General features: G+C 35.1%; 2 protein-coding genes across 3 annotated transcripts; one reads left to right on the top strand and one right to left on the bottom strand.

Annotated features, from left to right (window-relative positions):
• Positions 1–47,400: 47,400 nt before the first annotated feature.
• On the bottom strand, positions 47,401–65,459 carry NTMT2 (N-terminal Xaa-Pro-Lys N-methyltransferase 2). Its single transcript, XM_063103693.1, has 4 exons — positions 65,306–65,459; positions 53,779–53,954; positions 48,391–48,640; positions 47,401–47,672 (listed from the first exon to the last, which is right to left on the bottom strand). Exons 1-4 carry the CDS (start codon positions 65,457–65,459, stop codon positions 47,401–47,403), a joined length of 852 nt encoding a protein of 283 aa, XP_062959763.1.
• Positions 65,460–134,262: 68,803 nt separating this feature from the next.
• KIFAP3 (kinesin associated protein 3) lies at positions 134,263–275,785 on the top strand. 2 transcript variants are annotated; one of them, XM_063104397.1, is made up of 21 exons: positions 134,263–134,493; positions 154,905–155,036; positions 161,731–161,885; positions 164,837–164,892; positions 165,457–165,598; positions 171,762–171,861; positions 172,952–173,076; positions 175,435–175,533; positions 181,469–181,647; positions 189,154–189,316; positions 211,465–211,565; positions 218,315–218,423; positions 219,614–219,726; positions 220,151–220,316; positions 220,927–221,052; positions 223,475–223,573; positions 227,296–227,381; positions 241,216–241,405; positions 247,350–247,449; positions 269,900–269,968; positions 274,157–274,243. In XM_063104397.1, exons 1-20 carry the CDS (start codon positions 134,462–134,464, stop codon positions 269,943–269,945), a joined length of 2,319 nt encoding a protein of 772 aa, XP_062960467.1. In that variant the 5' UTR covers positions 134,263–134,461; the 3' UTR covers positions 269,946–269,968; positions 274,157–274,243. The 2 variants fall into 2 exon arrangements, with proteins under 2 accessions (XP_062960467.1, XP_062960466.1); XM_063104396.1 differs by lacking the exon at positions 269,900–269,968 and having other exon boundaries at positions 274,157–275,785.
• The last annotated feature ends 12,573 nt before the right edge of the window (positions 275,786–288,358 follow it).

The following is a 288,358-nucleotide window of genomic DNA, read 5'->3' as shown; positions in this document are numbered from 1 at the left end:
AGTGGAATTTTAAGGAGAAAAGAGAATTATGAAAAATGTCTAATTGTTAAAGATATCTTTATACCTTTAAAAATAGATGCTGTATATGTATTGCTATTGATGCATTTAAAAGTGAGGTGGCAGTTTCACTTTAAAATTTTATGTGCAAGAAATTATATTCTTTGAGACTATATAAACTTATTATTAAACATTTTAGTTGTTGACTTAAAATGTGCAAGGGGAACTTAGTCTGTCAAAATTATTGTAAGGGGCAACAAAGATATCTGATAAGAAAAATACTCTCCTCTTCGTGAAGCTTATATTCCTAACAGATAACTCTGATAGGTAAGTTAAGCACTATGTGGTATTTTTTTAGTTCTTACAGAAAATATGTCCTGATCTTCCTCTTTCCAATTGGAGGCTGTCACTTGTAGGCTAGGGCTAATGTTGGAATCCTGCCAACATAGCCAATTGTCAAGCTACTTGATTATGCCGGTTGTCTGGCTATTTTTATCCTGTTCATGAGACCAATTGTCAGGCTAGGGCTGGGTCTGGAGCTCACAGACCCCTCAAACCCATTCACAGACTGGGTCACAAACCCTAAACACACCAGGCTGGGTCACCAGACCCTTTACCTGAAGGTCTATGAGCTAGGTAACCAGCAAAGAGGTCCTTGGAAGCCACAGGTTGGAAAGGCATGGCCACTCATGTGGTGGCCACCGGAGGCAGTAGAATGCCAGCCAGATCATGGTGCTGCGCAGGCGCACCAACTCCACCCACACACAACCTATTCACAACAAATGCTTGGCAAGATTCTGAACATCTGAGGGGCCCTGACCATTTTCCTATATTCTCCCAACACACTGAAAGAGAAAAAAAAGAAAAAGAAAAGCCAAAGTGGCCTATTTCCCTTCTGGTCTAAGTAGAGCTAAATTTCTAAAATGGCAGCAAAATATAAGTGGATTCCACAAGTTACACTTGTATCAAGAAGAACTTCCAGTATTTCCAAGTGAGTGGATTACCCTTGTGCTTCTCATATGTTCAACCAAATGCCAGTAGCCAACAAAATACTACAGCTGAGAGCAGAGTACTAATGTCCTACCTAAATAAAATCAGGTTAAAATAGACATCTCAGACTGTCTTGGATGGGAAAGGAAAAACACAGAAAGTAGTCAAAAGGGCACTCATGGAAGGAAGAGACTCAGACCCAGCTAGGACAGTGCAGAGCTATGGAGGCAGATGAGATGCCTATGTTAGGCAGGTAGGCAGGGTTGTGTGTGTGTGTGTGTGTGTGTGTGTGTGTGTTTTGGGGGCTACTTTTTCCCTGCACTGCCTACCTACCTTAATCTCTGCAGTGAAGAATTCCCCAAAACACAGAGTGCCCCAAAGCTCAGTACTTAAAGTCTATCTGATTTGCTTTTTTTTTTTTTTTAATATCAGTAACATAAAACCAAGAATTCATTTTCTCAGAATGTGTTTCTGAATCTAAACCATTGCTAGGAAAACTCAACTCTTGAGAAGGGAGCAGGGAACAGAGAAGGGAAAGAAAAAAGATGAAACCTGGAAAAGTGGGAAGAATCATATTATACAATTTCTGTGGAAAAAAATCCTACCATCTGTTGAATAGATATAAAGCAAATTAATTGTACCTTTTCTTATCATTATTTCAACTCAAACATTCAACATTCCTTTCAAACACATTGGAAGTGCCACCTATTGGATTTTCTGAACAAACCAGTGGAACAAAGTTACAAAGAATGTCTGATTTCATTAGCTATAAACAACTAGGTTTCAATGAAGAATGAGTTTGGAGTAGAACAGCTCTTCTCTGGTGCTCTTGTAAAGATAAGGTGAGGAAATAAAACCCTATTCTTATATTCCACCCCTGGAGGAGGATTTACATTGAAGTTAAAGACGATTTAGCATCTATGTGGCTGTTCAGCTACAAGAACTCTATTCAAGGCCCTTAGAGGCCACAGTCATGGGTTTTTGTAAAATTTGCAAAAGTTAAGATATTTTAATCACAATCAATTAAGACCACTGTCCCTTTTCATTTTGACTTTCCCTCCCATATACTTCCCCTATTATGGGATGGTGTTAGAGCATTTGGGGGATTCTGCCAAGGGAGATGAATTTAGTTTGGATTTAGTGGGCTGCAGTGACAGTGTTTGCAGTCATTTCTGTGTAGGAAGTTATTGCTGGCCATGCCGAGGTGGAAACAACATCCTGGGTGACTCTTATTTCTACCTGGACTTTCTTCCCAGTTCACTACACAAAAGTGCAGGGCTGTAGGTCATATTGCAATGTGAACACACCTATGGCCCTGGTGTTGGGAGAATGTGGGAAACGGCAGAGAAAGGAAGTGTAAAATGTATGAAACCAGAAGTCAGTCTGAAGAAAATTCTTCTAGTCGTCAGTCGCATAAACTTATGTTTCTCATCAATGATTTGTTTTTCATAGATGTCTAGTCAAGATGAATGCTCTCTCCTGACAGGAATAAAATGTAGCATGTACAGTTATAAACACATCATACAGTACTTTTTTTCCCAATTGATGGGAATTGTGGGAAATAGAGTACTAGAATTAACAGAATTCCCATATTTATAGAGCACATACCGGAAGCAGTACTAAAAACAGTGAGTATGACTGCATAGTAAGCCACAGTTGTATTCACCTTAACTTTGAATAATAACAAATAAATTTCAATCTCCTACGCTGAAAGAAAGATTGAGATATCTTTCAATTCTCTCTGTAGAAAATATTACAAAATATCATTTAATATAAAAAAGCCATCAAAGGGTTTGCAGTCAAAAATGTAGGAAGAAAGCGTAGTGGTAAGTTAAACAGTTAAATAATTAAAAATATATTTTTTTTTTGATTTTGTGATATTTATATTATTGGTCATTTTTTTAAGTTTTTGTTTTCCTTGGGATTTCTTTTCTCTTTTTAAATAAATCCTCAGTTTTTTTGCTTATTTCCTGAAATCATAGAAGCTTTCTGTCTCACAAACCCCATTTATTCTGCTCCCTAAGTCCTGCCTCATCAATTGGTAGAAATGATTCTGCCACCTCCTGTCCCCTGTTCAAGGTGATATCATGAGCTTTGCTTCCTGGGTCTGAGGAGCAATTGTGGGATTGCTCTAGTAATAGGTAAGAATTATGAACATGCATTTCTTTTTCTTCAACAGAATTAAACAAGGGCTCACTTTCTGGATTTCCAGATGTCCTTAAGATGAAATAATATTGTTCAGCCAGTCTTGCCCTGCTTTAAATTAATCACTCCAGGAAGAGACATTAAACCTTTCAGACCACCAGTGTGCATAAATGCTTCAGTACCCTGGACTATACACCCTCTCTTGGTTATATGGAATATGAGGAAAGGTTAGTTCAGTAAGTGAGGCTGTTTTATGGTCCATTTAAATAATCTGAAAAGGAAATTAATACTTTTATTACTTTCTATAAGTGAAAACCTTCCTTAAAAATCTGTAAGAGTTCTTTATGTTATAGTGGTTAGGACTACCCTCATCAAAACATGGATCCAGAGAAATAATAGAGGGTTAGAGAAAGGATGCATGGTCACACAAATTAAAATGGAATAAAGAAAGTCACTTCTAATGGATCCAAGAAAATTCATTTGATTAGAAAGCAGGATGTGAGTTAAAAAATAAAATATTTCTTTGTTTTTTGAATAATATGAATTTTTTCTGGGCCTATTGTGAGGTTAGAAAGGAAGTCTGGAGAAATGTGTAAACAATATATGTCACCCCTACCCCACATCAGTACCATCAGTACTTATTATGAGAGAAACATTCTATTAGTCACTTTACAAACACTGTCCTCAAATTTTAAGTCCTCACCACAATCCAGTAGAGAAAGTAACATTATTCGAATTTGCTAGAAAAGAACAGCAATGTCCCTCCTCTGGTCTCATCTTCTACTCAATACTGACTCCATTAGCTCCAGCCACGCTGGCTTCTGCTCTGCCCCCAAAACTCACCAAGCACACTTCAGTCTCAAAGGCTTTGAACTGGCCATTCCCTCTGCCTAACACACTTTTCTCCTAGATTTCCGTAGGGCTTATTCCCTTACTCCATTTAGATCTCTGTTCAAATATCACCTTATCTCAGAGCCCCTCCCCCATAACTCTTTGTCCTCAACCTGTTTTATTTTTCTTTTAGCATATTACAAATTCTTTTGTTCCCACTAAAATGTAAACACCATGAGGGCAGGGACTTTGTTGTTGGTTACTGCACAGTGCCTGATACTAGTTGACACTTAATAATTATATGTTAAATGATTGATTGCACCAACAAATAAATGATTTGTCTCTTGTAAGCCTTCTTTTCATTAAATTAGTAGATACAACTCCTGAAATGGAACCCAGATCTATCTGCACTGAAATCCATGCTCTTTGCTTTTATACAGATTGCCTGCAGGAAATACAGGCAATACCCATGTAAGAAGAAATTAGATAGTTTCTAAGATTGCTTTCAAAATGAATTTTTTTAAAAAAACCAAAGTTTTGCGTTTCTCAGGTTCAGAAAAGCTATTTATTTAGCTGGCTATACTGTCATGTGCTTCCATTCCCATGGAGCATAAGGCATTGCAAAGATCCCTTACCCTGCCAATTTCCTCCTGGGAATTGACTAGGCTTCTGGCCTCAGGTTAATGACCACTTAGTGTCCTGAAAGGCAGCTGGGGTCATAAAGAGCCTGACCTCATTCTCTCCCCTCTTTCTGATCTCCTTTCAGGGCTTCCCATTGGCCCAACCCAACTGGAAATCAGATGACAAAGAATCCTCCTGCTGTAGTCCATACAAATGAACATTTTAGAAACATTTCTAACATTTAATGTAATCTTATTGCTTTTAATTTTGGCCTCAGCCTTTCAAGAGGAATTTACTGAGAGGATTGGTTTACATTAGTTTTGATGATTCCTGTTTTGTTTTTCTTTTGTGAATGGAGAGAAAATGTAGGTCTTAAAAGAAGTAATAGCTAGATGGATAAAGAAGAGGTTTGCCTCCTCACTTGCACTAGCTTGATCAGCCTATCTGCCAACAGGATCCTGCCTGGAGCTCTGGTTCCACCATTTACTAGATGGCTGGAACTGGCATGTTTGCCGAGCATATCTGCTCTTGTGTAAAACGAGAAAGAGTGGAGATGAAGCCAGGAAGTTAGTAATAACGTGTGTGATGTGACTTCTCCCATAACCTCTCTGATCTTCAGTAAAACCAAAATTAATGACATATTTGGGGAATGTGGAATTTGTGTCTGGATGATGCATGATGAATCCGAGACAAAGTAGAGAAAACTAAGAGGAAGGAAGACATTGAGAATTCAGAGAATTGTATATATAGCTTTGGCTTGCATTGATACCAAAATTGAATTTTAAACTAAATTGACCTAAGTCTCCAGGCATAGTAGGACCCCAGCTGACATCTGGGATGTGCTTAGAAATCTCTTAGGGTTTTCATAATTTAAAAACTTCCATTCAAGTTTTTTCATAATCTCTATCGTTAAGAACTTCATGTCTAAATTTAAATTCCTATTGTATTGCTGCAATTTCAGCTCAGTCTAGCAGTTGTAGTAATAACCATAATAGCTCCCAGACATGAGCAATGGAGTCAGAATGTCTGGGTTTGAATCTCAGTTACACTACTCACAAGCACAGGCAAGTGACTTAAATGCTCTAAACTACAGTTTCTTCATTTGCAAATTGGGATTGAGATGACTGCATCCACCATGAGGTTGTTGTGAACATCAGATGTATACAAAAAAATTAATGTACACACAAAAAAATTAACAGAGCACCAAGCACATAGTAAATGCTCAATCATATTTGTTAGTAACATCACTACTATATATTAAGTATTGTTCTGTTTAATCACACAGACATCATGCTTAATGCTCACAATAACCCTCAGACTTAACTGTTATAATCTTCACTTTACCGATAAAGTAATTATGATGAAGAAAACTTTAATAAGGAATAGCTATTTTGTGTATCTTCCTGATGCATTTATTATGGCATTAATGTGATCATGGAGAAATGAATGCATAAGTTTTCTTCTTTTGGCCTTTCATAGAGTCCAGTGAAAAAAGAAAAGTAATTTCATCTCTTATTTCTGCCATTATTTAGTGTCCACTACACTCTAAAACTAAGTATTTAAAGGCCAATTTTATTAATGTTCCATCTCATTTTTCTCTCAGAGAAGCAATAAAAATATTTATAAGAAAGAGATATAAACCACATTGCTTCCCAAGCTCTAACACCTTGACTTCTTTCTTGGTTCTTCTACAAGCAGACTTTGTAGTATATTTTAATCTATGCCAATTGAAACTAACTCTCAAAATAAATTTAAATAAATAGATAAATTGCAGAAATTTGCAATTTCTTAACCAAATAGTCTGTAAAAACTCTAATAAATAACATCCACTCTACTTCTTTTTCTCCCCAATATTATAAATTCATTCTCTAAAAAAAAAAAAAAAAGGAATTCAAATTGCCTGGCACAATTTTGCCTACAGAAACCCATATTTCTGACTCATAAGTTCCCCACCCTTTTCGTGTTTCCAATTCTTTTTTCTCATAATGCATTTTATTATTCCTCAAAATTGACATCAAATTATCTAAATGGTACTGCCTAAAACCATTTTTTTCCCTGTTTTGGAGCTGGCTGTCTAATTCAAAATTAGTATTTACTTCTACCATAATAGCTTTACTTAAGCCTGCCCTTCTTGTAAATACAGAATTCTCTGCTGAGACAGTCATTTGAACATGATCACCAAATATTCACATTTCCCATTTCTCATCTTCTACTGATTCTAATCTTCTCCTATTTTCTCAAGCAATTTTTTACTACCAAGTAGTTCAAATTCTTTCTTCCATTTGATTCAAGGATGTTACAGGAAGTAAGCTTGTGGTAGTATTTATATCAGTCTTGCCTTTCAGCTAGCTCCTAGACTATTCTACCCCTTTTCACTAACTAGTCCACCTCATGTTAGTAAAAAGTATACATATAGTTTAGAGGTAGTGGGAGCTAAAAGGTCAGGAGCATAGATTTGATGCGTATCTTTTATTCCTGTGTAATATTTGGTGAAAGATTAACTTCTTCAATGTTATGTTTATTCACCATTAAATGACAGTGCTGTCTTCCTGTTTTCGAGAGGTCATAGGCAAGCAAAGTGATTTTATTAGTCTGTTTCTGTGGCTTATAACAGAATTCTTTAAACTGGGTAATTTACAAACGAATAAAATTTATTGCTTACACTTTTGGAGGCTGGGAAGTCCAAAGTCCAGGGAACACATCTGGTGAGGGCCTTGTTCTTGGTGGTGACTCTCCACAGTGATACAGAGTGTCACATGGCAAGAATGGGCTGAGCAAGAGAGAGCTAACTTTCTCACTCATTCTCCTTATAAAGCCATCAAAACTACACCCATTACTCCATGAATCAGGCAGTCCATTACAAGGGCATGGTCCTCACAATCTAATCACCTTTTAAAGGCTCCACCTTCCAAATACCATGATTGGATTTCCTACCCTCTTAACACTGTTACAGTGGGAATGGATTTTCTAATACATGAACATTTGGGGGACACATTTAACCCATAGCAGAGCTTTAACTTTCTGATTGTTTACTTGAAATTTGATGAGCAAAGATTTTAAGTGTCCTTACTACACACACACACACACACACACACACACACACACACACACACACACACACACACACAAATGGGAACTATGGATGGTGATGGGTATATTCATTAATTTGATTGTGGTAATCATTACATAATGTATATACCTATCAAATTATCATGTTTATGTTGAATAAATGCACATTTTATTTGTCAATTAAAAAAAAAAGATTGAATTCAAAGTTTGATCTCTCCTAGTTGACCTGGAGGAATTTCACAGCATTTTGAAAAGTACAAAGCAAAATATAGAAAAGTGCTTATATACAGTGTTCCAATTAAAAAAGAAAATTGAACCATATCTGTGTATATATATGTTTTATGTTGCAAGGTGAAGTGACAATAGAGCAACTATTCTACTCTCCATAGACTGACCAATGTTCTAGTGCAGTTGAAGGACCTTTTGTTCAACTACTCAGTGCCTTTTTTTTTTTTTTTTTTTTTTTTTGCCTACCTGTGTCATTCAATGCTGTAGCCACTTGCCCTTCCTCAGTTGTTCCCCCTCCTTGATTTCTGTGACAGTGTGCTGTCATGGTTTTCTACATATCTTTTGGATTTCTTCTTCTCCCCCTTTTCATCCTGAGTATCACCTAAGGTTTACACCTTTTTTCCCACACTCAACAAACTGACACAGAGGTGAGAATACAGAAATGAGTGGCACCATCCTTGTCCTGAAGTGGCCTTTAGGCTGGTAGAGAGAGATGAGCGAAACAAATAAGTGAACTAATAATGTGTTATCAGTGACTCTGATCTCCCTGAAATACAGTCATGTATCCTTCTCTCACTAAACATTTTTTGGAGAAAAGCTATGTGTATCTTGATATCTTATAGCAATATTTCTCTCTCCCTTTTTCCCCTCAATTGAGTTGGGTTCACAGAATCAGAGATTTTCAGAGCCAGCCCTCTTTTTACGGTTAAGTGAACTAACCTAGAGAGACAAGCAACTTGACCATGACCACATGGCTTATAAGTGGGCAAAGCCAGACCAGAAAGAGAAGTCCAGACTCCTACTGCTCTTATTGTCAGACCTTGTAGCTGCTCTTTGTGGGCTGAATTTTTCCATGTTAATTCATAAGTAACTCTATACTCAATGAAGCAATGGTTTGGTATTTCCCTCCTGTTCCACAGAGGGTGACAGCATGCCTTAGAGATCTGGAGGTAAACATCCATACCTCTCTTGACAAAGCAAACAGATTCTTTGGGTTCCATGTCAGTTTGTGGAAGATTCGCTCTGAGAGCCAGTGACCTCCGGCTAGAGAACTGGTTCTGAGTCTATTAAAATTCATGCTTAGAGTCTGATGGATCATGTGGGAGCTGCTGTAACAGAAATCATTCCTGAAGTCACACATGTTAACCCTTTACTCCCCATCACAGCGATGATGGCTCAGATAAACAATCATGTACTTAATGAATCCTCAGTTGGAGAGAAAATTCTACCTGGGAAAAAAGTCTACCCACAAGGTGCCTGATGCAGGAGACAGTAAAGAGGAGCAATATTGACAGAAACCTGATAATATTTGCCTTTCCAGTGGTAAAGACAATACCCAGATGTTCTGTCTCCAAGTAGGGAATTGGAAGGAAATAAAAGAGGGAAGAAGGAAAGAAGGGAAGGAGGGAGAAAGGAAGGAAGGAAAAAAGAAAGAAAAGAGAGAGAGAGAATGGAAGGAAGGAAGAAAAAGGCAAGAAGGAAAACCGTTTCACCAGACTGACGCCTGTCAGATAAAAGAGATTGGGGCCATAAATTCCTCCCAGCGTTTCTAATGGGATTTTAATACAGCATTTGGCCATCATCTTTTTTTCATTCCTTTAATGACATACATGCCCAAAGTGTAGCCGTGGAGCCTCTGAACTCTGTATATTTCTGTAATACACAAAGAAAACAGCTGTCACATCCATTTTAAGGAACTTTTAAATACATTACAGTGAGGTCCATAGGCCCCGAATCCAAAGGGAACGGCACAAAGCCTGTCTGTACATCATCTGTGACGGGCCTGAATTCCAGCCAAGGCAGATTTTTTTTTTTTAAATAATAAAATAAAATACTGTGTTTTTTTAAAGGAACATTATATTTTTAAACTGGAAATAGTTGTATTTTGTATCTTATATGGCATCTGAAAGTGATTTAGTTGAACAATGTGGTTTCTGATTGGTATTTGAATTGGTTCCAGAACATTTTTCATAATAACCATCTTAAAGATCTCAATTATCTGATCCTCTTTCTCCCCTTCACATGGTTTCATAGGAGGTTTCCAGAGAAAAAGAGAGACTTTTAGGGGAAGGCAAGCCAACTCACATCTAGCTAAAGAGTGTTTGCCTGCTAGGCTCAAAGGAAAGGGCCTGCTTGTTATTCTGCGTTGTCCAGGATGCATTTATGACTCAATAAAGGAGGACTTGGCCTTACCAGAATAATTACTTACTAAAACAAGCCTATAAAAGCAATGGTTGCCTCAACTAAAAGGCAAACAGGGAATTTTTTTCTTTTAGTGTTAACATGTAAATCTAGTAAAGTGTATTTAGATTTCTATAAAATCAGCTCTGGGTACAAAAGGGAAGGCTGATTTACCAGGTGGGCAGCACAACCAATTCCCCAGGGTTACAGAGGGGCTAAGGGAAAGAGGTCCTGTTAAATATGAAAGAAAACTCATCCAAAGTGGATCCAGCCTCGTTTGTAGGTGCAGAAATCGTGGCATGGTGCTAAGAGAGCAGATTCTGGAGTGGGACGGTGGGATCTGTTGCTGCACCACTGTTGACCACAGGAGTGACCCAGATTCTTTGTGTCTCACCTTTGTGTAAGAAGAGATAATGTAAGCCTATTTCGTGAAATCATTGGAAAAAATGAATAAAATACATGTGAAGGGCTTAGAACAACAGGGCACACAATAAATGGTAGCTCTTAGTACAAGTAATGTAATCTATTACTGCAATAAAAATACCTTTTATTATCATATATATTAATAGTAAGAATAAATTTTTAAGTATTATTAATTTTATTTTTTCCACTGGAATATTTTAATTTAATTTTTTTATTTTAACATATTTATTTGTATATATTTATTTTACATATTTGTGGGGTATATTGTGTTGTTTCAATACATGCATATATTGCATGATGATTCATTTAGGGTACATAGCATAGTTTTGCATCCATTAGTCCACCACTTTTCCTTCTCTCCCCAACCTCTTGCCTCTGATAACCATTATTCTACCCTCTACTTCTAGAGAACCACTTTTTTTTTTTTAGATCCTACTTATGAATGAGATCATGTGGTATTTGTCTTTTTGTACCTGACTTACTTCACTTAACATGATGGTTTCCAGTTCCATCCATGTTGCCGCAAATGATAGGATATAATAGCTAATATAGCTATTTTTTTAATAGCTGAGTAGTATTCCATTGTGTATATACACCATAGTTTTTTAATAATTCATCTGCTGATGGACATTTATGTTGATTCTATCTCTTGGCTATTTTGAACAGCATTGTAGTGAACATGGGAGTGGAGGCGTATTTTTTGATATATTGATTTATCTGAGGAATCTTCATACTGTTTTCTACAGTGGCTTGTATTAATTTACACTCCCACCAGCAATTTTAATTGACAAATAATTTGATATATATATATCAAAATATCACCTTGTATCATAAATATAGACAATTATTATTTGTCAATTAAAATTGCTGGTGGGAGTGTAAATTAATACACACATATTGCGGAATGATAATGATTAAATGTAGCTATTTAACATATCCATTACCTCACATACTTATTTAAAATCCACTGTTTTTGCAATTTTGAAATATACATTATTAACAATAGTCACTGTGCTATGCAATAGATCACTAACTGAAACTGCTACGTGATTGAAACTTTGTGCCCTTTCACTGACATCTCCCATATTTTCATTACCCCTCCCCCCACTCCCAGCCTCTAGTAACCACCATTCTACTCTCTACTTGTATAAGTTTCACTTTTTTGTGACAACATGGATGAACCTCAAGGACATTATGTGAAGTGAAATAAATCAAGTGTAGAAAGACAAATATTGCATGATCTCATTTATATGTGGAATCTAAAAAAGAATAGATATTTTTGGAACACTAAGTGAGAGCACATAGTGCCTGACACTCTGCTACACATTTCAAACAATATCTTCCTTAATCTTCTCAAGGTAAAATTCTTATCAAAGGTGAGGAGTCAGATAAGTGACAGAACTACAAAAAAGAGTGGCCAGATTTAGCAAATAAAAATACAGGATACCCAGTTAAAATTGAATTTCAGATAAACAATAAATAATTCTTTAGAATAACTATGTCTAAAATATTGCAAGTGACATACTAGAAATCAAGGCACCAGAACTATTTCACCCAAAGCCCATGTTCTTTCTACCTTCACTAAACTCAGTTACATTCAAAACATAATTTATTCCTTGTGTATTTCATTCTCTAGTACTTTTTCCCAACCAGAATTTTCTTCAGTAAGAAAAAAATCTAGAAATAATGTTTAGTTACCAACTATCGGAAAGCAAAATGCTGAAGGCAAATAAGCAGCTGGGTGTATCGCTGGCACTACAAGGGTTGGTATGTCAAAGTCCTGTGTCCTCCTGAGATTATGATCTTAGAGCATGTCAGCAACTACTAAAAGCACTTAAAAACAAAGTGTCAAAATAACATTTCGTGTTAAGAAAAATATATTTTTGCACCGTTACTTACAGATGTAAATAGTACTTTAAAATATTACAAATTTTCTTCTTAATGGTATAAATCAACAATCTGATTAGTTCATTCAACAAAAAGTACTGGTTGCCTTTTTGTTAAGGCACTATGTTGATGCTGAATGAACAAAAACAAACACTGTCCCTGCCCTCATGGAGTTTATACACTAGTGAAGAGACATAAAGTAATTAAATAAGCACAAAAACAAATATCAAGTTGAAACCATCACAAGATCTATGAAGAAAAAGTACACAGAGAGGTAAGCATATGTCCTAATAGAGGGACTTGAGTTCATAGAGGGCTTCCATGAAGTAGCAATAACTGAGTTAAGATCTGAAAGATGAACAAGATTTAACCAAAAAGTGTTAAACGGAAAGGTTAATAGCATGTGCAAAGACCCTATGGGATAAGGGAGCACAGCAAATAACAGTAGTCTCCCCTGATCCATCCTAGCAGATGCCTGAAACTGTGGATAGTACCGAACCCTATATATACTATGTTTTTTCTTATATATACTTTCCTATGATAAAGTTTAATTTATAAATTAGACACAGTAAGAGATTAACAACAGTATCTATTAATAAAACCAGACAATTATAACAATATAGAGTAATAAAAATTGTGTGAATGTGGTCTCTCTCTCTCTCTCTCAAAATACCCTATTGTACTGTACTTACAACCTTTCTACTTCTTGTGATGTGAGAGGGATGCCTGCCTCATGAGATGAAGTGAGGTGAGTGACATAGGGATTGTGATGTGGTGTTAAGCTACTATTGACCTTTCTGGCCATACATCAGAAGGAAGATCATCTACTTTGAATGATCCTGGATCATCGAGCCACGATCATGTCAATGACTAACAGGCAGATATGGATACATTGGACAAAGGGAAGATTCACATCCAGGGTGGGATGAAGCAGGATGGGGCGAGATTTTATCACACTCGGAACGGTGCACAATTTAAAACTTATGAATGTTTATTTCCAGAATCTTCCACTGAATATTTTCAAACCACAGTTGACTGCAGATAACTGAAACCAAGGAAAGTGAAACCGTGAATAAGGGGGGATACTATATGAGAAACAGAAAGATTTATTTGACTGATGTGGAGAAGTGAGGCATAGACAGTATTGTGTGTAGATGAGACAGAGAATGAGATGTATTAGTTCCGGTTGACTCATCTGCAGCAACAAATAGACACCATAATGGCTCAATACAATAAATAATAATTTCTCTCTCACATAACATTCCAGAGCAGTTACAGATCAGAGAAGATCCTGGCGGATCTACTGTCAGAGATTCATGCTGATCCTACTCTGTCATCCTCAGCATGTGGCTTTCAAAGCCATCATGAGTATTACCATCCCCATCACCTGGTAGAATCATGAGAAACACGCACTGGAAGTTTGTATGGGCCAGGTCTGAAAGTGATGCAATATCACTTTGCTCACAACCCATTAGCTAAACTCAGTCATGTGGTCACCCCTAACAGTAAGGGAATCTGGGAAATGTAAACCATCTCTGTTACAGGAGCAAGAGGAATGGGTGTTACTGAACAGCTTGTAATCTCTACCATAAGCAGGTGGAGCCAGATGATATAGGGTCTTATAACCCTGGTTGAGGAATTTTGGTTTTACCTCAAGACCAATGGAGATCCACTGAAAGAATTTAAGTAAAGAGGAGTGACATGATCAGTTTTGTATTTTGAAAAGATAACTTTGGCAACAAATTAGAGAACAGATTGGAACTGTATCTGAATGGTCATAGGGAGTTCAGTTAAGAGGATATTACAGCAATCCAGGCAAGACATCATGGTCTCATGGAACAAAGTTGGTGGTGGTGCTAGAAATGGAGAATAGATGGATGTGGAAACACTAGGTGTCAAAGCTCTGGCTAGGGGACCACATGCTAATATCTCATGTCTGTTTTCTACTTCTTGTTACCTCCCCAGCTCTCCTTAGTTTCTGTTGCACCAATAGGCTCCTTGATCAGCATCATTAACAATGAAGATATAAGAATCATCATAAAGAATTCCTCAAATTTGGAAAAAGTCATCAAAAGGGCTTTAACGGCCTCTAGACAGAGTCTCTAAGGTATGAATTGGTTTGGCACAGCCTGACATTTAAAAAAAAAATACGTGGAATGTAAAATAAACTTAGAAACTTTTAAAAGAACAATGGAATGTGAGTAAGACAGGGAATCAGAAAGCTTAGAACTTGTTTAATGGTTTTCTTATACATAAAATGAGGGCAATGATACCTATACATCCTACCTCTTGGGATTTGGTTGTTTGAAGAAGCAAATGCTATAGAGAACACATGTCCAGAGGTGCACAGTGGTTCATGTTAACAGGGCTCCCGGTGTTTGAAGTTTCTGTAATTGCTTGCTCAAACTATTTAAGGAGATGTTCATCAAGTATTTACACATAAAATAAAGAATTGCATGCTCAAAATCCTGTTCATTCTTTTCCTGTTTTTACTGCTACTTAGCATAATAGTAAGTGAAAGTTACCTGCCCAGTATAAAAGGCTAAACAAACACAAGATACATGAGCTTGTTATTCAGTGCAGAGTTTAACTGGAGAGTTGAGAGTTTGGTGGTTGTTTTTCTGGTGTAAAAGAGGGAGACTGCTCAACCCTCTAGTTGAAAATGATCTTTCTCATGGCTACTGAACCTTGGTTTTTCCCTTAGTCATCTAACATGTTAAAAATAGTCATAGGTAACACTTATTAAATACTAGGGACTGTTCTAAGTAATGTGTGCATATATATACATATGCATATTCATATACATTTGCATACACACACACACACACACACACACACACCCCTCACCACAATCATATCTGGAGGGTACTATTATTACCATCTCCATTCTACAGATGAGAAAACTGAGGCACTGAGAGACTAAGAAACGCTCAGAGTCACAAAGCTAGTAGGTAGCTGAGCCAAAATTCAAACTCAGGCACTATGACTCCAGAGTCCGTGAACTTTAACCCCACTGTGCCACCTCTTTGTAATGTACCAAATGCTGAGTAGTGTGTTATACTCTGCTCCTAACAAGATGATCCCAATTCTAGTTATTGCATTGTTTTCTCTAGAAGAATTTTTCACCGACAGAACTCTGACTAAATTTCTCCAAGAATTACCACTCACTTGGCCCACAGCTATTAAAGTCAGGCTAGTAAGATAATCCCAGATGGGTGGGAGAGCAGGAAAATTCCCCCAACAAACTGCAGTCAGCTAATGCCATGCCCAAAAGAAGCAGGTTGCCACCACATAGTCGCTCTTTCAGGATGATGAATTCCAGGGCCCAGCAATATGCAAAGATAAGGAAATAAGGATTCTGGCATGCCTTTTCCAGTGTCTTGCTGAGTGATTATAGAAATGGCAGTATGTCATCTGAACCTTGGAAATTGAATAGATGCTCCTTAAACTAACAAAGGGAAAGTGATTCCAAGTAGAGCAAAGACAAATAGTAAGGAGAAAACAAGGAACTGCAAGGGCAGGGAGAGCAGAGGCTGAGTAAGCGAGGAAGTAGCGTTAGGCAGGTCATGAAGGGCTTTGTGGAATTTAGGAACATCATTCCTTTAGATCCAGGGAGCCACTGACGAGGTTTTGAGGACATGGGTGATTTGTTTAGAATGTCAGAAAAGGTTTGGGGGAAATATTATGGTTTCAGCTTTGGACTATCTGAGTTTGAGATATCTCTGGCGCATTGAGTAAAAGTATTCTGTGGACAAATGGAAATAAATTCTGTAGTTTAGAAGAGAGGTGTGGACTGGAAACAAATTTGCCTTTGAAAAGTTTATTCATTTTCCTCTGTTGAAATTAATTTGATATTTGCATGCTTTTGGAAGACGTTAGAGAGCTATTTCAAATAACTATAGAGATTATAAAATGAAATATGTAAATTTTAATGTTTTACATCTCCAGTTTTTGTGAAAACTTGAAGCATTACTTTCTAGAGAATATTTTGTTATTCATCTGTTATTCGGTTTATGTATTTGTTATTTGAACAAATAAATATGCATATCCTTAAAAAGAAAGAAAGAAAGAAAAGAAACAGATTTAGGAGATAACTCTTGTTAGCTAGTAGTTGATATCAAGACCATAAATGATATTTCCCAGGTGAATGTATATATATAAGGAAAGGAAAAGAGGATAGAAATTGGAACCTTGAGGAATAGTCCACATTTGAGAGTGGAGGACAGATGATAGATGAGCCTGAGGAGAGGCAAAAAGACAGGAGCATTACATGAACAGGCATTAGAGAAGCCAAAGGAGGAGGGAGCATTACTTAAAAGGGTGTGGATAAAAATGTCAGCTACCTCAGAGGGGTCAAACGAGGTGAGGGCTGAAAGGCCCTTCCTCGTTCAATGGTGTGGCAGGTCCAGCTCCTAACTGCAAGAGGTAAAAAGAGAACATGAGGCTAGGAAATAAAGTGAAAGAGCAGGGAGAGAGGGCTCTTCTGAGGACAGACAGACAGAGGCAGCAACATGCAGTGTTTTTCTGAGAGACTGGAAAGTGGCATTAAATTACACAGCCCTTGTTTCTCTGACAGTCTCTTAAAACACATCAGGGTTATAAACACCCTCTCAGTTGTTGGAGTTTCACTTTGGATTCCAGCAATCAAATTTTAAGGTTATTTTCCAAATCCCTAAACTGAGCAATGTGGTGCATTGGACCCTCTTTGGGGGTTCAGTTAACTAACATATAAGAACATATAAATGACCCAAAATACAGGTCTTATGTGTATGGGAACACAGAGCCACTAATTGAACTAAGTCTTTTCCATCGTCATAAAACCCAGATGATTTCACAGGTTGATTGGAATTTTTGTTTATTATTTTTATTTTTCTCATAGGTTTATTAATAAGTTTAGTTCATAATAATCATGCAACCTCAGGGGTATTATTAAAGATAAGACTGTTCAAAAGAACCTAACTCTGTAAAGATTTCCCCACTTGTCTTTCATAATGTTTAAAATTCCAAGGTTTGTTACCTTGACCTCTCCCCTTACTTGTGTGATCTCAGATGTGCCACTTAACTTCTCAGGACCTTAGTAGCCTCATCTGTCGAAAAATGGCACAGATGCTCATAAAACCATGTTATTCTAGCTTTGGCAAGCTTTTTCTGTCAAAAGCCAGATAATAAACACTTTGGGCTTTGCAAGCCATAGATAGTCTCTATTTCAACCACTTAACTCTGCTATCATAACACTAAGGGTTGAGCATCCCTAATCCAAAAATCCAAAATCTGAAAAGCTCAAAAATCTGAAACTTTTTGAGCATCGACATGATGCTCAAAGGAAATGCTCATTGGATCATTTCAGATTTCAAATCTTCAGATTAGAGATGCTGAGCAGGTATGTATTCGGCAAATATTCAAAAATCTGAAAAAAATCTGAAATCAAAAACATTTCTGGTCCCAAGCCTTTCAGATAAGGGATTCCCAACCTGTAAAGCAGCCACAGACAATATGTAAGCAAATGACCATGCCTGTATTCTAATAAAACTTTTATTTACAAAAACACAGTGGGCTGGATTTAGCCCATGGGCTATAGTTTGCCAACCTGGGTCCTAAATTTTAAAATTAAGTCCCTCAATTTACAAAGTTGTACCCCTTAACATCACCTCTGAAAATATTCATATCCTAGGAAAGACAGATTGCTCAGCTACTGCCAGCCATTACATAGTGGGAATCACAAAATTTAACTTACACACTTCAAATGAGAGGAGCGAAAAAATGTAAGGTTTAATATTTCATCAGTAAACTAGTCTTGTTCTTCAAAAGGTAGGTGAGAAAGATTTACTAAAAATCTAGTTGAATTTAAAAATTGCTTGATCCAGTAATGTGAACAGTCTATTTAAGAAGTATTTAACATTTTTTGTTAAAAATTTCCAATCTCTTTGAAAGCCTTCTCTCCTCCTACTTAAAGACAATGATGTATGAATGAATGAGGAGGAGAAATACAACTTGTGGGACCTCAAGGTCCATAAAGAAAGAGTCCAGGTTCTCAAGAGCGATGTCCCACCTTCTGTCTCTGGGTTACCGTCCCTATCAGCATGGGTGCTGCTTGCCTTGCTAGCTGAGGTCTGTGGTCAGTGTAACTTTCTATCTGGTTGGTCGTAGCATGGACTTGGCAAGTCTCAATAATAACCCTTGGATGACTCTGCCTCACCTCAGCTCCTGTTGGTGTTAGGGACCCCTCTGAGGTCTGGGTGTGACTATCATTAGGCCCTGGTTTGAGGGGTATGTCTTACAACTCCCACTACAGAAACAATTCAACTTCCAATACAGTGACATCCCCTTTGCCAAGTGTCCTACCAGACTATCAACTCTTTCTGAACTCTGTCTATGCATATGGGAACCAAGCATGGCTCAGGAAAAGACAGACCCCAGAGCTCTGCCTAACCTAGCTGCATTATCTGGTTGGAGTGACCATGACCCAGTCCCAATGTCTGACAGCTTCACTGCTTTACTCTCTTTCCCCCTCTTCTCCATCTCACAATTCCTAGAACAAAAGAGGAGTCAGCTTTTCTTTTACTGCCCCTTCATCTTACTCCTCTGCTATCATAGAGCCGGCTTAGAGACTGAGCAAAAGAGTAATATTCTCTGTGCTGGAGGAGTTATTCTAGAGCATGAGCCATTCAAGCTAAGTTGTTCATATGCTAAGGGAACAATAAACGTATTTGGGGAAAACTTTCTCAACAATGCCTGGATGACTCTCAAACCTATTGGTTTATTTAAAATCTGTTTTGCATGCCAGAAGCTATTTCCTCTCTTTCTTGTTGAATTTCTTATGAAACAAGTTAGAGTTATAACCTTCCCCCAGGCTAATGGATGAATGAATGCATTTGGAACACTAAGATGAAGATCTTATATTCCTATATTCCAAGAGATAAAAGGAGAAGCACATATTTCCAAAATATATCATTGACAATTAATTGCGAATTCATTCTAAATTCATTCAATAGTTCTTTCATGAAGACTGCCGAGTAAGGGAGGCTCTTGAGAGAACTGAGTTCAGGATGGGTTGGTATTAATGCAGAAGGAAAATAGCCTGGAGAAGCAGACCAGTGCTACACCAAAGGAGGCAGGTTGGCTGTCCAGGAGTCAGCATACAGCCATGGGGTAGAGGGTAGAGTAGGAAAGCTGTAGAAATGCATTTTACCATGTCTCTAGAATGCACATAGCCAAAAATTACAGTGCGAGACAATGAGATGAAGCACGAATTAGTCTGCAATCCAGTAAAAAGGCTTTGGGAAGAGGATTGACGAGCTAGAACAATGATTTTGCGTTATTTAAGGACTGAAACTTAGAGTCAGTAGTTTTGGTTAATGGTGCCAGAGGACAGAGAACCTTGTCCAGAAACAGGTCAAATGTATTTAGTTGATTGTCCATATGTGATTCCCTGGACTATGGGACCAGACTCAAAATCTAGGAGATGACAATGGTAAGGGATCCAGTAGAATGCCTCAGGGAGAATTCAAGAGAATGCCTTAATAGAAACATACTTTAAAATATTTAGCAACGAGACAGAAAATTTATATTTGATTAAAAGATGGATAATTGCTTATGGTTGGAAATTTATACCTGCAATTTAAATACCATCCTGCTACCTACAAAGCCATGGAAAAAGCCATAGATAATTTGCTCTTGACTTTGAAATGTATTATATAATTTTAGGATTGTATTTTTTTCTAATTGTGTTATCCCATGACTGACATCAGCATTTCTTCAGCATGCACTGACCAGTAAAGAGATGAAAGAAATTAGTGAAAAAGCCAGCCTAAAATTAAAACGCTCCTTAGAGAATGGAATGTGTAGTTCATTTATTGACTACACATAGGATTCACAAAACAATTCCAGGCACTTGGGGATACAGACTAAAGATTACATTGATTCCTATCCTCAAGGAGATTAAGGCCTAAGGGGAGGGAAATAAAATATATAAAATCAACATAAATACATACAGATGTGCACAGCAATTACAAGATGAAGATGGTCCCATGGAATCAAGAATTATGCTGATTAGTTGGGGAATGGTTAGGTAAACCTCAAAGAAGATGTGTAAAGGAAACAGGGATGTAGTACTCAAGGTCATTATCAACATACTTTCAGAGCAAACTTTAGTTTTATGACACTCTTTAATGTATAAACCTGTAGCATGCAATCTCCAGCAGCCAAGAAACTTTATTTCTAAGACTTACTCACCTCTGAGTACCTAAAATAACTGCAGATTTTAAATATGTTACCAACCCTTGTGAACTGATATTTCTCTAATTAAAAAAAAAAAAAAATCCAAATTAAATATCAGAGAGCTTGCTATAGTGTGATAGCAGATACATTTATATCTCTATATGTCAGGCATCCATAGCTGTGACATGGGTAATACAGGACTTCTCTCTGCAGCCCCAGAATACTTCGTCTGTCCTTCACTATTACACAATGTACATTCCAGTGAGGACGTATTTGCGCACTGGGACGGCTGCAGAAAGTAATATACTGTGACCTATTGTGAAGCCTGATGTGAGTAGGTTTGTAACTGTCTGCTCTCTTGGATCTTCCGTTCTGCTTCTTCAGGCCAGAGAATCAGGAAGAGGGTCATCTATCTGTGAGGAAGGCTCCACATAATTTCCAAGAAAGGGAGGAATTAAGAACAGAGAGGCTGATAAGAAATCATATCCTTCAGCCAAAGAGGGAATGAGAAGACACATCCTTTTAGAGAAAAAAAGAAGCAGAAATAAAAAAAAAAAAAGCATTAACATATTAATATACAAGGGTCTAGGAAGAGCTTGGAAGGCCTCTGGAATTCTACAGGCTGCTACAGTCGTTTGCCTTGCCAAAAACCCACCCAGCAGTTCTCAAAAAAAAAAAAAAAAAAAAAAAAAAAGCCTGTAGGGACCAAAAACATTGACTAATAATTTTTGAATCCATCTCCACAATATTATTCATCTCTGCCAAGGTCAGGTCTGGTCACTGCATGGCTGGAGGTCTGGGCATGCTGTTCCCAGTTTTATTTTTATAGTAGTTGTGGAGCCCTTTATATTTTCAAGAGCTCTCCTGTCACTTATTACCCACCCGTCCAGACCACCCACTCATGCTCCCACACACAATATGTCCAGACACACCCACAAATACCCAGATTCTTTCAACCTTATGGCAGTTCAGGCTACAGGAATACTGTTTGCTCCAAATGACTTGACTTTACATACTTGGGTTTCCCAAAATAAATCTGTTTCTTTCTCTGGGGACCAATCTGTGGAACTTACCACTAGGCAAACATTTACAGAGCACCTACTGTGTGTACGGCACGGATGGATGTAGGGGCTAACGGGAACTCACCAGGAGGCAGAGAAGTCCAAAAGATCCCCTCTGCTGAGGTGCAGCCCCTGTTTCCTTGTAGCCAGATGGTTGGGGGGGGACAGGGGGCCTGGACATCCGAGTAGAGAGACTATTTTTTTCTCTAGCCTGCCCACATTTCCCCTTCCCTCCTTCCTTTCTCTTTCCTTTTGCTCATCTTTTCTCTCTCTCTCTCTCTCTCTCTCTAGCTATTTGTCTTCTGTGTGTGTCTCTCCTGCCTCTCCACCTAGGCCTTTTCTCTTTTTGCTACTCAGACAAAATCACCTCAGAAGTTCTGTCAGAGGTGGGAGCTGTCACAGTGCTTTTCCTGCTCCCTTAAAAACTTTTCATGAAAGTAGGCCCTGTGGACATACAAACCCCACAAACAAAAAAAAGAGGGAGAAAAGACTTGTCCTAATCCAGAAAAACTGCCTTTGAAGAACCCACATTCGTCCAGCTCCCACGCACGGGTGCCTGCCTATCAGCAGGACCGGGCTGGAGGCACCGCACTGCTGCCTGTAGCGCCACCCTTCAGCCTTCCAGAACCTCCAGCCCGAGCCCTCAGGACAATTTATGAGGTGTCAGGATATTCTGACCACAAGGTCGGAATAGAACGGTTTTTACACTTCAGCTGCCATGAAAGAGAAACAATTTAATTCTGTTTCACTCTGGCACTGTCTGTTTTCATAATGAACAGGAGATTTGGGTCGCCTCAAGATTATTTGTCTAAGCACAGACCAAGACTGCTGCTGAGGCTTGACATGTCGGATTTCAACTCTGGCTTCCTTCACCTTCCTTCCCACAGAGGGAAGGAGGCACTTGCCTTTCCTATTGTACCAAAAGGGGACTAAAATCCATCTCACCCAGGAAATTGCCTGGTGCTAGTGAATAAACCAGATTTCTTCTGTCACTCCATCCTCCTCTAATCTTTAGTGGGAAAGGGTGGTTTGAGTACGTAAGGGGTGTGAGAGAGCCCTTTCCTAAATTCAGCAGGCCCCCTAGTCTCTGCCAAGTCGTGGTCTTGAGCCTGAAGCTGTGTTTCCCTTGGCTTGGAAGCACAGCCTCCTGGCTCCTCTCGAAGCTACAGAACCATAGACATTCCGCTGAGTAGCCTGAAGCTCTGCCTGCCAGGAAAACCCAATGTCTCCTCGGAGAAATCTCAGAGTAGGAGTGCAATACTTTTTCACCCAGCAGCCAAGAAGACAAACTCGAGCAAGTCAGCCTTCTCAGTACCCCACCAACACTCTCCTGTAAGCCAGACTGGGAAGGTCGTCTGAGAATCAGAATTCGACAGATGATTTCATTACAGAACACCCACCCAGAAAGCTCACATGATGGGAAGAGGCTCCTGGATTCTTGGGCCTGGAAGCAACCGGCCTTCCTGGGACAATTCATGTGATCTTCTGTGTTAAACTCATCTCCTGGGATTTGGCCATATGGCAGGCACTAGAAAGAAAGGATGAGATAGAATACATTTCTTCAATCTTTTAAAGTTTGAAGCTAGTTCAAAGGAATGAAGAAAATCTCTACGTCCTGATAGGTAATAATCTGTAAGACACATCAAGTGAAAAAAGCTAGGGCACAATACAGAGAGGATAATATGCTGCCATGTGTACAAAAAGAGGCAGCTGGACAATGATATGTTCTTAGGTAGACACAGTATAGGAAAACAGAAGAAGCTTGTTTGAGGGATTGCCTTCAGAAAAGAGAACTAGAATCCTGAGGGGAAGAATTCAAATGGAGATTTTCTTCTTACTACATATGTTTTGTGTTTTTTTCTTAGCTTTTTAAACCAAGAACTCATGTTACCTTTACAGAACAATTTTTAATTTAAACAATAAAGTGAAATCCCGGAGAATGGTAAACAGAAAGCAGGAGTAAGATGGACAGCCAGTGATTCAAACTTAGAATGCAGCTTAATGTTGGGCCAGCCAACTCTCCAAAAAACCGCTCTCCTGAACTAAAGCAATGAATTCTTGGTGGGAAGGGTAACAGAGCTATTTAGTAAATGACCTCTTAGAGTTCCCTTAATAGTAGTACTTAAGTGCTTATGGAAGAATTCCTTACTTTTATGTGGGTGAGAAGATCCCCCCCCCCAAAAAAAACTTTAGTCAATGGGATGGAGCCCATAATTTAATGTCCAACCAGCCTCAGTTTAAAGCAAAGTGCTGAGTAACACTGCTTTGCTTTCCCCTCTGCACTAGACAAGGTTTCTGAAGTTCCTCCTCTGTGCTACGTATCCCAGTTATAATTATCCTTCCAATTTCCAGAGAATGTTATTGATCCAAGCCAGGTAGGTGTATAGAAAAGAGCACTGGATATTAGGTCAAACAACCTGTGTTATAATACTAGCTGTTTCTGCATTAACTTGGTAAATCATTTGATCTCTCTGGGCCTCAGTTTTCTCATCTGTATAGAGAGAGATTTGAATGAGATATATTATCTTAAAATGCCTTAAATGTTACAGATCTCTGATTCTATATAAACATTTATCACAGTGTGTGCAGATGGAGCCTGGGACATGCTGTTATGGATTTCCACAGTTCCATCTGACCTTCAGTAATTATGAATAATTGAACAGCTGTCCCAAAGATAAGATTTCACAACCAGGCTACAAAAACAAAGTTCAGAAAGTACATTCTGCCCTGCCATATGACAAACAGAAGAAACTACTACATTGTGAATAAGCCTCAGAGGTATCCTGGTATTGCCCCAAGACTTTGGATGGATGGCCCACTGCCAAGACCATCACCTGATAGGCAGAGGTTGTCATTGAGGGCTACATCCCTGGTTAGATAAGAAATGCCACCAAAATGAAGGCCTCTTTTACCACTCTCCATCCCATTGTAGGTGTCTGGAATATCAGAAAGTACTTTCTTTATGTCAGTGATGGACAATGTATTCTGGCTAGTAGTGTTCTTATGGTCCACATGAACCAGAAATGCCAGTGAGATGAGAAAGAAAGAAAAGAAAGAACTGTCAGGACAGCAGCTGCCATCAACCCACTCTACTCTCAGGTGGGAAAACTTAAGAACTTAGTTGGTTAGCAGCCAACCTGAAACATGGCTGATTATTTCTCTGCAAATTTCTCCTCCCTCAACATGTTTCCATTCAAAATATAATTGGTCCTCATTTATTTCTCGAAATATTCCAATTAATCATTGCCATATATGTCCTTTCCTCCTCAACCTTGTAACACAGTCTTGATTGGTCCTTCCTATTAGCTATACTCTTACAATTTATAACCCTGTCATGATTTCAGTAATCTCAGACTCTAGAGAGGTAATATAGTCTAGGGATTAAGGACATGGACTTTGGAGTTAGAATACCTGGGTTAAATTCTACTCTGGCCTTGACAAGATGGCAGCAGCTAGAGTGGATCATTAGTGGCCGATAGCTTGGGACCTGCTGCTCATGAGCCTGTCCTCCCCAACCAGGAGCTGTTGGACCAGTCCCTGCTCTATCACAAGAAATGTGTTGATAACTCAGAGAGTTCTAAGAATGACAGTCCCCTTGACAAGATACCCAAAAATGTTTGAATTAGATTGGTGAAGGCTATAGCTGGTAGTAATGTCATAAAATTACAGGTTCAAGTAGATGAGAAGGGAAAACTCATGTCTTCCAGTTTTAAAATACTTGGCTGTGGTTCTGAAGTTGATCCAAGCTCATTAGCCATTGCATGGGTTAAAGCAAAATGGTTGAAGAAGCCATGACCATCAAAAGCACAGATATTGACAAGGAACTCCACCTTTTTCCCATGAGCTATATTCCTCCATGGTAACTGAAGATGCAATCACAGTGGCCCTGGTAGACTATAAATTGAAAAAGGATCTGAAGAAAGGCAAGACAGAGAAGAAATAAGGCAGTGGATAAACCTGTATTGGATCAAGTTGGTTGTTTTCCTGCTATCAGTATAATCACCTTAAGTGTTTAAAAGCCTCCTATGCTGTAATTAAGGAGCTATGGGATATGTACAATATTCTCTATTCAAATTATTGCACTAATACAAGGGAAATGCATAGATTAATTGTTCTGAACCCTTTGGTTTATTTCAACTTGCTTATATTGCCTTAATCAAATTGATGTTTGTTTTGAATTACGTGATTGTGGCTGAGACAACTCCTTGATGAAATCGGTAATGATTTCCAAAGAGTGCTTATGTTTAAGAGTGAAGTACATACACAGCCAAATTTTCCTGAATATATTTTTAAGGATTGAGATGTTATTAGACTTCCTGATATGCTTATTTGAAAGGGCCAGTTACTGTATATAAAATAGATGTGCATATATAACATATTTGGAAGAATGTCAGAAACCAACAAAGGAAAAAAATCACAGATCTGCCTTTTACTAGCTGTGTAAGCTTGGGAAAATTCTTAAACTGTTTGTTGCATAGTTTGCTCATTTGAAAAATGAGATGAACATAGACCTTATCTCATAACACAGTTGCGACAGTTAAATGATTTAACACAGGTGAAGTGCTAAGAACAGTGGCTGACGTGGGAAGCATTACATATTAACATTATTATTATTACTATTCTTATTGGCTATCTAGAATATTTCTGAATCTTTCAGACCTTCCCAGACCCCTCACTGCTGCACCCCTTTGTCATGACTGCAGTTAACTGTTTCTGCCTGTGCTGTGCCACGTGGAAAGCTTCATCCATCTTCAGTGACACATGTTTACTTGCTTACATACCTATCCCTCACTTGTCCATATTCCCTCTCGAAAAAATAAATCTTGTCTTGTCCTTTAATTTCGAATCATTCTGCTCTAACTTTCCTTTTCAAAATTCTCTTGGTATTTAGATTATAATACTAAGAACATCTGAAAGTTTGAAAGGAAGAGGCACGACAACTGTAGTCTTTCGTAGGATGCTGGCTTCCTCGACATCTTTGTTTCCTTAAGGCAAAGTATCCCGTATAGGTTTGCTCTCAGTCGGGGGAGGGTAAAGAAGACATCTTTCTCTGTGAAATGGATAAAGTGGTGTAGCAGACACTGTTCATTGTCTAACCAGTATGTATTTCCCCCTTTTACTTTCTAATTAAATTCCAAATATATTAGGTGGCAAGCAGGGATTCTATATTTTTGAGGAAGTTTCGCCCCTTCTCTGGTCCCACTTGCCATTTCATGACCTGTGTCAGTGATCAGAGGTGGGCAAGTGACCCATTCCTGGCTAATGAAGCATAGGAGAAAGTCTGTGGGAAGCAGGGTAGAAGGAGCTTCTGGAAATTACTTTTTTTCTTTCAAAAAAAAAAAAAAAAACCACATATCCTGACAAGGAAAAAATGTTTTTTCTTCTCACCCTAAATGTCATTAGGTGAGAATGTGATGCTATGGGCTGTTACAGCCATCTTAGCATAATGAGGTACAAGTCTAAGGAAGAAAAGCCAACATGTTGAAAATTGTAAAGGGAAAGAAAGAAAAAATAGGGACCTTGATGACATCATTGAGGCGCTGTGACTGCCCTGGAACAGTCTATCTCCACACTTCTTTTAGTAAAGCAGAAAGGTACTGTAATTTGGTCTTCTGTTACTTGATAGCTAATTTTAACAAACACAAATATTCATTGTGCAAGGAATGTTGAGTCCCTTGTAATAGCACATTCATTCATCCTCAAACATCCCCCTTGAGATCTAACAAATGATTCTTAATTATAAAGACATTTCTATATTTCATATTATTATCACACCCCTATCTTATTTCTTCTTTATAGATTTTTTATTAAAAACTTTCACGTGTGTTGTAATTATCTCATCCTAGTTAACTCTGAATTTTCACAAGTACAAAATTATGTTTTGTTCTCTCAAATTTCAAATTTAAAGTTCAGTTATAAATTTGATTTTTTTGCCCCCCCTCCACCCCATATTCATCATTTCTTCCTAAGAGGCTTTGGCCAAAAGCATGGATTTGCAGTCACATTTACTAACCATGTGAATGGATAAATTACTTATTTTTTCTGATACTTCATTTCCTTATATAAAAATAATATCAAGATCTGTTAGCAAGATAAAATGAGACGGCATACGTAAAATGCTTCACTAAACCTTGGCACAGAATAAAAACTAGAAAAAATGTAGGAAAAAAAAGGAAGTGGGGGAGGGGAAGAAAACAGTGAAGAAAGAAGAAGAGAAAAAGGAAAAGGGGAGGAGGAGGAGAAGAGGCAAAAGAAGAAAAGAAAAAAGTAGAAGAGACAAGAAAAGAAAGTGGAAGGGGGAATAGAGCAAAGAAAGGAAAGAGAAGGCACGATGGGGAGAAAGAGGAGGGGGCGGGATAAGGCGAGAGGAAAGAAAAGGGGTAATGATGATAATGATGATGATGACTATTAGGATGATGATTACTTTAATCCAAAGAAGAACACTGAGAAACAGAAAGGTTAAGGTATGTTTTACAACCCAGACAAAACCCTGATCATCTACAGCTAAATGTAATGTGATTTTTTTTCTCCCTAAAGCTTTGGTATTATATATGGTTGACTCTCTCTCATACAGTTTGAATCTAGTTACTTCCAATATCACTACAAAGAAAATTACTATTTAGTAAAAGCATTATAAACCTTGGGCAGTAATCCTCATATTTCCAAGCAGTTGATTCATTAAGATTCCAGTGCAAGCAAAGAACTCAGAGAGAAGTCCCTGGAGTTTGTTTTAGTCAAGTGTGAGGTACAGCTCAGTCAAACAAGTAAAAAATAAAATGAGTGATTCATTGGGCTTCTTCTGTAATTCCCAGGTGTCCTTCTTCTTCAATGATAACAGGACAAGAGGAAAGAGGCTTTTTTATTTTTTTTCCTGACATAAGAGGAAGGTCTTCTTGACAGCGAGGGCTGATAAAAGCCCCTTGGTTACCTCCCATCAGTTACAAATCACTTCCTTCAGAGAATCTAAATACTAGACTGACTTCATGCAGTCAGATGTGACTAAATTGCAGCACAAATGAAAACTGGTGAACAAGAAAGACCTCTCAAAAGACTTTCTAGGCCAACACTTTTGTACTGCAGCTGGTTTTTTGTTTGTTTGTTTGTTTGTTTTTAATTACTTCTGGTTTGAACTTTATTTCTTTTGTATTTTTTAAATTTCAGTTTATTTTTCTGAAATGAAACATAATTGATTATACATATTTATGGGGTACAGAGTTGACTGTAAGTATTTGTGCACAGTATGTGATGATCACATCAGTATTATTAGCATGCTCATCATTACAAATCATAATTATTCTTTGTGTCCCTTATGCAATTATTCCCTAACACCCCCTCCCCCCCACCTTTCTCACCTCTAGTAACTATAGGCCTATTCTCTCTTTCTGTAAGTTCGACATTTTATTGTGGTCGGCCTTTTTATCTTTCTTTCTTAGCTCCCACTTATAAGGGAGGACAAGCAGTATTTCTTTTTCTCTGCCTGGCTTATTTCATTTAATGTAATTTTCTCCAAGCTCATCCGTGTTGCTGTGAATGGTAGTATTTCATTCTTTTTTATGGCTGAGTAGTACTCTACTGTGTATATATATATCACATTTTCCTTATACAGTCATTTGTCGATGGATATTTAGGTTAATTCCATGTCTTGGCTATGGTAAATATAGTTGCAATGAACATGGGAGTGCAAGTATCCCTTCAACATGATGAGTTCCATTCCTTTAGGTATGTACCCAGCAATGGGGTTGCTGGATCATATGGAAGATCTACCTGTACTTATTTGAGAAATCTCCATACTGTTTTCCATAATGGTTGTACTATTTTACAGTCCCACCTACAGTGTAGAAGAGTTCCCTTTTCTCCACATCCTCATCAGCATCTGTTATTTTCAGTCTTTTTGACAATAGCCAGTCTAGCTGGGGTAAGATGAGATCTCAATGTGCTTTTGATTTGCATTTCCCTGACGCTGAGTGACATTGAGCATTTTTTCATGTACCTGTTGGCCATTTGTATGTCTTCCTTTGAAAAATGTCTATTCAACTCCTTTGCCCATTTTTAATTTTGTTTAAGTTTATTTATTTATTAATATATATATATTTTACATTCTATGATATTGTGGAGCAGTTGCGGGGAGAAGGAGAGGGGAAAGGGGAAGGAAACAGGGTGGATGAAAGAGGAAGGAGGAGGGGCAGAGTGGAGGTCTAGGCACCCCCCTCATTCCTTCAGGGGAGACCAGGAGGCTTCCAGTGGTGGCTTGGTCGTTGCCAGGCTGGGTGCAGATGTCAGAGGGGTGTGGCTGAAGGCTTCACCCCTCAAACCCAGCTCAGAAGCCCAGGGCACTTCTTGCAGTGGCTTGGTGGTCATCACTGACTTTGCCTAATTTTTAATTGGAGTTGTTTTTCCTGTGAAGTTCTTTGAGTTCCTTGTATAGTCTGGATATTAATCTGTTGTTGGATGTGTAATTTGCAAATATTTTCTCCTTTTCTGTAGGTTGTCTTTTCACTCTGTTGATTGTTTCCTTTGCTGTGCAAAAGATTTTTAGTTTGACATAATCCCATTTGTTTATTTTTTCTTTTGCTGCTTGTTCTTTTGGGGTCCTATTCATAGTCTTTGCCTGGTCCTACATATGAAAGTGTTTCCCCTATGTTTTCTTCTAGGAGTTTCATAGTTTCAGGTCTTATACTTAAGCCTTTAATCCATTTTGAGTTGATTTTGGTATACAGTGAGAGGTATGGGTCTAGTTTCACTCTTCTACACATGGATATCCAGTTTTCCCAGTATCATTTACTGAAAAGGTTGTCCTTTCCCCAGTGTATGTTCTTGATGCCTTTGTTGAAGAGTAGTTGGCTGTAAGTACCTGGATTGATTTCTGTGTTTTCTATTCTGTTCCATTGGTCTGTGTGTCTGTTTTGATGCTGGTACCATACTGTTTGGGTTACTATAGCTTTGTAGTTAATTTGAAGTCAGGTAGTGTACTGCCTCCCACTTTATTTAATTTTTGCTCAGGATTGCTTTGGCTATTTGGGGTCTTTTGTCATTCCTTATGAATGTTAGGATTGCTTTTCTATTTCTGTGAAGAATGTCATTGGTTTGATGGTGATTGCATTGAATTTGTAGATTGCTTTGGGTAGTATGGACATTTTAACAATATTAATTTTTCCAGCCCATGAACAAAGAATGTCTTTCCATTTTTTGGTGTCTTCTTTCACTTATTTCAGCAGTGTTTTGTAGTTTTCATTGTAGAGATCTTTCTCCTCTTTGGTCAAACTTATTCCTAGGTATTTTATTCTTTTGGTAGTTATTATAAATGAGCTTGCTTTCTTTTTTTGCTTGTTCCTTATTCGTGTATAAGAATGCTAGTTCTTATCTGCTTTTCATTATGGGGCATTGGAGGGGAGGGTTCTTTCACTTCTCTAGGTTGTTTGTGAGCATCAGCTCTCTCCTTCTTGCTGTCTTTCTCAGATGCTGACATGCATCCTACATCTGTGGCATTCTCCTTACTATGAGAAACACGTTCAGCCTTCCCTTCCATCTGTCCTTCATGCTCCATACCACTTATGTTTCCAGCTTTCACTGGCATGTATTCATGTCTGAGATTTTCTGACTTTCCCAACTGCCATATTCCCACTAGGCCACCCTCCATTTCAGGTGTATTGTCATTAGCAACCATTTCTCAGACACATCCGTGGATATTGTTGCTAGTTCTCATCTTCTCTCTACAAAGCTAGAGTTTAGCTTGATGCTACACTTCATCACCAATACCCTAACCTCCACCCTCTAGGCCTGATGCCATTACCTTCCATATTTAAGCTTTCATTTTGGAATCTTATTACCTTGCATCACAATTCCAATAGAGTGACCTCACCCAAGAAAGGCAAAGGAAGGAAACTCTTGCATTGGCCTGAATTAATAATGGAGAAAGGGGGGCAGTCTAATCTTTCCAGTGCAGAAGATGTGTGCATTGTTTGTTGTGAGCAGACCTTAGGGAGGGAGAGATTTCAAGTTCAGCATTTATGTGGCACATTTTTCAATTAGACAATATACTGTATGGCATTTCCCTTCCTCCCCCAACCCCTTCTCTTTTATTACCACATGACTTCATCTCCCTGTGTGACGGACAGAACCCATTGGGCTCAACACTGATAAAAAACATCTGTGGGAGAAAAATTGCAATTTAGAAAACAATTAAGTACATCAATTTCAATTCATTTAGTTGGCCAGAGAAAGAAAAGTTCTTTCAAGGAGGTAACTTGATCTGCAGTGGTCATGGATTAAAGGGTGCAGAGATCTGCTTTCTGTAGTTTGTAGTGTGGAAGAATGCACCTTAGCTCAGAGGTCTAATGGTAGACCTCTAAGCTGCAAATTTTAACAAAGAATAAACCACTGAGAGTTTCCTTAGTTTTCTAATTTCTTCTCATTTTTTAGACATCCTTCTACCATTCTTCCTGAATTCCCAAGAACTTAGGAGCTTCCTTGAAAGATGTGTATTTCCCTCTTTCAAATGCTCACCATATGCTCATTTGTCATGGGAGCTCTGTAAGTGAACCTTGCTTTACTGTTAAAGACCCCATCTGAAGGACTGATGAATGTGGTGTATGTGTGTGTGTGTGTGTGTGTGTGTGTGTGCATTTTGTGCATGTGTGTTTATTGACTTTTCCTTCCATTTTTCCTTACTATCTCTGTGAGCACCCATATGTCCATTACTCTTAGGTGCTCAGAATCTTTATGAATCATGGTACAACTTTTTATCTGCCAAACCTTAAAGAAAAAATTTTAATTCCAACAAGGTTGACTTGAGTACCTCCTTCATGGCCCTAGAAACAAAATAATAACCACTGTTCTCATTTACTGAGCACCTATTATAGAAGAGTCACTGTAATTTACATCTTTATTATAATATCTCGTTTACTTGTCGCATCAATTCCATTAAGTAGGCATTACCATTCCCATATTTTATAAATGAGAAATTAATGATCCTTCTTTAAGACATTAAGATGCTTGCTCACAGAAAAGAGGAACAATTTGAACTCATATTTCTCAGCTTCTTAGATTCATGCCCTACGTATCGAGTACAGAAAAGCAGCAACTTAAAAAATAAACTCTAGATGGTTTGATTCAGTAATAATTCTGAATTGAAAGTCTCTTGTCACACTTAAATAAGAGACCATATGTAAAATAACTAGTTTCTGCCCCAAAGGTGTTCCTCAGTAAGACCACCTCCACCCATTCCCCCCAACCCCCTGCTCTTCTCAATTTTCCTCAAACTTTATAGTGCACACAGGAGTATCAAGTACACTGCTGAGGTTTTATTACTGTTCCCATTTAACATCATCACCTATGTGGTCTAATGACCTAAAAACAAGATCCAGAACAAGTCATTTTATGTTATCTGATTGAGAAATATCAACTATCAGTAAGCCTTATTCAAGGAAGGAGCCAATAGGTAGAAAAGTCCCTAAAAGAGACCTCACTCATTTTCTTTGAAAGTCTACCTTGGGAACCAACATAAAACATACCCACTTTCATAGCACGTATTTCACTTTGCCTACGGTAGACAAGGAATGCAATTACAATATCATGGAGACCATATGGAAGTGTGAAGTTAGGGCATATTCATTTTGTAATGAGCCAGAGTTGACTGACTGGATCACTTAGCAAGTGGACCACATTGGCACTAGGAGGGCTGGAGGCTAGGCAACACGTACAGAAAATGAATTTTATGGTGAATGGATGGTAACATAAAGAGAAAAGAGATGTATGCATTAGAGGACATTTGAAAGTCAGAGGGAACTGTCCAGGAAGCAACTGGTAGAGCTATGGTTGAACCAAGGAGCCTACAGTCTACTGAAATTCAAGGTTTGGGGCTTCTGGGTATGGAATTTGTAGGTGATTTTGCAGCTCAGGAAAGTCAGAAGTTTGCTGGGAAGATTTTAGTTGACTTAACTGGAGAGGTAGAGAGATGGGAAAAAATACCTGGGTTTCAGCAGTACAGTACTTGGAGTCCTGGACAGTCTTCCTCCTGTAATTGAGAGATGGGAAGATGGGTGTGGAGTGGAATGCTCAAGGCACACCTGCTAGAGGAGGTCTCTTGGTAGGATTTATAGAGAGATGAGAAATCAGGATGGCTTGCTTGTTAGAGGTGAACAATTGAACAGTAGTAGGAAGGCAAAAGTGATCATGGTGATATCAAGAAAAAGACTGAACTAAAAGTGTGTCTAAAGACTGCTGAACCCCCTACCACCTACCCCCACCCCTCCATGAGTCCAATAAGTAAGCAGAGAGGAAGTTCTGGTGTTGGTTTCTTGATGATAATAGGAGCAGGACATCTTCCTTCTCCTGGGTCAAACGTGCTTGCTGAGAGAGGGAAAAGTTGTTCGTGGTTTGTTGGTTTTAGTTTTTGTTTTTGTTTTTTGTTTGTTTTGGTTTGCTTTGTTTTTAACCTCCCCAGGTCAGCTCAGGACAATGAGGCTATTCAAATTCAAAGGTATTGCTGAACTTATCAGAACCATTTGTCTTCTTTGACTTTAAAAACCAAGCAGAAAATGTTGCAAAATAAGATTTCCTGTCTTTCTGGCCTCTGTTTGTTCCAAGAATGCCCCACAACTGCCCTCAGAGAGGCAGCAGCCCTTCAGATCATCAGGAAACCCTGGAGCTTGCTAATAAAAAGAAAATGATTTTCCATACAAAGTAAACAAATCCCTCCTGCACATCAAAAAGGAGCTGGCTTCAGATGCTAGTGAAGGTTTAGGGTGGAGTTTTAATTTTCAAATTACGGAAGCTTATTCTGAGCTTGAATTTTCATATTATTCTTCAAAGCACAACAGAACCCCTTTCAGGAGATATCCAGCAACTGCATTCTTGGAACAGCTGTAAATTAGCTTGCATTTCCTTTTCTCTCTTGAACTTAAGTTTTCTTTCAGGGACTCAATATAAACCCTATAGGAACCAGGAAGTGAAGTTTAGAGGATCTATCCTTACCTAGAAGGAATCCAGTTTGCCCTAGTTCTCACCCCAAACTGGAACCTGCTCTTTAGCATCACCAAAACATAATAGGCATATTCCGAACCAAAACAATCACTTCTGTGGGCTGAAATTGCTTTGTCATTGCACAGATGAGCAGAAGATTTGTACAACAAACCTCTCTATGTGAATTAAGAGAGAGAGAGAGAGAACCCTTCTCTCCAGCATCATTTTTTAAAAATTATTTATAAAACACACTTCTAAGCTCATTGGCAGAAAGGTACAATCTAATGTAACATACAGGGTGGTCTATTTAAAACAGTCCCCTTTAACACAGGATAGCTGTAAGTGTGGCCCATTTTAAGTGGGTCACCAGATGTATTGTTATATCAGTCCTTCCTGAAATTGTAAAAATAGGGAAGGCTTTTAGAGACTGGCAGTATATGTAGAAATGCAGGAAGGTTGATTGAGCTTTAGGACTATGAGAATTAAATAATCCCTAAGGAACCCTGAAAACTGGGAAATAAAATGCAAGTAAACAAATAGGAAATGTGCTCAGTATTAGTGCTAATATCTTTGTTCTCCCAGGTAAGGTTTTGTTTTTTTGTTTGGTTTGGTTTGGTTTGATTTGGTTTGGTTTCCTACCACCTTGATAGTTGCATTTTATTTATTCTTTCAGTAAGTATCTATTGAGCATCTACTATGTGACAGCACTCTATTGAACTCTGGGAATATACCAATAAAAAAGCAAAGGCAATGCCTTCCAGAGTCTACGTTATAGAGTGGAGAGATAAAACAGATATGTCCCTGATATGTCACCAACATAATGTCAGATACTGAAAATGCTTTGGAGAAAAATACAGCAAGTGAGGAGAAAGGGGCAGAATCAGGGAAGGCCTCTTGAGTACAGTAGCTTTATAGCAGAGATTCTAAGAAAGCAAAAAAGTAAGGCACACATATACCAAGCAGAGCGAACAGCAAGTGCAAAGCCTCAGAGACAAGGGTTTGCTTGGTCATTCCGGGAACAGCAAAGGGGAAAGGGCCCAGAGAGCTTAGGTCCTGTGAGACTCTAGCTTTACTCAAGCCTCCCTAAATTAGAGATGAGGGAGAGCAGTGGAATGGGATAGAAACTATGTCACTCTGACTTAAAGAAAAGTTGAAATAGAGGTAGAGAGAAAATAGTTAACCTGCTTCTGGTATCTCCAAGCAAGTGATCAGAGGGTGGTATATGGTTGGAAGGAAGAGGGGAGAGCTTTGCCCACTGAAGCTGACTGAGGTAACCACTTTTAGATCAAAGATTGGGCATGCATTGTGACGCCCTACCCCAGGCAGTGGCCACTTCCACACCATCTCTTATTTCAGAGCCTACAAAATTATTCTGTTGACTTTAGTGTGGAAACTTGGCCATGTCAATGGGGTTATCTAAAGTTAAACTGAAATAAACTCTCTGTATCCCAGAAAGTTTGCTATTAAGGACAGAAATGGGAAAAGATATTTTATCCAATTTTCTCTATTTTAAACCCTGATACTCCTCTTTCCCCCTTATCCTGCTGTTACCTGTTACATTGGCCTCTCCAGAGTTGGAGAGGTTTCCTCCCATTTCCTTTCATTCTTTTTTTTAAATATGTATTTGACAAAGATTGTGTATATTCAAAGTGTAACATGTGATGATTTGATAGAAGTATATGTAGTGCAATTATTATCACAATCAAATTAATTAGCACATCCATCACCACCCATGCACCTCAGATCTCCAGAACTTGTTCATCTTCTGACTGAAAGTTTGTTGAAAAGTGCTGAAGAGAGGAGAGGGAACGTCTCAGCCACCCTAGCCTGAAAGCCTAGATGAATGTTACTAAGGCCAAAATGAAAGGCTTTACTGACAGGAATCTATTGCCTCTTCCAACTGGTCTTTGACTTCAGGACCTTTCTCAGGTATTGCCCACAAGCTGTTCACATGTTCTGTAGTTCATATTCCAGTGTGGGATTTATGAGCTGAATCCATTTCCCAAAGTTTAATCTGCCCCTTTACTTCTAGCTTTGCCCTAAACAACTTAACCAGAAATAAAGAAGCAGAGGAATGTCAGCTTTTAAAGTATTCATTTATTCAACCAACATTTCTTGAACATCTACTACCTGCTAGCCATGTGCCTAGGTGCTGGGAATAAAACTGTGAATAATATATATCAGCTTATGTATGGAGTGGGAGAATGTGCAGGCAGGAAGAAAATTTCTTCCCCTTCCAATCCACCATGATCCCCTGATTTTTATGGGGACTCTGTGCAGAGAATCTCATCACAGCTCTCATTTCATACACCACACCTGAGTGGAATCCCCAAAGAATCTGAGATTTATTAATCAAGGAGAAAGACCTTTCCAGATCCTCAAAATAGATATTCTCACCCACGTTATTTTCTTTCTTGTACATTTGCTTTATGCCATATACCACAATTAAAATTACACATGTATCTGTGTGCATGTTCATTACATGTCTGCCCTTCGCCAAATTCAAAAGGTACTTAAATCTGTTTTGTTCCCTGTGTCCTCAGTGCCTAGCACAGTGCCTGGCATATATCAGGTTTAATAAACACTTGTCAGCTTCGTGGATAAGTGAACAGTTGAACAAATGAATCAAATCCTTCTTATTACCAGTCTGGAGAAGGGCACCAAAGATCGGCACTTATTTTCTTACACGCTTCTCTGAAGGAGGAGCCGTGATCATCATATCCTGGCTTTAAAATAATCCATCCTAATTTCCCAGGGAAACTTTAAATTTAAATGTATCTTCTTGTACACTGAGTCACCTGGTCTTACCCTTTTTTCTGATCATCATGAGGTTGAACCTGCAAGGTATGAGGGTGATTTGGGCATTACACACTAACCACCTGACCAGGACCTGTGTTAAGAGTGTTCATCTTTCCTTACCAAGGGTCTAATATTCTACTTCAGATAATTTGCCTTCCTGCCTTCTTAAATCATTTCTTCCGGAGCCAAGGCTTGGTGGCCCCATGCTCTACCCACATTCCAGAAAGGATTAGGGTTTCTCATTAATCTCTGTCAAAACCCTGTCCTGAGATTAGCAACCACTGAAATGTAACCCCTGTGATAAGGAATGAAGGGCCTGAGCCATACAAATTTGAGCCAAAGAAATGCTGCCTCTCTGAGAACAGTTGTCCCTGACTTCTCACCTCTCTCAGGCATAGCAAAATGACTCAGGGAAGCCATTGCCACACTCTCTCTACCAAGCAGCCATCCCTCACTCCAAAAGGTGCATGAAGGAGTCCTTTGTTCACAACTTGACATTTCTGCTCTCATTTGGCACCAGCAGAGAGCAGTCTCCTGAAGAAGACAAAGAAAAGGTACTTGAGTTCTGTATAGTAGAGTTGAGACTCTTCCCAGAATAAAAACAAAAGAGCAGGGTTTAGAAAGGATGCATTCCGTCACAATTTGTCCTGTTTTACATATTGTGGTCATTATTTATTTTTAGAACTTCATACTGCAAGGTTTGAGTGTGGAGGTGTGAAGAGCTGTGCAGAGTAAAATATGGCAATACCAGAAGTGATCCAGAAACAGCACCAGAATGGAGGGGGTTGGTGGGGGCAGAGGCAACCTCTTCTAGAAGATCTTCAGTACAGTTCGTTTACTCTATAGCATGATGCAGAATTGCTCAGCGAGTCACACTGCCAAGGTTCAACTCTAGCTGTGTAACCTCAGGTAAGTTACATCCTTTATGCCTCAGCTTACTGATGTGTAAAATGGGAATAAAGATGGTACCTATATCCTATAAATATTATGAGGGCTTAGTGAGTTAATACATCTAAAGCATTTACAGAAGTGCTTAGTAAATAGCAACAAATATTTGCTATTATTATTTAACATTAAAAGTCTGAGTCTAATGTTGGATTGGAACCTTTCTAAAGTCAGCTCCACCTCTAAGATTCGAGATAACAAGGGTCCCTGTTCTAACATACATTTTTTTAATAAAATGAGGGAACTTTATAAGCTTGGGGAAAAAACTCAATCTAAATGGTAATAGTGTACACAGTGCAATAATTTGTATTATAGAAATTCCCTTGAATTGACAGATAAAATTATTTGTGTATGCGTATGTATGTATTTATCCAGAAAAAGGGCTTACACTTTTATCAAATTTCAAACTCCAAAAATAAGGAAAGTTAACTCTTCTGTAGTGTTTCCTGAGATATAGCGTATAAATCCAAAAAACAGTAATATAAAAGGCAAGTTACTTGCATGGTTAATTACCACAAGTATTTTCTATAAACAAACATACAAAAGAGAATTACATTGACACAATTTTTGAAATGTGCTAAAATTAAGTGGGTGTAAATACTCAAAAAATGATAAAAGTTTATTAAACATTTCCTTAGTGCAGATTCAGAGGAATGACTTATATTAATAAAGAAGAAATGATAAATCTCATCAGATAAGTAGAGAGAGCCAATGACCAAGGACAGGCGCAGGATTTGAGCAGCAGTGGGTCAGCAGGTCTTTTTGGACCTCTTGCGTACTGGGTGTTGCCCTGGGGCCTCCTCTAGAAGGCCTGAGGCCTGGCCACTCCAGATTAGCCTTTCCTGTAGAGGTCTAGCTCTCCAAACCAGAGGTCTGCTGACAGTGCGATTATCTGAGGATCCATCTCCAGGCCCAGTCCTCCTCAGAGTTGTCATTCCTCTTTAAAATAATCTGAAGAATCTTCTGACATTAAATGAGGAAAGTGAAGGTGAAAGCCATCCCTCTCACCCAGACAACTCAGGAAAACTACTAAATCAAGCTTATGAAGCTCTATGCAATATCATACTTAAAAGTTTTCCTCATATAGAATTAAATATTTGAAGCCATTATTTCTAGGAACAGAGTCATATAAATAAATAATTATTGTAAACGTAACCTTTTCATGTTCTCCAGACATCATCATCATTCCTAGTGTTTATTTCAAGAGCACAGACTTTGATATCAAGTAACCCTGGGCTCCATGTGGTCCTTTAACCAGCCACATGATCTTAGGCTATTTTCTTAAACTCTCTAAGGTTCAGTTTCCATATTTGCAAAATGCAAACACCTATCTAACAGGACCTATCATGATCTTCCTAAACCTACAAGTTTCAACAATTTCATTTTCTTCCATCCTGCTTTACCATGTCCCAGCCTCTCTACATATATAGCCACCGTGCCCCAAGAGGATACCTCAGTCATATTGGTGTATTTATCATTTCTTAGGTTCCATGTCTACCCATGCAATTAAATGCCAACCATTTCACTGTGCTTGAAATATTCTTTCCCCAGACTCTCTACCTCAAGAACAACCACTTACCCTTGAAGTCTCAGGTAAAAATTTAAATCATTTGCATAGTAGTCTCACATTTATCCTCATTGCTGTTTCCAATCATTCTCTCTCTTTTTCTTCTCTTTAGGCACTCTCTGGGTGGAACCTCATATAATTAAATCACATTACCCACTATCTCTCATTGTTGAGGTCTCCAACCACCCCCCAGGTAATACTCCTTTATTTCCCACTATTTTTAGTTCTTGGTTCACTTTCCCTCTGTTCAATACTTCTGTGTCCTTAATTCTTGGAAGATTGAAATATACACATTAGATGATTCAGTCTTAAACTCCTCTCTTTCAGTGATCTGGCCCTCCACAAGACCTTAGCCATTCATTTACATATTCATAATCCTAGAACTTCTCATCACCAATAATCCCTCCATAATCTCAATTTAATTCATTCCATTCTCTGATGATAACCTTCATCCATCTCTTCATTCCCTCTAGTGCCCCAATTCCAACTTCATCGGGATTTCTATTGATATTTCTACCTTTTCACTCTCTATAACCTTCTGAATACCCTGTTTCTTCCTAACTTGCTTAAAATTCCATGGTCAATCAGCATATTCACTTCTTTGTATACATGATCGATTTCTTGTCCCTGATGTACTCACTTGGAAAAATCACAACCCTACCTAAATCCTTTTTTTTTTTTTTTTGCCTACAGCTATGCAAACGAACAGCTGAAGGCAAATGCACATGATTGTGAACCTTAAGTTAGCTCATTTGCTGCTTGATGACTATTGTATACTTTTCCAATCCCTTCACTCTACCACATGCTTGATGATCATTTTGTTCATTCTCTTCTCTTCTCAAATCCACAATACACCTCAGTCTTCACTCTCAGATAATAATCTTTTTCTCTATTTCACTGAGAAAATTAAAGCAAACACAAAAGGACTTCCACAGAATCCCACCGCCATCACCGTCTTCTCTCCAGAATCTGCACACATAAACCCTAACTTCCTACCTGCTTCTAGAGAGGATTTATCCATGCTCCTATTTAAAGTCAATCCCTCCACTTGCAAACAAGACCCCATCTTGTCTTAATTACTCAATAACTCTTAATGTTTAAGTATTCCGGGGCTCATTCTTTGTCCTCTTTGTTTTTATTCATTCCTTTGGTAATCTCATACAGAATCAGGACTTTAAATAACATCTCTATGCTAATGACTCCTAACTTTCCATCGACAGCTCAGACTTCTCTCCTGAAATTCAGACTTGCATATCAATTAGCTCCTTTTCACTTGTGTCATTCCTGATACTCACAAATGTTGAGTTTATGCTGTTCAAATTCCTGATCTTCTCTCACCATGAAAATTGTTTAACCACCAATTTCCTGTGTCTCAAATAATAGAAACTATGTTCTTCTGGTGGTTCAGATCATACACTTTAAACTCATCTTTGACTTGTTTTTTTATTACATTCCTCACACTCAATCATTCAGCAAATTCAGTTGCCTTTAATTTCATATATCCTCAGCATCCAAACACTTCTCACTACCTTCAGGGCTACTACCCTGATCTGAGCCACCATCGCCTCTCTCCTGAATTGCTGCAAAATTCTAACTTAGGGATGAGCAAAGTTTTTTGTAGAGGGCCATATAGTAAATATTTTCTGCTTCGCAGCCCATACAGTCATTATGGCAACCACTCTCTGTTGTTGTGATGCTAATGGGCATGGCTGTGTTCCAATATAAGTTTATTTACAAAAAACAACAAACCAGATTTGGACCATGAGCCACAGTTTACTAAGATCCGGTCTAACTGGTCTCCTTGCTTCCATCTTTGCCCTGCTGTTGTTACCTTTTCTCAACTCAGCAGCCAGAGGATTCTTTTTAAAAACACAAGTCATATCATGTTACTTCTCTGCTCCAAACTCTGCAATAGTTCCCCATCTTCTCTCTCAGAATAAAAATAAAAGTCCTTTCAATGACTTACAAGACCCTACATGGTCTGGTCCCAGTCGCACTCCTGAACCTCAAATCTTATAACACCCTCTCTCTCATCCACTCTGTTGCAGCCGTGCTAATCTCCTTGCTGTCTCTTACAGGCCAGGCACTCTCTAGACATACGACATTTGCACTGGCTGTTCCCTCTTTCCCCAGATACCCATATAGCTTATGCCATCATCCTCTTCACCTCTTTGCTCAAATGTCACCTCTTCAATGAAGCTACTACTGACCACTATTTGAAGTTACAATCTTCCCCCATGATTCCCAATCCCCCTGACCTTACTGTATTTTTCCCTTTTTCCAAAAACTTGCCACTTTCTAACATAAAAAATAATTTACTTATTTATAATCATTACATCTCATTCTCCGCTAGAGTACAGGCTCCTCAAGGCTAGAGACCTTGGGTTTCATTCCTTGATGCAGCCTGAGATCCCAGAGCAGTGACTGGCATTAACAGGCATTCAAAACTATGCATTGAATGAATAAATCTGTGTAGCCTCTCTCTAATCCCAGAGACTGAGTAAATTACTCTTTCCTGTATATTATTTTGACTCTTTGTACATACCACTCTTTTAGTCCTTCTTATTCTGAAATATTTTTATTTATATATGTGTCTTTCCCATTACTGAGCTCAATCTTCTCAGATATTTTCTATCTGCTTATTTGCAGAAACTAATACAGTTTCTGTCATGTAGCAAAAGGTCAAATTATGCAAACTTAATGAATGTTCAAAGGTGCTGTATACACATAGTTCTCTGACACCAAATCACTAGTTCTGCAAGTCAGTTATTGTTTAAAAAGCCTATTCTCAACCCCCACTCTAAATACTTGTATACACACACTCCACTAATTAAGATAATTTAAAACTATTTTTCACATATTTGCTTAATTAGCTTGCAGTGACCTCTGTAAAAACACTGGCCTCTGATGATTATAAGAGGTAGTTTTTTGGCATGGACACCAAAGCATCAAAGAGTCAGCTGGAACTAAGGAAAGCAATAACACAACTGGTTTTAATTACTCATGACAGGCAGCTGAATACATCTGACACAGGCCTTCTCCCCAATACATCACTCAAAACAGACCAGTTACAGGAAATGGGAGAAAGAAAAAAAACAAAAACAAGATGGGGCCAAAATGTGTCCATAATACAAAGCAGATCATCTTTCACATGGATGACCTTATTCATTTTGTTTTATATTTTTATGGTGGTCCCAAATCTATAAAATTGCTGACCCCCTAAGATTTGGCATTATTCTGTGCTGGTGCTAAGGAATAGTGGCTCAATTCTCAGAAGAGAAGGTAGGTAAAGATTGCAACCATTCATGAATTCTTGTATAAACCAAGGGGTCCTCTAAAGTTTATCTAGAATTAAAGGCATGTTTGCAATTAATTCATCTGTGAAGTCAGGTGAGCACCTTCTACTTCTATTTAGCATTTACAGAAGGATTAACTTCATCTATAACCTAGTTAGTTTCTTCTGACTTGCTGCTTAGTAGGAAACAGGTGAGAGGATTAGGAGTTGCTTTGTTATAACTTACTCACAATTTTTTTTTTTTTTTTTTTTTTTTTTTCGTGACCGGCACTCAACCAGTGAGTGCACCAGTCATTCCTATATAGGATCCGAACCCGCGGCGGGAGCGTCGCCGCGCTCCTAGCGCAGCACGCTACCGAGTGCGCCACGGGCTCGGCCCTAACTTACTCACAATTTTAACATATCTTTCTTATCAAGTGCATACACTTACCTAATGAAACTATGGGCTTTGGGTGGCCATATCCTTGGGTTGGCTCCTATTTAAAAAAAGAAAGAGAGAGAGAGAAAGATTTCTTTCTTTCGTTTTTTTTTTTTTTTTTTTTGGCGACAGGTAAGGGGATCTGAACCCTTGGCTTGGCGTCGCCCTCACCGCGCTCAGCCAGTGAGCTCACCGGCCATCCCTATATAGGATCCGAACCCACGGCCTCAGCGCTCCCAGCACCGCACTCTCCCGAGTGAGCCATGGGTTTGGCCCGAAAGATTTCTTAACTAGGGAGGATATTATCTTAAAACCTAATCTTTTCACTACAGTCTTCTCCCAGATGCTTGCCGGACCCCTGAGCTTGCTGCCTTCTTGCTTCTGCGAGTTTACTGGATCTTGCCACATGCACTGTTTCATCACTGTTTTGACCAGTCTTGCACATCCCAGTGCTCATGGAACTTCAGAAGTCCTTAGTTTTTTTCAACTGCTTTGCTCTGATTCCTGTTCGATGCCTCCATAAATCAAGACTACCTCCTCAATCTTTCTACTTTCTATATCACATCACATTCTTTCAACAAAAGTTTTGAGTTCCTACAGTGTACTAAGGCCTATCATAGAGACTGAGACTCTAGCCATGAATACTCCATTAAGGAGCTGAGGATTTAACAGAGACAATGGCAAGTAAACAGACAATCATGATGCCACATAAGTGCTGGATATGGTTAGTAGAGGCTAGCACAGAATGGGGCACTTAGCCCAGCACCTGGGGGATAAGAGAAGCTTTCCTGGAGTCAGCAACATCTAAGCAGTCTGGGCCAGAAGAAAATAATACAAGATATTCTATGCTAAGGAAGTAACATCTATAAATGCTCTGAGACATAAATCATGGCTCCTTCAGGGAACTAAAAGTAATCAAGTACAGCAGTAAAAAGTGTGATAAAACAGGCCAGGAAGGAAATCCTGGGCTAGACCACAAGATGCTTTATATGCTATTCTAAGAACTCATCCTGTAGGTGATGGGGGATCACTGAAAGCATATGCATGATATGGTCAGATTTATATTTTAGAAAGATTGGCATTGATGTGGAGGATGAATTTCACCGTCCATCTGTTTCCCTGAACCTGACCCATACTCTTGCCTGTCCTACCTTATCTTTCTAGGTTTTGAATAGCCCAGTTCCACACACCCCTTTCCCCATTAGTGCCCTCAAACAAAACTAATAATCAGGATTAGTTTAAAACCCTATTAAAAAAGAACAAACAAACAAAAAAGCCCCCACAAATGATCTGATCCCACTTCACAGAACCAAACTCTTATGGGAATAGAGCCTGGGAATCTCCATTTATAAATCTCCCCAAATGACTCTGAGGCAGCTGAACTATGGACCAGTATTTGGGAACTAGCATAGGCTGTTATTTATATCACTAGCTACCAGATATGTTGATAAACACAAGCAACATATTTGGCTTGCTGAATTAGATTGAAAATTGCTGGAGTAAGTATCACTCTAAATGTCTTCCTTCTACAGAATCTATAACTCTACTTCCAGCACTGAAAAAATCAGTCCCTTACTTTTACCCTTCAAGAACTTCCACTCCACTTAGTCTTTGAATAACATGTCCAAATCTCAATATGATCTATTAGGCTGCCAGATCTGGCTCTAATTCCTCTCAAGCTATTCTTCTCTTTACCTTGTACCTGTTATTAACAGTACAAAGGGGGGATGGTCATACAATTTACTCCCCAGTTTCTACTTTCTCAGTTAAATTAAGGGTAGATATGAAGTTGGGAAATTGTGTAGAGCAGTAAACATCTGGAAAATTTCTAAGGAGAATGGTAAGTGACTTGACTTAGGAAGAGAAAAAAGAGACTGATGGTCAACCTCAAAGATCCAACTGAGTTGAAGATCACATATTGGTATTCATAGGACAATTATGTTATTTCCTACAGAAGTTCAGAAATCAGGAGCAGAGAAAATTGACAGCCATCAGTTAGCTTCTGAGTATTGGCAAAGCTGAGAGTCAAGGTGTAAAAGAATTAAGCATGCTGGTGTAAAAGAAATAGAAAATTCCCAGGATGGACCTAAAAGGAAGACTCTGCTAATTTGCTCCAAGACTTACTACAAAGACTAAAACATGAGTACCCTTGTTTTGTCATAGTCCCACCTTTTTATTGATATGCCATTTGATTTAGTTCTGGTCTCTGACTTGATCACCACAGGTTCTGACTCATTCCATTACGTTATCCTAGAGCACGGTGAGTAACATACAGCATCTGGAAGGTGCCAAGGACAGAGCAGGTGACATAATTTTCCAGCACACTAAATGAAACTACTGAGGTAATGCTGCAACAAGGTCACAAATGTTTTATAATAATTCTTTTCCTCCTAAGTTAAAGCTATGACTTGAAAAGATGATTTTTATGGTGAGAACATAGCCATGCAGCAGACCTTCTTTACTTAAATTGATTCTTTGCATTTCATGGAAGACTCAATACGAAACAAAACACAAGTATGTACTTCAACATGAAGTACTGGAGTATTTTAAAGACAGTAGGAGTTGTATTTAAACTTCTAATAAAAATTGGGCTATATTTTTCTTTTTAAAAAGTTTTAGATTTTTCTCTTTTTTCTTTTATTTTATCATTACACTATGTAAACACTTTTTTTGTGGTCCTTTAACAAAAGGGATAAAAATTTTAAAAAATAAAAAAAAAGAAAGAAAGATACAACAATCACAGTAATTCCTTGAACTTTCAAAAGGAGAGAATACAAGTGAGGCCACCAGAGGTGGGAAAGGGGGACGGGGAGGGGGTGTTGGGGGATAGATTGTTTTCAATTAAACAATGCCTTATATTAATCCAGCTAGTTCAGTTTTCAAGTTTATCATTTCCTTGCCCATTTCCTTTGCTGCTTCTCTTTTCAACGTACATTCATTTCAATCAAGGAACCAGGAGTAGCTACAAAGAAACCAGTGATGTTGGAAGCCAATTGCTAAAATTAGATTATCAGTGACATTCACTTATATGGTGAAGACTGAAATTTCAGAGTACAACATTTTCTCCATAAAAGAGACACTTTCCTATCACTGGAATGCAGACTTTTTTAAAAAATCGAATTACATCCATATTACATTACTGGGTAGTAAAACTGACCCAAAATAGAAAGTGAAACTGTATAGTTTTTCTGCCAAGAGAAAGGCTAAAGACAAAATTAAGTAATGAACTTGTTTTCATAAGATTATTTTGACTAGTGCCTTCTTAATTAGGGGAAGATGTTTGTTCAAGAGAGGCAGTAGTACCAAAGAGGAAGGAAGTATAATGCAGCTGACATGAGGGCAGGGAAGGGAGTCTACACTTTCTCCCACCCAGCCAGTGTAACACAAATCATCAGGGACCAAGACAGTTTAGAATTTATGGGCATTGTTTCTTTTCTGTTTTCAGCACACTTGTACAGTTTAGGTGTATACAAGGAGTTTCATAAGGCACTTTTCCTGATGTTTCCCTCCAACTTTCTTTCAAAAAATCCAGAGTATATGCATGTCTCATTAGAGTATGTGCACATCTAAGTCTATGCACATCAGAATGTGTGCATTATATCATTCGTGAAAACTTGTACCGACTACATCATCAATAATTTACAGACATGTATCATATCCCTTCTCTCCATCTCTATCTATCTGCATTACAAGGAGCATCTTGGAGCAGAGCAGCCCTATTCTAAAGCACCACTGCCCCAGTCCAGTCATTCATTCTTACTGCTGGTCAGGAGTGTCCATCACTTTGCAGTGCAAACATCCACACTGGGATGCAATGTTCTGGAAAGCCCTCCTGCTTCTCCTGGCCCCGTACCACAAGCCCACTCTTCCTAATGAGGCTCTGGAGGATGTCCATGTCCCGAGTCACACTGCTGTCAGAGAGATCGAAGATACAGCCCTCCCGAGCCACATTGTCCTTCAGAATGATGACGCCGTTCTCTTTCAGACCATCTTGGCACCGGGAAAGGAATGCGAGAAGGTCCTTATCAGTCAGGTACCCTACAGGTGGGGCCAAGTAGAAGGGGGAACAGGATGAACAGGGAGGGAGGTGAGTGGAAAAGAACACAGGGCTAAGAATCAGGAGACCATTTGTTCATTCATTCATGAATTATTTAATAGGCCTGTTTTACTTGCAGAAGGCTTTGAGAATTTAGATAAGAGTATACACATCCTCTTTGAAGAGGCTCAGTCCCCTGTGTGTATTTTCTACCTGGCCTATCTACTTCAGAAGCATGAGATAAACTATTGTCCATCCCATGAGTCCCTCCATGTCCCCTGGACAACTCAGCTCTATTATCACTCCTGCATGTCTCCTACACACACACAAACACATACACACACACGCCAAAATATAATTCACTGAGACATTTCCTGAGACTTAAATCTAAGAACACCTAGTTCTGCCAATAAATGGAGATTAACCTTTTTTGGGCCTTACTTTTTAAATTTTTTAAGTATTTACATTTCAAGGATTTAGATTGGTCCAAAGGCATTCACTTCATCTTTAAAGGTAGGAATTGTCAGGCTTGTACAGAGGATGTTAGGGGAGAAATCTGGAAGACCAGAGCTTTTTGGAAGTCCACATGACACCTAAGCTTAGCTAACTGCTCTAAGCACAATGACAGCTTCATCTCCCCTTGTGTCCTCACTAGCCCCAGGTGTTGTCTCTCTAGCTGAGAAGGGGGAAAGGGCAGAGGCAATGCCATGCAGGACTAACCAGAGACCCACTGAATCCAGATGACATCGTATCTCCCAAAGGGGGGTGTGAATTCCTGCAGGCCGTAGCAGTGGTAGCTTTCTACCTTGTCCCCTTTTATCTGCAGGTAGTTCTGGGCTTCGAGGAGGAAAGATTCCATCATGTCCACCAGTTCCACGCTGTTGAAAACTGGCAACAAGACGTGCTTGCTGACCCTTCCTATCCCAGAGCCGCAATCCAAAGCGCAGTCTGTTCCAGCTCTCCCGGGCCCCTGAAGAAAGGTACCTTGTGGAATATTCCAGGTACAGAGACCCACCCTGAGTCTTGGTCACTCAAATTACCTCTTTAAATCAACTTTATTTAGGTCAACTTTATACAATAAAATGTGCCCTTTTACATGTACAATTCAATGAGTTTGGGCAAATGTATATAGCTATGTGTTCAGTACCACAATCAAGATATATAACATTCAATTACCTTTTTCAAAAAAAATACGAACATTTTTAGTCCTGCTTTCTTTACTACACCTGAATATAGATCTTTAAAAGAAATGAAAACTAAGATTTTTAAAAAATAATATCTTAGGTTTAAATACTTGGTAATTTTCTTCAAGAAATAATCCATTGATATCCCCATGATGACAGAACTTTGATGACTGTAAATTTGGGTCAAATCCACAGCTAAATGGATCTGCACTATAGGTTATTACTTTGTTAAAAAGAAAACAAGCCAAGTAATCATAGCTTTTCTGAGTTTTAAAATTACTTTAAAACTTTAAACTTGATGGCAACATTTCAATTCATATTGAGACGACTGAAATTTTATTTTTCCTAAACTGATTTGGGGGGCTCTAAATTATCTGCTCCTCTTGTATGAGGGAAAGGTAAATTTTGGGATCTGAGTTGAGGAATGTTTATTGTTCCATTCTCAGGCCAGGATTTTATTTTCAAGCTAGCCCTGATAGCACACAACACATTCACATGGATAAAAGGTGGCTTCAGCAAAGTTTCCTTGTCTCCTTTAATGCTAAAAATTGTTTTTTGCCTTTTGTACCAGAAACTACATAATTTACTGGGCACAAAATCCCGAAAACTGTTTTTTTAAAGTAGGTCTGCGCATTAAATTAATTGAGGGTGAGGGGATGAGAAGTTGGTGGGGGAAGGGAAAAATCAGCCAATGAAAACTTTCTCAAACTTCCTTTAATAAAATGTTAAAATGTTAAAAATGCTCTAAATTATTTGGTCATCATTAGGCTGGCTGCTGAATACGTTTCGTGCTAGAAATTACAGTAACAAGATACTTGGAATTGCCAATCAAGATCTTAAGGAGAAAGCCTACTCTTGATGTCTCAGGAACTAAGGATTAAAAAAAACATTTGGCTAAGGATCAAAGGTGAGGTACAAGCCTAGGGAAACATCAGAAAAGCTGCTTTTCGGTTCACCTAAAAGGCCTTCCTTATGCCAGAAAAGTACAATGAAGAACAAAAAGTGAAGCAATTGTGGCTTCTTTTCAAATGGAATAATAATAACCATGATTATTGAGTGCTTTTATGTACATCTATAATAATTATAATAATAAAAAAAAACCTCCACAAGATAATGACTATTATCCACATTTTGGAGATGAGAAAAGTCAGATTTCTAATATTTGCTAAAGGCAAAACTAGACTTTGAACAGGAACTGTCAGAATTCAAAGCCAGTTCCACATGAGGGATGCCACCTCAAGTGACAATTCTGATTCCATTGGTCATGCCTGTCTAATGCTATGCTGAAGAGAATTCTAAGGCTTCATTCAAACTCAGCAGGAATGATATCTATGATCAACTAGTGATGTCTGCATTGAGTATGGGAAGGGGAAGTGGTAGTACATTGCCATGTGTCTGCCATTTCTACTTACACTATGCTGCCTCCCTCATTCAAATATAATTTAAACTAAACGAATTCAGAAAAAGACCCAGTCTAAAGGTTTATGTTGTGAATGATGTTAAAGAAGCATCTTCTTTTAAGTAAATTCATAACTTAAGATGGGGGGAAGTATAGGAAAATTATTATAAGCTGCTAAAAATGACTACTAGAAATTTGTATGCTCAATAAGAGCATACAAATTATAAATTTTTCTTATTGTTACTTGTCCCTAAAAGTCTCTATTGGTCATGGTGCTCTCATTAGCATAGCAAGTGGTTTCAGAAGTAGAACCATGGAACAATAAAGCAAAAAGAACTTAGAGATTTATGCCAGAGGATTTCAAGGTTATAACAGCCAAACTTGTCTTTCTCATTGAATAGATAAACACGAAGATGCTGTGGTTTATGAGGCAGTGCCTCACCCACTCAGCCTTTCCATCATTCTCCAAGACAACCCTTGAAGAATCTCAGCAAAACCCTAAAGTTTTTACAATGCTCATTTCTAATTCCCCTGCTTTTTCAGACAAAGAAACTGAAGCCCAATGAAGTGCAATTTCCTAGAAAATTTTCATCCTCGAATTAGTATTTTTCATGAAGTTAGATGTGTAATATTTGACTACAGTTATTCTTGAAATATTGCTATTTATAAACACAAAAAGTTGCCTTTTACTCAAATGCTGTGTACCTCTAGCCTCTCCCCACTATTTCCTAGTTCCCTTTATTCCATTTCATTCTACACGGTTGGCACTGCCTCCCATATCCTGGCAACAAGGTTCTTTCTCTGTCTCTCATTCACATGCAGCTCCTCTAAGAAGGGATATTTAAAGACGGGGGCAACAGGAACAGCATCTCAGGCCTCTTGGACACCATGACCACCTGACGCTGTGCTGGTATTAAAACAGGATGCCCTCGCGTGAATGTGACTAGAATTACATTCAATGTGCTATTGCAAAACAAGATGTTCTGTTATTTTTATTTTCATTTATTATGCCATCTTTATGGGTTCATATAAAACAGTAAAATACTATTAGAAATTTAATTTTAGTTTTCATTCTGCCTATATATTTCATTTTGAAGAGCATTATTTTAAGTTCATCTAGTGGAGTTGGAAGTTAAAATGAAAATGCTTCATGCCACTGTATAAAAACCATAAAGTATACAATTTTTTAGTCATCCAGTCTCTGAGAAATGTTAAAAAATAAACACCACCAAGTACTGATTACTTTTTCTGAATTGCTACTTTCCCCCACTAGAAAGCTAACACTGAGGAAATTAGTAGTTATGCCATTGACATCATCTTGGTATCATTTGTTTATTTGCTAAAGTAAATACATTTGCAACTAGTTTAAACACCTTTTCCCACTGTCCCATGTCACTAAGTGTTGAAAGGAAAGCAAAACTTTTAAATTAAACAGTCTGCCTTTTCCCAGTTGACAAGAATAAATCATGTCAGATACTCATATTCCCTAACTCCCTGTATCTTGACCTGGATACTAATTTAGCAGATTATTAAGGTCAACGTACAAAAATATCATTTCTTAAAAAAGATTGTTTTTGTACTTAGTTAGAGGTCACAACTTTACAATGAGCCTTGTCTACTAAGAAGAACTCCTTATAATTGTTTGAAAGGAGCAGGCTGCCTCTTTTCCAACATAAATATGGAAGCACTAGGATGTTTCCTTTCCCAGGTCTGTGGGCGTGCTTATGGGCTCTGTCTGACCAGCATCCCTGTGGTCAGCTTGGCATTCCACACAGAGTGACAAGACAGCTGGATTACTAACTAAGCTTCTGAAATGCTTTGGGATCAAAGTCGGCCTCACCACGAGGCAAGCGGGAGGGATTGCTTTGGACCAGACTGGAGGAGCGTTGAGGTCTATGGTCCATGAAAAAAAAAAAAAAAAGAAAAGAAAGAAAGAAAGAAAAAAAAGCAGGGATTGTTTTCAGCTTCATAAGACAAATGGAAAAAATATGTCATGGTTAAGAGCAGAGAGTTTGGTGTCAGGCAGGCCTGCCTGGACTTAAATTCCAGCTCTGTCTCTTACTAGCTGTGTAACCATGACAACTTATTTAACCTCCCCAAGCCTCAGTTTTCACAACTGTAAAAACAGAGCTAATAATAATACTTACCACCAAGAACTGTTGTGAAGAGCAAATGAGACAAAGTTTCTCTAGTGCTCAGCAGAGTGTCTGGTCATCTCAGAATGAGCACTCGGTAAAATCAGGCAGCATCACTGATTTAGAAATACTTCAGGTTAGCCTGATCTATAAACGCCCGTGGCCATCATCTCTAGAATCCCTAGTCGCTTATGGCTGCAGATGATGTCCAGACACTTCAGCCCCAGTAGATCTCCCGTCCTGATCACATGTTCTATACTGTCAGGCTCTGTACTCAGGCACTAAGCGCTCCAGGGAAGTTAGAGGTGAAGTGAACCTCACCTCAACACTAGGCATCTTCATTATGCTTCTAAGTAGGTTGAAGCCTAAACCCAAAGACTTATATTTATAATGTTACCTTTATCAGAATAAAGCGGATTCCAAATTTTAAAGAAGTGACTTCATGATGAATTGGAACAAAACCTGCTCACCAATTAGGACTTTATGTCTTCAGTAGGATCAACAGCAGCTTTGTTGTGTGGGTTAAGTCTATTCTAACAACTAGATGAAGTTCCTTAAAATATAAGGGATAAAGTATATTAAAGCCTGTTATTATTAGTAGAAATAAATTAGATTTATTGCATACTAATTTTGTACATTAAAGCAAGCACTTGACATGTATTACCTCATCTGATTTCACATTATCATATGAGGTAGGTTCTATTGTCATACCCTAGTCACAGGTGAGAAAACTGAGGCTTACTGCATTTAAGTAACAAACCCAAGCTTGCTTATACATCGTGTAGAAGAACCATGTTGACTTTAGAGCCCAAGATTTTGGCCCCTACACTATATTACCTGTCTCTATATGACGTGGAAGGAATGGGGATTCACCCAACACCAGGACCACAAAGTAATTACATTCTTTCAAAGTAAAATCTGAACAACGTATAAAATAATATAAAGGAATTCTACTGTTCGTATCATTTTAAAACTGAACATAAGTATGAATCTCCTTCCTACATCTAATTTTTATTACAGAGAATCAATAAGTCAAACCAAGATCCCAAAGGGCACGATTTATCATCAATCATCTGGATGTCAACTGTTTATTTATAAGACTCTAAGAGACATGTCCTCTTAATCCCCAAGTTCTAATATCAGCACTGCTAGTTCACCTTCCCCTGAAGCATATAAGATTAGCTAGTGCTAGGAGAGTAAAATGCTCAGTAGGACAAACCAGTAGTTTGATGTGGTCCATCTTTTCTGAATATCTTAAAACAGGTTTTCAGGCTAAATGTTTGTCTGAACCACATGGCTTTAACCTGATTTAAGTGACAACAGAGGAGTGTGTGATCTCAGTGTTTGCAAGGACTTTGCCTTCTCATCAAGCTGCAATTGGATAACTCACCCCAACAAATTTTCTGAGAAATTCTCGAGAGGCCTGGATATCTGGGTTGGACAGTTCAATGAAATTTCCCATCATACCCTCTTCAGTGGCTGGTACGTCTTGGTAGAAAAGTTTAGCTCTGGCGTAGAACTGCATCTCGCCGTTGATGACTTGGCTTGTTAAGGCATATAATTTTACTGCAAATAAAATATTATTAATAGACATTAATGCTTGTATGATAGAATAAGTTCAATGTTATAACGCATTGTATTTCCTTTTAAAAGCCCATGTGCTATCAAGGAAAGAGTACTGGTTTGGAGACAAAAGATCTGAGTTTGAGTTCTGGCTAAGTGACTTACTTGCTATGTAACACTGGGAAAACTTCTTAACCCCTCTGATCTTTAGGTATCTCATCTATAAATCACAATCATGGCATTTCCATGATTTAATAACTCTATAGTTTAATAAACATATAGCTTATCACTCTATAAAAAAATGTTTACCAGTGTTTCCTACAGTAGAATAAAGAATGTCATTAGTTTCATAGTGAGTTTTATCTCCAAGGTCCAAATGTTTTATGAGAATTTTCTCATTAATCTTACTTCTAATCACAAGGTAGGGGTAGCTATTTTTTTCATCTCTTTTTCAAGCAACACATATCTAAGTGTGTCTTTATACCAACGTTATGGAGATGGACTTGAGCTCTATCTTCTGAAAGTAAAATAATAAAAAGAGATGTAGTAGTTATTGAGCAACTATCCTATACCAGGTAGTGTACTAGGCACATTCACATGAACTTTGCTATTTTATTATTTCAAAAAAAATGTAGGAGGTATTATTTTAGGACATTTATTTTTAGAAAAACATATGTTCCAACTCACTGAAGGGTTGCTGAGAATGCATATAAGTCTCTTTTACAAATCAAAACTCACCCATGCGGATATAAAATATTTTCATTAGAACAAATGATAGAAAGCGAATGCAAGGGAGGAACTTCTGATTCATAATTGTAGGTCAAATACATACAATTGTTTTACCTCCCTCCCAATACTCCCTGAGAATTCTTTTAATAGGCAAAACCCACAACAGTGAAGAAAATTAGAGGAGATCACCAACGGATTCATGATTTAAATAAATTTCTGGAAGACAAAAAGCAGATAGAACAAAGCTAAAGAATTTGCAGACTAGAATAATTGGAAGAAGAAATTATATTTCAGACTTGGAGCCAACAGGAGACAAATGTAAGAATGAGAATAAAAGCCAAATACATAAGAGAGTTAATCAAAAGTCTATCTACAGAACAACCATGTGAGGGGACAAGTGCACCCTCCAGAAAGCAACAGGCAGCACAGCTACAATCCTCGAAGAAAAAAAAGTCTCTTCTCTAAGTAAATAAATACATAAACAAACTACCTACACAGAACCAGATCAGTCAGCACTGGAATCCTGGAACACTGCTAATTTTGGCATATAGAAGATTCTAAGCACGTCATTTGCTCACACTCATCAGAGTCTGGTAAGTTCTACTTGCACATGTAAAGTATCTTATCATCCTTTCTTCTTAGGGGACAAGAATATAACAGAGAAAACCTTATCCTTTACCTAGAATCATTTACCTTGTCCTTCATTCCTAAATGAATATAAACAATGATCTCCAAACACATGAGATTAAAATAGCACCTGCAAGAAAAAGATAATCAGAATTGACCCCATAGGAAATAAAAAATAATTCAGGAAATGGATGAGAAGTTAAGCCAAAACAAAAGAAAAAACTTATAGATCCTTGAAGAGATATGAGGACTTGTAAATCCATAAATCAAAGATAAAGTGCCAAGAAAATGATAATTCAAAGAATAACAAAGAATTCTTAGAAGTTAAAATTTTGATTACCAAAATTTTTAAAATATAAAACTGAGTAAATTCTCAGGATATAAAACAAAAAGACAGATATGGAAAACAGAAGCAAATAGACTAGACTTATAAAGACAATGCTGGAGGGCCAACATCAAGCTAATTAGGACTCCAGAAAACTAATAAAATAAAGTGAAGAAAATGATTAAAGAAATAATAGAAGAAAATCTCCCCAAACTGAAAGAGATTGTACGATCCAACAAGTACTGTGCAGCATGGATTTTTCAATAAGGTACATTTACACATATCCTGAAGAAACTTCAAAAAGGAAAGAATAATAAGAAGATCCTAAAGTCATTTAGAGGGGGGGAAATTGACCTTCAAAATGGGTAACCAGATTAGCAAATAAAAATACAGGACTCACAGTTAGATTTGAATTTCAGATAAACAACGAATAATTTCTTAATATAAGTATTCCTGAAATACTGCACATTGCATGGGAAATACTTATACCAAAAATTATTTGTTGATTATGATAAATTCAAATTTAGCTGGCATTGAGTATTTTATTTGGCAATCCTATATTCAAAGGACTAGAATCAGGCTTATATCACAGATCTTATCACTGGAAAACAATGGTGCAGAGCCATTTTGGAGCTAAATTTAATACCCAGCCAAATTGTCAAGGAATATTTACCTCTCATGAATTTATTCCTCAGAAGTTTCTTGAAGCTACATTCCAGCACAACAAGGGTTAAAATCAAGAGAAGATTCATGATGAAAGATCATGTAATTAACCCAGGAATCAGGTGAAAAAAAAAATCCCAAAATGACAGCTCTGGAAGGAAATTAGTTTATATTACAAGAGAAAATATAGGCTTCAAAAATATCTTCAAGAAGTAGAATGATCTGGATCCCAGGCAATAGAGGAGGCAAGAAGCAAGGAGATACTAGTAATTTTCTAAGGAATACATATTTTTTACTCAACCAACAAAAATAAAAGACAGGTGAAATCTCCAAGCAAAATATACAGTAGTTCATGATAAATGAATTAGGTGATGGTTACAGTAACTACCCTGACCCAATCATAATACATAATATATATGTACCAAAACATCAAGATTGTACCCCAAAAGCATATACAATTATGATGTGTCAATAAAATAAATAAATAACATATATGGTGGTTCAAAAATGTTATGATCAGAGCATGAAGCAAACCAAAACATGGCATATTTTTGAGCAGAAGAAATCTAAGGAAAAAAAAATAATCTATTTAACCTTAACTAGGAGCATTTTTCTCCAGACAACCCCAAGATTGTAATATTGGACTAGTGTACTACTTGCCTCTGAACTGAACAACAATGACATAGTCCCAAATTTTGGTTCTAAAAGTTAAAAATTCAATAAACACTATTTATATTATTATCAATATGTTCCATCTATGGAGTTACATCAGCATTAACAACTTGAAGACACTGGAGCGAAAGTATGCACCCATAGTGAGCATAGATTTCCTGAAGGGGATACAAGAATCAGTTTCAATGTATATTGTTTTCTGGGACTAACAATATTATACACTATATCCCTCATACATATTAACATATACATAGATGGTTATTTTTAAAAAAGAAATACCTTTTAAAAGTTCTAATAAGTACATAGCTTTTTTTTTTTTTTTTACTATTTTATATATCAATCTGCTACTTATTAAGAAAATACAACATTAAAAAGAAAGCTCTCATGTTCAAAAACATTGAGAATCACCAACCTACACCAATCTCCCTTCCCTGGCACTTGGTAAAGTATTGCTTAAATAGCAGGTGGTTCATTAAATGCTTATAAATTCAACAGGGGTGACAAAAATCAGGCATCACTATCAAAATAATATGACTGTTCCAAATTCTTCTGAATGTCTCAGAAAATTGGGCTAGCAAATCACAGCTCACAGAGTCTACCCAGGGTTGAATGCTGCTCTGGAATCACTGGCAAGCCACAGCCTAGTACTCTCCTTGATCCAACCAAAGCAGCAAAGCAGCCACATTCATCATCACCTGCTTAAGTCAACTAGTTGGTACAGTCTATTAAAACCCTTAATCTGGAAATGGGCATGGTCCATTATACCAGGAACATTTAGAACACAAGTGAATGCCAAGCTCAGCAGGCATCAGACTCAATAGGTAGGCTTTTATGGTTATGGGCCTGAGTTCTCATTTTCACCTAATTGACAGCAGCATTTCACTAAAAAAGATATATGAGGTGTCATGGCCAGCCCTGGTTCTCCCCTCCTGATAGCTCCTGAAATGGTGCATGTTGCTTCAGATAAGGAGGCAGTCAGTCACCAGCCTGTGCCTTTTTACCATAGAAATACATCTAGTGGCTTGTTCTCGTAGAATTGCAATGTTTCTGTGAAACCTGAGGTAGCCTAAGATAGAGACTAGACACTCTATTAGTTTTTGATACAATATGGTACTTATTTCTTGACCTACATTACAAGCTAAACTCGCAAGGACCTTCCAACTGCTTACTCATTACAAAAAGAAAAATAGATACAAGTTCATTTATTCTGAAGGAAAATAAAGGTCTTGTGAACTTTCTAGGAAATGCAAAAATCCAAAAGGGTCTGCATTAGGGCTGGCTGGTTAGCTTAGTTGATTAGAGCACAGCCTTATAACACCAAGGTCACAGGTTCAGATCCCTGTACTGGTCAGCAGCCCCCCCACCCACCCAAAAAAGAGAAAAAACAAAACCAAGAGAGTATACACTGAGAGACAATTCATCCGTGATTCAGTTATTAAACACCAATACAACATTCAGGAAACAAGAAACATAAAGCCCAAATTCTCCATCATGGAGATTACAAACTAGCAAGGGGGAGTTAAGTCCTACATCACTGCATGCACAATAAACAGTTCAAACACCAATTGCCTTGGGGGTTCAGCAGATGCCTGCAAGTAGAAGCAATTAGGGAAAGATTCCAAAAAGACCTTAGCCATGATGGATGCTTTTTATTTAGGTTGGCAAAAAACAAGGAGGAAGAGAATTCCACAAGGTGTGGATAAAACTGGATTTTTATTCTGGATAAAACTCAGAATTTTCAAATATCTCTTTTTAAAAACTCTTTTGCAAGTAGCAAAAGAATTTTATTGCTCAAGTTTGCCGCTTCTGCCTCTAAGATGTGAAGAAATGAGTTTACTTTGAGATGATGTGCTATTTGATGACTTTTGCTGTCTTTTGATAGAAAAATTTTGAGAAAAAATAAGTAACCACTCAAAATCTTAATATAGACCTGAAAGGAGACATTGACCCAATATGAGACAGATCCAAAAAGTCAAGGCATTGGGGAGGAATCAAGATGGTGGAATATACAGTCCCAAGCATCACTCTCTCCCACAATCGACAAATTTACAGCTATTAAAAAGCAACAACTGCCAAGCTTGGGCCACTAGAGCTCAGGGAAAGAGGAGGAGAGACTTGCAGAATTCATGAAGATGGAAGAAGCTGCCATGAGAGAAAGAAGGGACCACTCCGACCGTTTTGAGCCCCGGCCATTTGAAGGCTGGCCCTGATGAGCACATGGAGCAAGAGCTGGCAAAAACTGCAGCTGTGTTCTTTGGATGAAGTTGCTTGGAGGCATCAGGGGAGAAGAGGGCCTTGGTGGCCCCTAGGCCAGAAGGACCACTGACAGGTTTCCCGTGAACCCACATAGGAGAAAGGGGCCACAGACAACTGAAAAAAGGAGCCACTCAAAGGCCACTCAGTGAAAACCAAGCCACCTCAGAAGCCCCCCAGGCTCTGGAGCTGGAGTAGGGGGGCCAAGGGCCTCAGCCATGCACCACCCTCCACAACCAGGTCAGTGAAGGAGCCAGCTGTGGGCCAGCCCCGCCCCCCCAGCTCGACCTCCCTCCCCCTTTTCTCCCCCTCCCCTTCTCCCTACTCTGCAACATCTTTGAATGCAAAACATAATAATAATAAATTAATTAATTTAAAAAAACATCAAGGCAATATTACTCAAGTTGCCAATAAGATGGAGACTTTCTGACAAACAGGAAATTTTGTTAATAGCTAAGTGCTTATCTTTGCTGAGTACCTTCTTTTTTTTTTCCCCTATTTTTTAATGATTGTATATACCTATTTTAGTTTTTTTATTCCAGATGCTAGGCCTGTCTGTCAACTGAAAATTGACCTAACAGTCTCCAGAGGATAGGTAGGACAGGTTTAGACAGTAATTTGAAATGATTTTAGACTAAGAATATTGAATCAAGTTAGTCATTTATTTTATAAGAGAAAAAAAAGCTTAATTAGGAGATAGACTTATAGATGGTAAGACCTTCCATAAAAGAGATTTGCAGATGAGTACTTTGCAATCCAGCCTTTCAAGAGGTAATGGTAAAGATAGGGAAGAGAGAAGCAAAGAAGGAAGGGAGAGAAGGAGGGAATGAAGGAAGAAAAGTGTCTTGGAATAAGACATCCCTGGATTTGTTTGCCACCTCTGACACTAGTTAGCTGCATCACCTTTAGGAGGTTACATAACTCATGTGAGCTTCAGTTACTTCTTCTATAAAATTAGGTAATGATATAATCTTACAAGAGTGTCGAGATTATTAAATGAGATAATGCATGTGAAAGTATCTACTACGGTGCTTGGTTTAGAATAAGAGCTCAATAAATGCTACTTCCCTTACTCTATTTTTTCACCAACAGGGGGAGGGGGAGATGCGGGACTTTATCAGTGTTTCTGGTAGAATCCAAAGGTCTGGGTGTGCCAGGATGCTGTCATTTGCAAGTGTCCAGATTGCCCAGAGAGGCCCTCCAGGTTTTACTCGTTCTCTGTAGGCTTTAGGCGTCTGGTATTTCTTGTCTGTAAAATAATGCATTGCCTACCTGAAAGTTTTAGAGGGCTTTTTTTCTTTTCAACTGAAGATGAGTTCAGTGTGTCCTAACTTTTTTTTAGGCTTCAACCCAAATGAGGTAACCAAAGGTGGAGAATGACATCATGCTAGGCACTTTCATATCATCTCTTCACATTATCTCTTTTAATCCTGAAAATGATTCTGTAAGATGACAGTAACTCATTCAATATCACATAGAAAAGAAGTAGTATGTATAGTAGGTCCTAACGCATGGGTTTTCTGCTAAACCACATGGAATCATTATTCTACATATGAAGTCAGGCTAAGCCTTTAACAATGTCCAGGAGTAATAGACTCTTGCTCAATAATGTAATTAACAAATATTTATTGACTTCCATATATTCAGAAATGTGGATAGCACTAGGAGAATTATTAAAGGTTAATATGTGAACATCTCCACCTGGGCTGAATATGAGCATAAGCCTCTTTGAGCACTGGTGTACAAAGTGGAGATTTACACTAACTTGTTTTCTAATTCTACTTTCTAATTGTTCACAAACAATCACTTTTGGAAAATTGATTCACTCCAAGCCTCCAACTGAACTTTAGCTGCTGTAACTAGATTATATAAGCCTACTCGTTGGCCTGCCTATCTTGATGATCTCAATGGAAAGACAACGCTCTTCACAGAATATATTTTCTATTTCTGTCAAATCAAAAAACATGGCAAAACTTATATTGCTGCCCACATTAGTCAAGTGTCCACTTCCATTGGGAGGCAGTATGACATACTGGTTTAAAAAAGACTCTAGAGTTAAGCTGCCTGGGTTCTAATTCTGCTCCACCGCTCACCTCAAAATCTTTAGCAAGTTACTTAACTCCTCTGTGCATCATTTCCTCAAATATAAGATGGAGGAAATAACAGCACACCTCATAGGGATGTTGTGCAGATGAACTGAGATACTATATGCAAAACACTAAGAACAGTGACAGGCTTGTTCCCATTTCTTTCTGAAGATCTGTTATGTTCAACAGCATAGCTAAGTCTTCCACTGGAGACTTTCAGTATGTATGTCCTTGTTATTCCATGAATCTCTGAAGCTAGCCAGGGATGTTTCAGCAAATTTCCCCATGACTGAATGTCACCACATAGTGTGCTGGAATAAGACTGGCTGCCTAACACAGGCAGCTGGAGGAAGGAAGGAAGGACAGAAGGAATCAAAGAGTCTGGTTAGCCACCGTTCTTTCCATAATTACCCCAAACAACAAACTCTCTGTGCAGACCCTACAGGAGGGGTGCCCCAACCTTTTTGAAAGAAGGGCTTTATTCTCATTTCTATGAAATCTTGAAATCATCAAGAGTAGGATAAGGCAATTCTAAAACACCTCAGTTGAGCTGGGGAGGGAGTATCTCTGCTGACTAAGTTTTATTTATAAACTGAAAACCATAATACCCTCTGCAGCCTGAAAACCCTCACATATTGCATTAAGTTTATTTCTTTGGTAATGCCTGTTCTAGAGAAGGCTACATGGCCACTTTAAAAGAGGCCTAGCTCAGAGGAAGGAAAGGAAGAAACTAATACGGGGGATTGACTACTTTGATACATATAACCCTTTCAACAGCTCTACTATAGTTTTGAAGAAAATAATGCTCAGAGACTTTAGTTAGTAACTTGCAGAGGTCAGTTCTCTAGTCATAGAAATGCAAAAATTTAAACTCCAGACTCTAGTGATCTGCAAGTAATTATTACTCAGAGGCCATTTAATTCATTTAAATTACTTATTGAGTTCTTTCTATGTGCCTGGAACCATGGTAAATGCTAAATATATAGATCTAGAAGAGGGAAAAATAGATGAGTCTCTACTCTCATAGAAACAAGAGTCCAATCAGGGGACAAATACATGCAAATGCATTCCATAAATATAAGTTATAATCTCCTGGGCCAAAAACCAAGGGTTAAGTGAGTTAATCAAGGATTGGGGAAAGCATTCTAATTGGATAAAAGTTACACTGGCAGACAAGACTTATATGCTGATTCCTTTCTGAACGCTCAGTTTCGGCCATGAAAAGAAAAATCTGGAAAATATCTGAGTATTCACAGAACTAATAGACTATCTTCCTTGTGCCCTTAATCAAAGCTTTTGAACATAAATAAAAAGTTATTTGTAGATTTTCCTCCATTACTAGATTGTAAAATTCTGAAGAACAGAAACTATGTCTTATTAATGTTTGAATCTTCTCCAGTGCACAGTACTTTGTACAATAATGAGAGTTCCATAAATGTCTCTTGCATTGAATATGACTGAACTGATCAGAAAGAAGAAATGTCTGGTGTTTCTATCTCTAAAAAGCCTTGTGGCAAAAAAATTTACTAGTGACCAAATATACATGTACTCCCCTCACATTGCCCAGCATCCTTGTAGTTCTGGACAATGGACTCTAAACAGATGGAAAGCATGACCTTTGGGCTGAATTATTTAAGAGCTAACAGATAAAACTGTAGCTGCTCTCTTTCCTTGCCTTGGTGACTGGTGATGCTCTAGCTGGTAGAGCCTCTATCATCCTGGCTTACTGAATGCCTGTGTGGAATAAGCCACCCTTCCCCACTTCCAATAAGGCATGTTGAAAATGATGTAGCAAGTGTAAAAAATAAATTTTATGTGTTCAGTCATCAATATTTCAGGGCTAATTTGTTATTGCAGCATAGCCTAGTTCATACTGACTAATACAGCCCTCAGTCAAAGAGATATTATGGATGGGACTAGCTCTGTGGCACTCAGGGAAAATGAATACCTGAGCTAGATCATCAAGGTCAGAGAAAATAAGCAGTGGCCATTTACGGAAAACCGCAACAAATTAAAATGAAGTCAGCTTTGGCTTAGACTAATGGTTTTCAAACTGTGTATGGAATCCTATAGGTGTTATAGAAGTGCTTCAAAAGCCACTGGTGAGGCTAAGAGGATAGATCAAGAAAAGACCCCTGTGCCCAATCCTAAGTAGAAAAGTTTCACTCTTTCCTTTTGGATTCCATGAAATATTTTGTCAGAAAGTTTGCCTTTTAATAATAATGTTTTTTAAAAGGTTGGTAATCATTGATAAACCATCAGCACATTCACAAAGTAGAAAAGCAGATAAAATCAAAATGACTGTAAAATCAAAATTATTATACTGGGTAAAAAAAAGTATTGAGGCCAAATATAAATTGTAGACGACTTGTCCAAAATTAATTTTTATCTGGTTTTCAGAAGAGACTGTTTTATTCTTATTTTTTAATTCATCCTCTTCCTAGTAATTATTTTTAAAGTTCATCTGTCATCCATCCCTTAGTTGAGTCTCTTCTCAGTAGTGTAATTGATATCTTCTTTCTCCAGTCTAATGCACCTGAGTCTACTTTTATTGAGGTATGGCCTGAAGAGTGCGTCCAGAAAAGTAACACTCTGCCAATGCATAGAGTGACCAGAACATCATTATTTTCCAAGTGAACTGCTCTAATTTTCCATTTAAATATAGATGAGATATATCACATGAGATATATAATTATATTATATATTATATTCCTAAAAGAATTACTTATGGGTAGTGTAATCTGCCAGAAAGAGCCCTAGACTTTGGTTTTTGCTTTAGTATTACTTTTCTTTCTTTAGTATTACTCTATCTAGATTAGATATTATCATCTCTGAATTTTCTTTCTCTCATTTGAAAAAATAAAATGGGAGGGAGTAGGTGGGAAAGCGCAAGGAAAAAATAATGATACTTAGCCTATCTATCCCATAGCATGTCTGTGAGGATCAAATAAAGTCATAGGTGAAAAACTTTTTTACAAGAAAGCTGTGTAAGTATGAAATGAAGATATTTGTATGTCTAGAATTAAAGATCCCTCAGAAATGGATCTATAAAAAGAAACTTTGGTAGGCTGCTAGCATCCAGTTTCTTGAATGCAAAACAAAGAATTACATAGCTCCTTCCACAGCTGGAAATCCTGGCCACATCCAGTGCACAATGGGGCTCTCAGACAACCTTAAGAAAACAGACTGAGGCGGATATACAATGCTCCTGCTTTCACTGGAGGAAAGTATAAATCCAAGGGGTGTGGGTACTCTTTAATCATTAAGTTCTTTCCTCTTCAATGCTGTTTAGAGTACACTGAAGTAACTTACTTTTACAGCAACTGAGAAAGGTGTAGCACAGACAAACCAGATAAGCTTTTTATTGCTCTATTGTCCAATTCCCTAAAAACTAGAGAAAACATGAAAATGGAGACAGACTACTGCCCCAGTTTTTTTCTTAATATCAAAGACCAAACTAAAATCTGCTCCTTTTAAGCTCTCTGATTATTTGTGTCACTCAAGAAGGCCAGAAGGATCATGTGTAAGGAGGACTCAAATTCCAAGTACGTTTTGATCTATTATTATTTAGTCTTCCTTTTTAACTCTTACTTGATATACTATTGCATTAATATTCTCATTGTTGAGTTACTTAATTTTCCCAACACTAAATTTTTGGAAATATTAAAAATGTCCTTTAAAAACTCAATAAATGAGTTCTACAAGCCTGTTACTCAGGCAACTGACACCCAGTGAAGCAAATCATCCAGTGAAGCAAACGCTTTGCCTGAGGGTGCATGGGAATCCCCAAATAGAGTCCTGACTCTCCAGACAGTGCTTGATCTTTGTATTCGCTGTAAAAAAATGCCATTGAAATATTTCAGCCCACTGACATTGGTTGTAGATTCTTTTTATCTAAAAAGTATCCTTGTTCTAACTTCTCTTTCCCAAGCTCCACAACCCCACACAATCCTTTCAGTCACTTCTTGTCCCTTATCAAGTAGTTCTGACTCACTTACCCAGGGGAATTTTTTCCAGCAGGTAGAGATAGCTCTGAAAGAAGTCATTGCAAATGGCTTTGTGAAGGATAAAGGACATGCTATGTCGACAGAGTTCATCATCAGTCTTCTGCCAGCGGGATCTAAAGGCAAAGTGGGCTCCCAAGTAGGCCATGGTGAAGGGGGTTAATAATTCCTACAGAGAAAGGAAGTTGGCCTGGCTCTTCCTTTGAATTAGGCTTCTCTTCTTAAACGAACTTGAGACTGTCATTTTAAACCAGAGGACTCTGTCTATCTATATCAGGACAGGGCGGTAGTCATGGGTTGTTGGGGGGAGGGACAGCAGACATGGGGAGGTCAGGCTCTTGGCACATCCACCATCTGATTGCTTGGGCGACACCACTCCAAGCCAGCAGGTGCTAAGTAAAGACGAAAACAGGCTGAGTGAGATCCTGCTTCATGCAGGAAAAAGCATGCCTCCCTCCCTTAACTGCCACTTCAGTCAGGCATGAGCACAGCCCGCTAACACCCTGAATATTTGCTTTAATTTGATTCCTAAATTGGAATAGCCTAATTTCCATTTCAAAGGGTGGTGAATATTTTATAGGAGATCCTGTTCCCTGATTTCCATCACTCCTCCTGGAAGACTAAATTCTCAAGTTACAAGGACCCTTCAAAGTCATCTTAGCCAACCACACTCCCTTCATCAGTACAATCTCTCCCAAATTATTTCATAGAGATGGATATGTGCTTCTCATGTTAAAAGATCTTCAAGAGACACAATTAGTGTTTAACATCAAAAAGCCGTTTTGATGTTAAATACTCATACCCTTCTCCGTCACCACTCTTCCACCTAGCTTGCTCTAAATAACACCTATTCATGTCAGCCTCTTTCTTCCTCTCTGCCTATTGTGGATATAGGCCATGTAGCCTTCTTTAGAACAGGCATTACCTGCATCATTTTTGCTCAATAAATTCTCATGAAGGTAGAGATAAAGGGGATGATATCAAACAGGGCAGAGAACCTTCAAGTGGGATTCTTTCATGGTGTGAAGAAGGAAGGCTCTTAACTGGAATCAAACAGATATGACTGTGTTAGAAATTCATTTTTATGACTTATCTACGGGGTAACCTTGACAAATTAACTTCTTAGTCTCAGAGAGCTTCACTTTCCTCTTCTGCAACTTGAAAATGATGATAATAGCATACACTTTATATGGCTGTTGTAAGGATTAAATGAAATACTCCATGTAAATCACCACAGTGCCTAGCACACAGTATATGTTTAATAATTGCTAGCTATTATCATTATTATTATTATTATAACCTCGGAAGAAAGTTAATGATGTTATAAGTCCTCAAAATACTTTATGTCTATCTGGTTCTTCTTGGGTTATATTTAAGCAATTTCACCACATATCCAGGAGATATCTGTACTTGAGGCATTTAAGAATTGAAAAGAAAAGAAATCCAAATGAAACATGCTGTTAGAACTCATTCATCTGTCCTTTGGAGTTTTTTGCTGCTGTAGAGAAAACTAAGTAAAAGAAGATGACTGAGGGATCCTCCTTTGTTACTTGTATTAGTCAATACATCTAACAGAAGGCTGGTTCTTAACCTCAACATCTTAGAAATGTTTTGATAGACCCTCATATACTAAAAAAGTTAAGACCTCTGGCCCTGGGAAAGACAGTAGCAATCACTGACTTTAGCTACTCAGTATCGCTTATTTGGCAATTGAAATTGGCAAGTTTTTCAGTTTTTACTGAACTGATTTTCTTCCACTGTAAAATGGACATTAATTATTTATGTTTGGACAAGGATTACTAAGTGTTCTAAGATCTCCGTATTTGAGACCCGTAATTCCTGAGTGGGGTGAAAGACTGATTAGTTTATACAAAATGCCTTTGTCAAATGTTGTTTATCTCTGTGGGTCACATTAGATTTTGTGACTATTTCTCACACTGGTATAGCTCTAACCAGTTTCTGGCTCATTGCGTTTGTTTCCTTATGCCAATAATTTTTCTCTCAGCTGAAATGCCCTATTTGCTACCGTCTCACACCATTCTTGGCTATATTAGTACTGAATGAGTGAGATTATGATGTAGATCTCAAGTCAACCACAGGCATCTCATTTCCAGGCAGGAAAGGAAAACAATGAATGTAGAAAAAAGAAATATTGACTGCAGCAAGAGAAGGTAGAAACTCTAAATTTATCCATGTTGATTTGCCTTCTCGCAGGGGGCCTCCTGGTGAGGGGTAACCACTGTTAAAAAATAAATTATCATGGAGAGAGATGCAGAAGTGAGGAAGATAAAGGAAAAAAAAATCAAATCCATATAGAAAGTATACTCATTCAGTAGTATGATAAGCTAAATATTTGGGCAAATTCACTCAATATAAAATATCTATTGATTAATACTTTAAACTGAAGCTTAACAGAGATTAATTAAATAAATAAAGATGAATTAAATGAAGATGAATAAGGATTAAATAAATATATTTTCAGAAAAAGAGAGAACTTACCACTCATAGATACTCACTGGAACAATGACTAAAAAATATACTTCAAGAAGAAGAAAATTAAAACAGTATACTATTAGCACACAGAGATGGGTAAAAAGATTAATAAAACAGAATACAGAGCCCCCCAAAATCACCTCTTATATGGTAAGTTGATACAAGACAGAGAATATTGCAGTAGAGAAGATATATTTTCAATAATAGTCCTAGTGTTGGCATAACGGGATCCTTATCTCACATTATATACAAGCCTACCCCATGAAGATTGAAGACTTAAATGTGAAAAGCAAAATTCTAAAGCTCTTTGAACATAAATCATCTTTATGATACCAGGGTAAAAAAAAGGATATCTTTTTTAAGATGCAAAAAACAAAAACCATAAAGAAAAAGTGTTATTTGACTAAATTAAAATCAAAAGAAATTGCAAAGAAAATGAAAAGCCAACCAAAAGTGGATAAGAAATATTCGTAGCATCAATAATCAATCAAAAATGTATATGCAAAATATATGAATACTTTCTACAAATAAATAAGAATGATACAAACAATTCTATCAAAAAATGGAGAAAAGGCACTAACAGATATTTCACAGAAAGGTAAATTAAAAAGCCAATTAAAGATCAGGAAAAATGCTCAACTCATAATCATCTTTGATATACATATTTTAATCATAAGAAGATGCACCATGAGACTGGCAAAAATTAAGGCTTGAAATGTCAAGTGTTGGTGAGGATGTGGAGCAGCAGAAATCATTATAACCTGTGTGTTTTAGTGAAAACTGATACAAACACTTTGCAAAACAATTTGGCATTATCTTGTAGAGTTAATGATGTCTGTGTCCTAGACCAAACAATTACATTCCTAGGTATATACCCTAAAATAACTCTTACATATCTGCACCAGTAGATATGCACAGTGCAAGAATGTTTGTGACAGTTTTATTTCCAATATCAAATAAACAAACAAAAACTTTGTAGGAACCCAGATGTCCAACAACATTAAAATTGACAAGTAACATACATTTATAGAATAAATAAACAAAACAGCAATGAAAATAATAAACTACTATTGGAGAATGCTCTGCTATTACACAATGGCACCCTTGCAAGCATGAACATATGCTGCACCGGACTGAACCACCACATCAGAGTCTTGGCAGAAGCCTTTCAATCTTTCTGGAACACAAGAGGATGAGTGGCTTGTGAGGCCACCTCCCACTCACTTTCTGTCTTTCTTAGGGACTGTCATGGGACACTTTCTTAGCACTTCCCAGGTACTGATGAAGTGCGAGGCTTTCTGACAGGTATAGCTACAGACTATAAACCCACTGAGATCCAGCCTAGAATTACTTGTTAGTAATAGGGTATCCCACAACTACTGTTGTAGTCCTCCAGCCCCTTTTAGTATCATTATTTGGGGTGTTTAGGACAAGGACTCAGTCACCTGGCATCTTTGGCTATTCTTTGTTTTACTCTCAATGTAAGTAACAAACTTTCTGAATCTAAAAATGGCTTGTTGTATCTTAACTGGCTGAATCAGGCCTTAGCCTTGGTTTTACCTTATCTTGTGTGCCTGAAAACTACTTCTACCCCAGTAAACAGAGATGAGTCTTAGAAACACAATGTATGAAAACCAAATTGTAAAAGTATATTTACTGTACATTAGTAGGCACATAAAGTTCAAACATGTACAAAACTAAGCAGTGAGATCTTAAGGGAAGAGTAAACACAATGATCACAATACTGATCAGCCCTGAGATACAGGGAAAGGATGCATCTGGAAAGGGATGCCAGGGGACTTTGATAGTACTGGCAATGTTTAAATCTTCAGCTAAGCTGTGAGTGCAAATATATTCATTGCATTATTAGCCTTTGCACATTAATATAGTGGTTTGCATAAAATAGTCATGCAAACAAAGGCAAATGGACAAATATCATACATACCAGACCTACAGGAGCAGTGCTTGTCAAATAAAATGCACACACACAAGGTCACTGGCAGGTATACAGTTTCCCATCGCCCATTCATTCTAGAGCAGATCACAGCCACCTGTCAGGGCTGGATGTTATATCCTGGGGGAGCCACCTGACCCTTGGGTTGGGAAGATTTTAAGCTGCATGATTAGGGAAACAGAAGCTCATGTTCTGGCTTGATGAGGGACCAGGACAAGATGGTAATAGGACATTGCAGAACCTTGACTCCAGCTTAATTTTTTGATTTGGGGTAAGATCAGCCCTATCCCTACCATAACAAAAAAGCTGCAGTCCTGGTTTTGTGGTTTCAGCTGCATGATGTAGTAAGATAGCTGTAGGATTTGCCTGATCAGTATTCATAAGTAGGGAAGTCACAGCCCTACCTCTGACATTCCTGCACCATACGGTCCCAGGACCGTAGCTTATGGTTGACTAGAATTGACTGCTTTCAGAACGAGGCCATCGTAGTCTAAAGGAAATTTTAAAAGAGGTCAGCTCTTTTTCTGGCAGGCCAGCCTTCAAGAGATGTCTTGAGCAAGCTAACTTTTACATCTAGAAATAATTTACAGTAGTATAAATTTTTATGTTCTGTATGCCACAAAAGTGCTACCTTATTGTAATACCAATAAATCAGAATTTTTTCATTCCTTCTAGAAAACCCTTTAATGGCTCCACATTGCACATCAAGTATGTGACACAACAGTTTTCTCTTCCTCTTCTGCCCTCCTACCCTCACAACCTATACACAAGGTTAATAATTAGCCCAGTATAGAAAGTTGTAGAGGCTGGGAGGCTTTCATTCCTGTAATTCACTAATCAAGGAGTAGGCTCAGATAAAATTGTGGCAGGAATCATTCAAGACTAGGGAATGAGGTGAAGAAGATTTCCAGGCAAGCCCCTATTTATCTACAACTTATGTTATCCAAGCAATTTTTTTCTTCGCTAGAGAACCCTGTCTCTTCTTTTTAAGGTATTGTGATGTGTCTACTTCTCAACTCAGTGAATGACTGAGCCACTCGTGTGTGGTATTGTGTTAGACTCACAATGAAAAATGTTATTTTCTGCTGAGACAATGATATTGACTTGCTGATACTGCCATTATCATAATAGCTAAGTGCTTTAAATAATAATACCTCTAGTCTTTAGGACAACCCTAGGGGGCCAGTGATAGTCCCATTTTACAGACACAAAAAATAAAGCTTAGAAAGGTTAAGTAATTAGTTCAACGTCACACTGCAAACAAATTGTACAAATTGTACAGTCAGAATTTTAACTTAGCCCTGTTTGACTCCAAAGCCCAGGCCTTCTATGCTACAATGGAAGGAGTGTAAGTTCTGGAATCAGAAAGAATTGAATCCAAATGCCCATTCTGGGGGTTGGCTAGTTAGCTCAGTTGGTTAGAACATGGTGTTCTAACAGCAAAGTCAAGGTTGAGATCCCTCTACCGACCATCCACCAAAAACAACAGCAACAACAAATACCCATTCTGTCACTTACAGAAGGGAATAGAATATGAGATGACTGGTTCTTACATGCTGATGCTAGCATTTTGACAAAATTGTGCCAATAAGACCATAAAGAGAGAGACTATTCTTGGGTTAATGAAAAATATTTTATTTCCATCCATAAAACACAATTTTTAATTCAATTTAACTTTGACAAGTATCTATGTGCCTATTGTTTTTTCCAAAACCATTCTAAGCCTATGAAGAATACATGGGCTTCTCTCAATAAATGTATGAACTCCCCATATGCCCAGAAATATTTCTTTGTCTCTGTCATTTTCACTATATACCAGACAGCCACTAGGTATATAATGGAGATTGTAAGACTCTTAACCATACCTTTGAAAATAAAAATTACACTATTATGATAATGATTGTTTAGAAAATAAATGAACTTTTGGGATCTAAGGATGTGTTCTAATATTGGATTGTAGTGATGGCTGCACAACTCTATATTACTAAAAACCATTGAACTATACACTTAAAATGGGTGAATTTTATAATATGCAAATTATACCTCAATGAAGCTGTTAAAAATGGTCATTAAAATGTAGCTGCCCTAATATTATGTAAATACTCAGGTAGAATGGACTGAAATCAATATGTTTTGCAATATATAAATAGCATATGAAGAACTTATCAAATAACATTGAGATATTATTGCTGAGAGGTGGTATGATTTTGAACAATAAACTTTGGTTTGATCTTTGAATCGTAAGAAAAAAAACTGCTGCAGTAGTGACAAGATGCCCCCTTGACCAAACTTCAGTAGGTTCCTCTGATCCCTCTGCTCCATGGGGCTGACTTTGGGCTTCCCGCTCTGTCCTTGGACAGTTCAGTTTTGGCAAAACTTTAGCCAAGTCAGCATAGTGAGAATCTTCACCCTCAATATCCGACCACATTCTTTATCCTCTTCCCTTGGTATCTGATCACCCTGGCCTGTCTCCAACAAGAATCCTGTCAAGTCAGGTGAGCCAGATTCTCCTCTAACCCTTGATGCTTCCTCTTAGTAATTTTCCATCTACTAAACCCACCCTGCTCATTGGCTTTAAATCCCTACTTGCCCTGTATTTGGAATTGAGCCAAGTTCTATACGGAGGTCTCTTCCCCCCTATTGCAATAGTCCTTAATAAAATCTGTTTTTACTGCTTTAACTTTTACCTGAATCTGGTTTTCTTTCACAGTTTTTGGTGCCACAACTCAGATCTGGATTGCAACCACCACCAGACCCTCAGAAAGGGCAACCTGTCCTTTCTGCACACAGAGACCCCTGTCTTGAGTCTGTTGCTTCTTTGGGTATTTGGAGGTGAATCTAACTGAAAAATTGGGCTGGCTGGTTAGCTCAGATGATTAGACTGCAGTGTTGGGGACACCAAGGTCAAGGGTGTGGATGCCTGGACCACACACAAAATCCAGTGTTCCAGATAAATGTCCACTGAAATACAGTGAGATTAATTTTGGTTCTTAAGATGCTGAGTATACTCTCTGAAGATGAGATCAGGCCCAGATTTAATTGTTGGAAAGGTACATACTGGGCTGGAAGTCTTTCTTCCGGGCTCTTTTTTTCGAGTGAGATTCATTCCCTGACTCCTGGACCTGGCACTCAGATGGAAGGTTTTTTCCTGGCTCTTTGTGAGGCCTCTCTGTTCTGCTCTCTCTGTTTTTCTGCTTCTCCGATGGGAACTTCTCAGTCAACTGAAAACCCTCCTTCTCAAACCTCTGCTGACTATATTCTTCACCACTACGGTCCTAATATTGTCCACGTACTTTCTCACTGGCAAAACTTCACTAAAAATTCTCTTGAGCTACAATGGCCCCTCTGGAGATCCTGGGATACTCCCAAATGTACCCATCTGAGAAGCATCCTAGAGGAAAAAGGAACAAAAACTTTGGATACATAATGGTTCATTTATTTCGCTTGGTATAATGAAGCCGAAAATGGCTAAATAATTCCGACCTCACTGAAAAGAAAGCAAAAGGATTACTGAACAATTTAGAATTGTCTTAGGAACATACGCTTCAGGATTCCCTGATATACAGCAGCTTATCTGCCTACTAGTTGGGCCTGGAGATAGTTCCCTTTGGTTTGACTTTTTTTTTTTTTTTTTTTTGCTGGCTTGCTGGTCCAAACCTTTGACCTTGGTGTTACAAGGTGGCGCTCTAACCAACTGAGTTAACCAGCCAGCCCTCTCTCTTTGGATTAAAAAAGTCAAATGAACCACCATTTCTGAAGACTTTCATGGGTCTCATACTACCCCTGACTCCCATTGGAGACTGAGAGAAATAAGAGAAAAATTACCAGGAACCTTTCCTCAGATCTATTCCACAAAAATTGATTGGCCATGTATTCAGAACTGTAAACAGCAAAGGGATGAACTGTGGCTAACCATTGTCATCAATGAAGGACAATAGGGAAAGAGCACTCAGGGTTGGAACTGACTTCCCAAATGGCTTCTGCTCTGGCTGTGCTCTCAGACCAGAGCTCTCTGACATATTACAAAACAATAATGACATACTACCAAAAAGTAATACTAATTGGTAAAATGTAAACATATCTGAGCTCCAGACATTAACACAGCATTATAACAATAACATTTCATTTTCATTGGAAAATACCCAATGCAAGCATATGGCATTGCAATTAAAACAGTTGAAAAAAATAATGTAACCCATGGCAAGCTTCAAAACCAAGGGCTCCCAATGATCTGGACATTTGCCTATATTGTAAGGAAAAATGACACTGGACCCAGATTTGCCCAGCCCCCAACCAGAGGAAAAAAGGCTGAGTCCTCTCCCCACCAGAGAATTATTGGCTCTTCTCCAGGGAAGTAAATATCCAACCCCTCAACCACCACTAGACTCACAAGGAGAGATAACCCTATGAGTTGAGGGGCATCCCACTACAATTCTTGTAGATACTGGGGACACATTATACCCTTAATACCACCACATTTCATGTCTTTCTTCCATGAAGTCACCAAAGTTCACCACTGATGGGTTTAATAATTTACTTCATAATTTGCCTTTATCTCAACCTTTAATATTTCTGTGGGACCTCTTAAAGCTTGACACAACTTTCTTCTGAGCTCTACCTCTCCAATAAACCTGTTAGGAATAAATCTTCTCATGAATTGTGGTATAAAAACTTATTGTGCCCTAAAAGTTCTCCTTGTACAGGTCCCCAACTCCTCCCCTTTACGTCTATGTCCCCTAACAACTTTGTCCAACCTATCTGAGTTCCTTTGTCCCTTCAACCTAGCACCTATTTAACTAAAGATTTAAATCGACTGTTAGACAGAATTCCCTCTTTCTATGGGCAAAAACCTCCACTAATATTGGACACATGTAGGATGCAGAACCATTTAGCATAGAAAGAACTTTCCATGATCCTTCCCAGGATTCAATATTATTATTATTTTTCTTAATCATTACACAATGTAAACATTTTTTCTAGAATGACTTGAAAGACTCTGCCTGATAATCCAAGTTTTATTAGACAAAAAATTTCTGGTACCTACATCGAGTCCATGCAACACTCTCATTTTGGCCATTTAAAATTGCAATGGGAAAGAATATCAGTTAGTTCAAGATCTGAGATCTACCAATAAAATTGTCAAACCTAGAGTTCCCTTGACACCTAATTCTAACACTATCCTGTCTGCTATCGCTTCTAGCACCTGATATGTCACAGTCATCAATTTGTGTTCCACCTTTTTCAGTATTCCCATTCATTAGAATCCCAATACTTATTTACTTTCATATGGGAAAACCAACAATATTTCTGGACTGTTAGGCCCCAAAGTATTGGAACTTGCCTATTTCTCTTGTAAGCTAAATGCCAATTTGAGAGACTTAAAATTCCCAGGAGACTCCATTTCAATCCAATATAATCTTTACATTCTTGCAATTATGACAACTCTCTTTTGGATATGGAATACCTTCTTAGGGCTTTAGCAAGGAAGACGTCAGGGAAAAGCAAACCAAAAACACATTGAATATCATCTCACCTCAGTTAGACTGGCTATAACCAGAAAGACTGAGAATAATAAATGCTGGTGAAGACGTGGAGAAAGGGAAACTCTTCTGAGGTTTCTATAGACAGATCTACCATACGATCCAGGAATCCCACTTCTGGGTCTACACCCAAAGGAATGGAAATCATCATGTCGAAGGGATACCTGCACTCCCATGTTCATCACAGCTCTATTCACAATAGCCAAGATATGGGATGAACCTAAATGTCCATCAGTGGATGATTGGATAAGGAAAATATGGTGTAGATACACAATGGAATACTACTCAGCCATAAAAAGTAATGAAATTCTGCTATTTGCAGCAACATAGATGACCCTGGAGAAAATTATGTTAAGTGAAATAAGCCAGACACTGAAAGAGAAATATCACACGTCTTCACTCATAAATGAGTACTAAGAAGGAAGGAAGGAAGGAAAGGAGGGAGGGAGGGAGGGAGGAAGGAAGGAAGGAAGGAAGGAAGCAAGGAAAGAAAGAAAGAGAGAGAGAGAAAGAATCAGAACTTTCAGAAAGAGAGAACAAATCTATGGTTACTAGAGGTGGAAAAAGAGGAGGGAGGGGGGTTAGAGAGAAACTGGGTAAGGGGCACAAACAATATTAATAATAATTATGATTTGTAATAACGAATATGCTAATAACATTGATTTGATGACCACTTATTGTACACAAATAGTAGTAGTCAACACTGTACCCGATATCTGGGTCATGATATTTCAACCACAGGTAAAATTATCTCCACATACTGAGCGTCTATTCTTTAGTATTTTCCTTTCCTTGAAACAAAATTACAACAGAGAGGTTTTTGGTGTCTTCTTGGGGATTGTGGAATGTGGGTACCTAATTTCTCTATGATTGCCTCATCCCTCTATGTCATGACTAGGGAGTCATCCCCAGGCACAGTAGTCCAGGACCCCCTACCCAAAGATGCTTTCAAGAACCTTAAGGGCTCTTTACTTTCACCTCCCACTCTTGGACTTTCAATCGTGCCCTGTTTATTTCATTGTTTTTGCATGAAGGTCAAGGTTACACCTCTGGACTCTTATCCAAGAAGCATAATGGATACCAAAGACCTCTGAGACATCAAAGTTTGGCCTTAAACGCAATAGCCAAAGCATATCACCCTTTCCTGTAAGCCATGGCTGCAACTACCAATCTTGTCCAAGCTACCTCTGATTTAGTATTAGGTCATCCACTTGACATACATTTTCCTATGCTGTGTAGTTCCTGTTGCTTAATGAAACCACACAGGACTTTGCTGCATCTCTACTCACCTCTCATGAAATTTTACTATTCACTCCCTCTCACACTACTGCACATCACTGCCAAGACCTTACCCCTGTTACCTTACTTTCTTTACCCACTGACGGGACACCCCATGATTGTGTCATTAACACTAGATCATTGTCTTGTCCTAAGCTAGATTTATCAGGAAAACCCTCCCCCAAGTTGACCTCACTCTGTGTCAATGGCTCATACTTTCAGAGGGAGGCTGGGAGCTTTCAGGGTGGATATGCCATCACCGATCAACATAAATCTCTTAAACATCAGGCCCTGCCAATGTTTAATCAGCCGAGGTGCCTAAGTTAATTGCTTTTACTTGGGCTTGCATAAGAAGAAAGGTTAACATTTATACTGATAGCCGCTATGCCTTTGGGGTTGTACATGATTTCAGTATGTTATAAAAACAGAGAGGATTCATAATAGCAGCTGGTACCCCAGTCAGAAACGGACTCCATATAAGAGAACTTTTAGAGGCATTGCTATTACCCTAGCAAACCACTATAGTTAAAGCTGAGGGACACAGCACAAAAAAACTCAGATGAGGCCCATGGAAATATATTGACTGACAAATATGCTAAATTAGCAACATCTTCTCCAACCACCCAAGAATCCGAGCAGTTTCCAAGCTTTGGGACTATGCCTTCCGGGTCCCATTTCAAGGCCCTAGGCCCCTGATAGGATTATTCACCAGATTATAACTTCTTTAGGGTTACTCCTGAAAAAATAAAAAAAAGAGATCCATATCACCCAAATATCAGCTTCAAATTCAGAAAGAACTGGGTGGGAAAAAGCCAGATGTTCAATATACTCAGATGAACTTTGGAAAAACTAAGATGGCTGCTTGGTAGCTCCTAAGTCTCTCTCTCATATCATTGCATATAGTTTACACAAAATGACTCTCCACGGAAAGGACAAAATGCAGGATATATTAGACATGGAGTGGTTTGAATCCATTAGCTTTTATTTGGACCAAGCAGTTGCCACTTGCCTCACCTGCTAGAAATGTAACCCTGGAAAACAGTGAGAACGGGCTTTGCTGGAACAAGGAAGGGAAGCAGCTCCCTCTGGACCCTTCCTTCATAGCAAGTAGACTTCATTGAATTACCAAAAGCACAAGTCTACCAATATGTATTCACTTGAATTTGTATATTTTCTAAATGATTAGAGGGTTTTTCTGTCAAAATGCCTCAGCAACATCAGATGACAAAGTTTTCCTAGAATGAATCCTCCCCACTTGGGGTATCCCCTCTCCCATCTCTAGTGATAGAGATCACATTTCATTGGTAAAATTATACAAGAAATTGGAAAGGAAACAAATATTAGCCCTTAACATCCTTAATCATCAGGCACCACAGAAAGAGACAACAGCATTCTCAAGACCAAACTGGCCAAACTATCTGAAGAACTGGACTTACCATGACTGCAAGTGCTGCCCAGTGCACTTACAACTTTCAGACCTACACTCCTATCTCCACATAAGGTATCCCCCGTTGAAATTACCATGGGAAGGCCCGTAGGCATGCCTTATGCATCTTGGCTAGTGGAAGATTCTAACTTAATTCAACCTGACATCTTTAGATGGATTAATAAAATACGCTCAATCCTATAACCAACAAGACAAGGCTGCCTTCCATTTAGAACTTCCTGATTGTCCCTTATATGACTTATAAGTAAGCAATCTGGTATTCCGGAAACATCACCATCAGAAAACTAATCTTGAGCCCAGATGGAAGTGACCTTGTATTGTTTTACTCATTGCTAACACTGCTGTTAAATTAAAGGGTATTCAAGCTTGAGTTCATGTTTTACATCTAAAGAAATAAAAGCTATTCAGACTAGAAAAGTATTCTAACTGGAGACCTACAACTGAGACTTCATGGAGAGCCTTCAGAAGCAAACGTAGATTGTTCAGAGGAAAGAATGACTCTTCCTTCCTAGAGCAAGAGGAGGGACTGACAAGAAGTCCCCGCTCCCACCCCCCACCCAGACTTTGCCAGGCTCCTCTGAGCCTTCTGCTCCACGAGGCTTAAACGTGGGCTTCCCTCTCTGTCCTTGTAGAATACACTTTAGAAAGAATCCTGCTAAGTCAGCTGACAGAGAATTCCCACCCTTAATGTCTGGTCACTTTTGATATCTGACTAAATTCTTCATCCTCTAATCTTAGTATCTGATCACTCTGGCCTGTCTCCAGCAAGAATCCTGTCAAGTCAGGTTAAACAGAGTCTCCTCTTACCCTTGATGCTTCCTCCCAGTAATTTTCTATCCACTGACCGCACTCTGCTCCTTGGCTATAAATTCCCACTTGCCTGTGCTGTATTTGAAATTGAGCCCAGTTCTATACTGAATTCTCTTTTCCTGTATTGCAGCAGTCCTGAATAAAATCAGGTTTTACTGCTTTAGCTACTGTCAGCTCTGGTTTATCTTTGGCAGCCGTCTGTCTCCAGCAGTCTTCAGAGATGAACTTCTGCCTTGGTTCAAATCTACTCAACATTTGCATTAATGACCTTAAGAAGATATAGCATAGACCAAATATTGCTAGAATTAGTGGCTAAAACAAGGCTAAAATAAAAGTAGTATGTTGATAGCTGATCAGGATTCCCCAACCTAGGGAGGTCGCCTTTAGAAGGCTAAAATAATAAGCCAAAATCAGCAAAATTAAACTCAAGATAAAATCATCAATATATATTCATGTATATAGGTTTCAGTAAAAATTAACAGTGAGAATACAGAATGGATAATTCTTGCCTAATAAACTTAATATGCATTTGTGCTAATATGAGCATTTACATAGATTTTAAGCTTGAAGTGAAAGGACAGTATGAAAAATGTTGCAAATAGCTTCACTGAGAGACTCCTACAGACCCCCAGGCCTCCCTTCACCCTACACTGGTCTTACCACATATGGAGTGTTTGCCTGTTTATTTACCCTATTTTGTTTAAGAAACAGGCGCCCAATCAAGGTTATGCCTGATTATAACTTGAAAGTCATTAACAAAGCCCATTATCCTAGAAATGCTTGGAATATTTGGGAAAAGAGGAAGTTAAGGACTATTTTCGTCCACTCTAGTTCTTCATGGAGTACAGAAAGGGCATCCATTGGGTGTATGAACCAATCCAATTAAGGACATTGGTCAGGTTTCAATTTAATGATCATTATTAAATGAAAATGGAGCTTGAGGTAAATGACCCTTTGCCGCGGAAGAAATATTTAAACCCATAATTTTCAAGTTAAGTCATTCAATTTAACAGACAGAAAGGCTAGCATGGTCCTTGAAGGATTCCTTCCTGTCTTACTGGGGAGAAGAGTTCAACTGGGCTGCTTGGTTCTCATTAGGGAGTTCGAGTCTCTAAGGATATCAGGTATTACAAAATACATCTACAAAGTAAAATACATTCACATCTTTAATAAGGGGGATAATGTCCCTGCCGAAAATGTCTGTTTAGTGTGTGTGTGCACGTGTGTGCGCACATGTGTGTGTGTGAACTCTTCTCATTTTCTTCATTTATGCAATTAAAGAAATTACAAAATGTTCAAGTTCATCTCAAACTCTCTCCTTTAAAATATAACACTGCTAATCTGGCCAGTTAGCTCAGTTGGTTAGAGCATGGTGTTACAACACCAAGGTCAAGGGTTCAGATCCCTGTACCAGCCAGCTGCCAAAAAAATAATTGAATAAAATAAAAAAATAACAATGCTTGATTTTACATAATACCCAAATTTAACACTTAATATGACTTTGGATAGGTAAAAGTGCACAGAACACTACCTAGGCAAATTAATCTTTGCACATTTTCCCTAATTAAAAGATGATATTAGACAATAATTAACAAAAGAAAATAAAATTATACTTCTTTTCCTCATCTTAAAGAATTAAGAAATATAATGATGTTTCATGTTGACATTTTCAAATTTCAGTTTTCAGTGTATCAAGACTTATATGTCCCATTTTAATAAGAAGCCGTGTTGGGAGAAGAGCGAGGGGACATGTGGACTGGAAATAAAGAGCATCTACCTTATCGGAACTAAGACAAGGTCTTTATAGACTGAGGGCAGTGCATGATGAGGCAGACAAGCAGGTGGGTCTGTCCTTCCCACCCTCATGTCAGCCAGAGGAGCAGACTTTAATTTCTATATATGAGAATTCTGCATGGAATTTCACTTGAAAACAATGTTCTGTGCCACTCCCCTCCCTTCATCATCCTTCCCCCTCACCTGGCTCCCATTCAGCTTGCTCCTGGCTTTGTGCTCAACTCTTTATTCTTGTGCGAGCCCCCATACTTTCTCCACTGCACATTTGGCAAACCAGATTTTGGGTTAAGTATTCTATCTAAACTGGCTTCTGATGTTCAGCTGAAATTGAACACATATCAGGACGATATATAAATTTTTAGAAGCCCTAAATACTGGAAAGAATAGGCTGTCCTATCCACAATATATAATACAAAGTAAAAATGTTGTTTTATTTTTATTTTTTTAAGATAATTCATTACATATATGTGGGGTACAAAGTTGACTTTCAATAGTTGTGTACAATGTGGGATGGTCAGATCAGGATACTTAGCATATTCATCATTACAATATGTAATCCTTTTTTTGTTAAATAAGTAATTCTAGTTTTAATTTTTGAGGAGTCACCATATCGTACAATTTTACATTCATCCCAACAGTGTACAAGGGTTCCAATTTCTCTACATCCTCATCAACACTTATTATTGTTTCCTGTTGGTTTTTTTAAGATAATTTATTATGCATATATGTGGGGTACAACGTTGATTTTCAATAATTGTGTACAATGTGTGATGGTTAGATCAGGATAGTTAGCTTATTCATCCTTCTTTGTGTCTGTTAACCGATTTCTCATTAACCTCCTGCCTCTCTCCTTCCCCTCCCCTTCTCCACCTCTAGTCACCACAGTTCTTTTCTCTCCTTCTAAAATTTCAACATATTATTATGACTGTTGTTTCTCTCTCTCTCTGCCTCTCTTTACTGTTTATTTGTTTGTTTACGGATTCAGCTCCCAGTTATGAGTAAGAATATGTGGTATTTCCCTTTCTGCACCTAGGTGGTTTCATTTAGTATAATTTTCTCCAGACTCATCCATGTTGCTGCAAATGGCAGAATTTCATTCTTTTTTTATAGTCGAGTAGTATTCCATTGTGTATATATATTACATTTTCCTTATCCAGACTTCCATTGATAGACATTTAGGTTAGTTCCATAGTCTGGCTATTGTAAGTAGAGCTGTGATAAACATGGGAGTGCAGATATCTTTGGCATGATGATTTCCAATCCTCTGGATATATACCCAGTAGTGGGATTGTTGGATCATATGGTAGTTCTATCTGTAGCTGTCTGAGAAACCTCCATATTGTTCTCCATATGGATGTACTAATTTGCAGTCCCACCAACAGTGCAGAAGGGCTTCCCTTTCTCCATATCCTCACCAGCATTTGTTGTTCTCTGTCTTCTGTCTTTTTTATAATAGCCAGTCTAACTGGGTTAGGTGATATCTCAAAGTAGTTTTGATTTGCATTTCTCTGATGATTAGTGATGCGGAACATTTCTTCATATACCTGTTGTATGTCCTCCTTTGAGAAATCTCTGTTCAGCTCCTTTGTCCATTTTTCAATTGGATTATTTGTACTTTTACTGTAAAGTTGTTGGAGCTCTTTGTATATTCTGGATATTAATCCCTAGTTGTATGTATAGTTTGTGAATATTTTCTACCATTCTGTAAGTTGTAATTTCTCCCTGATGATTGTTTCCTTTTTTGTGCAGAAGCTTTTTAGTTTGATATAATCCCATTTGATTATTTTTTTCTTTCATTGACTGTGCTTTTGGGATCTTATTCATAAAGTCTTTGCCCAGCCCTATATCCTGGAGTATTTCCCCTATGTTTCTTCCAGGAGTTTTAAAGTTTTAGGTCTTATGCTTAAGTCTTTAATCCATTTTGAGTTGATTTTGGTATATGATGAGGGTACAGATCAAGTTTCATTCTTCTATGCATGGATATCAAATTTTCCCAGCACCATTTGTTGAAGAAGCTGTCTTTTCCCCATTGTATGTTCTTGGTGTCTTTGTTGAAGATCAGTTTGCTGTAAATACTTGGGTTGATTTCTGGGTTCTCTATTCTGTTCCATTGGTCTGTGTATCTGTTTTTATGCCAGATGCAGAAAAAAGCATTTGACAAAATGCAACATTCCTTTATGATAAAGACCTTCAGCAAATTAGATATAGAAGGAAGATATCTCAACACAATAATAAGTATATATGACAAACCCCCTTCCAATATCATCCTTAATGGGGAAAAGCTGAAAGTATTTTCTTTATGAACAGGAACAAGACAAAGATGCCTGCTCTCACCACTCCTATATAACACAGTATTGGAAGTACTTGCCAGAGTAATTAGACAAGAGTAAGAAATAAATGGCATCCAAATAGGAAAAGATGATGTCAAATTGTCCCTGTTTGCAGATGACATGATTCTATATATACAAAACCCAAGAGACTCTACAAAAAAACTCTCATGCTGATAAATGAATTCAGTAAGGTTGCAAGTTACAAAATTGATATACAAAAACCAGTAGCATTTCTACACTCCAGCAACAAACTAGAAGAAAAATAAATCAAGAAAGCAAGCCCATTTACAATAGTCACAAAAAAAATAAAATACCTGGGAATTAATCTAACCAAGGAGGTAAAAGATCTCTACAATGAGAATTACAAGTCACTGCTAAAAGAAATTAAAGAGGACACCAAAAAATGGAAAGACATTCCTTGTACATGGCTTGTAGAATCAACGTAGTGAAAATGTCCATACTACCCAAAGCCATCTACAAATTCAATGTGATCCCCATCAAAATACCAATGACATTCTTACAGAAATAGAAAAAGCAATCCTAACATTCATATGGAACAACAAAAGATCCCAAATAGCCAAAGCAATCCTGAGCAAAAAAAGTAAAGCTAGAAGCATTACACTTCCTGACTTCAAACTATACTACAAATCTGTAGTAACCAAAACAGCATGGTACTGGCATGAAAACAGACAAAATACCACTTTAAATTTACTTCCCAAATATTCTCTCCCCTCCACCGCCTCCCTGTCTCAGCTAGGGCTAGACATATGGACTCAGAATGTCCTCTGGATAATCCAGCATTGAGACAGTGTTTTAAAGGGTGAACTTTGTATGTCCAGCATCAAAAACTTCTGGGATGCTTGTTACTCAAAGCAAAAGTGGAAAAATTGAGGCTTTTGTCTCTGTCACACATATTTTTTAATTGACTGGATTTTGAAAATTATAAAATATTTCAGACATTTACAGATTTACAAAACAAGAATTCATGTTAACATCCAGTGTTAACAAATGCTGGCTTATACTGTATAAACTTCAGATCTTTTTTTCTTTTTAAGGATTAAAAAGTTATACAAATATAGTTGTGAACTCTACCCCCTACCCCCACTGCTCTGATGCCTTCTTCCAAAAATACATACCAATCTGAGGTATACATCCTTCTTATCTAGGTTTTTGTATTTTTGATATATATGCACTTTTCCATAAACAAGATTCAAATTTTCCTGTTAATTTTTTCAATGCTCACAAGTTGGTATTCTGCAATCAACTTTACTAAATCAATAATATGCTCTTGATATTTTGTCCATATTGTTACATGTATCAGTGCACACAATGTGGAGAGGGTGGGAACACACATGCACACAGGCAATTCATCCATTTTAACTACAATGTAATATTTTATTATATAACTGTACTTACCTTTTATCTTTCCCTATCCATAGACATTTAGGTTGCTTCAAACTTTTACGGTCACTGACATCCTTCTAAAAGGTCCTGGTGCAGATGTGTAAGAGTTGCTTTAGGGTATATATCCAGAAGTGGAATTAATGGGCAGTAGACTGTGCCCTTCTTTAACTTTGCTACACATTGCAAAGCTGCTTTCCAATGTGGATGCATAAATGTATCCATCAGCAGTTTGACAGTTTCAATTCTCCCATATTCTTGCTAAAATCTGTGATCCTTTTTAGTGTTTGCTAATTTATTTTTATGGACATTTCACTGTTAATAATAAGTAGACATTTACATAGTACCTAAATCGTCCCAGGTACTGTTCTACGTACTTTGCATATAATAACTCCATTCACAGCACCTCTTTGAGAAGTCACTTCTGTAATTCTCACTTAATAGATAAGGAAACTGAGGCACAGAAATGTTGTATAATGTACCCAAGTTCCTACAGCTAATAAATTGTAGGGCTGGGTGTTTGGATCTTGGCAACATAGCTCTAGAATCCATCTCCCAGCCTCTGCACCTACCACATAGTTATCAGGGCATTAAAAGTCCATTCCTCAGTTACTAGGGTCCATATATTAATTTGCTAAAACTTTTACTGGCTGTGAGTTCTCTTTTTGTTTCTGGTGCCTGGAAATTTCCACATCTTTTTTTAAGCACAAGAATGCATTTAAATTTTTTAAAAAATATTTTTATAGTAATTCAGTTAGTTTGGAGTATAAGTAGTAAAGGGGGGAGAGTTATGTTCCTGGTTCAGTTCAGTCCACAGTTTTGAAGGAAAACAAAACCCACACTTGAAGTTGAATCCCTCCTTTTGCTCTTCCTTTTATTTAAATGCAAGACCCTACATGGTTGTAATAATGAGACATGGTTTCACTCCAACATCTGGGAAAAGAAAGATGACATCCCAAACCCATCTCCCCCGAAAAGTCCTGCAGGAAATGAGACTGAGTGAGAAAAGGGAGGTGACCCAGGACATGGGGCAGCTGCTAGATGTGCACTCAAACTCTTGGGCCATGAAATGCACCAGGTAGCAATGTCAGGGTGGGTTGTGAAGTAGCAGGGTTGTACTTAGCCCTTTCCTAAAGAGCAGTCGGGTTTCCGGAAAACTTTCAGAATGTAAGGACAATGTCCTTGTTTCCAAACTCATTTTGCCTATTTACATAATTTAAATTTTAATTAGATAAAATTAAATAAAATTTAAAATTCAGTTGCACAGACACATTAGCCTCAACAGCACTCAATTGCCTCGTTTGCTTAGTGTCTACCATATTGAACAGCACATATAAAACATTTCCTTCACCACCTAAAGTTCTGTTGGACAGTGCTGATCGAGAGGTACAGATCCTGAATCACTTTTTAAGGAAGAATCTCAGGCTTGCTAACTAATTCCAGGGCCACAGAGAATGGTGCTCCTGAGATTCTATTAAGAAAACCCCATTCCTGATCTTGTCTTACAGAACTCCCAGGAATTCTATGGGAGCAAGGACGACTTTGTGCCGGTTAAAGCATGAGTCACTATGTCTGATTATTTTCTCAATTATAAGCAATTTGAGGGCAGTTTAATCCAATTCCATTTTAACTGCTGAGCCTAAAATGATGCTGTTCATGTACTAGACATACAATCCTAGTTTATGTGAGCCAGGAAGCACATAGGTAATTACCTACAACTCCTTGCTAGACCTCTTAGAAACCTTTGGATGCCATTTATCTGTGCTCAGTAAAACCATATTTTAGCTGTGCCTTGGGGAGTTCAAACTTGTATATCCACTCTTTATTTCCAGTACCTAGTATTCTGTCATTTAATCTATTTAATCTATTCAAGAAGAGCTGCCTATATAATGGGAAAAAATAGTAAAATAAATAAATAAATAAATATAATAATAATCTGTAATATTATCAGTAGAATGGAAAGAAAGTCTTATTTTAGCTATCAAAAAAGTTACATTTTCTATCTCAAATTATTTCCATGAAGCTTTTCTGTGGGAGAGGGGGGAAAAAATAGCTTCAATTGTGCAAGCTGCCCCAGGCCCTGGGAAACCAAACATGAAATGGTTGAGATGGCCAAAGATTGTCACTGGGGATTAGGGATTAGAACCTGGTCAAAGCAGCAAATAAAAAAAATTTAAAAAGCTCTTAAAAGAACCTGACAAGGGAAGCTTAAATCTTATTTAAAGGGCTGGGTTGTACTAAGCTTTGAAAAATTCAGTCCTCTGGAGGACTATATCTCACTAAGAAAGCTCCACGTGAGTTTATCATGTATCCAACACCTAGACATTGGGCCTTGGAGACCACTAGGATAATATTTCCTCTGGATTAGCACTGAAGCTTGGAAGTGACATTTGTATGAGACATACTTTAAACTCTAGGGCTTTTCCGATTATAAAAAGATAATTCAGAGGGGAAAAAAGTGCTTACTGCCGAGGGAAGTTGCCATGATTTATGTATCTTGGACAATCTTCCTTTTTCACACAAAATAACTTATTACACCAAGCATGTTTTGTGTTTCCTTTTGTTTTTAACTATAGTTGTCTTGCGATTGATATTAAGGGTAGTAGAGCATATTTGTGGTAGTGTGTTTTAATTTTTCCAGTTCTACCATGTCCAAATAAATACTTATGTAAATCCTTGTTACTGGTGACATCAGCAATTAAATCGTACACATAGCACAGAAACATTACTAGGAAATGCCAACCATAAGCCAGGGTAACCTCTGAAGCTTTACTGACTAGTCCTTCACTGCACAAATTCGATGGGCCACTCTCAAGTTCTGGCTCTCAAGCTCTGACTCTCTGATGAAAGCCAGACAATAATGAAGTGGGGCTGAAAAGCTGTGCCTCATTTAGTCTTAGTGCATCTATCAAGAGCTCTGGGATCACTGCGAAATCTCCTATCTTTCTAGTTGTAAGGGGTACTTCAAATGAATTAAACATCTAGTGACAGCCAAAGTCATAAACCACTGGAATCTCTTGGGTCATTTTTCCAGGCTGATTTTAATAGTATTTTGGCAGGCATGTGTGTTTTGTGTAATTGGGAACACTGGCTGGTTTGGGGGACATAATTTAAAATAGTGCATCTCTTTATTTACATTTGTATGCGTACATGTAAGGTATCTGGAGAATAAGCACAACAGACTTGCATTTGAAGCCAGATGAAGGCTACTAACTTTTGTTCCACTTCATAACTGCAGGCTAGATTCCTAATTGACTCATCTCTTTTACCAATCTGTGTAACCTGCCAGTAGCAGGACTGGTTAACAGTCTGTGGCCGGTTCCCTGCAAATCCATCACCTTGGTAGAAAAACAACTACATTTACTGACTTGGTTGGCAGCATAATTGTTATGCAGAGAATTCATCCTTCTCAAAATTAAAATGAATCTTGAAACTAAATGTCATAAGCCAATCACAGGAAGAAACTACATTTTTTTATATACTTCTGCATATTCTTTAGAATAGAAATTAGAAACCTGGTGGGGAAAAAAAATCCCTGGGTTCATTTTGCTTCTCCATTTTGTCCTCACCTTGCTTTGTCTTTGTGCCTTCACTCAGTCCCCATTCCCCTCCTCATCTCCTTCTTCTTTTACCTGGACCCTGAAAGTCATAGTCAGTTCTTGAGTTGTATGGAAGTTCTGCACACACTCGGAGTAGTTTTACTAAACTTTACAAATGTTTAGGACATTTTTAGAAAATAGTGAAAATAGGTGGTGGTTCTTGGAGTTAGAAACCCCATTTAAAATTAGCGTTAACCAAAGTGATACCAGAATAATATAAGATTAATATTCTAATATTGTGATTGAAATTAAAATTCCATACTTGAAGAGCCACATGAGGCAGTCATTAAGAACAAGAGGAAGACCAACAGAAGAATAGGAATGCAGATCAGCTATGACTTTAGAATTGAGTGCATATCACCTGAGGGACAGGGAGCAAACCCTAAATCTTAGGACACTGACAGTTAAGGACAATCATGCTATGTTAGTGCTTGGATTAAATCTAACACATAACGAAAGTTGATGCCTAAGTGGACTATTTTACACCTATGCATTTATTAAAAAGTAGTTTTCTGATCACCTGTCATGATCCAGACACTGTACTAGGCCGTAGGGGTCAAATCGAGACTAAAAGTCTCAATCCCTTATCATCATGAAGCCCCACATGAAGTGAGGGTGACAGAAATTAGGCAGAAAACACATACATGTGTAACTATGTGTCTCTATGATGAGTGTTAAGGAGAGACACGCAATGCAAGCAGAGCCTGTCAAAAGTGTGTAGGATCTAGTCACAGAAACTGCCCTGGGAAATTGACCCTTGAACTGAGATCTGAGGAATAAGCAGAAGTTAACTAGATGCATAATTGGTGGGAAAGAGGTCTACTCCCCATTAAAGTAAATTTGACAGTGTTGCTGTTTTTTAAAAAGTAATAATTGCCTTAATGGCTGTTAAGACTAGGATGAAAAGATATTAGAGGAAGCAGTACAAATGGGCAGTAACTTTTTTAATTTTAATGCTTGCTTCCCAACAAACCAAAAGGCCTGGTTCATGCCCCACGCCTGGTTCAATTTCCAGGCTCTCCCCGTCTCCTCATCCCACTAGAATGTGGCTTTGTTCCTGGAGTTAATTAAGCAAGAAAGGAGAAAAGAGCACTCCAAGAAGGGAGAACAGCTTATGCAAAGACCCTTCGGCTTAGGCAAGAAGCAATCCATGCAGAGCTTTATAGACCATATCAAAGAACTATGTCTTAATTCTAAAAACATAGAAATCCAATTTGGGTGTCTTAAGCAGAGAGGAAGAGGGGTGGAAATGGGGCTGACATCACCAGATTTTTGGAAAGATTATTCTATATACAATGTAGAAAACAGATGGAAGCAGTAAAATGATAAAAAGTTTGATCGTGTAAGTAACCTCTGCATTAGAAATATTACTAAAATGAAGGGTCTATGTATGTCACATTACATGGAAGAAGGATACAATAATCGCTTTTCAATGTATTCATTCAAACATTGATTGTGCACTAACTATGTGCTGCTTTAGATACTGGGGCTGGCTATATCTCTGATGAATTAGACAAAGATCTCCATCCTCCCAGAGTTTACCTAATAGACAAAATATAAATGTAAACAATACAGCATGTTAGAAGCTAAGTGCCATGGGAAAAGAAAAAATACATGAGAGTAAGGGGAAATTAGTGTGAGAAGAGAAGAAGATGGCATTTAAACAGTGCAATCAGGTGTATTGAGAAGGTGTATTTTAGGCAAAGACTTGAAAGAAATGAATGTGTTGCATTGCATATGTCTGAGTGAAAAACCTTCTGGCCGAGGAGCAGCCAGTACAAATTCTCTAAAGTGGTGGCATATCTGGCATGTTCATGGAACAACTGGAAGGCCGGTGTGCTTCGAGCAAAGTAAATATGGAGAAGTATAGTAGAGATGAGACCACTGAAGTAACAGGGCTCGTAGCACGTAGGGCCTTGAAGGCCATTGCAAGGATATGGGTAACATGCGGAGTCACTTTAAGGTTCTGAATAGAGAAGTAACATGACCTGACTTCTTTCTTAGAAGGATTACCTGGTTGCTGAGTTGAGAATGAACTATGGCAAGGAAAGAACGGAATCAGGTAGACCACATAGGAGGTTTCTGCAGGGATGCAGGTGAGAGAAGATGGTGGTTCAGACCAACATCATTGGACTTCCAAATGACAGTAGTGGTAGTTAGAAGACAACAGAGGAAGATTTTCAAAATTCTGAGAAAAAATTATTTCAATATTTAAATTCCGATACTCAGCCAAACTATCAATTGTGGAGTGCGAGAAGCATAATGGCATTTTTTTTGACATTGAGAAGGCACCAAAAATTGCCTTCCATGCCTCATTTTACATGAAGATACAGAAGAATGTACTAAACCAAAATCAGTGTGTAAACCAAGAGGAAGAGGAGAGCATAAACTCTAAATGAGACGAAATGCTTAAAATTTTGCTTGAATAAAGAACACAACCGAATCACGGATTTTTTTCCCATTTATAATCCTCTTCTAGCTCCAAAAATAAACCTCAGAAGTATTTATAATTTTTTGTAAAAAAGACACGTCCATTTGAAAATTATTGCCAAGGCAACAAATTATTAAACAGGACAACAGGTCAGATTTGCAGATTTTAGAAGTAATCTATTATATTTCATAGCACATAGCAACAACTTCAAATGTCTGGGTGTCTAAATTCCTTTGTACAAATAATAATGCCAAGAACATGTTTAAACAAGTAACATAATAAGCAAATATATATTTACACATATTGTAAGCCTGGACAGGAGAGTAAAATTGATAGTTCTGTAAACTTTTTAAAATCCTCATTTTATCAGGGTGAGTTTTATGATGCAGAAGAGTATCTGCTTTATGCAACTGTAAGGTATGAGGTACCATTTTTCCCTTTCTGTTTTTCTCAGATTTCTTTCACTGGCTGTTAAGAAGGCCTGAAAAGTTTAAGGCTGAGAATTGGAATTCCATTTGTCAGCACTTAGAAAAAATTAGCAATCCTTGAAGCCCAAAGCTTATATTATAAAAACTAAAGGGAAGAATGTGATTATTTTTAAATGGACTATGGGACATGTAGTGTTTTGAATATATAGAATCCAAGGAAATAGGGAATTCATCATAAAAAAAGAAAAAAATTCCAAGAGTGTTACTGAAAAGAAACCTCCATAATGGTATGCATACAGCATTTCTAGAAAATCACCAGTCCACTGTGGAACAAAAGGATGGAGGTCTCCGGGAGGAACCACATAGACTACTTGACATGTTAAATGTAGTGGGAAGAAATTAATACTGTAGGGATGAATTTGTGATAGGTAAATAGAAAATTAAGAAACTAAAAAGGAGGTACTTACTAGTTCCAGAGAAAACCTGAGTTATAAAAGAATAAAAAATGTAATCTTTATAATTATATGGCAAAAGTATAAATATTATTTGTATAATTATAATATTGCAAATATTGAATATGACTTTAACAAAAAATTGTGATAGCACATCTTGAAAAAATAGGAGAAGTGATGTGGGGATAGGAGACAGGGATATAAAAAACCTAGATCTTCATTTACCATTATACAGAGGTCGATAGAACTTAAAACTGAAAAATATCCAGAAATAGTGGTACAAGACTTACTTAGAAATAAGCTGTTAAATAAAGAAAAACAGCTAAAAGAGTTACCTGTGGAGAGAAGGAATCAGAAATGGGGTGGCTGGGGTGGGACAGGGGACCAATGGACATTGGATAACCATTTTCTCTACCATTGGTATCTGTCTGCTCACAGGTTCAAAGTGGTAGAAGGATAAGGGCTGCACAGGGGCAGCTCTACGGTTCACCAGTGCAACAAAAATACTTACAATTGGGGAGGAGATTAATAGAGTAGGGTGGGCAAGTACTTGGTGGCCTTATTTCTATTTCTTTTCCATAAGGCTTCAGGGAAATAAGCAGGTTGGAAACAAAGCAGGATAAGGGGCAGACACCGATGCTACTTCTAGGTGTGGCCAAGTATTTGGGGGCTCCAGGGCATTCTTAGTCTTACTGGTGACCTACCTCTTTGAGTCTACACAGTCCTTGGCTGGAAACCTGAATCAATGTACTTTTTCATCCTCTACAAGAGGTTGACCTATGCAGTTCCTGACCACAGCTGAACAATTCACCTTGGCTGTCCTGTGCTCTGATTTTCTGTGTTCTTCTCCTTGCCTTAACAATTTGACTCTTATCTTTACTGTTCCTAACTTTGGCTTGGAAACCTGATCTGATTCTCTGCATTCTTGATTTTCTTCCAGTTTGCTGCATCTGTTACTTCCCTGATACTAACCTCTTTCTCAGCCCAGTCGGGTAACCTAATCTGGATCTTTGACCCATTTGATTGAGGATTTGGTTTAGTATTCATGACACTCTTTGTGATTAATGCTGCCATATGGTCCAAACTTTTCTCCTGACAGTGGTGTTACTGTGCCAGCTTGGTTAGCTGCTGTTTACAAGTGGTAGTAGCCAAGTCATGTTTATGATGAAACTATAGGACTGGACAGGTTAGATCAGGTGCTTATGATTAAAAAAAAAAAAAAAATGAATGTGCTCCTGGGATAAGAATATCACAGTTGGAGATCCTTAGGTCCAAACAGATTACCTTTCCACACCCCAACTCCATAGTCAGTGGAGAGATTGTCAGAAGTAAAGAGGTCCAAAGAAAGGGTTGGAAAGGTCTTACAGGTACTTCAGCTCTCAGAGGAACTTCCTGAGTTTACTTTAGGGTTAGAACATAAGTCTCAGGATGCCCACAGTGCCTGTAAACTTCATTTCATGTTAGAATTTTAAAACCAAAGTGTATTTAGGCCTCTGGATAGTTCATAGTCTCTTTCAATATCAACCACACTGCAAACTGGATGAAATAGTTCTTGGCTGATTAAATTTCAGTACATTAGTACTGATACACTCCTATTTGATTTTAGGGATTCTTTATTGGCTCTCTTTGCTTTATTTTGTTCAATAAATCCTGAGTGAATTAATTAAGATAAGGCCAAGAAAAAAAAAAAAAAAGAAGAGAAAGTAAAGGAAAAGAAGAAATTTAATAATATACTGACTGCAAGGAAAGGAGACATGCATAATTGCCTGTTCCTTCTTAGCCCTTCTTAGGAAAACAACAAGGAAGGGACTGAAAAGGAATGAACCTAGTAGAGACCACTTATTGAAAATCCATTAGGTGCTAGGTTTTTGTATATGTTAATTCAATTAATTCGTATACCCATCCAATAAGATGGGTGATATTATGCCCATTTAATGAGTTAGGAAGGTGAGATTCTGAGCCATTAAATAATTTGTTCAAGGTCATTCAGCCACTAGTTGGAAAGATGAAACATGAAACAAAGACTCTGTGATACAAGAAACCATGTTCTTAACCTCAAAGACATATGACCCTTCCAGCAACAATGGGAATGGAAGGAGATGATGTCTTTTAAATTATTAGGGGAAGCACTAGGGTTTATATTACACTGTCAAGTCCAAAAATAAATGATCTCCCTTCCTTTATCATTCAGTTGAAAATCCAAAATGTCTCCCAAGAAATCAAGTGAGAATTTCAATTCAATTCAAGAAATATTTTCTTGAATACCTGCTAATACCAGACTGTGAACTAGGGTTTGGGATACATAACAGTGAGTTAAGACTCTGCCTTCAAAAAAGCTCACATAACAGTGAGTTAATCTCTACCCAAGAAAGCTACAGACATTTTAAAAGTAAAAGTATGGTAATTGTTACAACAGGAGAGGGAAACAAAAAGCTGTGGAAGGAAAAAGTAAGCACATTTTATGATCTAGAACATCAGGGAAGCCCTCACTTTGGAATTAAGGTTGAGCTGAAGTTTAAGTGGTAAGTATGAGTTAGCTAAGTAAAGGCTTTATTCTGATGTCACAAGGTAACCTAATGAACCAAAATCTGGAGACTGACAAGTTCCTCTCCCTAGAGACAGTATACATGACTCTTTCAGCTTTGACAGAACAGTGGGAGGAAAAGATGGATTCCACAGCCATGGGTATGAAGAAACCAGGTGAAATTTTAATAAATGTCAAAAGGCTGCATGTAGATGGCATGACAGTGTGGAATCCTGAGAGCCTCAGACACAAGGAGGGTCTGCAGCATTTGTCAACTCTTTTTTCATGGTCCTTAACTGAGAGCTCATGAAAAAGAGTGAGAACAGAATTGAGAGAGACATCTGCTAAATCACAGGTATGGGGGGACATGCTCTGAGGACAGAGGAGGAGAACTAAGAGAACCCCCACTGTGCCCTGGACCCTGCACTAAGACAGTAGTTGTCTGTCACTGGGGGAGGAAAAGAAGAGCTAAGAGTGATTCCTTCTGAGGCTTGCGTCTTCTGAGGGCAGAGACAGAAAACCAAGTGAAATCCCCTCCGCTCCCCTACCCCACATACACTCCAAGCCCTGCACCAAGCACCAGGCAACAGCAGTCTGCTGCCAAGGGGAGTGAAGGAGCTCTGAAAGCCCTGAGAGCAACTACCCTACTAAATTCTGAGGCCAGAGCAGGAGGACTGAGGTATATGTCTGGCACTCCAGGCCTTACAGTAAGTACAGTACAGCCACACCCTACCACTATGTGGGGTGCATGTGAAGCCAGCCTGTGGTGTCCTGAACATAACTAAAGCAATCACAAAACCCAGACCCAGTTTAATTACAGACGACTTTAATTCAATCCTGTAACTAATGACTTCACAGAAGAGGAGTGCTCTTTCCAAAGAACAAACATTATCTACTACACTTTTCCTCAGAATATCCTGCATTCATTTGAAAATTATTAAATTCATTTGAAAATCAAGAAAATATGATCCATTATGGAATAAGACAATGTGGTAAACCCAGAGATTGCCTATTAGCCAGAGTCATTAGACAGGGATGTTAACATAAGTATGATAAAAACATTTTAAAAATCTAATGGAAAAAATGGATAACCTACATGAACACATGGGGAATTTTGGCAGAGATAAATATTATATAAAAGAGTCAAATGGAAAATCTAGAAATGAAAAAAATATTATATTGGAGATTGAGAAAATGTTCCATAAGTTTGTCAGCAAATTGAACACAGCAGAGAAAAGAATCATTGAAAAAACACAGACAGATGCACTATAAATTCTAGCAAACATTTAAAGAAGAAATAATACCAATATTATACAAAACATTTCAAAAACAGAGGAAGAGGAAATGCTTAAGTAATTTAATGAGGTTAGTATTATCCTGATACTAAAACCAGACAAAGAAAAGAAAAAAAGAACACTGCAGGCCAATATAACTTATGAACATAGACTCAAAAATCCTTAACAAAATATTAGCAAATTGAAACCAGCAAAATATAAAAAACATAATACATGATGACTAACTGGGTTTGCCACCAGAACACAAGGTTTGTTTAACATTTGTAAATTACTCAAAATAATTCACCACATTATCTAATTAAAGAAGAAAAGTCTTATGATCATTTCAGTGGTTGCAAAAAACACAGTTCACATATTTAAAATAAAAACTTTCAGCAAACAAATACTAGAAGGAAACTTGGGCAACCTTCTAAAAAGCATCTACACAAAACTTGAGTTAATATTGTACTTAATAGTGAATGCTTTCTTCCTCAGATTGGGAAGAAAACAAAGATGTCCACTCTAATCACTCCTCTTGAAATTTATACCGGAGACCTTTGCTTGTACAATAAGACAAAAGAACAGAATCAGAAATTGGAAAAAAGTACAGTTGTCTATTTGCAGATGACATGATTGTGTATGTAAAACTCCTAAGGTATCTATAAGAAAACTACTAGAATTAATAAATGATTTTAACAGTCTTGTATGATACAAAGTTAACATACAAAAAGCAATTGCATTTCTACATAGTAGCAATTAAAAACTAGAAAAAATGTTAAACAGTACTATTTACAATAGCATCAAGAAATGAAATTCTTAGGAATAAAATTAACAAAAGATGTGTAAAACCTCTCCACTAAAAAGTATAAAACATTAAAGTGGACCTAAATAAATGCAGCAATACTAAATATAGCATAGTTGTAAATTCATTCTTTCACCCCTGCCTTATTGATCTCAAATCGAGGAAATCTCAATAAAAATTCCAGCATAATTTATATATACTGATAAAGTGATTATAACATATATATGAAAATGAAAGTGGGAAAGGGGAAGGGGGGAAATGAGAGGCTGGTTAATGGATACAAAATTACGACTAGATAGAAAAAATAAGCTCTACTGGTGTACAGTTGACCCAGGAAACTACAATTAACAATGATTTACTGCATGTTATCAAATGACAAGAAGAGAGGAGATCAAATGTTCACATCACAAAGAAATGATTAAGTTTTGCAATAATGAATATGCTAATTACCCTGATTAGATCATCAAACATTGTATAAATGTATTGAAATATAACCCTGTACCATATTAATATTTACCGTTAATATATTTCAGTAAACAATTTTTAAAAAATCAAAGGACCTAGAATAGCCAAAACAATCTTGAAAACAAAGAGCAATATTGGAGAATTACTCAATTTTAAACATTTTTTTAAGCTACAGCAATCAAGACAGTGTGCTATTAGTGAAAGGATAGAAAATGAAAAAGAATAGAGCCTTGAAATAGACCCACAAATTTACAGTCAAATGATTTTCACAAGTGCAGCAAAATAATTCAATTGGAAATGGAAAATTTCTTCAACAATTTCACTGCAATAACTGGATATTCGTATGGGAAAAAAATAAAGTTTGACCTCTTATCTCATACCATGCACCTAAATTAATACAAGAAATATCATACAACTAGATGTAAAAACTAAAGCCATAAAGTTTCTAGAAGAAAACATAGGAAAGTATGTTTTATGACCTTTGTAGACAAAGATTGTTTAGAATGGAAAAAGCAAGCATGAATTACAAAGGGAAAAATAATAAATTGGGATTCACCAAATTTTAAAAACCTCTGCTCATTGGAAGATTCCAGTAAGTAAATGACAAAGCAAGCAATAGACAGAGAAAATGTTCATATATACCTACAAAGGGGTTATGTCCAGAATAAATGAAAAAATGCAACTAAATAATAAAAAGAAAACAGCCCAACAGTAAATGGGTGAAAGACTTGAATGAACACTTAACAGAAGATATATAAGTGGCATATAAACACATGAGAAAGTCCTCAACATCATTAGTGATCAGGAAAATGCAAATTAAAACCATGATGAAGGAGAGTCACCAGCAGAGATAAAGAAAAGAAGAGGACGTCTCTTTCCACAAAGCCCATTTCAGAGTGACAGAAGAAGAATCTGCCCTATGATAATATTGGGGACCTGATCACACCTCTCAGCATTGGACAGATCATCTAGGCAACAAATCAACAGAATAACCATTATTCTTTCAGAAGGAGAGAAGAAATCTAGGGTAATTAGAGGGGGGTGGGGAGGGAGAGGGAGACGGGGAGAGATTGGACAAGGGGCATAAAGAATAATTACGATTTGTAACAATATATATGCTAGTAATATTGATTTGTTCAACATATCTCAATGTTGAACCCCAAAAATAAGTATAATCAATTTTGATTCAATGAAAATTAAAAATTAAAATAAAATAAAATAAAAATAAAAGCATGATGAGATTGTGGTTCTTACAAAAGAATGGCTAAAATAAAAACAATTTACAACATCAAATGTTGGAGAAGATGAGAAACAACCGGAAGTCTAATACATTGGCTTTGAGAGTGCAAAATGGTACAGTCTCCTCAGAATACAGTTTGACTGTTTCCTAAAAGATTAAGTATGCATCTACCACATTATACATCAATTCTACTCCTGGGTATTTAACCAAGAAAAATAAAATCATATGCAGTGGATTTAATGTCCCCCCAAAGTCATTGAAGTTCAATCCCCACTGTAACTGCTGAGGGTGAGAAATCCTATTAGGATAATTGAAAGGTGGGTCCTGGAAGAGGTGATTACATTGTGAGGGCCCAGAAGAATGGAAATCATTATGTCAGAAGGATACTTACACTCCCATGTTCATCGCAGCTCTATTTACAATAGCCAAGATATGGAACCATCCTAAACATCCATCAATGGATGACTGGGTAAGGAAAACGTGCTATATATACACAACAGAATACTACTTATCCATAAGAAAGAATGAAATTCTGCCATTTGAAGTAACATGGATGAGCTTGGAGAAGATTATGTTAAGTGAAATAAGCCAGGCACAAAAAGAGAAATACTGCATGTCCTCAGTCATAAGTGAGAGCTAGGATACAAAGAAAGAAAGAAAGATCAAAGTAAAACATTGAACTTTCAAAAAGAGAAGAGACCTATACTTACCAGAGAGGGAAAGGGGGAACAGGATGGGGATAGGGAGTAATTGGGTAAGGGTCACAAATCTAATTAGAATTTATATTGAACATGCTAATAATATTGATTTGATCATCACATACTATGCACAAATACTGATAGTCAACTCTGTATCCCATAAGTATGTATAATTAAAAATAATTTAAATAAATAAATGCACCCTCATGAATGGATTACTAATGGTGGTCAAGGGCATGGTTTGAAGGTTTTAAAAGGAGAGCATGTAGGAGTCTCTCTCTGCTCTGCCACCCTGCCATGTGAGACCCTGCATTGCTGTAAAGCCACCACCAGAGAAAACCCTCACCAGATGTGTTCCCTGGGCTTTGGACTTCCCAGCCTCTGAAACTGTAAGCAATAAATTTCATTTTCTTAGAAAGTACCCAGTTCCAAGTATTTTATTATAAGCAACAGAAACAGACTAATACAGTATACATCCACAAAAACCCTTGTTTATAGCTGTTCTAACCCTAATAGCCATAAAATGAATATGGTATATTAAAAGAACACTATTCAGCAATAAAAGGGGGAAAAGTACTGATACATGCTTCAATGTGGACGACTTTCACAAACATTTTTCTGTGAGAAAGAATCTAGACACAGAAAGCACATAGTCTTTGATTCTACTTATATGAAATTCTAGGAGAGATAAAACTGAGTTGTGATGGTAGAAATCAGATAAGTGGTTGATTCTAAGGAGGAAATTGTTTGGGAAGGAACAAAGGAACTTTCTGAGATGATGAAAATGTTCTATCTTGATGTAGGTGCTTTTCTTTTGGAGAGTGAGGAAAGGACTACTGTGAAAAGGAATATAGGAAAGTAACACCTGCCTCTCAAACACAGATGTTTTGTCAGGCAGATCAATTTTGGGGACAAGTATGTATCAGCGTCAAAGATCTGGAAATTTATTTCTTTAATCTATTTCAGGCATTATATCTCTGAGAAAGTCTTCACATACCATTCAGAGTATGTGTACCTGTTGGGAAGTTGGGAAGACTTAGAAACAAGACAAAATTTGAAATAGTAATAACAAAATATTGCATTTGCATAGGAAATTATAGTTTACAAAATCTGTTTACATTTATTATCTCAATTCACTCCCTCAGCAAACATGTGGACTAAGTAAAGCAGAAGTGCAGGGCAGAAAAAAATCTTACAATGTGGAAAATATTGTTCTTAAAAATTTTTTAACAGTAGTCTTTGAAAGATTTGGTTTTTTGTTCCTTCTCTATCTCCATATTCTTTTTTTACATTTTATTTTTTATTCAAAATATTTTAACATTTATTTGTACATATTTGTGGGTACAGTGCATGCATCTATATTCACATTCTACTATCCAGTGATCTTCACCTAAACAGACTTTGAAAGGAATCTGCATAGTGACATTTCACTACTTCTATTTTGAGGTTCCATTTAAGCCTAAGTTATACACACACACACATATTCATCTACAATTAAAGCTAACATAGTAGGAAAAATATTTGTGCTCAAATTATCTCAAGATCAATGTCATCGTCTTCTTAATTCAGAACTTCTCTATTCCAAGCATCTTTCCTCATCTCTTACTATAATCATTAAAACTATGTCTGAAAGGAAAAAAATTATCCAATAAGTAAACTTGTGGATAAATGTCTACACAGTAAATATGATTTTCCTCAGTAAGGAGACGTACCTCTCATAAATTGGTAATTGTATCTTGTACTTTGATCTATTCAGCATTGAGAAATATCAGTTAAAATTAGTCATAGGAGTTGTGGGCTTTGATAGTACTATATATAGACATGCATCAAAATATAATTTATAAAATAAATTTTACCTGTGCTAGACTGGGCACTGGCTGATGTTTGCAATGTGCCTAAGAACTCATTACATGCTATTTAAATCTTCAGCACCATGGCCAGCATCTACTTTGCCTATAAGTTTCTGCAAAGCTTAGTCATGAATATCACATGCATCAGTGAATGTTAAAGATTGCAGAGTTTTTAGGTCAACCACTCTGAGGTGGAGGAGCCAACCAACCAACCACCAATTTAATTTCTATATTTTCTTTACTGCCATCCAGACTCTGTCTTGGGTGATAGCAGCATCCAATGGTTACAGTACAGTAATATGTACAATTCATTTGGTTGATGTCACTAACATAAATGAAACACTAAAGCTAATGTGGACCTATAGCTCATAAATAAATGTTTTTTCTAGATAAATAATTTTATTTTGGTGCCTCATATATGCTAGTTCATTTGGTTTACTGACTTTATTTACTACAACAACCCTCCATTGAGTGTAAGGCACACTGCTCTAGATTTCTAAGAACTAAAATGGCATGAGAAGAGAGGTACAAATTTAAGAAAGACACAATCCTTTATCTCAAAGAACTCATATTTAAGTAGGATATATAGACAAGAATTTAACAAGCTATAACACTACAATAAGTTTTCTAACCTAGACAAAAGTGCTGCAGGAGCATAGAAGAAGGAGAAAGTTACTTTATTTTGAGAGTCAATAACTATTTTCCCAGGAGGGGTGACACTCAAAGATGAGTCCAAATTTTAAAGGAAGGTAAAGAGAAGAGAAATCCAGAGAGAGCAAACTATAGTATAGTTTATATATGTGTGTGTGTGTGTGTGTGTGTGTGTGTGTGTGTATACATACACATAGTCTAAGTAATAAGATAATGAAAATACAGTGTTTTAAAAAATAAGTTGGTGAGGTGATGGATATATTAAATCAAAACATCAATTGTACCCCATAAACGTATACAATTATTATTAGCCAATTAAAGTAAATAAATTAAAAAATTTTTTTTAAAAAGTAGTCTTGTGTGACTTCAAGAATATATGGAAAGGAGTCTGAGAAGGTAATGAAGAGCTAAACTGGAAAAGTCCTCGGATGGAATGCTAATGTGTAGAACTATCCTGGTAATTTAATTTGCAGAGCTGGGATAGAAATCTGTGGGGTAATTAATCAGTATCCTAAAGAGTAAACATTGAATGGATCAATAAATCAATATGTCAAATTCCTGCTGGGCACATCAGAAAAATTTTACAGTAATTAAAAGGAATTTTGGATTATTTTTAACCAGAAGTATTCTAAATTGAATTTGATCACATGCGAAGTTTCAAAGAAATCACCATGAACAGATCTGTGTAGTTTCCAAATTGCTTAATGGTAGCAGCAAAGAGCAATAGCAGATAGTGACATACACTGCATGATTTGACCAAAACTGAAAAGCCCCATGCCCACCAAAATTGATCTTCCCTGCTCATATGTCTTAGTGTCTAAAATTACACAGTTCATCCTTATATCCCTCATATCATCTTAGTGTTAGTGACTGTACCACACATATTCTTTTTGTTGTTGTAGCTGATGGTTATTTGTTTTTTTTGTTTGTTTGTTTTATTTTAACATTTGCTTGTACATATTTGTAGGGTACAGTGTGTTGTTTCATTACATGCATATACTGTACAATGAATCACTTAGGGTAGATAGCATAGTTTTGTACCTGTTAGTCCATCACTTCTTCTCCCCGCATTCCCTCCCCTCCTGGCCTCAGGTAACCACTATTCTACTCTCTACTTCTACGAAAACCACTTTTTTTTTTTTAGATTCCACATATGAGTGAGCTAATACAGTATTTGTCTTCCTGAGCCTGACTTACTTCACTTAACATGATGTTTTCCAATTCCATTCATGCTGCAAGTGATATCATTTTTTTATATAGATAAATAGTACTCCATTGTGTTTATATATACCACAGTGTTTTATCCGCTCATCCATTGATGAGCATTTAGGTTGATTCCAACTCTTGGCTATTGTGACTAGCATTGCAATAACATGGCAGCGTAGCTGTCTTTTTGATACATTGATTTAATTTCCCTTGGGAATATACCCAGTAGTGGGATAGCTGGGTCATACAGTAGATCTATTTTTAGTTCTCTGAGGAACCTCCATATTATTTTCCACAACGACGGCACCAATTGACACTTCCATCAACAATATACAAGTGTTGTTATATTCTGAATTTGTTATATTCTGTCTTGCTGAAAACAGCCATTTTAACTGGGAGAAATGATATCTCATTATGGTTTTAATTTTAATTTCCCTAATGATTAGTAACTTTGAGAATTTTTTCATGTGCTTATTGGCTATTTGTATGTCTTCCTTTGACAAATGTTTCTTCAAGTCCTTTGCCCATTTTTTTTGCTGCACTATTTGGTTTTCTGGTGTTGAGTTGTTTGAGTTCCTTACATATTCTGTATATTAGCCCCTTGTCTGATGTGTAGTTTGTAAACACTTTCTCCCATTCTGTAGGTTGTTTCTTTACTTTATTGATAGTGTCCCCTGCTGTGCAGAAGCTTTTTAGTTTCAAATAGTCCCATTTGTATATTTTTGCTTTAGTTGCCTGTGCCTTTGTAGCCTTGCTCAAAAAAGTGCTGCCCACTCCTATATCATGTAGCACTTCCCTTATTTTTTTTTTTCTAGTTGTCTCATAGTTTTAGGTCTTAAATTTCAGTCTTTAAACCATTTTGAGTTGATAATTGTGTATGGTGAGAGATAGGAGTCTAGTTTCAACCTTCTGCATGTGATTATACAGTTTTTCTAGTGCCATTTACTGAAGAGGCTCTCCTTTCCTCACTGTATATTCTTAGCACCTCTGGCAAAAATCAGTTGGCTGGGAGTGCATGATTTTATTTCTGGGCTCTCTATTCTGTTCCACTGGTCTATTTGTCTACTTTTATGCCAGGGCCGTGGTGTTTTGGCTCCTATGACTTTATGGAATATTTTGAAGTCAGGAAGTGTGATGCCTACAACTTTGTTCTTTTTGTTCAAGACTGTTTTAGTTATGCAGGGTCTTTTAAGATATTTTTTTCTATTTCTGTGAAGAATGTCATTGATGTTTTGATAGGTATTGTACTGAATGTGTAGATTGCTTTAGGTAATATGGACATTTTAATAATATTGATTCTTATGTCCCATGAACATGGGATATCTTTCTATTTTTTCATCCTTTTCATTTTTTTTCACCAATGTTTTATAGTTTTAATTGTAGAGATCTTTCATCTCCTTCATTAAATACTCCTAGGTATTTCTTTTCTTTTTCTTTCTTTTTTTTTTTTTTTGGTAGCTATTGTGAAAGAGATTACTTTCTTGATTTTTTCTTCAGCTATTTCATTATTGGTACATAGGGAGGCTACTGATTCTTGTGTGTTGATTTTGTAACTTGCCACTATACGGAATTTATTTATTAGTTCTAGTAATTTTTTGGTGGAGTCTTTAGGATTTTCTATGTATATGATAATATCATCTGCAATAGGAATAGTTTGGTTCCCTCCTTTCCAATTTGGATGTCCTTTATTGCTTTCTCTTGCTTATGGTACTGGCTAGAACTTCCAGTACTGTGTTGAATAAGAGAGGGGAAAGCGGGCATCCTGCTCTTGTTCCAGATCTTAGAGGAAAAGCCTCCAATTTTTGTCCATTCAGTATGATATTATCAGTCGGTTTGTTGTATATGGCCTTTATTGTGATGAGGTATGTTCCTTCTATACCTAATTTGTTGAGTGTTTTTATCATTAAGCAGTGTTGGATTTTATCAAGTACTTTTTCTGCATCTATTGAAATGATCATATTGGTTTTTTTCCCTTCATTCTGTTGATGTGATGTATCACATTTATAGATTTGCATATGCTGAGCCATCCTTGCATCCCTGGGATGAATCCCACTTGATCATGGTGAATGTTCTTTTTATTTTATTTTATTTTTTAAAACTTTTTTATTTTTTTAAATTTTAATTTAATTTAATTTTATTTTTTTTTGTCTTTTTCATGACCGGCACTCAGCCAGTGAGCGCACCGGCCATTCCTATATAGGATCCGAACCCGCGGCGGGAGCGTCGCCGTGCTCCCAGCGCTGCACTCTCCCGAGTGCGCCACGGGCTCGGCCCGTGAATGTTCTTTTTAATGTGTTGTTGGATTCTGTTGGCTAGTATATTATTAAAGATTTTAGTATTTTATTTCACTTCTGTGTTCATTAGGGATACTGGTCTGTTGTTTTCTTTCTTTTGCTCTGTCTTTCTCTGGTTTTGGTCTGAGGCTAATGTTGACCTTGCAAGATGAGTGTGGAAGAATTCCCTTCTATTCAATGTTTTGGAAGTTTAAGAAGAAATGGTATTAGTTCTTCTATAAATGTTTGGTGTAATTCAACAGTGAAGCCATCTGATCCTGGAGTTTTCTTTGATGAGAGACTTTTTATTACTACTTCAATATCGTTACTTGTTTTTATTCTGTTTTGGTTTTGTAGTCCTTTGTGATTCAACCTTGGTACGTTTATCCAATTCTTCTAGGTTTTCCAGTGTGTTTGCATATAGTTAGTTCATAGTAGTTTCCTATGGCCCTTTGTATTTCTGTGGTATCAATTTTAATGTCTCCTTTTTCATTTATGGTTTTATTTGTCTTCTCTTTTTCTCTGTAAGTCTAGCTAAAGTTTTACCAATTTTGTTTATCTTTTTGAAAAACCAACTCTTTGTTTCCTTTGGTATTTTTTTAAATCTCTAATTCATTTATTTCTGCTCTGATTTTTATTTCCTTCCTTCTACTGATTTTGAGTTTAGTTTTTTCATTTTTCCAGCTCCTTGAGGTACACTGTTAAGATGGTTTTTTTGAAGTCTTTCTTCTTTTTGGATGCAGGCATTTATCACTATAAACTTTCCTCTTAGGACTTCTTTTGCTGTATCTTATAAGTTCTGGTATGTTGTGTTTTCATTTTAATTTGTCCTCAGGAATTTTTAGATGTTCCTCTTGATTTCTTCTTTGACCCATTCATTGCTTAGGAATATATTGTTAATTTTCATGTATTTGCATGGTTTCTAGCGTGTTTTTGTTGTTGATTTCTAGCTTTAGTCTATTGTGGTTGGACAAGGTAGTTGATATTTCCATTTCTTTAAATTTCTTTAAATTTGCTGAGACGTGTTTTGTGTCCTAACATATGGTCTATTCTAGAGAATGTTCCATGTGCTGCTGAGAAGAATGTGTATTCTGTAGCTGTTGGATGAAATGTTCTATAAATGTCCTTTAGATCAAGTTGGCTTATAGTAGAGATTAATTCTGATGTTTCCTGGTTAACTTTTTGTCTGGATAATCTGTCCTTTGCTGAAAGAGGGATAATAAAGTCCTCAACTATTATTGTGTTGAAGTCTCTCTCTCCTGTTAGGTCCAAAAGTAATTATATAAGTGGGTGCTCCGGAGCTGGGTGCATATATATTTAGAATTGTTACATCCTCTTGTTGAATTGATCCCTTTATCATTATCCCTTTATCATTATATAGTAACCTTCCTTATCTTTTTTTTTTTCCCCCTTGGCTTGAAGTCTATTTTATCTGATACAAGTATAGCTACTCCTTCTCTTTTTTGATTTCCATTTGCATGAAATAACTTTTTCTATCCTTTCACTTTCAGCTGGTGTCTTTATCAATTAAGAGAGTTTTTGTAGGCAGCATATTGTTGTTTCTTGTTTTATAATCCATTTAGCCACTCTATATCTTTTAATTGGAACATTTAATCCATTTACATTTAAAGCTATTATTGATTTATAGGGACTTGTCACTGCTATTTTGTTCCTTGTTTTCTGGTTGTTGTGTTGATTTTTTTCCCCCAATATTACTGTCTTCTTTTGTGATTGAGCGGTTTTCTTTAGCAATATGTTTTGACTTCTTGCTATTTATTTTTAGTAAGTCTCTTCTAAGTTTTTGTGTTTGGTTGCCATGAGGCTTACAAAAAACATGTTATAGTTATAACAGATTATCTTACACTAGTAACAACTTATCTTTGATATCTAAGAAAATAGAAAAAATAATTCCAACTGTACGTTTTGGTATTATTCCTTCCCCACTTTTTGACAATTTGTTGTTTCAAGATACATCTTTTAATATTGCCTTTCTCTTGGTTAGGTTTGACCTTTAGTCTTCATACTAAAGATATGAGCAGTTTATTCACCACCCTTATGACATTGGAGTAACTCTGTAGTGGTCTGTGAACTCACTTTACTAATGAATTATATACCTCCAATTGTTTTCTTGCTACTCCTTAGCATCATCTTCTTCCAGATTAAAGACCTCCCTTTAGCATTTCTTGTAATGCAGGTCTAGTGTTGATGAATTCCTTTAGTTTTTGTTTGGGAAAGACTATTTCTCCTTCATATTTGAAAGATAGTTTTGCTGGATACAGAATTCTTGGCTGACAGTCTTTTTGTTCAGCACTCCAAATGTATCATCCCATTGTGTTCTAGCCTATAGGTTTGTGCTGAGAAATCTGCTGAGAGATGTACTGGGGCTCTGCTGAATGTTATGTGTTTTTTCTCATGCTGCTTTCAGTATTCTTTCTTTGTCTTTGGATTATGATAATTTGATTATGATGTGCATTAGGGTATTCCTCCTTGGATTGAAACTGATTGGTGACCTCTGAGTTTCATGTACGTGGTTGATGTCATCTTTCTACACACTTGGGAAATTTTCAGCCTTTATTTTCTTGAATATGCTTTCTACATCTGTTCCCTTTTTTCTCTCCTTCAGGTATGCCAATTATGCGGAGGTTATTTCACTTAAGGGAGTCCCATATTTTCTGTATTTCTGTTTCATTTTTCATTTTCTGTTTTTGCTCTACTGATTTGATGATTTCATATTTTCTGTCTTTGAGCTCACTTATTCTTTCCTCTGTTTGAAAAAGTCTTCTGTTGGAGCTTTCTATCTAGTTTTTCAGTTCAGGTAATGTATTCTTTATTTCTAGAATTTCTATTTTTTTTTTTGATTGATTCAATTCGTTTGTCAAGTTTCTCATTCTGCTCCTGAATTGTTTTCCAGAAATCATTTAATTTTCTATCTGTGTTTTCTTGTGATTCCCTGAACATTATTAAGGTTATTCTGAATTCTCTCTCAGACATTCATAAATCCACTGTTCCTTGGGGGCCATTCCTGGTGCTTCATCTGTTGGCATCATATTCCTCTGTTCTTTCTTGATCTTTGTGTCTTTATGTTGATGCCTGCACATTTGAGGATACTGCTGCCTCTTCTAGGCTATAAAACCTCTTCTAGGTTTTATAGGTTTTTGGTGGTGTTATACCTTTATTGGTTAATATCAGAGCTTTGTTTCTGCTCTGTGGTTTGGGCAATTCCAAAATGGGGGGAACTTCCTGAGGGGACCAGCACTTAAGCTCAGTTGTTGTGCTAAATTGCTGCTTTGCTGCTGATTCTGTGGGGAAGGCTTTTGAGCACTTGGGTTTTAATTCTTGGCCTTTTAATTACTTTTGGGTCTGTGAGGTCAGATATACCTGAGCTGTGTGGGAAGTCTGGCCTAGGACTGAGTCTTCCCAGCAAACTGTGCCCCCTGCAGTTCTTTCTCCCTGTCCACTCCCCACTGAGTGGCCTGAGCTGATCAGAAGGTAGGTAAGCTACTCCTCTGCACCCCAGTGTTCTTCCAGCAGGCCAGCCTCCCTTCCCCACTCCAAATGCTTCCTGTTGGGCTGGCCATGTGTGGTTCCCGATGAGTTGTTCCTTTCTTCAATTGCCTGTAGCCCCTGGTTCCTATGTGGGTCCACAGGAACACTGTCAGTTTGTCCCACTGGCCTGGGGTCTGGTAGGTGAGCTCTGACACCCTCTTCTCCACCAAAGGATCCAGGCAACTTCAAGCAAAGGGCTGAGTCGCAGCTTTTGCTTGCTCCTGCTCTGTGTTGCAGCTTCTTCCTGCCTCTCAGAGGGCCAGCCCTGATGTGGCCAGGGCTTGAAACAAAGAGGTTTCTTCTTCCTCTCATCACAGCTTCTTTGGCCTTCACAAACTCTGCAGGTCTCTCTTCTTCCCCCAAGCTCCAGCATTTCCACATTGGCAGTCTTTGCTTTTAAATATCTGTAAATTGATCGATCGGGGGAGACTGACACTGCAGATCATCTATTCTGCATCTTCATGATGTAACTCTTCTCAGACATATTCATAATCATGAGAGAAGACTACTAGAAAAGCATGAGAATAATGGAGTACACAGTGAAAGTTAAGAAAGAAGATAGCAGCAGAAGAACAAGAAACAAACTTCACATATATGCCTAGTGCCAGCCCTGAAAATACACTTGGCACATATGGTATATTAAGCATCAAAATTCAGTAAAGTCAATAAACATATACTGAGTAATTTCTGTGTTTCAGGAATGCTGGAATAAAATAAATTAACAAAACATGGATAATTTTCTCGAAGAGTTACACTCAATTGAGAGAGATAGATGGTAAAAAAAGTAATTTCAACATAATTTGGAATGTGCTCTGATAAAAGATAAAAACAGGATTCTGTGGATACTTCCTATAACTCTGTCAGGAGGCTTGGGAAATGCTTTATGGAGGAGACAATAATAAAGCTGATTCTTAAAGAGTGGTTCTTAAATGAGGATGAAGTGGGAAGGATATTCTAGGCAAAGAAAAAGCACGAGTAAATGCACTGAGCTATGAAACAGCATCCTTCACATGGGAAACAATGTACAGGGATTTTATATTTGTATTATGCAATCTATATATACAAATATATATATACACACACGCAAATATATTTATACACACACACACACACATATTTATATATAAAATAAATTTCTGGATAGTTTGGATGCAGGGGATCCTGAAACATGAAGAAATCCATGATATGATTTATTTGTCAATAATAATTGCTTTGTTATGATGACCCTGACATTTTAGCCTACAGGTCAGTTAGTAGACACTTTTGAATAAAAGTGAACAGCACATTTATTAACTTAATGCATTTACTAAGTTAGTTAGTAGGGAAAAAAATCAAGAGTAAGTGGCAATTGGAGAAGTCAAATGACAAAATTATTTTAGATTTCAAAAATCAATATCAGAATATCAGCATCTGCATAGGAAAATGTATATTATTGTAATCCCAGCTTTATTAAAGATTAATTATTTTCCTATTAACTGAATATTTGGGAAGTGATTTTGTAAGCTATATGAATTATTACATAAGTGCACATCACAAGTAGTAGTATCTTTATTAAAGAGCTTTCTTGGTTAGATGCAAGGTCTGTGTTTAATGGGTAAACGGCATCCAAAAATGGGAAGGATCTCAGCCAGAAGACAAAAGGGTATTTGTGAAAGAGTGAATTCAACTTAATTTAGTACATATTTACTGAACATCTATGATATGTTAGGTACTGTTTTCAGAGCTAGAAAAATGAAATAAAATATCAGAGGGCTTGAGAAATATATAGCCTAGCTAGGGAAGCAGACATGAATAACAGGAGCTGTGACAAGCTACCAAAACAAAGACAAAAAAGCAATTAATTTTGAGAAGCTGGAGGGTCGGAATAGTTTTTATAGCAATGACTTTAAAGCTGAGTTGGAAATGAGTTCACCATGTGAACAAATGTAGAAGGAAGAGGCAAATTCATGGAAGTTTAAAATGCATTTTTATTTGGGAAAAAGCAAGGGATGTGGGGTAATCAGATGTATCCCACACAGGGTTATGGTAGGTGAGGCAGTTCCACATGCTGAGTTTGAACTTCATTCTGTAGGTAAGGAGAATACATCAAGGGCTATGAAACAGGGATGCAATAATCAAGTCTGTGTTGTAGAAAGGTTTTTCAGCAGACAGAAAATTAATTAGAGGGGAGAACGGTGAGGAGATCATTGAGAAGGCAGTTGTAATTGTTGAGGTTGGTTCCAGTTCATTAAATAGACATTGTTTCTTTTGTCCCTTGACATCACACCTGCTGTTCCCTCTGTCCTCCCTTTGCTCTGACATTCCCTTAGTAAGTACCATGAGCTCACAGTACTTTCCCAACCAGAGAAAACATTGCCCCCCAAGACTATAAAATCAATGAGAGCGGGGACTGGGCCAGTCTCATCCACCATCAAATTCCCTGTGCCTGGCACATTAAAAGTTTTCAATAAATGTTTGTTGAGTGAATGAATAAAATTAGAGGTGTTTAAGAGACAGAAGAATCATGATTTAGTGATCATCTATGTGAGGAATGTGAAAGAGGAAAGAATCAAATGTGATTCCAAGGTTTCTGATTTGGTCATCAAAGTAAAAAGTGAATGTTATTAACTGAGAATAGGAATTCAGATGGAAGAGAATGTTTAGAGAAGAAAATAATTATTTATGTTGAAGAAAATAATGTGTTTAATTAGGAAATGAGCAGACAGAAAGTGAGAACAAAGAAATGTTGGAGTAAATCAAAAGAAGAGCTCGTAAGAAGGGGTGGCAGCATATAGGAAAATTCAAAAGATCCTTTGTGTAGGAATCAGAAAGGACCGAATGCCTCGCTTGAAGTTCTAAGGAGTAGCCTGGGAAGGCAATTTTAACATGAATTGAATTTCTTATCTAATATTCACCAGAATGGAGTTTGTGTTTCTTCTGGAAAAGAGTCTAAGAGACAGAGTCTATTAATTATGGAATGGGCAGGATAGAACTTACTGAAAAAGAAGTACCTAAATACTAAGTGGAACAAAGCTGGCTTCTATAACTATGATGTGTATTTGTGAAATGCCTCTCCACATTTCAACTGGATTATTGTGATTTTCATACTGGAGCTAGGTTGACAGTATGATAAATAGGACAATTTATCTGGAAAGATTTAAAAGATTTTTTTCTAGAAAGAGAAGTTGACACCATAGGTGCTTCCACCCTATGTGCTGGAGCAATGGAAGAACCAGCTACAAAAATGTAAAGCCTTTCTAGTAGCCAATTTCAACACTTGAAGGCCAAAAAGTTAACTCCAGAGTCTCAGGTGACATAAATTTACTTGTTGTCATGTGATATCAATTTCATATCTACACATGGTAAAATCATTTACTGAAAATTCAATGCAATAATTACTTTTCAGCACTATATAAGGTTCAACCCTTTTTTAGGATTTGAGAAGAAATTCTGAGGTGTATTATTCTCATTTTCAGATGTAAAAATATTGTCATAGTAACTTAGAATATTTATGTCCCCCAAAATTTATATGTGGAAGCCCTAAATGACAGTATGGTTATATTTAGGGCTGCAGCCTCCAGGGAAATGATTAAGGTTAAGTGAAGTCATAAGGGTGAGCCCCTGATCCGATGGGATCAGTGTCCATATAAAAAACACCAGAAATCTTTCTCTCCTTCTCTCTTTCCATGCACACGCACTGAGGAAAAAACATGTGAGGACACACCAGGAAGAGAGCCTTTACCAGGAACCAACCTTGCCAGATCTTGATCTGGAACTACTAGCCTCCAAAACTATGACAAAACAAATTTTCATTGTTTAATCCACTCAGACTGTGATATTTTCTTATGGCAGCCTGAGCAGCCTAATATAGCTCATAAGTAATAGAATTGGCACATGTGCTTAAGTCCTCTGACTCCAACTCCAAGCTTTTCTTACAGGGCCAGGTATTTTAAAGTCAGTAATCCAGGTAGATAAAGAAATTATAAGTAAAATAGAGAGGAAAAGACAAAAAAAAATTATAAAATGTTCAATTAAATATAATCAAATCCAGGAAAGGGGGTATTACTGGAGAAGATTTCATGGAGGATTTAGTAGGACTTTGGATGAAAGGTAACAAGATGGTTGGGTGGAGATGGTGGACACAATCTATAAGAAAGGACCAAAGTGAGCTTGAATGATTGGCAAAAATGTTTTTATATTTCATGGTGGAATTGGGATCTGAATCATGATTAGTAAGACTAGTTGTCTTGAGATTAGTTAGTAAGACTAGCTGGGCTTGAGATGCTGGCATCTAATAACAATAGCAACAGTCCAGAGTCAGAAAGGTCTATAAGAATAGGAAACAAAAAGAGCTAGAAAAAGACCAGGAGTCTATGATAGGGAAGGATGCCAAAGTGTACTAAAATGCACCTGGGATTTGTTTTAGTCAGGCATGATGAGGCCAACAGATCAGAAAGGATTCCATTGAAAAGATAGTTTATTATGCACAGTTCCCAAGAGAAGGGGATATGCCACACCACACAGGGCCAATGGGGAAGTACCCAGGATAGTCGGGAGGTGGAAAGAGAGAAGTGGAAAGTATGGGCCAGAGCCTATATTGGGGTTTTGGGGGGAAGGAAAGAGTAAGATAGGGTAGGTACACTGAGTAAGCTTAGGATTAGGTAGTTTGAATAATTTCAATGGGCTCTTGGCTATTGGGGTGGTCTCTAGTTGTACCTGGCCCTGGGGTGATTTAAGGCAGGGAGAGTATTGATGTGGTGTGTGAGAGTCTAATAGAGGAGGTAATTGGGGGTATGGGATCTGATCAATTGTCTTGTATATCAGAGACATGCTCCCAGGTAAGTTGCTTGCTAGGTCTGGGAATTAATTAACCCTGGGAGAGGGAGTCCCCCAAGATGTCAAAACATCATAAAATATAGGACATAAAAAACATGATTAATACACAACACACTATTCAAAATGTGCAGGATGGAAGAGTGAACTGAAAGAAGAGGTAAGGAGTCAGGAAGTAATATCAATCTGATATCTGATCTTGGAACGTTTAACTTAGCCACATAGCTATATAGATAGACAATGATATCTAGCTAGCTGGCTACATAGCTAAATAGGTGATAGATAGATAGACAGATAGATGGATAGACAGACAGACAGAAGGATGATAGATATACAGAAAGATAGAGCAAGCTTTTTTCCTTTTGTCTTAAAAGGGCCACAGCATCACCAAGCTGAGTTTGGAGATGGCCCACAGTGTGTTAGGAAGAATAAAGATAAATTCAAAAACCTGCACATTCAGAAATTTATGAAGTCTTTCAGGTCTAAGTATATTATACTGGGTATGATAACTTAGCAAATCATGTCCTCATGGTTGAAACAATTAATGTCCGCCCAAAGCTATAGTTATTATATTCAGGTATCAACTTACTTAACCTTCAGTTTCTGGCCCAGTAACTTTTAATTATGAACATATATTTAAAACAGATGAGGTTTTAAATCACATTTCATTAATGGGTTCTGTTTTAAATGAGTTTCTTTGTATAAGTAATGCTACTTTGTGCTTGATTTGTTCAAAAGCTATTTAAAATTCCTTGAACCTCAAATGTATGACTGTGTCTTAATGCCACTCTCATTTACGGCAGTACATGTAAAGAAGCAGAAATATTTCATCTCATTCTTTCTCTTCTGTTTGCTCCCCCAAAGGGATCTAATTATGCTTCTTTAACACAAAGTGACAATTTTTTATACAAGTTTATTTAATTTTTACAAAATTACTTAGAACAATCAAACATGAGCATTAATGAGAAACATATGTGCAGTTCCAAACATTCTGAAAATGAATGCAAAGCAATGGTCCAATCAACATGAGGTCAGGTTTCCTGGCCTGGTTGTACACATGCGAAATCAGAGAGCGTGAGAGGGTGAGCGTAGGTGTGTGAGTGTTCATAACTATGTGTGTTTGTGTGTGTTGTGAAAGGCCTGCTTCTGCTACAGCTCCCAGCAGCCTAGCGAAGCAATCTTTCACATGTAGCAAGACACACTCCAGGATATTAACACTCTACCATTTCCAAGAGCCTCTGTTCACACCAGCTCCAGAGTAAACACCATGAAAGAGGGAACCTCAAGCTGCTAAAAAGCACACAAAGCAACAAGAAGAAACAGTTCCAAATCTCATAAAAATGGAAAGTGTTTCAAGAACAACTGCCTGTTTGTTCAGAGAATGCCCACAGAGCAGGAAGGTAAATAAAACTCAGTACCTGTTAGATTTATAGGCAAATAACCATTATCTACTACATGTAGATGAGTGAAGGATAATTTTATGCAAACCACAATAAGTAAATTCAAACAGTAGGAACTAAGCCTGCACAGCAAGAGCAGGAAGTTCAAGGGGGAAAAAATAAGTAAATGGCATTTCTGTGTGGTGTATCAGCAACCTGGGAGATCCATTACAGAGCCAAAAACTGGAACAGGATTTCATAAAGGGACTGGCTTGAAACATAATCCCTTAGGTCTTGTGTGGTGACTTCATACCTTAAGCAAAACTGCTCTCCAAGATCTAATACTAATTGGTCTTCTGTAGAAAATTATGAAGAATTAGTTAATTGGAGTTTTAACCATTATAGCATGCACAGTATATTCCTTGAGAACATTCATGGTGCACTCAATTATTGAATAAATCAGTTTCAGTCAAGTATTATCAGGAGCCATGCACCCTAACTAATGGAGCTTAAGATTTTATGGACTTGAGTCTCAGAGCTGAATAGCTAACTAATGGCTTTACGAGATTTTTCAAAAGCAAGGCATTAGACTTTGCCCAAGTTTACAACATCTTTAAACTCTGTGGATTTTAAATTTAGAAGTGAAATCAAGGTTTTCCAGGTTCAGATTTTATTTTTTATCATATGTGGCTTCCTGAGTGGTGGTGAAAGAAGAAAAATGTGTTTAAAAGATTGTATAAAATGTGTATAAATAGATTCATTAAACTAAGGGCATCAGTTTACTTCTCATAAGCCATATTTTGATGAGGCACACGTCAAAGAATCCGACATTTGTAGATTTCATTTGAAAAATATTTGAGATTAAAAACAGAAGAAAGTGTTCTTAGAGCAAGATGGGTGTAAGCTTTAGTGAAACTAATTTTGTTTAAATAGTTTTGTTGAATTAAAAGCTCCAATGATTTCACATTATATGGCTGAAGTATCGCATTAATTAAGTTTGCAGATGCTTTGAAATCATAAATAACTGGGTATAAATATGGGCTCTGTAGAGAGGGAAGAAGAACTGAAAACAAGGAAGGAAGGAAGGAAAGATTGATAGAAAGGAGAGAGGGAGGAAAGAAGTAAGGAGAGAGCATGCACTAATCAGATTCTCTGTGCCAGGCACTAATCAAGGTGCTTTCATGTACTTCTGCTGCTAGCTGTGTGATCCTGGGCAAATAACTTTAACTCCCTGAGCCTCAAATTACTTGTCTGTAAAAAGATTAGCTGTCGTGGGATTCTGGAATGGTAGTAGTGGCAACATAGTTTTTTTGTTTCCTCTCTAATTGCTACATAAAAAAGACAGAGCAGCTGCATAGCAAAACCAAAAATCCAACAAAACTGGGTAACAAAATACAACACAAACCTCCAAATACAAGCAGGTAGAGTCAAATTACTAACAGCCAAAAGCATCTGTGTGGGAAAAAGAAGGGGGAAATAACTAGGTATGTGATGGTCCTGAGAATAAGAGAACAAAAAACACCCAACAGATAATTCTTGAAATGTGCAACAGGCCAATGTGAGGCAAGTGGCTGAAACTGAGAATAGTACTGTTCACTCCAGCAGCTCACAAGTGTTAAGCACCTGCTGTGAGTTCTACGAAGAGTGAAGCAGTCTACTCTCCAGGAACTCTCCAACCTGACCCACCAGAGCTTCCTTCAAGCACAGGGCTCCATGCCGAGGAGAAACTACTTGGACTACAAGTATAATTCAGCAAGAAAGAGAAAATAGAAAATAAAGAAGATATCCATAAAAGTGGGGATAATAAACAGGGGTATGATATCTCAGAAAGCAAGATGCTATATTTTTTTAAGACTGCAAACAGAAGAAGAGGGGGGTGGTCTGTAAAGTTAGAAAAATGACTACCTTCCAAAAGTTCAGAAACACTAATTTCATAAAAAGTGAACAACAAAGTGTGTGAAGGTCAAACCTTGTGCGATTACAATGAAATTACTCTAGAAAGACATAGAGAATGACAGAGACATCAAAGTTGCAAAGTATTATTTCAAAAGAACTCAAACTGTATTAATAAAATGATATAAAACATAAAAAATAACATAAAACAAAAGCAGAAATCTCAGATATAAGCAGATATCTGAAAGAATTAGAAATTTAAAATTATTTAAAAATGTAACCTATATGAGAACACAAGTGAATAAATGCAAAAATAATGTATTTAAAAATATAAAATGGAAAGAAGAAAAAATTAAATCATAAAGAAATTAAGAGTCAAAAAGAATTTAAGAAAAAATGACAAATATTGAAGATAGGCAAAGAAAATCCAACATATGAGAACAGGAGTCTGGGAAGATGAAAACCCAAGCAAGAAAACAGAATACTAAAAACTATAATTCAAGAAAATTTTCCTGAAATAAAAAAGAGGACGTAAAACTATATATTGAAAGAGAACACCATGTAATCGGATCTATCCATATAGAATAACCAACATCAAAACATATTCTTGTAAAATTACTGGACTATTTTAAAAAGTTTTAAAAAACCAAAAAACAAAAAACTGTGACCTTCAGGGCAAAAAGCATATGATTTATAAGGGAAGTAAAATTAGATTAGATTTCATATTGAGTAATACTAACCCTCAATTGTAAAAAGCACAGACAACCATTATCAACAGGTAAAACTCAAGGAATATTATTCCCTTGAGCACTTCCTAAGGAATATGCTAGAGAGTGAGCTTCAGAAAACCAAAATGACTACAGAAACATTGAATAAAGACTGGTGGCACTGTGCATCAGTGGTTTCTAACATCAAAAAGAAGAAAACACCAGTTACTCTGACTTCCCTGAGTAAAGAACATAACATCATTTATTATGTTTCTAAATGATCATATGTGACTCTAATCAAGCCTCTGGATTCAGCTGCCAATTACCACAAAATAAAGATTTGCAGGAGAAAGATAATAAACTTCATCATAAGTGTACAATCAGCACATCCAGAATACGGGAAATCTATAGGTCAAATAGTGCTGGTTCTTCAACAAACATATTGTAAGAAAAAGAAAGGGATAGAGGATTCTTTAAATTAAAAGAGACTTGAGAAACTTACCAAGTTTTTTAAATGAGCAAAATTAAACTATAATTTCCAGGGAGACACACATGCATTTGAAAATAAAGAAAAACAAGGATGTGATTGATATCAAAGTCAAGAGTGACTACTTTTCAAGACAAGAATGGGGCTGACATTGGGAGGGGCATATGGAGGAGCTTCTGGAGTGGCTGATAAGGTTCTATGGCTTGATGTTGTTACAAGGGCGTTTGCTTTATTATAATTCACTAAGCTTTGCATCCGACTTGTGTGCTTTTCTCTATGTGTGTTTTACTTTATAATAAAAGTGTAAAAGTAAAATACAGAAAAATTTTATAAAAATAATCTAGGCTCTAACTTGTACAACAAATTCTCTCTGTTTTTCATCTGTTAAAGATTAATACTTCTCCCTCCTATAATTTTATTTCTGGTAGTGCCTAGCCCACAGTATGCCCTTAATAAATATTACTCTCCTTCTCTCCATATAATTATATAGAATTTTTTTAACGCAATAAAACAGATTATCCTTGAGCCAGCAGAAACCAAAAGAATAGAAACAAATTTTGTACCCCATCAAAATGTACAATGAAAAAAAAATTAAAATTAAAAAAAAGTAAAAGTATATATACTGAGGTGGAAGTAAATAAAAAGCAATCATCCAAACTTTCCTCTTGCCAACTACTCTTTCCATGAGGAATACTACTATGTAAGAGAAAAAATGCAAAAGTCCCAATTTCTATATGAGCTTCATCTTAAATAATTAAATGCAGAACCCACTACTTTATGACAAAGTACTGGTAAGTTTCCATTTATTTGGTGATTTTTCTCCTTGTCTATAAATGTTCATTCAAAACTTACTGAGTAATTTCTGTGACCTGTTTTGTTTTTTCTTTGCTTTGAATAAATTGAACAGCAAAATGAAAGAGTAGAATGTTTTCCTTCAATTTATATTTGACTTTCCAGTTCAGACTTTTCATGTTTGTTCAATTTTAATTATATTGTAAACACAAATGCACTGGCAGCAGAATCACCTTGGAATTAATCGTAACCCTACACCTCCACATCTAAAAACAAAGGGTATCCTGGAAACCCCGAAAATATTTTAATAAATTAAAATAAAACCAACCTTGCTAAAAATGTTTAAGCTGTTAATGCTTCCTTGGTTCAGAAGAAACAAAAAATTCAGCAACATGTTCACCTGGTTATGGTGGAAATTCTTTGATCAAGTCCAGTCAAGAGACCATTTAAAGAGAAAATGCAAGTGCACAACGTCATGGAATGAGGAGAACGAATGCCAGCAAGTGGACAAGGAGCACTTTATTTATTTTGTTTTGTTTTTGAAATGATAAAGCATCTTTTACTCAGAGCAGCGGTGACATCCTCTCAAATGTTTATTTGACTAATTTGGAAAGAAAAAGTTCATATGCCAATGAGGGTGACGGGCATGACAAGGAGTAAGTGGAGAGAAACACTTACAATTTGACAAGCTTAGAGTCGCAGCATTTTATTTTCTACCTCTCTCTTTCAAAAAATAAAATAAGAAATATGGACAAGATAATGAAGTGTGAACTAAAACAAAATGAGTTTTAAATCCGTTTTGTCACTAACAAATAGAAAAAATTCTGACTTATTTCCACCATTTCTCAGGGTCTTTGATATATATCATCTACTGCTGCTCTGAATGACTATATTAAAGAGAGATGGATTTGGCAGAAATTGTCCAAAAATGTAAACAATTCTGTTTCTAATATGCAGTCATTCGTATAACACATATGCTGTCTATACATAGAAGGAAGGAAGGAAGGTAAAGGGAAGAAATGAGTAGGGAAGAGAATTGAAAGGAAGGAAAGGAAAGGAAAATAAAAGTTAAAAGTTTTAGAGTCACACAAAAAAATGATATGATTTAATCTCAGGCACATTCTTAAAAAGCTGAGATTATGTCACCCATTGGAACACAGTATATTTCAATCCTGGAAGCACAGATTCATTTCTCACCCAATGTCAAAGTTATTACTGCCAACTGGCAGTTGCTAAAAACTAGTATGGAATGAACTGGCAGTTCTGGTTCTGTTCTTAATGACCCAGAGGGTATGTCACCAATACTTATATTATGGCAATACCTTTTCTTAAAAAGGCAAAGAGTGAGCACTCCTTATTGACTAGCTTTCAACTCACTCCAGCAGAGGTGTGTGGCAATTGTTATAATGTGCTTTGCAGCTCTAAAAATTTTCCAATTCTGCTACTATGGCTCCAGAGGAAACCCCTGGATAATAATATATAGCCATTGCCTGAATTTATCCCACCCTGTCAGATAATCTTTGGGGCTCATACTTTAGCTCTGAATTGTGCTTAGAACACATAATATGTACTAAGTAAATATGTATTGAATGAGAGATCAGATCATTTAATTAACTCAAATCCAATTTCTATCATTGTGAGAGATTATGGAATCAAACCAGTATATTGAAAAGATATGATGTGTCATCTTCTTTACAAGAACAAACTTAATAGGTAAGAACTCTTTAAAATAGCAGGATCCAGGAAGAAAACAAAACCTGACTTAGCATGCAGGTGTGTGGAAAATAAGGCTGAGACATTAAGTACATGTTCCCTGATTGCCTATTCCTAGACTTGTAACTCCTTTAGGTCTGTATCATATTCTCATAGCCTCAATTCTTAGGAGAATGCCTCGTACTAATAGGCATTACATGTCTAACAAACGATTTCACACTCACCCACTCCTTGGTTTCTACAGAGACACATTATAGCTCTACCATAGAATGTATTGCTTTGTATCTACTGGATTTACATACAATTCTTCAAGTCGGGAACTATGTTTATTTTTGCATACCCAAGTCTAAAGCAACACCTACTCATAAATTTTGGTTAAATTAATAAATACAACTAATCTGGCTGGAAGTATTTGGATCCTCTTCCTCTCTCCCCACGTTACGTGCATCTCTCCAAAAACACACACATAAAAGCACTAAGAGTAACTGTGCTCTCCTAAAAGGAACTTCTATTTGAACATGTATGCATAAATCCACATATACAAATTCACAAACACGGGTGTGTATGTGTGCATGTGTGTGTGCACATGTGTGACCAAACACACATCTACTATCTATACTAGATAATACATTCATTTGACTGTATGTCTTCAAGGATCATCAGGTTGGCATATCACACAACTATTTACCCAAAGTATTATTCAGGCTATAATAGAATCTAGGGAAGGAGAAAAGCTCTGGGATTCTTTATTCATTATCCTAGTGTGCCATTTCTCTCCCTATCCTGGCCCTTGGAGCAACCCAGTGATGTCACAGTTGTTCTCTTATGTCATACTAGTTGAAAACAGAGGTTACCACCTTCAGGAAGAATATGTATGTTAAAGAGTCTTTTTAACTGAAATCTCCTTTATGTTAAGATGTGCAACATGAATTCCAATTAACTTGAAAAGTGAGAAGATGACTGCCTTAATAGACAGTGCATGTGGATTCTTTGGACCACAGTGGCTATTTGATGACATACCAAAGGCAGTCACAAGGTAAGAAAGAATTTTCTATGGGTTGTTGAAGCAAATCAGATTGAAATTTAAAAGTAATATAGTTGAGAATTTTTAAAAAATAGCACTCGTACACCTCTGTTTTCTGTTGCTGTGTGGATAAAATATAGAAAAAATTAATATTGTTAAAAGTAATAAATCTCAACCTGACTTTCCTATATCAAAACTCTTCATGTTTCCCCATGCCTACAGGAAATATCCAAATATCATACTCTCTTATACCAGGCTCTCTGTGTTCTTGTCCCTGCTAGCTTTTCCAAACTTATTTTTCCTTCTCTTCTATTCAAACCTGATTCTCTGTCTCAAACTACTTGCAGTTACCTAAACACACTGTGTTGTTTTATGCTTTTGTGTTTTTGTATATACTATTGCCTTTTCCTAAAATATTCCTACTGTGCTCTCTGCGAGGCAAATTTTTGTTCGTCTTTGTGAGTCCTACTCTGGGCCTCTATCCCCTAAAATGAGTGGATTACTCTCTTTCATGCCAACATTCTATTTGTGTCATGCTGCCATTATGACATGCATCAATATATTCAGCAATTATTTGTTTACATGCCTGGTGACTAGTTTATTAAAAAGACTGTGAATAACAAATGTTGGCAAGGATGCGGGGAAAGGGGCGCTCTTCTATACTGTTGGTTGGACTGTAAATTAGCACAGCCACTATGGAAAGCAGTATGAAACAACTACAGATAGAACTACCACATGATACAGAAATCCCACTACTGGGTATATATCCAAAGGAATGGAAATCATCATGTTGAAGGGATATCTGCATTCTTATGTTCACTGCATCTCAATTTGCAATAGCCAAAATATGGAACCAACCTAAGTATCCTTTGACAGATGACTGGATAAGGAAAATGTGGTATATTTATACAATGGAATACTATTCAGCCAAAAAGAATGAAATTCTACCAATTGCAGCAACATGAATGCCGTTTGAAATTCTGCCATGTGCAGCAACATGGATGAGTCTGGAGAAAATTATGTTAAGTGAAATAAGCCAGACAAGGAAAGAGAAATATCACATCTTCTCACTTACAACTGAGTACTGAGAAGGGAGGGAGGGAGGGAGGGACAGAGGGAGGGAGGGAGGGAGGGAGGGAGGGAGGGAGGAAGGAAGGAAGGAAGGAAGGAAGGAAGGAAAGAAAGAAAGAAAAAAGACCACAACAATTTGTTGAACTTTCAGAAGGAGAGAACAAACCTAAGGTTATTAGAGATGGAGGGAGAGAGGGAGAGGGTTTGGGGAGAGACAGAACAAGTAAAGGGCATAAAGAAAAATCATGATTTATAATAATGAACATGCTAATAATAAATAAATAAATAAATAAAAATTAAACAGTATGTTATTTCTAAATATGAATTCCTTTTATTTATCCTGTTTGGGATTCACATCTTTGATTGACTCAGGATGTTTTTCAGTCCTTAAATATTGGCTAGTTCATATTTCCTCTGTTCTTTCTTTCTAGAAGTTATATCAAAAGCTTATGCAGCCTTACATATTATCCTTCCTATCTGTTCACCGCTTTTTAAAATTAGTTTTCTCTATCACTTTGTACTGCATTTTATTTCCTATTATCCTTCACTAATTTTGTCTTCAACTGTGTTTAGCATGCTATTTAATCCATCTGTTTGGTTTACTACTTTTTGCCTTATAATATCTTTTAAAGCAATCACATTAAGGAATAATTTATATACAATAAAATGAGTGCAGTTTAAGTATACAGTTTGATGAGTTCTGATGAGTGTTCATTTGGGTAATCACTACCCAGAGGTTCCTTCCAGCCTGGCTGCAGTCTATCCACCCACTATCCCTGGCACAAGGCAACTATATGTTGGCCTTATGTCATAATACATCAGGTTTTATTCTACTCAAGAATTTCTTATAGTTTGAATCAAACCATATGCTTATTTCATCATAATTTTTTTTAGATTCATTCATGTTGTTGCATATATCCATTGGTTTTTTTTAATGCCGAGGAGTTATCCGTTGTGTAAATATTCCACCATTTGTATCAATTGACATGTTAATGAACATCTGAGTTGTTTCTTGTTTTCTGTCATTAAGGATAAAGCTGCCACAAACATTTGTGAACAAGAATTTTTGTGAATATATGTTTTCATCTTTTCCTAGGTAAATGCTTAGGAGTGGAATTGCTGGGTAATATGGTGAATGCATACTTAACTGTTGAAGACAAACTGTCTTCCAAAATGGTTGTACCATTTAGCATGCTCACAAGCATTGTATAAAAACTCCAGTTACTCCATATTCCTACCAACATTTGGTATTGTCTGACAATTTAATATTAATCATTATGGTGTGTATTGTGGCTGACAAAATAATGCCCCATCCCCACCTGAAAAAAGATGCTTACATCCTGTCTCTAGAACCTGTAAATATATTACCTTACATGGCAAAAGGGATTTGACAGATGTGATAAAACGTAAGGACCTACCTTAACATGGGAAGATTATCCTGAATTATCCAGGTAAACCCCATGAGTCCTTAAAAGCAGAAAATCTTTCCTGGCTGTGGTCATATAGAGATGTGATAAGAACAGGATTAGCAAGATGGCAGTATGAGAAAGACTCAGGCTACTGCCGCTAGCATTGAAGATGGAGGGGAGGCCATGAGTGAAAGAATGCGGATGGCCTCTGAAAGCTGAAAAAGGCAGGGAAACCAATTCTCTTCTAGAGCATCCAGAAGGGAATAAAGCCCTGCTCACACCTTGATTTTAGCCCAGTGAAACCCATTTTAGACTTCAGAACTACAGAACTGTGAGATAATGAGTTCGTGCTTTAAGCCACTAAGTTTGTGGTAATTTGTTACTGCAACAATAGAAAACAAATACATATGTATAGTGTATTTCATTGCAGATTAAATTTCCATTTCCATGATGACTGATAAGGTTGAGGCATTATGTGCTTATTGTCTAGCCATATATCTCCTTTTATGAAGTGTTACTATAAATCTTTCACTCATTTTAAATTACATTGTTTAAGTTTTTATTATTGAGTTGCAACGGTTTTTTAAATATCATTAATACAATTACTTTATCAGATATCTTTACGGCAAATGCTTTTTCTCAGTCCATGACTTACTTTTTATTCTCTTAATGGTGTCTTTCAAAGGGAAATTCTAAATTTTGGTGACATCAAGTCAAATCTATCTTTTCTTTTATGGCTATTTCTTCATGTATGATGTCTAAAAAATATTTGTCAAGTCATAGGTCACAAATATGTTTTCATATGCTTTCTTCTAGAAGTTTTAATAGCTTTAGGTCTTATGTTTGTATCTATGACCTTATTAATTTTTGTATACAGTATAAACAAAGGATTGAGGCTCATTTATTTTCCACATGCATATTCAGTTGTTCCAGGACCTTTTGTTAGTACACCATATTTTTCCTATTAAATTAATTTGGCCTCTTTATCAAAAATTAATTGAAACAACTTTCAATTCAAGATCATCATGGAGAGGTACTTCTCCCTATTACTCCAACTAATTACTGCTAAAAGTCCTGGACATTATATATAAAACAAACATTTAAAAAACTCTGGAAGATAAAGGGAAGAAGGCAAACCAGCCTAGGGGTCTCAGGACTCAAGGAATGACATAGTAGTAAGCTCCCTGAGTTCATTTTTATTTTCATTTTGTTTTGTTTTGTTTTGCCTCATATATCCCATGCTGGTGCTAAAGAAGCCAGCAACCCAGAAAAACCAGCAAGAGCAGATCAAAAAAAGCTCCCCCAAAAGCCTTCCCCCTCTAGCCAAAGGAACAGGAAAGGTGCAAGCTAACAAGCCAGGAAATGCTTAAACAAAATTTCACTACTCTACCCTAACACTATGGAAAAAACTGTGGTCCTGCTCCCACTTCCATCAGCAAATCTGTTGCGAGCCTAGATTTCCACCCTCCTCCAGCTATAACAAGGAGCCTCTCCCTACCAGAACTTTCACACCATCCAGTGGTAACAAAACCCTCAACCAGCATGGTGTCAGTGGAGGCCATGTGAGGAGCAATAATGAGGCCCATCTGCCACCAGGAGTGTCAAAGGAGGCTGAGTGGGGAACCTAGGCCATCATCTCACATGGCACTGGCATCTAGAGAAGGCCTGCTGAAGCAGAAGATTTAAATAAGATCCAATATTTCATAATGTAATACCCCAAATTTAAAAATCATGCATCACAACTAGAACCAGGAAAACCTCAACTTGAAACAATCAACAGAGGCTAACACTAAGGTGACAGATGTTGGAATTATCTGACAAATATTTTAAAGCAGCCATCATAGAAATGCTTCACTAAGAAATTATGAATATGCTTGAAACAAATAAAAAACAGAATCTAAGCAAAGAAACAGAAGATATAAAGAAGAATCAAAAGGAAAGTTTAGACCTGAAAACTACAGTATAAGACAAAGAAAGAAAAAGCTCAGTTGATGGACTTAACCACAGAACGGAGTGGGCAAATGAAAGAACCGTGAATTTGAAGATAGAACAATAGAAATTATCCAATATGAACACAGAGAGAAAACATACTGGGAAAAAAAAAATAAAGAGAAACTCAAGGATGTATGAGATTATAATGAAAGGTCTAACATTCTTTTTATCAGGACAGGAGAAAGAGGGTGAGACTAAAAAAGCATGAGGATAAGAGGAAATAACAACAAAAGACATTTCCCAAATTTAACAAAAAACCATAAACTTAGATTCAAGAAGCTGAACAAACTTCAAATAGGATGAACCCAAAGAAATCTATGCCAGCAGATATCAAAGTCAAAATTCAGAAAACTTAAAGAAAAATATCTTTGTTTAATTTTTAAAATTTAATTTAATTTAATTTTCTTCTCAAAGTACATTGTACTTGATTTTCATGCCCCTTTACCCGTTCCTCTCCACCCCCTCCCCTCCCCCCACCACATCGTATCTGTGCACTTGGCTTAAATAGTTCAAGGAATTTTTGTAGTTATTCTGTCTTCTTCCTCCCACCATTTATTTGTTTTTGTGTTTATTTATTAATTTTTAGCTCCCACAAATAAGTGAGAACATGTGATATTTCTCTTTCTGTGCCTGATTTGTTTCACTTAATATAATTTTCTCTAAGTCCATCCATGTTGTTGCGAATGGTAGTATTTTGTTCTTTTTTATAGCAGAGTAGTATTCCATTGTGTAGATGTACCACAGTTTCCTTATCCACTCATCAGATGATGGACATTTCGGCTGGTTCCAGCTCTTTGCTATTGTATATAGAGCTACAATAAACATTGGAGTACAGGTATCCCTTTGGCATGATGATTTCCATTCCTCTGGGTATATTCCCAGCGGTGGGATAACTGGGTCATATGGTAGATCTATCTGCAATTGTTTGAGGAAACTCCATATCATTTTCCATAAAGGCTGCACCATTTTGCAGCCCCACCAACAATGGATGAGAGTTCCTTTTTCTCCACAGCCTCTCCAGCACTTTTTGTTCTCAGTCTTTTGGATATTAGCTATCCTAACTGGAGGGAGATGGTATCTCAGTATGGTTTTGATTTGCATCTCCCGGATGTTGAGTGATATTGAGCACTTTTTCATGTGTCTGTTGGCCATTTGTATAGCTTCCTTTGAAAAATGTCTGTTCAACTCCTTTGCCCATTTTTTAATTGGGTTATTTATTTTTTTTTGTTGTAAAGTTGCTTGAGTTCCTTGCATATTCTTGATATTAATCCTTCATCAGATGTATATTTTGCAAATATTTTCTCCCCCTCTGTTGGTTGTTTTTTTACTCTGCTGATTGTTCCTTTTTCTGTGCAGAAGCTTTTTAGTTTGATATAATCCCATTTGTTTATTTGACCTTTAGTGGCCTGTGCTTTTGGGGTCCTTTTCATGAATTCTGTACCCACTCCTACTTCCTGGAGTGTTTCCCCTATGTTTTCTTTAAGGAGTTTTATTGTTTCAGGATGTATATTTATCTTTAAAACAGCAAGAGAAATGACACCCTATGTATAGGTAAAAAGCAATTCAAATGGCATTATATTTCTCATCAGAAACCAGAGAAGCCAAAAGTGGCACAATATTACTCAAGTGCTCAAAGAAAATAATTGTCAATCCTGAATTCTATTTCTGGTGAAATTACCCTTCAGGAATTAAGGGGAAACCAGGAAACTCCCATACGAAGGAAAACTTAGAGAACTTGTCAAAATCAGACCTACCCTAAAAGAGTGGCTAAAGGAAGTTCTCCAAAAAGAAAGGGAATGATAAAAGAAAGAAATTTGGAACATCAGGAAGAAAAAACATGGTAAACAAAAATATGGGTCAATATGATAGACTTTCTTTTTCCTCTTGAGTTCTTCAAATTGTTTTATGATTAAAGCAGAATGGTAACATTGTCTGATGTGGTTCTAAATGTAGAGGAAATGTTTAAGATCATTATATTTAAAATGGGAGAGAGTAAAAAGACTTAAAGGGAAATAAGGTTTCTACATTTCACTCAATTCAGTAAAATGTAGAAACCAGTAGATCTTTATGGACATAGAATAATTCTGGATCCTGACTGGGGGAGGGGGGGGTTTTACAGGAATTTACACATGTGACAAAATTACATAGACACATTGTATCAATATCAATTTCCTGGTTTTCTAACTGTAATATATTGATGCAAGATGCAACCATTGGGTGAAACTAGGTGAAGGTACACAGACATCTCTATACTATTTTTGAAACTTTCTGTGAATTTAAAAAGTTTTAAGAAATGGTCTGAAAAATTAATTGAATGGGTCTTTTCCCAGGTTCTCTATTATCTCCTATCGATCTATATGTCTGTCCTTATGCCCACACCACACTAACTTGATTAAGAAAGTTACAGTAGATCTTTCAATCATGATGTTCTCCATATTTATTCTTCAAAATTGTGTGAAGTATGAGAGGTTCTTTGCATTTTCATATAAAATATAGAAGGTTGGTCAATTTCTAAAAAGAAATCTTGCTGGTATTTGATTGGGATTGAAAAGGATCTACAGATAAATTGGGGGGAAATTGACATCCTGAAGAACATTGAGTAATCCAATCTATAAATACGAAACACTTTTCCATTTCTGTATGTCATCTTTAATTTCTTTTAGTACTGTTTCACCATTTTCAGTGTACAGTACAGGTCTTGAACAATTTTTGGTAGATTTATCCCTAGGTATTTATTGCTTCAGATGGTATTATAAGTGGTATTTTTAAATTGTGTTTTCCAATTATTCATTCCTAGTATAAGTTAATGCAATTGACTTTTGTAGCATAACCTTATATCCTGTGGCATCACTAATATTAGTTCTAGTAGTTTTTTTAAAGACTCCTTAAGATTTCTGACATACATGATTATGCTGTCTGTGAATCAAAATAGTTTTACTCCTTCCTTTCCAATCTATGGGGTTTTTTCCTACATAATCAAACTTCCTGAGGCCTCCAGGAAAATGCTGAATAAAAGTGGTGAGAGCAGATATCTTTGCTCTATTCCCAACATCAGAGAAAAAGTGTTTGATCATACCAATTAAGTATGATATTACCTGTAAGGTTTTCGATAGATATTCTTTTTCTTTTTTGTAAAAAATTTAACATGAGATACCCTTTTAAATGTCTAAGTGTACAATAAAGTATTATTAATTATAGGTGTAATGTTGTACAGCACATCTCTGGGATTTAATCATGTTACATAATTGAAACTTTATACCTGTTCATAGCAACTCTCCATTTTCTCCTACTCCCATTCTACTCTCTGCTTCTATGTGTGTGACTATTTTAGATACTTCACATAAGCGGAACCATGCAGTATTTGTCCTTTTGTAATTGACTTATTTCACTTAGCAAGGTGTCCTCAAGGTTCATCTGTGTTGTTGTATATGGCAGGATTTATTTCTTTTTTAAGGATGAATAATATGTATTGTATGTATATACCACATTTTCTTTATCCCTTCATCTCTTGATAGATATATTATTTCAGCATCTTGGCTATTGTGAATAATGATGCAATGAACATGAAATACAAATATCTCTTCAAGATCCTAATTTCAATTCTTTTGGATAAGTACACAGATATGGGATTACTTGATCATGTGGTATTTATATTTTAATTTTTTGAGGAACTCTTCTTCATTTTCCATAGAGGCTGCAACATTTTACATTTCCACCAACAGTGTAAAAGGGTTCCCTTTTCTGCACATCCTCGCCAACACTTGCTACCTTTTGTTTTGTTTTGTTTTGGTAATTGCCATTCTAACAGGTGTGAGGTAATACCTCATTGTGGTTTTGATTTGTACCTCTCTGATGATTAATGGTGTTGAGCATCTTTTCATATACCTGTTGACCATGTGTATATCTTCTTTTGAGAAATGTCAATTCAAGTCTTTTGCCCATTTTTAATATGGTTATTTGTGGGTTTTGTTTTATTTTTCTATTGATTTAGATGAGTTTCTTATATATTTTGGATATTAAGCCTTTATCAGATATATGGTTTGCAAATATTTTCTCCCATTCCATTGGTTTCCTAGTCAATCTGTTAACTGTTTTCTTTGCTGTGCAGAAGCTTTTTAGTTTGATGTAGTCCCACTTATCTAATTTGTCTTTTGCTGCCTGTGCTTTTGGTGTTATATCCATAAAATCATTGCCAAGACTAATGTCATGAAGCTTTCCCCCTATGTTTTCTTCTAGGAGTTTTACAGTTTCAGGTCCCATATTTAAGTCTTTAATCCATTTCGAGTTGACTTTTCTATATGGTTATAAGACTCCAATTTCATTTTTTACCTGTGGGTATATAGTTTTCCCAATGCCGTTTGTTGAAGAGACTATCCTTTCCCTACCATGTATTCTTGGCACCCTTTTCAAAGATCATTTGAATGCATATGAATGGATAAAAATAATGATCCAACTATATGCTGTCTCCAAGAGACTCACTTTAGATTTAAGAACACACATAGGAAGAAAATGCAGGAATAAAGAAAGATATTCCATGCAAACGGTCACCAAAAGAAAGCAGGAGTAGTGTATTAGTCCGTTTCTGTTGCTTATAACAAAATACCTGGAACTGGGTGGTTTATCAAGAAAATGAAATTTATTGCTTACAGTTTTGGAGGCTGGGAAGTCCAAAGTCCAGAGAACACATCTGGTGAGCATCTTGGTGGTGGCTATAGTGACCCAGGGATCTCACACGGTAGAAAATGGCAGAGCAGAGAGAGATTAACCTTTCACGTGCTCTTCTTCTAAAAACCCCACAACCACGTCCATGACCACCATTTTTAATCCATTCACTACAGCTTGGTCCCACAACCTAATCACCTCGTCAAGGCCCCACCTTTCAATTACCATAATAGGATTTCCCACCCTCAAAAGTTACAGTGGGTATTTAAGCTTCAATGAGGTGGCGGGGCATCTAATCTACAGCAGGTGGCTATTGTTATATCAGACAAAATAAACTTTATGTTAAATATTATCAGTAGAGACAAAGAAGGACATTATGTAGTGATACAAGAGTCAATTCATCAGGAAGATACCACAGTTACAAATAAATGCACCCAACATCAGAACACAAAAATATATAAATCAAATATTGACAGAACTGAAGGGAGAAATAGACAGCAATACAGTAACAGCAGGAGACTTCAATATCCATCTTTCAATAATAGGTAGAACATCCAAACAGAAAATAAGGGAAAAGTAGACTTGAGCAATACTATAGACAAGAGAGACCTAACGAACATACAGAGCATTCTACCCAACAGCAGCAGAATATATTCTTCTCAAGTGCACGTGGAACCACTCCAGAATAGATCATTTATTAGGTCGAAAAATAAGTCTTAACAAATTTAAGAAGATTGAAATCATACCAAGTATCTTACTCTGACCAAAATGGAATGAAACTAGAAATCAGTAGCAGAAGGAAAACTGGAAAATTCACGTATATGAAAATTTAACAATATAATCTTGAACAACTCTTGGGTCAAAGATGAAATCAAAAGGGAAATTAGAAAATATCCCAAGACAAATAAAAACAAAAAGACAACATACCAAAATTATAGTGCAATTTTTAAAATGCATCATGCTATATGTAGTCTTCCACAATTTGCTTTTTTCACTCAATATAACGTTTCTAATATTCATGCTGTACGTGTAGTTCTAGTTCATTAACTTTCTCTACTGCATATCATATTGTGTGAATATTTCAAATGTATTTATTCATTCTCTTGCAAAAGTATATTGAAGTTGTTTTTTAGTTTTTCTACCTTGTACAACACTGCTCTGATAACTGTGAAACAAACTTCATTGGACACATATGCTGGAATTTTCTGATGTATAGAACTAGAAGTAGAATTACTGAGATTCAGGGTATATGCCTGTTCAAATTTATAAAGTAATCCAAGACATTCTGTTCTCAAGTGGATGTCCCAATGAACCTTCACATCTATACACTCACACCTGAAATGTTTACTAAATAATTTCCAGGGTTTCACATTTTCACCAGCACTGTATTGTCAGACTCATTTTTTGCACCCTGGTCAGTGTAAAGTAGTGTACTTTTATGATCTTAATTGGCATCTTTTGGTTACTGTTAAGGGTGAGCATCTTTTCATGTTTTTTGTTTTTGCAGCTATTCCTATTTCCTCTTTTCCCTTTTTCTCATTGGGCTGTTTGTCTTTTCATTTCATAGGGGATCTTAAAGTAACCTTAGTGTGAATCCTTTGTTAGTTTTTATGTGATGCAAATGTGTTCTGTCCTTTTTGACTTGTCTTTTCACTTTCTTTGTGGTGTCTTGGTTGATAACCAGGAGTTATTAATGTTAATGGAGTGAATTTATCAATATTTTATTTTTAGTGCTCACTGTATTGTGTTTTAAAAATGTGTTCTTAACTGAAGATCATAAAGATAATATATATTTGCTTCTAAGTGTTTTTAAATTGTTTTTCACATTTAAGTGTTTATTCAATATAGAATTAATTTTTGTGTATGGCATAAGGTAGTGATCCAATTTAATTTTTTATGTATGCATAACCAATTGTCCCATAACCATTTATTGAAAATACATTTTTCCACAATGATCTGAAAATGTATTTCTGTTATGTTTCAAGTTTACATATATGCATGGGTCTTGTTTTCTTTTTTGTTCCATTGAGTTTCTATTCCTGTACTAATACCACACCTTGCAATTATTATTCTGTTTATGATACATCTTTATATGAGCATGTTCCTCACTCTTCAGGATCATTTCTTACTTTGATACTGAATTCTAGATCTAACAGCTTGGTTAGATTCATGTTAATTTTTGGCAAGAATACTTCATAAGAGATCTTGTATGCGTCCTATTACATACACCATACTATCAGGAAGTACCACTACTAATAAAGCTAAGTTTGCTTTTTTGTTTGAAATATTGACAGCCAGATCTCCTCATTATAAAGCAATATTTCTTACCCTTTAGAATTATAAAGGAATCTGTGGGGTAAAACTTCACCACATTTTAATTTTAAAAAATTAGTGAGGCTTAGTTGAAATCCATTGTTTATTGGGACTTGCAAAATAGTAATTGTCTATCATTATTTTTCTCCCTTACGAGCAGGCATTTTCTGTAAAGAAGAGCCTCCTTGTGAAAAGGAGGGCATTATAGTTTCTTCCCAAAAGGACCCTTTAATTACCAATTTATAGAGTAAGGATTTGATGTAGTAGGTGCCTTCAATGAAAGTAGAATTTTTCCCGTTTTTGTCTATTGTTGAGTATCATTATAGACTCCAATTTTTCTTTAATGTGTTAAATCAACCACAGCAATTATTCTTTTTGATACTCAAATTGTTTCAGATTGACTAGTGTCTTTTTTACACAATCTCATTAGTCTTTAAGTATTTCCTTACTTTTCAAGCATAAAATGTTCCAGGTTCATGCTGTACTTTTCCTGCCACAGACTGACAGCTTCTCTAGTTTAGTCCCTGCTTCAGTTTATCTGTTTATAACTCTGGTTTTCAGCTCACTTTTCCTTTGAAGGCTCTGGGATTTCCTATAGGTTTTTGTTGTTGCTGGGTTTTTTTCAAGCTCAAGTATGCATTTTATTCAACACTAAATATTAGTTCAGTGCCAACTATGGGCTAGATGCTGTTCTATGGATGCAGAAGTGAACAAATTCTTTGAGCTCAAGGAGTTTATATTGTAAGAATCCTTGTAATATTAGCTATGCATTTTAATTTATAATTTATTTTGATCTCTTAATTTTAGGTATTGTGAGAGTTTTAGAGTACTCTAGCCTGCTATACTACTGTTAAAGTGTCATGAATGATAATTTGTAAAATTTTATATCAGTTTGCAAAATAAATATTTGAGAAAACACAGAAAATAGGAAGTCCAGTTAGGAAAGAATTGTAGTACCCCAGGTAAGAAGTGGTTAAACTAGTAGGTAGAAGTGAGAATAGAGAAGAAAGACTGGATTGCAGGAATATCTTGAAGGAAGAAAAGATAGAATTTTCTAACAGTTTAATAAGAGGGCATGATACAGAGGAAGAAGTCAAAGTTAGCTTCAAGTTTTCTTCCTTGGTAGACTGAAAGAATTATTATAACACTGACAGAAATAGTACAGCTGGAGTGAATGGGTGGACAGATAAAAATATCTTTTGGAGGGTATGGACTGTATATATTTAATATTTGATACAGCGTATTAACATGGTGTTTTACGTATAAAAGATAGTCAACAATTGCATCAACTCACTGCATTTGAAAAAGGCAGTAGAACAACTATGTACACGTGTCTCAAGGTAACTGAAAATATATGACTAGAAGATAATAAAAAAGGGACAGGATTACAGGTGAGAAGGAGTAGAGGTGCTTTCTTTGCATCCTTGGAGTCTGGTTTGGTGTTTGGCACAATGCCAGCCCTCAATATTTATCTAATAAATGAATGTAAGTCATTTGCATAGATGTGATAGCTGAGCCCATGGGAATAGACCTTAAAGCAAAGGACATTTTCCTGGCACGGTTAAAAGACAGCCCTTCTTCCCTACACCCTGCATTGCCTACAATTGCCTGCCTCAAAGAAACAATTCTGAATGTACGTTGAGTTAGGGATAATTAGTGGAGGAGTTGGAGTTTCAAGAGCTGTTTTTGTGGGTGGGGGAGGGATGTGCATTCTAGATTTAGGGCATCAAATGGGAAGTGACAGATTTGCCGCTTTCAAATTTGATATTATATCCATTTTGTACAAGGCCAGACTACCTCCACAAGTTAGAGCTTCTCAGTGCAGTACCTTTTCCACAATTCCCCCAAACAGAAACCTCACTTGACACCTTATTAGCCAAAGACTAGACTGCTCTATTGCATTCAGTAACTAAAAGACTAACGATTCTCCTTCCCTCCTTTCAAGCTAAAGACCTGAAATTCCAATCCTGCAGACTAGAATAGCCCTTTCTATTGCCATCCTCAAGGGGGCGGTGACCAAGGAGCCACTCCTGAACTTCAGCTACCAAATCAGCACCAAAACCTTCCCGTTCTGTATCAGCGTGCGTCAGATTAGTCGCAGAGGCTAGCGTCTAAGGCCGAGCCTGCGCAAATTTGTGATGCGCAGCACACGCATGCGCCTTGAGGCAGGCCCAGATGACAGGCGGCTCTGGGTGGGTCTGGGCAGCTGCAGCGTTTTGCGGCCCAGGAGCTGTGGGAGGAGTCGGCGGCCTCACCGTGGTAACCGTAGCACCGCCGCTGCACCGCCGCTGCCCCGCCTTGCAGGCCTCAGGACTGTCATCGCCTTTGGGTGTGAGGACCACCTTCCCCGGAAATAGTCCTGTCGGCCCTTTGCAAATACCCCCATCCTTCCCACGCCGCCGTCGCCGCCATGCAAGGGGAGGACGCCAGATACCTCAAAAGGTGATGACTCCTTAGGCTCTGTCCAGCCCTGCTTGCTTGGGCCCTGAAGACGTCCTTAGATGTTCTTGGGTTGGCTGTTAGATGTCACTGGGTAAAGCTAGTTTAGAACGGGGTGGGAGGCAGGGGGGGAGAAGTCACGGAAAGGGAAGGGAAAAGGTGAATCCAAAAAAAGGGAGAAAGCCCTGCGGGGGTGCGAGGTCCTCGAACCTCTTACCTGTCTTTGCGGGGTCCTGACAGCATTAAAGAATGATTTCCTTGCTACATTACATTATTCCCAGAAGAGAGGGAGGATGGGCGTAGTAAACCGCGTCTTCCTTTGTTTTCTCCGCCCCGAATTTGCATTTTTCCCTAGTAGATAAATCCCATGGAAGCCTGGGAATGAAGTCTTCTGGCGCCTGCGCTTTCTGTCACCAGTTTGCGGTTCACCGCCATGGGGTTTTGAAATAATGAAGGGAAAAGGAGTGGTGGCTTTTATTTTGTGGAAGGCTGGATTGATAGGTTGCTTTTCAGTCTATTTCTGCTTTCCTCACCCATTTCATCCATTTGGCTGTCATATAATACAATACAGTTTTTGTAGGAGGTTCATAATTATCCAGAGGTTTGTCCAGGAGCTTGACGTGAAACAGGCCATGATTTCTTTAGTTTAAATATTTGTAGTAGCAATTACTCTTTAAAGAAAATTGTAATATGTTGGGATTATTATTTTGACTCCTGTCAAAAATAATTTCATCCCTGATGAAAAAAAGATACCTCTCACTGGACTAAGAGTTAGCAGTGATCCAATGGAAGAAATCTTGATTTGGACTCTTCGTTTTTAGGTAGGTCCCTGTTACTGATTCAGTAAATACTCTGGAAAAAAGTCACATGTATTCTTTTGGACACAGTTTCCTCATCCGAAGTTGGGACAAATATGAGTACTACCTTCTGAGAGATATGAGGACGAAATATGAAAATACTTTTAAAAGATAAACCATGTATGGAAGGTGGTGATATGATTTCAAGTCGTAATATATTTTTATTGAATATATTTATCCTGGCCTGGCAGAGTTCTGATCATCACAGAAAGATCTTCCAAGCTTTAATAGACACTTAGCAGGGATTCAAACAACTGAAAAATAAGTAAATAAACTATACTGTACTTGCAGACATATACTGCCTGTCTTTTATTTTCTGTAAATATATTTGGAAGTGTCGAATAACCAGGCTTTATCAGTAAAAATTTTAAAATGAATATATAATCATAACAAATATATGATCAGTATGGTTAAAAATTTTTTGTGACAGAAGAAAATAGTCTTTCAACTTTAAATTTAAGATTGTTCTAGAGCAAAGAGTCTCTATTATACCATTAGCTGATTTCATGTAATATGAGGCTACTTGAAAAAGTTCATGGAAAGGTTCATATTATCTTTTAATTTTATTTTTCCCTGAACTTTCTGAAGTGCCCCGATATAGTTGTCAGAGGTAGTTTTTCTTAGTATTATTGTACCAGTGTGGACCCTCGGACATATTACAACTTGTAATTCTCAACCTATTGCTTACTTTTAGAGCCATGTTATCTAGATTTCAAAAAATAAAACTGAACTTAGTCACTGTGAAGTAAAATAGGGTCAGAATATGGAAAGGTTAAAAAGTACATTTATCAATTTTGTCTAATTTTGACAATATAAATAATAAAAAGTTTGTATTGCCTGCTTTCAGATTAGAAATATGCAGCTGATATATATACTCATACAGCCCCGATGGAAAAGGTTTATGATTTCTGGCAGAACCTTCCATTTTAATTATTGGTTCTTTACTAATGATTATGTATGTTCCTTTAACAATATTATTACTTTTATATTTTGTTTTAACAAAACAGTAGTTTTCAATCTAAATGATTGACTCCAATTTTAAGTTAATTTCAGTGGTTTCATTGTACCTGCTATCACTGAGGAATTGCTAATCTCTTTATGTATACGTATGTAATATTTGTATATATTCACATATGTCATAGATTATAGAATCAGAAATCTTGGGGTTTTTTTGTTGTTGTGCTGCCAGTTAGTGTTTTGATTTGATAGCACTGAATAAATACTTAACCAAATACCTGAGTGTGCCTAGCGTTGTTCTGGTCACTGGAGAAATGACTGAATAGATACAATTCATATCCTCTGAAATATTCAAACAAGTAAATAGGGAGTTACATACAATGTAAGAGCACCTACCTTTTCAGCTGCATTTCTCTCTGTTCCCCTCTCACCCTAATAATTCTGTATTTCAGCCTTACAGAAATAACTTCTTTAGATCCCTATGTGTTTCAGTGTTTGGTTTCTAAATGCCCTTCCCTTTTTCTGTAACTTGTCATGTTCCTTATCTAGCTAATTCTTCATCTCTTTCGTTTGAGCTTAAATGTCACTTTTTCCAGAAAGCTTTCCTGAGTCTCCCTTTCCCATCCCACAATCCAGGTCAGATATACCCTTTAGGTTCTCATGATACCTAATACCTTGTTTTTCCCCAATCTTACCACTTTATTGTTTGTATTTCCTTCTGGTCTATAAACTTGTTAAGGGTAAGGTACCCCCAGCACTTAGCAGGTGCCTGGAACATAGGTTATTAAATGAAGTAAGAATGAGACTAGAAAGAAATACAGGGCAAATCATCTAAGACTTATGAGCTGTAGTAAAGAATTGCGACTTTATTACAAGTGCATTGGGGAACCACTGAAGAATTTTAAGAGTGAATGGCATTCATTTATTCATTCAGTAGTTATTTGAGATTATATCATGTAAAAGTCATTCAGCCAAGTGATACAAAATATTTGGTGAATGAGACATATTTTCCCTGCCTTTGTGGCATTTATACTCTAGCAAGTATTACAGACTTTAAATATTCTGATATTTAACCAAGATCAAAGGTTCGGACCCCACATACTGGCCAGCCACTTTAAAAAAAAAAAAAAAGGTGGCTTAAATATTCTGGTATTTATTATATTTGTAGTGCTGTATGAAATGAGTATGTGACTTTTGTGTCAAGCTTTTTTAACATAGTATAATCAAGTTTAATCCATGCTGTAGCATTTATCAGTACTTCATTCCTTTTCACAGCTAAATAATATTCCTTTATATAAATATACCATATTTTATTTATCCATAATTCATCTGTTGATGAACATTTGGGTTGTTCCCATCTATTGGCTGTTGAGAATAAAGCTTCTTTGAACATTACTGTACAGGTTTTTGTTTGAACACTTATTTTCAATTTGTTATAGATCTAGGTCAGGAATTGCTGCATTATATAGTAATTCTATGTTTAACTTACTGAAGAAACACTAATGTGTTTTCCACAGTGGCCATTTTAAGTAACATTTTAAGTTACCATCAGCAGTGTATGAGAGTTCTAATTTTTTTCACATCCTCAACAACACCTGTTATTTTCTGTTGTTTGTTGTTGTTTGTGTTTGTTTATTTTATAATTATGGCCATCCTAGTGGATGTGAAGTGGTATCTTGTTTTGGTTTCAATTTGCAGTTCCCTTACTACTAATAATATTGAGCTTTTTTTCACATCCGTTGATCTATACATATCTCCTTGTGCTAGTACGTCACTGTTTTGATTATTAAAGCTTTGAAGTTGGGAAATGTGAGTCCTCCAACTTTGTTGTTCTTTTTCAAGATTGTTTTAGCTATTTAGGATTTCTCGTATTTCCATGTGACTTTTAGGGTCAACTTTTCCATTTCTGCAAAACAATAAATAATAAAGTTTTGGAAACTTCAATAGGGATTGTATTTAATATTATGTCACTTTAGGGAATATTGCCAACTTAATATTAAGACATCCAGTCCATGAACACAGATGTCTTTACATTTATTTAGTTCTTATTAATTTCTTTCAACAATGTATTGTAGTTTTCAGTGTACAAGTATTGCACCTCCTTGGTTAAATTTATTTCAAAATATTTTATTCTTTTTGATGTTATTGTAAATGGAATTTTTAAAAAGATTTTGGATTATTTATTGCTACTGTATAGAAATACAATTGATTTTTTGTGTGTGTACTGATCTTTTCTGCAACTTTGCTGAATGTATTAGCTCTAACAAGTTTTTTGTGTGTGTGTGTGGATTTTTAAAGTATTTTCTGCATATAATATCATGTCATTTATAGATAGAGGTAATTTTACTTCTTCCTATCTGGTTGCCTTTTTTTTTTTTTTTTAAATTCCATGCCTCTTTGCTCTGGCTCAAACTTCTAGTACTATGTTGAATAGAAGTGATGAAAGTGTTTTGTTACTGATCTTAGGCGAAAAGCTTTCTTTCTTTCACCATTGAGTATGATGTTAACTGTAGAATTTTCATAAATGCCCTTTATCATGTTGAGGAAGTTTTCTTCTATTCCTATTTTATCAAGTGCTTTTGTCATGAAAGGATGCTGGGTTTTGTCAAATGATTTTTCTGCATCAATTGAAATAATCATGTACTTGTTTCCTTCATTCTATTCATGTGGGGTATTACATTGATATGTTGAACCCCCCTTGCCTTCCTGGGTTAAAACCCACTTGGTCATGGTGTATAGTCCTTTTAATATGCTGCTGGATTCTTTTTGCTAGTATTTTTAGGACTTTTGCATCTATATTCACAAAGAATATTGGCTTAGTTTGTCGGTGGTGTCTTTATCTTGCTTTGGTATCAGGGTAATGGCCTGATAAAATGAGTAGAAGCGTCCCTCTCCTCTTGTATTTTTTTAGGGGTGCTTGAGAAGGATAGGTGTTAATTCTTCTTTACATGCTTGATACAAGTCACCACTGAAGGCATCTAGTCTGGGACTTTTCTTTTTTAGGAGGATTTGGATTACTGATTCAATCTCCGTACTTGTAATTCAGTTCAGATTTCCTGTTTCATTTGAGTCAGTCTTGGTAGTTTGTGTGTTTCTAGGAATTTGTTCCTTTCATCTAGGTTATCTAATTTTTTGGCATTAAATTGTTCCTATTTTTCTCTTATAGTCTTTTTTATCTTTATAAGGTCAGTAGTGATATCCCATTTTTATTTCTCATTCTACTACTTTTAGTATCCCTTTTTTTCTTAGTCTAACTAAAGGTTTGCCAATTTTGTTGATCTTTTCAAAGACCCAACTTTCGATTTCATTGATTTTCTCTATTTTTTTCTATTCTGTATTTCTTTTATCTCTGCTGTTATCTTTATTATTGAATTCTGCTAGCTCAAGATTTAGCTTGCTCTTCTTTTTATAGTTCCTTAAGGTGTTAAATTAGGTTATTGGTTTGAAATCTTTCTTTTTTTTAATGTAGGCATTTGCAGCTGTAAACTTATCTCTGAGTACTGTTTTCATAGACTCCCATAAGTTTCAGTATGCTGTTTTCATTTTCATTCAACTCGAAGTATTTTGTGATTACTCTTGCGATTTTTTTCTTTGACCCATTAGTTTTTTAGATGTGGATTGTTTAATTTCCACATATTTGTGAATTTTCTAGTTTTCCTGCTGTTACTGATTTCTAGTTTCATTCCGTTTTGGTTGGAGAAGATGCTCTGTATATATTAATCTTCTTAAATGTTTGACTTGTTTTATTGCCTAAAATAGCACCTATCCAGGAGAATGTTCCATGTGCACTTGAGAAGTATGTGTATTCTATTAGGGGGTGGAAATTTTTTATATGTCTCTTAGGTATACTTGGCTTATAATGTTCAAGTCTTTTATTCTTTTATCGATCATCTATGTTGTTCTATCGATTATTCAAAGTGCGGTATTCATGTCTCCAACTATTATAGGAGAACTTTATTTTTCCTTTCAGTTTTGTCAGTTTTGCTTCATATATTTTGGGGCTCTGTTGTTAGATATGTATGTTCATAATTGTTATGTCTTCTAGATATATTAATCCTTTGATTAGTTTATAGTATCCTTGTCTTTTGTAACAATCTGATTAAGACTAATATTTGGATATCCACTTCCTCTTTCTTTTGGGTACTATGTACATGATATATTTTTTCCATCTTTTTGCTTTCAATCTATTCAAATCTTTGTATCTAAAGAAAATCTCTTTTAGATTGCATATACATGGATCGTTTCTTAATTATTTGTTATGCCAGTTATTGCCTTTTAATTAGAGTTTAATTCATTTATATTTAATTATTGATAAAGAAGATATATGTCTGCCATTTTACTCTTTGTTTTCTGTACATCATATCTTTTTTGTTCCTAAATACGTCCATTACTGTCTTTTGTGTTTTATTAATTTTTATTGTACATTATTTTGATTCTCTTCTCATTTCCTTTTTGTATATTTCTTAGTAATTATGTTTAGAATTACAATTAATATTTTAAGCTTATAACAACTTTGTTTGAATTAATACTAAGTTTCAATAGTAGACAGAGACTCTGCTCCTATAATCTCCATACCTCTCTCTTTATATTGTTATCGTCACAGATCAAGTATTTTTACATTGTATGCTCATTAAGGTAGATTTATAATTACTTTATCCATTTGTCTTTTAAATCATATAGAAAAAAGAGAAGTTATAAACCCAAAGAACTAATACCAACTTTTATATTTACCTGTGTAGTTACCTTTATCATTGTTCTTTATTTCTTCTTTTGGGTACAGTTTATTGCATAGCATCCTTTCAGTTCAGGCTGAAGGATTCCCTTTAGCATTTTTGCAAGTCAGGTTTACTACTAATGAACTCCCTCAGCTTTTGTATACCTTGGAATGTGTTAATTTCTCATTTATTCTTAAGGGTAGTTTTACTGGATGTAAAATTCTTGGTTGACACTTTTTTCTTTCAGCACTTTAAATATGCCATTCCACTGCCTTCTGATCTCCATGGTTTTTGTTGAGAAATTGGTTGTTAATACTACCAAGTGTCCCATGTACATGATGAGTCACTCCTCTCTTGCTGTTTTTGTCTTTCCACAGTTTGATTATAATGTGTCTCATTGTGGATCACTTTGAGCTTATCTTACTTTAGGGTTCATTGAGCTTCTTTCGTGTCTTTTATCAAATTTGGGAAGTTTTAGACAATTATTTCTTCCAGTATTCTGTCTCCCTCTTTCTCTCCTTTTCTGTCAGGACCCTCATTATGCATATGTTGGTATACTTCATTGTGTTTGATAAGTCTCTTGGGCTCTGTTCATTTTTCTTCATTCTGTGCATCAGACTTGATAATTTCATTTGTCCATTAGGTCAAGTTGGCCTAGAGTAGAGATTAATTCTGATGTTTCCTAGTTCATTTTCTGTTTTGATGGTCTTAAAGTCCCCAACTATTATTGTGTTGAAGTCAGTCTTTCCCATTAGGTCCAATAGTAATTGCTTTATATAATTAGGTGCTCTGGAGTTGGGTGTGTATATGTTTAGAATTGTTAAATCCTCTTGTGGAATTGATCCTTTTATCATTATATAATAATTTTCCTTATCTTTTTTCACTTTCCTTGGCTATAAGTCTGTTTTATCAGATATAAGCATAGCTACTCTTGCTCTTTGTTGGTTTCCATTTGCATGAAATATCTTTTTCCATCCCTTCACTTTCAACTGGTGTGTGTCTTTATCAGTTAAGTGAGTTTCCTGTAGGCAGCATATTGTTGGTTCTTGTTTTATAATCCATTGAGCCACTCTGTCTTTTAATTGGGGCATTTAATCCATTTACATTTAGAGTTATTATTGATATATATTGTTGTTATATATTGATATATTGTTACTGAAATTTTGCTTGAGGGAGTCCCATATTTGCTGTATTTCTGTTCCTTTTATTCTTATTCTTTTTTTTTCTCCTCTGATTGTATAATTTCATGTGTCTTATCTTTGAGCTCACTGATTCTTTCCTCTGTTTGATTAAGTCTGCTGATGGAACTCTTTATTGAATTTTCCAATTTGGGTCATGTTTTTTTTTTTATTTCTAGAATTTCTGTTTTTTTCAATTTTTTCTTTTGTCAAGTGTCTCATTCTCCTGAATTATTTTCTAGGTATCATTCAATCTTCTATTTGTGTTTCCTTTTGACTCCCTGAACATCTTTAAGAGGGTTATTCTGAATTGTCTGTCAAACATTTAATAGTTCTGTTGCTCTTCTGTATCCATTAGTGGTGGTTTGTTTCATTTGGTGGCAACATATTTCTCTGTTCTCTCTCTACCTTTGTGTCTTTACATGGATGCTTAAGCATTTGAAGAGACTGCTATTTGCTGCTGATTCTCTGGGGAAGGCTTTTTCTGAGGATAATTAATCACTTCTTGGTCTGCGCTATGTGGAATTACAGCCCAGGATGGGATCTTTCCTGCAGATTGAGCCCTTTGCAGTTCTATTGCTCTGACCAGTTTCCACCACCAAAACCAGGTGTCTTTCCTGCAGATTGAGCCCTTTGCAGTTCTATTGCTCTGACCAGTTTCCACCACCAAAACCAGGTGTCCATGCTGCACCCAAGGTTCCCCCAGTGTGCGAACCTTTCTCCTGCACTCCATCCACTTCCCATGGGATGGGCTGTGTATGCATCCCTCATGATAACCCCCCAGCCTCTAGATGGCTTTCCTCTCCAGTTGGTTGAGCTGTCTGCTCCCATGTGGGCCAGGGGGAATCCTGCCAGTGGTCTTTATGGCTTGTGGGTATGGTATGCTATGGAGCCCCGCCTTTCCTTTGCAGATTTCAAGCAGTTTTACACAAAGGGTGCTGCTGCAGCTTTCTGCAGCTTGTGTAACAGCTACTCCCCACCTTTGTACTGTGCTGGCTCAGAACAATAGGTACAGTCTCTACACCCTCTCACTATTGCCTCTCGTACCTTTACGAACTCCGCAGGTCTCTCCTCCTCCTTGCCCCCCAGCGCCAGTGTTTCGAGGTTGGCTTTTTAATAGGTTACATGTGGGAAGATGCAATGCTGGGGATTGTCTATTCTGCCATCTTGATAAAATCACTGTCTCTCTAGTAACCACAGTTCTACTCTCTATTTCTAAAAGTTCAACTTATTTGTTAATTTTTTAGCTCCCACAGATGAGTGAGAACATGCAGTATTTATGTTTCTGTGCCTGACTTATTTTATTTATCATAATGACTTTCAGGATCATCCATGTTGCTGCAAATGACAGGATTTCTTTCTTTTTATGGCTAAGTAGTATTCCACTGTGTATCTATACCACATTTTCTTTATCCATTCATCTGTCAGTGGACATAGGTTGATTCCATATCCTTGCTATTGTGAATAGTGTTGCAATAAACATCAGGGTGTAGATATTTCTTCAGTATGCTAATTTCCTTTCCTTAGGATAAATACCTAGCAGTGAGATTGCTGGATCATATGGTAGTTCTAATTTTAGTTTTTTGAGGAACCTCCATACAGTTTTCCATAATGGCCGTATCAACTTACATTCTCACCAGCAACATGTAAGAATTTCCCTTTCTCCCTATCCCCTCAAATAATTGTTATTTTTTGTCCTTTGATAAATAGCCATTCTAACTGGGGTGAGAAGATATGTCATTGTGGTTTGGATTTGCATTTCCTTGATGATTAGTGATGTTGAGCATTTTTTCAAATACCAAGGCCATTTGTATGCCTTTTGAAAAATGTCTACTCAGGTCTTTTGCCCATTTTTTAATTGAGTTACTTCTTTTTTTGCTCTTGAGTTGATCCTTGTATATTCTGGATATTAATCCCTTGTCAAATGAATAGTTTGTAAATACTATTCATTCGACAAGGGATATTGATTCACTCTGTTGATTGTGTCCTTTCCTTCATAGAAGCTTTCAGTTTGATGTAATTCCCTATGTCTATTTTTGCTCTTGTTGTCTGTGCTTTAGATGTCTTCTCCATAAACTTTTCCCCAGGCCAATATTTTGGAGTGTTTTGTGTTTTTTTATAGTAGTTTTATAGTTTCAGGTCTTATATTTAGGTCTTTAATCCATTTTTAGTTGATTTTCATGTAGTGTGAGACATAGGGATCTAGTTTTTTTCCTTCTACATATGCACATCCAGTTTTCCCAGCACCATTTATTGTATTGGACAGCAGAGCTCTTAACATTCCATTTTAAAGGCAGGGATTATCAGTATTGATTTTTAAAAAAGAAGGAAAGAATAGCAAGACCCAACTATGTATTGTACCCAAAGGAGACACTTTTCAATATAGACGTAGTTACGTTAATAGTAAGTAGATACAATCAAACAGTAAATGTAAGAAGTCTGGAGTGACTGTATTAATATCAGATAAAATAGATTTTAAGGAAAAGTGTATTGTCACAGATACAGAGGGGTATTTCATACTGATAAAATCTGCTACACCCAGACAGTTTTAAAGACAAATTCTAACTAAATTTTCAGGGAACAAATTATTCTAATTTTATACAACTATTCCAAGGAATATGGAAAGAGACAATACTCCCCAGCAAACTTATATTAAGATTTTAGAATAATCTTCAGATGAAAATCAGAAAAAAAAAAAAAAAAGATATCACTAAAGAGGAAAATTGCAGGCCACTGTCACTGATGAGCAAGAATAAATTTAATCCAACAATGTGTTAAAATACATCATTATCAAGTTGTTCTTGTGCCAAAAATATGAGAATGTTTTAATGGAGTTAATGGATTTGATTCATTATATTCATGAATTAAAGAAGAACAACACCACATCATCCAGGGATATAGAAAAACATTTCACGACATTCAGCACATGTTGATGATTTAAGGAAAAAACTCAAGCCAGAAATAAGAGGGAATTATGATATAAACATATTTAATTAGGAAACTTTAGAAGCATTTTCTTTAATGTCAAGAATAAGCCAAGGATGCCTATTATAACCATTCCAATATTTCACTAGAGGGCCTAAACAGTTAGTGAGATAAGAAAAAGAAAAGATATAATGCTAAGAAGTGAAGAAATAAAACTGAAATTATTTACAAGTGATTATTTCCAATTATCTGTATGGAAAACCTAAAATAGTGTTAAAACATAGTCATGTGCCACATAATGACATTTCAGTCAATGATAGACTGCTTATACCACAGTGGTCCCGTAAGATTGTAAGGGAGCTGAAAATTTTCTCTTGCCTAGTAACATTGTAGCCATCACAATGTCCCAGGCAGGAGAAAAGGAAACTGCAGGGGAAGAAATGAAGAACCCTATAACAGTTTGTTACTGTTGCTTGTAACAGAATACCTGAAATGGAGTAATTTATAAGAAAACGAAATTTATTTCTTACAGTTCAGAGGCTGGGAAGTCCAAGGTTTACGGATCACACCTGGTGAGGGCCTTCTTCTGGGTGAGAACTCTCTATAAGGTCCCATGGCGACCAGTGTGCCACATGGGGAGAATGGATTGAACAGCCTTCTTACTTGCTCTCCTTAGGAAGTCCTCAGAACCACACCCATTACTCCATGAATGGGTCAGTCCATTCACTAGGGCACAGTCCTCACAATCCAGTCATCTCTTAAATGCCCAACCTTTCAAATACCATAATTGGATATTCCACCCTCTTATCACTGTTACAGTGGGGGGCAAGTTTCCAATACATGAACTTTTGGGGACACGTCTAATCCATATCAAACCCCCAAGAAAATTCATAGTGAAGGGTTAAACAGAAGCCTTTGCAGACCTCAATAAGCACCTTAAAAAGTTTGAAGCCACAGACCTCAACACTGCACACTTTTCACTAACAGAGAATGTCCATGGCACATTATCTGCTTACAAGTAAATCTATAATGAAAAAAAGAAACCAAGCAAACCACCCTGGACATATCTCTGTAAAGAGTGACAGCTTCTCAAGAAGAGCCTCAGGCAGGTCCTTTAGATGGTATTCCAAAAGAAGGCACTGTTACCATAGGAGATGACAATGCCACAAATGTTACTGCCCTGAAGACTTTCTAGTAGGACAATATATGGAGGTGGAAGACAGTGATATAGATGATCCTGATCCTGCGTAGGCCTAGGCTAATGTGTGTGTTTGTGTCTTAGTTTTTAGCAAAAAGTTTAAAAAGTAAAAAATAAATAAATAATAAAAATTTTAAAAATAGAAAAAAGCTTATAAAATAAGGATATAAAGAAAAAAATATTTTTGTCCAGCTATACAATGTTTGTGCTTTAAGCTAAGCGTAATTACAAAACAGTCAAAAGTTTAAAATATTTAAAAGTTTATAAAGTAAAAAAGTTACAGTCAGCTAAGTTTAATTTATTATTTAAGAAATAATTTTTTAATACATTTAGTGTAGTCTAAGTGTACAGTGATTATAAAGTCTACCAGACCTTCATATTTACTCACCACTCATTTGCTGAATCACCCAGAGCAGCTCCAGTCTTACAAGCTTCATTCATGGTAAATGCCCTATACAGGTATACCATTTTTTATCTTTTATACTGTATCTTTACTGTACCTTTTCTATGCTTAGATGTTTAGATACACAAATACCATTGTGTTACAGTTGCCTACAGAATTCAGTATTAGCTATACAGGTTTGTAGCCTAGGAGCCATAGGCTATACCATATAGCCTAGCTGTGTAGTAGACTGTAAGTTTACTGTTTGTGTAAGTACAATCTATGATGTTTGTACAATAACAGAATTGCCTAAGAATGCATTTCTCAGAATGTATCTGTATTGTTAAGTGATGCATGACTGTCTTGGCATTAATATCAAGGAGTTAAGTGACAGTGGCTGTATATAATATCTATGTAGCTCTTACCCTCAAAATTCAATTTTGATTTAGTGGTTTAAAAATTAAGTTAGAAAAAAGTTATTTTCAAAAGCAACTAACAACATAAGGAGCTTAGGAATAAATCTAACAAAAGATGGCTGTGACCTTTCTAGGGAAATTTATATAATCTCATTAAAAGGAAATTAAAACTTAAGTAGGTATACCATTTTCATGAATAGATGCCTTGATTAATCTGCAAATTCATGATATCGCAATCAGTATTCCAAAAGGGATTATGCTGAATTTCAAACATAATTCTAAAATTTTAAGTGGAAGAGCAGAGGTCTTACAATGTTGAGAAAAAATGGAGGCATTTCCCTTAGGTATTAATGTAAGATTAGATCAATAGACCAATCAAATAAAACAAAAAGCCTAGAAACAGAGACACATATAGATACATACTTAATATATGAAAGAAGTAGCATTGCAAACCAGTGGTAAGACTATTTAGTAAATTAGGTTTTGTTCCCAAGTAGGTCACAGTGTATATCAGTGGGCTGTGAATAGAATAGAATGCATTTCACATGGTAAGAATAGGTATTATTTCATGAAATTTTTGTTTCATTTATGTTCATGTGTGTATACTGATTCCAGACGCAAAATGTACTTACTATGACTTGTACCCCGCCCCAAAAAGGTAGATTGAAGATCAAAATGTGAAGATTAAAACTTTGAACATTTAGCAACATGGAGAGAATTGATGACCTTGACCAGGGCTAGAGTAAGGGTTGGACGGGAGCCAGAGTCTAATTGGAATGGCTTCACATGTGAATAGAATAATTAGAGCAACTATCAAAAAGCAAAGGACTTTTGAAGGCAACGGTGAAAAACAGTGTTCATCTGAGGGTTTCGTGCGATCACGATACTGTGTTTTTATTTTTTATTTAGTTTTTAACTTGAGATACTTTCATGTGTTAATATGCCCATGGGAATAAACAGGTAAATAACCAATGGAGAGCACTTTTGAGTAGGCAAGGATTGGATTTGGTTAGCATCATCATTTTTGCTGCTTTGTCCTAGACAGTCCTGGTTTGCAGCTGTTACCCCTGTCCCATCTGATTCAGCATTTGTCCCAATTTTTAAAATTTTTTAAATGAGGTATCATTCATAATTGCACTAAAATAAGCCTGGATGGATTTGGTAGATTTCTGCTTTGCACTTCTAGCTTCTGCCATGGTCTTATGGAATAATATGTGAGACATATAAGCAGTGAATCGGGCTTATCTTTAAGTTGTCTGTTGTGCCATCTCCATGCTGCAGACATACCCATACATGAATATCCTAGGCTGCCAGTTGATAGGGTCAGTCAGAATTGTGGGCAGTTATATTTTGGTTGTTTGTGAGATGTATACAGGAAACAGTTGCTGAGCAGTCCTTCCAGAGAGCGTATAGAGAGCAGACTGAACAATTCCTACAATGGCTTTGTCATTTGTTATGGGGTGTAAATCTACAACTGATCTCTCCCAATTAGAGGAGAGAAAGCGACAACTGATCTCTCCCAAGTAGAGAAGAGAAAGCGCTCCTAATTGATTCCATAAGGAACCCTTCCTTCTTTTCTTCATTCCTGTTTGTTTATTTGATTTGATTCAACTTTGTTTTGTAGTAAATCCTTGACAGCAATAATTTTTCCAAAAAGTACCCGTTTAATGAAAAGTTAAGGACTGCATTTTTTGTTTCTCAAGAAAATTGATGATGAATGTGTGACACAGTGTTCATAAGCATTTATTATCTACAGGTTGAGTATTCTTTATCCCAAATGCTTAGGACATTCTGATGTTTCACATTTTAGATTTTTTCAGATTTTGGGATATTTGTATATAAATAATTAGATATCTTGTGGATGGGACCTAAGTCTACACATGAAATTCATTTATGTTGTATATATACCTTATACATATACCTGAAGGTAAATTTATACAATATTTTTAATAATTTTGTGTATCAAGCAAAGTTAGTGTACATTGAACCATTGGAAAGCAAAGGTGTTATTATCTCTGCCACTCATGTGGACAATCTGTGATTGTTTGGCATTACCATCATTCCTGAATCTAAATTTATATGCCACCAAAAGCAATCATTTTCTTACACTTATTTGCATGTAAGTACTTAACAGTAAAAATACAACATCTCATTAATACAGTGAAAAAAGTAATGTGTACAGGGTAACTAAGCAGCACAGTATCCTCACCAGAATACCTGGTGAGGCTTTCAGTCTCCACCTATGATGCTGTGTTTTGATTAAAAGGTTCGTGTGTGTTTTATTTTATTTTTTTAGCTGAGAAGAAATATCCGAAGCAATTGAGGGACCAGGAAATGGGTCCTGTAGGAATGAAGAGGCGTTTTGTTGGATAGCTTTTTAAAATGTTTCTTCTGTAGTCATCTGCCTCGTTAACAATGGTTTTTGTCTTAGAAGTCTCTCTCTGATTTTATAAACTGACATGATCTTTTGTTGTTATGAATGCACACTTCTCTAGTCCTTCAATAAGCCGTTTACACATATTCACCATGTCGTCTATAGGCACTTTTTCTGCAGTGTTAACAAAGTCATCTTCATTATTGTTATCACAATCATCCTGATTCCAAAACATGTCAGCTATTTCACCATCAGTTACTGAATGAACAACTGGAGCCTCATTACCAATGTTAAAAACTTTTTCAATATCCGCTTCTTTCAGCTTACTGATGGACTCTGAAGGTATATTTTTTGCATATGTAAGGAGATCAGACTTCATTTTTTCCCTCACTTTACATACAGAATCTTTCAAAGTCACCACCTTGTTAGTCATCATCACTGAACATAGTCACAGGCCAGAGTTTGTGCCAGGTATGCGCAAGTGTTTCTTTAGTCACTGTGCTCCAAGTATTGGAAACAGCATATACAGCATTCTTCATGGCTAAACTCTTTTTGAAAACCTTCCACGCCCATGCCTCTTGATGGAGTTTGGATGTATTGTCCTCCCAGAACTCATGTGGAAATTTGATCCCCAATGTGGCAGTGTTGGAAACTGAATCATGGGGGCAGATTCTTCATGAATAGATTAATGCTCTCCTTAGGAGGGGAGATTAATGAGTGAGTTCTCACTCTATTAGTTCCCACAAGAGCTGGTTATTTAAAAGACCCTGGCACCTCCCCTCTATCTCTCTCTTGCTTCCTCTCACCATGTAATCTGCTTATACCTGCTGGCTGCCTGCTGCTTTCCACCTTGAACAGAAGCATCCTGAGGCCCATGCCGGATGCAGCTGTCCCAGAATCGTAAGCCAAATAAACCTCTGTTCTTTGTAAATTACCCAGTCTCTGGTATTTCTGTTATAGCAGCACAAACGGACTAACACACGTCTTTTTCTGGCTACTAGTATGCGGTTCAATAAAGTTTTTTTGTATTTACTCTTCATTGATCTAAAGATACTCTGGTCATGTGGCTGAATTAATGAAGTCACATTTGGGGAAAGGTACATGGCATAAACATTATTTTTTAATGAGAATTTTAGCTGGAGGATGAGCAGAACAAGGAATAACAAAATCTTGCATTCATTATCCAATCCAGCTTTCCTACAGTAAGCATGGGCTACTGGTACAAATAGTTTGTGAAACCAATTAGAAAAGATATCCCTGGTGATCCATGCCTTTTTGTTAGCATAATACTGGAGTGGTAAAAAATTTATTCTTTGAAAACAGTGAGAACACAAGCTTTTGCCTATTACAGCAGGTTTACACTTATGTGTGCCTGTTGCATTAGCACGTCCCAGCAGTTATTCTGCCCTTGGCATCCATATTTCCTGTAGGAGCTGTCTCATCAGTAGTCAGTGTCTTTCTGGGGCAATTACACCAAAACAGTGATTTTTCATCAGTATTGTAGACTTGTTCTGGCATCAGATTTTCATCAGTGATGACGTTGGCAAACATGAGTGAATTTCTTTGCTGCTTTGTGATCAGCAGATGCTTTATCACCACAGATCTTTAAAATTTTAATGCCATGTCTTTTAAATTTCTGCTACCAACCTATTGAATAGTCACAGTTCCCTTCAATTTTCAATTCACCATGACAGATCTTTCCTTGTTTACTGATCAGCACACCATTAAGTAGCATGTGTTCACTGCCATGCTGATGGATCCACTCTTTCAAAACATGATTGAGATCTTCATTTTTAGCTTTATGCAGTGTTTTTCTATGTTTCATTCAGTTCTATTCATGAGTTTATCCTTCTGTTTCTTCAGGTCACATATGGTGGTCATTCTAACACCATACTTCTGTAAGACATTTCACACTTACACCACTGTCCAGTGTCTCCAATGGCTTGAATTTCTGTGCTATAAACATAAATGCTTTCTTTTTTTTCTTATCACTTTTATCTACAAGAATATTTACAGGCCTTTTTGATGTTTTCAACAATATCTTTATACCTCAGAGCAGAGAATAAGAAAAAAAAAAAAAAAATATATATATATATATATATATATATATATATATATAAAACACGTAAAGTAATGCACCTAGATCTTGGCTCCACATGGGGCATCACGAGAAATCTGCTGTTGGCACATCTGGCCTGCACACATACCACTTTATCACCCTTCGTGTACATGCTTTCGTGGGGGAATCTGGGTGTATGTGGAAAAGACATAGCCAAAGAGGGCTGGGAGGGCTTTTTTCTCCCTTTGGGGATGCTGAATAAACTGTGTTGTGCACCTGCATTTTGACTACAAACCATCTCATGAGGTCAGGTGTGGAATTTTCCACTTGTGGCATCATGTTAGTACTCAAAAAGTTTTGCATTTTAGAGCATTTCAGATTTCATATTTCCAGATTAGGGATCCTCAACCTTTACCTTAGAGGTCATAATGATATCACCACCCATATGAACTCTAGAAACATAAGGATGTACTTCAGAAGTTAATATACAAGAACACTGCTCAAAGTCACAACTAAATACGTTTATAGAAGGTGAATTTATATTACTCTGTGAAGCATGACTTCTCATTGAAATGTAAAAACTATTTTTCTAAATCAATATAGCACATTTTGGGGGCAGTTTTGGTCCCACTTTTATAAAAATTGAAGCAGAGCTGTTATTGAGAAGGCTCCATTAGTACAAGAAATTTGAAGACAGTTAAAAGATATCAGTTTAAAATCAATGTCATAGGCTGCTTCAAATAGAAAATCATTTAATTCCAGTTATGGCTTAATTTTTTCCTCTCTAATTATGAGTCCAGGTAAAGTATTTGGAAGTTAATTCTCTCAGTAGTTAAACATCTTACATCATTGTGAATGCTATATTAAGTTCAGTTAGGAAATTCAGCATTTAAGATAAAATTATTCATTTTGTGGTGATAATACAAATACACATTTTGGTTAGGCACATTGTTACAGTAAAAGCAATTTTCTTACTAACTTAACAAACAACAGCGGAAATGTACTTGTCATAGATTGGGTACAGACATAATTCATAACTGTATCCAAACAAGCTGGGATATTTTACCTGAATATAGAGCAACTGAATTACAAAATATTTTGAGCCTTTAAAGAAATACTTTATAAATTAGACAATTGTCTTAACAATAGTTTTGAATGTTTTGTGGAGGAATCTTGTAAATTTTGTTCAACATCAGTTAGAAATAAATAATCAAGATATTCAACAAATAGAAGACCTGGAATGTGAGTGAAGTTCTAAAGGCAGAGTTCTCCCTTAGAGAAAGCCATTATACAATAAGCTTTACAAATGTATATTGCTAAATAGTATGTATGATATAAACTTAGTTTGTAATATATGTATTTAATGTATGCAGTGCTAATGAGAACTAGGTAGGGGGTGACCCATCCTACAGTCTCCATCAGCCCCAAGGTTGATGTAAACAATTAATACTTTTATCAATCCTTTGCAAAGTGTTATTCAAATATAGTTTCATACCTACCAAATTACTACCCATAAACCTTTTCTATAAACAAGTTCTATAGCTGTCATTCTGTTTGTATATTATTTATATACATATAGAAAAATACCTGGATGTATATGTGCTAAAATGGTAACAAGTGGTTTCTTCTAAGTTTTCTAGTTTATTTTTTCTCTTTGCCAATTTCTGTGTTTTTCCTACAATAAACATAACTTGCTTTTGTGGTAAAGAAACATGATTTCATTAGCTTACTCGTCTAAAACACACACAAACACACACAAAAGCAAACAAGAACTAAAAAGGAATGATGAGGTTTTTTTGATCTGTTTGATTTCTTTGGAGAAAGGCACAATATTAGACTTCGGAAAACAAGAATTATTCTTTTCTCCCAGCTGCTAATATGTGGAAGACCTACTCTGAGAGCAGTGGGAGGAGGCTAATCTTAGGATCTGCGGGTATTTTATCCTTATGCTTCTCTTCCCTTAACTGGATACAGTTACCCCTTGTATAAGTACAGTACTGGGATTGCTTTCCATTCCCTCAGGAAGCAAATAACTAGTCTGCCTTATTAGTTTCTGTAGTGCAACATTGCATATGTTTTCCTGCTATCCTTAGTTCTTTGGATTCCTGTGATTTCTGTAGCTTTTTACTGCTAGCTTGAACTTATATTTATTTACCTTACCTTTTGGAATCTGTTCCATCCCATTTAGTATATGTCTGTATCTTATTTCCTGATACCTTGATTTCTGCTGGTCTGCCTGGTTTTTAACTGCTTTCATTCCTTACAACCATTGTCCTTCTTTATATCTTAATATAACATTAGTTGATGACCTACCTAGACTCTATGTTTTGGTGTTTTTACTTTCCTACCTTGTCTCTATATTTGACTGTTAATCATAATCCTGACTACAGATCCTTCCCCTTCTTTTCATAGAGAATTTTGGTAAACGGATTTAAAACTTTTAAAAATTATATTGAAAATGTGCATGGTAAGTCCAAATATTATTCCTAACTGAAGGAAAAACTGAGTTTCTGATGATTGGAATTAAAATAAATTTTAGATGTTGTCATATTTCTACTTCTTCTCATCAGGCTAAAGACTCCATTAGTCAGCTAGCTAGCTGTATGAAGGAATGAGATATTTTGCTTGTTTCCATTGCTTAATCCTTCCAGCAAAAAACATTTTATCACCTTCTAAAATGGCCATGTGAAAAGTAATGATTAATTTATCATTGGTTTACTACAACCAAGAATTCAGTTTTTAACTTCAGGGACTTGGGAAAAAAGTACATACAAACTTTCTATGAAACGTACATTGATACTGTCATTTTGTTACGTAATTTGGGTATGGTTGAGGAGTGATTTTATTTAGGTACTAGTGCTACAATTTATATCATTATGATAGATGATACCTAAAAATATTATATTGTAATTTATGTAATTTTTTCATGTCATTTCATGTTCCAGTGAATGGGATAATTATTGGGCAGGTTAGGGTTTTTTTACCCCCTAAATATAAATTTGGGGCCAGCTGTCTTTGGTTTTGAAGAGATGACTTTTAATTGAGGTCATTCTCTCCCAAAGCCATCTTAATTGTTTATGTTTCATTCACTTGCTTTTACGCATGATTCTTTGGGTAGATGTATTTTTCCCAGGTAGAGCTATTCATAAAGGTACTTTATGCAGGACCAATAATTATATGTATGGTACAGAGTTAGGGAAATAGAGTTATTTCTTGTCCCTAGTTAAGAATAAATTTGATTGAAACGCATATGTTAATCTAGCCCACATGTTTTAGAACTAAAAACTAGAGAAAAATCATGGACATTTTGTGAGTTTTTAATCTGGTTATGCCTTTTTTATTTTGTATTATAGGAAAGTGAAAGGAGGGAATATTGATGTACATCCATCAGAAAAAGCACTCATTGTTCAATATGAAGTGGAAGCTACCATTCTTGGAGAAATGGGGGATCCCATGTTGGGAGAACGAAAAGAATGCCAAAAAATGTAAGTTTTCATTTGTGCACATTTTTAAAGTAGTATACGGACTTGATACAAATTTGATGTTATTTTAATCTGCATAGAAAGTGATTATGGCATTCTTCCTGACATCATTTTAGTGAAGGAGAGGTTGTATTAAACTATAAATATGTAGTAGACTTACTCAGGAGAAAATAAGATTTTTGTAAGCATAATGGGAAGCCATTGAAACACATCTGTACTGATTTATACTATATAGTAAATGCATATAATCTAATATAAACTATTAACTTTTGAAATCAATCGTGACAGATATGTTTCTGTGAGGTTTTTTAGTTTATATAGGAAATTTAAATCTTAGGAGGTCTTATGTTCTTCTTTCTTAATTTAGGAAGGAAAGTGAAGCGCTATGACTTTCAGGAACCCCCAAATGGGCACAGACCTCAAATTCATCCCTTGAAAAGCTAGTCCTCTGAAAAACAGTAGTAATAAGACAAGCATTTTCTGACTCAGTGGATTGGTCTTAGATCTCCCAGTATCCTATCACACTTCCTGCTTTTGCAATACTTTCAGGAGTCCCTTAGGGAACTGGCCTTTTTCCTTAGTCCGCAGTTGTGCTGGTGATTAGTTTGCCTTCTTTTCATAGTTTTGCAGAAGTAGAGAAGTAGTTTTTAGTTCTTGAGGATTCAGTCAGTAGCCTTATTCAACTAGAACTAAATGAGTATATTATTGTTATTGTGTGAAAATCTGAAGCCTTTCTAGACAAGGGATACATTCAGTAGAGATAATAAAGAATTAACCAGCTGGAAAGAGTTACTACCACACTGTCATGGAGCTAGAGTAAGTAGATTTAAACTTTAGTAAGGGAAAAACCTGATTACCTCAACCTGTGATACTCAACCCTGGCTGCACAAGATTTGGAGAGGAATTATATTGTGGGACCAAAAGAAAATCATGGTTTGTTGATTCAAGAGGTTTTATCAGTGGTGAGGAGGGAAACCTCATATAGATTGAGGTAGGTATGAAGTGAAACTGTCATTAAATTGGATAGTCAGTGGTATGGCCCAGAGCTAGAAGACTTATGTTTAGTTTTCTAGTATTGGGAAAAGGAACATACAAGCCCATCCTCAACAGAGTTACAGTTTTCTGAAAACTTTATGAGAAACCCAAACCCATGAAAACTTCATGAAAATCCCACCCTACCTATGTTTTCATTGTCTTTTATAATAAATGAAAGATTTAGGAGAGATACTATCCACTAAAAGTAGGAAATCTGGCTATTACCCTGGATGTAAAGAAGATGAATCAGATTGCTAACATATACATTGGTAGAAAATAGATCTAAAAAAAAGATTGAAAATCCCATTTACATTAAAGCAACAAGATACCATTACATATCTATTAGAATGGCTAAAATCCTGAACACCGACAATACCAAATGCTGACAAGTATTGTGGAACAACAGGAACTCTCATTTATAGCTGGTGGGAAAGTAAAATGATATATATTTTGGGAGACAGTTTGGCAGTTTCTTACAGAGCTAAGCATACAAAAGATCAATGAAACAAAAAGTTGGTTTTTCCAGAGAATAAATAAAATAGACAAGCCATTGGCTAGGTTAACAAAAAAAAAAAAAAAAAAGAAGAAGAAGAAGAAGAGAAGTAGAGAGAAGACCCAAATAACAAAAATCAGAAATGAAAAGGGAGACATTACAACTGAAACCACAGAAATATGAAGAATCATTAGATACTATTATAAACAACTATATGACAACAAATATGAAAACCTGGAAGATATGGATAAGTTTCTGGACACATACAAACTACTCAGACTGAACCAAGAACAGACAGAAAATCTGAACAGACCAATAACAAGCAACAAGATTGAAGAGGTAATCAGCAAGCTTCCAACAAAGAGAAGCCCAGGTCCAGATGGCTTTACAGCTGAATCTATCAAACCTTTAAAGAGGAATTAATACCAGTTCTCCTCAGACTATTCCAAAAAATTGAAACAGAAGCCATTCTCCCAAACTTATTCTATGAATCCAACATAACTCTGATACCAAAACCAGACAAAGACACAACAGAAAAAGAAAATTACAGGACAATGCCTTGATGAACATAGATGCAAAAATCCTCAACAAAATATTAGCAATCAGAATACAGAAACACATCTAAAAAATGGTACACCATGATAAAGTGGGATTCATCCCAGGGATGCAAGGATGGTTCAATATATGAAAGTCAATAAATGTGATACATCACATCAACAAAATCAAGGACAAATATCATATGATTATCTCGGTAGACACTGAAAAAGCATTTCACAAAATCCAGCATCCCTTTATATAAAGACTCTCAACAAATTAGGTATAGAAGGAAAGTATCTCAACACAATAAAAGCCATCTATACAAGCCCACAGCCAGTATCATTCTGAAGGGGGAAATACTGAAGGCTTTTCCCTTAAGAACAGGAACAGGACGAGGATGCCCACTCTCACCACTTCTATTTAAAATAGTACTGGAGGTACTAGCCAGAGCAAGCAGGCAAGAGAAAGAGATAAAGGGCATCCAGATAGGAAAAGTGAACTAAAATTGTCCCTATTTGCAGATGACATGATACTATATATAGAAAAACGTAAAGACTCTGTCAAAAAACCCCTAGAGCTTCTTAATAATTTCAGTAACATTGCAGGATACAAAATAAATGTCCCCAAATCAGTTGCATTTAGATTCTCCAATAATATGCTAACAGGATGAGAAATCAAGAAAGTAAGCCCATTTACAACAGTCATGAAAAAAATAAAATACCTAGGAATCAATTTAACCAAGGGGGTGAAAGATCTCTACAATGAGAACTATAAAACACTGCTGAAAGAAATTAAAGAAAACACAAAAAGATGGAAAGACATTCCATGTTCTTAGATTGGAAGAATTAACATTGTGAAAATGTCTGTACTACCCAAAGCGACCTACAGATTCAATGCCATCCCCATCAAAATACCAGTGACATTCTTCACAGAAATAGAAAAAACAATCTTAACTTTCATATGGGACAACAAAAGACCCTGAATAGCTAAAACAGTCCTGAGCAAAAAAAGAAAGTAAAGCCAGAGGCATAACAGTACCTGGCTTCAAATCATACTACAAAGCTATAGTTACCAAAACAGCATGGTACTGGCATAAAAATAGACACTCAGGCCAGTGGAGCAGAATAGAAAACCTAGAAATCACCTTTCAGGCTTACAGCCATCTGATATTTGACAAAGGCAACAAAAACCTATATTGGGGAAAGACTGTCTGCCTCTTTAATAAGTGATACTGGGAAAATTGGATATCCATATACAGAAGAATGAAACTAGACCCATACCTCTCACCATATTCTGAAATCAACTTAGAATGGATTAAAGACTCAAGTATAAGACCTGAAACTGTAAAATTACTAAGGGAAAATATAGGTGAAACACTTCAGGAACTAGGTCTGGACACAGACTTTTTGAACATGAACCCAAAAGCACAAGCAACAAAAGAAAAAATAAACAAATGAAACTGTATCAAATTCAAAAACTTCTTCACAGCAAAGGAAACAATCAATAGAGTGAAACGACAACCTGCAGAGTGGGAGAAAATTTTTGCTAACTATGCATCCAACAAGGAATTAAAATCCATAATATACAAGGAACTCAGGCAATTACACAGTAAAAATACAAATAACCCAGGTAAAAAATGGGCAAAGGAGCTCAATAGACATTTTTCAAAGGAGACATACAAATGGCCAACAAGTACATGAAAAAAGGCTCAACATCACTAGTCATCAGTGTAATGCAAATTAAGACCACATTGAGATACCACCTCACCCCAATTAGACTGGCTATACTCAAAAATACAGAGAATAACAAATGCTGATGAGGATGTGGAGAGAAGGGAACACTCCCACACTGTTGGTGGGACTATAAATTAGTTCAACCACTATGGAAAACAGTATGGAGGTTTCAAGTACAGATAGATCTTCCATACGATCCAGCAATCCCACTTCTGGGTTTATACCCAAAGGAATGGATATCATCCTGTCAAAGGGATACCTGCACTCCCATGTTCATCACAGCTGTATTCACAATAGCCAAGATATGGAACTAACCTAAATGTCCATCAGTGGATGATTGGATAAGGAAACCATGGTATATATACACCATGGAATACTACTCTGCCATAAAAAAGAATGAAATTCTGCCATTTGCAACAACATGGATGAGCTTGAAGAAACTTATGTTGAGTGAAATAAGAAAAGCACAGAGGGAAAAATACCACATGTCTTCACTCATAGGTGGGAGCTAAGAGAGAAAGAAGGAAGGAAAGAAAGACCACAGTGATGCGTTGGACTTGCAGAGGGAGAGAGCATACCTAGGGATACAAATTGGAGTGGGGGAAAGGGAGATGGGGAAGGAGGCTGGGGATAATTGGGTGGGGGACATGGGGTATAATTGCTATTTGTGGTAATGGGTATGCTGCCAGTATGGTTCTGCCCATCACACATCTTGGGGATGAGTGGTGATAATCAGCTTTGTACCCCATGAATATTCATAACCAATAACAAAAAAAAAAAAAGCTAAACATAGGCTTACCGTGTGATCCAGCAATTGTGCTCCTAGATATTTATCCAAGTCAGTTGAAAACATGTCCACACAAAAACCTGCACACGAGTGTTTATAGCAGCTTTATTCACAATTGGAAGCAAACAAGATGTCTTTCAATAGGTGAATGGATATGCAAACTGTGGTGCATCCATACAATTGAGTATCATTCAGTGACAAAAAGAAATGAACTATCAAGCTATGAAAAGACACAGAGGAACTTAAATCCATATTGCTAAGTGAAATAAGCCAGCCTAGAAAAGCTATATACTATGTGATTCCAAGTATATGACATTCTTGGAAAGGCTGAACTATAGATGCGGTAAAAAGATTAGAGGTTGCCAGGGGCTCAGGGGGAGAAAGAGGTAGATCACAGGACAGAGCATTTTTAGGGCAGTAAAACTGTTCTGTATGATACTATAATGATGGATATATTACATTATGCATTTGTAAAAACTCTTAGAACTATATAGCACTGAGTGAACACTTACGTGAACTATGGACTTAGTTAATAATTATATGTACAGATTTGGTTTATCAATTCTAACAAATGTATCACACTAATGCAAGATGGTAATAATAGGAGAAAATAGGAGAAACTGTAGGAGGGAATATAGGGGGTGCCTTCTGCACAATTTTTCTGTAAACCTAAGACTGCTCTAAAAAAAGCCTAATTTTTTTTAACAATATATGTTTATGGAGTTTCTATTGTGCCTCTTCTCAATCAGATTTTTTTGACCTGTCAAGATTTCCAAGTTCCTTATTAAAAACTAAGCTTGCAGAGGTCTTTTTAGAGTTTTTCTCTGAATGGACCCTTCTTTCTAACTCTGCCTTCTGATGTGCAGCCAAAACTATACAAAAATATAATCAACAATTTAGAAGCATTAAAAGGTGGGAACAACAACAACAACAACAACAACAACAACAACAAAAACAAAACCCCCAAATAGATTCAAGTAAAAATAAAATAAGGCGACAGAATATTGCTCGAGTTCTTGTTACAAATATTAGAAGTCACTCTAGCAAATTTAAGCATTAAAGGAATTTATTAAAAGCTATTAGGTGGCTGGTAGAATCCTGGGAGAACCAGAATTGGGGTTGACTATATAGCTGGGAATAATATCTGAATCAGTCTACTGGACTGGTTTCAGGAGAGATCATCTACATCTAAATAATTTCACAGATGCTGGATACAAGACTTTTCTCTGAGATCTCCACTCCTGTTGCCTCTAATACCTGGATGTCTCCCAACAAAAATTAGGCATCTTCACCAAGAAATATTTCTACACCGTGGCTGCTTGTGTTTCTCTTTTTGAATATAAGCCTTGCATGGGAGCAATCTGCTTGACAGAGTCTTTTGTCACCAGTTTGACTCTTGACTCTGAACCTAATTTTATGTCTTCACAGCTCTCCCTAGTGCCATAAATCCATGTAAATAGGCAATTGTTTCCAGACTCTGAACAGTCTTTCCTTATCAAGCTCCCAGTGAATCTCCTGGGTTAAATTTAAAAGGAGGGACTGGTTGGTTTATTATTGTTTTTTTAATGTACTAACCTAAGTATAAAGTGTATTAATTTGTTCCTCAGAATTCCTCATATAGGTCTTAAACTACATCTTGCTTTTTTTTCCCTCTCCTATCTTCTATACAATTACCACTAGAGCAACTGAATGAAAATATCAATATGTTGTATCTTGTCCCCAACTGAAAAAAATCACCAGTTGTGGATATGGTCAAGAAAACGATTTATTTGTGGCAATATAGATTCTCACATTTAATAATGACTAAAGACTTCATATATTTTACATGAGAATTACTGTTTTAAAACAGGATCTTTGAATGTGCTGTCTTGCCTAGAGAGTCAGAAAAAGATTTTCTGTTCTTTTTATTGTTTGCCTAGCCCAAAGAAAAATCATTGCCTTATGTTTTTCTAAGCCTAATTATATCTAATACTTTATTTCATTTCATTAAGCATCTATGGCCAGGTAATATAGACTGTAATAATTTGTAATCTATAAATTATTTTAAAGTAATATTGTTGAAGATAACACTTTTATAGTACCTCAGTTGAAAAATTCTGATTATACTTGCAGTATTCGTCTTAAGAGTCTCAATGCCAACACAGATATAACTTCCCTGGCACGGAAGGTGGTTGAAGAATGTAAACTCATACATCCCTCAAAACTAAATGAGGTAGAACAGTTATTGTACTATCTACAGAACCGCCGTGATTCATTGTCAGGAAAAGGTAAGTAGAATGCCTGAGATTTTCATGCACAATCAGAGTTATTTCACTATAGTTTGTATTTTTGATATTTGAGTATTGGGCAGGGTTTTTTCACCAGTGCTGTGAATAAGTGAATGAAAGAATAAACAAACATATTAGTTTCCTTCATGCCAGGCTTTATATTAGATTCTTCCACATAAAGTGGTCTGATTCTGAATCGGGTTCTGATTCTGATTTTGTATGTGTGCATGTACACATACACTAAAGTAAGGAACAAAGAAGGAAATGTGTGTCATTTTGATTCTAAAATATTGAAAGAGAATTTGGGGCAGAAAACATATTTTCTCTGCTCCAACTAGACATATTTTCTAAAATTTTTATTAATATTTAATTTATAATTTGAATGGATTATTTAATGTTAAAAATATATATCATATGCTTTAGACTATCCTAAACGTATAACTTTTATAAATCTTTCTTAGGAAAATACTACTTTTTTATTCCTTGATGTCTCTATTGTTGCCATTCTCCCGTCCTCAGCTCCTTCATAAAAGAGCCAAGCCATTAAGATATTAGAGTTAATCAAATAATTGTTTATTGAAGACATTTTCAAATAATCTTAACCAGAAAAACAAAACAAAAACACAGATATTTAAGTGGAAAGTCATCTCAGATTACTGAGTGCTTAGTTAACCCATTTCACAGTATTTACTAAGTTTTCGTATCTTTCAACGTTGGTTAGTTCTAAAATATGGTTCTCTTAAAATAATGTATCAGCCAATGCTCAAGTTTTCATCAGACTAAGTAAAAAAAAAGAAATGAACAAAAATTTTGTTTGGAATTTTTCCAAGTTAAATCAGTCTTCTCTCTCCATCCATAGCAAATAAAATGCCTTGTGCCTAATATTTACTTTTATTAGCTAGCTCTGAATATAGTATCTAACACATATGAGGGGTCTTCAAAACGTTCATGGATTCGTATCATCTTTTAATTCCATTTTTTCATGAACTTTTTGAAGTACCCTTATATGATCAATGCATATTTGTTAAATAAATTGAATGGTTGTAATTTATTTAAAAGCAAAAACAGGCATTTTAAACTTGATTGCTTTGGGTCAGCCCCGTGGCTCACTCGGGAGAGTGCGGCGCTAGTAGCGCCAAGACCGCGGGTTGGGATCCTATATAGGGATGGCCGGTGAGCTCACTGGCTGAGCATGGTGCAGACAACACCGAGCTGAGGGTTGTGATCCCCTTACCGGTCAAAAAATAATAATAATAAAAATAAAAAAATAAACTTGATTGCTTCTAATTATTACATAGCTGGTACTCAGTGTACACTTGTTAATTATTAATAATCAGAGCTATCTAGATAAGGAAAATATCAAGAAAATTTTAAACAAGTATTTTATAATAGAATATTCTTGTTAAGATCTCAATAAATGATGAGAGATAACATCTTCAAATAAATTCAAAATGAGCAAAGTAAATTCAGTAGTCTCATTTATTTATTTATTTATTTTTATTTATTTTTTAAAAAAATTTTAACTTCTCAATATACATTGTAGTTGATTTTCATGACCCTTTACCCATTCCTCTTCCCCCCTGCCTCTTCTAAGATCTTTATGTGCTTATCGTCGGTTGTATAACACAGCTAAAATTGATCTTTCCTACTGCCAAATTAATATAATTCTGAAAGCATTTATAATAAAATGCCCTTAAATTTGTGAAAACCGTTTCACTGAGTTCTCAGGGCAAATCAGTGTTTTTACCTCCCTCCCCAGAAATTAGAGGAATGTGGAAAAATTTTTGTGTCATCATACATGGATAAAATAATTCAAATCAGTATTTTTCCCTATCTAGATATTAATTGTTGAAGACATATATGAAATGCTTTACTATTAAATATTCTTATTTTGAAAAACTATTCAATTTTTCTTTCTTAACTTTTTAACTTGGTATTCAAAATTTTGAAGCCAAAATCCTTGCCCTAAAAGTTACTGAAACAAAACAATAATACTTATTTGATTATGTGATTCATTACCTTAAGTGATTTTTCTCTTTACTTAATTAAAACCACTGTCATAGTAAATGATCTGTTTGAGGCAAAATTTAGCCATGAGAATTAGACCTTATCTAGAATGGCTGCTGTCCTCTGAAAAGAATAGGGGCTAATTCTTTTATATGTATATTTTCTAACTATGGAATCCAAATTTTGATACTATTCTAACTTACTTTAATGGAAATGAATTGCTTAGGTTTTTGATCTATATCACTAAAATATTTTTGTTAGTTTTTTTGTTAAAAAATGAAATTACACTATTAATCAAATATTCAATATAATAAATGATTCAATGTTTATTTTTAACACCTTTGGATGCCTCTTTAATTTATTTGGAAATAATTTAGGAATAAACACAGATATTGAATGTTTGCCTTTTAATTTATGATCTTAATTTTACTTGTTAAAAAAAATCGATTAACAACACTTCTTTATTTTAGCTTTTAAGTTTACCCAATTCATTTCTTTTCCTTTTCCTCTCTTGATTTTTGTTTTAGTTTTTTATATTACTTAAGTCTTATCTTTTTCTTTGATTTATTGATTTACCTATTGCTACCTTAAATTTGAATTAGGAAGGGAAAGTGAGGATACTTCAAATAGACTATTTTGCTTCTTGTTGGCAAGTCTGACTGTATACAAACCCTAAATTTTAACAAGGGAGGAAGTTAAAATTGCTGCCTAACATTACCTAGGAATTAGCTATAGATTTTATTAATTTATACTCTCTTTGATATCCTCAAAGAATAGATGGATTATAGATGAGCATGTTTTGTGCACTGAAAAAACGTAGATTATTTCAGAAACTAGTTTTAATATCCCCAGCTTAGGTAGAATTAAACTCAGCTACTGTAAAGAAAAATTAAGCCCAGATCCTAAAAACCTAATTCTCCTCATTAAAAAAAATCTTTTTACAGAAAAAAAAGAAAAATCAAGCAAGCCTAGAGATCCACCTCCTTTTGAAGGAATGGAGGTAAGACTGTATGTATACTGATCTAATAGAGGACTGATTATAAGGTGTTGCCTTTTACCATCAATAATGCAAACAATCATACTAATCAAATGTGGAATTTTTTAAAATGATTGAGCTTAGAGGTACCTGAAAATGGTAGATAATTAGTATTTAATGGATAAAGACAAAAATTATTGGTTTTGCTTTGTAGACATAATTTATTTTGATAAATAAGTGGTAAAAATGTTTCAAATATTCTTATTACAATATGTTTTGAAATATTGTTTAATTTGTTATAGTAGATATGAATTACTTTGTATTACATTTAAGATAATTTATATTGATAGGCAAATTTTAGAGGTTGTATACATCCCATTTTATCATATGTGGTTTATACTTCTGTCTTGGAGTCCTAGTAACCAAAGGCCTAAAATCCCCCTCTACAAAAAGATGGCTACTATGAGTTCTTTGGAAATTTGTCTCTTGTTATAAAGGACAGTATATTAATCACAAAATATCATTTCTTTGAAAGTGGATCTGTTGGGCATTGTTGTTGAGTACTTCTTTCCTCTTCCTTTGTTTCAGATTGATGAAGTTGCTAACATTAATGACATGGATGAATATATTGAGTTACTATATGAAGATATTCCTGACAAGGTTCGAGGTTCTGCTTTGATCCTGCAGCTTGCTCGAAATCCTGATAACTTGGAAGAACTACTAATGAATGGTGATTTATAACTATAAATATTAAAAGTGGAAAAATTGTTGGAAAACATTTTGGAATTTATTATAATAGAGAAATAAGTTAAAATTATTTATACAAATTTAGGGATGCACATATCTTCCAGCTCTTTATTACCTTCCTTCTTATTCAAATTTTTTAATATGAGAGCATAGCATTTAAATATTCTCTGGAAAACTCACAAACCATTTAATGCAAACAAGGAAAATCAAGCATTAATGGTACTATATCTTTTCTTTTTTTCTACTCTAGAAAACATTTTTGTTCTTTTAATTAGGATACAAGATCATACTTTTGACATTTGCACAAGTATGTATATAATGATTTTATTAAATTAAGAGTTCCAATATTGTTTCTTAGTAGTCAGCAAAAGCCATTAGTCTTTATAATTTAATTTAGATTGAATTTGATACCAGGTGTTTGCTTTCCTTTCACTAGAAGTGCTTGGTAGTTAAGAAAAAGATATAATATTCTTAAAAAATCTTTTTCTCTGTAATACCACTATAGAATTATTTAAATGTATAGTTTTCCGATCATACTTTTGTCAAAAAAAATATGAAAGATGTCATTATTATTTGGTTTGCATCACTTGAGAGAGAATACCTTTTTGCCATCAAATTGCTTTTATGGAGGCTAGACAGGGTGCACCGATAGTTTGTAACTCGAAACATATATCTAGAGATCTCTTCAGAGAGCCCTAGGACTATACCAATATTTTAATTCCACAACTAATATATTAATACATTATTTTAAAAGAATTAGAATATTATAGATAAAATTCCCTTTGTCCATTACTCTGTAATCTGTTGTAAGTTCAAAATCCATTCTTCCATATCTTTTTCATACTTTTACATATATGTGTGTATAGGTTTTTTCTGTATTAAAATATAGAGTACTGTTTTATATGAATTTTTATGTTAATAGTATCATACTTCTTATTTGGTAATATTTTCCTCAATATAGTAATGTTTTGAGATTACATGCATGTCGGTACAATAAATGTAATTAATTTTTAAACTACTTTTGATTATTACACTTATGAAGTTATACATACATACATAGGGAGTATTGTTTCAGAAGTGAACATCTTTGTACATATCTTCTTACATGCACAAACAAGGGTTTCATTAAGGTCTGTACACAGAAATAAAGGTCTTACTGAAATGCAGGTCATAATGTATTAAGGGATACTGATAAATTGCTCTCTAAAATGGTTCTGCATCTATACCCCCATCCCAATGGAATACGAGAGTATCAGATTTAAAAATTTTTTCCATTGTGTTGGTAATAAACATATCTCTTTGTTTTAAGCTGCATTTGCCTGATTTCTAATGATTTGGTTATTTTCTCATGTTACTAGACTTTTGAAATTTCTACCCTGTGAAGTTTGTATTCATATCTTACATATTATGTATATGCACACATATACATATATGTGATTTTTCATGTCTTAAATATTTATATTTCTAATTCTAATCCTTTTTTCTCTTATGTATTTAGGAATAATTTCTCTCAATCTATTATTTGTCTTTTTTTCTTTTATCTTTTTTTTCCCATGATATATCTTTTTTCATTCTTTTACTTCCACCGTATTTGTATCTTCGGATGTAAAATGTTTCTATTGTACATAGCATATAACTGGATCCATGGGGTTTTTTAAAAATCTCTTACCATTTTTCTTCTGTTTCTCTGTTGTTGCCCTCTTTTGTGTTAAGCAGATTTTTTCTAGTATACCGTACATATTTCTAGTAATCCCTTGTTCTTCAACTATGTTTTTCTGAGTTAATTTTTAGTGGTTGCCTTGGGATTACAATTAACCATGGAAAGCAATCTAGTTCAAATTAATAGCACCTTGATTTTAACAGTAGACAGATATTTTGCCCCAATATACCTCTCCTTCCACCTCACCCCTTGGTACTATTATAGTCATACAAATTCCATCTTTATATATTAAAAGCCCATCAACACATATAATTATTGCTATGTGTATTTCTCTTGTAAATTAGATAGAAGAAAAGAATACAATCAGAAATATGTTCATATTATCTTTTATATTTATCTATATAGTTATCTTTACTGGTGTGCTTTTTTTCTTTATGTGGATTTAAGTTACTGTCTAGTATTCTTTTATTTCAGCCTGAAGGATTCCCTTTTGTATTTCTCATCATGAAGATATGCTAACAAGAAATTCTCTTAAGTTTCTGTTTGCATGGCAATGACTTCATTTTTTTTAGTTTTTTAAAGGATAGTTTTGCTAGATATAGAATTCTTGTTTGACAAGAATTTTTTTAGTACCTTTTTTTTTAGCGATTAATATGTTAGCACTTTTCCATTATCACTTTGAATATGCTATCCCACTGCCTTCATATCTCCATGATTACTGATGTAAAATCAGCTGTCGATCTTATTGAGGATCTGGTGAACATGTTCATATTGCTTTTCTCTTGCTGCTTTCAATATTCATTTCTGCCAGTTTGACTCTGATGTATTTAAGTGTTGTTATCTTTTATTAGTTTCTCCTACTTGGAGTTTGTTGAACTTCTTGGATGTGTAGATTAATGTTTTTCATCAAATTTAAGACACTTCTGGTCATTATTTCATTAAACATTTATTTTGTCTTTTTATCTCCTCTTCACTGGGACTCCCATTATGTATATGTTACTGTTTGATGGTGCCTTATAGGTCTTTGAGGATCTTTTCAGTTTTTCTTCATTTTCTGTTTCTCAGACTGAATAATCTCTATTGACCTGCCTTTACATTCATTGATTCTGTTTCTAGTACACATCTGCTGTTGAGATCATCCCGTGAATTCTTTATTGTGCTTTTCAGCTACAGAATTTCTATTTGGCCCTTTTTTATAATTTTTATCTCTTTATTGATATACTTTGGTGAGACATCTTTCTCATACCTTCTCATATGGTTTCCTTTAGTTCTTTGAATATATTTATAATAGCTGATTTAAAATTTGTGTCTCCTAAGTTCAATGTCTGAGCCTCCTCATGGACAGTATCTGTTGAATGCTTTATATCCCAAGTATGGACCATACTGTCCTGTTTCTTTGCGTGTGTAATATTTTATTGTTGTTGTTGTTGAAATAATATCATGTGGCAACTCTGGAAATCAGATTCCCGCTAGGGCTTATTATTGATGCTGTTTTTGTTTTGTTTAGTTTTAGTGAGTTTCCTGGATTAATTTGTAAAGTCCATATCCTTCCTCTGTGTGGCCACTGAAGTCTCTGCTCAATTAGCTTAATGATCAGCTAATGACCAGCTAGAGATTTCCTTAAATGCCTTATAGTAAGTTGCTCAGCCTTTGCTGAGGACCTCTGTGTGTGAGTTGGGGCATGTTTTCAGTGCTCAAGCAGGTAGTTTACATGCCTTTGCCTTCACTTTCTGTTTACACATTGCCTCAAGTTCATCCAGAGACAAGAGATTAGGGCCTTCTTAGGTCTTTTCCTGGCATGTGCATGTCCCTGCACCTGTGCATGCCTTTTTAGATTCCCAGGAATATGTTAGGGCCTTTCAAAGCCCCTGTGAATATCTCATTTCCCAGTTTTTCCTTTTTAAGTTTTTTGGTGTTTTGTTAACCCTTATCTGGTAAGGCTGCCTCAGGCAGCTGTGATTTGCCACCAATAGTTTTCAACAAATACCATGATTACAAGGCTGTTTGCACAGAGCAAGCTTTGAGTCAGGTCAAATAAAGACAGATCCCAAGGATCGAGCTTTTTAGCATGCATTGAGATAGGTTAAATAGTGACAGTTCTCTGGGATGGGGCTTTTGGAGAACTCCAGACTCTTCTGTCCATTCAACCCTTGCCAGGCTGCTGGTTTTCATAGATATCACAGTTGTAATGCTGTTTGTTTTCAAGGCTACCACACTGCTGCACAGAGGGGATGGAATTAGGACAAGATGAAAGGGCACAGAGCACACTGTTCTTACCAAGATTCAGCCATTTTTTGATACGTAACTGTGAATTGTTACAAGCTTTAGTTAATTTCCACAGTTCTGAAAGGTTAGTTTTGATGATTTTTACCTCTTTTCTCATTTGCTTAGGGAGGAATGAATTTTTGGAGGTTCTTCCTCTGCCATTCTGGAAGTGCTTGGTCCTAGAATTCATTTTTGTTAAAGGTGGGATGTTAGAGATGTAATTTTATTTTTTTCCATATTGGATAGCCAGTTATCCCAACCTAGTTAGTGAACACTCCTTACTTTCCCAAGTATTTGAAATGCTTCTTCTGCTATATGCCTACTATTCTTTTTTTGAATAAATACTCTTGACAACTTTTTCTGTGCCAGGTACTATTCCCATATATTTATGGATCTGTTTTAGTGCTTTCTCTTTCTGTTCCATTGGTTTATTTGGTGATTCCTATACACATACCATGCTGTTTGCTGTTGTTATGTTATATTTTGTGTTTTGACTAGAGTAATAGAAATGTACCAGTTTGATTTTTTTTTTTTTTTTTTTTCAAAATTGGCTTTGCTGGTCTAATATTTTTGTGATATATCATTTTGAAATCATTTTATTGTACTCTGTGAAAAATTATAATGGAATTTTGATTGTGATTGCATTCAGTTTATAATAAATTCTGGGTTGTCTTTTGACCATTTGTAAACTTTGTATTTTCTTTGGCTATTTAACCTTCATGTTTTCTTAATAATCTATGTACAATTTCTATAACTATATTTTTATTGAGACATTTCTCATTCTATACTAAAGAAGAAAAATGAAATAATACTTGGCAAATAAGTTACTAAACCTATGCCTTAGTTCATGACATTGTGGAACAGTATTTCTATATAAAATGGTATTTTAAGAAATACTATTTCCTCCGGATTATAATGCTCAAATGCCTTTCGGAATTACTGGATCAAACAAAGCTGAACCAGATTCTTTATTTAAGTAGGACTTTTTGGAGCTTTTGCATTTAATGTACATTGCCTACCTATTTATTAGACTCCTAATTTTGTTCAAAGTATATACTATTGCAGTGCTCTGCATTGTGCATATGAATTACACTGAAATGCTATTATAGGATGTATTTTACTTTGCTAAAAAATTTATTACTAAGTAGATTAATAATTAATACTTAATTCTTGTTGTTTCATAATCAGTGCTCTGCATTGTGCATATGAATTACACTGAAATGCTATTATAGGATGTATTTTACTTTGCTAAAAAATTTATTACTAAGTAGATTAATAATTAATACTTAATTCTTGTTGTTTCATAATCTGAAGAGCCAGAAAGCTCAAATATTGAACATTTTTATTATTTAGTATTATTATTATAGTAAATGCTGATAATGCAGTTTATGACAATAATCTGTAATAATAATAATTTAATAATACAATAGATCCTGAGTACCTATTTTAATTATGTTTAACTATGATTTCTATATTTTAACATATATATTTTATTCTAATTACTTTAAGAATTGGTAAGCCCGTTTAACAACACTAATTTGAAACCAGTCTCATTTTACTTATATTTACTTAATATATGGTAATTTTTGTTAATCAATTTGTTAATTTTACCTCTTCAAGATAAAAATCTGGCTGAGATACTTATTAACCTACTCAGCTAACTTTGTAAAAGATTTTTCATTTTATTTATGTCTGTTGACATAAATTTAATATATACTTAAATATGAGACTTATTTTTTGTGTATAAATTTTATTGGTTACTGCATTAATGGAATAATGTTAATCTGCTAAACTGCTCATTATTTTTTCTAGGCTTATTCTAGTTTTTTGTGTATTATCAAATGTGTTAACTCAGATATTAAAAAAGAAAAAAATTGGTACTGCAGTAGTAAAATTATGAATGGAAATGCAAGTCAAGGAAAGAATGGCCTTTTTATTATTTTATTGTCACCCATAATGTATATATTATATTGCTTTATCTAAATCACATTTTATTTTTCTGTTTCCGTATAGACTTGAAGCTGCATGTTATGAATTTTTAAGTAAAAGTTATCTTTTAGTTTTAAAAATAGCTTTCTCTACTGGAAAGAAGCATCCTACTTTTCTGTCCCAGTTCTATCTTAGCTTTGTTATTTATTAATAACTAGACATTTAAAACCAATCACTCTTTATACAAGAGGCAAGGCGAATGATCATTTTTGTATGTCTCCTTTTTCTTTAGAAACTGCCCTTGGTGCATTAGCAAGAGTCCTGAGAGAAGACTGGAAGCAAAGTGTTGAGTTAGCTACAAACATAATTTACATCTTTTTTTGCTTTTCCAGGTAAGAGTAAGTATTGTTATATAAAAGGGGTAGTCTGCCTCTATTGCTGTCTCACTGTGTCATTGGTTCAGTTTGTAGATCACTCGTTCTCTCAGTCTTTCTCTGAGTCTGCCTATGCTTTGCCTCCGCATCCTTTTATTTCTGTTTCCCATTCTTTGTCTTGCTCTCTGTTATTCTGTCTATACTCACCTATGCATATATACACACACAATGCGATAGTGTGATGGTTTAATTTAAGGGTATGGGCTCTGGTAGTAGACTGGATTTGAATTAAAGCCCCACTATTTATTAACTGTGTGATCTTGGTTACATTACTTAACTTCTGTGTGCCTCAGTTTTCTTGTGTGTAAAATTTGGATAGTAATAGTGGTACCCTTTTCAGATAGTTTTTAGGATTAAGTGAATTGAGAATTAAAATACTTAGAATAAAGTCTGACCTAGAGTAAGCGCTTAATAAATGTTATTGTTATATATACATGTATATGTGCAAATACATACCTATTATGTATCCATATTTATTATTTATGCATATGTTCTTAAGAAAGATGTTTATTGAGACATTGTGGGAAGCTTCTAGCCAATTTCTGGAGAATTGCTTGCTCTATTCTAAAAATGCGCCAACATTAGCAAATAAATATTTATTGACTAAATATTTTGATGAATGAATTGTCTAGGAAACGTGTAAAACCTGGTTACTAATACTTTACTAGTTTATTCTCTGGTGTCCATTGTATACAATAAATAAAATGTATGTCTAATATTGTTTCATTATGAGTTTTATTAGACAGTAGTCTGAAAATTTATTTTGGGATAATCTGAATAGTTAATATGGTGGTTAATTACACAAATGTGTGTAATTTCTAACTGCTTAAAAATAATTATATTTCAGGTAAAGGTAGTATGTTAACATATTTAAAGTGATCTTATAATTTCAAGTCTTCCTAGTATATACTGTAGATATATTCATTTATTGAAATATGTATATAAAATTATTTTCTACATGGTTTGTGTCAACGTTTACTGAAAAAAAATTTCCTGTACCTATAAAATGTATTCTTTTAAATGTATATTAAAAATCTCTTCTTTTAAGCTTTTCTCAGTTTCATGGACTTATCACTCATTATAAAATTGGAGCTCTCTGTATGAATATCATTGATCATGAGTTAAAAAGACATGAGCTTTGGCAAGAAGAACTTTCTAAGAAGAAGAAGGCTGATATCCTTTTAGAGTGGCATTTTGACCCTCTGTTGCCTATTGCTGGCTATAAGCTTTGGATGGATGGATTGATCTTGTTCTTTCTTTCTCTCTTTTTAACTGCTGCTAATCGCATTACTTGGAAACAATGAAAGAATGTGTTGAAGGTCAAAAAGTAGATTGATACTATCAGAATGAATATAGTTTGACATGTACTTTTTGTGTCTTCACAACTTTGATCAGTTAATGAGGTAGAAGGAGCATTTAATGGTGGTGCTGGATAATTGAATAGGTGAGTCTGTAAGTGGCTACACCATTATGTCTACTAAGATCCTTTGGTTAGCTGAAGCCTGGCTCACTACTGCTGCTTATGTACTTCTGAGTACCAAGATGACTTTGACTGGAATGGCTGTAAATTTGGTAATTTATCTAGTTTAAAATTCTATTTTCCTATTAAGTTCTGTTTTTCTAATTAAATGCAAAAATACTTTTGTTAATAAATACAGTTTTAGAAGCCTATAGAATGATAAAACCCTGTGAAAGAAACCTTAGAAATTATCTATTTTAACCTATCTTGCAATATAGGAATCTTTTTTGCAGCTTCCCTGCCTATTGGTATACAGTCTTTTCTTTAATGATGTCACTACTTATTGATTTAGCCCATTCTGTGGTTTGGCATTCTATTTATTATACTGTTCTGTTGCTTAGTGAACCAAAGTGCACTTTCCAGTAACTTTCATCCCTTGATCCTTGTCTTGCATACTGAAGCAATGTGGAATAAGTATATTCTCTTCGGCATTACAATTCTTCTCATATTTGAAGATATTTATCATATTGCATCCACAACTTAATATTTTTAGGTTGAAGGTTTGGGCTTAATGATATCTGTCCTAACATAACATGTTTTGCAGATCAACAAGCCATGCTGGTAACTTTCCTTTGAATCCAGTGTTTATTGACGTCTTTTAAAAAGTGGAAACATTATTTCTGTTGTACAGAATACCATGTTTCTGAGCTCCCCTTTGTGGAAAAAGTGAGCCTTGTTCTTACATTAATTTTGGCCTTCAGAGACCCTGAGGCTTGAATTTTATCTAAGCTGTGATATATAAGTTAACCCTGGGTATTCTGTACAGAATCTCTCAGGCTTTTATTATTATCACTTGGAACCTTAAGACACTATAAAATGCACACCAACACACAAGCTTTGACTTTTCTTAATTAGGATCTTTCCAGGTTTAGAAATTTTCTATGTGTGATATAAGCTTCTTGCATCTACATTGGTAATTATCCTCAACTATGTGGATAACTCAGAAATCCTGGACACGTTACATCAGTTCTGGCATCCAAGACTCCAAAAACTCCAAAATGGTTTAATGTACCCAAAATTCATTTAAACTGGAATGGTATGGAGAGAACCACTAATGGGACTTTTTAACAACCATTAATTTACATTTTGTGTTTGTTTGGTGACAAGAACTGTTATTTTAAGAAATATTGTATTTCTATATCAGACACCATTGACTTTAAGACTCACCGTTGTTTATGAACCACTAAGAGAGGAAAATATGCTTCCAATTTAAACTATGACACATCATGGATTATAAGACACATCCCCATTTTGGAGATATTAAGATATGAGGAAAATGTATGTCTTAAAATCAATGGATTATGGTAATTGAAGGGATATAAAAAAAGACATCAAAATTCTAGACATTTCTTCTGAAATATTACTATTTTATTAAGTCCTAAATTTCCTTATGTTTTGATACACGTAGCATTCAACAAGGTCAAGTACTTTGACTCATATTCTGGGGTCGAATGCTTCGCAATCCTGAAGTAAAACTGAAGTAATTGGTTATTGCTGCAGATGGTCAGGGGACAAGTTTGGACTAAAATATGTGATTTTTAAAATTTGTTTACCTTCAACTTTGGGATATTTTTCTTTTGGCATCTCTAGTCTAATCCCCATCCTTTGAATATTCTGGGTGTCTGTCTGAAGTGGAATCCAATGTTCTTAGTAACTAAATCACTCTCTAAGGCAATAATCTGTTTGGCTCATGGACCCACTTGATAATCTGTTGGAAGTTATAGACTTGTGCACGTATATAAAACATTTGCATATAATTTCTGGGAATTCAAGTATTTGGTGAGGTTGAAACAGTTGCTCACCCAAGGAGTCCAAGGGAATCCTTCAACCCTTGGCTGAGAAGTCTGGTTATAGCACAGTTGTTGTGCAGAGAACATTTTAGTTAAACTGTTGGTTAGAGAAAAGAACTGTATGAAGTTGCATATAAAATTTAATAGTATTATTGTTCATAGTATTTTTCAGATTTTCTTTGCTTCAATGAGTATATATTATCCTTAACTTAAGTTGTTTACCTGATGAAGACCCTGAAAACCAAACTTTAAGAAAGGATTATGAAAAAACCTTTAAAAAATACCAGGGACTTGTGGTAAAACAGGAACAGCTGTTACGAGGTATGAATTCCTAAGAAATAAGAAAAGCAAGAAAGTATTTACCCTAAATACATTTGTTTTGTTCCGTTTTTGTCATACCAGTAAAGCGAATACCAGAATAACTGAAAGTTCTACAAATATTAATGTGTTGAGTTCTTCTGTCTTTAACATAAATGATAATGTTTTAAATTTACTCTACTATTTTTCCCCATTTAGTTCCTAAATGCATATGTACCTATAATTTTACTCAGAGAGAATTTTTAATCTAATTTGTGACCTTTTCAATATTAAGAATATTTGTCTCTCAAAACCTAACTTACTTGTTTTAGAAAATGAATTATTTTATTGCTTTCCTGGGAAACTGATGTAAAAATTTTCAAAGTATTTCTCTTGTTTAATAGAAAATGATACCTTGTTTCTGAGCTTTATTGAAAGATGTAAAATTCCAATAGTTTGGTTTCTTAGTCATTGATAAGATGCAAAATCTTATGATAGTGAGAATGATGTGGGGCTTTTAAGTATGTATTCAGTTCTTGGTACATGGCTATTGATTTTTAGTTTGGCTCATTGGTCATGTGATTGACTTTGTACATGGAAATATTTGATGTCTCCCAAAATATTTTCATCTCCTAAGAATTATTAGCCATTTTAACTCTACTGAATTTTTAAAATATTTGAAATTAAGTAATTTAGCTCAACCTGTTAGAGAAAATGCCAGGTTTTCAAAAGTTAATTTTGAAATGGACTAGAAAGTAATAAGTATTATCCATGTTAGCATATAAATGCATCACATCTCAAGAAATCAATTGTTTTTTATGTTAAAGTTTCAAACACTAAATTGATTTTTTAACCTGTAAAACTTTAAGCTCTGTTTCTAACCAAATATTTTATTTTTGCAAATATTTTATGCTCTCCTAACAGTTTTATTGAGATATAATTGGTATATAATTAACTGTATAATTTTAAAGTATACAATTTGATAAGTTTTAGCTTATGTAAATACCCATGATACTATGACCATACTCAAGATAAAAAAACATATCATCGCTACCAAATATTTCTCATGTCTTTGTAATCCCTCTCTTTTCTTTCTCCCTCATTCCCAGGCTACCACTGATCTGCTTTCTGTCAATTTAGTTAGTTTGATTTTCTATAGTTTTATATAAATGGAATCATATAGTATGTTTTCTTTTTTTTCTGTCTTCTTACACTCAGCATAATAAAAGATTCATCCATGTTGTTGCATTTATCAATAGTTCATTCCTTTTTATTATTGAATAGTATTTATCTGTATTCACCTGATGACGATCATTTGGAATATGTCCAGTTTCTGGCAATTACAATGCTGCTGTGAAGATTCATCTTCAAGTCTTTGTATGGACATATGCCTTCTTTTCTCTTGTTTAAATATTTAATGATGGAATGGCTGGGTCATATGATAGGTGTATGTTTAACTTTACAAGAAACTGCCAAATGGTTTTCTGCAATGGTTATACCATTTTACATTCCCACCATCAGTGTATGAGAGTTCCTGTCGTTTTACATCCTCACAAATACTTAATATGGTCACTCTTATTAATTATTGATAAGAATGACTGTATTAATGACTCGTATTAGTGATTAATTAATTTTAGCCAATCCAAAACATACGCAGTGTTACCTTATTATAGTTTTGATTTGAATTTCCCTAGTGACTAAATATGTTGAGCATCTCTTCATGTGCATATCTGTCATCTCCATATCTTTGTTGAAGTGTCCCTTCATATCTTTTGCCTATTTTTAAAATTGGGTTGTTTTACATATATTCTGTTTATGTCGTGGATACAAGCCTTTATCAGATATGTGACTTGCAAAAATTTTCTCCTAGTCTGTGTTTATTTTTTCATCCTCTTAAAATATCTTTTGAAGAGCAGAATTTTACATTTTTTTGAAGCCCAACATAGTGTTTTTTGCATCATGGCTTTGGTATTGCATCCAAGAAGTAAGAAATACTTATTCTAACTAAAGGTTACCATGATTTTCTTACATGTTTTCTTCTGTAAGTTTTATAGAATTAACTTAGAATCAGCTTATCGATTTCTACAAAAAAAAAAAAATAATTGCTGGGACTTTGATTAAGACTGAATTGAATCAATAGATCAATTTAGGAAGTACTGACATTTTAATATTCAGTCTTCTGACACTCCCCAAAGTATACCTCTCCATTTACTTAGATCTTCTTTTAATTTTCCATAGTAATGCTTTATTTTTACTCTATAGGTCTTTTTAATCTTTTGTCAGATTTATCCTGAAGCATTTCATATTTTTTCTTGCTATTTTAAGGGCTCTTTTTTTACATTTTGAATTTTTGATTGCAGTTTAACAATCTGTAAACTGCTGTTAATTCCATCTGGTATAGTTTCATTGTTTTTTCTCTATATTTATGTTTTCTGTTTCATTGATTTCTACTCTGATCTTTATTATTTCCTTTCTTCAGCCTACTTGGGGTTTAATTTGCTCTTATTCTATTGTTATTTAAGGTGGAAGCTAAGGTCATTTGTTCAAGACCTTTCTTCTCTAATACCAATGTTTAGTGCTAAAATTTCCCTTTAAGAACTGCTTTGGCAGCATTCCACAGATTTTGATATGTCCTGTTTCATTTCCATTTTCATCGAGTTCAGGATTTTTAAAATTCCACTTTATCTCACTTGTTGGCTTAGCTGTAACTCTTTTGTTATTTTATTGATTGCTTTAAGGTTTATATTATACATCTTTAACCATAAGTTGTCTGTGTTTAAGTATGCATTTTTAACTTATCATAAGATAAATCTGCTGTCAAATGAAATTGTACCATTTCATGTTTGTTGTTAGAACCAGTTATTCCCTCCCTGCCTTTATGCTATTATGAGATTTATTATACTTTTACTTATGAACCTTACACTGCATTATTATTTTTGTATAAACAATTTTACTTTAAAGATATTTAAATAAGAAAATAATTTTATATATTTATGTATGTAGTTACTGTTTTTACTGATTTTATTTTTTTGTGTAGATCCATATTTCTGTCTGGTGTCATTTTTCTTTCTGCCTGAGGGATTTCCCTTAATATTTCTTATACAACAGATTTACCAGTAATGAATTATTTTATCTTTTGTATGTCTGAAAAAATCTGTTTTTTTTTTTTTCTTTTTTGAAATATTTTCACTGGGTTTAGAATTCTGTGTTGACAACTATTTTCCCTTTATACTCTAAAAGATGTTGCTTCACTGATGTCTCACTTACATTGTTTTTGATAAGTCTGTTATCATCCTTATCATTGTATATATGATTTCTTTTCTTCGGCTATTTTTAGGATTGTCTCTTTATCATTTGTTTTGAGCAATTTGATTATCATGTGCCTTAGTGTAATTTTCTTCATGCTTTTTGTTCATGGGGTTCAGTAGCTTATTGGAACTATGTGCTTATAGTTTTTATTAAATTTTGATATTTTTCTGTTTTTTTCTTCAGGGACTCCAATTACACATATGTCAGGTCACTTACTGTTATTCCACAGTTATGTGATACTTTTTTTCTCAATGTGATTAATTTTGTATGTTTTCTATGATTATATATTCAATTTCACTACTCTTTTCTTCTTTCATCTTTAAGCTGCTGTTAATTTCATCTTGTATATAATCTTAAGCATTGTAGTTTTTATGGTTAGAAGTTTGTATATTTTTTGTATCTACCATGTTTCTATTTAACTTTTAGAAGATCTGGAATACAGTTATATAATTTTTAATGTTCTTGTCTGATAATTCAAAACTCTATGTCAGTTCCAGCACAGTTTTGGTTGGTTGATTTTTCTCCTCTTTATGGGTTGCATTTTACTGCTTCTTTGAATGATTGATAATCTTTGACTGGCTGCCAGACAATGTGAAATTTACATGTTGGGTGTTGTATTTTTTCATTCCTATGAATATTCTTGAGCTTTGTTTTAGGCCATAATTAAATTACTTGGAAGCAGTTTGATCCTTTTGGATTTTGCTCTTATAATTTGTTAGTCTGGACATGAACAGCATTTAATCTAAAGCTAATTATTCCCCACTACTGAGGCAAGACTTTTCTGAGTACTCTACCCATTGCCCTATGAATTATGAGGTTTCCAGTATAGTTGGTAGAAACAGGAATTATTTACAACTTTGTGTGAGCACCATGTGCTTTTTCTTCTACTCCTTTCATTTTGTTCTGTCCCCAGCCTCAGTGGGATTCCTAACCTACATGTGCCATTTAGTACTCAGCTCAATATTCAAGGGAGACCTCTGTAGATTTGCAGTGTTCTCTACATGCAGCTCTCTCCTTGCCAGTACTCTTTTCTGTGAACTCTAGCAACCTTGGCTTTCTTGGACTCTTGGCTCCATCTTCTCAACTCAGGGATTCTGTCATGTTCTGCCTGAGTTCTCCCTCCCTGTGTTGTGACCTAGAAAGTCAAGGCTTTATTCTGAGTCAGTCAGGGCCATCTCATTTGTTTCTTATTTCTCAGGTATCACTGTCCTTCATTGACTGATGTCCAATATTGTGAAAACCTTTGTTTTGTGTATTTCAGTCTGGTTTTTTGTTCTTGTTTTAGATGAGGATTTAAAATCCAATTTCTGTTAATCTATTGTGTTAATTTTGCTATAACAAATCACCACAAGCTGGGTGGCTTAAAACAACAGAAATTTTCTCTCTTACATTTCTACAGGCTAGAAGGCCAAAATCAAGGTTTCATCAGGGCCATATTCTCTCTGAAGACTAGAGAAAAATCCTCCTTGCCTAACAGCTTTTGGTGCCTCCCAGCAATCTTTGGTGCTTCTTTACTTATAGCTGCATCACTCCTATAACTGCCTCTATTTTCACATGGCCTTCTTCCCACTATATCTGTCTTTGTGTCCTCTCTTCTTATTAGAACACCAGTCATTGGATTCATGATCTGCTCTGATCCGTTATTGCCTAACCTTAACTAATTACATCTGCAAAGACCCTATTTCCAAATAAAGCCACATTCTGAGGTTCTGGATTGACATAAATTTTGGGATGACACTATTCTATCCATTACATCTATCTTGGCTGAAAGCAGAAGTCTACTATATGCTTTACAACACAACTTTAAAACCTTTTAACAATGCCTTGCATGGAAAGTCAGCATGGGGCCATAGTGTAATTGTGTGAGCTTTAAATTCTGATGGCTTTGAGTTTTAATTTAGCTCTATCGTTTTCTAGCTGTGTGGCAGATTATTTAATTTCTCTGAATCTGGGGTTCACCATCTGTAAAATTTTTAGAATACTTATTTTTTCATGAAATTGTTTTAGAATTAAAATGAGTTGACATTTATATATCAACTAATACAGTGCTTGGCACCCAATAGGGATTTAATAAGTTTGATTTGCCTTTTCACCTCAAATATTTGTTAAATAAATAAATTAAAGTTTATCTACTTCTGTATACACAAATGCATATATTTCTCCTTTTCATAAAGGTGTAGAGGTGGCTTACAAGAATACATGAAATGCAATACTAAAATAATGAGTAACATCAAGGCCATAAGAGAGCAAAAAAACTATGTTGACCATAATAGCCTATATAATTCTGACTTTTTAAATCTAACTCTGAAGCTTCCTGTCAGTCAGAGAAAAACGGAAAACGTCATCCATTATATAATTTTTTATATATTGTATGTTTTGTTTTAGGATGATTCAAAAACTTCATGGAAAGATTTGTATTACCTTTTAATTCTATTTTTTCGTGAACTTTTTGAAGTACCCTCATACATATACCTCACTCAGTAACTTAATAAATGTTTTCTAATGAACCAATTACTAACCAGTTAAAATTTTCAAAATAATATATTACCTTTTTAGAACTATATCTGTTACTTTGGTAAATAGAGATGATATTTTAAATTATTGATTCGATTTACCAGTCATTTAACTCTCATCTGTTTTCCTTTTCTAGTTGCTCTTTATCTGCTTCTGAATCTTGCTGAGGATACTCGTACAGAACTGAAGATGAGGAACAAGAACATAGTTCACATGTTGGTGAAGGCTCTTGATCGGGACAATTTTGAGCTGCTTATTCTAGTTGTGTCATTCTTGAAAAAACTCAGCATTTTTATGGAGAATAAAAATGACATGGTAACTTAACAAAACTCCTTCTTGAAACAATCCATGTTAGCCATTTTCAAATTAAAATACTTTGATAAAATCTAAACACTTTATCCCCTACTGAAGATAATTCCTAATGAAGATTTTACAATAGCAGTTACTCACTGAAATGACTTTATTAGGAAATATATCTCATATTAGTCAATATTTTAGATAATTGTAGCTTTCTGGATAACATATTTTCTAATATATAAAATGGATCTTGCCATATTAAACATTATATATAGAAAGTAGCCCAATTTTAAAATTGTACTTTAGAGTTATCTGATCTTATTATTTTCTCCTAAACTTTTTTTTTATTATTTATACATGTGGAGTACAATGTTGATTTTGAATAATTGTATGCAACGTGTGGTGGTTAAATCAGTATAGTTAGCTTATTAATCATTACAATATGGAGTCCGTGGACCAATTCCTTATCGGCCCCCTTCCTCTCTCCCACCCCTCCCCTTTTCCACCTCTAGTTTTCTAAAAGTTCAATGTATTACTGTGATTGTTGTTTCTCTCTTTCTTTCTCTCTGTCTCTATTGTTGATTTGTTTATTTATGGATTCAGCTCCCAGTTATGAGTGAGAACCTGCAGTATTTCTCTTTCTGTACCTGGAAACTATTTTGCCTCCTGCCTTTCTGATATTGGTTTTTGATACTACAATTTAGTCCAATCTTTTCATTGTCACCTACTATTCCAATTGATAGCCACAACCTGTTGATTCTGCTTCTTAAATATCTCTTGAAGCTATCTTTTCTTTCCATTCCCAGCACCATTGTATTAATTCATGCCCTCTTTGTTCATACCCTCTTCATTTCCTGTTTGAATTATTACATTAGGCTCCTATTTGCCATCTTTTGTTTGCCTGATACAGTGGTCTTTGGGAAATATAAATTGAGCATATATTATTTTCCCCTCTGTAGAATATACATAATACAGAAACACATAAAGATAGAGTAAAAATTCTTATCTGTTTTTTTCCATGATATTAAAAAGTCTTTGTTAAGTGCAATGTTATATTAAATAGATCATATAGTGACCACACTTTCTTTTCAGATATTTAAGTTGTTTATAATTTTAGCTATTATAAATAACACTTCACTGCACATGTTTGTACATACTTCTTTGTCCATATTTCTGATTATTTTCTTGGAATAGACTCCTAGAAATGGAATTATTGGATCATTGGCCTTAACTCTATTGAGAACTATTTTGAGAACTATATGCTATTATGTTACTGTGTATTATTGGTATAAGTGGCTTCTCTTCAGATAGTCGAAATGTATAATATTTCTGCCTACTCTTTTCTTTTAAAATACAATGAACTAGGAAGTAGCTTGTTCCATATTGAATGACATGGCATGCTCTTTGAAAACCTGAGATCGTATGTAATAAATGCCTTGAATTCTGATTCTTTAATATATGAAAATTTATTTTAACCTCATATATTTAGTCTGCCATTTTCATCATTAATATATAATTATCGATGTTCACTGTATGCTTGATATTGTTTTGAGATTGAATATACTTAGATTAGTCAGAAACATGTTTTTTGTTTTCACTGCTCTTATATCTAAGAAGAATGTGATGATATGACAATATATATGCTCCTGAGTAGTTAAGGTATGGCTAAATAATTGCTTCCCTTTGCTGTAAGTTGTATGTTCTTCCATTTATGTGTTTATATTAAGTTCACTTTTAGTAGGTTCTCAAAATTCAAATTGATTTGCCATCAGCATGTGTCTACTATGCATGGATTAGATTTGTATTTAAGTAATGCACTTATTATTTGTTCATTCTATCAAAAAGATCTCTAGAATATTATTAAAAATTATTTTCTGGTAGGATCATAGAGTTGGAAGATAAAATATAAATTGTCTTATCAAACCTCATTTTTAATTGAGGAGGAAAATCTGAAGTTCAGAAAAGTTAATTATTCATCCAAGGTCGTGAAAAGTATTTGATTAGCCAGATTTTTAATACAGATGGTATACATTTCATCATTTATTGTGAAACACACGCATTTTATTTAAGGGCACCTTATAGAATTAGGATTTTTAGAACTTTACTGTACTTTACATCCATGGATACATTTTAGAAAATCTAGCCTCCTGATTCTGCAGACAAAGTAGCCAAGAACCAGAAACATTAATTTGCTTAAAGAAACCGATCTCTAGGTACTCAGCTTCATACTCTTTTTTCTTTGCCTCATGGGCAAATTTTTTGGAGTCTTTATTTTTACATTGTTTTTCTAAGACATTTTTTAGTGAGATTAACAAAAAGCAATTTTCAAATGTTGGCTTCCAGAAACCTGAAAAAGGTATACCTTAAAGGTTGAAATCAACTTTCTGATAGATTGTTGGTAAACTGTTTACATAGAACATTTAATAAAAATACTAATTAACTAATATAAATTATAAATTACATTTTATAGAAATAGCATTGAGAGAACATTGCATATTGAGACAATTACTAAAACTAGCTCTTGCAGTTGGGTTTTATTAACCAAAAAGACATGACTAGAAGACTGTGTTAAGTAAATACCAGTCTAGTGTTTAACCATCTGATTGATGGTACATATTTCATGTTCCATTCTGTGCCATGGAAATACAAATTAATAACAAACTCTTCAGGTTATTTCTTTTATTATTATGTTTTGCTGTAACAACCAGTATATATGCATATGTTGGTTTTTCAAAAGAAAGGTATTACCTAATGTAATTAATAAAAGCTGAAGCTTCTGGAAATTTTATTTTTAAAAAGAGGTGGGGGATGGCCAATCTATTTGTGAGGTAGTATTATTTATTTAAATGAAGTGCTCATTTTACTGTTGATATGAACTAATACTGACTTTGCTTTTTAGACACATGTCTTAAAATAAGAGAAATTTAGTTTACTTAAAAAATTCTTTAAATTATTAGTTTAAATTTAATCATATTTCTTTTATAATGCTAGTATAATATAACATAATCATATGAATGTAATATAACATGATACTATTAACATACTATAGCAAAAAGGGAATAAATAATACTAGAATATGATTTTAGACTGGCCAGTTAGCTCAGTTGGTTAGAGCGTGGGGTTATAATACCAAAGTCAAGAGTTTGAATCCCTGTACCAGCCAGCTGCCAAAAAAAAAAAAAAAAAAAAAAAGAATATGATTTTAAGAGGAATAGCAGATAGGATAAATTTTGCTTGGGTAGCTTATTTTCTTACTACTAACTTTGGAGAGTTCTTTCTGTATTTTGGATACCAGTCTTTTATCAATGATATGTTTTACAAGTAACTTCTCCTTTTCCATGGCTTGTCTTTTCATTCTCCTGTGAAGAGCAGGTTTTTCATTTTTGTGAAATCCAGCATATAAAAACAGTTTTTTAATAGATTGTATTTTAGTGTTGTATTTAAGAAATCTTTGTCTAACTCAAGTTCACAAGGTTTCTTTCTATGTTTTCTTCAAGAATTTTTATGGACCTTTTTTTGTTGTTGTTGTTTTAGTCTATGATACTTCATTTTGAATTAATTTTGTATATGATGCAAGGTGTGGGCCAAGATTCATGTTTTTGAATATAGATATCCAAATATTTCAGCACCATTTGTTGAAAAGACTCCTTTCTCTACTGAATTGCCTTTGCACCTTATTGAAATTGCTTTTGCACCTTTGTTGAAAATCAATTGGCACCATATATGTGTAGTTTTATTTCTGGGCTCTGTCTTCTGTTCCATTAATCTATGTGTGTGTGCTTTCACCAATACCTCTTTCTCTTGATTACTATAGCTTTATGGTAAGTCTCAAAATCAGGCAGTGTGAGGCCTCCAACATTGTTATTCTTCTTCAAAATTATTGTGGCTATTCTGGATTCTTTATCTTTCCATGTCTATTTCTTTTTTTAAAAAAATCCTGCATCTCGATTGGGACTGCACTGAATCTATTTGCAAGAATCAATATATTAACCATACTGGATTTTCCAATCTATGAACATGGTATAACTCTCCATATCCAAATATTTAGGCCTTCCTTGATTTTTTTCATCATTTTGTAGTTTTTAGCATACATATTTTACACATTTTGTTAAGTTTATACCTCAGTGTTTTACCATTTTTTGCTCATTTTTGTTTTACTGTTATAAATGGTAGTTTTTAAAAAATTATCAGTTTCTTGTTGTTGATTAATAGTGTATAGAAATTCAATTGATTTTTGTACATTGACATTATGTCCTGTGACCTTGCTGAAATCACTTCTTAGTTGTAGTGACTTTTTTGTAGATTCTTAGGGACTTTTTACATAGATAGTTATGTTATTGCAAATAGAAAGGTTTATTTCTTCTTTTCTAATATGTATCCTTTTAATTTCTTTTTCTTGCCTTATTGCACTGGATAGTCCCTCTAGTATGATGTTGAAAAGGAGTGATGTGAGTGGGCATCCCATAGTGATCTTAGGAGGAAAGCAATGTTTTTCACTATTAAGCATGATGTTAACAGTAGGGTTTTTTTTTTTTAGATACTCTCTATCAGTTTTGGAAGTTTTGTTCTATTTCTAATTTGCTGAGACTTTTTATCATGAATGGATGTTGGATTTTGTCAAATGCCTTTTTTGCATTTATTACTGAAAGGATTGTATGGATTTTTCTACTTTAAACTTTTGATATAGTGAATTACATTGATTGGCTTTTGAATGTTGAAGCAATCTTGCATTCAGGGGTTAAACACCAGTTTGTCATGATATAGCGCTTTTTTATATATATTGCTAGATTTGATTAACTGATTATTGTTGAGTGTTTTTATATCTGTGTTTATGAGGCATTATTGGTTTATAGTTTTCTTCTATCGTCTTGATCTGACTTTATTATTAGAGTAATTATGTTCTCATAGAGTGAGTTGGGAAGCATTCTCTCTTCCTCAGTTATTCTGGAAGGGTTTGTGTAGAATTGCTGTTATTTCTACTTAATTCAATTAACCAGTAAAGAGTCATATGGACATGAGATTTTCTTTCTGTGAATTTCTTTAATAGATAAAGGATTATTCAGGTTATTCCTTCTGAGTGACAGCTTTGTAGTTTGTATTTTTCAAGGAATTTATCCATTTCATCTATATTGTAGAATCTGTGGACTTAAAAATTTTGGTACTATTTCCATCTTATCTCTTTAATGTCTGAAAGTCTGAAATGATTTTTCCTGTTTCATTTTTGATATTGGTCATTTGTTTCTTCTCTCTTTTTTCCCTTAGGTTAGTGGTCTATCAATTGTATTGATATTTAAAAGAATCAGCTTTTGGTTTTATGTTTAATTTGGGGGTGGCTTTGAGATGGAATTGTATTCTATAATGAAGAGCTTTAGGATGTGGTTGCAGTGTGATTAAGTGTATGTAGAAGTCTGAAGGAAAAAAGTCATGTTGCTTTGTCAATTTAGCACTTAAAAAAATTTGTATTCATTCCAAGGGCTCAATTATTAATGTGATTTTTATGAGGTGTAGTAGAAGATTGCAATAAAAATATGAAAAGGGAAGTATAAATAAGTGTTTTAAATCTCCAAAGTAAAAGTAAAAATAGAATAAGATTATTCATAAATACTTTGGTAATGATCAAAAACATATGAACTTATATAGAGTTTCCCTGCTTTTTGGCCATCGTTACGTAACAAAAAGACATAAGATGTTTTTATAACCAAATTTTTCTGATTGTGACCTTAAAATATCTGAATGGGAGGCTTCCATTGCCAAATATATTCTGCCCTCTGTGATTTTTCACTCTAAAACAAGCTCTCTTGATGCAATTTCATAATCTTCTAGAGTAGGGTTCAGCAAACTTTTTCTTTAAATGGCCTGATAATCAATATTTTAGGCTTCACAGGTCATATGGTATCTGTTGCAACTACTCATCTCTGCTGTTGTAGCATGAAAGCAGAAATAGACAGTCTATAAACAAATGAGCATGGCTGTGTTCAGTAAAACTTTATGGAAACTGAAATTTGAATTTGATATAATTTTTAGGCATCATGAAATATATTCTTAATTTGATTTTTTTTCAGCCATTTAAAAATATGAAAGCCAAAGCCATTCTTAGCTCATGGGTTGTATGAAAACATATGGTGAGCCATATTAGGCCCACTAGCCATGGTGTGCTGATTCCTGCCCTGAAGTTTCAACTATGTACTTGCAGCCCAGCTTCTCTACTGATTTTTGTAAGATTTCCAGATATCCACTGAATATCACCTCAAATTAAACATGACAAAAATTAAAATAATGTTTTGCCCTTATTGTCCTAGACCTGTTTTTTCATTTGCCAGTCCTAGTTAATGCCACCTACATCCACCTTGTTGACTGCAGAAAAGGTACATGAGATTGCTGTTCTTAAACAGGCCTTCTTACGAGAATGGACTTAGCTGGTATCTGAGAACTTGGGTTTTGGTAGTGTTCCTAGCCTAAGAACTAGTCTGACCACATCACCCCCTGGACTTTAAATCATTAAGGACACTCTATTACCTATAGAATAATGTTAAACTTCTTAGCATGGCATTAAAAGTCTTTATGATCTGACTAAGGTCTGCCTTTATAGGCTTCTGCCAATCCCCAGCATATACTTGTACTATGATCAATAATACATTAAACTTTCAAAAAAAAGAGAGAGAAGAAATCTGTGGTTATTAGAGGTAGGAAAAGAGAAGAGGGATTAGCAAGAAATTGGTTAAGGGTCATACAGATTGATTATGTTTTGTAAATATGAGTATACTAATTATCCTGCCTTGATCACCACATGTCGTACACAGGTATTCATATTCAAATGCATATACCACAAATATGTATAATCAATTATGTGTCAATGAAAAAAACTGTCAAAAAAATAAATAAATAAATTTATAAAACAAATGTATACTGTGATCATACCAAACACTTGCAATTCCCAGAGCAAGCTCTTTTATTCCTAAATGTCTATCCTCTGGCTTTTTCTTCAACCTGGATTGTCATTGCCTTTCTTAACCAGAGAACAAATTCTTACTCAATTTTAGAACTTTGTTCCTAATTTGAAGTCTTCTGTTCATCTAGATAGGTTAGTAGTTCCCTCCATGTAGCTTCCAGAGTACTTGGTGCATTCAGATTTTATCACATTGTGTTTTCATTATTTGTTCTCTTTGTTTACTCTTTTTTTAGACTGAGGCATCCTTGAAGGCAAAGATGAGATCTTGTTTGATCTAGCATAGGGCCTGGTACTTAGTAGGTGTTCAATAATGCATAGTGTTTTCAAGGACCAAATGTAATTTGTCTTCTAGTTGATGCAGTTAAGTGAGGAAAGGAGATGATCTGGGAGTATCTATTTTCTTCTCAAAAGTTTGATTTTAGGAAAGTTTATGGATTGAAATGGGAACATAAGATTAACACATAATTACTTATACGATAGATACAATTAGGGTAAATAAAAGAGAAATAATTATTGGTTATCTTTTTTGTCTTTGCAGCGGAACCTCACTTTATTTGTATTGTTATTTTACATAGGTAGAAATGGATATTGTTGAAAAACTGGTAAAAATGATACCTTGTGAGCATGAAGATCTGCTGAATATCACGCTCCGACTTTTACTAAATCTGTCCTTCGACACAGGACTGAGGAATAAGATGGTACAAGTTGGACTGCTTCCCAAACTCACTGCACTTCTAGGTATGCTCTTTAAAAATTAATGACAGTGTTGTTTGGAATTTCCAACATCATTGGAAAATTGAGCTCTGCGTTAAAAAGCCTACTGAACAAAAAGCATTGTGTATATGTTCTTTGATTGAGAGCTGAATAATAAAAATAAGGAGAATAAGTGAAAAATGACCTATGCCAGGATTTTCATGGTGCTGTAGAATGAAATGGAATAGGAGCTCTTACCCCTTTGACTTCGTTTACCAAAATGAAAGTATATAAGTACTATCAGGGAAGCAAGGAAGAAAAAACATTTTCTCTTCAGCATTTTTTTAAAAAGCAGATATCATTTAAGTTTTTATGTTCCTCCATACTTTTAAAATACTGCTTATGAATACACAAATTTGTGGAAATTTTTTGTCATTAAATTAAAAAGGGTATTTTATTTTTGTATAGCATTAGTTAGAAAATATTGTATTAGAGGATTCATTTTATAATAAGTTTTTTTGTTTGTTTTAGCTACTAGCAAGATAGTTATCTATAGCAATGATGGGTTCAATACTTAATGCTTCTGTGCTGTCAACATAATGCTAACCTTCTTAGCAGAGCAGTGAAAACCCTTTAGGAACTATCCGATGTCTATCTTCATAGGCACCTGCCACTCCCCAACATACACTTTGTACTGTGGCCATACTGAAGCACTTGCAGTTCCCTAAACAAGTTCTTTTATGCCTAAGTGCCTGTCCACCCACTTTTTTTCCTCTACCTGCAGTGCCATTGCCTTTCTTAACCAGAAAGCAAATTCTTACTCATCTTTTAACACTTTATTTCTTTGTTTCAGTACTGAAGTTTTATTATTTTTTACAGCTTTCTTCATATATTCAAATAATGCATAAGAATGTTTTTACACATTTTAGAAGATACTATATTATGAGGAGTTTTCAAAAATTGCTTCCAAACAAAACAATGAAGCCATTTAGGGAGGGAAAAGGAGAGCTTTAAAAGTAAAATTGATCTTGAGTTTAATTTATGTGATCATTTATCATAAATTTCACATAATTGTGTGTTAAATATTAGGTCTGATTCTCAGTGTATGAAGATGAATAAGTTATGGCCATCGTCTTGAAGGAATTAATAGTCTATTTAGTTTATTCAGTATCCAGTCATCTACTTTTATGAAATATTTGCCTTGTAATATAAGGTGAAATAAATTACTTAAAAGGGAGTTTTGGGAAATTACATCATACCCATGTCATAATTTAACAAGTATTAAATTGTGTGATACAAGATATAATATCCAATACATAAATTAATATTTCTCTCATCTCTTCTATAGCTTAATTTTTAGAGTCAGACTGCCTTATTAGAATTATGACTTTTTAGTTTTAACCTTGTTACCTTGGGAAAGTTACCCAAACTCTTTGTGACTCAGTTTCCTCATCTCTAAAATGAGGATAATAATTATGTACGACTTATAATTCTTTTGAAGATGAAATGAGGTATTGCACGCAAAGTGCTTGGAACAGTACCTGACAAATAGCATTTTCTTTTTTCTTTTTTTTTTCTGACCGGTAAGGGGATCGCAACCCTCGGCACAGTGTGGTCTGCACCACGCTCAACCAGTGAGCGTACCGGCCGTCCCTATATAGGATCCGAACCCGCAGCCTTGGTGCTACCAGCGCCGCACTCTCCCGAGTGAGCCACGAGGCCGGCCCAAAATAGCGTTTTCTTAATAAATGTTGGCTGTTATTATCCTTTTTCATATGAACATTATTATCATTATTTGATATAAAGTAGAGATTCTTTAAGTGTTGCTGACTTATCTTTCTGAATACAAATACCCTTATAGGTATTAAATTTTTGTTGACAATCTAGGTAGTTTTATTTATTTTTGCTTCCCTATGTGTACAGTTCAATTGAATTTAATTCAGTAAAATGGTGATAATCTACTATGGCAAAGCACAGCGCTTAGCCGTATAGAGAAATGTTTTCCAACATGTAGGTATATTGGGATTCAAAGGAGAGAACATTTCTGTATTGATACTTCATAGATAAGGTGACATTTGAAATGGACATTGAAAATTTTGTCATTTTAACAGGGTGATATTTACAACAGAATAAGAATATGGGCTATAGAATTGATCAACATTACCTAAGGCGTAGATGGAGCTGGGTCAGTATGAGGAACAATAAATTGCCATTTCAACTTAAGCACAGATCATGACTTAGAAAAAGTGAGATATGACAGGTCTGGAAAAACAGGTTTATGCTCTCACGTGGTATTATGAAGCTTACGGCATAGCTAAGAAGTTTATACTTAATAAAGCTAATGATGGGAATTGCTGCAGGTTTTTGAGCTGGGTGAGTTATAATCAGTCCCCTGCTCTAAAGAAGTTAATCTGACATTATTCTGTTAAATGGACTAGAACTTGATTCTAAAGATAAGACCGATAGCCTGTTGTAGCATGCAAAACAAGGAGTAAGAAAACCTTAATTAGAGAAGAGGTAGTGTGGCAGGAATTAGGCAAGAGGAAAGGGCAAAAGGTAGAAATAATATAGTTACTGTTAGGATGTGGTTAATGATAGAGAGAAAAAGATGTCATTAAATTAATGACTATTAGAATGCTAGTGCCAGGAACAGAAATAGAGAAGTATGAAAGAAGCAGTTTGAGGATGTCAGTGATGAGTTTAATTTGAGACATGTTGGAGACATCGTAGACAAAGATTTGACAAAGTGGGCAGATAGAAACATCGATCTAGAGCTCAGGAGAGGTAAGTATTAAAAAATTAAAAATTGCCCAATAGATGAATAAAAGTTGAAAGACAAAACCACTAAAGGAGACATACAGAGAAATATGCTTATCTTTAAACAAATATACAAAAATATAATGTTAAGGCTGTTACTAAGAAGCGATGGTGATCTTGGATACTTCATCCAGTAGAGAAATGAGGAAACTTTGAGTAAGAAGAGCAACTGAAAACTTTTACCTCCTTTTGGGTCATCCTTTCAGTGTTGCTTCATTATTTTCTTTGAAATATTATGGATTCCTAGGGCACGTACTAGCGAGACTAAAAACTCTAGGGATGGATGATCGTAAGAGTTTCCATCTTTGTTCCTGGCTGATTTGTAAAAGCTGACTGAAAGCAAAATGATACTGTTGAGACATGATCAGCTCTGTCCTGGTGACCTCTTGGCTTATCATTCTATGATAAATAAAATAAATGGCCAAATAACATTCCACATAAAAATATCCACAAAAATTTTCTTGGAGAATAAACAAAAAAATGTATAATATATAATAAATATATAATAAAAGGTGTTATGACTTGTATATTTATTAAAAGCAATGAGAAAGTTGGTTACAGCCCAGCTCTTTTGCCCTGTGAGAAACTAATATTCATTTATAAACTCGTGACAACTTGTGAGCTATCTGAAGACTAATAAGTAGACTCTAAGGTCATTCCAGTTTAGATAGGGATTGAGTATGTCTTCATCCTCTCTTTTTTTCCCTCTTTACTGTTGCTCACATGTCATTGAATTTCAACTTAGAAAAAAATATTTTTCAAATGTTCACATCTTTTGCTTAGTAATTTTCTTTAGTTCCTCCTTTTCATTCTACTTACTAGCCCTGGAAGCAAAGGCAATCATAAATAGTAAGCAAAAGAGAATATTTACTGATATTTCAGGATCAAGGAAAGGGGAAAATGTACATTTTGAAGAGAAATTAAAATAAACTAGAGAACTGGGCCTTCAACTCCTATAAAACATTTCAAAAAGTCTAAAAATTTTACTTATTTTATTTTTTAAATGATTTTAATGGCATTATTATTTTCTGCTCTTTTTCATTTAAATTATGGGTTAAATAACCTTCTGCAGGCTCTTTATTAGGTGAGCCTATGAAAAAAACATGTTCCAAATTCCAAGTAACTGATTCAATATGAATTCTTGGAATATAGCCATTTTGTAAACCTCATAATCATTTCTATTTTATAATGTCCAAAAAGTGGCCCTTTTACCCATCCCTTCCTAGAAAAAAACCTGTCTATTAAATGTATTAGTCAGGAGGACAAAGTTATTATTATTAATAAACAACCCTAAGATCTCAGTATCTTGTACAACAGAGCTTTATTTCCTGCTTATATTATATATCCATTTTGGATGACTAAAGAGTGCTGGTTCATGTTAGCATCAGTCAGGAACCTGGACTAACAGAGCCTCTAGGTTACATGGCACTGAGGAAAGGACAAAGAATATGGAGAATTGCAAACTTCTTTTAAAGGCTTTCATTCTGAAGGGAAAAATATTTTTGCTTACATTCTGTTGACAAAAACAAGTCTCATGGGCATGCCTAACTTCAACAGGACAGGCATGAAATGGAAGCTTGGTGAGCAAGCAGCCAAATGATCCTGAAAGTTATTTTTCAATTTTTCTGAATTTTAGCTGGGTTTCTGGATTACCAGAATCTCTTAAATAGTACATCCTGAGACAGCATAGCAAATCCTGTCATATGTATTCCACCTAGCAACTGTGGTAGCACAGAGCACATTGATCAAAGCTAGGATTGTGGTACCAAACAACATGACTTTGAATATTGGCTTTATCAAATGCCATGCAATTACTTAAACTATATATCAGTTTTCTCATCTCTATATGTGGATAATAATGCTACGTATTGATAAGAGTTAAATGAGATAGTGCAGCAAATATTAGGAAATTATAAATATGTGAAATTATTGTCAAAATACATAGAATAAAAAACAAACAAAAAAAGATGTCCAGAAATGAGTCTTTTTTGATGTTTTCCAGGCTTATGCCATTAAAGATATTTCATCATTTTACATGAAGTTGTCTTAGTCCATTTAGGTTGCTATGATGGAGTACCATAGACTGGGTGACTTATAAACAACAGAAATTTATTTCTCACAGTTCTGAAGGCTGGGAAGTCCAAGATTAAGGCACCAGCAGATTCGGTGCCTGGTGATTGTGGTGACTCTTTTCTGAAAGGTTTACACACAGCCATTTGCTCACACTCAAACGGTGGAAGGGACAAGGGAGCCTAAGGTCTCTTTTATAAGGTCACTAATCCCATACATGAGGGCTCTACCCTCATGATATAATCACCTCCTAAAGGCCCAACTCCCAAATACCATCATACTGGGGATTAGGTTTCAGCATATGAATTTTGGCGGAACATAAACATTCAGTCTATAGGAGAAAATCTTTTAAAAATCAATTACATCTTTGTTTTCTAAAACATCTTCTTAAATTTACTTTAATACCTAAACATAATTTAAAATTTTATTGAGAAGTAATACAGTATAGTGGTTAAAGCTTGGGTTTGGGAACCAGAGTACCTGGGTTGAAGTGTTATGTGTGTAGCTATTATTGTTTTTATTATCATTTATTCAAGTTTGCAATTCTGAAGATAATTTATTATACAGGACTGTAAATATTATTACTGTGCTCAAAAATTTCCCCTTGTTAAATGGCTCCAGAACACCATGTATTTTTAATTTTTTATATACAGTTTTTCTGTTTCCCCCCCTGTCCTTGGCTGTCACTTTTCATTTTTTTCTCTACCAGCAGAATTTCTATAGCAGTAATTTTCCTCTCCTATGATGATACATTTCTAATATCCTGTCATCTTGGAAACTGACAACTGAACTTATTTGAATTGTATATTTTTTAGAAAATGAATTACAAATGAATACCCCAAGGGCTCTCTTCCTAGTAATGTTCTTGAGCTTTATTGCATGGAACTTGTAACATTTTTGACTGTGAGAAGCCTATTTTGCTTGATTGTGATTCTTTGCTATGTTCAAAGAAATTGCATTTAGTGTATAATTGATTTCCTGATATTACTGGAATGATCATTTTTATGTTTCTTAATGTATATGTTACATGTTTAGAAAATTAAATCATTAACTCTCCCACCACAATAAGCTAACTTCTCAATTGAGTGATTCAGTGATATATTTAACATCTTTGATTTTTAGCCACTATACTTACACAAAAGATGTAGGAAGGAAGCATTATAGAGGACATGAATTTTAAAGGGATAGGAAACATTCATCTAAAGCAATGACTTTTAAGCATTTTTATTCCAGTCCATAGTAAGATATATATTACATTGCAACCCAGCACTGATATGTGAATGTGATGTATGTGTTTATAAGTATGTATATCCATATTGTGTATATCAACATATATTATTTATGATATTTATGTATTTTGTTTAATATATGTAACTGAACAAAAATGCTCACAAAGTATTTACCTTTTTTGTGCATATTTTATATTTTATTCTATTCCCTTTTGTATACTAGTTATTACCTACTCATTTAAGTCCTTTGATTGATTTGACATTCAGCTGAAAAACGTTGAACTAGAGAAATGACTAACTTCTTTCCCTTCAAACCTTCAGAAATATCTTTGTGTTTGCTCGATTTTTGGTTCAGTTTTATTTTATTTTTAATTGATTTTTAATGAACAGTATATAATCTAAATTATTTTAGGCTATTTTTTGGTAATTCTATGGAATGGAAATTTAAAGAAAAATTTTAAAACCCTTCTGTAAATCAAATATTTAAAGAATTAGGGGTGTATTTTCTTCACTGTGGTCATGGAGAAGGAATTAAAGAAAATGGAATAGAATACAAATGGCCAGTTTGCTTTTTTCCTCAGAAATAAATTCAATGTTTAATATATGTTCAAGTTAACAGATGACTATCTGAATTAAAGAATTACCCATTACATATATAGAAATTATTTATTTTTTAAGAGATGCAAAAATGCAAAAGCACTTTAATAGGGTTACACGTGGTAGAACTTTTTAGAAGTGATTCGTATGCTGTTTCAACTAGAAATGCCATCAGATTTCAAATAGGTTTTCTTTATTATTATTTGGGGATCCCATAATTGAAAATCTTTTTTAGAGTTAATGATAGATTATTTTAACTGGAGTTCAATGAATTGTGAATCTTTCAGACTCTAATAAATCTATGTAATATGAACAGCTAATCCTTTTCTGTTTTCTGAAACATTTAACTAGTGCATTGCGACCCCTGCTGTTGTGAAATTGAGGTTAATTGCTGAATAACTCCTCAAAGTTTACTTGGAGAGTAAGCTGAAAAAATACATTATTAAAGAAGGTTTTCTGATTTGAATAATTATTAAAAGCAGAGGAAAAGTTGTATTACAGCTCAGCTTTTTTGCCATGTGAGGCTCTGAGGGAACTATAATTTAATAGAACCAAAAATTATTTTTAGTATTGTTTTTATCATAAAAGCATTTCATTTAGGAATTTTGAATTTAGCCTTTTCTTTTGATTTCAGGGACACATAAAGGTATTAATAAGGAATATTAGAAATAATTGTTTAAATTTTTCTATCACCACTTACCCTGAAATTGATTTCTTTTGATAGTTTTGATCTTTTCCTAAGCATAAAGAGAAGGCATTATTTTTCAAAATATTGCAAAAATTTTAATTGGTTCCGTGAAAAACCTTATATCTAAATATTCCTTTGTTTTCTTTTTCTTAAATATTACCAAATTTGTTTCTTATTTGATTTTTTGATATGTTATTTACCTGAAATTTCATGAGGATCCTAAACTTATTTCTGCTTAGTTCAATATTCAGTTATAAATTTATCAGTTTTATCATCTTTCTACTTTGCCACATAGTTTCTTATGTCTGGTAATTTTATGTTACCATCTGAGAGATCTATCATAGCCAATGGTTTCAGCAAATGTGATTACATGCAAATTGACTTGGACCTAGAAATCCTGGCTTTACTTATCTAAGTGTTAGACACGGTCTGTTCAGGTTTTTATGGTGTTGAGTACTTATTTAAAATGTTTAAAGATTTTTTGGCTCGTCTAAGAATCAGATTGTCAAAAAAAATATTCTCTTGCCAAAAATCCTTAAGCCATTTGACCTTGATGTGTCTGAAGAGTTCTTCCTTATGTCAGAATATCCTGGGATGGGTGATGGTGAGGAAATTCCTTGTCATAGTATATTCTTCAGTACCCTGGAGAATGTACTGATGGTGTTTCAAAAGTAATTGAAAAACTAAATTTTCTGAGCTTTTTGTCTGCTGCACCAAGCAAGTATTTTGTTGCATCTCTCAGTTGCTTTGGCTTGGATATTTTGTAAGCTGAGAATTGATTGATATGCTCAAGGACGGTGTTAGCACAGAAGCAAGCATAAATACTCAATTGAAATATGTACTTTGTAAGGGCCTAGTTCATCATAATATAGATTCTTTTGGGGTGGGGGCAGCTGTCCAGTACAGAGATCAAATCAATCCTTGCATAAAGCATAAACATCGTATAGTGACAGAGGCAGTGTTTTACAGAGTGCATACTGAGTAAAAAAAAAAAAAGAAAAAAATGACAGATTTCACAGGAGACTCTTTTGGACAATATTGATTTTATTTACACTTTTTTCCTGTTATGAATGATATTGGTATACATTTTAAATGAGCAATGTGCTTAGTTTTCATGTTGTCTTTCAAAATGTTAACTTAATTTTCAAAAGAATTTAAACTGAAGGGAATAAACCTTATAAAACATATAGGTCTCATTTTACACATGTGAATTTTTGCATTTGTTAAAATAAAAATAGAATAGGTATAGCCAACCTAATGATTAGGCACATTAGGTAATTAGCTGTGAATTATAGGCAACCACAGCTTTCCATTACTCTGCTCTCCTGTAAGTCTTTCCTATCCATTAGGTGATTGTAGGAATTCAGTAATTAGGGCATCAGTTTTCAAACTTCTTAGTCTCAGGGCCCCTTTACATTCTTAAAAATTTATTGAAGACTTCAAAGGGATTTTGTTTATGGGGAGTTATATTTATGGATATTTATTGTATTCAAAATTAAAACTGAGAGAAATTTTAAACATTTATTCATTTTTAAGTAACAAAATAAGCCTGCCACTTGTTAACCTAAATATTTTTATGAAAAATAACTATTTTCCAAAACAAAAATAAATTAGTGAGAAGAGTGGCATTGTTTTTCATTTTTCAATTATTTAAAAGTCAATCAAGGTTAATAGACAACATCTGGCTCTCCTATCTCCCTCAGCAGTCTGTTGTGATGTCATATGTCATGTAGCCTCTGGAAAACTCTTCGACATACTTGTAAGAAATTGAGGGTTTTTTGAAAAGGAAAATATCTTACTAGTATTGTTATGAAAATTGTGTGACTTGGAGGACCTCCTTCAGGGGTCCTTGGACCACATTTTGAAAACCAGTGAGTTAGAGCATTCCTTTAAAGCTTTTAATTTCAATTAAATGCAAACACTTCTGGTAGTAATAATATGCGAGGAGTCTCAAGTTAGCTCAAATCCAGCAAGAAGAAGTATTTGATTTGGCCAAAATATTTTTTCTTGATTTTATATTTGCATGTCTGGGCAGGACCCAAACCCTCCATTCCCTTGGATAATACAATCCTCACTTCCTTTTATTATTAGACAGTTATATTGCCTGCCTTGCCCTTTGGGCATTTAAGTGTTCAACCACTTAACATCTTAGTGAGAATAATTTTTACCAGTTTATTTGGTTCTTTGTGAAGAAGTTGGAGAAAGTATTGCATGGTATGGGAGGGTAGGGATGGAAGACCCTGAGCCTATATAGAGGTACAGCAGCATACAGTAAATTCTGCATAATTAACCAATTTTAAAACTGCCTAGCAATCATACTACATTTTCTTAGTCTGGTCATTCCTAGGTGAGAATTTTATTCCTCTACTTTCTTATGAAAAATTTGATGTCTCTGTCTTCATCCTCATTACCTTATTTTACTGAGAAAGTTGAAACAATCAGAAGAAAACTTCCGTGAGCTCCTATTGCCCCATTTACTCTCCTACCTGTATCTGTGTTTGTACTTTTCCTTCTCTCTCATTATGGATGAACTTACCTCTACTTTGACTGTAGTCCAATACTCCCTCCTGTCCTACTGCCTCTCACCTGTTCAAGGTTCTTGCTCCAGCAAGTCTCTTTTCAGCCCTGCTCATTCATTTTTCCCTCTGTAATGGATTACTCCCATTGCCATACAAATACACTATTATTTCTTCCATCTTAAGAAAGAGTCTTCTTGACTCACATCTTTTTCCCTCCAGCTATCATACCATTTCCCATTTCAGCTCTCCTCAAAAGAGTTGTCTTCATTTCCTGTCTCTACTTGCCCTCCTCCCTTTCATATACATTTATATCCTTTCTCTCTCTCTCTCTCTCTCTCCCTCTCTCTCTCTCTCTCCCTCTCTCCCCATCTCCATCTGTTTCTGTCTCTCTGTCTGCCTGTCCCCTCTTCCTTCTCTCCTTTCTTTCTGTCCCCCTGCTTCCCTGCATTGTTCTACACACACACACTTTTGAATCTTTTCCAATCAGGTTGTCACCCCCACCCCACACTCTCCCCTGACCCCCCACCCCCCCCAACACATTACTCTGGTCCAGTTCCAGTGACCTCCACAATGCTAAATCCATTGGTCAATTCCTAGTACTCACATTACTCCACTTATGCGCAGCATTTGCTACAATTCCCTCCTCTTTTAATTTTTTCCATTTGTTTTCCAGGACACAGAATTCCTATGGTTTTCCTCCTACCTAATTATCTAGTCCTTCTCAATCTCCTTTTCTGCTCCCCCCTCATCTCTTCAATCTCTAAACATTATAATGTGCCCCCCCACCCCAGAGATGACTTCTCTGTCTGTATTTACTCCTGTAGTGATCTCAACCATTCCATTTTAAATACTATACTGATGACTCCCAAAAAGAAACAGAAATATACATAATCCCAACCTCCTCTCTGGTTTCCTTAGCCCAAACATTACCACTTGGATACCTTACTAGCATCTGAGATTTAACATGTTCAAAATTAAGCTCCTGATCTCCACTCTACCCATCACCTAAATTCAATATTTTCACAGTCTTTCACATGTCAATAAAGGATAACTTTATCTTTCTGGTTAACCAGACCAAAACTGGTGGAGTTATTCTTGACTCCTATCTTTTTCCTCCTATCCTACACCAATCTGTCAGATAGTCTAGTCAATTCTATCTTCAAAATATTTGCTACCACCCTGGTCCCAGACATCATCATCTCTTTCCTGATTTAATATAAGCATTCTAACTGGTCTTTGTGCTTCCACCCTTGGCCCACAGTCTCTTCTTAACACAGCACACAGAATGATTCTGTGAAAATTTAAGTTAAATTCTTTTCTGCTCAAAACTCTTCAGTGACTTCCCATCCCACTTAGAGAAAGAGTCAGAGTTACTACAATGGCCTACCAGGGTTTATATGTTCTATTCCATCTCTTCACCTCCATGACTGTATTTTCTAGTACTCTTTCTCTTGTGCTTTCTGCTGAGGGCACATCGGTCTCCTTGCTATTCCTTGAACTCAACAGTCAGCAATACCTTGAACTCAACTCTCTTACGTCAGGACTTTTGCACTTTCTGTTCATTCTGCCTAGAATGTTCTTCCCTAGTTTTTTGTTTGGCTTATTTCCTCATCTCTTTCAGGCCTTGCTCCCTGGTTACCCTATTTAAAATGTTAAGCCCTGATTCCTAATGTTCTCTTTACCTTTTTCCTGTTTTATTTTTCTCTATAGTACTTAATCACCATATAATATATATTTCATATAGTTATCTTTTTTATTATCTCTGTACCACCACCTGTTGCCACCACTCCCCAGGACCCAAAGATCATAAGCTCCATGAAAATAAGGAGTTGTATCAGTTTTATTCCCTCCTATTTTCCCAACACATAGTACAATGCCTGGCACACTGTAGCTCTCCAAAAATATTTGATGGATGGCTAAGTGGATGAATGGATGAAAGGAACACATGCAAGGAATGAACATCAAAAAAGCTGACTTGAGACTTGCCCTCACCCTTTGTTACCTGAGTGACTTTAGGCAAGTCAGTTGATCTTCACTGAGCTTTCTGTCTTATTTAGGAAATTAAGGAATAAAATAGAGCCTATCTCATGGGGTTGTTCTGAGAATCAGAAGAGAGAATAAACATGTATTTATAACTAGAAAGCTCTGTACAAATATTAGTCACAATAAGGAGGAAGGAAAGGAAGGGAAAGACTTGAAGGACTACTAGTTGCCAAATGAGGTATCAGGAGCACAGAAAATGTTTTCTTTACAGTTTTGAGTATTTCCAGGCCTGTTATAGAGAGTTTGTTATAAAATTAAGATAGCATATTAATTTCACTTGTATAACTTTCTTTAGTGAATTGTGTAATTCAGGCCAGGATCTTCTAATATCGTGATACTCAAAGTGTGGTCCACAGATCAATGCTTGGTCTATTTGTTATTGTTTGTTACTGGTCTGTAATGAAATCTGTCCAGAAATTGAAAGTAAGCATTTAGACACACATAGCAGTTTAACCAAATAAGATTATGTCTGCTGAATGTAATAAAAATTTTGGACTTTAATTTTGTATAACTTTTGTTTAATTTCATTTTTATTATACTTTACTAAAGCATTGGTCCTTGACACATTGGGAGAAAAAATTAAAATCTGGCCCTCTCCACAGGTAGTTTGAGAAGCACTGTTCAAATAGATTAAGTGACAGGTTTAATCCTAGATTAGCAAACTGTTCTTTAAAAGTATTGGAAAGTTTGAATAATGGCGAACCCAGTATCACAAATTGCCCTGCCTTGGGATACTTTTTTAGCTCATTTATAAGCAAAGATGAGAATGTTTCCTTAAAAACTGAGGAATTAGTAGTGTTACATACAGATGTTACTAAGCTTTTCTTTATTTATAATAATCGTAATACTATAAATCAAGATTCATAATAAATATTTATCAAGTTCTTAACTTGTGTTAAGCATTTTTCCCATATAATTTATGAACTTACATGCAGGTTAAATAAAAAAGTTAACTAGTTCAGACATTTTTCTTAAAGTTTTCCTTTAATCACTAGAGCCACACTGGTCATTGATACACATATCCACTAGTGTAAAGGTTTGAGCCATAATTTGTCTTGATTCAAATTACTATCTGTATAAATTTTAAATCTCTAAGTGTAAGGGATGTAAGTCAGTGTTAATTTGCATGGCTGGTTTGTTCAGAAACTAACTTTATTGGTTATGACAGGGAAATTGGGATTCCTATATTCAATAGCATATGTCAGGCCTGTCTCACAGTTTCACATGAATCATTTCAAAAGGATCCAAATGTTTAGTCCAAGTAATGTTAGACCATTTGTCTTCATAGGAAGACAAATTAGAGTTTCTAAGGTGTTCCAAATTGATATAAATGTTTCTATATTCTGTGATTAGACCCATACCTGGTTTTGAGAGTAAGAATCGCACCTGATTCATTTTTGTCTAGATTATGTTTAGGTAGTCTGGGTTTCAGGGCATTTTATAGGGCCATAGAAAGATTTCATCAGCATATAGAGAGTCAGACCAGGTCAAGAGTTAAGTGATAAATGTTTGATTTCTTCCAGTTTAGACAAATCTGATTTTCCTTATTGTTGGAGATAGCCAGAGCAGATACTATTGGACTCTAAACTTTGATCACATAGAAATTAAGGGTTATATCCTTTGACCATCTGTCATATGTCCTTAAAAGAAAATTGACAAAGTTAAGTTGTGAATGCCTTTTAAATTCTCCCATAATGTTAAATTCACTTTCTTCACTATATAGTAATATGGCTTAATTTTAAATTTATTAACAGCATCATAAAATGAAGAAGTAAAATTTGTCTTTATTTTGTAAAGAGAACAATATTTTTTGTGATCTTTTCTGACTTGTTTATTAAAAAGTGGAAAAAATCAGAATAATGTATTTTCCAAGCAGGAGGTGTTTTCTATTTTTTTGAAACTAGGTTGCCTTTATGATAGTTTTTTTAAGAAACTTAAAGTAGATTTTTTTTTAAATAACGTTTTTTGGCTTGTTTATTACCAAACTGTTATGGAATTTCGCACATCTGTTTCAGAACCCAGCTCCTTGTAGACTACTATACTTTTTCTTGATTTTAATAGGCCTCATTTATCCTATAAATAAGCCTACATTTTCTTACCTGATCAAGTGAGCAAACAATAGGGGTCAGATGTGGCAAGCACTTTAACAAAAAGCACATGTCTCGCCGTCAGGGTGAGGTAGAGTCATATCAAGATTGCTTGAAGTTATTAATGGCAGTAAAATTTATGCTTCCTCCTGTTTTCCCAATTAAATCAAGAAGCCTTTTTTCTTTAGATTCTTCTATCACCAGCTGGTTCTAATACTGTGTGTGTGTGAATATTGCCTGGGGTGTCTACATTTCTAGATGGTAAAATTTGGCCAAAGCACATTAAGTCAATGATGTTGACCTGTAGGCTAGAAAGCAGTCATTGTGAAAGTCTTTATTTTGGTCCTTATCATTTGTACCACAAGTATGCATATTTTGTAGGGTTTATTACAAGTAAATTGTTGTAGTATTCTCTGGATGTAATAAAAGGACTCTACAGACAAGGTAATAAAGTAATTGAAGATGTTGAAAAATAAGCTACATACCAAAACATATGGTTGTACTAGTAAAAAAGAATAAAAATTCATCAAAAGTGTTGGATAGTAGAACTTAGTGAATTGCTATCAATGTCCAGAGCTATTTAGCTTAATAGTATATTTAAAATTGCAGTTTCTCATAGTTTTAAAAGTAAATTGGACACAAAAATTATTTATGAACCATCATATCACAAAATATTGTCATACTTAATGTTTTCAGACTGATCATTCAACCTATAAATTGTCATTTTTCCTCCTTAACTCTGTTGCTTAACTCAGTTGCTTAACAACTGTTGGTTTTTATCTATTCATCTCAGATCTTTGTTAGATTTGACTGTGGACAAATCTATTATAAAATGGAAGATCATACAGTATAATTGCAGTTTTAAAAATTGGTCTCTCCACATTCAAGTTTAAACTAAGGCTATCTAATCATTGTGGGTGTATGTCTACAGTATATGCTCTAATAAGTTAAGCATGAGATTATATGGAAACATGTATCAAAGATGTTCTAATATACCTTCAGTATGTTTTTAGTATGTTTTGATGTAGTCAATATATATGTTCAGTAATTGGTGAAATTTTTTTTACTTGATGTTTTTTGCCTTTGTTTTCATTATATTGATAGGGTTTTAAGGTCTCTAATTCCATAGTAAACAAAGTCACCTGTGATTTTTGAAGCATGTTGTATTCATATAGACTTTCTAAGGGTACCATATCGCCTTAATGCTCTATTCTAATATAGGTGTGCTTATATTCCCACTTCTCTTATCCTTGCATGGAGCCTTTGTGACTTCAAAGGGAGTGTTCTACTTTGAACGAAGACATGGGGTATAGAAGGGAACAGGAATCTGACTAATGATGTGGCCCATAACTTGTGTTCTCACCCTGTTTTCACAAAGTATTGGACTGGGTCTACTGCAGAAGCAGAAATTTGGCTTTAAGTTTTGGTATTTAGAACTCATATTTCTGCTTGACTGAATTGTGAATGGAAAATCCCAAGTGTCTTACAAAATTAGTAGCTGAATGGTGTTTTTACTAATCACTTCAGAGATGAAAAAACTGAAGACATTTTAAAATTCAAAACTTAGCATGTGTTTTGCCCTTTAATTGTCAGAAAATCGATCAGGATAGCAGCCTAGAGAGCTGATTTTTTTCCTTTTTCAGCTGCTCCAGCTGAAATACAGCAGTAAATTTCTCTAAAAAGAAAAAAAAGAGTCAATGTTTCTTATAAACTCTTGAATGTACTTTACAAGTGCAATAATTCCCACAAAATCAGTTACTGGAGTTAATGACCAGTTTGTTAAGGCATTAACTGCCCTCAGCTGGGAATGACCAATTTTGGGGAAATGGCTGCACAAATGCTAAGATAATTCAGTAACACTTTCAAATAATGATCCAGCTAATTAACGGTGAATTCCTGTGGAAATCCTATCGAAGTACTTATGACCTCTGCATTTAATAGCCAGTGAATTCATCATGATTCATGTTTATTACCGTAAATACCAAAGGAATCATAATGACTAGGCCATTTTTTTCCACTCTGCCCTTATTACTTGAACAGATTTGACTAATCCACCTCTAGTCATTAAGGACCTAGTTCTCAAAGTATTCAGTCTTTTCAGTGCTCTGCTCAAAATTCACAGAGCCTTTGGTCCTATGCCAGCATACTGACTGTTGGCAGCCTGTTTTTACTTGGGATACCATTAGAGAATAATTGATGTCTATAAGTCTTAAAGGAGCCCTTTTGAAATGCCTGCCATTTGTAGGATGTAGCGGAATCATAGCTGGCTAGCTAAGTTTATGGCTTCTAGTCACGAATTCTTATGGGAAAATCATACCCTCCAAACCTCATTTCTTATAGGAATTTGTTTAGGGTATATAGGATTTTTTTTCTCGAGTTTTATTTTGTAGGAATTCAGATATCCTCTCTTCCAGTGAATGAAAAACACTATTTAACTTATAATAAAAGATAAGCTCTTAATTTTACTTGGTCCATTTAATGTCTCTAATGGCTGTTTATTGCTATGTGATCTGCAAATTAGCCGTTAAGTAATAATAATAAATGTTGGCTGCCAAAGAGCCTTTACTTTCTGTGCACAGCTGTGTTTGAATAGACGAATTCAGGCCATTTCCATACATCTTCACACTCCAGGTATGCACTTTTGTCCTAAAATGCCTTGTGCTTTTGTTGTAGCTGTCGGATATCTGTTAGATGCCGTAATGTTATAGGCTGCATTTTTATCAAGCAATTAATCATTTATATAATCATTTATGGTTCAATGAATAGGATACCTGTGGTTTATATATTGTAGTCTTCATTCATGTATTGCAATTCTTTAGAGGATTAAGGAAATATGTGATTTGTAACAGTAGAATATGAACTAGAATCCTCATAACATGGGTAACAAGACTATTATAAAACATTTACTTTTTTTTCTGAATAAAAGGACAAATGCCAATTTATATCTTTTTTCATTCCCTAAGTAAACACAAAAAGGAGAAAAGTTAATTTTATAGGTATTTGTAAATGAATTGCTTGAATTCTAGGACAACATTTACTCAGAAAAAACCCAGAAGACACATTAGCAACTTGGGTTATTAGATAGACCTCTGAATACAGTATTATAGTCCCTCAGATCTGTCCTCACCTCCATTCGCACTCTTTCCTCAGGGAAAAAAGATCTCTTTGGCAGCGCTAGTTGTATTCCAGTTTCTTTTGTTCGGTTGTGCTCGGCCTAAATATGGGGGGAAACACCTCTGCTTATATCGGTTTTATTTGTCTAGAACATGCTGTTTAAAGGTAAATGAAGCAGGGTAGTTAATTGTGAGGTTTGTCTTCAGTGTTCTCGGACTTTTGTCCTTTCATCTACATGGTAGTTCAACACCTCCATTACCATTGTCCACTCTAGGAGTGAAAGTTAAGTTCCATCATAAATAAGGAGGCATCAGGCCGATCCCCTGGCGCACTCGGGAGAGTGCGGCGCTGGGAGCGCGGCGACGCTCCTGCCACGGGTTCGGATCCTATATAGGAATGGCCCGTGCGCTCACTGGCTGAGTGCCGGTCACGAAAAAGACAAAAAAATAAATAAATAAACAAGGAGGCATGGAAGAAGGAGGAGAGAGTCACAATGTGTGTGGGGGGTGGAGAGCGGGTCATTTTCTTTTCTCAAGGTTTTTTTTTTTTTTCATTAAGGAATTCATAACTATAAAAATGAGAGAATGATGACAGGTACTAGACACGGGTCACTGAGTGGAGTCCCGGGTGTAAGATGACTCTTCTAAGCAGAGTTTTATAGGAAAATAACTAGGTGGAAGGACAAGTGGCTCAGCCACAAGCTGAAAGTATACCTCTGAACCTTGTCTAGCTCATCTTAGACAAATTTTGGCCGCCTCTCAAACCTACTTTATTGTTAACTACAGTTCTAGTCTTGAAGATAGAAAAACACAAAGCAGTATGTATAGTAGGAACACGTGTAAAACAAGAAATGTTATTATCAACATGATGATGATAATAAGAAATTGTATTTATTGAATTTGTTTATTGTGTCAGACTCGGTGCTAATTGCTTTACCATGCGTCTCTCACCTAATCCTCATGTAACAACCTTTTGAGGTAGGGACAGTTATTATCCCATTTTTATAGATGAAGAAACTGAAGCACAGAACTTAATATTCACAAGGCCAAATAGCTAATGAGTGGCAGAGCCACGAATTGAATCCAAGCAGTCTGCCTCCAGAGCCTGAGCTTTTAACCACAGTGTCTACTGCTTCTTTCTACCACTCTACCTACTTTTTAAGCATATAGCACCTTGTTTTTCTCATAAAATCACTGATTGATAGTAGTTATTGTCCAATTTAGTGAAAGTGAGTTTCAGAGCTTAAGCTGCTATAGGTCTAGTCCCCAAAGTTGCTTAGAGGATAATGCAATTTACCTCTGTCAAGAACTTCCTTTATCCATTGGGTCCTAATGTATGTGGGAACAGGTCCTCTGAGAAATCCAATTGCATTTCTATATTTCATCTCCTCTCTTCTTCTCTACTACCAATTTTCTCACCCTCTCCTCCAAGAGTCCCAGATCCAAGAGATCCTTTTCTAGGTGCATGTCCTTCCTGTATTGTGCCCTAAGGAATGATGATGATAATTTATATTTATTTAGCATTATTGATTTGACTCTGCTGCCTCCTGGAAGTCTTAGTGGAAAGTAGATTCATGAGCTTTATAGTCAGACCTCGGTTTGAATACCAGATTTATACCTGTATTTCCTTAGTGAATAACATTGCCTCATCGCTAAATCAAAGATAATACCTATCTATTCAATTGTTATAAGGGGTAAATGAGAAAATATATGCTGAACATGTAAGGGGAACAATACCATTTTTTGTTTAATTCTTTCTCTCCCCTTTTCTCAAAGAATTGTGTTGTTAGAAAGATTGATTGTTCATAGCTCTGTGTCCTTAGAGCTTCTGCTTTCTTCAGTCCTTTAGTTTTCAGCAAACTTGTAGGTATGTTAATCATTTTAGATAACTCTTATAGGAAATTAGGGACATGTTCAGAGGTTTTGTTTTGTTTTGTTTTGTTTTGTTTTTCTTTGTTTGTTAATGGAGGAAAACACATAGAGAAGAATTAGAAAAGGTATGGGAGAACTGCAAGGAGCTTTCACCTTTGGCCATGAGAGAGAAGAGAAAAGGAGAAAGAAAGCACACAAGAGCAGAATTAAGACTGGCTGTGGAATCAATCATCCTACTTATTGAAACTAGACATTTAGTTTTGTTGTGTAGAAGTAATATAAATTAATTTTATGTCTGACATCTCTTTTTTATATGTTTTTCATCTGCTTATGAGAAATCATTCTAGTTTTAGGATTCTTCTTAATACTTTCTATTAACACATACCCTTTGAAAGCTGTATATATTATTAACTCTGGAGGACCTTTCTTGTTACCCTTTTAATGGAGTGCATATCTCTTAAAGGCAAGTCAGTCTTTCCTTTCCCCTTGCATGAATGATGTACCACCTAAAGGTACTGCTTTTTAGAATCCTTTCATTGACACCAGCAGGCAGAGTCTCCTGGAGCATAGAATAGCTTTCTGTATCATTCCTGGCCCCACGTTGAATGTTATTGTTTGATTATTTACTTTGATGTTGAAGGATCTTTTATATTTGTTGATTTCTCTTTTTTCTTTTACCATTTAGTAAGTTGGGAAATTTGGAATCCTACTTTTCAGTGAATCCATTACACAGAGAAAATATCTTCAAGTAATATTTTGTAAAAAAAATATGTAAGACTAGAACTTACCCACAGCTGAATGACAGATAGAAAATAACTAGAATAGCAGGGAAAGAAAGACTTGCCTTCAGAAGATTTAAAAGTATCCTCAGTCCCTAAGCAAAAAAACTGAATACTGTGAAGTACAGTAGGACCGAAACCTAAGGAATGCTTACCTCCTTTGGGAATAAAGTTGAAATTTTTTGTTTTTCATCTGCATATCATGAAAACCTGTATAAAGTTATGTTTTCCTATGGCAAGTGTGCTTTTTACTAGAATAAGTGTAAACGAATGCCTTCAACTTGCTCAACAACTTATGGTGGTTGATTGCAACCAATACTTTGTAGCAAGTGTTTATTTTTCTCTAAGCTTTAGATTCCTCATCTGAAACGTAGGGATGATAAGACCTATTTGACAGATTGTTTTGAAGATTCAGTGCCATGTAGCCTATATGACTCTTGATATGTGGTAAATGCTTAATAAATGATTATTATCAGCCAATCAACAATTATTTATTAAGTATCTACTTTGTGCAAGTTTCTATTCTTAGGGCTGGGAATAATGCAGTAAATAAAGTTCTTGCTTTCCTAGAGCTTATGTTAGATGAAAAGAATTGTATATCAGGTGATAAGCAAGTACAAAGTAAAGTTGTGAGATAAAGGATCACTATATGTTTTACTTACTTTTAAAAGACCTCTGGAAACTCCTTAAAATACTTTTGTCTCAAATATGAAGCTCTTGTAGAACTAGTGATTTCTTTGACTAAATGTGTTTATTTCTTCAATTTTCACCTGTAAATATTAAAAATAGAATTAATCAGAGATATTTATTGAGCAACTTTCATGTTCTGTGCTTAGATTTGTGAGAATACCAAAGTTTCTGTCCTCTAAAGAATTTCTAACTACTTTGAGAAGATATGCCTGATGTGAAAAAATTCAGTAAGAATATAAAAACTGGGGAAGAAGATATAACAACCACAATTACTTGAAGTTGATTCGACAAGCAAACAGAAAGGACATTGTTGGGGGGGAGGGGGAGAGGGGGAGGGAGGGAGGTTTTGGTGATGTGGAGCAATAATCAGCCGCAATGTATATTGAAAAAATAAAATTAAAAAAAAAAAGAATATAAAAACAAAAATATCTAAAAGAACACTAAGTATTTTAATAATTTTATACTGTGGTAAACACAAGGTTAAAGGTTCTGAATGTATCCTCCATGTTGAAATATATTTTTAAATTTTTTGGTCTATTATTTATCAACTAAATTCACTTACATGCTTGATTTTTTAAAACTCAAAATGTCTTCAAGGATTTCTCATATCCCAGAATTTTCAAAAAGCATATTGTTTTTGAATACACTGAACAACTTTACTAGCTCCAGTTTTGTCACCAACTTTGAGATCATAAATAGGATCTGGAAGCAGGTAGAAGGATAACATGACGTATTAAAGTTCCATTTCATTTGTCAAATCTACTATATGCCAGTTGCTTTTCTTTTTTTCAGTATCAATGTGTATAAAATTGGAGTAATCTTACCTCAGAAGTTCGGAGACATTCCTTAGACCATACTTAGTTAATAGCCTTTAGCTTTTATAGTCTTTTTTTTTTTATGTTACAAATGCTATTCTACTTCTTTTATCGTTTTGATGATTTTTCCAGCTTCTGATTCATATCAATCAAATATACTTTTTTTAATTACTGCGTTTATCATTCCACAAAATCATTTTCTGTGGCCCTTTACCAATTTCTCACTAACCCCACCTCCACCTCCCACTTTTCTACCTCTGGTGACATCAGTTCCATTCTCTCCTTTTGAAAGTTCAAAGAATTATTGTTATTGTTATAACTCTCTTTCTTTTTTTGTTTGTTTGTTTGTTTTTATCTCCCAATTATGAATGAAGACATGCAGTATCTATCTGTGCCTGGCTTATTTCACTGAACATAATTTTTTCTAAGTTCATCCATGTTACTGCAAATGACAGAATTTCATCTTTTCACTATTTCTTATACATCATTACTGTCTTAATCACATGTTTTGATAAAATATGTGATTAATATAAAACTGAATTAATCACATATTTTGATAAAACAGTAAGGGTGAGGAGGCCAATGACCCAATCTACTTTATACTGGGCTACTGAAAATGAGAGTTTTCAGGATTGTGGTTAAGTTTTTTTTCTCTTTTTTTTCAGAAATATACCTTGAAAAGTAGGCATTCTGTTTTGGAAATTAGCAATGTTTCACAGATAAACATGAGTATGTTCCAAACTTTTGATTTGAAAAGGAGAGCTCAAAATCTTTAATAGTTTTAGTGTATTAATTTGATTATGTTATACCAGACACATAAACACACACACACTCACACACACTCACCACCTTATCCATGATTTTATATTCCTAGGCAATGAAAACTGCAAACAAATAGCAATGTGTGTTCTTTACCACATAAGCATGGATGACCGCTTCAAATCAATGTTTGCATACACTGACTGTATACCACAGGTAAGTGGTTTAAGTGTTTTTAGAAAAACATTTAAGAAGTATATATATTTTTCACTTTCTTTTGATTTGTCAGATCTCCTTTTCCTTAAAAAAAATTCTCTTCTTATTAATAATATAAATTTGTTATAGAAAATTAAGAATGTACAGAACTATGTAAGAATGAAAATAACTTACTATTTCCCCCAGAGGTGGCTATTTAACATTTTGGTACACTTCTTTCCATATATTGAAAAAATAATATATTGGAATTATATGGTCTATGTAATTTTTATATATTGCCTTATATACTTAATAGATCATAAGTATACTCCCATGTCATTGAACATTCTTCAAAAATTATTTCTAGTGGTTGTGTAATATCCCATTGTATGGATGTACTGTAATTTAAATATTGTTAAATTGTATGTTTATATTTTCTTTCCAATGTATCACATAAAAATATATGTAAGCAAATTAAAATGATGTGGAATAAACATTGTACTCGTAAATGTTTATTCTAATCTCTGAATTTTTCTTTAAGTTCCTAAATTAAAACGAATAGGTCAAAAGATGTGAACACTTGTGTCTTTGACACATTTTGGCCAAATTTCCTTGTAAGAAGGCATAAGTTTATATTTCCAACTAGCATTTCACTTTTAACAAGACTGGACATTATCATTTCTCTAAAAATGTGCTCTTTTATTACTTGTTTTTATGTGCATTTTCATGAATTTTGGTGAGGCTGAACATTTTTTCATGTGTTTATTATCCATATTCTGTTATAGATTATTCATCCATATCCCTTGCCAATTTTTCCATTGGCATGTTAACATTTTTATTATTGATAAGATTTAATAAAATTGATAAATAAATAGCTATCTTAACTCTTTCTCATGTTACAAATACTTCCCAAGTTTGTCACTTGCCTTTTAATTTTGTTTATGGTTGATACTTTTAAATGCTTTGCATCCTGTGATGGGAAAATTCTTCATCAAAATTCTTTTGCTTTTGTAGCACTGTTCTCAAGAAAGATTTTTGCTATGACTCAGTTGCTTGATGTATTTCATATGTTTATTCTGTTTATCTTGAAGGAGTTTACCGATTTTTTTTTTTTTTTACATGGACTATGTTATAAGAGTAGAGGTTCCATACATATATGATTTTACTTTTAGGGAATTTACATGCATAGAATCACTGCTGTGTTATCAGTCTCTACCAAACCCAGATCCACTAATCTGAATATCTGATGATTGGAATCCTGGTTGGGCTAACTTTTAATATCACATTATTTTTTATAAAATAGTTTTCTAAAATAGAAGAAGCAAAATTGGAAGATGTATAATATACAATGAAAATAACACTTTAAAAAACACTTTAGAAAAACATGACTAAGTCATACTCATTAAAGTAATTTCTCTTAAGACTCCCACCACACAATTTGTTAGCCTTATGTGAGTTATTAAATGCTTCTTACTTGAAAAATAACTAATATGTAATAAAAATTAGACCATAATTTCTCTTCTTACTAACTCTAACTGACCGTCCTTCTATTCATTCCAAATTAGTGAAACAGTACCAAAATTGAATTAGTTATTCCAAGATTTTTAACAATTTCCTACATGCAATTAAAAATTTGATAATCTCTCAAGGATAATTTCTTAGCCTTTTTATATCAGGGGATGAACTAACTATACTGGTTTACAGATAATAGACATCCCTGAAAGAATATTCAGTACATCTTATCTAATAAGGCAGGGCTTCTTATAGCGATAACGCATGTCAGACTGTAGCCAATGCAAAGTGCAATCAAACTCTTTGTCAAACAAGTTTTCAATAAAAGAGTAGCCATGTCAAAGGGAGATTACAGGTGATTTACTGCAGTCTCACTCCATATGTTCTAAAGGTTTCTGCTTTGCAGTTTCAAAGGGTGTTCCTTTTCTGATCCCATTTAATGTCAGAACTCCATTGACTACAGGATATGAATTGGAAAGCAGCCAAAAAAGGATAATATTCTTGGCAAGATTGACTATTTTTATCCAGATTTAGATTTTTTAAGAGAATAACATTAAGTAAAAGAGAAGGTATGAATGTATACATTGAATTTTGAATTTGGAGTTATTTTACTCTTTTAGGATGTATAATCTCATACATAAAATATAAAACTTTATTTTAAATAAAAGAACCAGAAATAAGAGCCTGTTTAGTATACTTTTTAGACATTGTTGTTGCAATTTAAAACTTCATGTAGAAAGTTCTCCCATTCCTTTTCAAGAACAATATTCATGCATGTTTTCTCCAGACAATTTTCTTAACATCAAACATGTCTGCAGTGGAGTTTTCAGAACATTTATAATCTACATTTCATGAACAGAATTTTTCAAAACTCATTCAGTGGTCAAAGTTTTTTCTGTTTTGTTTGTTTGTTTGTTTGTTTCCTTTTTTTCTTTTTGAAATTTCAGGTTTTATGGGAATAGTGAGGTTATCTTACCAAATTATGTTGTAAGCCTCTTGAAGCTTTTTAGTATAAAGTAGTATTTTGTGAAAACCAAAGGATACTCTGGAATATATTTGTTCCTAAAGTGCCATCCAGCCTATAACTTGTACTTCAATTCACAGTGCCTAATTTTGACATATTTAGGGAAAAATTGATTTGATTTGATTGCTACCCAGTACCAAGTTCATTGCAAAATAAAAGAATCATGGAAAGTAAATCAAACATTAAATGAAATTTATAAGTTTCCTTTAGGAATTAAAAAAACACTCTTGCAGAGTTATTGACTACTCAAAGAAATGTTTGTAATGCTATAAGGCTTTGAACGCATTTGTGACAGCACCTGATTAACCTACTTATTAAAAAAGCCATATCTAGAGTTGGAATGTCTTAAAGTTAACGTAATATTCAGTTCTCTTTGAAATTATGCACATTAATTTTTGTTTAGTAAAGATCTTTAGGTATTACACATACATTTTTCAAAGAGAAGCCCCAAATTACTTTGAAGGTAGGAAGGCAATGGCTTGGAGTAATTTATATTCATTTCATTATCAAAAAAAATATGGAGTACGGTCATATTCTTTAATTACCTTACATAATATATGTAAAGGAGCTTTATAAATTGTAAATCACTATACAAAAAAAGTAAGGTACTCAAGTCATTTTCATCATTTTGGACCAATTTATAATCCAGTTTATAGACTGTCCTTTTGTATGTGTTTTCTAGAATAAACCTGTAATTAGAGTTCAGTTTTAGAAACTATTTAACATCCAGGGTTGCTGATTATATATACAACATGCCTCATAATCTATCCCAATATTATATTGCTTTGCTCCCTTTGTACTTTGATGCCTCTAATTATCCAAGGTATTCTAATTTTTTTCCCTATTATATCACTATTCTGCAAAATCTGGGGGCCAGGTCAATTCTAATTTCTTTATACATAATCTTAATGGTCTCAGTGGGTGGATTGTTTCAGGTAAGCATACTTGGGGATAACCAGGAGTTAATGGTTGTATTCCAATAATAGTTAAAAGTACACATTAACAGTTCATTGTTATTTAGACCTCTGAGATGTATGTTTTGTTTAAATAGGTGCAAATGCCATCCAGATGCTTATAAAAGTATTTATTGGTAATAGAATGGCCAATCAAAGTGCATGGTTAGGTAGTGATGTCATGGTGTTATTTAATATTTTACTCTAGAACAGTGTGCAAGAATCTTCATAGTGATCCACATGTTTTCCACTGCAGTTGTCCTATTTGGCCCCTCTTTGATCTACATGTTTCTTTTTAGCTGAATGCTGGTAAACGTCCTTTCTGACAGCCCCCTTTGCTCTTGCCTGCCATTATCTGCAGAAGTTCAGAAACCAGAGCATCACTTCAAACAGGAGAGTTAGGGAGTAGCCAGTCAGAAGAGATTCCTGAGGCGTGCAAAGTTCTGGCATAATCATTCAAAGATGTTTGGTTAGGGGGAGGGGGTGGTAGAGGTGTATGTGAATACAGAGAGCTGTGGGGGTTGGCCTCTGGTCACTGGTAAATAAGTGAAGTCAGGTGCCAGAGAGTCTAGACACAGTGATTTCAGTTGTGGGTCTTTGGTATCTGATACTCAATATGGGACTTGTCTGATTGAACACTATTGCCTCTTCATTGCACAGGCTGAAGCCCTTTCAGTGCTTTCCTGTTAAATCAGTAAAAGATGACAATGGATATAGGTTAAACAAAACAAATCTAGTTTTAATATTTCTTAGTTGTCAGAAATTACACTTACTTTTGACATGCCATGGGTAGTAATCACATTAAAGACAATGTTGTGCATGGAATTTGAACTAAACTATTATTTTTAAATTTGAATGCTTTAATTAAAATTGAAGCATTTTACTTTCTTATTATGAAAAACTAATTCTATATCATGATACATTCCATTCATATTTAGTCCTAATTTTTGATTTGGGGGATGGGGATTGGGTACATTTTTAAACCATGCATTATTTTTTAAAAAATCTAGCTCCACACAAGATTTAACATGGAAATTACATTTTTTTAAAAAAATCCTTACCTTCTAAACAAATCACCTGTAACCCCATTTTTAAGAGCATTTTTTATACTATAAAGTTTAATTTAAATGATTTTTGTTAGCAATAAATATTTTGCTTTGCTTCAATGTAACAGATTCTTGTTATAAAGAATTTTCTCAATATCATTAAAAGTTTGGTAGAAATCTATAGTAGGTTTTGAATTCCAGTATGAAAAACATACTAATTACGTTAATTAGAGGATTATCACCTACATTTTTAGTAATTTTTAATTTAATTTTTATTGGCAATCTTAATTTAATTTTTACTGGCAGATAAGTAGCAAAATCTGTTAAGTATACAAGAGTACTTTCAAAAGTCCATGAAAGATTTGTATTATCTTAACTCTATTTTTCCGTGAACTTTTGGAAGTACCCTCGTTTACCCAGTAAATTAAGATTATTTTATTTTTTCCATAGAACCTTTTTATTATGTAGCATTATAATGGGTTAGTAATTCTTTACCTAGAGATTTCATTAGTGGCAACATTTGAAAGGGCATGATACATGCCAACCATTCACCTGCTGCAGTGTTTTATAGTTTTCAGCATACAGATCAGTATACTTTGTTAGAATTATACCTAACAATTGGAGTGGTGTTGTGTTTTTTATTGTTGTTTCCAGTTGTTCATTGCTAGCACACAGAAATATGATTAATTTTTGTGTTTTGACTGTGTATCCTTTTTGAGACTCAGAAGTCATCTGAAGCTAACAGAGAGTAATCAAAACAAGATTTAACAGAATGGGGTCTAAAATAAATATTTATCATCCACTTACTATATAGAAGGCACTGTGATGGATTTATGAAGGCATGTTGTTCTAAAAAGGTATTGCTCTGAGATAAAACATAAGACATACTTAGGTTATAAATTTTTGGAATAACTTCTATATATTTCTGGCCATTTGGACCTAAAGAAAAATATTTTTACATAATATGCGCTGTTAATTTGCTGATTTATCAATAATAGAAGACTTGCTTCTCCAAATTATAGCATAAAGTTTATTTCTTTTATTGTAGCAACTGTCTCTCATCATGGCAAATCTACGTTACAGCTAAATGGCATAGGTATCCTACTTTTTCTTTCTTATCTTTTTGTCTGCTGCTTCTCAGACCCTCCTTCCCTTTCTCTTATCATTAAATAGATTTATTTTCTCATTTTATACCCATGCCCATGTGATTGGATCTAGCCTGCAGCTTCAATTATCAAACATATATGACAGTTCCTAAAATTATACTTGCAGTCTAGACATTTCTTCTAAACTCAGGTCTGCATTTATAACTTCCTACTGAATACATGCACTACACTATCACTTAGGCAGCTTAAAATCAATGTACCTATAACCAACCTCCCTATCTTCCCTTTAAAGTTTTCTCCTACTCTAATTTCCTTTTTTTGGTAGGTATTACCACCACCATCTATACCATTGCTCAGTGCAGAAACCAGGGAGCCATCTTTTACTCCTCCTGTCCCTTAACTCCAACATCTAGTCAGTTAATAAATCCAATTTTGATTCTCTTTACTAAATATATCTCTACTCAATCCTTTTATCTCCATCCCCATTGCCCTACCTCGTCCAGACAGCCATCATCTCACCTAGCTGGACTTTTCCTGTAGCTTCCTAGATGGTTTCCCACATTTTCTTGCCCTGTTTCAGTCTATTTTCTACACTGGCCAGATCTTTTTGAGGCACAAATCTTATCTGACACTTTCTTACTTAGAAGCTTAAATAGCTTCCTTGAAGCCCAAAATCCTTAACATGTACTTCAAGAGTCTACGTGATCTGGCTTTTACCTTCTTATCTCTCAAGACTGTTTCCCTTTCTTCAATCATGCTTGCTTTCTTTTAGTTCTTCTGAAGAGTCACGTTCTTTCCTGCATTGTGACCTTTGCATAAGCTATTTTCTTTGTTTGGAAGCATAGCATTCCAAGCAATATTTTTAATTCCTTAAGTGCAGAGGTTTTGTCTAATATTTATCTTATATTCCCCACTGTACTTGGAAGTTTATATTTAATGCTGAACATCTACTAGTTCATTAATTATTCATTCAGTTACTGAATAGTGAAAGCCTGCCAGTTTTATGTGTTGAAATGTAAATTGTATTATTTCCAACTTGCAATCTAAAATAACATATTATAAAAAAATATTTCTGGCATTGTTTTTGTTTTTGTTTTTTGAGTAAAACATGCCCTGTGCTTCTTGCTAGTTGATGAAGATGCTCTTTGAATGTTCGGATGAACGAATTGACTTCGAACTCATTTCTTTCTGCGTTAATCTTGCTGCTAACAAGAGGAATGTACAACTTATCTGTGAAGGTTAGTGCCTTTGAGCTTTATAGGTAACCTTGTTAGCATATGGTAGTTGACATGACAGAAAATAGATAATAAGGAATTAAGAATTATAATGGGTCTGTAAATAGTATTTTTAAATAGTTTCTTCATTATAGCTCGATCATTAAAGGTCAGAATATTCTCCTGTCATGAGTAAAGACACACTTCAGTAAGATTTTATAAGCCATGGTCATTTAGCCTTAATTGAAATTTGATTTTTAAAAAAATTTTCTAGATGGAATGAAACTTATTTGCAAAGCAGTGTACTACAATCTAAGGTGATAAAATACCAGTGTATTAGGTTATTGTTTCTATATCTTGGTAAAATGACTTGTTATACATTGTAATGTTTCACAGTCTGCTCAATAGTTTTTTTGTTTTTAAAAGTAATATATTTTTATTATAAAAAGTACAAATGAGCAAATAGGAGAAAATTTAAACCTTTACTCCTACCATCCAGAGATAAACATAGATAAAATTTTGGTGTGATATTTCTGCATACTTTTCGATAAAAATGTAATTCTTCTCGCTATATATTGTGACATGTTCTTGTAAAATTAATATCTCAAATATCATTCATGTGATTAAATAATTTTATAAAACATAATTGTTAATAGCTGCAAAATAGTCCATTAAAGAATTTTGCCATAGTCTATTTCATTACTTTAGATATTCTGTTACAAACAATACTGCAGTAACTATCCTTCTTAGAATCTTTACACATTTCCATTTTTATATTCTTAGGATAAATTCCTAGAAGTACAATTTTTCTGGGCAAAAAAAAAATGTTTTTTAAATTTTCAGTGCATATGCCAGACACAAATGAGCACCTACTGTATGATTATACTTATATGAAATTCTACAACAGGCAAAACTAATATATACTTAGAAAGAAGAAAAAGAAGGTGAAAGAAGAAAAGTGATTTTATCTGAGGAACAGGATTGACTGGGAAGGGGCACAAAGGAACTTTCTAGAGTGAATATACATATTCTGTATATTGATCTGTAATATGGGTTGCATTTATCTAAATCAAATTGTACACTTAAGATTCATACATTTTACCAGACAGAAATAGTTTGAATTTTTTTTTTTTTTTTGAACACTAAACAAAAAAAATCATTAAATTTAAGTTAACCTTAATTTAATTGGGGGAGTTTTCTGCTTTCTGTTTCAGGAAATGGGCTGAAGATGCTAATGAAGAGGGCTCTGAAGTTCAAGGATCCATTGCTAATGAAAATGATTAGAAACATTTCCCAGCATGATGGACCAACTAAAAATTTGTTTATTGTATGCATAGTTTTTTACTTTCTGTGTATTAAAATGGAGTGGGTATTGAGGTTTTAAATTGCTACATCTGGAAATATAACTCTTATTGAGTTCTTGTCAGATACTAAGTTAGGGCCTAAATTGGCTGTTCTGTAGTGAACTTTTTTGTAAGTTTTGCTGCTAGAAATCTCAACCTTCGTTTTAATGTTGTTTTTGTTTTATGATCCCTATCCCCATCACTTCACCCCTGCTGTAGTCTTTTTTGCCTTAAACCGGTTCACCACAGGCTCTCTTTGTAATTTAGGTCAAGGTTATTGAAGGTATTGTTATTAAAACAAGAAAATCACATTTAATATGTATTTTTTCTTTGGGGAGGTTTAATTATTAGATTGGTTCTTCTCATAAATAATATTTCAAATTTGTATCAAAATTCTGTTTTATTCAGGATTATGTTGGGGACCTTGCAGCCCAGATCTCTAATGATGAAGAGGAGGAGTTTGTGATTGAATGTTTGGGAACTCTTGCAAATTTGACCATTCCAGATTTAGACTGGGAATTGGTTCTTAAGGAGTACAAGTTGGCTCCATACCTCAAGGATAAACTAAAACCAGGTCTGTGCTAAGTATTTTACTTTTGTGTAATCACTGAGTTATTTTTTCTGTAGTGAATAAGCTGCTAGAGCAGTATTTTGTGACTGTTTTTATGTTGGACAAAACATTTTTTCCCACAGCTCTGTTCTCCCAGAAGGGTGATCACTGAGACTCCTCCTATGTGCATGTACTCTTTCTCCTAACAATTTCTTTTCTTAATATTAGTTCTTTTACCTATCCTACCTTTCTTATTGTTGTTTTGGGGGGTTTTATAATCCAGTCTTATTTTAATTACCAAATGCCATTCTCCTCTACCTATACATATACATACACACATGTATGCACGTACAAAGTTCTTTGAGGCATCCAAATGAGTTTTTATTTTCCTTGTCTACATTGTCATTCAGTTGTATCTTCAAAGACTTATTTCTGCTTCTCTACTGCCCTCCACCACTGCAGACTGTCATCAGTGAACATGGAAATTTGGAAAAAACAAATTAATATGCATGTCAAGTATTCATAAGACCTGATTTAATAGCTTTAATTATCTTTTCTGTGCATTGAAATTTGATGATATAGATGGATTTGGATCAGGAAATTTCAGTAAAAACTTATGGTTTGACTTCACTAGGCGCTGCAGAAGATGATCTTGTTTTAGAAGTGGTTATAATGATTGGAACTGTATCTATGGATGACTCTTGTGCTGCATTGCTAGCCAAATCTGGGATAATCCCTGCACTCATTGAATTGCTAAATGGTAAATTATTTTAATTTATTTTCATGCTAATGTCTAAACAGGTTATTGTTTAAATTTTTGAGTATAAAATGCAGAGTTCGCAGTCATGAAATAGTATTTACCTTGTTACATTAATCATCTTATAGACATTTAAATTATATAGTTAAGAAAAATGAATTGAATATGCCACTAACTGGGATTGGCTACAGTAATATCAAAGAACTTTAGGTTCCAAAATTAAGAATGTTGCTGTAAAGCAATTCAGGACCAGTTTTGCAGATACTGCCCTCCTCTCGCCAGCCTTGAACGGCTAGTATTCTATCATTCTTCTTTCTGTTCGTTGTGTTCGTTTGAGTTGGAGCTCCTCTCTTGTGTAAACCCTGCTGTTTATATCTTGATTTCTGAGTAGGAAGGTTCATTGGGAAGCTGATTCTAAACATCATATTCCCTTCTTGATCCAGAGGGTAGTCCTCTGAACTTTCTGCGATGATGAAAATGTTCTCTATCTGTGCTGTCCAACACATGTAGCTACTGGGCACTTGAAATGTGGCTGTCAGGACTGAGAAACCTAAAGTTTTAATTTAATTTAATTAGCTGCATTGGCTTGCAGCTTTAATATTGGACAATGCAGGCCTAGAGTCTTCCCCTTAAAATGTAAGGTAATGCTCTTACAAATGGCATTGCTCTTAAGGGGTCAGAGCTCACTGTTCTCCATGTTGCATGTAAAATTTATTTAAATTTGATATTTTATTAGGGCCAAATTCTCTAAGATCTTATACATTAAAAATAACCAATAGTATAAAGGTTAAAAATGCTAATGTGAGATGCCTGAAGAAGACACTCTTATCTCAGTCTTTCCTGTACTACGAATAAAATGTATGCATTTTGTGTTAATTTTAATAGACTTTTTGAAGTCTAACATATGTAAAGAAAAATACACAAATTACAAGTATATAGCTCAGTGGATTTTCTGAGTGAGCACACCCCTGCTATCATCACCAACATAAAATATTACGAGCACCCTAGAAATACCTCTTCTCCCTCATTCCACTCATTACTACCTCCTCAAAAGTGGTTTCTTCCCTTCTTTTTATCACCAATAGATTTGTTTTGCTTGGTTTCGAACGTTATATAAATGGAGTCTGGTTTATTTTGTCCTATACTGTATTTGTGAAATTCATCTATGTTGTATACAGAAGTTTGTTCATTTTTATTGCTGTATGTAGTATTCCATTTTATAAATATATCACTATTTATTCTTTGTACTATTGATGGATAGTAGGGTTGGTTTCAGGGGGAGAGGAGGAGAACTGTTATATATAATGTTCATATGAACATTTTTAAACCTTTCATTTGATGAACATATGTACTTATTTCTGTTAGATACGTACCTAGGAGTAGAAAGGCTGGATCATAGAGTTGGCATATTTTTGGCTTTAGTAAATGGTGCCAATCTGTTTTTTAGAGTAGTTGTGCCAACTTTCAGTCCTACCAGTAATGTAAAAGAGTTTCAGTCATTCTACATCACCCACTCTGGGCATTGTCAGTTCCTTTCATTGTAGCCTTTACAGTGTTATCTCATTGTGGTTTTAATTTGTATTTCCCTAATGACTAATGAAGTTGAGCACCTGTTTGTGTTTATTGGTCATTTAGGGATGGCTAATAAAATGAAGTGCCTGTTTAAGGCTTTTGTACATTTTTCTCTTTTGAGTTTTTTATAAATTTGACTTCTAAGTTCTTTAATGTAGTGCATTTTAATAGACAGTCTAGAGATAATGTCCCCATATTTGAAGTATTCCTTCTCCTAATTGGAGTATTTACTTCGGTATACCCTCTTCACAGCCAGAAGTTTTCAGATTAGAAATAATTAAAAGAGAGATGAGGTAGTTAAGAGGTGAAAGTAAAGGCTGTGTGTTTGACAGAGTGAGAATGAAGATTCTGTGGTGAGCTGGAGAAAGTTGAAGCAAAATGACCTGTGTCCTGGAAATTGCTGTCCCATAGTAATTATAATTGAGAGTGCTGAGATGTGTATAAAGCAAGCTGACAGAGCCAGCTCAGAGTGTGTTACTATGTTTTGATGTTCTCTGACATGAGATTATCATAAGGCAGAAGCTATGTAATACTCTTTTTAAGAAATACTTGAATTTTCAAGATTAAAATCCTTGGGGTTAAATTAAGGAACACTGTATATACCACGAGAGTAATGAATAGTGAGATTTTTAGCCCAAGTAGTTTGGGAGAGTAGTACTTTGGCAAGTTAGTAAGGGAGATCACTTGGAACTAATTAGACTTATAAATCCATATATTGTAAATAATTTAAACAATTTTAAACTGTCTTCTTGTCACTTTTACTTTTTCTCATTCTCTATTTTTCCCTTCAATGTGTTTCAATTTGATATATAAACATAGTATTCTTTTATTTGAAGTTTTTGTTTCTTTTCAGCTCAACAAGAAGATGATGAATTTGTGTGTCAGATAATTTATGTCTTCTACCAGATGGTTTTCCACCAAGCCACAAGAGATGTAATAATCAAGGAAACTCGTATCCTTTCAGTGTTTACAAACAATAATGACTTTTCACATATTCAGAAAAGATACATCTTTCTTTTCCTTGCAAATGTTGAAATAATGTTGAAAACGCCAAGCTTTGCAATAAATTTAGAAGACAAGCTACTTTCCATGGAAGCTGTTGGCCCCAAATCAGTATATAGGTAGAACATAATAAGAATAATTTTATTAATTTTTCAGGTAGTGATTCCTAAGAAACTTAACCAACATATCATAACTTCCTTCTCTACTAACTTAAGTATCAGAGATTCCTAGGACTATGCTTGGTCCTGTTCTACTCTTACCTTATTTCCTGTACCTAGGAAGACACATCTGTTCTCATGACTTTGGCTGCCAACTATGTGCTAAGTATTTAATATCTTTGAAGCCTCCTTCATGAGCCTCAGGCATTTATTGCTAACTGCCTCCCACCTGGATGCCTTCCACCTACCTAAAGGAGCATAGAGTGGTATAGCCTAAGGAGCATTATAATCAAATAGCTCTAATTTTAAATTACCTTTTGCTTGCTTACTGACTGCAGGACCTTGGAAAAATTACTTAATGTCCTTAGCACACAATCTTGCATCTATCAATTGACCATAATGTTAACATAAAAATAAGAAGACCTTGTAGGATTAATATAAGTACTAATAGATTTAAATTACCTATGATATTCCCAATACACAGAGGTACTCAGTAAGTGGTAGTTTATTATTATTGTATTCAAAATGGTATTCAATATTGCCAGCATCCTCCCCTGATAAACAAAATAGTCCTGCCTTCAGTATTCATTGTGGATAACAATAGTATGACCCACAGATAAGCTGAAAACTGTGGTGTCTGCCATCACTTTCACTATACATAATTAATCATTCATTTATTCTACACACATTTATTAATCTTTGACCATCTAAACAGACACTGGTTTAAGTGCTGGATGTATAAGAAAGTCAATCCTTGTCGTCAAGGAGTTTATAGTCTAATTCATCAGATAGACAAGTAAATAAATATAAAATTATAATCCAGTGTGATCAGTGTCATGAAGACGTGCACAGGGCACAGAAGACACAAAAAGATATGTATAATCAAGTCTGAGGATGTCATGAAAGACCGGCAGTAGAAGTGGCATTTAACCTGAATATTTATTTTTAAATTTTTTAATTGTGGTAGTTTGTTTTATAAAAGAAGACATTTGCTTTTGAACTCCACTGCATAAAATCTTCATTACCCACGTGAATAAGTTTTTTTTGCTTAGCATACACAGTTCTTCATAACCTGACCTTAACCTATTTTCTCCAAAGTTATATATTACTCCTTTAACCTCACAATACACAAGTTTGTGTTAACACACCAAATTTCTCATTTATCATATATGACCCACCTTATAACTTACTACCTTTTTGTGTGCTCATCAGCCTCAAATGCGGTTTTCCCTTTTTTTATGTGACATCTCCTGCTTATCAAATATAAGCTTATATGCCACCTTAGTTAAGCCTTTATAATCCTGTGTCTCCCTTCTTCCCAGAAGTAGTAATTTTTTAAAATTTTGGCCTTTAAAAAGTTCTTTAAATTATCTATTTATATGCCTATCTCTTCCCAACTATTTTGAGGTCTTCAGGTAAAAGCTGAAGAAATTCCCTATCCCCATCACTTCACCACTGCTATAGTCTTTTTAGAGTGTTTATAGTCTTTTCAGAGTGTTTGCAGATGTATTATTCTGTATTTTTCCTATATTTTAAATACATGTTTTTGTCAAAAAATAGCAAGTAACACTAATGAGTTGAAGACCTGTGTTAAGTCTTGTCTTTGCCACTTCCTAGTAATGAAACTGTTGGTAAAGTTTTTTTGGCATTATAATCAGTGCTACAAAGAATGGTATTTACTTGTACAGATGTGCTAAAATTTCTCCATAGAAATTTGTGGCCTCTGTTGTTAAATAGTTTTAACCAGATCAGTTAAAAGTATTGGAGATCACAACTTTGTCTTTCTTTACTGCCTCTTTCAGATTCATTGGGATTTCATTATTGATTTGAGTTTGTTCTATCCTCCCCCTTCCTTCTACTTATTTATAATTTACACATTCCATTTCATTTTTGAGGAGAGGTGAGATAAAATTTTTGCATGCATGCTCACCAAGTTCTGAAGGACTGTATCTATCCTTCTCCTGTTTGTAAGTCTGGTATCTCCACTTCCATCTTCTACGTCATTTGCTATGTAGTATAATAAATTCACCTCATTTTATAAAATTTTCGTAACATCTCAAAAATTAATCATTATTTCAATTATTGCTTTTTAAAAACGTGTGCTTATTTAAAATTTACAATATGTTGACCAGTTTTCTTGTTTACAATCTTTTCTTGTATTCTGTTCCTCTATTGCTGAGTTGGTTTTCTTTCATAATGAAGTATATTCTTTTGTACTTAGTAAATATTATCTATGAAGGATATAATCTATCTTTATCTGAAAATACCTAGTTTGTCCTCTTTAATAATAATTTGGCAGAATATAGAATTATAGGTTGACAGTTATGTCTCTCAGCAATTTGAAGTTATTTTCCACTGTCTTCTGATCTCCACTGCTGCCAATGAGAAATCTGTAGTCGTTTAATTATTGTCATCTGTAATAAAGTCTGATGGCAATTTAATTTTTTTTTTTCCTTGTAAGTGACGTGGTCTTTTTTCCAGGAAGACCAAAGAAATATTCTTTTTCTTTAGCATCAAGTTGGTTTACTAGAATTTGACTTTTGGTATATCATCCTTGGTTGATTTTTCCAAGTGCACAAATGTGATTATTCCATATGAGTTGTAGTTTTAAGTCTTTTTTTTTTTTTTTCTTTTTAATTTCAGGAAAGTTCTCTTGAATTATAGTTTTTAGTATTTGTTTTGTTGTATTGCTTTGGTTTTCTATTTTGGAATTTTCTATTATTTTGGATCGTTTTTGCCTATCTTTAATATCTGTCATTTTTTAATCCTTTTATCTCTTTTCATTTATTTTTTAATTTTATAGTTTTTTTTTCCTTTTTGCTTTCTATTTCTCTTAGGATTTTATCTATTTTTTTAACTCTTGTGTTATTTTTAATTTAGTTTTTACATATCTAAAATAATTTTTACTTTTATTTTTGGTTCTTTCCTGAATTTTTTTATTTCTCTGGGTTTTCTAATTCTGACTTATGTTGTTTGTTTATAAATAGCCTATTTTTAAAAAATTCTCTCTTTTGAAGTACTAGATTGCAGCTTTCTCTTATTGAAAATGTCTTATTATGTTTTCTCTCTTTTTTTCTTATAATAATCATATGTGGGATTTGACTGTGATTCTTTTCTGTTGTTCATTTCTGTGTGAAATTAGTTTTTCTGAACGTTTAGAAAGGTCGGAGAGATCAAGAAAGCTTTTATAGCTACATAGCTCTAGAGCTCCCTCTTCAGTTATTTTCATGATTTTAATGTTTTCAAATACATGGTCATACTTTCTGAGATATACTGACTGTATTCCTCACCCATTTTTATCTAGCTCTCTCTTTCTTATGTTCTTACTATTCCTGTATTTTTAACAAATGAAATATTAAAAGTTTTTTGGTCTTCTTATATTAAGGATGTTATTTTAAAATTTGAAGTTAAATTTTAATTTAGTATTTAACTTTAGAGACATACAGGATTTTCTAATATGATTGAATAGCCATAATGTCAAATGCAGTTTGTATCTTTAACCATTTTTATTCAGAGGCGCCAGCATATCTCATAGACCTGATGCATGATAAAAATAATGAAATTCGGAAGGTCTGTGATAATACGTTAGATATTATAGCGGTAAGTGATTATTCTTTCTACACCAAGTATAATAGATTTCATTTGGGGGGGGTGGTAAAAGGCATTGTTAACCTATTTTGAACTATGCATTCAGTGTAAACACAATTTTGTGTTTTAGTAAGTTTTAGGAAATACAATGATACTAAATTTTCTTAAGTTCTTTGGCTTTCAACTTTAAAGTACAGTCTCCTTTCTCAAGGAGGCTTTATACATATTCAGAGTTTAAGTCTGATCTACACGTCATCTTGGAACCACTTGTTTTTCAGAGAAGTTATTGTATAGGATCAGGGAGTTTGACAATTTTTATCAAAACTCATATGATGAACTTTGCAGTCTGCCCATTAAATTTTTTAAATAAATCAAATATTGCATCAACTATTTTTTCAGTTATTTGATAAATTTTGTTATGTGCATAGACTTGTTTTGTAAGTTGCTTTGGAATGATGGGAAATACAAAAATCATAATTTTATTCATGACTTTGGAGGTTTTTAAAGGATACATGACTAGAAGGATATGATCAGAGGCATTATCTCTAAGTCTTGGGTTAGAAAGTTATTGACCCTAAAGACTTTTTTCAGAAATTATGCTGCCTACCATAGTCTTTTTCCTGGATGTGAGCCTTACACCAGAGATGTGCCAGATACTAGATTATTTTGAATATTTTTTTCACCTATGGCATATACTACTACACACAACCTGCATGCTTCCTTTTTTGGACTGGATTTTGGCTCACCTTTTTAAAAGTTTTTTGAATATAGCCTATTCAGTAGTTTTAAAAGTTTAACTTAAGTAAGCCTTTAAAGCGGATCAGAATGATATTTTAAAAAACAATCATCAACTCCATTGGAAATCCACTAAGTTGGCATTTATGCTAGTGATTTCATTATGAAACTGGGCAATCACCTTCAGGAAATTTCTTATTAATTTCCCACATTTTATTCCAGAAATTCATCTTATTTGCTATCATCTGCTTTTTGGGTTTGACTGAAGTATCTCATTACTGGTTATAAGTAAATTGGTACATTGATATTTTTGCTTTGATCTCTAAGTCAGAAAACAGAAATTATACATATCAAATCCTTGATTTAGAGATATTTCATACATGTAGGCCTCTGGTCACAGGGTTTATTAATATAGAACATTTAATACTCCTAGAAGACAACTTCATAGTTCATATACTATTTTCTGACAGATCACTATATCATTGTATATAAAGTATATATACAAGAATAAGAAACTTCTTAAAGTTCCATATATGATTATGTTACTTTAAGCAATGAGGAAAGGAGACAGTTGTCAGTCTGTTATGCATTACCTTTAGCATACTTTTTGTCTACCTTCTTTTGAGAAAAGGTAGATGGAAGATAATAATAGGAGGGTACTTCAAAAAGTTCATGGAAAATAGAATTAAGAGTTAATACAAATCTTTCCACGAGCTTTTTGAAGACCCCTCATATGTTTTAGATTTACGTATTACATCGGTTTGGTTTAGAATGTAAGTTAATGATAGTTCCAAAAGGCCAGCTCAGCCTTAATATAAAAACATTTGATATAAAATATGAATATATTTATTATAAAATAAAAATATTTTTATTGGCAATTATTTCTAAACTCTGAGCTCAAATCCCTCATCTTAAACTGGAGTCACACCCAACCTGTGTCTCCCTTCTCTTCTAGATACTGTTCGAGCTCTTTCCTTCTCTCTAGAACCAAAGGTTTGAAAAAATTGTCTACATTTTACTTCCTTCATTTCCTCATTTCCCCTATCTTCCTTTCACTCTATGCTGATTGTAGCTTCTGCCTCCATTACTGTATTGAAATGATACTCACTAAAGTAACCCTGATGTTCATTTTCTAAATCCAGTGAGAATTTTCGTTCTTCATTTTATTTTGTTGATCCCACCCTCCTTGAAGGAACTTATAAATCCCATTCAGCTTTAAAATGTAAAGTAATAAAGAAAATCATGTTAGTTTATTGTCATAAAAAACCTTGTTGATATGAGGACTTCAAAGGAGAGGAATCAGCAAAATGAAACTGATGATATATCAGCTAATTATATATGAGTATGATGCCAAGTAATTACTGATAGTTTTATTTTACACTTTGGAAAATTTTAGTCTGAAAAACTTTAGTCTGGTTCAGCTTTAGCTAGATGCCAGTTTTAGCAAGATGGTATGGAATTTTAGTAGATAGTTGGATAGCCGCTTCTTCCCAAAACCTTTTTTCTCCTCTCTCACTTGAATAAGGCTTCTGGTCTTAGATTTGATCTTTGACCTCCATGATGTGGCAACTTGACCTAATAGAATATTACATCTAGAATACAACTGATTCTAGCTCTCTTACTACCTGCTAAATAATCTTGGGTAACTCAAATGAATTTTGAAGATTCAGTTTACAATGACACTTCTGAATACTAGAGAATTATCGTAAGGATTAGAGAAAATATGTATGAAGCATCTACCACATGATGGTCACTCAATATGTTTTTGTTTAAGCTAAACCAAAACTCAACCAAGCTGAGGAGCTTACATATAGATTAAATATCTGGACTAAAATTTCTCTTCCTTGGGATGATTAAATAATCTATATTATTTTCATTAAATTTTAATTTTGTAAATGGCATGGAAAGTTATTTGGAGTATTATTTTGGCCAGACATATTACTGTTTACAGTTTATATTGAATGTTATCCTGAAAAATGAGTGAATTTAACTTCATGTCAGGGCAATTAACTGAACAGGACAATTAACTGAGAGGCCTTGATTAGCACAGTGTAGTAAATAAGAACCTGTCTTTTCTAGTGTGGAAATGCCTTATCTGTTAAAATACCCATGTTCTGAAGCTATGGAGACTTATTTGGATTTGGACTCAATATGTAAGTTAATCTCATACCAAAGTTACACTTCTAGCTGGCTTAGCATCCTTATTTGGGAGAAATTTGAGGAGTGAGCCATTTTAAGGTATCAGTACACAAACAACTTCTCATTACCACTGGGCAAATAGCTGCCACTCTGGTTCTTTGAGCCCAGGCTGTATTACTGATCATGACTGAGAGTGCCAATTGCTTGTCCTAAATCTTTTTCTAAAAACAAGAGGAAGTTGACTTAATATGAAGCAACAGAAACTTGTTAGTTCAAAGATGATGAAGCACTAGAAAAGGACTACCAAGGGAAAATGTGAAGTCTCTGTTCAGTTAGCATTAGTAATGGCTAAATAACAAACTTTTAAAATAGTTTGTTAGAGACCTGCCTGGGATGGTAGTAGGTGATCTCTTAAGACACTTTTTACCTCTAGATTTTCATTTCCTAGTATTCTCAGCATGACTATATTCTATAATAATAAAAATCCAAAAAATATAGAGAGAATGGGAACATTTGTAGCTCAAAGCAATTTATCCTTAAGAAAACAAACTTCTTTGCCACTCAAGACATATAGTGTGGAATAATTCTAGGAAAAATGGATGCCTAGCAAGCCTTAGGGAAATATATCTTATGCAGTCCCCAAAATAATGCAAATGTTACACTAGTGGTGATTTATCTCATGTAGTTGGGTCCAAGCCCTCAACCCATGAACTGAAACCGATGTGTGTTGGTAGTACTCAATGTATCAAGGAGGATTACATGATTTGTATTATGTGATACAGTCTCTGGCCTCATCAGCAAGTTGTCGCCTATGTGACTAGGTTATTGGTAGCTTGGGGAGGCAGGGAACGGTGTAGGTACAGACAGGAGCAGAAAGACAAGGAGAGAGATCCTAGCTACTTAGTCTTCCAAGGGGATTATAAGGCAATTGACCATTTCCTTTTCTCTTCCAAGCCTTGAGAATCATGAAGGGAAGAACAGAACCTACACATCTGAACTAGTGAGCTTCTAAAAACCTAATTAGATTTTTATCCTTCAGTACTTCTTCAACTTTGTGTGAAGTATTTGAGAACCCCCAAAATTCCTCTAAGTTGGTAAACAAATGCCTCCCCTGACATTTCTAGGTTGTCAAACATTTAATACATGTTTATTAAGGACATACTATGTGCCAAACACTGAGAAGATACTAGGAATACAAAACTCAACAACACAAAGTCCCTTGAATATAAAAGTTTACAGTCCTAGACACTAGAGAATACCTACCACAATACTATCATCTAAAGATGTGAACTGGCCTTCTAGAAGCAGTACTACTACATGGCTCTGTCAATAGATGTTCTGTACTAATGGCACTCTGTATTACAGGATGTTTACAGGAAAAGGGATATAACTAGGTTCTCTGTAAAAGACTGATGTCTGTTGTCTTTCTAGCCAGTGACAGGCCAGTATATGATTTGGTACAAGCACAGATTTTGTGTAACTGAGATTTTGAATGGTAGCTCTTCCGTTTTTAGTAACTCTATGATCATGGGCAGACTGTATGTATTTTAATAATCTGGAATTAATACCTAGCTCTAGTATTTTATACTTGGAAAACAAGGTGCTATCTTCATTCCAGGACAGACAAAATTATGTTTAATAAGGCTGGTTTATTAAAATGAGATAAATCAATATAGGTTTAAATGTAACCTCTATGTCATCAATTGTTATGCTCTGCACAAAGATTACCAGTAAAGCCTATGTCAAACAGAAAATTGGGTTTATTAATAATCTTGCGAGCAAGGGAGAACACTTTGAAAAGTGTCTTACATCTTGAAAAGACGTTACAGGGAAGGTTTTATAGGGTTAGGGTTAGAGAACTCAGGCTTTCAAAAGCAGAGAATGGGTAGGAATTGGCTAAAATGGGTAGATGGTATTTACTTTTAATTGGCAGACAGGTTGGGTATGGGCACAGAACAGGGATTTTCAAGTGAGTTATTGACAGAAACTTCTAAAATCTTCTCTTTCTAAAGCAGGTAGAAATGGTTCTTGCACCCCTTAGACACTTCTAATGTAGCGACTGTGTTTTCCAAGGGGATTGTGGAGAGCTGTAGTGAGTAAAAGCAGAATTACATAACAGAATTAAATAATATATCTAGTCAGAAATAGGGTCTCCAAGTCTCCTTTGCTTTCATTTGATGGTAAGTCACAGCTACAGAATAAAGGACAACAAAATATACGTAGATAGGTACATCAAAAGGATTTAGGACAATCTCAATGTAAATATCCTTTCCCATTGTATTGAAAAGTATGCTTGTATTTGTCAAACCATATAGTCCAATTTTGACTTAGGAGATAGAGCCAACTTGCCAGGCACAGAGAGTGAGCATCTAATGATTTCCCAGGTCTCCTCAGAGGAAGGACAAAAAAAAAAAAAAAAAAAAAAATCAAATTAAAGGTTACTCAAGCAATGCTGAGTTTAAGCGTCACAAAGGCAAAGGTATGGACCTGAATACAGGAGAAGACAGAGCAAAAGGAATCAGACTGTTTCCAAGAGTGGAACTATTTAGAAACATTTCCATTTTTTTGGCATTTGAACGGAAATGAAAGTATAACAAAAGGCAGGGAGAATGAAGAAACCTCATCCTAAACTTTTCTTGAAGGTCAAGGAAACTTAGGAAAAATGAATCAACTTCATTTCCCTCATTTCATAGCTCTAAGCAGCTCTGGTGTAATTTTTTCTTCCTTTAAAGGAACAAACCATCCTAATATTGGAAAATGGTCATAGATATTTTTCAGGGTAATGTAGGTATTGGTGAAAACACAAATAGATAAGCTAGTTTATACAGGAAAATCTTGCCACTGTAACTATTTCCTTGAGGTTATATAGGAGGAGTCTTCAAAAAGTTCATGGAAAATGCATATTCTGGAAAAACTATACATGGATTTCAATTTTTTCTTTTTTGGACCTAAATAAGTTCGTACTAACTTGTTATAAAATATCTGAACAGGGTCTAGTTTGAGGCACTAAGAAGGGTAAGACATCAGTTCGAAAAGATCCTCTGTCAGAGCAACATAAATTATGATAAAATTGAAGCAAGAACAAACATCAAATTTATGGTGAAGCTTGGGTTGAAGAATGGTGAAACTGTTGATGTTTTATGAAAAGTTTATGAGGACAGTGCCCCAAAGAAATCAGCAGTTTACAAATGGGTAACTCATTTTAAGAAGGGATGAGATGATATTGAAAATGAAGCCTGCAGCAGCAGACCATCCACATCAATTTGTGAGTAAAAGTTAATCTTGTTTGTGCCTAATTGAAGAGGACTGATGATTAACAGAGGAAACAATAGCCAAACCATAGACATCTCAATGGATTCAGCTTACATAATTCTGACAAAAAATTAAAGTTGAGCCAACTTTCCACTTGATGGGTGCCAAAACTGTAGCATCCAGATCAGCTGCAGACAAGAGCAGAGCTCTCAATGGACATTTTAAACAAGTGGGATCAAGAGCCAGCATTTCTTCAAAGAACTGTAACAGAGGATAAAACATGACTTTACTAGTATGATCATGAAGACAAAGTACAGTCAAAGCCATGGCTACCAAGAGGTGAAAGTGGTCCAGTCAAAGTAAAAGTGGACTGGTCAAGAGCAAAGGTCATGACAACAGTTTTTTTCTTTTTTCTTTTTTTTTTTTTTTGGATCCTCAAGGTATTTTGCTTGTTGACTTTCTGGGGAGTCAAAGTATGATAACATCTGCTTATAATGAGAGTGTTTTGAGAAAGTTAGCCAAAGCTTTAGCAGATAAAGGCCTAGGAAAGCTTCATCAGAGAGTCCTTCTCCACCACCACAATGCTCCTGCTCATTCCTTTCATCAAACAAGAGCAATTTTGTGAGAGTTTCAATGGGAAATCATTAGGCATCCACCTTACAGTCCTGATTTGGCTTTTTCTGATTTCTTTTTGTTTCCTAATCTTAAAAAGTCTTTAAAGGGCACCCCTTTAGTTAATACTGTAAAAATGACTGCATTGAATGGTTAAATTCCCAGGACCCTCAATTCTTTAGGGATAGGCTAAATGGCTGGTATCATCACTCACAAAAGTGTCTTGAACTTGGTGGAGCTTATGTTGAGAAATAAAGTTTATATTGAAAAAAAAGAAATGGTTCTTGCTTGTTTTGGAGTCTTTATAAATTTTCACTTTTCAGTGTAGGTTTGATTTTTGTTTCTTAATTTCATACAGTCAAATTGGGCTTAATGAGATAAGTTTGGTTAGCCCTCTTTTGTAGTTCATTTTTATATTGCGTAAACAAAAAGGCAGAAATTTAGGATTTTTTTCCAGTTTGTTGTAATTTAAATACACACACCCACATATTTATATACGTATATGAATGTGTATGAGTACTGCCTGCCTATTTCTTATGCATGTTACTTTATTTTTAATTTGTAACAGTTGGACTTAAAAGAACCCAAGCACAGTACAAAAGAGAAAAATCGTGATTTCTAGCTTAAATAAATTTCATTTAGTTATATCATTTCATTTCATCTGATCTGACTTGACATGATATTTGAAATGATATTGCACAGGTTAGTCTCCTCAGTGCTTTAAGCAGAGGTTGTGTGAGGAGATAATTGTACTTGGAGGTCTGGTTAGAAAATGCTTAGTTGAGACTAAAGGTCAACACTTGGGACAGTTCTGTTGAGAAATAGATCACATGTGCATAAAAGTCAACAACTTTATTATGTGTGTGTTGAATTATGTGTATATCTGTATATACATATCATTAGGAGAAATATTTTTCTAACATACAAAAAGCATCTTTTTAGCAGCGACAACCTTAACCTTAATGAACAGCTAAATTACTCTTGACCTGCTTTAATTTAGTATGAAAAATTGTATTAAATAAACCATACTACAGTCTTAAGTAGAGGGCTGCCACATTAAAGGAGAAAGGAAAATCTGTTTTCCATCAGTTATGTTGGAACACAAAGCAGATCTATGTAGCTCTATGTTATCCTATAGTGTGTTAATCAGATACAAGGTGTGACGGAAGCCAGTGACAAAGAGTTTTCCTGATAGTGAACAGGCTCTGATAATAGGCTGGTTAAGGCTTCATAATGTTTCAGTGGTTAAGTAGTAAACAAAATGATGTAGGACTTCAAAAAGGATGGCACATTCCATGTAAAATCAAACAATAAGTCTTTCATGACACTTTAGAATTTATGGAAACTAAGTGCTTAAGATGATAACGACAGGAGCTGAGAAGAGAAGAAAATAAAAAACAAAGCATATTTTCCTTTAATTATAGGATAAACTCAAATCTCAAAGCCAGGACACCAGGATGCACTCCTTGTGAAAAGTGCAGTCATGCATTGCTTAACAAGAATATGTTCTGAGAAATGTTTTGTTAGGTGATTTCATCATTGTGCAGGCATTAGAGTGTTGTTACACAAACCTAGATGATATAGCCTACTACACACCTAGTCCATATGGTATATTCCGTCGTATATGTGGTCCGTTGTTGACAGAAATATAATTATGCATGTATAACCGTATTTCAAAAATGAAGAAAAAACAACTGTATACCTGGAGTAGTTCCACAAAGTCTTGATAGATTTTTGAAGATATATCATGTCTGTGATTGAGCTGTGACATCCCTGAATTCTCATAGGTATTTCCTGCTATAGAGAAAAGGAGAGGAATCAGAGGAGAGGAAGTAAAGATTGGGAGGGAGTTATTAGAGGGAGTTCATTTTAATTGATATATGTTGAATTTATTAAAAATTTTTGACACTGGATATTCATTTAGAGTTGCTATTTAGCTTTTTAAAAGAAACTCCCGTACTACCAGTTTTTTTCAATTATTTGGAATAGTCCTCTCAACAGCTTTATAAAGTAATGGTATTAATCATAGATTTTTATTTATGGAATGTTAGAGCTTTAGTTAGTCTTAGATGTGTTTCATTTTACAAATGAAGAATCTGAGACCGAGAGAAATTAAATTTCTTTAAAAGGCTGCATGCTTCAATTAGTAGCAGAGCTAGAACAAGAACCCAGGTCTCCTGACTTCTAATCCAATGTTCTTTATATTATATCATACCGTATCATTAAATATCTATAAATTCAGATTCTGAGACACAAGGAAACTGTGACTTTGCCATAGTGTATATTCATTGAGGATTCACAAAATATGCATAGAAGACAGCTGAAGCTAGGGTTCCAGAATGATGTTCCATTGGAATATGATAAAGTTTTTACTGATTTTCACTGAAATGGAAGAGGAAAAAATAAAAAAGGAAAAAGCTGTGTATTGAGGGTGGGAAAACAGGATGTAAAGTTGTTAACATGTTTTATCTTGGGAAAGTATATCTTTATTTTGAGATTCTCTTTCTTATATTTTTAGTCTTCAAATGGCCATTCATAAAACAGTAGTAGTAGGTAGCAGTTGATTTATTTTTAATATCGGTCCCTAAAATGTGCTTTTGAACCTTTCCTGAAATCTAAAACTCTTGGCACCATTGTCTTAGCCTATTAATTTACTACACTTGCTAAATAGAATCTTAGCAGCCATAAGCTAAAATATTTGATTCTCAAGAAATCTGGTAAACCTTTTTAGAAACATGAAGATCAATGATCAGCATCATATAGCAAAGCAATGCTATTTAATCCAGTTGTAACTAATGTTTTAGAAAAAGATAAATAAAAATATTTAAATGAATGTGTTCCTCATGGCATATTTCATTCTAAGATGCTTTATTTGGTAACATTTGAAAACCTGAGGCTACATTATCACAAACTTGTGAAAACTTTTGTGGCACAAATACAAAATCTTAATGTTTCATACTTAGCCTCTAAATTTAAAAATACTTATTTTTAAATATTTTTCAAAATTAGCTATTAATATTGGAATTAAGAAAGTCATGAAAACTGGTGGGATATATACCCGTATTTAATGTGGTTAGGTAAAGGTATTATGGGAATTCTATAATTTTCAAATTTCCTAGCAATAAAAATATTCCTTTTATAATTATGAACCTCCAAATACTATTCAAAAAGTTGTGTTATAGCTCTTTGAGACTTTAAAAAGAAGAACTTTTAAGACACGGATACTGTTTGGTCAAGGTTTTTTGCCATTTTTGATCTATGATCTATAACAAGAAGCCATACATACCTATTAAATCTCAAAGCTGCCTGTTATGATAACTCTGCTTGTCATTGTAGTGAATTCATTGTAGCAGGATTCTGTAATCATTATTGAATCTTTTGCAAGTCATAATTTTCAATATCGTAAATGATTACAGTTTGTTATAGAATAACATATTGTCTCCTATTTCCTGAGAGAAAAGCTATTTTTCTTTCCTTCCAAAGAGCTGAGAAAACAACCATAGTGTTTTCATTGTGAACCTGTAAACAGTAGTACACATGTTAATCATTATATTAGTCATAGAAATAAAACCTATTGTTTTATAATATAAAAATACTTAAAATTAGAGTAAAATTATTTTTTAAAAAATGACAGTACAATCTATATCATTACTACTATTTTTTTAGTCTTATAATGTTAAGAGATGTACTGGTTCTGTAGTATAATTCAGTCGTAAACTGATAAAAGAAGGTAGGAAAAGATTTTAAAGAAATGTGTAGGGGGTAGTATTATTACATTTGGTGCTAGGTTCTGTGCTAACTCAGTGCCCTAGAAAATCGGTTTTACCAAGAGAAGGTCAAAAGTTAGCCATGGATGCTTGTGGATACTTTTGGTTTGTGTGTTTGGACTTTTGTCAAATATAGTGGATAGTCTCTTTATTAAAAAACAAAAACAAAACAAAAAACTCAGGCTTGTGTGTATAAGTTCATAATAAGAATATCGCTGTGATATAGGGTGATAAGAAGGCTGAAGTTCGAAGGGCTATTGTTTGTGAAGAAACTCCTGTTACACATTTCTACTTTTATTAGAGGTAACTTTGTTATGGTTAAATTAAGATTTTCTTACAAGAGGGTATAAGATGATAACTCAGTAAGCAGGAATTTTTTCCTTTATGCAGAGCATTACTTTCTACGTTAAGTACATTTTATGTATATATAGTTTAAGGATTTATTGTTATTACCTACCTCTGTAACATTTCACAGGTATGGGTAGAAAAAAGTTTTACTCGTAGTGGAATAGTATACCCCATATTTTATATACTTTTGGCACCTGACTGAATTTTAACTCTCATTCTCACACTAGGAAATCATACTCATGAAACTTAAATTATAAAAAAACTATCAGATCATACATTTTCTGTCACTTTTCTTGAATACCTCTTTATTCAGATAATTCAACCAGATTTTAATTTTTCTACCAAAATGTAAAGTTAGTTTTATGCCTCTTGCCAAGTGAAACAAGCTACTATTCTTAAAGAAACAACAGCACTCAAATTAGTTCATTTTTAATGTAGATTTAATAGGATTTTTAATATTATAAAGCATATTCTGAGAATTTTGGTGAGCTGTGACTAATTTATCTTTTAGAAAAAAGCCAATTAATATGGAGAATTTCTTGTCCCACATACCATTTTTCTTTTTGTTAATGCATTAAATGCTTTACTTCAGTGGTTATAATAAGTTCATCTATTCTTCCTACCGTAAGGGTATGTAATCATTCTTTCTAAATAATCTGGACATTTGTAATATGACAAAAATAGCTTTTTGCAGCTATCTTTGAGCACAAACGAAGAGCCACATAGGGAACCAAAAAGCGTACTTTTGAAGTCATGAATTTTAAACAGGTTCAGTGTTATATTTAGCATTTAGGCTAAATTACTTTGAAGCTGATCACAGTGCCTACATGACATTAGCAGGCATGACTTAGTATTTATTTAGTTTTGGAAACCCAAAGTGAACCACCAAAATCTGGTGCCAACTAAACTACTTATAACAACACCTCTGTGCTTATTATTTTTTTACTTCCTCCTTTCCTAATACCCTCCCAAGTGTGGCTAGGCTAGAGAGAACATGATTGAGAATACAATGTGTTATGTAGTTTACTTACCGGACCAGATGCTACTTCTTCCCCATCACTACTTGGTCAAAAATTCAACTCATTCACATATTCTTAAAGCTGGAAGTTGACCTTGGAGGTCTTTATATTCTCATTCAATGAAGAATTCACTCTGCAGTGATCCTGACAAATATTCATTCAACCAGCTGTGTACCCTGGATCAAGTTACTTCAGGGTCTGGGCCTCATTTTCTCATTTGCAAAATGGCAATAATTATAGTACCTATTTTAGAGAGAATAATTAATAGCAATGGCTAACATTTATTAAGTGTTCTCAATGTAAGTTTTCTAAATGTTTTATATGTATTATCTCATTTCATCAGAACATTTTGTGTGTGATCAATGATTGGATGATTGTATAAATTACCATCACATCTAATCACTGTGACCACATCAATAATACCAACAAGGTATGGCATTTGGATTTATTGTTTATATCTGAATAATCAATTTCAAATATAGGTTAATATAGATATCTTGGTGTAAAGATCTTCAGTGGTTTAAATATTGAAATTTTATCAGTTGAAAAATAAACATTTGTAATTTTTTAAAGTAAAATGCAATCATTGTTTATGAAAGCTCTTAATTTTAAACAATTTAATTTTAAATAATTAGGAAATAAATAGACAACTAATATAAATGTTAAAAGATAACTATTAGAAAAGAACAAAAGAGTAATAACTTGGCAACAAAATTGCCATTAGCAGTACCATAGCCAAAAAATATCTTCTACCTTTACCAACTTTAGTTGAAAGAGAGCATCTATATATCTTCAGAAATGTACAGTATAGAACACAAAATCTGACAGATGCTGCTGCTAAGAGATTTATTAATAATGTGAAACAAATCGAACAAGTAAAATGTTAATAAGAAAATTATAATAATATTATATATATTATAAATTGTCAGATTTATTCTTATATCCCAGAAATTGATTCTATGATGATTGTTGATTTGTGTCTCAGCTTAGCCTGAAAATTTCTCAGCCTTTAACTAAAATTTATATTTGATTCACCTCTTAGTTATTCTGACCATCTTGACAGTACTATTGCCCAGCATCCCTCTAACTCCTTTTTAGACAGTTATAACCAAATGTGTTTAAAGATATGAGAGAGGAATTTAAAGCCAAGAATCCGGTTAGGATAATGAGAAATATCTGAAGCCTTCTTTTTCCCATCCATGCCATCATTTCAAGTGAATAGAGTAGTCAGAAGTAGCTACAACCTATGAGATAAGGACAGAGATAGATAGGTTCTGCTGTAGCTTATGGTAATTTGCCTGTTTGTCCTTCAAAAACATTTCCAAGAATTTTCTCTGTGACAAGTGTTACAAATACACCTATCAGTGAATAGCCACAGTCTTGCTCCTCAGGAGTTCATGGTTGAAGCAAGAGACAATTGAAAGAAATAGTGACAACTAAATAAAATAACATCATTATTTTGTGGTTGGAATAAAATTAAATTCAATTTTGCTATTTATTTTCCATAGTAAACCATTTCAACAGTAAAAAGTACTTTAATAGTGCTCCCCCCACCCTGCTCTGAGTTATCTACACTAAAAGATTTAGCAAAAGATGTGATTTTAATGCTAACCACCTGTCCTTAGTGCCACAAATAATCATAGATGCAAGAACTCTTTGAAAGCTGAAGTCTGTCTGATTGCTTACCTAAATTCTGGCAATATTTAGATAACATTTAAATAAGAATTTGTGAAATTTAAACTTTTTCCAGTATTTGCCAATCCCATTAGTGATTGATAATCCAAACAGAGACTTCTTTAATGTATGCATTTAGTTGCTTTTTGTTGTTTATTTTATAAAATAATTCTGAAAAGCTATTTTAATGTTCTCTCTGACCCAAATGAAGGCTCTCAAAATTCTCTTCTCGTGAGATAAAAAGCATTGCTATCTGAGTGCCAAGCTTATATAATAGCAGCTGACTGTTGTTTTCAATAGGAATATGATGAAGAATGGGCTAAGAAAATTCAGAGTGAAAAGTTTCGCTGGCATAACTCTCAATGGCTAGAGATGGTAGAGAGTCGACAGATGGATGAGAGTGAGCAGTACTTGTATGGTGATGATCGAATTGAGCCATACATCCATGAGGGAGATATTCTTGAAAGACCTGATCTTTTCTACAGTTCAGGTAAGGTGATAACCAAAGCAAAAATAAACAATTTGTGTACTATAAATAGGGATTTTGGTCTGCCAACCTTGCACCTTCCCAAGCTTTGTAAGCACTTCTTTTGTATATAAATGCTCTTGGACTGATGATTACAGATGTAACATCTGTACACAACAAGCAAACCTACTAACTCACCATAATTTTTTCCAAGTTAGTCTTTGATGTAATCTTTATAAAAAAGACTGCAGCCAGGAAAGTTAATCGCTCTTAAAAGTGTATTACTATCTAGAATAAACTGACAAATTCAAGGTTTCTGACTTCTGCTCAAACATGTAAAACACATATTCATTTTTCTTTATTCTGTGTTTATTAAATGTATAACTTATTAATTTATATTTTGTTTTTCAATGCATTTAATCTTAACAGTTTAATTTTGCCATAGTTTTGCTTTAGTTTTAAACTACTAAACTCTATTTGGTGACTGTTGGGAAGATTTAGATACTTTATAGTAATAGTTTTTTTCCTTCTAAACTCTGCTAGTGTTTTCAAGATAAAACTTAAGATTTACATAAATTTTACTTATATTGTAACCTTGTTGATTCTTCCATACTGCCTTTTTCCAGGGATGAGGTTGGTACAAAGATTGGTAAATTTTTGCATATTCTGGTTTTTAATGTTTTACTCTGTTGGCAATATTAATATTACTTCATTGAAGTCATTTAGTGCAGGATAAAAAGGAAAGGATTTCTAATTAAAATTGTAGCAGGATTGAAATAAAAAACATTAAAGTAGTTATATCTAATTAACGACTCACCTTTTGGTTTATGTTTTTCTACTGTGTATTCCTACTATATATTTAAGTGTTCTCAGTATAAAATTTCTAAATGTTTTGCATGTATTATCTCATTTTATCAGAACAATGTATGATCAATGATTGGATGATTGTAAAAATTATCATTCTGAAATTATTCTATTCTGAAATTCCCATCTAATCAGTGTAACCAAATCAATAACATTCACATATTCATTCATGTGTTTTCATAATTGTGTATTGTGCAAATATCCCATAGATACTATGCATTATTTTTGTTTGATATATATACTTGAATCCTAGAAAATTTATGCTTTACTTTGAAAGTTGAATAGATTTCTTACTAACTGAACTTTACAGTAGTTCTGAAATGCTGCTTTGTGTTTCAAACCAGATGTAGTAGATAATTAATTTCAACCAGCCAGAATTTCTTAGTTCAGTAATAGCAAGCAGCTGTTCCTTACATTTTCCGTATTCATGCAGTAAAATGATCCAAAATATATATAATACGAATTTTTTGTTATTAGAAATCAGAATAATCTCTGAATCAAATTTCTTGCTTTGAAGATTGATAACTACCTTTCAGCGTAAATCAATTACCAGTTTTCAAAACCCAATAAAACTATTAACCACTTAGGTATTCAACTTTATTTTAATACAATTAAATTTCAGAACAGATTTCTAAAAAGTTATACCACATTTCCGAAAGTAATTCACTTAATTTAACCTCTTAAAATGTAAATTGTAAATATTTTTCTGTGAGGTACTTTCAAATTTATAACTTACGCTTTTGTGAGAAAACTGAATTATGCATATTTTTATATACCAAAATTTAGAAACAGTAGTATCTGGTGGAAATAAGTTTAAGCATTTGAGGGGTGAAATATCATCATCAGATGTACTCATGCTTTTTTTTTGTTTAATACCCGTAACCTGATGATACGATAGACATTTGACAGTGGAAATTACATTCTGTAAGTTTAAAGATATAGTTCTTTTAGCAAGCCATCTATATATTTTTTTAGTTTATTATTTTACCTAGTTCATTTTCAATGAATAGTCCATGGACAAAGTGAATCTCTGTAACATTTCTTGATATGTTTCATGGAAATCAAAATAATGTCAGCCTCTTTTCTTTTATTGTGTACAATTGTATCTTCAGAAACATCAGATAAACTTGTAATACTTCAGATTTGTTTGAATGTTGGAGTCATCTTATTAAGCCCCTGGGTTTCTATGAAACATTAGGCTGCTTCTGATAAAAGCAGCTGTAGTAGCTTTTCAGCCACAGAGGCTAAATTAAATGGCCAATAATTCCCTGGGTCTTATCTTTTACTTTGAAATGAAATGGCATTTGTTACTTCCTAGTCATTATCGCCCTCTGTATTTTCACACTATTAAATATCACTCAAGATGTATCTGTTTCTCCTTTGCTTTTCTTAAAAAAAGAATCATAGCGTTGTCATATGAAATACAGGAAACTGGCACCTCCTTTAGTTATAGTACTTTTTCCCTTAAGGTCTAAAATATTGTAATCACTGATTAATATCCTTTGCTATCATGAAAATTAAGCTGTTTGCTTTATTCCTTTTACCCATAGAGGAAGTATATTATAACTTATAAAGCTGCATTGCTACTACATATTTCTAAATGACTTTTTACTCTTTTTATTGTTCTTTATCAATTGTGGTAAATCTTAGTATGTGAATATACTTCTGGAATATGAAGCTTATAATAGTTTGTGTCTTGGGATCATTGTAAAAACCATAGTGTGTTTCTATGATGTGTCTTATATCAGGTTTAGCCAGATAAGTTAAGATTTATCCTTTTAGTCATTTCTTTTTCTCATTTCCTACATTACTGACATCTATTTGTCCAACACAGTCACAATTTCACTTTTATCTAGTTCACCAAAGAGCCCAATATTATATTTTTATTTGACATTAAGAAATAAAAATAAAGTTTATTTCAGTAACAATATATAAGATACTGAGTTTTTGTATTTTTTACTTTTATTCACAATGTTTATAAACCAGATTTTTAACTGACTTTCAGAAATCAGAAGGTTGTTAAGTTACCTATGCTAACAATAAATTTGCTTTGGTTTCTTCACTATTCCATGATATACCCCAGTTTGTTTGTAACTGTCTTTATTGTTGTTACTTGGAGTATGTCAAAAAGGTATTATATAACTATGGTCCAAACGGTTTCATATAATTTAATATTCTAAATGTGTATAATACTCTGCAGCTTACAGAGTTCTCTGGTGTGTATCATCTCAGTTTTCTATTTTTTTCTGTCCATTTAAATGTTATGTGAAATTCTTTGGTTCCTTGTTGCCATCTTGGAAACAAGTTTAGAGTAGGAGATTAAGGACACTCTTGGATATATCTGGGGTTTGTAATCAAGAAGTATGATTCTTTTTTAGTATTTCCCTAAAAGAATTAATTTTGGATGCACAATGCTGAGAAACAAATAGATATTTCCAAAGAAGTTGAGGTGCTTGAGATGAGGCTCTAATGCAACTTTTATAAAACCTTATTCCAGTGAAGAAAGATTGCTCATATGTCAGGGCTGTGTAACTTCTGTCAAGCTGTAAAGAGCACCATAGAAGCTGCAGTTCACTGAATCAACTGCAGTGCCCTAAGATTATTAAAAATGAACTTCAGAAGTATGAATTTATTCTTTCTTATTCACATAAGATCAGGCTTATTATATTATTAAACTAGTTGTATTCTGCCTTTATAAAATTTCTGGCTGAATCTTTAAACTCAATTTTTAATTTGATCTCTATTTGATGACCTCCCAGTTTGTAGTTCCCTGTATTCTGTTTATCCTTTTTCTATTTATCGTTCCCTTTGAAGACAATTGGAGCTCTGAAGCAAAAATAAGATGTTGAGAATTTGATCAGTTTTTTTATTTAATTTCTTCCAAATCTGGCTGACTTCGCTAGGTCATGTTTCATAAATGTCAACTTTTTAAAACATAACTCTGTTATTTTCTCATTTTGTTGTATTTACACCTGAAATATTTCTGAGCTTTAAAATCTTTTATTTTACTGACATGCTGAATATCTTCTTTGCATTCATTTCAAAGTGTGGTATACATTTTATTTTGGCATTTTACATAGTTTTGTTCCTCTAAAACTGGCAGATTTCTTAAACCCTGATCCTCAATTATTTTGTTTTAATTTAACAAAGAAACTTGTTGATTTTTGTTGTCTCAACTTTATTAACTTTAGCCACATTTTCACAAAATCTTAGATCCATGTAAAATTGATTTTTTTTTTTTTTTAGCTGTTTTACTCTCAATCTATGGCATCTTGGCATTTCCCATGATTCCGTTTTTTGTAACTTTTCAGTGTTTAGCTGGTCTTTTGATTTCTCAAATCTTTACCTTTTAGTGGATGTAAAAACTGGACTAAATATGACTGACACTTTTAGTGGAAATTCAAGCTACCTCTTAAATACTTTAAATTTAGTAAAGTAATAAGACAAATACCAAAGGTGTCCATTAACAATTTAACAATTAAATAATAATACAAGTCAATAATATATGATGTGGAAAAAGTGGATATAAATACCAAAGTAGTAAAAGGGTCTATGGAAATACAAATTACCTCACTTATTCATTTGCCAACTCTATTACTTAGTTTTACCATTTACTCAATTTTTAATACCCTTACTCTTCAAACAGATGTTGTTATTTAAATCCTAGTTTTCAAGACTCAAATCAATTACACCTCTGCCTCCTCCCCTCCCCAAGTAGGATCTCCTATCCCCTACAGAACACAGTAATCCCTCCTTAGCTTTTACTGCCACTCATTCAGTACATAAATTCATTCCTGTTTTATGTCATTTATTAATAAATTATATTATTTAATTGCACCTTAAGAGTTTGTCTTATACTTCACTTAAACTGAAATTCTTAAAAACAGAGATTATATATTGCAATTTTATATATTTCCCACAGGACCTAGCACATGTTATTATGCATATGCTAGGTGTAAAATAATCATCTGGTGACTGAATATTTTGCCTACTATGTGCCAAATTTATAAACAATGTGGTGGGTATGATCTAGTCAATATTTATCTAGAGGTCACTCAACAACGCAGCATACTTACTGAAAAAGAAACTTGGCAAGGCCTCAGAACAAAAGTCATCCAATAATGTATTTGCTCACACATTGGACATCCATGAAACGATCATCACTTAGATCTTTTTTCCTCAGATCCTTTTTATTCTTACTCATGATTCTATCAAAGATAGGTTATCTAGATTCTTAGACTGGAACAAATGAAAAAGTAGTATCACTCTAAAATCAGCAAAAAGTAATTAAAAAAGGCTCAGATTTAGCAAAAGAAGCACTTTATAAGCAAAGAAAAAGAACTCAAAAAGCATAGAAGTGTAGAGTCATTTAGCACGGGTAGTCAAATATATCTGATAACCCCTAGAGCATGACTGTGTTTTGATATTTATAATAAAGGTCAAGTCATCAAGAAGTTAAGTTATATACAGTACACCTTTTTAAGAACACAGGGAGTATAAACTATATTTATGAAGATTTCTAATATAAGTTTAATTTTTGGCACTGAAATTTTCAAGCATTGCTTATTTAGAAATCCACTTATTTGATATATATAACTTTCTAATTATGTCACACAAATGAAACTGTCTGGATATAAAAGTGTGAAATATACTAAAGTATTGCTGTTTACAGCACCATGCTATCTAATGCCTCTTTGCCTTTATTCAAGCAATTTCCTTAGCCTGGACCATCCTTACTGTCCCTCCCTACTTAACCTCACTTATCCTTTCCTTTGTCTGTCTTCTCCACAAGACTGGAGGCTACTTGAAGGCAGAGACTTTTCTTATTCATTTCTGTACTATTGTACTACCTAGCACATGCTAGATACTCAATAAAGCTTGAATTGTTGTGTTAAATTGTTGTGAAAAAAACACTGAAGTACATATGGTCTTCTGTTCATACTCCCATAGAGAATAGCATGTCATGCTAACATTTTTTTTTCCAGATTAAGTACACAGGTTTTTTTCTTATTGTGCTGCTCGATAGGGTACGTTTTTATTTTTTGTTTTGTTTTCTTATTCCCTACAAATATGTTTTACCAGTTACCATTTTCCTTCTTTCTAGATGGATTAATTGCCTCTGAAGGAGCCATAAGTCCAGATTTCTTTAATGATTATCACCTTCAAAACGGAGATGTAGTTGGGCAGCATTCATTTCCTGGAAGGTAAACAGTATTCCAAGAAATGTATGGTATTTCTTTGTTTTTGAAAGCTAGAATTTTCCTCAGTCCTCATTTCTCTATCTTTTTCATTAAGGGGGAAAAAAACCTCAATCTTTTCAAGAACATGTTTGTTTGATTTTAAATTAACTTATGTAGTCACATTTCCTATGGGGAAAAAAAATGGAGATCATAGATCTGAAAAAAAATGTGCTTCCTCACTTTGGAAAATACAGACTGTCTATTAAAATAGACAATACTTTTGCCAAATTATGAACACAGATTGTTTCCTGAGTTCTTTCCAAAGCCAATAAAATGTAAAATGAGAACACAAGACATGTATTTTAACAATTACTCAGACATCTCTGTTTTCAAAAGTTGATGTTTTTATTAAATTGAAGACTTTTCCTACCTAGATGACATGCAAGTGAAATATTTAGGGGAAAAAAAATCTGACAGGCCTGCATTGTTATACAATTATAATAAAGTTCCCCACAACAGATATCCAGCTTCATTACTAATGGTGTCACAGATTTTTAAAATCTTGCTAGAAAGTGCAAACAATATTTTTCTCTTTATATTATTCCTAGAGTTGTAATATTTTTAATTTAGGTTGACTGTTGAAATTTCACATTAAGCTAGTCCAGTGAATAGGTACAGTCTTATTTTCCCTTAAGCCTATTTTTTTTCTTTAAATTATTGATTTAATTTCCTCTCCTAAAATTCTACTTTTCATTAGCATAAGTTATTTTCCATTTGGGAAATATGTTTGTGTATTTTTTAAATTAACAATACAATTGTGACCAATATGCTATAACTCTTAAATAATCACTTGTAATAAACTATTTTAATCCAATAATAATTATAATAATTTCAATCATTACTGATAATCTATTGTGGATAATCGATTTTAAAAATATTCATCTTATTTATTTTAACCTGTACAGCAACATTTTAAAGCATATATTATTGTATCCATTTTACAGATGAAGAAATCAAGGCTCTAAAAATTTAAGTAACCAACTCACATAAGTAGGATGATAGAGCAAAAATATGAACTCAGGTCTATGTGTCACCAAAGCTTATTGGTGCAAATCAAGCAGCATGTTCCAGTACAACATGCTGCCTGATCTGGAGAAAACAAAACATAGTACAGTGACTTTTGAGCTTTTTTGACCACAATCCATATTAACAGAAATCCCTTTCATATTGCAACCAAGTGTTCACATTCATATTTGTTTATATACACGTATCTACCTATATACATATACGTAAAACAAAAATTTCTTAAAATGTTACTTGCTCTTACTACCTGTAATACACAATGATATGTTGTTTTAGTCTATTCATTTTTTTAAATGCAGATTACAAACCAGTAAGCTGATTTCACAACTCACTGATTATCACGATGCAAAGTTTAAAAGCACTGTAAAATAACATAGGAGTATTGCGTGAAATGCAATAACAATATGTGTAGTTCAGTTTTCTGTAGTGGACTTTAAATAAATAACCCTTTAAAAATAGTTTCAGCTGGATACTGAATTGTCATAGTAAGAAACTCCTTGCCTTAGGAAATAAGGCTAAACATGGTTAAATACTAGAAAACATATGGCTTTTGATTATTTCTGATGCTTGTGGCTATATTAGCTATAATTATTTAGATAGAGGCTCTGTTTAATCATTATAAATACTAACCTCTATCATGTGACAATTCACTGTACAAATGTTTTCTGAAACATAATTGGAAAAGGAAGAAATGATTTGGATATGTGATCTTAATATTTATTTCAAGGAATTTTGCTTATAGCATTTAAAAGATTAATTATTCTGCCATTTATGTTTCACTATGAGCAAAATATCATTTTTATATCTCCAGCAGATGCTGCCAATCTAAAGATTTAAGTATTTTATATTGCTACATAATGCTAATCATGTATTACTTATTTGAGAAAGTAATTATTTTCTTTTATATATATATATATAATTATGTGACTTTTAAGGTACTAAACATTTTCACTAAAACTGAATATACAAAAGAATGATCTTATGAGCTCAATTCAGCCAAAGCTCTCATTTCTGGTTTTCAAAAATGGTCATTTTATAAAACAATAAAGTTTTGAGAGATAGATATATTCAATGACAAAGATTTCAGGATTTCCTTCCAAAGGATTTCATTCCTTAGTTAATTTTTTTTTAAAAAAATGGTTTTTGGAAAATCCTTTAACTTTGTTGCTCATTTTTTTTCTAAGGGTAAAAATGTTTAATAGCTTCTTTTACTTCATAGAAGACACATCACAGTAATGTTGACTTAAAGGATCAGTTAATAAAACATACTGCAGGTTATTTTTCAAATCAAAAGAGTAATATACATATTTATTAAAATTATTTTGATTTGAGAATTCTTTGCCCTTTAGGAAGAACTTCCCCTGAGAAAGTCAAGTTTTTCATCTCTTGTCTTTTGTAATTTTTCAGGTCTTAAGTCACATTACTGTATCACTTTTTCCATTTTATTTCCAGAAGAAATAATTTACAATGAATTTCCTCAATTTTTTTTTGTAGGTAATAGATCAAATGAAAAGGGACTGTAAATTATGTCAGAAGAGATAGAAAGTATATAGTACAGCCAAAGATTCATAGCTCTTTTCCACATTCCATTTTGTTGACCTACTTTGCAATCATTTACTTTTTTTCTTTTATTCAATCGTTTTTCATTGGTTAGGATTCTCCTTCTTATAGGACTTCTATGTTCTTCTTTGAGAGTACCAACCCATATATGTTAAGTCTGGCATATTTGTTAATTCCGCAAAAATTTAAGTATTTTATATTGCTACATAATTATTCACATATTTTGGTATGATAGTTTTGCTACATAATGTCCCAGATGTGAAATTTTAAACTAGTGTCTACCTTTCAGCCTCTGATATCCAATAGGTAAGTTTAAAGCTCATTAGATTAAATAACATTGACTCGAAACACTGTTTATGAAATTTTTCATTTTAATTGATTTAAACATAATAGTATTTTTTAAGAAATCCAGTTCATGAAATAGAAGTTATTGAACTATCTTTATCTCCACTGTGAATATGAGAATAAGCAGACTTAATGGACAACATGAAGAATTTGAGTTAATTACAAAAGAATTATATCTTAATTGAATTTTAAATATTGAAAAAGCTGATACTCTAAGTACCTTTAAAAAGAGGAAATGTTATCTATTTGGAGTTTTTTTTTTGGTTCTTTGTTTCCTTCTATATATCAAGGAAATAGTCCAGATGACTTATGAATTCTTTTCCTGCTCCTGTATCATATGTCTTTGATAAATAAGCACTATTAAGTTATCTGGGAAAAGACTAATAAAAGATTAATGTATAAAAGGTGAATTTTTATCATTACCATTGTTTTTAATTATTTGAGTGACAATAATATGTGTGATGAAACTTGAAACAAAATATGACAGTGCCAATTGGCGTACCCTTCAGCCAGCTTTCATAGCTTTTCAGTCTTTGTTGTTATTTCAACATTTCAGTTTGAGTGGATTCATGTAAAGTGGATGATCCCAAGTTCCTGCAAGGTAAAGAATAAATTGCTATTTTGTTCGACACAAGGAGTTTTTTATTTGTTCAAAGAAAAATTCTTCATTTCTTCCTAAAATGACAGTTTATTAATAGGACAAATGTGTTAAAATCTGAGAAAGTAAGCCAGATTTAGAGAAGTGTTTAAACAGTTCAAATTGGTATTTTTCTTAAAATTCAAGTCAGTGGGTCCTTCTTAACCTAATGCCTGCATTTTTGTAACGTAGCAAAGCAGTTTAATTGAAAACAGTGAAAACTGTTAAACTCATCTATCCCATTCTTCAAGAGAGACTGGATGTTTGATAAAATAGGTACTGGCATTTGGACAGCGAATCCTGGGTTTTAGACACGTGTCACTATCGGTTTGAACCACTTGGCGCCAGGATTTCCCGACATTTAGAGCTAATGCAAAATGCATTAGGGCTCCAGGGTATTAGCTATGGAGTTGCCAATCCCAGAGCGTCAAATGTAAATCTTCCCCTCCCCAAATCTGAACTGGTGTTAGAAAGTGAAGTGGAACTTGCTATTGAAGCTAATTAAAAATAATAGGAGCAAGACTAGCATTTTTTCCTGTTATATACCATGTATCCACACCATATTTTTGGGCCGTTTTTTTATTATAACTCTTACTTTTCAAGACTAACAAGAACCTCATGTTAAGAATATTTTTAAACTGCTTCCAGCTTTTACAAATCAGTTTTTGTTGCAGTAAAAATGGTCCATTTTTCTTTTATAGGAATCCAATTTTCATAAACTGGAAAAAAAATTGCAGGACTGCTTAGGTTTCCTTGGGGCTTTGAAAAATATTTTTCAGAGAGCCTGGAGTTCTTTGTGGTTGGCACAGTGATGTCATTTACTGACCATTTCGCTGGAGTCAAAAATGAACTAGATGTGTGCATTATCTGAGCCATCTGATTCTTACACTTTCATTTTCTGTGTGTGTCATAGCCTGCTTCTTTTTTTTTTCTTTCTTTGAATACGTTAATATTAACTTTTTTTGCGTTATGTGCATTAAATATTACAAATACCTTTTATGTTTATATACCTTTTAATATTATATACCTTTTATTCTAGTCTTTCTACTTTATTTTTTTTCAAACATTAAGTCACAGTTGAAGTGTTAGTTGCACTTAAAAATATCATACTGAATAGAACTCACAGTTTTTTTAAATATGAGAAATAATCTCTTATCCAAAGTTTTAAATATATGATTTTTCCTAAGAGTAGGATTCTATGTGTAAAAATTAGATTACTTCTTTACCTGTAAGGCCACCTTAATTTATTCAGCTATTTTGTTTACTCAGTTTTTCATTTGAGAAAAGCAACCTCAAAATTGTATATGCCTACAAAATCCCTTCTTTGATAAGTCCTTTATCAATTTTTAATTGATCACCTAAAATATTTCATTTCTCCTAATAATTTAAGTTTTAGTAAACTTCATTACCTTCAGCATAAAACACGAGCCTTAAATTGTTCACTTCCTTTAATTCCATAACTTCATTTCTAAGAATTTATCCTTATAAAATAATCAGAGATAAAAATAAAGACTGAATTAAGAAGTTATTATATGTCAAAAAAATAGATACACTGAGTATACTGAGGTACACTTATCTGTGGAATGAAGTTTTTTTCAACACCTACTTTTGTGTCCCAAGATTTTGTCCATATGTTAGATTATATTACACTGATGTTCTGTTTCAAGTATACCCTATATATGGTCAAAATAGATAAATTTAGCAATAGATACTCAACTTACATAAAATTCTTCATTTTAATAAAGATTGACCCCAGAGACCTTTGAATTCACTTCTTCTTTAATTGAAAATTTTTTTTCTAAGAATGTTATTCACATTTTATGTTTTGATAGCATAAAATTGGATATACCACTGCCACATCTGTAATTCTGGTAATTGAAAGTAAACATTATGGTTAAGAATATGTGATCATTCCATTTATATTTATTTGCATATTTACAAACATTGTAACAGATTTATTGATTTACTCAACATGTAAACATATTTTCATTCTAAGACAAGCCTGTTATTAAGCAACATATAATATTAAAAAAACAAAAATTCATTGAATGTCTTATATATGCAAGTTACTGTTATATATTTTATTTACTCTTAGTTCTTTACATGCACATTTGCATAGGTCCCTCCTACCTGTTCTTGCCTTGGTCTAGGTTGGGAGGTATTCAAGAGTTGCTTCTCAGTTTAAATAGAATTTTGTTAAATCATGATTAAAACACATACAGTAGAATCTCTTTATAGTGAGAGCGGGGTTGGGTAACAAGACAATATCCTGTTTACTTTAAAACGTTGCTCTGTTTCAGGCAAGGTATATAATTTGATCTAAAAATGTAGAGATATGTGCACATTTTTATTATAAATTATATTCAGTTAACCAAATGACATTATTTTTAATATATGTAAACATTTATTTCAAGCTTAGTAATAAATGCTATACCTAGGTATAACCAATAGAAATAATTTTCAGTTCCTCCTACCTTTATCGGTATTAATGAAGCAGAAATGTATGGTAAAATTTCTTGAAATGAATAAAACTGTTTATGAGAAATAATACTCTATGGCAAGTAAAATTATACCTAAGGTAATGAAATGGTCATTTTACTTCTAAACTTGTGGGTTGGTTAAAACAGGAGAACAAAATTGACAACAGCTATGTAACAACACAGTTCTGATGAGAAATCAAACCAATACAAATAAGTTTTTTACACTATGAGACTCTTGCTCTAACACAATCCTTACGTAAAATCTCATCTTTCTTTTCTGAGTTCTCTTATAGCAATTCTACCAATTACTTTTTTATGTATTTAAGAAGATGGAATATCTTAGGACCCTTCGAAAAATTTCAAAGAATAAAATGTTTAAGACATTTTTTAGTCTAAATCTAACTATACAAAGACTGATAACTTGCATTTATCTAGCATTTATATCTTCGTGTACCTCATTTGATCTTCAATAAGCGTAGGGCAAAGAGTAGTACTGTCCCTGTTTTAAGAATGTGGAAATTAAGATTCAGAGTTTTTTAAGCAACTAGCGTAGAACCAAGTAGCTAATAAATAGTGAAGCCTTTAAGCTTGGTAAGAGCCAGCACTCTTATTACACATTGCCACCTCCAAATGACAAATAGTCTATCAGTGAACTGTGCTTTGGGGGGTTGAGTAAAAGTTATTAAAAATTGAGTAAGATATGTGTAGGTTTTGTAGTGCAACAAAACATATTGTTTACCTATTTTGCTTTAATACATTGAACATGGTTTACTACAAATTTGCGCACCAAATTTGCTTGGAGGCAAGCTGCTAAGAGTTTATTAACACATTAAGTAATTAGTTCACTACCTTTAAATTCTCTTAAGTGATTAGTTCACTGAGTTCTCTGCAGATTAGATCCATTTATATAAAAAAAAAGAAATGAAATGTGTAGAATAGTCTCAGTCTGGCAGGATAAATGCCTCATGCAAATCATGTATTCACCTAATTAACCAGTGTAAATATTAGTGGACATGATGCTATTATTTTATGCCTATAAATGTGTCCTAATGGGTTTATTATATATTAGTCTTATTTCTCTTATTTGTTTAGACTTTTTATAGAGACAGCTTCCTTCAAGCCTTGAAAAGGCAGGGAAATTCAGTTCCACTGCTTGGACACTAATGATTTGCATTTCCCAATGAGAATTGAATTAGGTTTTATTAGTAAATTGGGCCTATAACCTTTAAGGCCAGATTTTATTAGATTATCACACATCAGCATTAGCAAACTGTAAACTTTACTGAAATACAGAAATACAAGCCAAAAATCAAGGCTTAGAGTCCTGGAAACTTAGGAAGATGTTTTATACTAGAGAAATTACAGTCCTGACTTGAAAAAATATTTTAAGTGATTTACTTTCCGATGTAACTTTAGAAGCAAGAGAAGTTGGTGACAGAACTGCCTCATCAAGTTAATTTTGAACCTGGTAATCTGAGCAAAAGTTTTAGAAGCATCCACATTAGCTGTATATAAAACCCAAAGATGCTTGCAAAGAAAACCAAATTTATTATCACATTATTAGGACAAGAAATTTAGCTTAGTTAAGTCTCTAAATTAAGAAAGTAATCTGAATATTACTGGATCCTATAAAAATGTTAACACATCAATTATGGTGTAGTTTTGTACTAGGAGAAATGGCATGGGAATTAATCCAGTCAAGCCTGGGAAGTTAATTATATCACCACCATTTAAGAATGATTGTCTAGTGTTAAAGTTCATACATTTTTTACATGTATTAATTACATTTTTGTTAGCTGTACAGATGTAAAAATTAGTTGTAGGTTTAAATAGAAAGTCTTTAAGCAAAGATGACTGCACTTACAACCTATTTGACCTAGGAAATGCTATTATTTTAAAAAATTAAATTTTTTAAAGGAATAAAGTACAAGTTATCAATAAGGCTTATTCATATTCTGAATGAGAATAACAAAATTGTATGCAATTAGTTGATAAGCACCACCATCCCCTCCAAAACAATAACAGGGAGAAGTAGAGCATGTCCTCTTTTATTTCCTTCAGGTCTGGATTCAATGACAGTGAGCTTACTCCTTAACTCAGGGATTATTTTCTAATTTAAGGTAGATTTATTCTAGCCCATCTGTGTTTTGATTGGTTTAACAATGTTATTTAAGTATTTACGAACATTTAAAATTTTCTTATATTAGAAATATTAAACTAATTTTTAAAAATTTCTTTAAAACCAGCTGAAACCTAGGGTCTATAGGTTTTTGAATATAATATTAATTAATCCCCATATTGTCCATATTGCGCATAGTTCTTCCAGATGTGCTCTTACAAATAGCTCACTCCTCAGATATGAGCCATATGGGCTCTGTAAACTGATTTGCACTTATTTCGAATAGGAATTGTACAGATTGTAGATAAATTATTAAAGTAAATTTATATTGCCAAATAAATCTAAGAGTATAATATTAAGCTGTAGTAAATGAGAAAGGAATGTGCAAACGAAGACCTACCTGCTTTAATAAGTTTAGTCGTTACCCTCTCAATTTCCAGGAAAGGAAAAGAAGTTTTTTTTGTTGTTATGTTTTTAAAAAGGGGAGGCGGGAGGGAGGGGGGTTGTCTATAAAACTGCTTACAGAAGTATCTAAGACAAAAACAAGGAAATATAATGTTCTAAATTCAGCCAGCCCAAACCACTTGAGCTGCTATGACAGCTCATAAAACTGAGAGTAGTTTTTAAATGGGCTCTGTTTTACATTGCCAAAGTGAATTTTCCTTGCAGGAAGTAGCCAGAGGGTTTATTTAGTTTCCCGTCCACGGCTTTGATCTTTCTGTACTGTCACATCTCAGGTTACATAGCCCTTTTTCACTGCAGTAAATCTGCAACAGTTAATGAGAATAAAATTTCCTCCTTCTTACTGATCGCATGTTGTTAAATGCCAAACCATAGCCAACTGCATGTTTGCAGAATTTCTGCTAGGATGTATGAAAACAGTGCAATCAGTTTAATCTTGTTGTCTTCGTAATTCATTTTATTGGGCTTTCTTCCTTTTCAAGTGACCTACTTTTTCAAGTCAAGTGGTTGCAAGGCCAAACCTGGAAGAAAGGTTTAGCATGTTTAATAAACTAAGAGGAGAAGGTGTACATGGGGGGTGGGAAGGGCTGATAGACGTGCATGTATACTACCATTAAGATTCAAATAAGTTTTATTTCAATGCTTTTAAAAGACCAAGCCTTTCTCCTCAAATAAAATAAACTGGTTTGTTATTTCTTTGGTTGTGTTGTATGTTTAGTTTCAACATAAATTTGTACTTAATGAGTTTATTTAATGAGTCAGAACATTATTTTTCACTTTTGATTACAGATAACATACTGTAGTGTTTAAGGGAATTTTAAAGTTTTCAGAAAGCTTGATCTCCACATTAGAAGAGCTACTCTTAGAGTAAAAATAACATTGTTATTAACATCCACTGATCAATCTTATCAAATGGGTCCTTACACATAGAGAAAATATAAATATTTGTTGAATAAATCAATGGAATTTCAAAATTACATTTATGCAAGCTGAATTTTATACATTAATATATGCATCTTCATAGTGAAGTACAATAAAATTTCATACTTCTTTGTTTTCTTTTTTGTTCCAAAGAAACCTCTCAGTTGAGGCATTAATTAGTTGATTCAGTTAATATATGTTAAACTCATTTTTCACTTACACCTTTTATCCTCCTTTTCTTTTTTGCAACACTTCTAAGTAAATGGGAACATAAGCAGAAAGGATTCGGACCCCTACCTTTCCTTTGTACTGCCTTATTTTGTGGTTGACATCTGGAGTTTAGCAACTTCTTGTCTCTGTCAAGAAATTCAACCTCAAAAATCTATTTTGGGTGATAGCCATTGATATATTTTATTATATAAATTTATATGGATATTTACATATACATATATGAAATGTTATAAAACATATAAGGGAAAGAAATCAGTTTCAGTTTCTCAGCATTGAAGTCACAGTTACTGTTATAGCCATTTGATTTCACAGAATAAATTATTTCCATTCTCATAAAAATCAAAATGTTGGGATAAATCGATAGCATATAATACCATTCAGTGATTTAGATAACTATCATAAAAGCCATAACTAAGAGTGTATTGAGAACTTAGAAGAATATTTCTAAACTGGGAACAGTAAAATCAGATTTCCTGATAAAATAGAGGATCCCCTTTTGGGAAAGTGCCAGTTGTTAGTTACCCCAATAAGAAAGGAGGGTAAGAAAGAGGAGTGGCTTGAACATTTTAAGCAGCACTCACCTAGATCTTTTCAGAAGGTTATTAGTTATAATGTAGAAATGTTGAACTTTAAAATTGTAGCTGTGCCCTTAGAATTACTGTTTTTAAATAGTCTGTATCTACTGAAACTGTAACATCATAGTTTGCATGTGAAAAACACAGAATTTTAGACTGTGTCTGGGGCCCTATTCTATAGATTGCTTCTTTCTCTGCAACTTTAAATCCATCCAAAATTCTGGACTTAAAAGTCCACAGAAAATTTCTGCTCAAAGTAAACATTAAATTTTTTCACTTTTTGTTGTTCTTTTAACAAACCATAAATCTTAAACAAGCAAAATTGCCCGAAAGATTTCGTTTTTGGAACATAAACAGTCCAGTACAATTTTAAATGAAATTACTGGAAAGGAATAGAAACAACGCAGGCTTCAATGCCATACAGACTTAATCTTTATGCTAATTGTAGTATTTGGAATGTTACTCTCTTAATGGCTTCAAATCTGTCTACAATCTGAATATGTTGATTAATAATGATGATAATATTTATTAAAATATATTTAGTGAAGGCCAGGCAATATGCTAATTGCTGTTTATAACATCGCTTATCTAATTTAATCTTCATAACAGCTGAGGGAAGGAGACATGATTATTAAGAAAACTTAAGCCAACTTGCCCAAGATTATCTCCCACTACCCAATCCATAAACTACTCCTATTTTAACTCACCTTTCTTTTTTTTTTTTTTTTTTTTTGTTCTGTTACAATGAAGATAGTGTCTTTTTTTCAAAGCTTAGTCAGTCCATTTTTACTATGGACCCCATCTCTTCTTGCCTCCTCAAAGACTTCTTCCGTGCCATCACTCCTTTCTTCTCTACTGGATCATTTTTGTCAGCGTACAAACACGATTTGGAATCTCCAAAGTTAAACTGTCTTTTTCCCCCTATCACCTTCCTACTACTACTACTGCCCATTTCTCACTTTCCATCATGCAAAACTTCTCAAAAGACTCCCATTCACTCTTCAATTTCTCCAGTCTTGCGAAAATCATCAGCAATCTTCATATTGCCAAATCCAATGGACTGTTCTTATCTTTAACTCTCAATTGTGTTCAACACAGTTTTCCAGGTCCCGCTTTTTGAAATTCCGTTCTTTCAGCTCTCAAGACATGCATTTTTTCTGATTTTGCTCCCAAGCCCAATGTTCTTTGGTGGCAGTTCTCCCTGTTTCCACCTTTAAATGCTTGTTTCTTCAGGGCTATTGTTCTGTATCCATACCCTATTTTGAGGGGCCTCTTTTCTGTGTATACCCACTACCTACAGGATTTCACCTGAATCTTATGATTTTAAATACTGTATGTAAGCTTGTATTTCTAGCTGAGACTTCTCTGAGCACCATCCTTATCCTTCTGGCTATTTGACACATCCAATTGAATGTTTAATAAAATTTGACCTAAGATATTTTCAGCTTACTTATAGATGCTGCTCTACTTATGATGGGGTTACACCCAATCAACCTATCATAAGTCAAAAATATTATAAGTCAAAGTGTATTCACTACTCCAGTAAACCCATTGTAAAGTGAAAAAAACATGAATCAAATCATCATTAAGTCCAGATGCTGCTCGACTTACAATGGGGTTATGTCCCCATAAAACCCTTGTAAAAGTTCAAAAATTCTAAGTCAAACCATTCAAAGTCAGGGACCATTTGTGTGCTGTTGGGGTTTTTTGTTGTTGCTGTTATTTCCAAAAAATACTTTTAACTTAAAGTTTCTGTGATAACAACTGAAATTAACTTCATAGAATGTAAAATAAAGATATAATCAAGATAAAAAGAAGCATTTCATGCTTTCTTTTGACACTTAAAATTTTCTTTATTCATATTCTTTTTAGTTAACAAGCTCTTGGATGGGATCTAGGGATGTAGAGATCAGTAAGAAATAATCTCTTGTTCTTTAAGAAGCTTATGGTTCAAGGTCAAAATATAATTTCTTTAGATGAGTTAAAGCATCCTATTATTCTTTATTTCAACTTTCTTTTTTTGGAAATATTTAAAAGCAACAGTATTAGCAGGCTTAGAAATGGAATTGATACTAAGTACAGTGTCAGTATTTGGACATCAATGGTCTTTTACCTGTTTCTGCCCACTTTCATATTATTGCCACATCTATAGTAAAATACATATATGAGGGTACTTCAAAAAGTTCGTGGAAAGATTTTTATTATTTTTAATTCTGTTTTTCTATTAACTTTTTGAAGTACCCTTGTAAACAAGTGTGCATGTGTGTGTGTACATATTCTACTTCCAATATAATAAACATCTTAAACATTCTGAATTGTCGTTAATTTTTAGAGGAAACAATTAATGATCTTTAGAAAACAATGCTACATAATCTTAAATAATAAATTTCCCCCCACCCCCTTTTATTGAAGAACATACTATTGGGAATGTTGTCATTCATCAACTTCTGTTACAATAGCACGTTTTCTGTATTTTCTTACAAGAAAAGAATCTACTTAGATAATGTGAACTTTTTTAGAAAACAGTAAATAGATTCAGATTTTAAGGCATTTTGAACTAAGAGTACATTATTTGACAAAGTATCACATTATTATTGAAATGCAACTTTCTCAATTAAATGGGCTATTTAATAAAACATTGTACTTTGATGGCTTATAATTCACTAGAGTTTAGTTACTTCATTATACAGTAAGCAGTTTGGAAGGATTAATCCAGGCTTTGGATTTAAAGATATTTCCTTTGTGGCTTTGGATTAGAGATACTGCCTGTTGAGAAACACATCAATAACCTACAAAATGTAATTTGAATAGTTGTGAGGTTTAGGGACAGCAATTGTATCAAGAAGTTTTATGTAAGCGTTTGTTTTCTGTGCCTTCTATATCATGGGCGAAAGGTTTACTGAGTAGAAACTGACTTTTCATTTTACATATATAGACCAGGTACATACGTACACACACACACACACACACACACACACACACACACACACTCCCAAGGGAACAAGTGACAAAATATTTTAGTTTTTGAACTTCTTTTAATACTGATATCATAGCTATTGAAAAATTCTTTAAACTTTTTATTGGAAGAGTTTTAGATTAAAAAGGATTTACTAAAATGCATCCTGTTTATTTTCTCTTTTTAAAAAAAGAAAGTTAATAAACCTCCACTGGTGGTTATTTGAAAATGGAGGAGATGTCCGGAGTTAGGAGGATTAATTATGGACTATAATCTTGTAGAATTTACCTGTAGGAATTTTAGGCCACCATGCAGTCTTTCAATAGTATCCCAAATCGCTTGGTAATCTCACAATTGCTTAGTGCCTCCATGAATTAGAATTCAGACCAACTTCAAAGAGACAAGTGTGGCACTCTGTAATAGAATTTTTTTTTAAATGCTACTTAGTATTTGAGAAGAATGATTAGTAATTTTCTAAACTTTATACTTCTATTATTAAAGTTAATTATGGGTAATGTAAAATCTGTATATGTCTATGTTGGTTTTGAAGTAGAAGCTACATATTTCTGTGGTCTCATTTCAAACTAGCAGAGCACAATCAACAAGTGTTTTCTTGTGCCCTTTGATCAAGTTAAAGATCTTAAATACATAGTCCTTTGAATACACTTAAGGACATAATCAATGATTTCCTTAGTATCTTCACTTTTGTGGACATAAGTCAGCATTCTATCTCAAGTAATAATGACATATTTATAACTATTTTAAGCCTATTTCCTTTGCTTAGCTTTAGAAGAAATTATATCTAAAGTTGACACATCCCACTTTTTCAGAAATTCTTTCCATTTCAGGTTTTTCCAGCCAAAAACAAACCACCTTCCTATTGACCTGTTAAAATTTGACTATTAAAAGACAAAGCAATCTTAAAAAGGAACCCAGATTGTGTGGACAGTATCAAGTGGCTAATTTAGAGCCCCTCATATATGAAAGGATAGAAGGAGGTTTCTATGAACATAGTTAGGCAAGTAAATTTTTAAATTGCATCTGTAACTTAAAAATTACATCTTTTCAAGTTGACACAAGGAGTCCCATAAAGTTATATTTACATAGATATTCAAACTTCACACTGAGATCTCTTTTGGGGTGATAAATAAGCAGGAATTCTTAAAAGTCTCAAAAAATTTTTTAAAGAAGATTTCTGGGTTTTAAGGCCTTTATAAATATTGGACTATTGTGATTTACTTCATTCTCTGTATATACTCAGGTGAAAAAAGAAACTATTACAGTTTCTTACAGTTGCATCTTGCCATTTTTCCCCCAAAGTGTGGGGGAAGGAGGTACTGTTTGTCATCAGCAAGTAGGTACCATAGTTATTTTAAATTGAATCAATTTGTTCCTTGTTCTGCACACTGGAAATAACTATATAGAAATACCTATATGCTAGTTTGGAATACTGCCTAAAACCCAGATAATCTCAAATATGCATGGTACATTCCCATCTCCCTGAAGAATTCTCATAGCCACTCACCTTTGCTCCATCCCAGATTGTCAGGGTGGCACAACCCCAAAGACAAAGAACATCACAGAATGAAATTCTGTACCCTAAATATTTTCTTGACCTGTGCACTTTTCCAAGCGAAGCCAACACTAGCACTAGAGAATTTCCCAGTTTGTTTCATTCCTAAAGGTTTTATATCATTTGCATCAATCATGACATAGAATCTGAAGGGTTTTGATTAAATAACTTGTTTATACAAGCAGTCCAGTCTCTCTATGGTCAAAGGAAGATATGATTGGTCGTGGCATTATTTTAGTGCAACAACAATTAGTATGCCTATGTAGGTATAAATCTCTATGAATTATGTAAGAGCCCTGCAAAGTCAGACAGAATGCAGTGTAAGAAGCATGCCAAGTAAGACAGAGTATCTCTTAACTGCCTAGATTGGATGACAGGAGCCAGAATTTCCTACGCAATTTTAGGGAAGGCGTGATCATTTTCCTATATCATAACAATAACTCCACCAAGTATATACTATTCTTGAAAGAGACTTGGAAATATAATAATCTCAAGACATAGAGGTGTTAAAAGGAATAGGCATTATTCTTATTTTACAAAGAAAAATCAGGGCAAAGAAAGTTAGTTAAAGATTGAAACAGGTTATATTAGTAGAAACAGAAATCTCATCCAGATATTCTAGTTTTGAGTTTATTTCACCCCACTAACTTTAATAAAATTCAGGAGTTGTTGATAAGCTCATAGTTTTGCTGAATTTAATAAACTTAACTGCCAGTCCTTAACTTAAAGGAGAAAATGCCCATTATACACCAATGATAAAGAAAAGAAAAAAAGTATAGTGTTTTCTTATGCCACTTCAAAAATAATTTAAAATATGGCAGTAGGGTGCAAATCAGAAAAGCAATTGTTAGAATCATATACTTCTACATTCCCGTCTATACTGAATTTGCTTGAGACATAGTGTGTTCCCAAAGGGTTCTCTATTCTTTGAAGATGGTATAGAAATACCTTGTTTTATCATCAGAAGACTCGTAATCTAACAATCTCTAAACAGCCATAGACCTAAGCAGAAAGTGAATTTGCCTTTTTTTTTTAATAGACCCATAATGTAACAGTTAAATATATTCTTAAAGACCAAGAAAGCTTATGAGCTAAAAATAGAGATTTACTTTGGAATTTGTTCTTCTAGTTTTAAATGCAGTGCTGATGTATCAGACAGTATTCTGAGATCCTAAATGCTGTAGAGGACACTAAATAACTGTGAAATATTTATCTGACCTGTATTATTACTAAAATTACTGAATTAGTGGCTACAAAGTATCACATAACACTGCCTAATCTATCGATCTTTAGAAATAGCCTAAGACAAAGTAATGCCTTCTTTTTTTTTGTATATTGGCAATCATAAATGTATTTAGAATACAATTTTTAAACTTTCATTCTTAGCTATTTAAAAATGCACTAATATAATAAATATGCATTTATTATGTATTTTAATATAGTTTCTATTATCCATATCTTTTTTTCCCTCGGTTTTGGAAAACTATTACTTTGTTTGATTTAGCTACCCAAAAAAGTCTTTTCTTATCAACCTCTGCTTGATTTTTATCAGCCAGACATAATCTGTCTATTATTTAACCCCCAAAAATATTGAGACGAATGAATGTGTAGGTAATGATATAAATTGGAAACTTTTCATTAAGCATCTTACATTTGATACGATTTTCAAGATTTTTTTAAGACAAACATTTTTCCAACTCTTATGTAAGGTAGTAAAAGAAAATGAAAAGTTTCAAAACTATGCCAGAATATTCCCAAAGTGTATTATTTATTTAAGGACTTTTGAGACATGAGTTTTAACAGAACCTTAAGATTAATTTTTCACTCAAGAGAGACTGGTAATATGACAGTCAGGGTAACATGCATGTTAGATGGTCATATTACCTCTTTGATTTTGTTCATATGTCAGATTTCTATCTGTTTTATAAAGAAAATTGGGGAGTTGATAATAGCCCATTTTGTATAGTACTCTTGATAATTTTAGATTCTATTCCATATCTTGAACTTGTTCATTTCGATGGTGCATCATTTCAGGATTCTGGTTGGGTTACTAAAGTTCATTATTCATATTTTTACCAGTTTGTCCAGCTAAAGAGATTTTAGTACTAGCATTAACTCCTGAATTGTGTTTGAAGTGTTAGACTTTACAGCATGTTTAGTTTCTTTTCATTTCTTATTAGTATTTTTCAGTACTTAATAGTCTCCTGCCCCCACCTCCAACAAGAACTCTCCTCTCTGTTCAACATCAGAAACATTTTCCTTTTTGGCATGTACTTTCTAGTTCCCCAAGCAGTATAAGCAAATTGGAAAGTTCAGCTGTCATTCTTGGAAGGTCATAGATCACACTAGCAGCCTGAGTAATCCAAGAGGTTTTAAGTATCATAGCATTTAGTTTAAAGTGAAATTTGCTCTGACAGGGCTGGCAGACCAATAGGAAAAAGAAATATTTGTGCTTGGAGAAGTGCATGTGTAGAGACCAAGAGCATAACTGATGGCTGGAAGTGATTTCAGTCTAAAAAAACAAATCATTAAGAGAGTGCATAGGGGTAAAATACACAGTTCATATTTTAAAGAGCCTCAAAATGAACCAGCAACGAAGGTTAGCATTACATAGTAATTAGTTGTGGTGTTCAGGCTTTAACTCACTCAGTACCAGACAGTACGGCTAAACTATCACTGAGAAAACATTGCTACTTACATGATATTCTCTACTTTAAGCCTACAGCAGTAATTTCTGTACCTTAAAAACCAAGGTATTATGACAGATTATATAAATGTTAAACCAGTAACAGACAAACAATTATTTAAAAGAGGTGCTAATGACTCAGTTTATTAGCCCAGGAGTTATTTAAGCTGCTCAGTAAATTCCCTTAACGTTTGATGGTGTGAAATGAGGCAGTGCCTGATATTATAGAACTGCCAATTTCAAGAAGTCCTTGTACTTAATTGAAGAAATGTAGGATAAAGATGAATAGATGGTATATCTTCATAAAAAGATTGCTATAAAAAGTCTGAGTCCATTATAGCTCTGAGTAAATATTCATTTCAGTTTGACAATCACATCTGACAACTTCCATTAGGCACCTATTATTTTTCTGTTAATAGCTACAAATAAAGAGAAATAAAATATCTTTTAATGGCTCCAGTTATTTCTTTCAAGTCATTGTTCTCTTCAAGAAATACAGTTTTGAGTTACAGGAATATGAGTTTTATAATTTTTTCCCATGAATGTGCAAAGCAGATAAGTAAAAGAAAAATGGAAAGGACTTCCAGCAAGATGATAGACTGAGGTAACTTGAAAGGGCCCCCTCCTATATAGAGATATGTAGAAGGGGAGGCTGGCTTGTTAGTTCAGTTGGTTACTGTGCGGCCTTATAACACCAAGGTCAAGGTTTTGGAGCCCCTTACTGCGAGCAGCCAAACCCCCCCCCCAAAAAATGGTAGGCAGAATGTAACAAAAACTTACAATATATGACCAAGTTCACACGAAAGATAGGGAGCACCCCAGGTGCCAAAAAACATAAATAAGAACCATCCACAAGATATTGAACTAGGTGTAATAATATGGTATGGGAAAATAGAACTGAATTCTCTACATAAAACCTGGAACTTTAAAGGGCTGCCTTTTTCTTATCAGTTGAAGAGAGGACTAGATGATTTTAATTCATCAGTTTAGAGAAGTAGCCAAAACTTATCTTCCACCCCAAGGCCCTAGGTAGTGGAGGTAAATACTCACCCATGAGAAACAGAAACCACAAGCTTGTTTTGTGTACATCAGTGGGTTCAGAATTTATACTGTGCATCTAATTCAGGGAACCCCAAGTAAAGAAATGATCATTCAGATTGTTTCAGGACAGTGAAACCCACAGGGGCCTGATACAATATAAACAAATACAGAACCTCTCTGTAGAAATATTTCCATAGTTCAAGGGCCAACAGACAGGATAACAGACCAAAAGACCTGAAGTTGAACGCACAGTAAAAATTACAAAGCACATTCAGAAAGGACTGTCACGAAGGAGAATCATCAGATACAACAGCAAGAGTGTTAGGACACCCAAGAACTAGATTTAATAGAAAAATCTCAATGAGAGTGTAAAATATAAAAAGTGAATTAAAAGGAATAGAAAACAATGCAGTGATAATATAGTTTGAAAAAGTACCAACTATAACATCTCCGCATAAAAAAATATTTTTAAAATAGACTCTGGAGATGGGTTAAACAACAGATTAAGATATGTAAGAAGAGGTATAAATTGAATGAGATTAGAGGAGAGTATTTGAAATATAATTTCTTTGCCATTTGGAATAAATCAATTACTATTTTACACATGCTCCCTCCATCATTAGTACAAATTAGCTTTATCTCAAGCATCTGAGTGTACTAACTAAATTGAAAGAATCTGTCCCCAAGGTGGTGTTTGCCCCCTTAGAACTGACAGATGTCCTTTAATAAAATTTTTTTAATAAACTCCAGATGAGTACTTTACAGTCTCCCACTACTCATACAGTTTGCCCATGATTTTTAGAAAAATATTACTTAGTTTGATTTCACAAAAAAATATGATTCTCTTAAAATGTTTTAGCCATGTATTATCATAATGAAAGGAAAATTTATAATTATGCGTATAAAAGATTAAAAGAAAACTAAATGGAAAACAACAGTTAAACTTGATATATATTGATGAAACTCAGTAAAAGACTGCTTAACTGTGCTTTGGGATTTCATTTTCTCAATAATACAAAGGTTGAAGTCCAAAACAATGAGTAATACAATTACAATGAGTAATACCTTTGATCAACCTAAAATATATATTACATATAAATTTATAGAAATAAGAGGCCATCGATAACAATTCAATGAAAATTTTAGAAGTTTTGCCATAATAACAGTACTTTAACATGCACATGGATTACATTGTTCAGTGTCCAAAATGATTCGTATTTATTTTCTTAGGCCTCCACAGTCTTAAAATGTTTTGTGTATAACTGATATACCTCTAACTAAATTATTTCACATTTATAAAATGAAGACACTGATACCTGAGAAAACAATGGAAACCACGTTTTATCAATGTTAAATATGCTGAGAAGTTTAAATTTGATAATCCTTGCTTCAAAACGTTAATTACATGATATTCAGTGGTAAGACAAGCTCTCCATCTAGTGGTTGGTCTACAAATCGCAAACATTTAGCTCTTGATTTAATAATAACGTGTATCATTTTACAAATAGAACACAGTGGTAGCCTCTTAGTTATTTGATGAAACACAAATACTCCCATACTAAAGGGGCGAAAATTGTATCATACCAATTAATCACAACCTGTAATATTTTCAGCCAATTTTGAAATTCTTCCGCTTCATTCTCAGTACCCAAGTAGTAAAGGTGTAACTAAAAAAAAACCATTTCAAAAGAGAAAAGATAACATTCTTTGTTGTGAGATGTAGCATATTTAATCATTGTTTTTTCTGCCATTACTTCTCCATTTGGACAGCTACAATAGTCTCCAAGACGTTCTCCATGCTCTTGCCTCCCAACCTCCTTTCCTACCACAGTTATCTTTCTAAAACAGAGAATTATGATGTTCTCTTTCTTAAAAACCATTGACAACTCCTCAAAAGCACATACTGTAGTTCTTAGCAGGGCATCTGAACAGCTTCAATATCTAGTCCTAACCCTCCTTTCTGGCCTTAGCTCCTGCCGCTTGCTTACATCTTAAATCTAAGACTTTAATCATAAAAAACTGCTTACTGTTCTTCAGCCCCTTCTTTCTCTTGCCCAAGCTGCTACACCATCAGGAACTTTCTCTGTTCACCTGTGAAATCCTACTTGCTTTTTAAGACTCATCCATGCATTCAAACACTTTTTGAATGCCCACTCTATGTCAAATACAGTGCTATAGCAGTTCTTGCCCTTCATGGTGCTTACATTCTGATACAGAAAGACAATAAGACATAATGACAGAAAGTGACAAATGCATTAAAATCAAAGTATTTTTGATGAAGGCTTTCTAGCCACCAAGACTCTTCTGTAGCAATGTATACATATCTCTAATAAATTCACATTATATTAAATAATTGATTCTGTAGTAGTTTATACACACACACAGACACGGGTAGTACAACATCATATTATTAGAATATTTGTTCAATGTTAGTTACCTCCAATCCTTTCAGTCAGGGATCATGTCTTATTCACCATGTCTTGTTTTTGGTTTTTTTTTTACATTGGCTCCACACACTATACTTAACACACTGAAGGGACTCAATAAATGTTTGTACTATTTGGATGGATGGATGGATGGATGGATGGATGGATGGATGGATGGATGGATGGATGGATGGATGAACAGATATACAAAGAATCACTATTACATAGACCTAAATTTCCCATGACAGATCATACTTAAGTTGAAATTAATCTGATGATCAATTTATAATCAACTTCGAAAGGAAAATAAACATGCTGATTTGGATTCTATGATTAATATATTGGAATAATTGATAAAAAGAATGAAGTATTCCAGAAAATAATTAACAAGTCATTTCATACAGTTATATAATATCCTCGGAAGTTTCCTTCCATGTTAAGTGCTTTCACTTGACAATCCCAAAAGAATTCCAGCCTTCAGTATTACCTTATGGATCACAAAGAATGGATCGTTAATAAGATTCACTATTCCCTATTTATAATGTCATTAAGGATTTTTGTCTTGGAAGAATAAAGTCCCGAAAGACAGACTAAAACTAAAAAGATGAAATTTAACTTGATAATTATAAGCGAAATTTTTATGTCTGTGTGTTTTTATACACACAGTTATATACATACATATATTCTCAATGTTAGCCAACTTTGTGATAAGGACTCCTTAAAATTTTTGTTTAATATCAATACAGTTTTAGCCTACATTAGTAGAGACTCAGAGATAGGCTCTCGGTATCTACTGTACTGGTTTCAGAGCAGTTATAAGTATCATGTTAATTTCAGCTGCTTCGATTTAGGATAAACACTAGGAAACTGAAGTGATTTTGCAGAGCAAATGATATGGTAAAGATTTGAGACCATGTCATGAGGATTAAGTAATGAGGGTTGTGAAGCAGTCATATCAAAGAATTTGACTCCTTGTCTGGTTCCAGAGGGTAATTCTAAGACTAATTGAACTGGATTTCAGATCAGTGTCAGAAAGAACTCTCCAACAGTTTGATGTATCTATAAATGGAATGAGCTGCTTTGAGAAAGTAGTGAGAACTCCATTTCTGGATGTGTTTGGAAAAAAGCTGGGTAGACCGTGTAAGGATGTGGATGAAAGTGTAGATGAGATTATTTCTAAAAATGTTTCCAAGTCAAAGATTCTATGAGCCTGTTTGGCTTGAATTTATTCTTTTTTGTGGGGGGGAAGGTAGCATCCACTAATAAATTCATTACTTGCTCTGCATTCATGATGCTGACTTAGGAATTTAAAAGAAGAAAAACACTTGTGTTTCTTTTATCTAATTTTAATACAATAATGATACTTTTCACTTACGCAGCACTTTTCATCCAAGGATTTCAAAGTGCTTTACAAATATGAACTAATTAAGCCTCACAAACAGCCAGAGGTAGGTGATTTTCTTCCCTTCCTACAGGAATGTCAACTCTGGCACAGAAATTTAATAAGAGCCTGAGTGTGCCTAGGACTCCTTACTGGCTGCCATTCCCTTGTAATGTGCTGCATGTGAAGTGTCACTTGTCATTTCCGATTTCTTTTTTCCCTCTCTGAATCATCTCAAGTTTAGAATTCTAATGAATGCTGTTAAAAATTTGCTTGAAGCCTTGTAAATATTAGAGAAAATTCAGTCTTCTGCTTGCTGAATGCTAATTAGATTTCTGAATTTATTTAAAAACAAACTCTAAATGTGGTATTATATTTGCAGTTAAATTTTAAATATAATTTTTCACTTCTAAAGAATGTCAATTTCCTTTCTTGGTACTCAAAAATCATTGCTCTTGGGACATAAATCTTAATAGATTGATTTTTTTGGCCTTACCTTTCCTAGTTATCTTTTCGCAACAAACAATTACCATTTTCTTTAGACTAGAATTACGTATTTTCAAGAAGCGATGCATTTTGGTAATTCAGAGGTCCGAAATATGTGATCGAAACATTAAGGATAAAGATTAAATGACACTAGATGACTAGTCCTGTAAAGAAAAAACAGTATATAATGGCATATGCTAATCTAAAGGAGCACACAACTTTTTATGTTGGTTAGAAGTAGCAGGAAGAGAATGTGTACAGAATATGGAGACACAATGCAGGATTGGGTTAAATTCCAATATAAATAGCCAAATATATAAACTCTTAAACAAAATGCTCACACAGGGCAAGAGCAGATGCAGCATATCACAGCTTAGTTTCCTTTAGTTCTCGGGGTCCCTAATGAGGGCATACAAGTGCCTGTGACACTGTTCAAAGTAAGTCACATCTTTCTAAATCGGGAAAGCACAATTTTTGCTGCAACACTGCCCTTTTATATTCATGGCTTCTATCCTCCTCCAGAAAAATCTATATACTTCTGTTTAAAGGAAAACTTACTATTAGGCTCTCCTGGTTTTTAACTAGACTCAGCATTAGCAAGACTACATTCTTATTCCAAGGGAGAAAGAAAAGTAAGTGTCCATGTTCCAAAAGAATGTCTTCCTCCAGGTTTTAGGATCCTGAAAGCCTAATTTCTCCATTGTATTAGAAAGTACCAAATAGGAGAGATTAAAGAAGTAAACTATTCTGTGTCAGAGTGAATTTCTGAATGTTAATTAAAAACATATTAATTGTATGAATATAGTTTATCTTTCATAATACAAAAGGACCTAGGACCTATGTCAAAGTACCATCCAAACTGGTCATAATGTTTTAAATATTTTTCTCTTTAAGCATGTATCTGTGATACGTGATGGATAATTCCAGAAAAGCTTGTTTTAAGAGTCAGTTTTAAATTTTCTCTGTTGAAAATTCTTCCCAAATGGAAGCTTAAAAAAAGAAGTGATGTCCTCTACACTGTAATACACAGATGCTTCTGGGTGAACTGTTAACTGCATAAAAAGAACTTTACCACAGTAGCCTAAAGACTGTACTGTTTAAGACCTGAGACTTGCAGGTTCAGAAACTCAGACTTCAAGGGCCAGACTTACTTTCATTGACTTGGGGATGCAGATTCTTGTCAACAATGTGACTGACATGTTAAAAAGGGGAAAAAATAGAATATCCATTTTTTCATTTACAATGAAAGGTACAGCCATCAGGCAGATAGGGTATTGTCTAAGTTTATTTTTCACACTGTTGGCAAGTCACATCAGAAAACAACAATCTATGCCTATTAGTCATAGAGTTCAAAAAAAGGAGAGTTATGCAATTTGATTGTGGAATGGCCTCAAACTCTGAGAATCTGTTAAGTCCCCTTCCTCAGTGAGAACAAGACTGCCAAAAAGATCAGATACTCCTAATGGTGTTTGAGGTCACCATATCGCCAAGGAATTGCTCGAGTTGCTACTACCAACACTGAAACTGGCAAGCTCCTTATTCTGTGCCAGCATGCCTGACAGACTCCCTTCTAAGGATCATCTTCTTTTAGATGGAATTACAGCAGGATTGTCATAGGTATTGCTAAATAGTATTGCTAAAAGGTCCTCTGTGAGATGTTCTGTTTTGAAGGTGTCTTTACATATTTTTTCACTGATCCACTATGTGCCTCTTTTTTCCAAATTCTTGAAAGAGATCTTGCCATAGCCCCTAGATTGAGAAACAAGGACAAAATGGAGTTTAATCTGAATCTACTGCTGTTCAGCCTAACAGGTGCTAAAAAATGTAAGGAGTCGCTGAAGACAGGAAATAAGTAGAAAGAGGAAGAAGAAACAAATTAAAATGTATAAGCTAGGCTGGTGGGATAGCTCAGCTGGTTAGAACACAGTGTTATAACACCAAGGTCAGGGGTTCAGATCCCCACACTGACCAACTGCCAAAAAAAAAATCCAAAACCTATTTAATCAACCCTTACATAATTGAGTTTTTTTTTTTAGATACATGACTATTAGTTAGACTTAGTGCTTCAGGAGAAAAGTTTTCAACAACCAGCTTCTCTAATTTTAAACTGATACAAATGTATCTTAGTTCCATTGACTCCACTTATTTCTAAAATACCTTTTAAGCTACCTCTAGAATAATATTTCCTTCCGTCACAAAATTTAATGTCTTCCCATGGAACTAAAGTAGGAAAGAGTGCTTATATTTTTACCATTTCAAAATAAAATGCAGCCATAAAAATTTTAACCAGCTTTGGGAAATTACAGACACAGAGTTTTTGATATAGAAGGAGCCCAAAAAGATTTGTCCAGGATCACACAGTACAGATGCTAACCTGAAACATATTTCAGAAATTCCATGCCCCTGAGAGGTAGATTCACATGAACAATATGTCTTATATTTTGATTCTTTACATTTACTCTTTAGTTCTAATACACACACACATATTATTTACAACCTTAACATTTCAATAGTAACTTCTACAGTATTTCAACTTAATCTCACTTTGAGTGTAAGAGGAAGTTATTGCCTATGTGAAATATATTTTTTAATCATACTGAGATTTTGCTGGTTAAGAGAAAAGTATCTTTCCATCTACTCATCTAGTGCAATCTCAAATAATCTTAAATCATTTAAATATACTTACTTTTTTCAAAGCTTACATTTCTGCATTATAAATGATTTCCTTTGATGGAAACCAAACTTACTAGCATTCACTGCATGAGCTATGCATGAGCATGTTATAGCTGCCAATTTGCTTGGCAAAATAAATAGAAGTGTACTTCAAAAAGTTCATGGAAAGATTCCTGTTGCCTTTTAATTCTATTTTTCCATGAACTTTCTGAAGTATTCTTGTATTTTGTCGTTTTTCTGAGTGTTGGATAATTCCCTGATCTTTAAAATGGTCTAAAGAACAGATTATCTTCTAAGTAATTTATTAATAGAGCAAAGGATAATTTTTTAAAGTAATAATCATAAAGTTTATCCATGTTTCAAGCTATCTTTATAACTCTGAAGGTTATCTTTGGGCTTCTATTATTTCCATAGAATAAGTTGAACCAGAATGTATAATTGTCTTGCTGTCACTCGAAATATATACTACAGTATTTAGTAATGTTTTGCACTGAGGAATCAGAAAAAGGATTTGCAGATCAAATCTGGCTAATTTTAAATTTTGTAGAGTTCTTTGTCTTGTTCTTTGAACCATAGGCTTATGGTATGATTTGGCCCTGAGTGAGAGTTCACTTCTAAAACTCAAATTGCATGTCCTTACAAATAGTAGATTCATCCTGTATCTTTATATGAAAAAGAGATCTTATTATAAACAGAAAAACTCACTTTACTACAGTTCTAATTTTATCATTCCCTAGCAATCTATCACTGATCATTGCTAGCATGTAAAGTATTTTTATATTCTGGCATAAAAGCCATATGTGAATACATTATTAAATACCAGTTTTCTGATCTGATTCTTCCCCTTTGTTTTGAACAGTACCTGCTGACAGAGGTTTCTGACATTTTTAGCACATGTGGTTAGATGTAAATATTTTATTATACACATTTTTAATGTCAATATTAACTTGAATAAAAAAGGTTAATGATGCCTAAAGAAATCATTATCGCTGCTGGGAAGAGAATCTTGGAGATGTAAAATTCCAGGCCTCTTACTTGACCTGCATTGTGGATGTGTGATGAAAAACATAGCTTATCATTACTTTTTCTCTTTTAGCCTTGGAATGGATGGCTTTAGCCAACCAGTTGGCATTCTTGGACGCCCTGCCACAGCTTATGGATTCCGCCCAGATGAACCTTACTACTATGGTTACGGATCGCGATAAAGTCATCCCTTTCCAAGTGTACTCTCAGCTTAGAAGAAGAAATCTGAGTGGGTTGGGTTAACTTTGAATCGTGGCCTAATAATGCATGTTGATACTATTGTGGGTCTGTGTTTTTTATGTTTCCATGTAGTTAGCTGCAGATTAACTCCAGCCCCTTCTGTCTTCTGTTAAGTACAGTTGATGGTGACACTGTTCATTCATCAAACCACATCTTGATGCTAGATAACATTTCCAGTGATACTCAAAAGTGAATGTTGAAAAGCTACTAGACTGAAAAGCAAACACTATGTTATGTACATTGACTAATTTAATTTCTTTTAGAAAGAAACGGTGCAAATGAATGAAAGTCACGTGTTTGTATTTAATGCGCTTCATTAGGAGTTATATGCTTATAAAGGGTGCACATGAATTTTATTTTTTCCTGCCCTTTTTTCCTATTTCTAAACTCTTGAGTATTTTATGTGATATATGCTACCTTTACAATTTATAAAGAGAACATCACCTTTTTATTTCATGCCACATGCCTGAAAGATTCCTTCCCAAAATTATTAACTATTAGTTTTCAGTTAATGATGTGGAACGTGTGCCATAAGTTATGTTATACAAGTATATGAGTATAGTCTCTTCAGAAATTTGAATTCATGTCTCTCTAACTGTAATGTAGAAAACCCGGGCTGGCTGGTTAGCTCACTTGTGAAAGCTTGTGCTGAGAACACCAAGGTCAAGAGTTCAAATCCCTGTACAGGCCAGCCACCCAAAAAAAAAAAAAAAAAAAGAAAACATACTTGAGACAACTAGTGTAAATGAAACAGGATTACTACTAGGCTTTTAACTTTTATTCTTCATTAAATTTAGAATCTAAAGTATGGAAAAACTCATTAAAAGTCTCATTGAGGAAAACTAAGAAACAGAATATTTCACTCAGGTACCCATTTCCCATTTGTTTACTTGTTTTTATTTATTTATTTATTTATTTATTTATTATTTATTTATTTTTTTTTTGACCGGTAAGGGGATCACAACCCTCTGCACAGTGTGGTCTGCACCACGCTCAGCCAGTGAGCGCACCACACCAGCCATCCCTATATAGGACCCGAACCCGCGGCCTCAGCGCCATCAGCACCGCACTCTCCCAAGGGAGCCACGGGGCCAGCCCTTGGTTTTATAAAAGATAGACTTAGGTACTAAGAAATGGAGAGACATTTTGATTAATGAGTTTTGAAAATAATTCATTAATGTTATAATATGGAAAAATTTACTGGAAAAACCAAGCAAATAAAATAACTATAATCCAGAGATAGTTCCTTGGTCACCTGCTATGGAAGAAAATATGAGGCTTCAAAGGGAATACTAGATCAAAGACAAAACTTCTGTCCTTGGATTTAAAGTCTCATTGATCTAACTACACTATCTATTTGGCTTAATTTATATTTTAAGCTTAGAATAGTAGACTGGAAGGGCCTTTGAAATAACTCAGTCCATCTACTTGTTTGAGAAACCAATCACATAAAAAATTTAAATATAATCAACAGATATTTTCTTAAATACTTGCAATTGTTAAGAAAGTATATGATGCTCCTTAGGAAATGTGAATCTAAGATATGGTTTGTGCCTTTGGACTCAACCTAATTGATCTTTCTGAAAACAGGCATTTATTTGTCTCAGTTTCTATTTTAACCATAAAATATTAAAGCTGGAAGGGGCCTTACAAGCATCCCTGCTCAACTCTCATTTTTACAGCTGAAAGAACTGTGACCAGGAGATGTTAAGTGACTTGCCCATGCTTATATATTTAGTCAGTGACAGCTGTCTCCATGCTTCCAATCCAGCAATCTCAATACTAAATCTTGCTTTATTTGTCATATATACAAAGTATAAATACATGTAAGTGACATTAATAGAAATATAAAGCAAACATTCTATGGCTTTAACTTCTCTCATACTGTTATAAACTGATTTAGGAAGAACATCCCCAATAATTCATAATATTTCCAGGGCTATGCTCACTGAGGTTTACATGCACATGCTCACTCTTCCTATATATTTTTTTCATTATTGTAGGACTTCACAAATTTAGAAATTGTCATCTTTCAACTCAGGCATGGACTGGTTTACCACTGCATTATTTATGAAGGAAAAGTTTTGCTAAAGAGATTAATAAGGAAGAATATCTAAAATTCTTACACAGTTCAGGGAACAAAAGGTTTTGGCCTTGGGCACTTTTAGAACTACCATTTACATGCAAGGCAAATATTCCGGCCTCACCAGATTTTGACTACAAGTTAAGGTCATGTTTACTTTAATAGCTAAATTGCCATGGCTTCAAGCCATGGTTTATAGCTAGAAATTGTTTCAAGAGCTTTTTTGCTCTGAGAGTTCTCCAAGGTGCTTTCTCACATAGGCCAGGAATAGGTTCCTCATGTTCTGGTTCCTCCTCTTGCCCCCACACTGCTTCCTCTATGTTGGTCCTCTTCATAAGATCACAGCTGCCTTCCACATGGGAGAACCACCACTACCTCCACTCAGGACCTGGGGAAGAGGTCGCTGCTCTCCCCTTTCTAATTCCCTTCCATATGTGTGGCACACCTATTGCCTAACTCTGCACAGCACAACAGAACAGCAGATATATGTTTTATCATGACTTTACAGAGATTTTAGTAATAAGAGAAGAGACATCATACAAAATAACTACTATTATAAGAGTGAACAGTCACAAGGCTGTCACTTGGCTTGCATGGCAGGGCTAATTTATCCCTTGCCACCAGGAATGCTCCAGGAATCTTTAGGACTCAAAGCCTAGGCAAAATTGTCAGAAGGTCCTACAGAAAATAGAATAGTTTTTCTTCAGCCAACTGAAGGTCTACTTTCAGAATCTTTGTTTCTCCTTCCAAGATAATTTTTACTTGCTACCTGGTCTTCAGGATTTTATAGACCCTGTGTACTTTAAGTCATGAAACAGAATATATACACTGTCTTTCTACTATTCTCCCAAGTGGTAACTGAAGATTTTTTTCTAAATCTAGCCAACAATTCTGGTTATTGGCAAGTCTTCCCAAATTCTATCATTGAGGATACATTAAGGTTTTCAGTGAGATGAATTGGGTTCTTTTGTGTCTTTGTTGCTAGTTTAGTGGAAATTTGGAAAATACTGGTCTCTCCTCAAATAGCTATATGTTATATTACATTTATATTAGTCAGGGTTCTCCAGAGAGAAACAATAGGATATAGATGATATGTGGATAGATAGACAGATAGACAGATAGACAGATAGATAGATAGATAGATGAGAGAGGATTTATTATAGGAATTGGCTCACATGATTATGGAGGCTGAGAAGTCCCATAACAGCCTATCCGCAAGCTGGAGAACCAAGGATACTGGTAGTGTGGCTCAGTCTAAGTCCTAAAACCTCAGAATCAGGGAAGCTAATGGTGTAATTCAGTTGAAGCCAAAAACTCGAGAACCTGGGGCCCATTGATGCAAATCTCAGAGTCCAAAGGCCAGAGAAATTGGAGCTCTGATGTCCAAGAGCAGGAGAAGGGTGTCCTGGCTCCAGGAGAGAGTATGCAAATTCACCTTTCCTCTGCCTTTTTGTTTTCTCTGGACCCCCAGCCAATGGATGGTGCCCACCCACATTGAAGGTGGATCTTCCCCACTCAGTCCACTGACTTGAACACCAGTCTTCACTGGAAACATCCACACAGACACATCCAGAAATAATTCTTTACCAGTTCTCAGAGAATTGCTTAATTGCTTTAAGTTGACACCTAAAATAAACATGACAACATTCTAGCCAGGTACCTAAAAGTCTACAAAGTTGAGATGATAACGTTAAGCTTTGTTATATGTTCTCTTCGGAGTACAGCAGAATTTCCCTATTACTGGGATAAAGACTTCTCTGAAACAGAGAGTCACGTAAAATTGGATACCAAAAAAAAAATCAGTAATATAGAAGAAAAACTTGAGAAGCTCTGAGAAGGCAGAGGAAAAAGAACACATTATATAATAAATAAGAAAATATAGAAAATAGAAATCCAAACACTAACATTTGGCTAGTAAGTCTTCCAATTAAAAGCAAACAAACAAAAAAACCTTTTAAAAGAATACAGGAACAACAGTTAAAGATAATATTCCTGGGCTGAAAAGATTTTTTTCCCCCACAATATGGTGACCCATTTTTGAAATAGAGACTGTCATCTACCTTGACATAAGCTGGAAATTTCTAGAGAAAATTAAAATTTCAATAAGAAACTTGGAAAGAAAGACAAAATACCTTCAAAGAAACAGACCGCCCTCAGACTTTTGATATTCAGTGGCAGAAGACAGTGAGTGTGATCCATAGAGTTGTTTTTGTTCAGGGATAGATTCACAACTCAAAAATACTACACTAGACCAATTTTCTTTATTTTTAAAAAATACCTCCCATTCACTTTTTATACGAAAACTGGTGCTATGACTGATTTTTAAAATAATGCAAAATTAGCTCTAGCATTAGGAAGCCATAAAATGACTGGTTTGAGCACTGAAAGCAGTGGAACATTTGCAAATATAAGTAACAATTACAAAACTAAATGCAAATGTAAAATAGTATTCCTGAAAAAAATATATGTGGCAAAATAATTCAATGATGACATGATTTTAAAACCCAAGAAATAGACTGTGGGGAGAATGTTTTACAGACTTGTAAAAAGGTAAGGAAATTGGGGGTCAAATCTGAAGAGAAGGGAGGAAACCAGAGCCATAATTGAGCCCCGAAGCTCACAAATACATTATACCTACCTTGAGGGCATTACCAATGTCAGATATCTAAAGCCTTGGGTTCAAAATCTCTGCAAGAGACAGGAGATGGGGGCTTTGGATCCACATAAAGTGAGCAGCTGGAAGCATAAGGCAAGGACCTCTAGTAAAGTATGTCATACTTTACCACACACACACACACACACACACACACACACACACACACACACACCCACCCACCCACCCACCCACCCACCCACCCATCCAGCCTGGGCTTTGGTGAGGAGGCAGAAGGCTCCCCTTAGAATTCAAACATGGACTTAAACATCTTTGAATTTGGAGTTCAAGTTTACACTATCTGTATAGTATTTTAACCCCTGGATCTCCTGGCAGAATGGACACAAATCCTCTCTAGAGGATTGTACCCTTAACCCAGGTGTCACAGGATTCTCACAGATTAAGATCAACTGAACATGCGCTCACAGGGAAAAATTACAAAACACACGAGGGAACAAGCCAGTGAGAGAGAGCAGAAACAAGCAGCCCCAGAATGAGGGACCCCTCCCCCATCAGATGTTGGAATTTTCATACAGAGAATGTACAACAAATCTGTTTAAAATATTTAAAGAAATAAAGAGGGAATCAAAAACATGAGCAAGAAATAAAAGCAAACAGGAAAGGTCACACATTTGGAAAACTAAAAATTCTAGATACAAAATATATTATTTAATTTCAATGGATGAGTTAAACAGATTAGCCACAGACAAAGAGAAAATAAAGCTAGATTTTTAAAAATTAGCCAGAATGCAGGACAGAGAGATAAAGAGGCAGAAGTATAAGTAAAAAAAAGACGGAGAGCCCCGGCTGCGTATGAGCTCCCGGTCGCATGGTGGGGCAGCCCGCGGGCTCAGTGCAGCAGCCCGCGCAGTCCCTGGCGGTGACCAGGGGCCGGACACGAGGCAGTTCTGTGGCTGGCTGCCCCGACCCGCACCCCGGCGCTGCCTGGAGAAGCCTGCGGGGTGCAGCCCGAGTGGGCGAGGGCGGAGGAGGAAGCCGGACGGGCGCCCTCAGGAGATGCGGAGCACTCGGGCCTCCCTTTGTATTTCAGGATTGGAAACCGAGGCCACACCCACCCACCTGCTCAGCTGGGAAAGGAATTACCTTCCCAGGTAAAGGGAAAGGCTTGGGCAAGTATAGGGAAAACATAGGAAAATGGTCAGATTTTCAGACCCTCAGATATTCAGAATCTTGCCCAGCATTTGATGTAAATATGCACGTGCGCTTGGGTGTTCCTTGGTTATTATATCTAATGTAATTGCGTGTGTGTGCCCAGGTGTCCTGGGTTGTGGACTTAAGTAAAAAGGACGAATGGCTCTGATCCATGGGGTTCCCCATCCCCGAGATGCCCCCATGGGGGCCACGGGGAGGCCGCTGCTGCTGCTGGAGGCTGTTGCTGCCAGTGCCCCGGGACCTGCTGCTGGAGACTTGCTGTGGGCTGCTGCTGAGAACTGATCTCGTGTGGTCTGCAAAAGGCTCATGGGACCTTTCCCAATTACCTGGCTCGTGGACCTGCATGTGAGGGGTCTGGTAACGCAGTCTATACAATGGGTTTGAAGGGTCTGAGTTCTAGCCCTGACAATAAAAATGGAAACTTAGTATAACTAAAATAATGAAACGTTGTGGCTCCCGTTATGAGTTGCTTTAACAGTGCAATTGCCTAACCACACAATTGGCTACGTCAGCAGGAGTCCGAAAATTACCCCAAGCAGGCAATTAGCATAACTTTTGCCTCAACCCAACAAATGGCATAGTCGCGTAGCTTTACAGCAAGTCCCGCTGGGAGAAGCAAAAGAAACCAGAAGTGGACATTCCCAGCTCGGCTGCGAGGCTCAGCATGTGCTATGTTGCCATCTTCCTCGCTGACTGCCTGCACCTGCGAGGCGTCCTCTACCAGGTGCTCCCAGGCAAAGAAAGGGGAGCCACTTCAGTGACAGCCTTTCTCTAACATCTCGAACTTGGGCAAGAAAAGTCAGGGTGATACAGCTATTACAAGCCAAATAGAGCTTACTGAAGACAACTTGAAATGTAAGCTAAATGTGCTTTTCTGTGGTTATTGATGATAAAGAAATACATTTTACTGCCTTGGCTAAGTCCACGTATGGTTAGCCACTTTGGTCTTTCAGAAGTTAAAAGGGAAAAAGAGTCCGAGTAGTTTCTACACAATGTGGTGGAATTGATACTACTTTTAAAAATTATAATCATAACTCTGGGTCAGAATTAAACATTGCTCTCAAAAGGCAAAAAAAAAAAAAAAAAAGAGAGCGAGAAAGAGACATCAAATATAGAAAATTCTAGAAGAGGATAGATGGAGCGAGGGAATACTTGGAGATAATTTTCCAAATTAACAAAAGATGTATATATCTTAAGAATGAGGAAGGACAAATTTCCAGACAGGAAACACACACACCTGGATGCACCAGCATGAAACTGCAGTGTTATCAAAAAAAAAAAAGAAAAAAGAAATGGACAGAGAGAAAGAATACATACAAAGATGTTATAATTCGGTTGACAACAGATCAACAGCTAAGGAAGCAAACAGCTAGTAGAAGAGTGTTTTCAGCGAATTGATAGGAAGTAATTGCCAACCTACAATTGTATATTCAGCTGAACTCATTCAAGTAGAAAAGCAGATGGAGTAAATATATTAATATAAGAAAAAAATAAACTTTAAGGCAAAAACATTATAAGAGGGGTCTATCAACTTATGTTAAATAATAAACCATTCCAAAACATAGTGACTTAAAACACTTTGGCCTGGGCTCAACTTGTTGGTCATCTGGTTTCAAGGACCAATCCCTTTGCAGTAAAAACTCCCTCTGAGGCAGCAGCCACCATGTTCCGATGGTCAGTCTAGCAAGCCTTGCAGTTACAGCAAGCATGTGTGTTGGTTTCCTAGGGCTGCTGTAACTAGGCACTGAAAACTGGATGGTATAAAACAACAAAAACGTGTTCTCTCACAGTCCTGGAAGATCGAAGTAAGAAATCAAGGTGTCTGCAGGGCGATGCTCTCTCTGAAACCTGGAAGAAATAGTACTTCCTTGCCTCTTCCTAGCTTCCCGTGTTTGCTGGCAATCCTTGGCATTCCTTGGCTTATAGATGCAGCACTCCAGTACCATGGCTGTCTTCTTCTCATGTGTCTCCATGTCCTCTTCCCTCTGCATATCTGTGTCTGTGTCCAAAATTCCTCTGCATGTAAGGACACAAGTCATTGGGTTAGGGCCTACCCTAACATCATTTTAACTTGATTACATCTATAAACACTCTATTTCCAAATAAGGTCAAATTCTGAGGTACTTGGGGTTAACACTTCAACATAATTTTGCAGGGGGTGTCGGGTACAGCCATGTGGCTATGCCAATTGTATGGCTACAGCAATTGTATTGTTAAAGCAATTCATAACTAAAAGCAAAATGTTTCATTATTTTAGTTACACAAAGTTTTACATTTGTATTGTTAGGGATAGGGCCCACAGACCCTTCAAACCCGTTGTACAGACTGGTCACCAGACCCCTCACATGCCAGACTCGGTCACCAGAACCTTTACACACAGGCCCACACTAGGTAATTGGGAAAGATCCTGGAAGCCATTGGCAGACGACACGAGCTCAGTCCCACAGCAGTAACACCAGCAGCAGCAGCAGCCAGTGGTGGTGGCCTCTCAGGGCATCCTGGAGGCACTGGAAGCAACAGCTTGCAGCAATAGCCTCCAGCAGCTGCAGCGGCCTCCCTGTGGCCTGCACAAGGTCATCTTGGGGGCAAGAGCCCTATGGATCAGAGCCACTTGTCCTTTATTGTCACGGACCAGTACCCTGAGGGGAGACGGTAGGAAATGAAGAGATATGCTTTATGGGATCAGGAGGACCTTTCAGGCTGCTGACCTGTAAGCCATCTTAGTTCATTTAGGATTCTTTTTATAAGCCAGTGAAAATAACAAATCATACTGATTAAATCAGTTATGTCTGGTACCAAGCTATTTATAGGACATTTTCAGCTGCCACAGTGCTTGAAGATTCATAGCTAACTACTTATCAACAAAATAAGAACATAAGTTTCTCATTTACAAATCTTCCAGGGTCCTGGGTTCAATCAAAGGTCAGACCTCAAGGGGAGGGAGAATGGGGGAAAGGGCAAAATGGGAAGCCAGCCTTGCTGGCTTATCCCCTAGAATACCAAGGACTTTGTCAGCTTGCTATTCAATACTTCACATTTTCCCCTTCTGTATTTTGGATGCTGATGACCCCGGGACCTCCCATTTGAAGCTGTAATTGGTGGGTAATGGTACAGAGTTGCCATAATTGTTGGTTGCTGCAATGGAGGCAGACTGAAAAACACAAAAAGGCAAATAAAGAAATAAGTATAAACACTATTAACAAATACAATGTCTGCTGTACAGTGTAAAAGGGATACAATTGAGACACTTTGAACTACATTTTCTCAATTTTCTCAGAAGCCACAATATCTAATTGACTATTTTGAATGTTTAGAATGTCTTGATGCAAAGTGTCCAAATCTATACTAAAATTGTTTGAATGCCAGACCCCCAGCAGATGGCAATGTATTTTCTCCCATTCCCATTCTGTCTTATTATAGGGCTTTGCAGTTACACAAATCCATTTATAGGCAGCATGGCATCACAATGACATGTGCGTTTTTAAAATCTGTACCTCTTCTCCTAAACAGTCTACTGCTATTTCAAGAGCATTAAGTTTGGCATTAATTTTTCTGCCTATCTCCTCTTATACCATTAAGGCTCATGAAGTATTTTGAGCCAATTGATTTACATAATAGGCAGAATGGATACTTTGAGACAGAGCAAGTGTAGAAGTCACTGTACTAGCCACAACAGAAATAAGCACAAGGACTCTAGTAATGAGCAATTCTAGAAAGTGCTTTTTTTGAGATAACAGTGCAGAAACATGAGATAAGACCTGAGTGCCTGTATCCTCATACCAAGAGCCATTTACATGCACAGGTAGGACTACAAAATGTGGTTGGGTTAGAACCATTAATCTCCTTTCTTTATGTTCATTTCCAATACTGGAAGAGATACAGGCTGTAGTATAAAATACATTGGCTACAGGAGATATTATAACCATTACCATAGAGTGTTATTTCAAAATTTCCCACAAGCAGCACATTGGGAGGAGCTACACAGGAGCATAGACCATAAGAAACCCCATGATTTTGAGTTTGGTCTATGATTGTTACAGTAACAACACTCAATGAAGCAAGCAATCTCCACAAATCTGGATGGGCTATACCCTGAGTTGTATACCATGTACTAGTCACCCAACCCCTGGGCCCTACCCAGTCAGACAGCAACCAGGGTTCTAGGTGATGATGAGCCTAGTCCCATAATGCCTTCTCATTATCTGAAGAACACCCAACAGAGTGGCACGATACAGGAGTGGGATAATAACATTCCAGCCAGTGGGGGTGTTTTTGACAAAAGGCTGTCCATGTTGATCTGCACAGGAAGACAGCCCTGGAGGGGCTCCTTGAGCACCAGTTCTTCTACATCATTAAAGTCTGCATATGAACTCCTGGATGAGGTTGGAGTCCTTCTGAAGGTGCTTCTATCCCATGTGCCAATTTTCCTTGGATGTGGGTATGAAAACAACCAAACCTAGGCTTAGTGGTAAAACAAATGGGTAAAGCAGAAGAACGAGCAGTGTCTATTGGCTTCAGGTATTATAGATCCATCCTCCACATATCCCTCTTTTTATTTAATTAAAAGAAAAAGGAAAAGTTATAAATCAAGGTTTTACAGTTAAAACAAAGCATTTTGTTATAGGATGGGCTTATAATTGAAAAAGCCTCTAGCAAAGACATATATAATCTTGTTTGATTAGTAATCTAAACACAAATTAACAACAAGGCATGTGTAGAGCTCTGAAAGAAACTCAGCAGTCAGGCTTTTTTTGTTTTTTGGGTTTTTATTTTATAGCTTCTAGCCCGTAAAGTTAAATTAGTATCAAACATATCACAAATGTGTTGACTCAAAGGCAAATTTAGGCAGAAGGTTTAAATTAAATTTTGAAAACATATTTATTGTAGCAACAATTTCGGAAAATTAAAGTCACGTGAACTTGAAAAGTATACTTATTTATTTAATGAGCACGCATTAATTATAAGCCAATTTGGTACCATGCAGACAATATGAACACACATATAGACATGAACATATAGACATACACTTATGCACAGATATATGTAGACATAGACAGATAAAATAGAGAACTCACTAGTATAAAAGAACAGATTTAAATTGTTTTTCTTTATTTAAAAATGTCAAAAATTATCTGTGAAGCTTCACCTTGCTTTAGAGAAAATAAGGTAACAAAACAGGTTGGCTTTAGTTCTATTTTTTGTTTTTTAAATGGGTTACTGAGCTTAAGGTTGAGCCAGAGAGCAAACAGAGATAAGGCCATAGACTTTTGAGGTTTCAAGAGAAAAGCAGCAGACCCAAAAAGAAGGTCTGGTTGGTGCCAAAGCTGCATTTCTCTTAAAGCCCCAGAGTCCCTGGCAAAGAAGAGAAGCATATACAGTTAAGAAAAGAAAACATGTTTAAACAAAACCAACCTGTTTAAACAAAACCAATGTTGTAAAGAAATATTAACTTCTTTTACTTTAGTTTGTCCAATTAAAAGTTCTTTCAGTCACTGGCAAAGATTAAGTTTTATCCTTTTTTGGTGACACAAACATGTCTTTGTTTTTTGTTAAGGTCGAGAGTAGGTCTCAGAGCAACTTGATATAGATTCCAAACTGCTAGGTTGGAAGCCTTGATGAGACCCATTGCATAATTAATCAATGACCAATTAGTTTCCACATTTCTCTGTCAAGGCTTCCTTCCTTGGGATACCAAGGACATGGTTGTTTCATAACCACTAACAGTTTTACAAGCTGCCATTTGGTTACTTTACAGTTGGCTGCTTTAAGGAGACAGTGGAGTTGTAATTTATGTTGAATCTCCTTCTTAGATAAGGAAGTTACCGTATTTTAAGTGAAAGAAAAAACAAAACTTACAGGCTGTTTCAATATCCTGCGAAACTAAGATCAAATATTGACTGTCTGAATATAAGTTAAAGGGACTGTCCTGTAATAAGGAAAAAGCATAAATAACAGTGTGAAGTTCAACATGCTGTGCAGAGGAGGCTTGAACATATCCAGAAAACAGTTGATCATCAATAATTACTGCTGCTAGTCCAGTGCCGGAACCATCAGTAAACATGAGGGGAGCATTAGATAAAGGAATTGAAGAAGTATTTTTAGGAAGGACGAAGGGAGTATGCTAAAAAAAAAAAAAAAAAAAAAATTGTAACAGTTTATTCTGAAGGTAATGGACAGAGATTTGTCCAGTAAACTCTGCAAAGACTTCTTGCCAGGCAGCGACAGAGATCATTAACCATTGAAACCACTGCAGTGAGAATGGAATAACAATATAATGTGGGTCAATTCCAAACAACTGTTGCAATTGATGCCGCCCTTTGATAATCAAAGCTGTGAGAAATAGATAATAAGGAGTTAAGGCATGAGTCTGATGAGATGGGAAAAAAAAAGCCACTCCAATGGGCCGTGTTCCTGCCATATTAATGCAGTGGGGATAATAGGTGTGGGAAATACGATAGGAAATATGGGTAAAGATGGGTTTACATGAAAAACCTGTGCTTTGTGAATGGTTTGTTCTACTTTCTTCAAGGCATGGATTGCTGCAGGAGTCAAACTTCTGGGAGAATTAGGTGATGAGTCACCCTTTAAGATGTCAAATAAAAGTTGAAGATCCACAGTTGTAAGTTGGAGGGAAGGGCGAAGCCAGTTAATGTCTCCCAGTAATTTTTGGAAATAATTAAGTGTCTTCAAAGAATCACACCTGATTTGTATTTTTTGTGGAAGGATGGTCTTATTGGCTATGATATGACCCAAATAGGAAAAGGGGTGTTGCATTTGAATTTTTTCCATAGACAGAACCAAACCGTAAGTAGCTAATACCTTGAAAAGGGAATCAAATATTGAAAGTAGACGCTGTTGATTTTCATGGGCAATTAGAATGTCATCCGTGTAATGGATGATATATGCCTGAGGATATTGGCATTGCAAAGGCTCAAAAACATTAGAAATGTATTTTTGACATAATGTAAGACTATTAGCAATACCTTGTGGCAATATCTTCAATTGATATCTTTTCATGGGGGCTTGAAAATTAAAAGAAAGTACGTTAAAAGTGAACTGTTCACAATCTGAAGGAGACAAGGGGATGGAAAAGAAACAGTCCTGCATGTCCAGGACTATTGAATAAAATGAAGCCGGGATGGCTATAGGAGATGGAAGCCAGGTTGTCAAAAGTCTCCATGAGCCAGATTTTTTCTTAATGACAAAAATAGGGGGATTCCAAGGACTATTAAAGGGCTCAATATGGCCCTTTTGAAGTAGATCTTGAACCAAGTTTTGACAAGCAAGCAATTTATCCTGAGTAAGGGGCCACTTATCCACCCATACAGGTGTATCTGAGATCCAAGAGATTGGATCAGCAGTGGCAGGAGATATCAGGGCCCCCATTATAAAGGGGTAGAGGAATGGCACCTAATTTTATTGGGACTCAATAGTAAAGCTCCCATTTGCTGCAAGATATCATGTCCCCACAAATTAATAGGTATAGAAGAAAGCACATAGGGATGAAAAGTCCCAGAATGGCCTTCATTGTCAGTCCAATTGAGGAAAGAGCTACTCTGCCAAGGTGTACTTGATTGGCCAATCCCTTGGAGCTCAGTCATGGCTGGCTGCAAAGGCCAAGAAGCAGGCCAATATGTTCAGGACATGACCGAAATGTCAGCTCCTGTGTCTAATAACTCCTTAAAGAGTTTTCCCTGAATAGATAACACTAATTCTGGGGCTTCTTTTTCCTATTTGTTGTACCAAATAGTCTTTATCAGATGATCCAAATCCTTGCCCTCCCTGTGGGGAGTTTTGAAGAACTTTACCTGTAATTAAAAGAGGAAACAATACTAGTTGAGCTATTTTCATGTCAGGAGAGACAGTGATGATTCCTTGCCCTGCAGAAGCTATAACTCGTATCTCTCCAGTATAATCAGAATCAATGACTCCAGGAAACACCTGAAGACCTTTTAAAGTAAGGCTGCTCCATCCCTAGATAATCCCTACACTGCCTGAAGGTAAAGGGCCCAATATCCGCACAAAGATGGACATAGTCAGAAAGTGTCCCCTTCTTGTGATAGGGCAAATAGCAGTCTGGCAAGCCGAATTGACATTTCCATAAGCCAGCTGCTTGGTCGGCAGCA

This window comes from Cynocephalus volans, chromosome 8, assembly GCF_027409185.1.
Source record: "Cynocephalus volans isolate mCynVol1 chromosome 8, mCynVol1.pri, whole genome shotgun sequence".
NCBI classification, from domain to species: domain Eukaryota; kingdom Metazoa; phylum Chordata; class Mammalia; order Dermoptera; family Cynocephalidae; genus Cynocephalus; species Cynocephalus volans.
The sequence above is the reverse complement of the archived record's forward strand: the minus strand, read 5'-3'. Positions and strand labels throughout refer to the sequence as shown.

Excerpts from the sequence above, each read along its gene's own strand:
- NTMT2 (XM_063103693.1), bottom strand. The coding sequence starts at position 65,459 with ATGGCCTACTTGGGAGCCCACTTTGCCTTTAGATCCCGCTGGCAGAAG. Across the intron at positions 53,955-65,305 it reads GCTGGAAAAAATTCCCCTGG|TAAAATTATATGCCTTAACA; the intron begins GTAAGTGAGTCA and ends TTTTATTTGCAG. Across the intron at positions 48,641-53,778 it reads TTCTCAGAAAATTTGTTGGG|GGGCCCGGGAGAGCTGGAAC; the intron begins GTGAGTTATCCA and ends ACCTTTCTTCAG.
- KIFAP3 (XM_063104396.1), top strand. The coding sequence starts at position 134,462 with ATGCAAGGGGAGGACGCCAGATACCTCAAAAG. Across the intron at positions 161,886-164,836 it reads TGATTCATTGTCAGGAAAAG|AAAAAAAAGAAAAATCAAGC; the intron begins GTAAGTAGAATG and ends ATCTTTTTACAG. Across the intron at positions 221,053-223,474 it reads ACTCATTGAATTGCTAAATG|CTCAACAAGAAGATGATGAA; the intron begins GTAAATTATTTT and ends GTTTCTTTTCAG.